The sequence below is a fragment of the Tachypleus tridentatus genome, chromosome 7 (assembly GCF_004210375.1).
Source record: "Tachypleus tridentatus isolate NWPU-2018 chromosome 7, ASM421037v1, whole genome shotgun sequence".
In the NCBI taxonomy this organism is placed as follows: Eukaryota; Metazoa; Arthropoda; class Merostomata; order Xiphosura; family Limulidae; genus Tachypleus; species Tachypleus tridentatus.
The window spans coordinates 55,140,168-55,344,969 of NC_134831.1; the positions used below are offsets into that span (position 1 = coordinate 55,140,168).

Here is a 204,802-nt window from a genome sequence, read left to right on the forward strand (position 1 = left end):
TAATATTATTATTAAATAATGAGGTACCATTTTCTCTTACTTCTGATTTAACAACATGCCTCTCTTACGACAAGAAAAACAATTTGGAGATTAATACTGGTACCATTTTAAAGTTGTTTTGATTAACCAAAGGACTTAAGTGCCTCACGGGCGTCATAGCTAATTTATCTCGAAAGTTCCTTTTGTAAGTTTAAAATTTGTTGTAATATTAATCTCTCGTCCGTCACATGAGGCTTCGTATTTGGATTTGTCTAGACAGGCCTGTTGTTGATAACCTACACCGAATTCCTATATTTTAGTGAAAAAGTAATTCAGATAAAACGACAGGTTTGTTCTAAATTCTCCAGAACTGGTATTTTGAATCTTAACCAATCACAAACATAATGATAGTCACGCCTTCTTTTGACCAAACTACAACTCTAAACTTGTAGTGTTATAACACGTATATGATGCTATTAAACCTTGTTTATGTAATTCTTCTATACTACCATGTATTTTTTTCCCTCCCACCAATCAAAATCATTGCTGGCCGCCCTTCCTTCGCTGACGTCAAATGCCTCCAGCTGGTTAAAAGGGAACAACATCATTAGCAAGTTCACAGCCTCCAGTCGTGTGATCATAAAGGAAATCCACACAAGAAGTAGTCATAATCTAACAAGATGCTGAGTGAGAAGAGAAAAAAGGTAAGGAAAATAATTATCTTTGGAAAGCAGATATGCAAATGACTAAACCTAAACATGTCACCTCCACAATATATATTTTTTAACATCTGTATATCTGCGGTGTCTATAAGCAGTAGATATATCAATATCAGTTATGTATTACATATATACATATATACAAGTCTTTCTTAGCTATAACTTTGTATATCAATACTTACAAAATAGTACGATTCAATAAGAACGAACTTAGAGCAAATTAGTTTATATATTTTCAGCTTTAACCTGCTTGAACTACTACAGTATTTACTTTTCTATTGATTAAATATTAATGTATCTCTTTCTATCCTGTTCCTTAACATTTTTGTCGCCACCAAAGTATATTTGACTTGGTCACGCAACGTAATTTGTTCATTTGATAGTTTTCTATAAACTTTAAACTACATATCCCATAATTAAGCTATACTATATTTCACTGAAGACTTTTTCTACTTCTTTTCTTTTTTGTTTTATTGACGGAAAAGAGTTTCGTATTCATTTATATGTGTCATACTACAGTTTTAGTATTCTCTTTCCACATGTGCTTCTTCCCAATCTTTAACTTCTCCAAGGAAAAGCGGAACGAAAAACGTGTATGCTATTTAAAAAGTCTATTTTTGCTAAGACAGGTGGAAACAAATTAAGCTGTAGGTTTTCAGTATTTGAAGTAATAGTTACAGGCACGTTTTGTGTGAGTTACTGTATGTGATATGTTAGTACACAAGAATTTGAACCGTAACGTTGGAGACACAGGAGACTGGAGTAATTTAGCACCATTTAATATAGCCCTTTGAACTTTTAGAACACCATTTTTAGTTTTGTTATTTTTAACTTGTATGAGTAACACGATCTTTGTATTCGACCCCATTTTAGTCTTAGACAAAATGTCTACCTTCTGCACTTTTGTACATGGCCTGCATCTTAATTACATGCTTGTACTCATCAATGATGCAAGATAACATTTTAAAACATGTTCATTTTAAAGTATCTTAATAAATACATATATAACTTACTGTAATATACATCCTATATGATATATAGTTCTGTTTGGAATGCTATAGAAAAATAGGTTGAAAAATATTTCATAAATATGTAACATGCAAAATAACATCGATAAGTCCAATTAATTCCAGTGATTTGGTAAAATTTGGTAGTTAAAATCGAATTATTTGTTATAGTCGAAATAAATACACCCAATGGGACTGGATAAATAAATATGCATTAAATTGCTATAAATCAAAGTTCTGTCTCGTTGAGAAAATCGTGAAGTATATATTTTAGAAATTAGGTCTTACGTACCTGTTTTCTAAAAGAAGATTTATGCTTACTGGCGCTAATGCCAATTTTATCAGACAGGTTGTTGTTGTTTTTTAATTAAGCGCAAAGCTACACAATGGGCTATCTATGCTCTGCCCACCATGAGTATCGAAACCCGGTTTTGAGCGTTGTAAGTCCGCAGAAATACCGCTGAACCACTGGAGGGCCTCAATCAGACAGGACTATCTGTATGACACTTTTGTATTATGATAACTTTAAAGTTATGTAATTCGATGCCGCAAAAATGGCAGTGAAGATTAATATTACAGTGCAGAGTGTTCATTAACTGGAGATCATGGGATACAAAAAATGAAGCATTTCCAGAAAACAAATACAACATGCACTTCTTAGAATTTCATGTACAAGTCTAGTGAAGCTGAAAAAATACAAAATAAATATAACTTTTTAGAGCAAAAAAAAACATAAGATATTCACCAGAAGACAGTTCGGTGTAACACGACACCAACGGAGAAGTGTATAACTTATAAACCTTGATGATATTTCATGTTCAGATGGCTGCACATTTTATGTATAGAGACAAAGCAGCTTTTGACCATATTATTAGCAAAAGTAGCAGTTCTACTGAGATTAGCTAGTACATCGATTATCACTGCTGCAAAAAGTTTCAAGTCCTCACTATATTACTATAATTTCACAGGGTAAAACTTGGAATAGAAGGGCTAAAGATTGTGAACAGAGAGCAATAGATATTATTTTTATATCAAATTCTCTGAGAAATGAACATTTCTTTCCATATTATTAATCTTTCTTGATTGCTGCCTGTTACACAGTTATAACTCAGTAGATGAAGGTTGAGACTTTTATTTTATTCTGAAGTAATTTATTGGATTAGCCTGCCTTTAAAATGTATTTAGTATCACCAGATCGCGATGAATAACAGTCTTTACATAGATGCTCAAATTATTAATTTGATATGCATATACAACAGGATTTTTCTTCTCAATTGGGCCTGGGATGGCCACGTAGGTTAAGGCGTTCGACTCTTAATCTGAGGGTCGCGGGTTCAAATCCCCGTCGCGCCAAACATGCTCGGCCTTTTAGTCGTGGGGGCGTTATAATGTGACGGTCAATCCCACTATTCGTTGGTAAAAGAGCAGCCCAAGAGTTGGCGGTGGGTGGTGATGACTAGCTGCCTTCCCTCTAGTCTTACACTGCTAAATTAGGGACGGCTAGCGCAGATAGACCTCGTGTAGCTTTGCGCGGAATTAAAAAACAAACAAACAAGGGTTACGATTGGAAATATAAATAGCTTAGCTGTGATAGCCTATTAATATCTGGATAGTACTTTTTTATATGTACTTGTTTATTGTTTTCTTCCTTTTACGGAGTGTCAGTGAAAGTTCTAAAGGAAAATACTTTAAGAGTATTAATGATCTAAGACATCCTATTAAACTCTGTATGTACGTTATGTACATCTATGGTACAGCAACAATATTAATGTTACTATATCGTTTTACTTATTTTATTTAACTTTTAGTCAAGTTTTTGAAGCTTCTGAGTATAAGTTGAATAAAATGTAGGTTATATGTTGAGCAGTACTTACAATTATTCTTTATAACGTAACTGATTCTTGGTGACTAAAAGAGTATATAACTAACTTACAGATATAATTTACTTATTAATTTTCAATTAATTTCTATTCAGTTCTTGATAAAGTTTACAGCTTATATAAATAGCAGTTTTCAAGGTTTAATAGTTTAAACAGCTACTTCAAGGAACGCTTTCTAAGCATCGATAATTTAACCTTTATGTAGACTGCTTAATAAAGTGACAAAGCAAGGTTGTTGCGTTTTTAAAGACTAAAGTTGCTGTTGTGGGATCGATTACGTTTAAGGATAGAACTGAGGAAAATTAAGACAGTTGTACGTTTCATAAATGTTTCATTTATTATTACCACAGTTTCGCCCAATAAAAGCATCATCAGATAGAGACTAAAACTTGCCTGGTATGGTCAGGTTGTTAAGGTACTCGACTCGTAATCTGATAGACCCCGGTTCCAATCCCCGTCACACCCAACATGTTCGCCTTTTCATCTATGGGGGCGTTATAATGTGACGATCAATCCCACTATTTGTTGGTGAAAGAGTGACCCTATTGATATAATCCTCGTGTAGCTTTGCGTGAAATTTACAAACAAACACATTGAAATAAGTAATAAAACAGGTACAAATATTTTTAACCAAAGAACAATTTGGGAACCTGGACATTTACCACAAGGCAAGCTCGATTATTTTTATATACACTGGAAAGTGGAGCTTCCCATATATTTCACACATACATACACAAAGCTTCTTGACTCATTTACAAAGTAGCATCCAATTCACAATACATAGAAGACGACAAGCACGAGAATATTTTTCTACAAATAAATATAGTCTGGAATGTAGTTAACAAAACATATGATTCAGAATAGTTAAAATTATTTTCATGCACAATAAAAACAACACGTTTATATTACTCAAAGCCAAAGTTGTTTCTTTCTAGTGTATGAGCAAAGGATCGTCATTCCCTTTTGGCCTATATGAATATACAATGTGTGCAAAACATTCTCACATGTATCTTGCACCAACAAGTCATGGTGGCATATCAGTTCGAGAAAATATACTAGTTTCGCCAAACTAGAACATACTTTACGTATTCATGTCAACCTTTTTTTTCATCTGAACTTACAATGACAGTTTACTTCAATGATGTATTGTGTTGAACTTTACAGAGAGTGAGCGATGTTGTCACGTAATTATTTTAATTTCATCCTTTGACTACCTGTAAATAATACAGTGCATAAATTAGAAGGTTAAAGCCACATGTGTCTTACGCAAAACGCGTGTTATGTTTACTTAAAACACATAACTGATGCAACCAAAATAAACATTTTAACACAGTAGTTATTTTTCATAACTATCGTTTTGAATAAACAATATTGCAACAAATTTCAGTCAACATAGAGTCTTGGGCATTTATCTATAGCATATTACTTGCTCTTCGTCGGTTTGAGCTTCATGAGTTAATTCCCCACTGAGACTTTGTTTCAATGGCATCTCTGTAAACACAATTTCCTTGGTACAAGAAAATCCATATCGGAAGGATGTAGTTTACGCTGTGATGTGCTAACATCACTACCATGAATTTAGAGCATAGCCATACAATGTTACATTAATCCTTTGCATTATTATACATTTCAGTTACGAGCTTTCCATTTCCCGTCCTGTTTCCAATTTTGTACTAATTGCAATCAAGTTGTATCTAAAATTGCGTGTTGGTTTATTAAGTTTGTTTCTTTGATTTAGCATTTTGACTCAAAGCTATACAAAAGTTGTATATTTACGTAGACGTTCCTAATTTTAAACTCATAGACACCGAAAAATGAGATCTGATGGTTACTGATATGGTAACCAGCGCTTTTGTTTCTGACAAGTGGACGCAAACCTTTATTCTTGGATTCATAGTCCTAGCCCGCTGCCTATATATTGAACTAATATTTGATGCTGAATATAACCAACACGGCCAGATGGTTAAGGCACTCGAGTGGTAATCAGAGGGTCGTGGGTTCGAATCCTCGTCATACCAAACATGCTCGCCCTTTCAGCCGTGAAGAAGTTATATTGTGACTGTCAATCCCACTATTCGTTGATAAAAGAGTAGTCGGAGAGTTGGCAGTAGGTGGTGATGACTAGCATCCATCTCTCTAGTCTTACACTGCTAAATTATGGACGCCTAGCGCAGATAGCTCTAGTGTAATTGTTGTACAACCGTATATATAAAACCACACATCTGCGACACCTGAGTAACTGTATATTACGAATAAGAATGTACGCTTGGAGTGATGCGTATTACTCGTTTAAATCATAGAAACTAACTTTTGTTTTGACATTATTATTACTTTTTTAAGTATTTATATTTTAGTTGTAATCTAATTACAACTTTATTATTTTAATCGTAATAAACATGATGAAGGACGGACATTTCCGTTGCAAATTCCGTCTTATTTGTATCAATCATAATTAAATATCAATCATTTTTTACCGTTTTACTTGATAGCCTTGAGTGTAAAAAGCCCTGACGACTTTTGGAGGACACTAAGATTATAAAAAAAAAATGGTTTGTTGTTAAATTCAGTCGTAAACTTGAAAACAACAAGACAAAATACGAGATAATATTTATTTAAAGAAATGTGGCTCATTTAGCTCATAGTAGTAACTGTTATATTTCAAGATCGTTAACCTTGGATATGCATATTTTTATCGCAATGATTTCTAAAGGAGTATTGTCCCTGCATGGCCAAGTGGGTTAAGGCGTTCGACTCGTAATCTGAGGGTCGCGGGTTCGAATCCCCCTCGCACCAAACATACTCGCTCTTTTAGTCGTAGGGGTGTTATAATGTGACGGTCAATCCCACTATTCAATGGTAAAAGAGTAACCCAAGAGTTGGCGGTGGATGGTGATGACCAGCTGCCTTCCCTCTAGTCTTACACTGCTAAATTAAGGACGGCTAGTGCAGACAGCCCTCGAGTAGCTTTGCGCGAAATTCAAAAAGGAAACAAGAAAACAAAACAAACAATTCTAAGAGAGTAATCATGAAAAAATATTAGTTACATAATATAATAAACCCTATGGGAGAATACTCACAAATATAATTGTATATTACGAGTAATCTTTTGACCGCAGTTTGTTTATTTTGGAGCAAAGCCACAGTGGACTATCGGCTGTGTTCGCTACGATGAATTGAATCCCGAATTTTAGCGTTGTAAGTCCTTATATTTACTGCAATCCACCAAGGGGCTTGACTATATTTAAATGTAATTCAGTTTTTTGCCACAAGCCTTTTGAGTACTGGTCATATAAGGTATTGTGATTTATAGTAAAGTATTCATCGCCATCCTTTCAGGGTTTAGTTAAACTGTAGATATTTCTGAGAATAAAGCACAAAACAAATCTTGTTGCGTATCACGAACCAACAAACAGTATATCAGCAAAGCCATGATTATTTCATTATAATCCTTTTGAAGGCTACCTTTAAATTGTTTTGTACGTAAAATCAAATTACTCATACTATGATGAATATTCAGTTTATCTGAATGAACTTAATTCTAATTGCATTTATAACCAAATTTCATGTAATTTGCTCTCAATATGTTAGTAGTATAAATTAAATTGGTTGATTTAATTCATAAAAAAACCTTATTGTTTATTTTTGTTGTTGGTGGTGGTGATGATGGTGGTACACTTTGATCTTCCAAATGCTTTTACTTTCTTCAAAAACATAGCTCTATTTTTATTCACTACCCAGCACAACTTATTTTAACGTAGAAGCCTTGTTTGTTCGGTGACACTTGAGATTACTTAGAAACAATAAAACTGGCGTTACAAACGAAGGCCGAAAAGCCTTTGAAGTGTTGTTGTTACCCAATATTAATTCCGATTGACGTGAATTCTAGAAAATATTTCTTAGAACTATTTATCTGAAACTTAAAAAGTTTTAAACGTCCACGTATTCTGAACGATTCCCACAGGATATATAACTCCTAAAATAAATTATATTTCAATAATTTCACTGTATGAAATTTATGTGCAACATGTGTAGGTTGTATTTCTCGAACTTTTGTATCTCATTAAAATGCAGAGCGTGAAAAATAACATTCATTAAGTTTTAACAACGACCAATTCTTATAGTATTTTTTTACATTGTAGCATCCCAAATGTTCTGTTTCCTTTACACCATATATGTATAAAATTGTTTCCGTGTGTGTATTAATTAGTTTCTTAAAGTTGTACGTGTGTAAGTTGGTCGGAGTTTCTTTTTCTCAAATTCAAAGTCATTTGAGAATCGGTATGTGTAGAATGAACCAATTGCACGTGTTTATTCTGAAAGTCAATACTTTTAGGATTAAGAAATATGAAGAACAAAACGATATAACCTTTAAGATGGATTTTCCTAACGATAGGTCAGCAACTGCTGAACCACAGGAGATGATCCTGCGGGTCAGCGAAATATGAGACAGTCATCATAAAATATACTCAGAAGTACTTACGTACATTAGCTGCGTTATACGTTGTCTAAACATGGTCTAATACAAAACACTTACTGTACTTTCCTTAATACGACTTAATAAAAGCACTTGCATAAATCAACTAGGTTAGAAATACTTTTAACAAAGTTAATAAATGAAAGCACTTTTATACATTTATTACCTTAAAATAGGTTTAAGTACGGTCTAATAAAGACGAACACTTTCATAAACCAGTAATATAAGACGTCGTCTTAACACATGCTCTAATGAAAAGTACTCATGAATATCAACTACGTTATAGACAGTCTTTAACATGATCTAAAAAACACTTGTATACATCATATATAATGCAAGTAATGTTAACACGGTCTCATAAAATGTACACATCAGCTACACTACATGTGGTCTTAAACACGATTAAATATTGTAATACGTTTAACGAATACGAATTTATAATTATTATATAGAAAATAAGTATGAAATTACAAAATAACATCAATATCAATCTTTTGAAATAAGTAATAATATATTAGAACAATCAGAATAATAAACATTTGCTTGCAGTACCGGCAACAGCAAACGTGTGGGTAATAATACTTCATTTATATGTTTTCGTTAAAACTTGCACCAAATGTTTCGTGTGCGTATATGCGTTTAGCATTAGAAACTGTTTTTCAACTCTCTTTCACGAGTGATCTTTGTCTATTTTTACTCAACTACACTGTTGTTATTTAATTACGTTATTTGGATAGTAAAACTTTACCTAATACGTAACATGTATACAAAGCGTTGCAGTATTTGACAGTTGTATTGTTTTCGTTTTGTGTCTGAAGGCCATTTTGTTTATTGTCAGTTAAGTAAGATTTGGGAAAATTCAAATCGTTTTCACGTCCGACTTGTACATTTCTATGCTGTTTTTTTAACGTCCTTGTTGATAAAACAGTATTTTTACCTAATACACCTTGTTTTAAAAGTTTTCAAAACATCATAAAAACCTGATAGACCTTCATTAAACGTATTTAATAATTAAACTAAACCAGTTGGACAAGGTCCTTAAATACCGGGCGCGCCCAAAATTGATAAATGTGGGGCATTCTATAAACAAATAATCAATTTCATTCCAAAACCTTTACCATATTACCATGCTACAAACTGTTGGAATTTCGAACACAGTAACTGAATATCGTGCTCGTATTTTCAGTTTTTAAGTGGATGGCCCAGAGTGATTATCAAACACACGGATTTTAAAAGCCACAATAACTACTTTATGACATCATCAAGATAGCGATAAAAAACGCACAAAACATTTAATATACAACGTTTAAGGTACAGCATATCATACCAATCAAAACATAACATTAAATTCATGTAGTTAACTACACAGATTTATGTTGATTTTATTGACATATATATAACCAAATTATCGCTCCTTGTAGTTTCGCCATCTTTTCTTCTTCTCTCCCTTTGCTTTCTTTAATCTATTTTTCCCCATACTATCCAAGTGTAACTAGTGGTATAAATATGAGTTGGAGAGTAAAGAATGAATAAGAACATTGTACAATTTTAGACTTAGCTAATCTAAGTAAAGCAATAGAGGGCAAATGTTTTGTTTGTTTGTTTGTTTGTTTTAGTTTCGCGCAAAGCTACATGAGAACTATCTGCGCCAACCGTCCTTAATTTAGTTACACTTTTACTAATGAGTAGTAGGAATGACCGTTCGGAAAAAACGAGCATGTCTAGTGTGATGGAGCTCAAACATGCGACCCTCAGGTTACGAGTCGAGAGCCTTAACCTGAATGCAAATGGAGCAGCTGTTGTGCGATACAATAATTCAACACGTTACATTCTCCAGTTTGTTTCGTGTCTATCAAGAAATGAAAAAAACATTCCTCTCTATAAACTACTTGTACTTAATACTATGTTTTGTAGCTCCAGGATTACATTCCTCTCTATAAACTACTTGTACTTAATACTTTGTTTTGTACCTCCAGGATTACATTCCTCTCTATAAACTACTTGTACTTAATACTTTGTTTTGTAGCTCCAGGATTACATTCCTCTCTATAAACTACTTGTACTTAATACTATGTTTTGTAGCTCCAGGATTACATTCCTCTCTATAAACTACTTGTACTTAATACTTTGTTTTGTACCTCCAGGATTACATTCCTCTCTATAAACTACTTGTACTTAATACTTTGTTTTGTAGCTCCAGGATTACATTCCTCTCTATAAACTACTTGTACTTAATACTTTGTTTTGTACCTCCAGGATTACATTCCTCTCTATAAACTACTTGTACTTAATACTTTGTTTTGTAGCTCCAGGATTACATTCCTCTCTATAAACTACTTGTACTTAATACTTTGTTTTGTAGCTCCAGGATTACATTCCTCTCTATAAACTACTTGTACTTAATACTATGTTTTGTAGCTCCAGGATTACATTCCTCTCTATAAACTACTTGTACTTAATACTTTGTTTTGTAGCTCCAGGATTACATTCCTCTCTATAAACTACTTGTACTTAATACTATGTTTTGTAGCTCCAGGATTACATTCCTCTCTATAAACTACTTGTACTTAATACTTTGTTTTGTAGCTCCAGGATTACATTCCTCTCTATAAACTACTTGTACTTAATACTTCGTTTTGTAGCTCCAGGTTTACAATGGTTTTTTTCTTTACCCGTTTCAACAAAGTGAACGGTTTAAAAGTGAATTAAAAACTGCGATAGAAGCAAGGAGTATTGTAAACTAAATTATGAAATATAAAACGCATTTCTGGATGTATAGGAGAAATTTATCATTGTATTTTTTAATATTATGTAGAGAGACTAAAATATCTTCAACACGTACAATAACAAAAAAAAACAATAAACATACACGTGAAATAAACTAAAACCTTCAGAAATTTATAAAAGTATTTTAGTTAAAGCTATGAGTTACACTAACATGAATGGACTCTTGCCAGACCTTCGATGTCTTAAAACTATCATATACTGCGTCGGCCCTTTTAATAAGCAGTTGTTTTTTTTTAATTAAATAAGTTCAAGTTATAATACTCCAATTATACGTCAAATGCATAAACTTATGCATGCGGTCTGAGCGGGAAGTCCCAAACATTATCTTATATACTTCTGCCTTATGTTCCATATACGATATACAATATTCATATGGAATTTAACAACAGTTTAATACCTCATTTTGATATTGTGCTGTTAACCTTCGAAGATTTATCTTATGTTCACAGTTTAAAACGCGATTTATCCTTTCTTGCAACTCTTAAGTTGTATTCTTTTTAGTTTTAAAAACCTTTAATTACAGCCGTTCCTCCTTAGTGTCCGTGGTCATTGAACCGAAACAACATCGTTTAAAATATAAACGGTGTGATCAATGAAAAAAAATGGATGACCCTGTCCCAGACGTTCTTCATAGATAGCAGAATAATGACATCACCTTTACCTCGTGATTGATTGTTTGTTTGTTTGTTTTGAAATTTCGCACAAAGCTACTCGAGGGCTATCTGTGCTAGCCGTCCCTAATTTAGCAGTTTAAGACTAGAGGGAAGGCAGCTGGTCATCACCACCCACCGCCAACTCTTGGGCTACTCTTTTACCAACGAGTAGTGGGATTGACCGTAACATTATACACCCCCACGGCTGGGAGGGCGAGCATGTTTAGCGCGATGCGGGCGCGAACCCGTGACCCTCGGATTAGTCGCACGCCTTACGCGCTTGGCCATGCCAGGCCCTCGTGATTGAAGAGTAGATCTCTCAAAACATATATGCGTGCTTATCACGTGCTTTCTGTGTGAATTTTGACAGATTGTCAGTATATCAGTTAACCCTCCTGTTACTAAGCTATCAAACGTATGTGATCAACACAATTTATCTAACGTCTCTCTTATTTGTCTTTTGAAATATCTGTGGCGTACAAAACAAAAAGTTATTTTTATATAAGGTGATACCCATTTTAGTCTGAAAAATATCATGTAATGCATAAACCTGTACTCATGTTAGCAATAAAAAGGCTAACCACACTGATTAAAGATATAAATAAACATTGTGATATTGTTATAATTACGGTCGAAAAATATCTAACTGATAAAACAGCACATTCTATCTTTATAAGAAGAAACGTAAGAGTAGTATATTTAATTAGCTAAGCTGAAGGCCAGTTTGATTTTTAATTTCATTCCAAATACATAACTTACTTTAAAAGGACGTTTTTTATTATATGCTTTGACACAAGTTCTACAAGCATACAAAGTAATACTAACATTTATTTTGACTTATATACAATAAAACAATAACTCTTTTGAATTGTGTTTTGTCGTTATTTGCTCGCTTCTTTACTATAAAAAATAACAAACAAAAATATTATTCTTTATACATAAACTGTTATTTGTAGCTTTTGTGAGGGAAAATAAAAACAAGAATCTTATGAACATGGCTGAAATTATCTTAAAGAAAATACTGATTTCCAAAAGTCTTTATAAATAGACATCTTTCTTCTCACATGCGATAAGTTTACAAACCAACAACACTAAAATCCGGGTTTCGTTTCCCCACGATGGAAACAGCAGATAGCCCAATGTGGATTTGCTTTGGAACAAACAAACTGAAACTTTATTTCCACATCAAGAATGATACTGTATTATAAATGTTGCGAACAAACACAGAGTCATGGTGTAATAATTTAAAGTATGTTAATAGCTCTATCATACAACTGGAATTGTATAACATGTATGGCAAAGTAAAAACCATGATTTGCTAGATGCTATGCACATAATGTGAAAGTTCAACCTTTTTTTTGGTTTTTATTAAACTCAAAAGGTGGCGTGTATAATAGACTTTGGAAGGCTTAGTCTCTCCAGATAAAATGTTCCTTACAGAACATTCTCATCAGTCCGCTAGTGACACAGCGGTATGTCTGTAGACTTTCAACGCTACAAACCAGGTTTCAATACTCGCAGTGAACGTAGCACAGACAATTCCATTGTGTAGCTTTGTTCTTAACTTCAAATAAACAAACAATTCTAAGCTTTGTGTCTATAGATTTAAAGGGTTTCCCAATCTTATATGTCTATATCCCAGTTTAAGCAACCGAATTGTCTTACAGTTAGTTATTTTCAATAAACTCATATAACTATATTTTCAAAGGATAAAGAAATATATGGTAAAGCTACATTTTTATATTTTAAGTTACGTTACATTTTGAAATGTGAATAATACTCTGGTTAATTCCTAACAATTTCGTGTAGAATATCCTGCTTGGGAAATAAAACTTGGCATCAACGTTATTTATGCCTGTTATTGTGTCATTGAAAAAACGAACGTTGAGCTTTGCCTGCGTGCGCAGTTTTCAAATGGAACACAGACGAACTCTCAAACAGACACTAGGGTTCGAAATATATATAAGATAAAAGCAGACATTTTTTTCAATCAGTGTTTGAGTAGTTAGCTCAGAAGTATAAATCTTTCATAAGCACAAGGACAACTTCTAGATTAGTGAAATAACAACGTTATGCTCCGCACGTATTTGCTGCAGTGCGAATATTACTTTTGATTCGATTAATCCTGAATAAACACTGTGGCATGAAAATATCATACTATTGTATTACTATTAACAGCAGCTCCGGGATAATCAACAATCAGTTAACACGTTCATCTTCTCCTTTACAGAAGAGGTTTTTCCTAACTAAAAAACAAATACACTTTTTGCTATTAATTTAACCTGAGATACATTGTTATGTATCAGCGTATCACAATTACTGTAGTTTTCTTTCTTATGCTTTTTGTGTTATATGGAAAACTTAAAATTATTTTATTTCGTAATTTTCTTAAAGGAGAGAGGGCAGATGTTCGACAAGACACGAAAGTAGAGTTACTGTTTGTAACAAGCAACGTAGTATTTTTATCCTATCTCAAAAATATAATTAAATTTTAACTCTAGGTTCCGATCGCATAAAATTTCAATGATATATTTTAAAATTAAACATTTTTTTGTACTAGGAAAATAAAATTAGACTTCAATGAATTCGTTTTGTCTGAATGATATAGTTTTTGTTTTGTTTTTATTGGAAGTTTATACAAGCTTTCTAAAGGTTTCGGATTATTTTTCAAACTAAAATTGTAAGATTTGATTCACAAGTTCTCACACTCGCCCCTACCAATGAAAAACTAAACTATTTGCCGAAGACAAGCAGTAATTCAGATAGTACTTTACTATATTAAAAGTTCCAATTAATTGATATTTAATTTCATTACAGTGAATAACATAAAATTCAAATTTAAAATAAATCGTTTGAATATGCTTTTATATAATTAACAGTTTTACTAAGAGGTTAACAATCACAAAAAACTGATACCGTGATTCACAGGGCACGATCGCAAACAAGTAATAAGTTTGATAATCGTTATAGAATGTCTATATTTATCCTCAGCAATGGTAAAGGAAGGAGTTCCAAAGCTGAGGTGCTCAGCTAGACATCCAAATTCTACAATGAGAGATTGAAAGTATAAGGAGCCGTTACGAAAAGTTCCCGTAATGACAAATGCAGCTCAGTCTAGGAGGAGTTGAGGGCATGCCTTCCCATAGAATTAACATAATAATATAATTTACAGTTATTGTGTAAGCCAAATGCTAAATTTGATATTCACCTTTCTCCAATTGAATCTCTGTGGTGTGCACGTGCCCTTAAGACATAATACGTATTTAGATCCTACAGATATTGTGAAAATTTCTATACGTGTTTACTTCTTCAAATTATTTAAAGCATCATGATATTTGCATTGATATACATGAAATAGTTCTGTAATGTTGTAAACTTACTCGTATTTTAAGTGTTGTGTTTTACAGTTCAATAAGAAAACTTAATATTCTCTTTCTCTCTTTCCTTTTTACGTTAGTATCGAAAGTAATTTTTATGATCGTATGGATATTTATATGTGCTTAATGCTTAAATTTAAAGTGTCACAGGTGGATCAGCACTAAAGTCTGCTGTTCGATTCTCGTCGATGGAGAGAGAGCATTGTGTAGCTTTGCTCTGAAAAAAGCTAACAGAATAATATAATACATTATATATCTATAATATAGATATTATACTATAATATATAGATATTATATTGTGTATATATTATATATATTGTTAAGATATTCGAAGAAAAAACTGTATCAGTATTTCATTGAGCATGTTATTAAATGTACTATTTTTATGAGTGAGAAGCGAGTTGCAGGTAATCCATTAACATTTGTACAGGATTACCCGGCAACGTATTGCGTGTCTTCAAACATCTCTCGTTAGGTTGAAAGATGGAGATGTTTACCTACTTTCAAGCAACAAAGTACAGGTAAATACTCCAGTAAAGAGTGTTTGTTTGCTGATATCCAGATATAAAACGTATTGCTCCAACCGCTCTTTCCTTAGACATTTAATCTTTGTGTCCACATATTTCACTATTCTTTTAGCAATTTGAATCTACTGTTTATTTTTAATTCTGAGTTTATTTGTTTTTAATGATATTTCAATCAATTCTATTCTAAAATAATAATGACATTTTCACAAGCATAACAATAGTGTTTTAACGAGTTTTGAATAATTTAAGCCTATATTCAGTTACCGATCTTTAAATAATTTAATTTTGTTCCATCTTCTTCTCATAAAACTTGTATTCAACTTATTAACTCAACATCTCTTTCACAATTAGTCCAGATATTAAACAATCATGTTTATCTCCAACATAAAACTTTGCTAATAATATCAACATTATTCCTTACCAAAGCAGCCTTTTGCCCCTAGTATCAGATACTGATTCTTATTATATTGTATTGAGAAAGACAGCTCACAGTAATTTGCTATTTATCTATATTAATACATACGCTTTCAATGTGCAAAATTAAAAAAGTGTGATGAAAAATGATAAATATGCTCCGAAGAATATACTTTTCTGTTAGTTAACATTCACGTATGTTTGTAGAAAGTATTATGTAATAGTACCTTAACAAATTTTACGTGGGAAAGCAAAGAAGAATATATAATAATATGTCAACTACATTCATCTGTCATATTCAGTGCCAATAGGCCTTTCGTTCATTATCAAGGCTCATCAGGCCGTCTGAGATGAGACTGCTACAGTAATTCTTGGTGACGAGAAACCCACTTGAAATAAAAATGTATCTCAGGACGGCTGGTGTGAGTATTAACACTTTTATTGATAAGCAGAGAACAACATTTCGACCATCCTAGGTCATCCTCAGGTTAACCCATACCAGTGATTCTGAGATACATTATATAGTAATGACAAGGCACCATTTGTATCATCAATTTCATGAATACTAACCGCGAGCTACACTTTGTAAGTGAAATGTAAGTGTTATCAATTTTATTTAAGACATACACAAACCAGAATTAAGATGAAGATTAATCATGGTGTTATTGTATTTTTAACTAACTTGACTTTACTATCATTCAGAAAAAATGATAACCAAAAAGTAATTTATAGATAATTTATTTTGACTCAGTTTTGCAAAACAGAATCCATATATAACAAATGTGTATGTGGTATTATGTTTACACATTATCGCAGTCTTAAATTTTTGCATAAAATAGTCGACCATCAGACAAAATCTGTTTGAAGACTACTCTGAATCGGCATTTATGTGTTATTTATTTTTAGAAAAGTTTAATGATACAATACGTGCAAAGTTGATTGATCCGGCATAGGACTTTAGATAGGTTTGATTAGGTGCTTTTCCAAGAGTGGTTATTCTGGACATTATTTGGACAAATATTAGAAGAGAACTAATAACGATTTTTGGACTGCAGGTCAAGTTTCTTAGAAGTTCTGCACACTTGCTGAATTTATTTGACTGCAAAGGATAAGAGCAGTTAAAGACTAAAATTGAAATTTCTGAGTGTGCACTTTGAGGGCAGATTGAACCAGCGACAGAAAGTCGAACTGTATGTAACAAATCAAACAAAAAGCAGTAACAAAAAGTGGCAAGACTTGTGGAGCCATTGCTCATGTCAAGGTCGTGGCGCAAGGAATGTGGACTTACATTGCCTCATTCACAATTGGATGACCTTCAATAATCTCTAACCCCTCCCCCTTCTGTCCCAACATTTAATGGGTGTTTCTAGACTTCAACTTCTCGAGCGATGAGGTAAGTTATACTTGGGACTTGGGATACAGTACAGGCACGACGTCTGGATACCAACATGGCGGGTAGCCAAGATTTTTTAGTGTAAAATAACTAGAGCAGATGGAGTTTAACCTCACAAACCGATTCTTGGCAGTCTTCCTGCGTTTTAATGCCGGTAGCTGTTTACACGCACTCTATTCGGTTATCTTTGGTTTTGTTGTCATAATTACCTTTTACATTTCCTTACAAAGGAGTTGATAAATTTATTGTTTTATTTCTAAAATTAGGTGCCACATATTAAGCCCTTTCTATGTTTCGCTGAAAAATGCGGTAAGTTAGCACACGGTATTTATATAAGTATAAAAAAATTAATACTAATTATGTAAACTAATTAAATAAAGGAGTGTGTACTTGTATAAACGTTACAAACTCAAACAAAGTTTAGATGTAGTTTCGCCCTGTGGTATAGCTCTGGATATTGGAGCTGATGATTCGTGTTCGAATACTTGTGTTACCATAAAACATTCTTCATACTTTAAGCGGTGACCGTCTTATAGGAGTGACAATCAATCCTTTAGCGTAGTTGGTAGATGGTCAGTAATTTAAAATTAGGGACGGCAGCAAATAACCCTAGTAGAGTTTTAATAAATAAATAAAAAAAAGTCACAGCGCCCTCCAGAACCAACATTTTGTAAAAATACTTAACGATTATTAAGAGGGCAGTATCAAAGTTAAAATACTCGAAGTATATATAGACATTTTGAGCCTATTTTTTATGGTGACAAAAGTGGAAATTAATTAATAAAACGGAAGTCTTGATTAAAACACACTGTTTGAGAAAAAATAACCAATAGAATTAAAGTTTCTGAAACGATTAAAAGCGAATAAAAGAACGAGTTTGACAATGAAACAACTTGTTTATTTGAACTTTTCTGAAAAATTCCTACATATCAGTTTACTTCTGCTTGTTTTGTGTCACCTTCTACACAGCCCGTGATAGCCAGGGGGTCAAGGCACTCAACTCGTAATCTAAGGGTTGCGGGTTCGAATCCCCGTCACATCAGACATGCTCGTCTTTTCAGGCGTGGGGGCGTTATACTGTACCTGTGAATCCCACTATTCTTCGGTAAAAGAGTAGTCCACGAGTTGGCGGTGTGTGGTGATGACTAACTGCCTTCCTTGGTTTAACAGCAACAACAAAAAAGGGAAAATCAGAAAGGTATAAAAAAAACATCCGAAAGCCAACTGTGTGTTGTGGATGTTTGTAGATGCAGACAGTAAATAACTGTATAGTTTATATATTTATACCATTTATCTAGTTTCGTTATAATTATTACACTACTCATGGAATTTTCACCATATAAGAGTGTTAGTGCAAAAGAGTTTCGTTTGAAGTACAACTCTCTGTGCTAATACTAACACACTGTGACTCCGAGGATGTGTGGCTCGAGTCCCACTGCTATACAAACATGTTCCATACTTTGTGGTTGTGAAGAATCTTGTAATAGTGACATTCAAAACCCACATTCTGTCAGTTGGCGGTGGGTGCTGTTGACTGGCTGCCTTCACTCTGCTTCATTAGTTTAATATTAGTGACGACTATGCACAAATAATCGTCATGTAACTTAATGCAAATACCCGAAACAAACCAAGCTGGATACACGTACACCAGTGGCCTGATGCAATCCAATGACCTCGCTAGTTCAGCCTTGATTTATAATTACTGCCGTTTCGTCCTATTAAGGAAGACACAGAAGACACGGCACGTGAAAGAAGTTTTAGAACACTGTCCTTATTAAAGGTTCACTTTACTCTTTCTTATTTTATATCTGGTATGCTTAGATTTTAGTTTTCATAATTATCTTCTTTGATTTCGACACCTTACTTTCTGTAGTTTTCTCACATATAAATCATCCTGTACGTGTAGGAGATAGCCAATGGTGATGACTTATTTCGCGATTTTATTTATTTATTACATAATCACACGTTATGAAACTACATAAACGTCCATATCACCTTCGTGTACGTTCAATAACTCGAGCTTTTCCTCATTTCAAGAGGAAAATGAGAAAAGTTGAAAAAGAAGTGTAGATTACTCTTGAAATGTTATTGACGAATTTTTAGGACACAACAAGAACCCAAATTACGAAGAAATTGTCAATAACATGCTCAATAAATTCAAAGAGTTGTGTTGTGATATGAGATTAAAAGTTTATTTCTTACACTCATATATTGACTATTTCTCTGAAACTCTCAGTGCTTTCGGCGAAAAACAAGGAGAAAGGTTTCATGAAGACATTAAGGAAATAGAGAAGGTATCATGGAAGATGGGACATTAGCATGATGGTTTATTAATGCTGATCATAGAAACAAGGTGCTTCAGACGCAATACATAAAAAAAAGACCACAACACGTAGTTTTGGGACTAAAAGATGTATTATTTCACAAAATAAATCAGGATGCTTGTTTGTTTGTTTAAATATTTCGCATAAAGCTATACGAGGGCTATCTGCGCTAGCCGTCCCTAATTTTGTAGTGTAAGACTAGAGGGAAGGCAGCAGGTCATCACCACCCACCGTCAACTCTTGGGGTACTCTTTTACCAACGAATAGTGGGATTGATAGTAACTTTTAACGCCCCCACGGCTGAAAGGTCGAGTATGTTTGGTGCAACGGGGATAAATCAGGATGAATGACGATACATATTCGTTTGACATCAATGTTCTTTTATTTTTAGTTTGTTTATATTTTTGTTAACAAACATAATAATAATCAATGTTCATTGTGGTAAACAAAATAATAATTTAATGTAAGTAAGAGTTTTTCTTCCCAATTTGTAAAACGTTCTTACGTGATAGAAAAAAAAAAGGGGAAATTATTTTATACATCTTTGTAGCTGAATTATGAACATTATTAATACCAAAACAACACATCTATGTAATTATGAACATTATTAATACCAAAACAACACATCTATGTAATTATGAACATTATTAATACCAAAACAAATTTTTCGAAGTTTAAAATTCACAAGCCTGTGGAACATTATTACAGCAATATTATACTGACTTTTGCCTAACTACTGTAAAAGCATTTCTCCAAGAATTCCATTTCAATTCATTTGTTTATTATTGTCTTTCGCTGTAAACAAAATCTAGAGGATGCAACCAGTCTTTCAGCTCATACGTTTATTTCGTAAGAGATAAAAGGTTCCCATGGCTGAAATCTCAGAATATTACCATAATGTTTCAAAGTTTGTTTGCGTGTGTTAGAGTAAAGTCAAATTGGGCGTCGGACCACGGACTTTAGTGTTGCAGATTTGTAAACTTACCACTGTTTATGCAATAATGTTTTATTATTGTCATAAAACATATATAAACAAACCTCATTCAGTATGGAGAAAAAATATCTCTACTCCTTTTCAGAGCGGGAATAACGTGTTATTGAACCATCTCATTTCAGTAATAATAATACTTTATTCAATAACAAGATATTATAAGGCATTAGAATTTTGATTCTGTGTAATAATATTAGAATTACATTCCACACACAAAAAAAGAAACCGAGTCCGTCTTATTACTTTCTCTCTCTCTCTTTGTTGTAAATCTACATTATAGATTCCTTTTTTAAGCCAAATTAAATTTCAAACTCTGAATTGTAATGAAATAAGACATTTAATTACGTGTCGATCACTATTTTACTTTTGGTAATTACAATGACAATTTCAGAAAACAACTCACGAAATGATTTTAATAAAAGCCTCATTAGGACAGAGGTATTAGTTTTGTTTATGCCTGGATAACTGTACACATGTGCACTGTGTAATCAAATTGGCTCACATTTAATAAATTAATTTTCAGACGTATAATCAAAAGAGGAAGGAATAGTTACAATAATTGTTTCGCAGGACAAGACGATAGAATGAAACGTAACATAAAGAGGACATTTGTTTATGTAATATTCCCAACACGGGTCCTCTTAAAAACCTTAACCTCTTCTACCCCTTTTTCATTCTATTGACTTTCGTCCATTTTTATAATCTTTAATAGCCCCTCTTTTAATTTCTCGTATTCCACTCTTTCCTTCATCTGATTTATTATTCATCAGTATTCTGTCTCTCTCTACATATATACACATAAATATCTTATTTTTCTTTAAGTTTCTTTAATTCCACACTTCTTATTGTTTATTTCGTGAGTTTTCAATTCTAATTTTTCATTTTTCTATATTCTTTAGTTTCCATTTTTGCTTTAGTAATTGATTAAAATAGCCATGCATTTCACCCAGCTAATACACAATATATCTTTATTGAACTACATCCACGTAATATCGCTCTAAATTTCCATGCAGATTTTGGATATAGTTATGATACTCTCGTTGAATGATTTTCTTAAGGTCGTGTGTACATACCAGTTATATCACATAACTAAAGGCTACATTCGGGAACATTTGTTTATACTTTCGTGTTTCTGTAAGGACCTTTTGAAAGGTAGCCTTTTCGAACAGGAATTACAGAAACCTTTACCGGTCTAATGTAGAATATGCCAGGCATGTCCATGTGGTTAGAATGCTCGACTCGTAATCTGAAGGTCAAGACCCTGACGATGACCGAAGAAGGTCGAAACGTTGTTCGCTCCTCTACGTAAAATATTTTCTCAACTCAAACGAGCCGTTTTTACATATATATTTCTCTACAAGTGGGTTTTCTCTACATCACTGATTATGTGAAGGTTGATCCCAATATTTTTTGGTAAAAGAGTAGCCCAAGCGTTGGCGGTGGGTGGCAATGACTAGCTGCCTTCCGTTTAATCTTACACTGCTAAATTAGAGACGGATAGCGCAGATAGCTCTCGTGTAGCTTTACACAAAATTAAAAAAACAACTGATATTGGCTTGTGGGATACCGAATTTGTTTTTTGCCATGGTATTCAAATCAAGCATTACTATTGTTCAGCATTTTGATTTTATCTCTTGATTTTTACTTCTTTGATCCTAACTGAGAAGAAAAATCCTGGACAGTTTTGGTAACAGAACACTAAGTTTGTTGATAAAGAATTTTGTGTTTAAATCTACGTTTGTGTTAGCTCTTTTACTCTACTGTTTATCTTTATTTTATTCTACACCCATAAACTGTATTTTGCAGAACCATTTGTCTTATCAGTGTATAGGAAATCACATTTATACATCTCCAGTTCTTCGCCTTTATTTTTTTTATAATTTCTTTCAAATCTAGATTATTTTTTGCATTTCTTTCCAGTCTTCTCTAGATCCCTTCTGTTATACATCATTTTCATATATCCTTTTCTAATGAAGTCTACATATATCATAATATCAATGATGTATGAAGTCTGCATACATCATTAATATTATGATAAATCTCGGAGATAGTTTAATTCTCTAGACAGCACGTGACTCTACACTTCTACACCTGTGATGCAGTCTGTACTCTGCTCTGGTTGGCGTATTTTTCTAACCAATGTGCTTGCAATCGTAAGTGCTGGCAAGATTTTAGCACCCTTAAAAGACACTAAATAACAACCAAGAGAAGTAAGAATATATTTCCACCTAATTAATGTTGTTATTTGATAACACTGTGTATCCTAAAATGCTCTGTCTGACTGATGAGTTCAGTCCATGCTTTTAGTATACTTAAATACATTCATATATGTTACTTGTAGGAACAGTGTTAACATATCGCTGAACTTCAATATCCTTTCTGTGTAACAACTCTAGAAGTGTAGATATTATTTGAAGTAATAGAAAAATTTTTGAATTTGTTTGTGAATTTCGTTTCTTCACCTAAACATGAATTTTAGTGAAGAGATGATAAAGTATAAAGTACCATGTAAAAGTGTTTGGAGTCGAAAATTAGATTTCAGGCTAGTTTAAAAGAACAATGGAAGGTAAATTGCATGTGAAACATCAAAATTGTATGAATCATCATATTTAGTGCAACAGAACTTCAGTGGAAGTACTTGAGTTCGACAGACAGTTAATATTTTTTGTATCCTCCGTCTGTTTTAATAACTGCAGATAATATTTCAAGCATTGTTAAAGCATATTTAATAAATTGTCTTTTAGTCTTTTACTACAAACGTCTCTAATACACTCCCATAAAGTTTATTTGGATGTAACTTTTTATTTGTCAAGTTTCTGATTTATCGAATCCCACTTCTGCTCAATTGGGTTGAGATCAGAACTTTGTGGGGTCATTGCGCCAGTTGAATGGCTCCAGCAGCTTCTTTCTTAGCTAGGTAATTTATACATACATTGGATAAATAATTGATTGTCATTATCTTCTTGGTTGTAGAATCCTTTTCATATACTTTGCAAACCACTGAGTATAACATGACGGATCAATATTTGATGGTACTTGCGCTGGTCCATTATTCCATCTATGTTGCGAATATCTCCTGTCGCCTCAGTAGCAAAATATCCCCAAACCATCATACTGTCTCCACCCTGCGTCGTGGTAGGTGCTACACTTTGAAGTAAGTATCTTTCACCTTTCTTTCGCCTGACATACGCTTTGAACCAAACATTTCAAACTTAATCTCATCCATCCATAACACCCTTTACCGATCATCAACGATACAGTTTTTGTACTTTTTAGACAATTCCAGTCTATGTACAGTATTTGAATATCGAAGTAAAGGTTTCTTAACTGCTACATGACTAAATATTCTATTCTCGCTGAGTCTTCTTCATACTATATATCTGGACACTTTTTTGTCACTTAGTACATGGTTGTTTATATCATGCTTGAGATCAGTGTCAGTTTTCCTTCTGTCCCTAAGGCTGTATAAACGAAGATATTTAACATCAGTATCATTCAGTTTAATTGTTCTGCCTCTTCCTTTACTATTTTGAAATCTACCTGTCTCTGTCTCATGATCTATGGTGTACTTGACAGTGTTTGTGAAGTATTTCAAGTCTGAAACAGTTCGTCAATTGGTCCAATCAGCATCATGTAAAATTTCTATGTGAATTCTCTGCTGTACTAACAATTATTTATGTTTTCAAGCCATGGCACGACAACAAAACTCAATATATATAAAAACACTGTTTTTATCAAGGTGTATTTGTGTTTTTGATTTCTTCTACCATATGACAGCTCTTTGCTAGCTTCTTTCTGTATAGTTAAGACCACAAAAGTTTTTCAGACACTGAATTTTATCAGTATGTTCATTCAAACAGAAACCTCATGACATACTCTTGGTACAAGTATTTTGGAATTCTAAGGAATGATAAGTATTCTCACCCTGGCTCACTCGGTTGTCAACAGGGATCAGTGAAACATTATCTCAATGGTGTAGAAAAATTAGCCACATAAAATGTAAAGAATGGCAAAATGTTCTATTGTCCTACACTAAACTGTAGGTCTATTCTATTCTGTAATTACTACTCTCACTGCAGCAAACTAGTTTGACCAAATTCACAGTTCATCAGTGCTATTTGGAAAAACAAAACGAATAAATAAAAGTCTCATATAGTGATGGAATGAATGTGGTGTGTTTGTTTGTGATATATAGTAAAATATTACGCATCAACACCAAACAAAATAAGATTTATGAGATAATCATCAAATTGCAAGTTATATCACAGAGCTTTACAGATTCCATGTTATATAATAAAAAAGATATCAATTGAATTAATTAAAAAAAACAACAAATCACAACAGGATAATTTATTGCCCATATGCATTCATAACACATGTATTAGATAGATATAATGTTTACTATAAGTATCAAACTGTCTAAAAATGTGAAATGTCTATAATGTTTACTATAAGTATCAAACTGTCTAAAAATGTGAAATGTCTACACTAGATTAATGAACTGCTGACATTAAATGAGCGAATTCTCTACGATAAGTAAATGAAGTGTCTACTGTAAAGGAAGAAACAGTTTAAAAGTAAACTATTTACAGCCAATTAATAAATTGTCTAAAGTAAAAAAAAAACTTTATCTATAGTAGAAGAACTATTTACCTGGAATTGATATAATTAGCACGAAACCAAAAAATACACCAAAGGTTAAAATACATCTGTATTTGTAAATAAACTAAAAAAAAGATATATGTAAAGAAATTAACTTTCATATCTATTATTATATATATTATGTATTATATGTATATATGAATATATATTTTTTATTATTATGTATTATATATATATATGAATATATATATATAAGGAACATCAAGACATAAACACTGTTTTTGCTTTCAAAGCCCATTGAAATTATTAAAACCTGGTGTAGTTGAAGTGGTAAAACCTGTTTAGTAATAAAACAATAAACAACATGCTTTGTAAGATAACCAAATGAGAAGGGCACGTGTTTAACGAAAAACTGAAGAGTCAAATGTATAATAGTAATAATAGAATTAATATAACCTACAATTTATTTAAGATATTTGATAAAAAGTATCGCAGATAAAGTGTAATGTACAGGGTGGACCATATATTGTGTCTAAACAGCGTTATAATACTAATGATGAACTGAAGGCAACTGTTACCGCGGCATTTGGAACAATAACCCCTGCTATGTTGAGGAAAATGTCTCACAGAACATGGCGTCGCATAATATTATGCAGCGAGAATGAGAAACAGCACACAAATACACTGGATACATAAGATACATGGATGGGTAGGGACTTATGGGCCACCCTGTATATTATTGACACTGCGTTAAGTACAGCGTCATTATTTCTGCGCCACAACTGTTCTTCTTATGTGGGAAAGTTATACAAGTTTTCAACCCGTTTGTGCTGGTTTCCTTACCCTTGGAGCAACTTGTTCAGGCTCTCCAGCACTATGACAAGCTTGACACTATCTGCTCTTGGAAGTGAGAAACTGAAATTATTTTGAGAACTAGTAACGATTTGTTTCTGAAATCTACAGTCAGAGGACGTATGTGAGAAAGAGAGAAAAAAAAAACAACATGGCTGAGCCATGTTTTCGTAAAGTTTTTTTCCAATGAAACATATCAGCAAGTCATTATTGCAAAATGTGGAAACATTAAGGGTGACTTGGAAATTCCGGCTTACGTCCAGAGAAGATTATTTAAGCCCTCTAGCGGTTTGAGCTAATATCAAAATCACTGGCTTAAACCAATTTGAAAACTTTTGTTTACTTGATGTATTTAAAAAAATAATAAACAATTGCGGTAACTCACAATAAGGAAATATTATTCGCTGATTCTCTGCCTTAATATCATCAATTCCAGTTAGTGTTAAACTTGATTATAGCTCTTGTAAAACGAGACGCCTGGGGTTACTCAACCTCTAAGGATATTGTTGCGTCATTAGAAGCAAGTGGAACTACCCCTTGTTGGCCCCACCGTAAACTCGGATACCACATACGTAACTACGGTCTCGCGTGTATGTATATAAAGCCAAGGAAGAGAAATAGTAGTGTAAAAGATTGATTTGAAGAACATTTAATTACGTTTAACAACCTAATATACATATATATATATACTGTGTTCGGAGCATTTTCCTGTAAATCCAGATATCGAAGGAGGCATGACGATATGTAGAAAGGTAATAAGAGGTTATGTACATGGCAACTTCCCTCATGTTTATTTTGTATGTATTATTACATTTTTAGCAACCTGAATCTTTACATGTTGTTAAAGAATATTTTAATAATATTTTTTTAATCAAATACAGTTTTATTAGCCGTTTAAAAATACGAACACAAAATTATGAGGCATTTGAACACTATATTACAAGACATTGCATGTGCATACCTCTGTGTATTTAACTTTAAAAAAAACTGGTGCAAGAATATATAGCATTCTGACGTCATTATATGTTCTGAAAGATACAGAGAAACAACTTTCATGGTTTTTAAGGAAGTTTTCTGAATAATTCGTAAGTCTTGCTGGGGATCACAATGAGTAGAAATTGCAATATTATGTAATTTAATTTAGTAAATGTTGTTTATCTTAAAATGTTTTTTACCCGGAAAGTTTGAGAAAGGGTGGCTTCTAAGCAACTGCGTTATTTATTAATAGTTTCCGAACTTTTTGTTGTATATATGTTCCTTCAGACCACAGTTTGTTTTTCCATTAACTTCCCTATTTCCTTATAATCTTAGAAACTTACATAAATAATTGAATGTTACCAAAATGTTCATTGAACTCGTTTAATACTGGACTATTCAGTTTAGTTAATTTAAGTATATTAATGTTGAAGTATCTTTGTTGAATTTGTTCAATTTGAAAAAAATCTAAAACCTGAGCGTGCAAAAACGAGAGAAAAATGAAGAATCAATTTATATAAGCAAAAGCATATTTTTACCAAAGAAAATAATTGAAATTTAGATTAATATATTAATTAAATACTATATATAATATTAATTTATGCGCGGAAGCATATTATGCTAATATAATAATAAACTGAAAAACAACGATATATAATCATAATGAAGTGGTTTATTTTCTTCAGGGAAACGTGCTACAGGTTATAATATCAACAACTAAACTATCTTGCTATAACAAACCAATATTTAAAAAGAGAACACAGAACACTATCGTTTCTGTAGGTGTCGCACCATATTTCTATTTCAACGTCTTCTGCGCTAATAAAGAACAAAAACTGAGATTTCGGTAAAAATCATAAAACTTTCTTCACTTTCTGTTTAATTTTCCTCACATATCATTTTGTCAATATCATGATGGTAAAAATACGAGGTAAAGAGTACTTTGATTTTAATAAAATAACACAATGGTCTAGAAACTGTCCGAAATTTGTCAGTTTCTAATAATGCGTATGTTTTGTTAAGACAGGCTGATACCAAAAGACCTAGCATCGCCAAGTGGTTAGGGGCGTTCGACTCGTGATATGAGGGTCTCGAGTTCGAATCCCTGTCACACCAAACACGCTCGACTTTTCAACTGTGGGAGCGTTATAATGTGACGGTCAATCCCACTATTCGTTGGTAAAAGATAACTAGTTGCCTCCTCTCTAGTCTTATACTGCTAAATTTGGGACGGCTAGAGTAGATAGCCCTCGTGTAGCTTTGCAAGAAATTCAAAATAATAAAACAAACTGATACTGTTCTATTTATAAGGTTCTTGTCTCAGTTTTTATCTAATTAGGTGTAGAAGTTCACCTAAATATATGTTTATACTAATAAACTTTACTCAGATTATGACGTTATGAAAGCGCTGACAGCAAATTATTTGTTATTCCAGGTCGAGGCTAACACACGTGAACTCGTGCTTTTCAATGATCAGCTGGAAAAGATTTCCTCTTTGCTTTTGCATGAGTTCAACCAGGGGCTGGGTAAAGACACTCATTATGAAGCATCTGTAAAAATGTTTCCAACCTACGTCAGGGATATTCCTAACGGATCTGGTATGTAACGTTAGGTTATACTTACACGTAAACTAACAACTGAGGTAAGGAGTATCAGAATACAGTTCAAGCTGTGAAGAGGACTTGGTGTTTAATGGTCTAGTCAAATGTTTTAACAATGAATAATAGAATGTTTTGTTGATTTGTTGTTTTTTTTGTTTTTAAGTTGTTGTTGTTTTATAACAATAACTGAGCATTTATTAAATCACAATAGATTAATTAGATCATTCCGATGTTCTACAATAATGTTACATCTTGTTGTTAGGCGGTTATATCCTTCTGTTGTCCAACAATTATATCACATTTTCTTCATATTTTATTGTTAGATTTCACAGTGGTTATACAGTTTTCGACATACAGTAGTCATGAAGTTTTTGTGTGTTTTTTTTTTAATTATCGGCGAAAATTAAACCATTGCAACTTTTCCTTTTAACGAAAACTGAATATTAAAATTCCGCTAGGATCTATATTTAGTTTGTAATCTTAATTTGTTAAATAAAAAGTACGGGAAATCATATTGTGTTGTAATTACACAAACACATCTTTTGTTTTAATTTTAAATTAATTTAAGTTATTTATGTAAAGCTCTAATCTACTGCAAGCAAGTGGATAAAAACCCTTTATTCATCACATCAATTTCATATTTACGTTTTGTATTATTTTATAGAAAAACACAGGTTTTGTTAATATTACAAAACATGGCTTTGTCTGGTTTTTAATCGCACTATTTAACTTCATTGTTCATATCTGACTCTGCCTTTTACGTTTACATTTGACCTTTGAAAATTACTCTTTAAAACATCCATCTAGTATACGAACTGTTAAAGAATTACTTGCGTACATATGTATACAAAACCTTCCAATCAACATCCAAGCCTGCGAATGCTCAAAGAGTCAGTTTAGTGATAATACTATCATATACCATAAATTTCAATTCACCGTAAGTTTTGTAAGTAAGCGTTATATAAAGTATAAAATTTGTCATAAATTTAATAACATCTTATGAAATAACACCAAATTTTGTTCAAAACTGATTTCTTTAATTTCAAATTTATCGTTTTTTAAACAGATTTTGAACATACTTTTTTATCGCATACAGTCAAAATTTTTCTTGTCCTTATTAGAAATTCTGTTTTGTGACGAAAGAAATTTTGAACTGCTATAATAAACTTTATCTTGAGCTGTTACATTATATTATATGTGATAAAAAACAGAGACTGGAAAGAAGTGAAGTGGGACATTAATTTATAACACTAACTTAGTTTGTAACAAATAATTAGGATTTAAGATGGTTGAATAATCAGGTTTTCTATCTGAATATTTTAGAGACGTAGGTCAGTAGCATCACACTATGGGATACAATGTCCTATAGTCAATAAATGTTAAATATCTCGGTTCAGATAAGTAAAAATGACAACTCCTTTTTTTGTGTGATTTAAGACCACAGCAGATGAACAGACATACATATATCGTGCAATAATCAGAAAATGGATATTTCCAGTTTAAAAATTGCTTCTAAGGCCAATGTCAAATATTTGAACACCAATTTTTCTTTGTTAAAGTTATTTTGTTATAACATTAATTACGTTATCTTTAGCTGCGACATAGCAGCTCTTAGCATGGCTCTGTTTTTTTCTTGGTTGACCGATTTGACATATAATTATAGCTTTCGACTCAGGAGATCAAACCCTTTTGACTAATGTATTTGGCCGTGTCTAACGTCTCATAAATTAATTCACTCTAATCTTGCCTAAAAGAATTTCAAATGTCTTGGCTATTGAGGATTCTCTCTTGGCTTTCTAGGATCATCATCATGATGATGCAGTTAACCTTTAACATATTTGTTGGATTTCTTCCATGTCATCAACTTGCTATAGTAGAATCCCAGTTCTAACTTTGTCATCAGCAACAACAATATCGCTGCAAAACTTATTAATACATCTAAATAATCTTTCTCAACTCTTTCAACGTACTCAACAATAAAGTAAGAAATAAACCAAAAATTAAAGAAACCCCAAAACCCCAACACTTTCTGAAAATAGGTCTTCCAAAGATTTTTAAATATAAATTTGTACATACGCTACTAGAGGGCAACACGTGCAAATATTTAACTTGGAGTAATTTGTTAAATTGACAAACTAGATGGAAGACAGTTATTCAACAGTATCAAACACCAACTATTGGGCTATTCGTATTCATAGTTCAGGCACTCTAAACACTGGTTGGGCATTCCCAACAAATTTATGTTTCTAAGTTGGTTTTTTTATCGTTATTCAATTGATTAAACAAATTAATATCTTAGCATCGAGTAAACTGTGCGCAAGCATTTATTTCTAGACGTTAATTTCATTCTCTTATCTTCTATATTCATTGTACTACTTACAAAATATTTCAATACGATTGAGGTAATAAACGCAAATTTTGCTGGTGTTATTTAAATTCTATGCTAACATTTTTCGAGTGTACATTATTTTAAAATTTAAAAATGACCTATGTAAATAGTGAACAATGCTGTAGTCGTAGCAGAAAACTATGCCGATACTTCAATTCACTGGTCATTTTTCAGAAGTTATTTTCAACAATACATTAAGTAACGCACATTGTATATACATTTATAGTTTTTAATTGCAAGAGTTTTTAATATAACATTGTATTTCATCTTCCTTAGAGAAGGGTAAGTTTTTGGCTCTTGATCTTGGAGGTACTAACTTTCGTGTCTTACTGATTGACCTGGATGGAGACGATTTCCACATGGAAAATGAAGTCTTTGAAATTCCTGAAAAAATAATGATTGGTACAGGAACTCAGGTAAAAAGGCATTACAGCTTAAAATTATCACAAAGCTGAAAAACAATGTCTTGAGATTAATAAACTCATTTAAAACTTATATACATGTATTACAAATAAAGAAATGTGTTGTTAACTTTTGTTCTCGTTTTTCTTAGCCACTACGAGAATCCATTTCACTCTCTTTTATATGAAGTTCTAAATATATCTTAGGCCACTTTTCATTAGATAATTTAAATACCTTATCTTAAAACTAAGATCCTTCATCATTTCCCAGGTTGACTGAATTATTCACGGAACTGTGCACAAATATTAATTTCTAGGCTTTAAGTAAAATAAGCATTTTCGATTTTTATCCAAAATCCTAAGCTTATTTTCATTTCACTTTTCTTACAAGATATTTAATATGACTAAAGTAACGAAAAACAAAAATTTCGCTGACAGAGTAAAATTATGAAATGTCTTTTATAAATTTTCTATAAACAAAAAAAAGTTATCTTCATACTCTCGTGACATTATTTTGCTTCTTAGCTGTGGCATAGTCGCTCATAAAGTGGCTATGGGATTTTCAGGTACAAACTTTTAGCTTATAACCTCGTCATTTCTTGACCAATTTGAGGTCCTACTACAATTTTGGACTCAGAAGATCAAACACTTTCGACTGATGTACTTCACTACACCTAAAATCTCATAATTTAATTTACATCAATCTTGCCTAAAATAATTTCAAGTTCAACAGATATTGAGGATTCTTTCTTGTAAGGCCTGGCATGGCCAGGTGGGTTAAGGCGCTCAACTCGAAATCTGAGAGTCGCGGATTCGAATCCCGGTTGCATCAAACATGCTCGCCCTTTCACCGTGGGGGCGTTATAATGTGTCGGTCAATCCCACCATTCGTTGGTAAAAGAGTAGCCCAAGAGTTAGCGGTGGGTGGTGATGACTAGCTGCCTTCCCTCTAGTCTTACACTGCTAAATTAGGGACGGCTAGCGCAGATAGTCCTCGTGTAGCTTGGCGCGAAATTCAAAAACAAACAAAATCTTTCTTGTAAAATATTATTTTTTAAATGCCTGTGGAATGCGAATAATCAAATAAAGAAAAGCTAAATGCCAAGATTTCTATTTCATATAATCATAAATATCATAGAAAACATTGATTCGTAAACAATTGTTTTTGTATGGATATGTAATTATAAGAACGAGATATTTCAATGTAAAAGTTTATACATTTTATAAAGCTGGCTCGTAGTCATCGTGATTCATCCACGGTATTATTAAACTAATATTGTGGGTCATGTTATTTCTCTCTCTCGTAACTTCTCTTATTTGTTTATGATTAATTTCACCCATTTTTGTTTGTAGCTTTTCGATCATATTGCTGAATGTCTTTCAAAATTTCTTGAGTACCAAGGAATCAAAGGTCAGAAACTTCCACTGGGATTTACATTCAGTTTTCCGTGCAAACAAGAAGGCCTAACAAGCGCACGCCTTGTGACTTGGACCAAGGGCTTCAAATGTTCCGGGGTAGAAGGCGAGGATGTAGTGCAACTCTTGAGGGAAGCTGTCAATAAACGTGGTGTAAATAACTATTTATCTCTACTGAAATATAGAACTAATAACTGTAAAAAAATACAGCTCAATATATATTTTAAACTTCTTATGAAATAACTAATAGCAAAATGATTTGTTCTTGTTTTTTTTACGTCTTTTGTAACTGATATTTTTGCAGGACATGGAAATTGATGTTGTTGCAATTGTTAACGATACTACAGGAACTCTTATGTCTTGTGCTCACAAAAACAAAGAATGTCGTATTGGATTAATTATTGGTAAGTAAATAAATAATTAACAGGAATTTCAATTTACACAGCGTCCATTCATATACTCTATTTTCAAATATGTATGGAAGGAGATTCTTTATTTGCTTTATGTTATTGTGATATCTGATTTTTATGACCCCCCAAGTAGCACAGCGATATGTCTGAGACCTTACAATGCTAGAAACAGGGTTTCAATATCCGTGGTGGGTAAAGCACAGATAGTCTATTGTATAGCTTTGTGCTTAACTACAGAACAAACAAAAATTTTTATACTGATATAGGCTTTGTTGTACTTGCCTTGTGCCATCTATGTTTCCTCAAAGTAAATATTTATTTTGTTAGAACTAAACGTATTGGATAGTTAGATAACTATACAAGGTCTGATATTTTAGACGAACGGATATTTATTTTATACTACATTCCGTAACTTATACAAGTTTAAATTGCTCTCTTTTATTTCATTTTCGCGATTTGGGTTAATTTAGTTTTTATCAATGGTGTAGCACATAACTATTTTAACATATTTTAAACAATTTGTTGTTGTTTTACTTAAGGTGAAACCAAAATTTAATTCTCCAATGTTTCGAATTTAGACCTTTATTAAGAAGCTGTAATAGAGAACGCCGTCCAAAAAAACTTGAAATTATAAACAAAAATTCTGGATAATGTTCAATATACAATTCGTGACCAAGGAAGCCAAATAGAAGCCAAAAACTTGCCGAGAATAAATACATGGTTTAACGTTGTTTAGAAACTCTTAATTAATATAATTATATTCGAAGTTTAAGTCCATAAATGAGTTTAGAAGCTTGCTATAGTAGGTGCATAATACAAGCTGGGTCTGAATTTAAAACGGTACTGAACGTATACATACTGATACCATGTCGAATGCTGTATGTCAATATCGTTGAATAAAGTACTGCTATATAATTCTATAGTTTCAATGACAGCTTTCAGCATTTAAAATTTTAAAGCTTAAGTTTTCTGCACTGCGCATGCAAGCAGCGAATAAACGTTTTATCTCTCGACTATTGTCCAGCGCAGCTGACGAGTTCTGATATTGAAGCAAAGGTTCCCCTGGAGAGGGACTTGTGAAAGATACATTAAAAAAGCCATTTAATCACATTTGTGATCCAAATTCTACAGTGTACAAGTTAAGAGAAATGTAACAAAAAGAGAGAGAGAAAATAAAAAAAACCGCAGTATAATGCGATTTTTGTTACAAATATTAGACCAGTTGTTATACGTACAAATAGTTAGTTATATGCACTAACACGGTGTTGTTCCAGACTTTACGCTTATATAGGACTATCTTCTATTGTAATACTAGATTGTATGTATGTGTTTTCTTAGAGCAAAGCCACATCAGACTATCTGCTAAGCCCACCGAGGGGAATCGAAGCGCCGATTTTAGCGTTGTAAATCGGAAGACATACCGCTGTACTAGCGGGGAACAGTTTGTATTCATGTACTATTGTTGATCCATTCTTTACTTTACAATTGATCGATACACCTGGTCCTATAACTGTAAACTTTTGTAGTAAACATGTTTCTTTTTCTATTTTTTTTCTGGACTTTCTACTTTCATGACCTTTTTTTGGAGAAATGGTTCCTTAACTGCAGTACCACCTAGTGAGTATTTGATTGAACCAATCGTCTACCGTTTGCACAATTGTAACTAAGTGTTGTCGTATAACATAATAAGCATTTCTGATTTGTCTGCGAATGGTAACTCACGTCCTATGATTGATTTTTATTACCAACCAACTGTAAACTCTATTGTATATTTAATTTGGTTAACAGTGTTTAGATTGAAAACAAATACATAAGTTTTCACTAGTAAGCATTTGTAACCTAGAAAACTCTAATTTCCAAGGCTTTTCTTTATGAACTTAAACAAATGCATGAAATATTGAATTCAACACCGAAATTAAGAAGCTCGACAGTGTGTGTGTCTTGTCATTCAATTGTGATTCAATATTTTTCGTTCGAAACCAATTACTCTCGCATCATTACTAAAAACCTCATGTTCTGGAAACATGTATATTTGATGTTGCATTTTGCTTGTATGTTTTATGCATTTGAATTACATTTTTTATAAGTGGAACTGCATGGTTGAAAGAAATTAGCATGATTTAAAAAATTATTTTAATGTTAATTATTTATTATATGAATCGTGTGTAAACGTTTGTTAGATTTCTGTTCATGTGTAATATTGTACAGATAGCTGTGACGAGTAGATGTTTAAAGAAAGTTGTTTGTTGTTTGTAGAACTGGTAATGTAATAATACTAAAACAGATATTCTGTGGCCATGCTGGGCCTGTGCTCGATGTGTTGACTAACTGCATGGGCCTGCGTTTCTTTCTCTTCTTCTGCTGCAGGAACAGGAACCAATGCCTGTTATGTGGAGAAGGTATCCAACTTGCCAGTTGACTCTGTTATTTCAGGAACAGGAACCAATTCTTGTTACGTGGAGAAACTGGAAAACGTAGAACTATGGGATGGAGATTACGAGGATCCCCGACAAGTGGTAATCAACACCGAGTGGGGAGCGTTCGGAGATAACTGTTGTCTGGATTTTGTCCGAACACGCTATGACAGAGAAGTCGACGAAAACTCACTTAACCCAGGAGAACACCTGTAAGTTATCTAAACAGTAGTTTTTGGCGCCTTTTATATGAACTAGAAATAAGCGCATGATGTATGTATAGCTACGAACACCCGAGTATTATACCAAATAATAACCATCAATTAATGTCGTATCTTAATTACAAATATACTACTATTTCGTGTGATAACTACTAATATATTTTTTGTGAGTCGTGATACTAAAAAGTCCATAGGATAAAAACATTTTAAATCACATTTTTAAAAAAAATATTAGTAATGAGTGTGTTAGATTCAACCTCTATCTGTATGTGTTAAAAGTCAGTTATTTTATTTTATTATTTTAATGTTTTTTGAACGTTATCTGTGCTGTGTGTATTAAATATAAAAAAATACATCTCAATAAATAAAATATGTTGAAAAATTCAAGAAACTATAATAACACTGCACAACAAAGTTTTTGCTTCTTGAACACTGTTAGGTGTTCCTTATAGATGTTTGGCTGCTGATCACAAAAATCACATCCAAATTTGTCCATCACGTATTGTTTCATCGAAATCTTCAGTTTCACCAGGACATTGCTACAATGGAAAAACGATATCAGGGCAACTGGAATCCGTCAATGCTTGCTGACTACTGTTGGACACTGCAATGTGATGCATCAGATATTGAATACAAACGAAAATCAGAAGCAAAACACTTTTAATTATGTTGAACGTAATAGCGTATTAGGAACATAAACGCAATTAAATACGTTATTGCCGGTAAACAGTTAACTGTCTATTTCTCAGAGTTCCTACGTGATGAAGCAAAACCAAAACTATATTTGTGCATACCCACCGGGTATCTGTCACAATCAGCAAAAACTTTTCAGGAAGCAAAAGTTTTCAAAAAAAAATGTTGTGCAGTATAATCAAATAGCCTCTATGTTGGAAAACAGATTATACTGATAAAGTACACGCTGCTCACTGCATTTCTTTCTGATTCATAGTATCTAATGTTTATTAAGTTTCATTTTGAGTTATGGTGTTAGATGTTTCCTCTTCCTTTTTGTGTTCGAGCTGAGGATACTCAAAAAATTATATAAAATACAATGTTCCCTTCCTTTTTCTTTTCATATCACATGTGGAATGACCACATTAGATGCTAATTGCATACTCTGATTCATTTATTAAGTACTATAAACAAAAAAGAGGAAATGTGCTCTTTTCATTCATCTTCTCGAGCAAAAACCATGAAATATCGTCGGACAGTTTTCAGTTTACTAAGCCAAAACTTATGGTAATTGAGTCGGCCAGTTTTGGGTGATGGATATTAACACACACAAACTTAGAGACGTACCCATGGTGTATCATACAGTAAGATACACAATCACTACTCCCTACTGGATTTCTTACTCATATACTGTACGTTACACTAACCGGATTTCTTTTATGAACTAAAGCCCAAGTATTTACTGAATTAGTTCCTCTAAATTTTCAGAGTGATTACAAATATTTTAACTATATTTTTCTTTCAAGTTCATAACATTAAGTGGCACCTTTAAATTCGTCTCGTAATTCTTTAAAACGAGAAATGCTTTTCAGCAATTTCATTAATGTAAAATCCAGTGTTAATTATGGTTAATATTTGTGCTTTTACTGGAAAATATAAAATTGTATATCTTAATATTGTGTAAAGACCCGGCATGGCCAGGTGGCTTAAGGCGTTCGACTCGTAATCCGAGGGTCGCGGGTTCGAATCGCCGTCACACCAAACATGCTCGCCCTTTTAGCCGTGGGGGCGTTATAATGTGTCGGTCAATCCCACCATTCGTTGGTAAAAGAGTAGCCCAAGAGTTAGCGGTGGGTGGTGATGACTAGCTGCCTTCCCTCTAGTCTTACACTGCTAAATTAGGGACGGCTAGCGCAGATAATCCTCGTGTAGCTTGGCGCGAAATTCAACAAACAAACAATATTGTGTAAACTTTGTTATTTTGTGACTGACACTTTTTCACGTCCCTTGCTGGAACAGCGGTAAGTCTTCGGATTTACAACGCTAAAATCAGGGATTAGATCCCTCTCGGTGGACACATCAGATCACCCCATGTGGCTTTGCTACAAGAAAAATACAAACAAACACTCTTTTACTACGTGTGATTCATTTTTTCTGCAATTGCTTTTCACTTTATAAAGAATTAAATTGTTAGCGCCACAATTAAACTAGCAGCTTTGCTCTGCTCAGGTTTGAGAAGATGATTTCTGGAATGTACATGGGAGAACTGGTCCGTCGCTGTTTAGTGCATCTGACAGAAGAAGGACTTCTCTTTGGTGGAAAAGGTTCACAGAAACTTTATGAAATGTATGCGTTCAGTACAAAATATGTCTCAATGATTGAAAGGTGAGTACTTATTGACACGTTCATTCTTTTTTCGGTTTTAAGTAAAAATGATGTGGTTTTGTTTCTGGCCATTAAAGCTGTTTTACTTCTTGTAAATCGCAAAGATGCGCAATAACTTATTTATCTATTCAAGGATCGGATTGGGAGCTTCAACATTATAAGTCCTTAAGCTTACTATTGGGCCACCAAAGGGGGGTCACTTTACTAAGGAAACAAACCTCACAAAACAGGTTACTTATTCTAGTAATCTATTTATTTATCGGTATGCAACAATACTTTTTCATGTTTTTATTTTTGCAAAAGTAGTGGAAACACGAGAAATCACTATAGCTCTTGCTAAGAGCAATAAGATATGAAAACCAATTCTATATCAATTGGGATAATAAAGATCACAAGTTTATAAATACTCACTGCTTTGAACTTGGTCCGGCATGGCCATGCGTGTTAAGGCGGGCGACTCTTAATCTGAGGGTCGCAGGTTCGCATCCCCGTCGCGCCAAACATGCTCGCCCTTTCAGCCGTGGGGGCGTTATAAAGTGACGGTCAATCCCACTATTCGTTGGTAAAAGAGTAGCCCAAGAGTTGGCGGTAGGTGGTGATGACTAGCTGCCTTCCCTCTGGTCTTACACTGCTAAATTAGGGACGGCTAGCACAGATAGCCCTCGAGTAGCTTTGTGCGAAATTCAAAAACAAACAAGCTTTGAACTTGTTGGTATCGTATATCATTTCACCTTGAAACTTATTTTAAGGGAATGTAGCTAAGCACAATGTTTAATTGCTGTAGAATTCCAAATAATGTATGTACTTCAAAAAGTATTCTGCTTATAATTACGTGTTAAATAATAAGAACTACAAAATATTGTGTAATATAAATACTGATTTGTATATAACACGGTAAATAATAAAATATAAAAATCACAAAATCATTCTAAACTAAAATATATCCAGGTTTCAAACCTCGGTTTCGGTTCTGATACATTACAAATGGAGTTAACTACTTCCTCTAAATATTGCTTCTTTATTACATCCCATATTTGAATATCATTAAAGGAACACTGATGTCATATATAATAAATATTATATATATATATTTAACCAAAGCATTAATAATTTTATTTATGCATACAAATGAGAAAAACATTGGAATATGAGACTTCCTTCCTTTTTTTATTAATTTATTCTGCCGCCTTAGTGATTTCAAAGGTAAATCTTCAGGAATTGTTTAATTAAAAATCTATAACAATACAAATACAAATAGTGCCTTTCAACCAAACATAAATAATCTAATTTAGATGAATATACTTTCCAAATGTACAAACATATAACACAGTCCATGTATAAATTATGTACCTTACAAATGCTCAAAAATAAATAAAACTAACCAAATTCTTTTTTTTAATTATAATATTATATTCATTATACTTTTTCTTATTGTTATAATTCTTTCACCCTTTGCTTAAGCCTTATAAAGGAACACTAAATATCTGTGAGAAAGCTAATTTCAAGGGGTAATGGCGTCCGGCATGTCCAGGTGGTTAAGATACTCGACTCATAATCTGTGGGTCGCGGGTTCGAATCCCCGTCACACCAAACATGCTAGCCCTTTTAGCCATAGGAGAGTTGTAAGTACGATCAATCTCACTGTTCGTTGGTAAAAGAGTAGCCCAACAGATGGCAGTGGGTGGTGATGACTAGCTGCCTTCCCTCTAGTCTTACACTGCTAAATTAGGAACGACTATCACAGATAATAGCCCTCGTGTAGATTTGTGCGAAATTCAAGAATTATTTATTTTAAAATACAAATTTTGAACTAGAGTTTTCTAACCACATGGTAGTGTTTTAAAAGTGTGCAGCCTCCTTTTAATAAAATATTAATTTTCACTTAGGAGTCGATGGCAATGTTAATTCAGTCAAGAGAAATGTGTAACCTAATTTCTATTAATTAAAACATTCTAGCTGAAACCTATGAAATATTTTATGTAGATTCTACTGTTAAGCTGTTATAGAATATATGCTGAAGAAGAAAAAGGGTTATCAGAATTCACAATTTCTGGTTCAAATTTCAAAACCTTCCCTAATTAAGCCTTTTGACCACACCAGAGTCCCTTCACCCCTTCGCGTAATCCAAATTTAAACCTGTCTACACCACTGCTATGTTACTATTTTCTGTTTCATATGGAATTTTTTTCTTCCTTTTTAACGTTGCAGTGATCATAAACACGTGTTTGACGAGACTCGCAAGGTGTTAAGAGAAATGAATCTGGAACATGCTACACAGGAAGATTGTGAGAACTTGAAATTGGTGTGTGCTCGGTTTTCTACACGAGCTGCTTTCTTGGTATCTGCTGGTAAGTATTTTGCAAACAATATTCTGTGAAGCTTCAAAGTATATCGTTATAGTTCATATTTATTAATGTACTGTAGTATTACGATAGTCTCTTACTAAACAACCCGATTAAGGTCTGTAATTGTCAATTCAATTTTTTTTTTCTGATTCAGCTGTAGCTTGCATTCTTAATCGCATCAAGAGGCCTCACACCACAGTGGGAGTTGATGGTTCTGTCTACAGATACCATCCACACTTTCATGATCTAATGGAGAAAAAGATCTCTGAACTTACTGCCCCAGACCACAAGGTTAGTGTTCAGGGAACAGTTCTACGAATATCAAAAATCGTTAATTTTTGGTTTGTCACCGAAAGAACTGTTAATGTGAAAGTATTAATATTATTAAATTATTAACTGAAAAAAATAATGTTTTAAAAATGTTTTTGTTAAGAACTGAAAGTCAAAAAATAGTTAGTATTAACTCAGCCTCGAATATGAAATATCGGTATAGTTAAAATTAATTTGAACAAAAATAATTTATTCTGTTTCAGTTTGATCTGATGTTGTCTGAAGACGGAAGTGGTCGAGGAGCGGCGCTTGTAGCAGCAGTCGCTGTGAGAACAAGAAATTAAGGGTTGAGAGAGGGGATTCTTTTTCTATATCATTGTACAAAACACAAATGTGGGGTCTCAGGGGATATACCATTGTTAACTTTTCCAGAAAAAAATACTGTTAAAGCTTTAATTTCAAATCACCACTGAAATAAAATCATCTTGGTCTGGCTTTTGCGCTCTTTACCTCCGAATAAGGGCTACTCACTTATCACAGAGTTGTTACTTGAGATTTGTGGCAACAACAATGATTTGAGGAATCTAAACAAGTTCATTATAAATATGTCTGTTGCCTTGCAAATAAACAGTGATTAGAAACAATATTTTGAGACAAGAATCATGGGTGAAAAGTTAATTAACTAGAGTGTGTTAGGCTGTTTAAAAATGTGTTTTAGGTTAGAATTTGGTTTCAAACAGAAAATAGTGTTTCAGGTTACAAATTTTACAGACACTATATTTGTTGTTTTCTAATTTTAGAGGTGTTTTATGATATGTTTACTAACTTTTCTTATGTATAATTCAAGTGGTTTCTTTAGACGTAAAACCTTATTCTATACTAAAAAGTAAAAAATATAAATAGGTTGTGCTTAAAATACATCCTTTTCTGATTTAGAAATTACTGGGCGTTATTGAAACTCAAAATGCATAGTAATTAAGAATGCCCTTAACAAATGCCTTTTGTAATGTTAGAAGTATTAATTGAACTAAATTTCAGCATTGTACCTACATTATTTTAATACTTAAAAATACAATTTTTATTTTTAGGTTTTCTTTCTTTTTCTATACCTGTTGATTTGTACAGTGGTTTTCAAACACTAGTTTTTATTTATGGTGACGTAGGAAATGATGGCTCCCCACCACTTTTCAACCTGTGCCAATAAAAATAAATCAAAGTTAAGGATAGTACTCTCAGGACAAACAGGAAAATGAAAGTACTCTCAAGACAAACAGGGGAATGAAAGTACTCTCAGAACAAACAGGGGAATGAAAGTACTCTCAGGACAAACAGTGAAATGAAAGTACTTTCAGGACAAACAGGGGAATGAAAGTACTCTCAGGACAAACAGGAGAATGAAAGTACTCTCAGGACAAACAGGGAAATAAAAGTACTCTCAGGACAAACAGTGGAATGAAAGTACTATCAGGAAAAACAGGGGAATGAAAGTACTCTCAGGACAAACAAGTGAATGCTGGTCTTGGACTCTCCCTACTTTTAATTTTCCTCTTACACCCCTGCTTCAGGTTGTGAATACTTGAAATAATTTTGAATAGTTTATATTCTAAACTGAATTCTTAACCACTAAATAATATTAGGAAATAAATTAATTTTATTTTTGGGGACCAGTTAAGACAGTTGTACTTTACTTGTTAAGTTACAACCAGCTACTTGAAATAAACTCTAATAATGACTGCAGAAAATACAAATTTTAGTTAATCAAATATAATGAAACTGTATATCAGTATTACGCTGGCGATTACTGGTTTCGTTACAGTGTTGAAGAAAAAATCCACAGACAATGATTTAAGTTCATAAAAGAACCAATGTTCCTAAGGTTATTTTAATCATCATATTTTGTAAATGTGTTATAGATTTCAGGAAAATATATTGAACTGATTAGAAATACAAGAAATAATAATAATACAATAGTTAGTAATAAAATAGTCAAATCATCAAGTTTCCACTATATGATACTATCAGAATATCTGTAATAAAAATAGTGTTTTTTTTTATCTTAATTAATTGTAATAAAACGTTGTAATCTGGTTTAATTCCAGAACTTTATTTTGATATTGTTCAGTTCGTAACTTTATGAACCTGTTTTACTGTTTGTTTCAGTTTTTAAATATACAGACTTGTTTAGAATGTAAACTCTAAATAATTTTGTAATCAATAAATATACATATTGGCAACATGAATGGTGCTGAAGGAAAAATGAATGGGCTAATAGATAAATGTCGAAACCTGGAAATAAGTAGCGAAAATCGAACGAATAAATATAGCAAAAGCAAAGTGAAATATGTAGCTATATGTGTGGTAAACAATTCAGCTATGGGAGCTTCCATATACTTCTAAAATGCACGTGTTTCGGAAGAACAGTGAAACTAAGTTACCAGCCACGTTTGTCTGAAGTTTTACAGATATAAAATCTCCGAAGCTTAGCAGCATATTTTACAGTATTTGATGTTAGTTTATAAATCAATCCAAACTTTATATTACGTTACGAACTTCAGTAGAAATCAAAAATACTGATTCTAAAAATATATTTACGAGAGTCTCGAGTGACTTTTGAATTGTTATTAATATAGAAATGTTTAAATGTTTCAATAAACATGAAAAAACAAAAAAAGGTTGCACTGAATGTTTCTTTAAAAGAATTTATATGTAATTCCATACTCACAATACCTTTAAAGTAATAAAACACTTGTACGATCTATATGTTTATTAATCAGAATGAAATAGCGTTGTTTCTATCTAAGGGATTAATATTAATCGATTTGCATCAGAATCGATACATCCTCGTTTACTAAATGCGGTTTGTTTTTTTAAAACATTCCTTGCTAATTTTTCCAGATGGAGTCTCTGAGAAGCAGTTTCTTATGAATTATTATTAACCATGCAAGTTTACTACTATCTGCGCCAATAGCTTAGAAATTACACGAACCACAGATGTTTTGCTTCTGAATACAAAGTGATCAATAAAGATTCTAAGGATACTAATATGCTTACATTTTAGGTGACTCTTTATAAGGACTTTTGTTACTCATGCACTGATGACTGTAAGGGATAACGTGAAAATTTATGTTAAACCGATTCATAGACATGCAAATACAGTTAAATCATGAAGAAAGAATTTTTGTTTGTCTTTTACCTTTGTTTTCGTTAGGGGAAGGGGGGTAGTCCTCTGTAGTCCAACTCCACATGCCTTGAAATTTTATTCTTACACTAACTGGAGTACCCATCCCTTGGACTGAAGTTATGTAAATTTATGATTAATGAAAGGTTTTCTTCAGACAAGTAAAATTGCGTCATTAATATGTAATTAAAGAAAACGCAAAGATGTCCATAAAAAACTGCAAAACACAAAACCGCAACCTGTATGCATCTCTGCATGGACCCAACAAACCTCTATACCAAATTAATAGTAAGAAACGCCTACAAAAGATCTCCAAATGAATCTTCGTCAGATTTGGTTTGGAAGTTTATTGGATTTACGGGAAGATAAATATCAGTTTTGTATTTTGCATTTTGTTTGTTTTTAAGCCAATTTTGTTGAACATCCAGCCAAACCATGCGAAGTAGTTACACGGACAGTGTGTTTGTGTGTTTTCTTATAGCAAAGCCACATTGGGATATCTGCTGAGCCCACCGAGGGGAATTTAACCCCTGATTTCAGGGTTGTAAATCGGGAGACATACCGCTATACTAGCGGGTGGCAATTTTATTACAACAATGCCAGGAGTGGGGTTCGAACCCACGCCTTCTTACGAAGACTAGATCTTAAATCTAGCGCCTTAACCACTCGGCCATCCTGGCGATTACACAGACAGACAACAGATAGTATTATTATATTTATATAGATATTGTACTGCTATATTTCAAAAAAAGTTTTTAATTAATGTACCCGACGCAAAAGAAAAACAAACATATGCACTTATGATATCTCGCCCCATTTTTTCCCCTAAATACTCCATGTTCTATTTCAATTAAATTTCACATGATAAGGTTTATCATGTACCAGAGTTCTAGGTAATAAGTTTCAAAATCTGAAAAAAAAATCATACTTAAACCTCTCATATTTTTTGCGTTGTAAAAACTTAAATGTACCGCTGTCCTCCTCCGAAGTACATTAAGGCTATCTGATGTAAAAAACAAACAACCAAAAAATCAACTCAAATTTTGGTAGGGTATACGTTTTGGAGATAGATAGATAGAAAAAAACAAAAGTAAGTGAAGGCAAATTAGGTTGATTTTTTTTCTTATCGCTCCATTGTTATATTTGGTGAAAACAAAACAAAGATCTATCCATTCGAATTATTTGAAACCGGCCTAACTCTGTAATGTATGACAAGTCTAACGGCTCGGCATGGCCAGGTGGGTTAAGGCGTTCGACTAGTAATCTAAGGGTCGCGGGTTCGAATCCCCATCGCACCAAACATGCTCGCCCTTTCAGCCGTGGAGGCATTATAATGTGACGGTCAATCCCACTATTTGTTAGTAAAAGAGTAGCCCAAGAGTTAGCGGTTGGTGGTGATGACCATTTGCTTTCCTCTAGTCTTACATTGCTAAATTATGGACGGCTAGCGCAGATAGCCCTTGAGCACCTTTGCTTGTGTATTAAATGCAATGTATAGAAATCTTAAACATTTGATTTATGATGATTTAATTCAATGGACATTAATCTTGGTTAAGGGCTTTTTTTTTCAATTATGTGTAATGATATTTTCATTGTATGTAACTGAAAATCGGTGGGTAATGGAAAATAAACTCTTCAAATTAGTTTTTAGGTTTAACTCAACAGCTGGTTTCCATCAATTAGGAATGATACTAAATGAGTTAATTTAATTTGATGGCTATGCTTTTTTCCATTCTCTTTTCTGTCATAAATTACTGTTTGCTTACAGAAGATAAGTATCCATCGTTGTGTATTTGATTATCTAAATGAGACGCGATGTTCTTGATCATAGTCTAGTGTAAACTTTAGTTGTGGACAGTGTGGATTTAAATGTCCTTCAAAATATATGAAACTGTCTTTATAAAAAGATTGTTTTCGTTTCTTAATTATGCACGAACGCTCTCCTGTGGCATAGCGACATGTCTGCTGACTTACAACGTTAAAATCCGGGTTTCGATACCTGTGTTGAGCAGAGCACAGATAGCCTATTGTGTAGCTTTGTGCTTACTCATAAACAAAGAAACGTATGTAAGAACGAATTAACAAAGATTTATTTTTAATAAATCACTTCAGCGGTTGCATTAAAATATATCTAAAATGATTCACCTAACAACACATTTCATCGTAGACAAATATATTCTCCGGGTCATTCAAAAACAAGCTTGAGGACTTATAACATTACTGTTTACAGAAGAATCTCTGTAACAGTCGCAACACATACGCTATTTTCTGTTCAGCAATGTCTTATATGAGCATACGATGTGTTTTTACCGCCTTGTATTAATTTATTTTACGCCCCTTGCTAGTACAGCGGTAAGTCTATGGATTTATAACGTTAAAATTAGGGGTTCGATTCCCTTCCGTCGGCTCAGCATATAACCCGATATGGCTTTTCTATAAGAAAAGCACACACACATTAATATTTTAAAAAAATAAAAATTGTTATTCTCTGCTGTTTTTACACAACATTGGTGAAAACATCGTTAAATTCCTTTTACTTTACTTGCTCAGTATATAATGTCATCCATCTAGAATCTCACCTTTTATCTTCTGTAGTAATAATAGCTCTAATTTAACCTCTGATATGTGAAGTTAGACAGGAATCTTTTCCGGTGTTGATCAGGTGACCTTTGGAGGTAATAATGTTTCTTGTATTCACACGAGTAGTTGCACCCCAGTGGCTCAGCGGTATGTCTGCGGACTTACAACGCTGAAAATCGGGTTTCGATACCCGTGGTGAGACGAGCACAGATAGCTCATTGTGTAGCTTTATGCTTAATTCAAAACAACAACAACCCATGAGTAGCATTACAGTTACGACAGAAAGTGTACGCACACCTGCGTCCCGAGTGGTTTCTTTACTCATAACTTAAAAAGTATCACGATTAGGCTAATATAAGTATAATATATTATAAATATTATACTAACACACATCTATATAAATTTTATGTAAATTAAACGACAAATAAACTGTTTATAAACAAATAACCAAAAATAGGAGGCGCAGAAAGTGTTCGTACAGTTCAGAACGAGTGAAAAAACTGATATTCCTGTAATAATTTTGTTTAGTTTGGCGAATAAACCACATTATATCATTCCAGAACTAGACACTGGGTTCATAATCATTGGAATTTAGCCAGCAAAAATGTAATTCCAGTAATTTAGCGCCGTCTCCGTCATTATCTGCTTGGTCATCATGGCGAACAGGAAACAACTGTCCAGTGATTTAAAAAACCGTATTATTGTAAAATACAAGTCTCGTGTGTCTCTTTCCGGTGTTGCTACACAACTTAATGTGCCGAAATCTACTGTTCAAAGCATAATTGCCAAGTTTAAGCTCACATGATCAACTGCTAACCTCTCTCGTTCCGGACGCTCCACCAAAATTCCAGAGAGAACCAAGAGGAAGGTTCTCGGAGAAGTTAATAGGAACCCTCGTTTAACACGTAGTGACATACAGATACTGGTAAGGGAAACTGGGGTTGAAGTAAGCACCTCTACAGTTACGAACATGTTACGCTCTTTTGGGTTCAAAGCATGCCGTCCTCGTAGAACTCCATATTTAAAGCCTATTTATTTAGAAGCACAATCGAGGTATGCAAGAAACCATGTAGATAAACCCTTTACCTATTGAAAGAGTATTCTTTGGTCAGACGAGACTAAAATCGAGCTTTTCGGCCACAATGATGTTCACAATATTTTCCGTAAGAATGGGGAATGAAATCTTCCAAAGAACACCATCCCTACATTTAAACAAGGAGGTGTTTCGATTATGCTATGGGATTCCTTCAGCTCTTCTGATGTAAGCAGACTTTACCACGTCAACGAAATCATGAAAAATGAATAGTACATTGATATATTAGGCACTTATATCAAGAATGATGCTCGGAACTTGCGGCTTGGGCGTCGTTGGATGTTCCAGCATGATAATGACCCTGAGCACACATCGCAATATGTGCAATCCTGGTTTTAGAGGAACCATATAAGCGTTCTGGAGTAGCCATCGCAGTCACCCAATCTCAACCCAATTGAAAACGTTTGGCATGAGTTGAAGACCAGGGTTCATCAGCGTAATCCGAAAAACTTGCAAGAGTTGGAGGCCTTCTATAAAGAAGAATGGAACAAAATACCAGTTGAGTACTGTCAAACGATCATGGAGGGCTATGAGGAGAGATTGCGCCAAGTAATTCACCTGAAAGGCTACACAACTGACCATTAAAGTAGACGCAGAAACACTTTCTGCCCCTTCTATGTTTGGTTATTTGATAATAAACAGTTTATTTGTTGTTTAATTTAAATAAAAATTTATGTTGATGTGTGTTAGTATAATATTTATAATATACCATACTTTCATTATCCTAATCGTGATACTTTTTAAATTATGAGCAAAAAACTACTAGGGACGCAGGCGTACGAACACTTTCTGTCGTAACTGTAGTTTCTGTGGGTGAGTTTTGTGTTTGCTAACGACTGACGTGGGAATTATGCAAGTTGAAGCAAGATCTCAAAAGATTCAGACTTGAATATGATCTTTAGAGAAACATTTTAGTACTAATCTTTCAGTAAAGGCAACATTACACATTTCCATCACGTTTTTCTTACATAAACATTGTTCACTTTAACTGTACGTTTGTGGTTAGTAATAGGATAACACAGAATTAATTTAAAATATATGTCTTGTCGAATCCTATTTTCGTCAGACTTGTCACTCTGAGTGAAATCAAGCTTACCATGAAGTGGACAGGTGAGGAGGAAATGGTTGTGATGATACAATAGGATACATTATTGTAGACTTTACTATATTATATCTTATCTGAACTATTCTTACCTAAGCTTACGGCCAATGAAGAGCTGGAACATTTCGGGAAACGTTTCAGGCAAGTAATTGACTGGAATGGTTTGCCAAATACCTAATATTGAGTTTGAATTGTCCATTCCTGGAAACAGTTGAGAGTTTGTTTGTTTTTGAAACAAAGCTACACGAGGCTTATCTGCGCTCGTCGTCCCTAACTTAGCAGTGCAAGACTAGAGGGAAGGCATCTAGTCATTACCGCCCACCGCCGACTCTTGAGATACTCTTTTATCAATGAATAATGGGATTGACCGTCACATTAAAACACCCCCACAGCTGAAAGGGTGAACATGTTTGATGCGACGGGGAATTGAACCCGCGACCTACAGATTAAGAGTCGAACGCCTTAACCCACCTGGCCATGTCGTTGCCGTACAGTTGAGAGAGACATAACTTTGTGGTGGGCAAACAGACACTGCTTGTATTGAATTGGCATTTTAAACAAGTGGTAAATTGAGCAAAGTTAAATATGTTTGGTATAAGACTTACAGATCCCCGCCATCTTGAAAGAGGACAGTTCAAACTTATATTTAGATTTGTGTTTATGTTTACTTGCCTTCAACTTTCACCAGTATCAAAACTATTTTTTGTTATTTATCGTGTTTTTATGTACAAATAAGAATTTGTATGTGTACACATTTCTAAATATGCACGCATACGCCTGGATGTTTGGTACGCTTTCTGGAAACCGACCACTGACTGTCACCACCGTCATCTTTCCGTTATCGTCTCATTTTATCACCTCTTTACCTCGGTTGCATATTTCTGTGAAAGGAAAATCACCAAAACTCATAGTGACAAAACAATCAACTGTAGTTTTCCATAAAAAAAAAACTTATTCTGATATTCAAGAGAGGGGCGAAGGAGTATGAAAACATTATGGAACACCCTAGTTGGAAGAGAACGGTCCTAGCGATCCCTCCTCCAAACTGAGTACCTGCCGCGATTTCTGTTGTGTCTGCTAAGCTCAAGACTTGGAGAAGGAAGACCATAGGTAAGTATTTTCAACAAATAAATAATACATCTGCATATTTTGCTATACATAAAAAAAAACAAGGTTATTGACTTCAATTGATAATTCAGTAGGTCAAGCAAGGAATAAGTTGTGCAACTACAGCTTCAGAAAGTTAATGTGGCTCAAGTCCAAGTTGGTGGCTAAGTGAGTTGAAGAAGCTTGTCGTGTACATACAATGATATAAAAGCAAGGGATCGAATATTGGTAGATTTAAGAATAGTCTTATCACCTGCCAAACTCTCCAAATGAATTGAAAAGTTTGTTTGTTTGTTTTTAATTTCGCGCAAAGCTACTCAAGGGCTATCTGCACTAGCTGTCCCTAATTTAACAGTGTAAGACTAGATGGAAGGCAGCTAGTCATCACCACCCACCGCCAACTCTTGGACTACTCTTTTACCAACGAATAGTGGGATTAACTGTAACATTATAACCTCCTACGGCTGAAAGAGCACGAATGTTTGGCGTGACGGAGATTCGAACCCGCGACCTTCGAATTACATGTCGAGTGCCTTAACCACCTGGCCATGCCGGGCTAACAATGTAGTTTAAACAGCATCAGTTATAGAATAAAGATATTAATTCTCTTGTTTGTTTTGTTTGTTTTTTGGAATTTTGCACAAAGCTACTTGAGGGCTATCTGTGCTAGCCGTCCCTAATTTAGCAGTGTAAGACTAAAGGAAAAGCAGCTAGTCATCACCACCCACCGCCAACTCTTGGGCTACTCTTTTACCAACGAATAGTGGGATTGACCGTCACATTATAACGCCCCCACGGCTGGGAGGGCGAGCATGTTTGGCGCGATGGGGATGAGTCGCATGCCTTAACAGGCTTGGCGCGATGGGGATGCGACCCTCAGGTTACGAGTCGCACGCCTTAACACGCTTGGCCATGCCAGGCCTGTTAATTCTTTCCTTTCTGGTATTGGCATCTTTGAAATGAATATACTAGGGAATTTAACTGTTAATTTTATTCGTGAAACAGGTGAACTGATTATCTGTGTCTAAAGCCAACCAGAAGAACCAAAGATACAATGGACTGCACAAGTGTTTGTCTGGAAAGAAAAGTATATTGTCTAAGGGGAATAAAATCCTGCTTTTGTTCGGTAATTATGAGCAATGTAAGCAAATTGGAGGTAGTGCGATCTAGCAGTAATATTAGGATTGAATATGTCACATCTCGTCCAAAAGTCAACACGAAATGTTTTTAATTAGAAACAGTGTAGAGAACTTAGACATAACTCATCAATAACAGCTCAGTGACCTGTGGTGGAGTATTCAAACACGTTTACAAAAGAAGATGGTTAACTGAATGAACAACAATGGTTAGACACCCCATAAATATAGACGAACAACACGTGATTAAAAACTGTTGAACAGGCTTTCCTGGAACACTATGGACATATCCATGCTGAAATACCCTGGATGTTAAAGAACAGAATCATACAATAGTTGAATATTGATTGATCATCACAACTGATGATTGTCAGAAGGTAAGAATATATACGTAGGTTCTGTGTTGATTTACAGCAGACGAATGCAGTAATTCGAGGTGATACCTTTCCTTTGCTATGAACAAGTAAGTGTGTGGGTGTATTAAAATTTCTCTACTGGTTGAGCTCTTTAGATGCTAGGTATCTAATTCAAGTGGATAACAACAGCAGGTATAGGACTAAATGTAGTATGATGAATGGTTTTTATGAGTTTCTCAACATGTCTGTATAACGTGCCAGCTACATTTGGGATGTTATTAGATATGACACTAAAAGAGCTGTTATGAGAGAAATGCTTTATCTGTGTAAATGTAGATTTAGTGTTTGATCTGCAGCTGAAAATTCAAAATTCATATCTTAGAGAATAAGAAATGAAGGCTTGAAAATGAAATCAAGAATATGTGTAGTCATATACATAGAAGTGTAGTTTTTCAATCATATTGTACCTAGAACAGAAGTCTCCACAGATCCTACTAAAAACCAATAGAGAGAGATTAGCCTAGACTTGTGTCAAAACAGAAAGTTCGCCCTTTCTTTGGTTTTATGTCATACTATCGATAGTTTGTGACCAGCTACTCCAAAAGTATGCCACCATTATTAGCTTTCATTGGTACAGAGAAACATATCAGGTGGAGTGAGGAATACGGCCTTATAGAAGCTGAAGTAATTTGGCCAGATTCTCCTTTTATTTCCATTTTGTTCAAAATTTGTGATAAGGTACATAACAATTCCTACATTGCATTCAACAAAGGCTCATTCAATACCGGATTTTGAGTGACTACTTCAAGTGCTTTGGTGAGAGTCTTATCGTTATGAAGCAGTTTCTCTAGCTCTTCTGGCAAGTGCAACGTTCATTAATGACAATTTTAAAGTAGACATATCACGCTAAACTACATTTTGTCAAGATTGATAAGAGGATGTGCGGCCAACAGCAATTACATCCAGGTCCAAAGATATTAAAATACAGATAAAAGCTAGTTGTACAGAAACATAGGTGATACGGTAGTTTGGATATCTATCACTCACTGTCACAACTTGTTCACAACTGAGCCATCATCACTAAAGTGAGTTTGAAGGAGAGTTGCCAATTCTCTACATTGCCACAAAGCTGATGAATACTGAATAACTTTGTCTTTTAATAACCCCAGAAGGAAAGAATCTTTAAGTATTTCTGGAATGTCAACCATAAAAGACACAAATGAAACTATTCCACGAACACGAAAATCACGATCTAAAGCAACTGTATTGGAATCTTTTGCTAAAACTATCGAGTGACTATGTCTTCTAATATCATTTGAAACCTCAAGTCCAGATTCACCAAATAGTATCATTATGATGGCCTTCTCATCTACTGACATATAAGTGATAAACCAACTTTCAAGTAACATTAATATACCGTGAATTGGCGTGGCTGTGGCGAAACTGTCAAATTCATATACCAAACATCAAATTTTCTCGTTTTAATGTAGATAGTGAATGAGGATTATATAACAAAATTGAAGGCATAGCAGTTCCAGTGAGAGAACTTCAAACTTACTCTCATCACCAGTATACTTCTCTTCAATCCCCTTCAGTATTTGCAGTAAGTGATGCAATGAAACAGCAACTGATGAATGAGGAGTTTTGGATACCATCTGTTATCAATTGTTGAAATGAACTTTTCAATTTAAGCACAAGGTTCATCCCCCCCACCAAACAAAAATAGATAAAATGTAATAGAACTCAATTTACTTTTCAATTTTCGGAATGAATAGATAAAGTTAGGATTATTCATTTGGAATAATGCTTTTGCAACACGATGATCAATTTATTTTCCTGCACCTAAAGCTGTTACAGAACACTTTTAACAATGTTTCTAAAGGTATAGTATTTATCAAAAAACTATTTTCTCTAAAATCATATAGCTTTTGACTCTCATTAAGTCTAAAAACTAGTCCAGAAGCTTTAGTTTGTTCAACTTCGTGTGGAATTTGCCATAGAAATATTACAACACTTAAGTTATTTTCACATGGATAAACAGTGCATCATATTTCAAAATGGTGATTGTGTTTTATCAATCTGGTGACGTCTTTGATAACGATCTGATAGTGTAATATCGTTCACACTGTCTCATAGTTGATTTCTTCAAACAGTACATCCATTGTATCTTTCATCGATAGCTGCAGTGGAAGCTTGTAATGAACGAATTTCTAACACGTGAGACACTACTCAAGCACCACTACCCTCTTTCTAAGCCACTGCAACTACTTAATTTTTATTGTAAAAGTAACTTTTGTGTTTATACGTGACAACTACAGCCTTTCTCACAAGTTATTTTACTTCTACCTATTAACTGACTATCCATAACTAAAATCAAATTCCACTCAAAGTTTGAATTTGGCAATGAGATCAGGACTAGCAATAACATTTTTTCCAGTCATTAAATCCTTATAATTCAGCAAATTCGTTTGAAAGATGAATTCTTCTAAAAGCTAATTTATAATGATGATGATCTAAGTACCAAAGAGTACGGAAAAATTGTTTAATAAAATGTTCTGCAATAGTTACCACACTTTCTGGACATTAATTAGCTTTCATTTTTTTGTAGCAAATTTAATCGAGATTTTCGAATCTTCTGATCACCTCGTAGCTTTTCTTCTGTTAAAATCAAAAGAAAAAGGATAGAGACATTTTCATGGAATTTGTTCAAAACATAATTTAAAACATGTCTTAGTGGACAATCCTCTTACAAAACTAAATACTCGTTACTTTGTTGAGAAGCTTTCTTTCATGGCAGATACTTCAAATGTACTTTTACTACACGATGCTGCAGCAGTGCTCCAGTTCTATGACATGTGCTAATAAACGTTTCTTTCATACTATTATCATAGACCAACTAAAGAATCCAATGACACTTCGTACACATGATAGAGGAATGTTTCATTCTTACAACTCACAGCACGAAATATTTGACGACCCGAAAAAATAAAGTCTCACTTTATAAATAATTTACCAAATGTCCATACAAATTCAGCTTTTATAACTCTTTATAAAATAACGAATTTGGCTTCGCATTTTACAGTCAAGGAAGTCTAACAAAACATCACCGACACTTTGTGACATCACAAACAAGACTGGATCATGTGCTTTATATTTGATTAATATTTTCAAATACATTTTCAAAAACAATGGGTCAATTTGACCCGATAGACACAAAATCAAGTTAAACAGAACTATACACCCTACCTTAATAGTTCTTAAATTCTCAACCTCCTCTTCTTTCTTGAAGATTTGTTCAAGTATAGCGCAATCAAGCTGAAACAAACAATGTACCTGAAGATAGTATTTCCGACCCATTATACTGAACAAAAGTCTTTTTTTTTAAAGTAAGTGAAAGGTAACCTCGAGTAACTAATAACCTACAAGTCCTCCACAAGATAGATTCCATAATAGAGAAGTTACTTTTTGAAATAACTTCATATTTATTATAAAAAAAAACTTACAAATATTTTTATCTTTTTTGTAATAGCTTTTAATTTTATTCATCAGTAGTTTAACATTATCCATAAAATAATTACTCTTGTTGTATATTGTTAAAAAATTTTAAGTGTGATATAACAATACTTCTAATAGCGTAAAAGGATCAACACAATTAAGAGAGGAAGGTTAGGAGTTTAAGAACCATTAAGAAAAGGTTTTTAATTCTGTTTAACATCATTATGTAAACATGGCGTAGGATGGCCAAGTGGGGTAGGGCGTTCGACTCATAATCCGAGGGTCGCAGGTTCGAATCTCCGTCGTACCATACATTCTTGCCCTTTCAGCCGTAGGAGCGTTATAATGTGACAGTCAATCCTACTATTCGTTGGTAAAAGAGTAGGTCAAGAGTTGGCGGTAGATGGTGATGACAAACCACCTTCCCTCTAATCTTACACTGCTAAATTAGAGACAGCTAGCACAGATAGCCCTCGTGTAGCTTTGCGCAAAATTTAAAACAAATAATCTGTTAAATATGTTGTTGTTGTTTTTTAAGAATAAATAGGTTGTATCGAAGAATAGGTTGAATTGTATTTTACTTCAGCATTACGTTTTTTTAGTAATATTGATTATTGTCAAAGGATTTTATTTTGTTTTATAATGTTCTGTTTGAGTAATTTAATAAGGACCTGATCTAGGTTAAACTTTCATTTTTTGTACTAAGTTTTGGTATTCTGATTTTTTTATGTTAATTAAAGAGCCTAATTCTGTATTTATAAGATGTATCATTGTTAAAGTTACTTTATAATGTGTCTTTATAAATTGTTAACATTTTATGATTTTATCTTGCGTGTTACCTTCCAAAGTTGCATCTTGAAGGAATTTCTCATGAATTTTGTATTTAGTATTAAAGTTTTCCTTGTATTGTTGCACTGTTTTAGGATATTGTAATTTAAGTATTGAGATTCTTTGTAAAAGGCTGTGTTGTATGTGTTGCGTATAAATACTTTTAGAGGGGTAAAAAAATTACTGCACTCTTTGACCAACGTAGGTTTATAAGTTTCATTAGATTTAAACTTAAAATTAATGTCAGCTTGAGGACAAGTTTAAACTAAATATAACAGGAGGAATGTCGTTTATAAGCGTGCTATGTGTTTTCTACCTTTCTGAGTTAATATTGAAAATTTCAGTTGTTTTGTGTTGTTTTCACATCATATTGATCAAAAATACATTTAAATTCCTTTCACATTAACTGCTCATTGTACGATATCATTCGTCTAGGGTAGCATCTTTTTTTTCTTGTTAAAAAAATAGTTTTGAGATCACTTATTGTATGAGACATTAGCCAAGTATTTTTTCTGAAGCACTGACGATCAGGTTACCTCAGGAAATAATGACTTCTCCTGTATTTCATTAGGAAATGACTAGTCACGTGTGTAGCATCAGTTGCTCTGTTTAAGTCAACTAAAAGTGACTGAAGTACCTAATGTGAGAATTATGTTTTGTTTGTTTGGTTGTTTGTTTTTGAATTTCGCACAAAGCTACTCGAGGACTATCTGTGCTAGCCGTCCCTAATTTAGCAGTGTAAGACTAGATGGAGGCAGCTAGTCATCACCACCCACCGCCAACTCTTGGGCTACTCTTTTACCAACGAATAGTGGGATTGACCGTCAAATTATAACGCCCCCACGGCTGAAAGGGCGAGCATGTTTGACGCGACGGGGATGCGAACCCGCGACCCTCAGATTACGAGTCGCACGCCTTAACGCCCTTGGCCATGCCGGGCCATGTGAGAATTATGAAACAAGACCTCAGGAGATTCAGTCTAGAACATCACACTGAAAGATATATCGTTGTGATAGTTATATTCACTGTGCTTGTTTAGTTGTCTTAATTAATATAATAAACTTTTATTGTACCTTTGTGTTTAGTTTTCCTTTATTTATCATGAATTCCTTAGTTAAAGAATGTATAGTTTCCTTGTTGAATATTCTCTTATAAACCAAGATCGTGCTGTCACTCTGAATGAAATTAATCTTACATGAAACTACTACAGGCCCAGAGCAATAATAAAAAAAGTAAAAAATACCCTTATGAATTGCTTTTTGTGTATTTCAGATTTGCAGCGATAACACTGTGTAACAAATTGTTACTTTTTCTTGTTCCTGGGCAGAAAGTGTTATTTCCCAATTGCTTATGTCTAAAGTATGAAAAAGACCTATTTTTCTTTTCAAACTTTGCTTTTGTGACCTGGGAGCGTATAACGAAAACGTGATGGGAGATTCTATTTGGGGTCTGATACATGAAAGTGATTTACATCACAGTCGCAAATCTCGAAAAATTACTCACTTAAAAACATTTTTGTTCATTTTTGTGTTACTTTAGTATAAATACATGTAAATCTTGATTCACATGTTGTTTTATTCAGACCTTATGTAAATGAAAATGTGCAAATTTGTCCGTTTTTCCATAGAAAATAGGTTAATTTCTAAATTTCATTATCCAGGTCAGAAAAGCAAAGTTTGAAGGGAATATGGCCATTTTCTATACTATTACAACATAAGCAATTAAGAAATAACACATACTATCCAGGAACAAAATGTCTGTTACATAGTGTAATTGTTTGTCTTTCATTAAAGTAAAACACATCTAGGTTGTTCAAATATAGATATATATTTTATTTCATAAATCCATCCAAAACCAATCATATAGGAAGAACAAGATTGAGGTGCATAGATTTTCTAGAGAGTTTAATAAGTTACAAGAAGAAAAAACTGCTAAGTGTGCGAAAGTGCTACTGCAGAATATTTGTACATGTAGAGACATATCCTTTTGTATCTACAGCTATTTATCTGTCTAAAGTTTATATCTCAAGACAGAACATTAAGGTCCCTAAGTACTAATACTTCCCTTAGTTGTTTTTTCACGCACACATATTCCTTAGTTAATGATTTATACTTCAAGAGACCTAAAAGAGTCTAATTTGGGAAGATACTTAAAAATTCTGTACTTTTTTAATCAAAATTATTCAGAAACTTCATTATATTTAACTGTAGTGAAATAAGTATAAAAACACAAAAATGTAACAGTTATAACGCTCAGATTTAGGTCAACAATTTTTGCCTTGTGGAATACAGGTTCTGTAACTCTTTAAGCTGACCCTGCCAAAGTAATTTGTACTACAATTTACTCGTATAAGGCCATTGATACTTATTGGTGAAGAAAACAAATTCCACAACAAAGAAAAGCAGAACAAGTCTGACAGAACAAAAGCAGGCTTATACGATGTTAGGCCTACTTTACACTCGTTAGTATAAGGTGAGGTACATCTTAAATAAAGTCTATTCATGAAAAAAGTTTAACAAAAGGTATTTACTTAATTAAGTCAGTAAAGATATTTAAAACTTTAAAGTCTCTGAACTATATTTAGTGGAAAATAAACTAACAAGTTGAAACTATTTTACATAGTAAGTAGGAAAGAACAGCCAACGTATATACATATTTATAATAATAATACAGAAGATTATACAATCGCTGTGTATATTGGCAGTGAAACCAATACACGATTTAAATGTTTAATACCATATACGAGATATAAACTTTACAATAAAAAAGCAACGTGATATTCACAACAAATCATACACTTTAAATTTATAGAGATTAATGTATGTATATATTTAAATAAGTATGTGCTTTAGTTTAATTTATTGACTGATACATAAACAATGAGATGTTTGTTACAAGCAATAATTTTCAACTGTAAACAAGCATGATGAAAAAAGCTACAAATCGTATTACGTCGTATCAGTCTACGCCACCTGCATATTTCACTTTTGTATTCATTTCAGGTCTTATCAACTCATTATATTATTCGCTTGGTACAATACATTCAAATTCTAATATACAGAGTCTTAAAAAAAAAAAGGCTTCATTCATATAAACCTCGCACTGTAGCTTATAAGGACTCTTGTATTTCATGATATTATGCAGTCTTCCATCGTATACTTATACCCAGAATTTTCATTCTTTGACTAATTTTAGCATTTTAATCATCACTGTAACAGTTTAGAAATTCTTAACAAGTTAATGTTTAAATTTAGAGCATGCAGCAGATTTACAAATCACACAAATTTCCCTTAAATGCTTCTGAAATGCATTAACCAGCTATAAAATTCTAAAACATTCTTGGAGCAAATAAATATAACGTATACTAAATGAAAGATGGAAAGAGCTTGTTGTAATTATATTCTTGTTGAAATTAAATACAATTCACAAAGAGTTTGTTTTAGTTTTATCCTAAGTGAAACTAAATTAACATAAGATAATAATGAGTTCAAATAATTTTACGAAAATAAAAGTCAGCCCAAAAGCATCGATCGATTTAGCTTAATGTATTAAATTCCAGTCTATTTCCTTCGCACTTTTCGAATCAGTTAAGTTTTCGGAGATTGTTCGAGAGTATGTTTATCAACCAGATAATTTGTGTAACAGCATCAACTTCAAAAACTGTAAAAAAAGAGCAACATAAACGTGAATGAAGTTACTATGATAGCCCTGAGTATTATAAACATTCAAACTGTTTTATAATTTATATTTTAATACCTGAAACTTAAAACAAATCTAAAGTAGTTAAACCTTTGACAAGGTTTTCCAATAAGGTTTAAGTTTTTAACTTTCTTAGAATGTTGCATGATAACAATACATATATACAAGTAATAATAACAGATTGAGCATGTAAGTTTGAACACATGTGAGCATTAATTAGTATGAAATAAGTTTAGGTATTAACAAATATGAGCTTTACTTAGTTTGAAATTATTTCTGATCAGAGAAGCTGTAAGTATTACATAAATACTATATTATAGAACAAAAAATTAAAACCCATATTACAGTATATTTTATTAGTGTGTGAAAAAGCTGTTACGCTTTTTATTACTGATATTCAAGTAGTCTCTTCAGATAAAACACTATCAAATTGCTAGAACCAATGGAGAAACATCTGCGTACCAAATAATTCTAATTCTAACAATAAAGACATGAAAGCAACGTTGAATTGTAGTAATGATGAGTTGAGAACTAGTGATATGCCAAGTACTGGTCGGCTATCAAACTTATATTCTATAAAATACCATGTACAAGTAAAAAACATCAAATATTTTCTAAAATAAGCAAGAAATTGTCAACAATTCTCCTTCGCAAACGTGAAACTGGTTTGTGTTAGATACTCTGTAGGCACACTTTCAAATCGCATATAAAAAAGAACGTAAGTTTGATCAGCCGACAGCTTTACGTAAGTGCAGGTTCTTCTCTAATATCTGTGAGCCTAACAAATTATTGAAATTAAGATACGCTTACTGATAAAATGTTCGTCAGTTAAAAATCATTCCAAGCCAGGAGAGCGAGACCAGTTTCATTAATGTGAATCTAAGAAATCTAAACAATACATGTATAAGACTGGTCCTTCAATAAAGTTGAAATAGATAACATTAGAAAACATCCAAACACCAAATGTCATTTACTTATAACGTACAATAATTAAAGCTATAAGCGAAAGTGATGTCATTAAGTAGAAACCTGAAAAGTTAAAGATATGTACACATGGGGCAATTGAATAAATGAGAGATTATATAAAGACGATTTAACTACTAAGCATATTAAAAGCTCAGATTAAAGACGATCTGGAGAAAAAAGATGAATGACGTTAAAAAAGATACGGAAAGCATAATCAACACAACGAATGAAATGCTATAGGAAATGAAGAACTTAAAACCGTTTTAAGTTATATCTTTTTACTAAAGTATTTTAGTTTTAAACCTAGAAGAACTTTTGTGAAAAAAAAGAAAAATAGATTAGTAAGTAAATTAAAATGAACTTTTGCTTAGATAAACATTTACAGATATAATTATCGGTGTTTTGATATTGAGAAGACAACTGCTCCAGAACAAAATATTGTTTAAGCTATATCTTGTCAAACGTAAAGTGGTATTTTTCAAGTACCTAAAGACTTCCGAAAATATTTATTATATTAGAAGTTATTATTGAAAGTTTTTGTGTAAACTGCTAGTTATTTTAACTTATATATATCAAACAACTTGACAAAATTTTACGAGTCTCGGTTTCCCCAAAAATCTCCAAACGGGAGAATATGTTAGCTAAACTTCAATACTTTTAGATACAAATATCAATAATAACGATAAATTGTTAGTGCAACTCAATGTATATATCAACTTAAATAACATCTCTTGAAAACAATTGATAAAAATTTTGTACAGTCTATTGACATGTAAAAAAATAAAAAAAATTATAATGCAATTCTCAAATTTACGGAAGCAAAGTTTCCTAAGGATTCACTAGTGTTACCATGGGAACGTAACGTACTCTTGCTGACATTCATTAAAGCCGTTATGTAAACACACTGAAACACGTTCTTGCTAGAATCTACTAAGACTATTTTGTAAAACACTAAAACAGGTTTTCATCGGAACTCACTGATGCAAGCTCTTTCTTGAATTCACTAGCGTTACTATATCAACGTAGCAAGTTCTTGCTAAAATTCATCAGCGTTACTACTTAAATGCAGCAAGCTCTTGCTAGCTTTCACTAGCGTTACTACGTAAACGTAGCAAGCTCTTGCTAGAATCCCCTAGCGCATTTATACAAATGTATCAAAACAAGCGCGCGATAGAATTCACTATCAATGATAGGAACTTGTGAAAGTAATCTCTTGCTAGAATTCATTAACCAACTTATTTAAACCGAGAAAATCAGATTCCTGACATATAATTTATCAACGCAATTATGCAAATATACGTGAAATCCTTCACTTCAATTCACTAAAGCTATTAGATAATAACATGAAAGCAAGTAATTACTAGAATTCAATAACTTAGTTATGCTATCATACGAATTGTCGAATTCAAGGACCCAATTATGCAAATATATATGAAAGCAAACTTTTGCTAAAAATCTCTAGGGTGACTATGCAAAATTCGTAAGCAACGTCTTGCTAACTTTCACTCTCATACCTACACGAACATAAGAAAAAAACCTGTCGCTTGGATTCACTAACCCAATTTTGGTTTGCTTTAGTTTGGTTTGAATTTTACGCAAAACTACACGAGAGCTAGCGCCTTTCCTCTAGTCATCACCACCCACCGCCAGCTCTTGGGCTACTCTTTCACCAACGAATAATGGGATTGGCCACCACATTATAACGCCTCCACGGCTGAAAAGGCAAGCATGGTTGGTGTGACGGGGATTCGAACCCATGGCTCTAATGCAACTATTCAAAAGTTTGAAAACGTGTTCTTGCTTGATTTCACGAACGTGTTTGTAAATTCACAAAAGCGCAGAAGATATCCCTCGAGTAGCTTTCCGCGAAATTCAAAAACAGAAACAAATAAAATCACAAAAAATATAAACTTTTACTATAATGCACCAACGCTGTCATACAAACAATCGAAAGCTTGATCTTGCTAATTCTTTGGCGAATTTAAATGAACACGAAGAGTGAGATTACACTAGATGTCACTAATACAGTTGTGAAAATATAATGAAAGCAAATTTACGTTGCAATTCAATAAAGCAGCGATACAATTATACAAGCTCTGAATAGAACTCACTAAAGCTTTCGATAAAAGTCAATGACATAATTGTGAATATCATGAAAATAACCTCAGCTGTGAAAAACCATAAAACAAACTTTCATTTAAACTTCTTGGCGTTGTTAGTTCTGTCGCCAGAATTCTCTGATATAATTATGCGAACATACGAAAACAAATGCTCAGCATAACGAAGGTAGGGCAGTTATGCTAACACGCAGAAGCTCCTTCTAACAGTATTTCAATAATGCCCTTTCGCAAACAAAAGGAAGTAAGTTGTCATTAGAAATGTAAATATACGAAAAGCAATCTTACATAGGAATCAAGTAATACAGATATTATTGTTTAAACTATGCAAGTGATCAGTTTCTGCAGGAATTCAAAAGCACTTTAATTAGTTTTATGAAAGACAAATTTGTGCAGTAATTTAATTAGCAGTCACGTTTTTACGTAAAAAAATCGCTAAAACCAATTTCTGCTAGAATGTAGTGACAAAATAATGAACATATCTAAAATAAAAGTTTATAATCGATTTCTCTGGGGAAATTACACAAATACCTAATAAAATAAATAATACAAGCACATGGTGGCGGGGCGCGGCATGGCCAGATGGTTAATCTGAGGGTCACGGGTTCGAATCTCCGTCACACCAAACATTCTCGCCCTGTCAGACGTGGGGGCGTTATAATGTGACGGTCAATCTCACTATTCGTTGGTAAAAGAGTAGCCCAAGAGTTGGCGGTAGGTGATGATGACTTGCTGCCTTCCCTCTAGTCTTACACTGCAAAATTAGGGACGGCTGACGCAGATAGCCCCTGTGTAGCTTTGAGCGAAATTCAAAAAACAAACAAACATGGTGGCGGAAATAATGCTTTAAAGGTAATCACGTGACTGTAGTTCAGAAATTCATCATTATCATTAGAAAATAGACTCACATTCTGATTTTAGTGATGTAATTTTACGAATATATGGAAAGAAGTTTCCAAGTTTAAATTAATAACTCAAAATGTGAAATTGTGAGAAAAAAAAGACGGTCGTAAAAATTATATAAAAATTAAAAATACCACAACATTAATTATAATATAGTGACTCCATTTTCCAAACATAAAAAAAGCAAACTCATCAGTACCAATAAAGCATGAAAACAGAATTTAGTGGCTCCATCAATTGTATAGTGAGCTTGTACCAGTGTTTATTGAATCAATCATGTGAAAGACTAGCGTTGAAATGATGAAATGATAATGTAGTTATAGGAAGGGTGAAAAGCTGGCTGGAACTAAAATGCAGTTTATTTATTTAGTATAAAGCTACACAATAGGTTATCTGTGCTGTGTCCACCAAGAGTATCGGGAGGGAGGAGAGGATGAAGTTTAGCACAGTTATAACGATTTAAAGAAAGGGTTAGAAATCAAAACTGGAGTTTTTGTTCCCAAACCTGACGAACCTAATATTTTACGTATATTGTTCAATCGCAAATATTTCATCAATTATCTACGATACATATCGCGAATATTTCATCAATTATCTATGATACATGTAAGAAAAATATTAACTCAAGTCTGTTTCTACCGCTAACGTGTATGCGTCTTGATATGTTCAGTTTCAAGGAAATTATTTGTGTCATACCAACTTTATTATGTGTCTAAACACCAAAACTCTCACTCGTAATTGTTTTGCACTTTATGATATTATAATGTTTCTTTTCAGTGAGGCATGCTAAATAGAGTCATATAGAAACTTCATAAGTGAACAATAACGCTTCACGAAACAACCAGAGAACGAAAACGATACTTATATATATTCAAAAACATGATCTCCCATTTACCCCACCACCTGATTTTATAAATATATTATTATCAAATATTAATATTATATAATAGCAAACATTAATTTTGTATAATATCAAATATTAATACCAATTGTCAAACAAAAAGGCTCAAAAAGTTGGTTAGACGTTAACACTGCTGCATAAATAGAACGCTAATAAGTTAATTTGTGGCTTTTCCAGTTATTTTAGTTATCATTGTTTTCATGTCCTTGAGATTATAAATTTATGAAAGGTATACAACTTGTCACACTTTTTGTATTTGTTTGAATTCCGATAAATATCAAAGGATGAAATCAGACATTATACAATATTATCTATTCTTGTTAAGTTTAAAAAGCTTTTTTCGAACTTTTTTATATTCTTTTCTAAGCAATTAAGTAGATAGTCATACATACTGATGTAAAATTCACCTTAAGAATAATATTTTTCTCATAGAGTTATTCATCTTTCAACTCATTTGCTTTGTAGTGTCTTTTAAGTTTGTAAATTAAAACTGACTAAGACGCGTTTTACAAGTTTAATTTAATTTTAAGGTAGAAGGGATATTATCTTCAGGTGGTTTGTTCATGAACAAATAACCATCACCACCTTATATGTTTTAATTTTTATGTAATTTTATCTCAGCTGCTTGAGACAGATCATGATTTCCAGTAGTAATTAGGACTAATATAGTAGTAAGTAACCTGTGCTTCATAACATGCCAAGAATTTGTTAAATTTATTTTTATTGTTTTCTGTAAAGGTTATATAACTCTAGATTTTTTGACAAATTAAGAAAAGATTTCTAAACGTTTTAAACATCAATTCCATCCCATAATGCGCCGTGTATAGCAAAAGACAGAGCAGTATTTATTACTTTTACAAATAAATTAAAATGCAAAAATTCAAAGTTACTATTAATATTACTCGCGCGCTACTTTACTCATTACTTAAGTCTAACGTTACTCAAAGAAATATTTGATTTTGAATAAGCAAGCGGTTTAGGTTGTGCTAAAAACTCTTCAGTATGTAAGCTACAAAGCTCAAACTGCTGAACATAAATCATTTAGAGCTAATCACAAAGGTTCTTATCGGAAGAAGGAGCTGAAATACCAATAAATCAAATTCAATATCGACAATATGACGTCATATCTACTCTCATAATTTCAAGCATAACGTCATAGCATAATATTTGCTATTATTAGACTCTTAATAATTACCACAATATCAATTATCAAGTGAAAAAAAGTAAACATTTCAAATGATATTAACGGACTACAAGTATAAGGCAGTTCATGACTTAGCTATTTTAAGCTAATCTTCACGGCTTGAAATTCATAATGTCAGAATAATTATAAAAGGAAAGTGGCACTCTTTTTACTGTTATATGAATGATTTTTGAGAAAAAAATGAAAGCAGTATTCACAATACACAATACTTTGTTTTTCATTTGTTCAAGTGTCTAGAATTTTTTCATACTCATGTCATGTCAAAATTATTATTCTTATTGTATCTGATATGTATTATTAAATAAAGTCAATATGATTCTATAGGTATGATCCAGCATATCAAGTAACAAAATTAATTTTGAATATTAATGCAGATACTAATTGAAATATCTTTTAAACGTTAAAGATTTGTATGACCAAGATGAAATAGTAATAAAAAACACGTTCTCAAGGATATTCAAATTATATTGATAAATCAAAGTAATTTATTTCACATTAGAAAAGACATTTAATGTGCATGTGATGAGCCACATGAGCTTATAGAAAAGGTATGACAAAACATGTGCAAGGTAGGTATAATGACCTTCCAAGTTTTTAATGAAATATGTTGTTGTTGTTTGTTTGTTTTTTTGGGAGGGGAATGTGAAGTAAGCTTTTGTGACGTGTGCAAATATGAGAACTCCAAGATTACGATTGCAGGCAGATAATATGGCTGGCTCCCTTTGCAAGTATGGCACGAGCTACTAAGCTCTGAAAGAAGGTATTTTATCTTCTAAAGAAAGGTACGATGCATGCATGGTGATAATAAAATATAATACCAATGTAGGTAATCCAATGAGGTATCCAAGCTAACAGGTTTGGTGTTTTACAATGAGAGATGCGAAGCCTTCCAAGAAATATATAATATATAAGGTGTTTAAAAATGCTAATCTAACAAAAAAGGCATGATTTTATACTGTTTATGTAAGGCGTACGAGAAGGGTACGGAAACATGTTGCTTTCGGGACAGTGTATTTAATGTGCATTAGAGCATATAGCATTCAGATATTTTTATGTCTAATTTGTCCCTACAGCATGATATTACATCACATATTCAGCAAAGTTCTCTTGTTGTGAAGGACAAAGAGCTTGTTTGATATTGATAATACTACTCTGTATTAACGAAAAAAATCCTCACTATTTAAGTCAGAAATGTTGTGAAGTATTTAAACAACTTTTTACCACATTACATATTATATATACATGTATATATATACATCATATATTACTTGTTTATTGTGTGAAGAAACTAGGTTTTGATGTAATCTGAAAATGATACTGAAACACTAATTCCTGATGCGGTAGCAAAACAACATTTGTTTTCAATGATGTCGAGAAAACCCACTTGTAGAGAAATATATATGCAAAAACGGCACGTTTGGGTTGAGAAAATATTTTACATAGAAGAGCGAACAACGTTTCGACTTTCTTCGGTTATTTGTTTTGTTCTTAAGCAACAGAGAAAACAAAGCCTTTTGATAATTTAAAACAAAAGTCTTTAATGCTTGCTGTAATGTTGAATATCTAGCACTTTTGTTATAGCATGAAACAAGAGTTTAATGCTTTTTGTAAAGTTGAATATCTAACACTTTGGTTATAGCGTGAAAGAAGAGTTTAATACTTGTTGTGTGGGTATGTGTGTTTTCTTATAGCAAAAGTGCTAAATGTTCAATATTACAGCAAGTATTGCCCCCCGCTAGTGCAGCAACATGTCTATTGATTTACAACGCTAAAATCAGGTGGGCTGAGCAGACAGCCCGATGTGGCTTTGCAACATTACAGCAAGTATTAAACACTTGTTTCATACTGTAACATAAGTGTTCGATGTTCAACATTACAGCAAGTAATAAACACTTATGTTACAGTATGAAACAAGTGTTTAATACTTGCTGTAATGTTGAACATGTAGCACTATAACGAAGGCTTTAAGCTATAGCTTTATTTTAAATGTATATCTAAAAGGTTTCTCCGTCTTAAACATCGGGAACTATGCTTAATACTGCTATATTAGTTATATTAATTTTTCTAGTACGTTTTAAGGCTTCTACTGTGGTTTTAAAATACACATAGCAATTGTAATTTAGTGTTAGCATATTGCTCTTAATGTGAAAATACTTCTATAACCAAAGGTGAGTTAACAGTCTTTAGCAATCATACATTTGACTCGTCATTTTACTCTGTTCGATAGACGAGCTGTTTCGAAAAATCCAACTGTTAAAACTTTCTTTTTCAACTAAATATTTCGGTAACTATACAACAAAAAATTAGAAATCTCTAATATATACATACACCTTAAAACTAAGAAGAAAATAATATGTGAGGGAAGACAATGGCGAGTCTACTGTCATATAAATATATATATATATACACACATACATATACATATATGAAAGTTAGAGCTCTAACTAGTTTCGAATGGCAACTGTAAAAGACCCTGAACTTTTTAACTTTATCAAAGTAAATTTCCTGTTGTCTCAATAAATCAGGCAAATATATAACTGAAGTATCACAATTTTATAATATTGCTATGAGGTTCTAAGAAATGAAATCAAGTATTTGTACAAATATTAAGTTTTTGTCTATGATTTATTTTAGGAATGTCAGGGAAACAAGATTCATCCGATGGCAGCGGTAGATGGCGCCACAGGTATTTTGACACATCAGAGAATGAAAATCTTGTCGTAAAGCTTGAGAAGAGATCCTTATTTTCGTGACGTACTTCCTAGTCATATATACCTGTCACAAGATGGTGTCCAACATAAAGAGGCTTCTTGTGCGATTCTCATCCTGAGAAAGGAGAAAAAAAAGAAGGGAAATTTAATGTTTATATTGTAAACACAAAACAATTTGAACATTTACTGAACATAATCTTTATCTTAAACCCATAGATAAGTCATTGTTACTTTATGTAATACTTGAATCGTTTAGCAATTGTTAAAAAGTGCTTGTGGAAAATTTGTATAGTTATTAAAAACACTTCACAAAAATATTATAAGATACGCTTCTGGACGATTTACTCGTCTGCCAAACAGAAAAAAAAATGTTATTTACAGCTTCGTGTATTTGTAACAGTCAGTAAATGAGAAAATGCGATATAGTAACGTGGGTTAATTAAATTACTTTGTGTATATTTCTATACGTATGTATAGCATACACACAGACGATATTCACATATAAATATATATATTATAACATATAATACGTAAAAGTATCGACTTTAAGACTTTGTAAGTAAAGAACACATAGTGTTTATAATTTTTCTATTGCTTGTTGATGACCTTTCAGGAAAACGGGTGATAGGTAATACTGGTACCTTTTACCTTATTTCAGACTAAGTACTAGCGTAATCTTTTGGGCCTAGGAGAATGTATTCTTGGATAATTAAACTATTATTTAAAATGTATATTTTTAGACCATAAATACTTATGACAACTATAGCGGGTCGTTGCTCTTGTACGTTTAGGTAATATTCTAATAGCTACGGAGCTTGTTGGAACACATGCTAATAGCAACTGACACTAGCTTTCTCACCATAGAAGAGGAATACCAAAAATATTATACAACGATTCTGGTAAATACAAGAGAAAACAAGTAGAAAAATTAATGTTCAAACATCTCTGAAAAAAAGGATTGTAAATATAAATGCCAGAATAACCTTAGCATAAAAATCAAAATTTCGTGTAAGCACACTGAAAATGTTGATTCGAAAAGTAAATTACTCTAAAGTCTGGATTACGAGAAAAAGAATAACCCTAATTAATGGATAAAAATATTGGGTAAATGAAAGCATGAATTGAAAAATATTTCCTGTTTTTGTCTATCGTACTTCAAAGTATTTCGTTTGAAACATCGGAGTTTTAAGATGTCTTTTAGTTATGTTTCTTTGCAGTTAAGCACAGACCTTTCTAGCGTTCTAAGTCCTTAGACATACAGCTGTGTTACTGAGAGGAGCATATCTCTTAGTTTTATTTTGTTTGTTTGTTTCCCCTCGGTGGGCTGAGCAGATAGCCCTTTGTGGCTTTGCTATACGAAAAACACACACATTGTTTGTTTCATCACTACAATATATTGTCTCTAAAAAACTAACACAATAATTTCTCTTGTCTCGTTTAAACTTTTTTTTCTATACAACTGTACCTAATTATTTCATTTTGGTGTATATTAATAAAGTCGTTCTTCTTTCTGTAAGTAATAAATTTTACTTTAACTAACTACAGATGCAGGTAATATATTTTGTAAAATTATAATTGAAGTGTGATTTATTAATAATATTGGCTCTATACCTAAATATTATCAAACTATTGATGAATAAAATATGGACGAACTTAAGTGTTATAATTTGAAACTTTAGACTAAAATGTGAAATTGAAAAAGCGTTAAGTTAGTGTTTTTCTTTTTTGCAATTTTATCGGAAGTTTTCTAACAATAAATATTCTATTTCAACTTCTCACGACATAAGATAAATAATTGAATTGTCACCTTTAACAATTTGTACAAAAATTTTCAAATAAAACTTAGATAACCTTCCATAACTTACATAACATAAGCTTAAACAATCTTTCTTATTTCGACAACGGAAACCTAGTTAGCTTCAGTACCTGACATAACAGAATACCAGTTGACTTTTTATATGTAGTATTAGATTTCTTCATAGAGCTGCCCTTACGTTAATGCAGTATAATTAGTGGTTTGGAGTTGTTGTTTTTTTAATCGAAATTAGTATTTTCAGTAATGAAAATATATCCAAAAATTTTCGTTTTCTCATTACAGAATAAAATGTGCAATAAAAGCTCAGTTTCCAATTATGTTTTTTCATTGGATTATTGCTGCTTGGTTAGTTTTCTATGTTGAAAGTACACACAGAAACTTAAATTATTAGTGATTACAAGATGTTCTCCTTTGCTTGTCTCGATTTTCTACATGTCGTTAATACTAATAAATATAAACTTTATTATTAAATTAGCGAAATGAATATGCCATAAAAAGCATTTTATATAAACATATAACATTATAGCTTGTACTCTGAGATCCTCCCAATTAGTGCAGCGTCTTTTATTTTTTAATTTATTTTTGTTTCGACTTGTTTTTGGTTATAACTATCTAATATAATTAGTCAGAGGTTTGTATTTGTTGTTTTTAACGCAGTCCTTCCTTTTGATTTTGTTTACCTAACTCTATCAATATTAATTTTCTCTGGAATTTCTTAATTCATAGCAGTAACAAAGTTAATAAGTTTGGCAATTGGTCATGAAACAAGAACCTTCAAACATTATACCACAGATATGTTAAAATAGTGAGTTTAAGTATTCTACGTTTAAAAACAGGGGCAATGTATAGTAACCACCATTCATCTAAAAGTTAGTCTAATACCTTCAATAAATCTCCTTAAAATCTACTAAAATTAAGAGTACTACTACAGACTATGTTAAGGATATTTGATACCTTATGGACTACTATAAGATGAGTGTAAAATTAATCCATACCTTCTGGCACCATTCCATAAATTCATCAAAGGAAATCAGCCCGTCTTTCTTGGAGTCTATTTGCTGTAAAGGAAAACAAAAAATAAGTATGGAAACACACAATGAATGAAACAGAAATGTTAAGAGTAAAGTATTTGAACAATAAGAACATTGAAACAATGACACATAAAAGTTAGGTAGTACACTATAGATAGGTAAAGTACAAAGTGCCAGAACAATGAAAACATGGAAACAATGCCACGTAAATTTTAGATAGAGCACCATAGAATGGTAACAATATAATGCAAGAGTTAGGTATGGCAGTGTGGAAAATTAAATATAAAGATTAAAACCTTAAGGACAAATGAGTGTGATAATACAAGTAAAAAAAAGTGCTAAATTTTTGAATGATTACGTGTAAAACCATAAGAACGTAACAATAACGTTGTTTAGGGAAAAATGTGTATGCCATTACAGCATGAAAAACATAAGCTAGAATCCTTTCAGCAAATAAGGTTTGGTTTGAGAACTGGGTATATTTTACTTTATAAATTTCAGATTGAAAGGAATTAGGAAAGACCTAACCTAATATCTAGGTAAGTCACTACAGAATATTTAACTTAATGCATCCAAAACTGTAAAGTCTTAAGACTGATTCTTCCAGTATTAACAGGACTTAAGATTGACACTACCACGATTATAAAAACTTAATAATGACATTATCAGTGTTGTAAAAACTTAATAATGGGACTACAAAGATTATAACGACTTAAGAATGACACTACCACGGTTATAAAACTATATGTCATGTGGCACATGTAACACAAATATATAATACACACCAATAGAAAATATGAGATACTTTGACGTTGTTGTTTTGAATTAAGCACAAAGCTACACAAAGGGCTATCTGTTCTCTGCCCACTATGGGTATCTAAAGCCGATTTTTAGTGTTGTGAGTCTGCAGACATACCGTTATGCCACTGGTGGGCAGGATACTTTGAATGGATGTGTCTATATTTATGGATACTTGCAAATTGGCATACTATGTATTTGACGTATACCTCTCGTTAAGTATTATATTGTATTATATAAGCTAGCTACGTAATACGAATCGCCTGACCCATGTTTGAAATATCTCTGAACCTCTAGCAGAGTGGGATTGGTAGTGTGAAAGCTCATATCAGGCTTACTAATAAATTGATAACTTCCAAATAAAACATTAATAGAAAATCTTATTCGATATTTTAAATACCGGGTGAGATTTACGTATATTGTAAAATATTTGATAATATCTTATTACCTTTTCCATTTATCAATATATGATTTCCATTTCACAAACGTTGCCAGACTTATGTATATTCTTAAAAGTTCTAACCATTATTATATCCTTTTTCTTTCACTAATATCAATTTAAAACCGAAACATTAAGGTAATTTCAATTATTTATTGTTGATTATTACAGGTGGCGAAAATATTTTTTCTCGTTTATACTTGTGGTGAAACATCACAGAAGACACCTGGCGTTTCGTATTTCTAGCAATCCATTTATCGATTACGCATCAAACGCGAGCACAAGATCTCATAAGTCAAGATATATTATATACTAACATGAAAGACGCGTTCCACGTGCTCCCGAGCAGAATGCTCGTCCACAGCAGGATCCGTGTAGTGTCCCAACATGTCGTAGATGGCGCTGACAATGAGCAGCATCTCCTGCTTACTTATAAAGCCATCGCCGTTGATATCATACAAACCGAAGATCCATTTGAGTTTCTCCTTTATAGTCCCACGTGACAAGCGAGACAGAAGACCAATGAATTGCTAAAGAAGAATACGGTATAACTTACCAGGTGTTAAAATACTTTGAACTATAATAATTAAGTAACGATAAGTAATTAATTTAAATCACGTTATTATAATTATAATAATTGTTACATACGAAGACTAGTAATTTATAAGAAAATATAATTAAACAAGTTCTATTTTTTCTTATTTTTCATAAACATCTATTTTTTTTATCTCACGAAAAAGCGCTAACATCTTTCAATCTTTAATTCACTGGTGTCTTCTAGTGATGTACAACGAAACATTGTTTTTTTCAATGCAGCTTGTGTAACAGGATTAAAGTGCACTTCCGAGTAAAGAGTCTCCACAACATGGAACCTTCTACAAAAATTTTAATACCTCAAACATAGATCGGTAGTAACCACAGAGATCTACAGGTGTGTAGATATCTCCTCTCCTACAATCTACCAAATCTTAGAAGATGTTGTTTTAATTATCTTTGAAATAAATTCACGTTCATTTCCTAACTCTAAGGAAATGTGTTATAGAAATGTATTACTTTATATTCTTAAAGATACAACCTTTTATTCAAACTTTAATATTATACAATGCAAATAGTAAAACTCAGCGTAATGCCTATACGTATTTTAGGTACTTTTCATTCGTTAATGTTACAACTTAACCATTTATAGATGTCCATAAACCAAGCAACACACGTATTGCATTTCAATGTATCTTGACTCGTCTGTGCTCACTCGTTTCATTGTATAGTAGTAGCACAGCAGCCCCTCTACTTCTCAGTGTTTCCATGGAAACCAAGATCCAGAACAGTGCACTTTAGTTACCGAGAAGTATTTGTAACTAAAGAGAATTATGCGAAAATACATTTATATATGTATACAAGGATGCATGTTCGTATTTCAACCCCTTTAGTGTTTAAAACACAGTTAAGATTCAATCATAAATGACATTATGCTGGATAACTTACTAATACCAGATAACTTAATGAATAGCATGACGTATGGTGCTAAGTTGAGAAAAGTTTTACGATTGTCTAGCACCTAAAAATTATGACAACACACCGTATAAAGTAGGGTGCTTTTATCTTACCTCTTGAATGTGTTTACTACTTACTTAGATAAACCTAGTTCTCCAGTTAGTCATACTGATTAAGTTAATGAATAGCCTTTCTTAAAATGTTGATTTTACAAACCATTTTCGTCTGTTTAATGATAGTGGATAATTTAATGGCATGCACAAATTAACAATACTAAGCTGGACAAACTTCTGTCTAGTATGTATTTGTTACTTAAATAAATCCGTAGCTTTATTTACGATGACGAATAAACAACTTTTTTTTTTGTTGTTGTTTGGTATAATTTACATTATACGTTTTAAATTACATGAACTTACTTCTCTAGTTAACGAAACCGTATAATTTAATAAATAGTCTTACTTAACACCCTTTCTCTTCTGGTTATTGATAGTGGTTCATTTAAAATGTAACTCAAGATAGCGATACTAAATTAGACAAAACTCTTTCTCTTATAAGTGCTATTGTTCGATTTAATAGGCAAGTTTACTTGAGTTGAGTATTAAATAAATTTTGCTTTTCTAGTTAGTAAAAATGACTCATTTAAAAGATAGCTCAAAACAACACTGTTAAATCAGATAAAACTTTGTATTAGTTTTCAGTTTAATAGGTAGCTTTACTAGAGGTGAACTCTGTATTAGTTTTCAGTTTAATAGCAGCTTTACTAGAAATGAACTCTGTATTAAATAAATAATTTCGCCTGGTTAGTGATACTTTTGAATGTGTTATTAGTCTGAAGTAAGGTGCTAAATGAACAAACTTTTTCTGTCTGGTTAGTAATAGTGGTAAACTTAATTTTTAGTCTGACTTAAGATACAATAATTATTTCTGTGATTAACAGCACTACTTAATTTAATTAATAAAATATAATATTAGATTAATTTTTATCTTTGCTTTAAGAGTGTCACAGGTTTATTTTAGTTACTTTATATAAACATTCTAATATAAATAGATAATTTTCTTTGTCTCATTTCATAAAAATTGATTATTTGGTTTCCGAATTTTTATGCAGTTTGTTCATGTTGAGGTTACATAGGCTGAAATTTCCTCTATTGTGCACGATGATGTTTCGCTTCACTTCTTTCTAATTCCAGTTCATATAAGCACACTTTGTTAATGGCATTCTTTATACAATTATTAAGTTTAAAATATGAAACAACATAAAATATTTCGTTATTGTTCAGAGATAAAATCGAACAAATCACCTTACCCAAACATGAATCTTTTAAAAAGTAATTCAGCATCAAAGGAACAAAAACTGAGAGATATTATTTTAAAGAAAAATAATAAAAGAAATATACTGATTTTATAATGTAAAGGTTTTATTACCTCGAAGTTGAGTGTTCCACTATGTGTTGATTGTTTAAATGTGTGAAAAACATAGTGAGCGTACTGTGTAGCATCTAAAAGAGAAGATATATATATATACTCTTAATAAATGATACAAGTTAAAAAACAAGGTGTTAAAAGGTGTGAAGTTAAATTGACAACTTTGAATTATTTGTCAAAGCATAGAAACTTGCAAAACTACTAAATCCCATCTAAATGAATTATAGAAGTTTTTCTTAAGTAATTCCATACTTACTTCCTTTACATCAGTTATTTTGGCTGAATGACAATTCGGTCTGTGCAGAAAATTACACCTGACAAAATCGACTTCTGAGTAAAAACTCAAACAGGGTTGAAGTATAAGTTAGTCAATCTGATGTTAAAAACATGAACCGCTCGACAATTTGCCGTGTTCTGCTGAATTTACGCTTCACTTGTTTGGGCGCCATATTTTCACAATTTGAAATGTGCAAAAAAAATTAAATAACAACAAAAAAACAACTATAAACAAATGGCGTTTAAATCAAACAAGCATTCAAATCAGTCAAAAGTTCTGGTCAAGTGATCCATTATAAATAAACGTGTTCGTAAACGTGTAGAACATAGAGCGTTTAATATATTTTCCACGTTTAAGAAAGGTGCGGAACACGTGTGCGTAAACAACAGATCGTATTGAGTCAAGACATAAATAATGAACAAACAAAAACAATAAGTTTCATACTGACCAAAGGCTGTTTTATACAATAATTTATACTGATAGATTTAGATAGTTTGTTGATGCAAATTAAAAAAACAAAATTATTATTTATTGAAAATATATATATGATTAATTGCTTCGTTGGTAATACGATCTAACTGAGTTTTCTGATACAACAAATGAATTAGATTTAAGGACTTAGACGGATACGTAATTGTAAGATATAGAAAGGAATCAAAATGGAGTCTTCTAACCACATGAAGATATACAAACACACACGTAAAAACTAATTAAGATAAGTACTGGAACTAAACAGAACCAAGAAAACGACCCGATGTTTCACTGAAAACTAGGACATACGAATTAAGAAAGAGACTCTCCTAACTAACCCATTTTGTTAAATGCCAGACAAGACAGGGGGAACAGTTTTAAGCCTCAAAAAAATCGATACGATATTAAAGTGGTTGCTTCTACGCGTTCAGTGGGAACTGGTTATTATAGAAACGTGTAGCTCTGGGTTTATTGAAACGTGATGAAAATGTGTACATGATAAAGAAAACACATTTCCGCTGCAAACTGATCTTATTTAAAGAGAAATAATCAACAGAACTCATTCCATCATCAAGAAATTTGTTCAAAGTCTAGTCCTATACTGCGTCATAGAGAATTATTTTTGCTGGTCGCCTTGATAACTTGCGTTGGAAACAGATTCTTAGCGCTGTAGAGAATAACATTAATATATGAACTTTATTAATCCAAACTGCACCGTGAAAAATGTATTACAGATACATGCAAAACAATGGTTGCCACTCAAAGCCCACCTTTTCATTACTTTCAATTTGAACTTATTGCAATGAGCCACTTACCCAAATTTAAGAGGTAATGTACCGAGAAGTACATTGTTCGAGAAAACAACAGTGGACATTTAAGCTATTGTTATAGACGATTTTATTTTCTTCAAATTATATATTACAACTTGCTTTTATGTGCAAAACAGAAATCAAAATAATGGCTATATTACATTATTAATAAATCATATTATACGTCACATTCTTTATAGCCATGTTAACATTGTCCAAAACAAATAGCAGTCTTCATTATAAATCACGGTTAAGGTACATTATTATTAATTCATAACTTAGGTCAAATTCCTTATCACCACACTATAAAATTGACATTTCCTTTCAGTTTGTATCTGTAATGTGAAATTGTGAAATGAAGTAATATTTATAAATGTTCAATTCTCACGTTTTGTTTTTTTACACTCTGCGCATCCATCTAACATTTCCAATAAGAGCTAATTAGTGAAAATAAAGTTGACAGATCTTGTATTTTTAAGGTCAAACCAGCCGTATCAAACTATCTAATGTGTAAATAACAATTAAAATAATTTGTTTACCTATCTTTTCGATACATAGCTGCAGAAATGGATATTTCTTTGATGCCCGACGCGGGGATGGAACCCTAAATTTACGTTTACTGTTGAGTCAGAGGGAGATAGCAATATTTATGTATAAATTATTTTTATTTCCTTCTTTCGGCGAATTTAACGTCTAGTATTTCCAATAAAACATGGCAGGAAAGAGCTTTGAACAGTATGATTCACGAAAGCGTTCCAACAGCAAAACCGATACAATTTAAACCTCAAACATCCCTACAGTACTTTAACACATCTCAGATTTTTATCGTTGTTTATGATGTTATAATTTTACATAGAGCTATACAATACACTATCAGCACTATGTCTACCGCGGAGAATCGAACCCGGATAGTGTTATAAGTCCGCAAACTTTCCACTAATCCGCCGAGGAGCCTTATTTTGATGATATTTCGTGGCAGAGCCTTAATGTATCAAACAATTTCATTATAAAACTCTGTTAGAGTGTCCTATAAACTCATTTTTAAAGTAATAAATACGTTTATTTTACAAGTGCACATTACATTCGCAAAATGCTTCAGAAAATTATAAGCATAGTTATTGCTTGTGGTCAAAACGTAATAACAACTCCCGGCAGGTTAAAATTTTATTTAACGCAGGATACCATAAAAAGTGACCTAAACGTTATATTAATTTTTCTTCAAATACATAACATGTTCTCTATTATGTATTTGAAGTGTCATAATTTGAAATATGAGTATAATTTTAATTGGAACAACCTTAACTATATGGTGGGAAAGGATTTTGGTGTCTTAGTTCATCAGTCTTTTAAGCCATAGAAGTAATTCGTTGTTTTTAGTGGCAGGAAAAATATAATTTTATATTTTATCAACAGGAATACTGAATGGAAATCTTAATAGGTCATAATTGCACTGTATAAGTCACTGTTTAAGCCACATTTGGAGTACTGCCTTCGAAAGGACATTCGAATGTTGGAAATGGTTCAGAGAATTGCCACTAGGATGATACCTAGAATAAAAAGGACAGGTTAAAATATCATAAATTGGTTTCACTTTAAAAAGTAAGAATAAGTGAGAGAATCTGGCCTGATAGTTGGTGGTTTGTCTTTCGAATGGATTACCTTCAGATATGGTGGGTGCGATTAATTAAGGGAGTTCAAGAACAAATTAATAAATAGTTGAATGATAAGGACTGCTTTGAGTGCTCTATTTTTATTTTTAAAGTTTAGTTTAGTCGATAAGACGGCCTAGATGGACCAACGAATTCATTATTTTCCTTAAATTGTGTGTATGTATAAACGCTTACAAAACGCGTAATATTGTTTCTTTCAGTGCTCAGTAATATGACAATCCAATCGCAACGGTTTGCTAAATTTAACGCTATTTTTATATCAATTCGACGACCTTTTAGCAGATTCTTAGACCGAAACTCTTGTAAAAAAAATCTTCATTACAACACCATACAAATACATGGTTCCTATTAACGTTTTTGTTTCAAAGATAACCATTACGGAGTGATAATTTGAATAGAAAATCAAAATCTTGACTATGTTTATTTTGTATTTCAATTTAATAATATCCTCTCATTTTCTTTTAGAAAAGTTTGTAAAAAATGAAAATTTGAATCAACTGCCATAAGTCATCACGAAATGGTTTGCAAATGAAACCTTGAGAAAAATTATTTTCTCAAATCCCTCCTTTGCAGTAATAAAAGAAAGTTATTACTTTGTTAAAATACTCTCAAAATTATATGTACAATAATTCAGTGGAATGTGAATGAAGTTTAATTTTTGGCAAACTTTCTGCATATTTTGATTATATATATCACATTCTTCCCCTATCTTTAAGATATAAATCAAAATAGAACATACTACTTCCCTCATTTTGTTGATTTTCCAAATAACGTTTTTGGGATAAGTTGTGATTTTAATATTCTGTTCGGTATATATAGCAAACATTATTATAGAAATTTGAAAGAGTTTTAGAATGCAAATATTTTGCACGGTATTATCATACAAATAGTTTGGTAGTTAATGTCTACACCAAATGTCACAGGATGCATGAAATATAAAGTTAGGCATTGCATGTTTAGGAAAAATTACAAGGTATTACAAATATACTCAATTGTGTTGATAGATTTTTACATATATATATATATATAAAGATATAAAAGGGAAGATGTATATGTATATATAGTAGTTGTATTTAACTCGATATTATATTTTTGCCTCAATACGTAAACTTCTCTTTATAACATGTACAATTCTTTAGCATTACGTCACCCATTCCACTTTATTACAAAATATCTAAATACGAAATAACCCAACAAAACACTGAAAAGCCATAATTTTATATTAAACATTAACTCAATCAAATAAACACAGAACATGATCCGGTGAAGGAGTACAGAAAACTGTGAGCGAGGGGTTTGATTAGTAATGGATGCAAATAGAAACAAGGATGCCCCATCAATCGGATTCAACCAACTCCAGGTCATAACTTACAATATTCAAATTACCATTGTCCAAATAACCAAGGATAGAAACAATAAGTTAGATTAGCGAAAGGATATTAAATAATAAATAAGTGTTATATCCTGAAACTAAAATGCAGCCACATTTTAGTAAAAATATCTGTATAGATAGTATTATTTTTATGCTGTTGTCAGTAGAAATGTAGGTGCTGGTTCAGAAAGGTATTTCAAAAAAGTATGGTTTGTAGACGCCTAATATTGCACTCTCCTTCGTTTCTTTTTCCTTTTGTACTATTAAATTTGTGTAGTTCTTTGAATTACACGTGCTTGCGAATTTTAGCTTCATAGGTTCTGTTGGTTTTCATAATGTATTTCCATGATTCAGCTATGCAGATCTTAAAAATATAATATTTTTGTTCCTATCACGTAACGGATTTTTTTTATATAAATCTGGAAGAAAAACACTCTTATTTACTTCAAGTTATTATTTCGTTTAACACAATGAACGAATACTGACAAAACTACAAACTAAAAAGAACGAACAAACATTGATGTCAAATGAATATACATCCTCATTCATTTTGTTTTTCTCCGTGACATCAACGTCTTTTAGGTTAAAACTACGTGTTGTGATCTTTTTTTTATATATTGCTGATGTTCTACTTTCGCTGATACTTTCTTTCCATTTCCCTGATGTCTTGATGAAACCTTTTCCCTTGTCCTTCTCTGTTGGCACCGAGAGTTTCAGGGAAATAGTCAAAATGTGAATGTGATAAACGAACTTTCAATCTCATATCACAACACAACTCTTTATCAAGCATGTTATTGATAATATTTTCATAAGTTAGGTTCTTTTTTCCCAAAAATTCGCAATAGCATCTCTAAAGGCAATCCACACTTCTTTTTCAACTTTCGAATCTTTGTCCTTTCGAGTTATTTATCCGAAGTCAAATTCCTAATCTTAAACCCAACAAAGATTTACCACAAGTATAACAGAATATATTTGGGTAATATAGTCAACCTCGTGTCACCAAAGCGACGAATAAATAATATCCAAAAGAAAAAATAATGTCAAATTGCAAGCACAAGCAAACACTATCCAGAAATGACACGTCATGCGGTCTTTTAACCATTTATATACTTGTGGTGTGTTTTTAGTGGGTTATTAGGTATAGAACAATCAATAAGGCTTTCACGTCGCGATTGGTCTAGACAAATCTGTGGTTGTCAACATTTTAAGCGTAGCAAAATTTAACCTGATTTCAAATGAAATGATTCATTTTTGCAAAAGTATATATGACGTTTTGTGAAAATTTTACACGTAATGGAAAAAATGGATATCGTTTTCAGAGTCAGCGTACAAGAATATTGTAAAACATGTAAAAATTTCAAGGCCTGTGTTATTTATTGATTTATACAACAAATTCATGTTAATTACTTTAGATATGTTTGAGAGTATATTTAGCACAACAAACATAATTTACTGGTATTTTCAGTTGTTTCTTGATAAAAATGCCTAATCCTATTTTTACAAACATTTTATAAGGATTTAAATTCATCATTTTTTAAAAACATTTAGACAGCATAAAACTACGAAATAATATGAAGATTAACTTCATAAAAGGCTGTTTGGTGTTAATGATTTTCTTATAATACTCTGATATAAATACCCTTCAGGTAGTCATGTAGGAATTAGGAGGAGAAATGCTAGTGATTAGTATCTCTAACATTAAGTGGCACCGCTTTTAATCCGAATAACTGCAGCTATTTTGCAGAGCATATTCTAATGTAAGTTTCGATAAACATTTGTAACAATGTGTTCCAACTGACGTTGAAAGCTCTGAAAGGATATTGTTAGACCGTGAAAGTATAATGTATGAAACTGAATGAATATAGCTAAGCCCTAAGAATTAATTCCTCCTCTTACAAGGTAAATATATTGTCATTGGATGAGTTATTTCGCAACGTCAGTATTGCTACATTACTAATTAAACTTAGATGACTAAACAGGCCACCAACCATAACAATGATTTGGCCTTATAATGCAAACCTATGTTGTAAAGCAGACCTCATCCATACAAATTGTCCAGATTCAAGTGCCAGCTGCTGGCTTTACGCCAAGCAGAGAAGTAAGGAATATCTTATTTGTTTATGTGTTGTTTGTGTATCTCAGACTCTTCAGAATACACAGATTCAAGAAGAGCACTCTGCAAAGTCTTTGCAAGAGGTATCTGTTCACATTTGACCACATCCACTACGTACGTCTGTCTGTAATATCTTATCATGTGCATCAAGTTTATCCCGCTAGTTTGTGAGAGGAGATATTAATTCAGTTTCAATCATTGCTCCTCCGAGATTTTGAGTAGGGTCATAAAGACCCGACGCGTATTCAGATTCAGCGACTGTGTAAGTCTACTCCTAAGCCCCCATCACGTCTGGGTGACCGTCTGGTATAAATTTATCACTCTTATAAATAAGGACCCCCAAGTGACCCTTAGCCCAGCTGCCAAGGTTAGTTCTGCTAACTATAGTTAGTGGGAGGATTTCGCGAACAAAAACATTCATAAACAAACAACACGAATTGATACAGAATATAACATCTATATAATCTCTTACATATCGTATTTCTATTTTTCTAAAATGTACTGCATATAGAATATATGAGAATATCTCATAAAACTTACCACCTTGAGGAAAAAATTGGGAAAAAATTTCTTTAAAAGAGTCTTCACTTACAACTCCTGTCGGACATTCCTAGAAAAAAAGAGGTTATATAAAAGAGCAAATCAATCGGAACGATTCTCAATGAATATTGTGTTACAAAAATCGTTGTTTAACGGATCAAAAATAATCGAAACAAAGTGAATAAAAAGATAGTAAACAATCGCTGCGATTCTTAAAAAAATTGTGGTACAAAACATCAGACGGATTCGAACTCTGTCACGTCAAAATATGCTCGCCCTTTCAGCCATGGGGGCGTTATAATGTGACGGTCAATTCCACTATTCGTTGATAAAAGAGTAACCCAAGAGTTAGGGGTGGGTGGTGATGACTAGCTGCCTTCCATTAAGTCTTACACTGCTAGATTAGAGAAGCTAGCGCAGATAACCCTCGCGTAGCTTTGCGCGAAATTCGAAAGAAACCAAATCACAACATCAGTGTTTTATAAATTAACAACAGCAACAATTATACTGAAATAACTTTTAAAAATGTGTATTTTTATAGCTGAGTTATAACGGGCTACTTGCAGTGTCCAGCGAGAATAATCGGACTCCTGATTTTAGCGTTGTAGCTCCGTAGACTTAGAACTGTTTCACTGGAGAGCAATGATAAAGTAAACCATCGACACAACTCTTTAGAAATTCATGTTGACAAGGAACCCATCTGAAGTATATATGTAATTTTATGGTAGAGAAGACTGATATGTGTATAGAAAACTTTCATTTAAAAAGCACAAAACAAATAACGTGTCGACCTTCTTAGGTCAACATAATGGGCGATCTGCGCTCTGCCCACCACGACTATCGAAACCCGGATTTTACCGTTGTAAATCCACAGACATATCGCTATGCCACTTGGGAAGGGAGGGGAAATCCTATAACCCGAGTGATGTCGAACTGTGGACCTTTCTTCATCAGAAATAAGGTTTGTTTGTTTTTATTTTGGCTTAGATAACTCAGCTCACCAACAAAATTACCTCACTCAACTTATTTGTCTGAATAAAACATTTAATCCACTGGTCTATTTTTTCTAAACTAAATGTTACTTCACATAACAAGTTAGTGTTTTCACGTAGTGTAAAGCGTAGTTTCTGTTTAACTGTATAAAATTAAATATAACTTCATTTGTTTATTTTTTCACAACTTATTTGAAGCTATCTCATGAAATTCTTTTTCTCTTGTTCTGTGAAGCAAACATGGCTTTACCGGTTTCAAAGTGTTGAAAACCTGGCTCTATGAGTAAATTGGTAATGTGATTCTTCTACAAACATCGTGGTTGTGTGAAACGGTTTGTTTCTAACGAGTATAATGGTATAATACAAAAGACTTATAAAGTAATTCAGGTAATTGACATTTGTGGGTAGTTCATGCGAAAAAGTACATTGAATGATTTTTTTAAGGCTTACAATGTACAATTATTTCATTAACCCATACAAACATGAACATATTCTGTACTAAAAGTTTTGCAGTATATCATTTTTTGTATTGACGTGATAATATAATAAATAATTATAATAATGAATTAAAATTAACCATTATATCATTTTTCCAGACATCACATGTCTATTACTGAAAGCAGTCAATTAAAGAATACATAAATCACATTTTATATTTCGGTAAATTGGAGAGGTTATTGTATTTTTGAGAATAACTAACTACATTTAACCTAGTATAGGTGTTTTCTATATCTACTTTAGTTCAAAAACTTTATCATGGTATTTCTTAAACTGATAACCATCAAGTGGCACAGCTGTATGTCTGCGAACCTACAACACTAGAATTTAGCTATCGATACCCGTGGTGGACAGAGCACAGGTAGCTTATATAGTTCAGCTTTGTGCTTAACTTCAAAACTATGGCATAAATTGACAATTAAGTATTCTGTTGTTCTACTGAAAACTCAGAAAATAAATAAAATAATTATCAGAAAATTGAAGTTCTTAAGCTAACCTACACTGGTAGGTTTTGAGAACCAAATCGGCCCACCTATTTCTTGACGTCATATCATACGAAATAAGATAGTTTTCTTAAATTTTAACTGGTTATGGAAGAGCTATTATATTAAACTAGCTTAGTTTCCATTCATAATGATACATAAAATGTGATAATGGAACTTCCAGATTATGGTTAACTACCTTTGTTTGAATTCATTAGTCATCGTACTTAACCTCTTTGCTGGAATAATGAAACCCATTAAAACCCTTGTTTGTTTGATTTAATGCAAAGCTTCGAAGCTAGCCACCTGAGACGTGATCGATGGGATCATACTCTTAAATTTAGCGTTATAAGCCTCGAGGGTTAACTCTGAGACACCTAGGATTCTTTTTAAAATCATGTATACTTTGATTTATTTACCTTTGTTTTTTTAAATACTTTAACAATCCACAGCACAATATTTTGAGGAAAGGAAAACACCATACGATTATTACCTAGTGTAACCCTCTAAGTGGTATGTCGACGGACTTATATCACAAGAAACCGGATTCGATATCCAAGGTGGACAGAGCACAGATAGCCTTTTGTGTAGCTTTGTACTTTATACAAAAGCAACTCTTAAAATCAAAGGTTAAGTAAATAAGTACCTTGAAATTTAGTTACACAACAATAAATCCGTTTTGTCACTTTCCTTTGCACATTCAAGGAGTCATAAATGATTCAAGGAAACCATTAATTCAGCTCAATTATTTTGAATATTAGTAGTTAATCCTATTAATTTGAACATGTGTATTAACTGGTATTATCTGTTAAAGATAAGTTCGAATCAATTAATAAAAAACTAACCTGTTTAAAGCCCTGGTACATAAGGCGAATCTCTTTTCTGCTGAAGTTGGTATTCCTACATAAGGCATCCAACCTCTCCGGCCTGTGTCTGGCCACATGATGCTCTTCTTCGAAATCGCCATTTTCTGGAAAAGAAATATAAAAAAACAACATTACACTCTCTGAAAAAACAGCGTCGAAAAGAAACTAGAAAAATTGGTTTCAGTTTGCTGTTTTCTATCAAGAGGCCTGGTATGGCCAGGTAGTTAAGGCACTCGACTCGTGATCCGAGATCGCGGGTTTGAATTCCCGTCACATCAAACATGCTCGCCCTTTCAGCAGTGGGGGTTGTTGTAATATTACGGTGAATCCCACTATTCGTTGGTAAAAGTGTAGCCCACGAGTTGGCGGTGGGTGGTGATGACTAGCTACCTTCCCTCTAGTCTTACACTGCTAAACTAGGGACGGCTAGCACAGATAGCTCTCGTGTAGCTTTAAACGAAATTCAAAACAAACCAAACTTTTATCAAGATGGCTATTAGAAGACATTTAATCGATTTAGCAGAAAGTTAAGAAAATCCATCAGAAGAAAAGAGAAAATAAAGTTTAGAACAGACAAGAATGATATATCTCTTTTCTATGTAACTTGTTTTCAAAATGCAGTATTTGCTTTTTGATTATTTTATTGTAAAAAACCAGAAGCATCAATATGAACGTTGACGATAAACACTTAGATAATAATTAAGCATATTTTAGTTTGTTTTAACAGTTTATAGAACATTCATAAAACGATATTTTTTTAATTACTTAATTCATTTGTAAGCTCTAAATACCTTACCGTAATAATCATATGTTGTATGTCCAGGAAAACATTCCAAATAGATTTTTTTTATACACGTCTTTGTTATCAAGTGCATCAAGTTATAAAATTATATTTTGAGAAATGTAAAGCCTGTCCTTTTTTGTGGCACACGCAGTATTGTAGTGTATTAAAAACAAACAGTAAGTTTCAATTATATAAATATCGATATCATTTTTTTTATAACTTGAAAAGTGATAATGTGTGTTATAAACAACTAATGAACGGTTGTCTTTATCTGCTATTGGTTGCTTCGAAAAGAATGAAATCGTACAACAAATAGCAAATGAAACAACTGAAGATTCAACTGATTTTAAGGTGACGGATCTGACAAAGATTATTTCATGATGAATAACTTGTTAAATCAGAAATAATACAAATATTGTTTAATATTCAGTGATGAGAGAAAGCCTATTAACACTAAAAATGTATATAGTTGTCAAGGATTAAATACAGCGTTAAACAATAACTGCCTTAATACATGTATGTAATTATACTAAATAATTAATTTTACAAAATTATTCTTGAAAATGTAATATCATAAGCGCATCTTACAGGAAATTATTATATACAGTAAAAATATTTTGAAGCTAACTTCAAGTATATTTGTATGATAGCATGACAAAAATGTAATTACACTTTTAATAAATTATGAAGTGAACCTCGTCCCCTCTTGTGTCGCTCCTAAAAATTAAGCTATGAAGAGTGTACCTTTGAATGTATATGTAGTCATTCCTTTTGTGAGTATCATTAGTTTAGTGCACAGTTAAAATAAATCAAACCAAACATTTATTAAAAGCTAAAAAAAATTAAACCAATACAACTTCTCTCCAAATTTTTTCGAACAATTTATACAGGCTATTATTAGAAGATTTAGAATATTTTTTTCGTAATAAAAACTATCTTAGAGCTCAAGAAGAGAGAATAATACACACTTTGGTTTACTAGTACGTTCGACGAAACTCGACACAGGATTATCGGTTTCTTTCTAAAATAAAAAAAATATATTACTGTGCTCTTCCATTTATAGGTTAGTAAATACAATTAGGATACGCTTTGTGAAAGGACAAGAGTACGAAAACATTACTGAAAGTCCGATTCCTTCATTTAACAAATACTCGCGTTACTCTTTCTTGCCTTTCCTAATGACGTAAAACAAGCAATCGTTTTGACGTCATTAGAAACCTTCAAGCGTCATCAGGTGAAAAGAAATTGCTCATTTCTTCGAGTTGTAATAATCTGACCACCTAGTCTATAAGGTTTTACGAAAAGAAAACCTGTTGGTACTATTTTCAAGACATACTTTTTACCAAAAACTCCATAAATTTAACATTTCTGTACGGGTGTGATATTAAAATTAACTATCCCTTCCCGTATGAATTTATAAACATAGTTTGAATATGCTGTTTGAGAAGCCTATGCTCATTTTCGTAAAACTAACCCTTAAGATATCATGTAGAAAGTTTCACTAACCGTTTCAGAATGATGACACCATCATTCTTAATTTTTCAGGCCTGTCTCAGTGGTTAGCACGCTCACGAGTTGTGGCCCTTTGATGCTAAAATGCGATTCGCATTTTGAGGCTGTGGGTGCACCGTAAGAGTGATGGTCAAATCCAACTATTCGGTTAAGCAAAAGCAGCCCAATATTTATTTTTATGTTACTTTATCACATTAATGTTATTCCAGTAGAGCTACAACAAAATAGAGTCTAATAAGCAGCTCAAGGCCCAGAAATATGAAAGAGAAGTAGCTAATGCAAAAGTCACACAGTCAGTTTTAGCAGGTATATGGCTTAATGGCAGAATCATCAAACTTAACATTTTCATTATGCATCACTCATCAGTCATTCACTGAGCTTGGTTGGTTTCTAAATTACAAGTTCCTGAACCAATAACATTGGCTATTTTATTAACGGTCATCAATCAGTCTGCTAGCTTGAGATGCTTCTTGAACATTTTTTAACCGTTTATCTGGTTGCATATGATTTGGTCAGATGAAGGATGTATAGCATTAGTCAATAATAATGCAGTAAATTTGACTAATTCAAGAAATATATACATATATATTTCCCTTTTCATTGTACAAATAAGAAGTTTTCTTGTACAAGAGGGCCCGACATGGCCAGATGGATAAGGCACTTGACTCGTAATCCGAGGATCGCGGGTTTGAATTCCTGTCACATCAAACATGCTCGCCCTTTCAGCAGTGGGGGTGTTGTAATATTACGGTCAATCCCACTATTCGTTGGTAAAAGAATAGCCCAAGAGTTGGCGGTGAGTGATGATGACTAGCTGCCTTTCCTCTAGCCTTACACTGCTAAATTAAGGATTGCTAGCGCAGATAACCCTCGTGTAGCTTTGCACGAAATTCAAAACAAATCAAACTAATTGTACAAGAGTTACAAGAGTTATAACTGTATACTATATACCCCAAAAGAGTGTTTTATACTCAATAAACAAATCAAAAGAAAAGTGTTTGCACCTTGCAATATTGCTGCTCTATAGAATAAAAAGTAGAATATTTCGAAAATATATTCATTACACCTTTACAATAATAGGGTTAGTGTCTGTCACTTATAGCAGTATTATTTATTTTCTACTTCATTGTATTAATATCTAAGTTTTCAAACTTCGTTAATTTGTGCTGTCTTCACATTATGTTGGTCAATAATGTTCTCAAATTATTTTCGTTTTAGCTGTTTATTGTACGATGTCATTCTTCCAGAGTATCACATTTTGTCTTCTCATAGAAAATATAGTTCTAAAGTCATCTATGGTGTGTCAAAATAGGCGGGTATATTTTCCAATGGCAATCAGGTGACATCTGGATGTAAGGATCTCTATTATATTTCATTGGATAATGACTAGTCACGTGTGTATCGCCAGTTGCTCTAAGCAAATTTGTAAATGATGATTGAAATAAATAACGTGAATATTGTTAGTATAGAACAAGATCTCAGGAGGTTCAATCTTGAATACGATCTTAGAGATGCAGTTTGTAATTGTAGATTACTGAGTTTAGATTACTAAACCTGTCTATTGTAAGAAGTTAAGTATACAGTTTCATTGTCTTTGTTGTAAGTAGACTGTTCAATTTAATTTACGCTTATTTTTAGTCTTTATTTATACATAGTAGCTTCAGTTGTCTGGAACATAGAATTACTTCTCAGCAAATATCTTCTAAAATCTCCTATTATTAATGGACCTTTCTTCTCGCTCCAAGTGGAATCAATCTTACCTGAAAGTACCATAAACGGAATCTCTATAAGTTGCATGTGACATTCTCGTATCTTCTTGTATCTTAGGCCATAAATACGCTACGAGCTTTAATAGTACTATGATTAATATATACTGATATATAAGGTGCGTGTGCACATTATTTAATGAATATCTTCCAGCGCTTAACTGATAATACGATGTCACGTCTTAAGCAATGAGCCGACATTGAACGTAATAATTTCCACTAGCTTTTTTCTTCAAATGACATCACACTACTCTGAGTCAAAAGATTTTTAAAGAAGAAGTCTTCACTTCTTTGATGTTTTCTAAAGTGTACTGTTTTGCATTTTCTTCTATGTCTATCTCCCTCATTCTGTATGTAATGAGACTCTACCACTGGCACCACTGTTGACTGTTAAATACAGATTTTCTAAAGCATACAAACTGATTCCAATACTTTGAGAGTCTAAGGTATACTAATGTCTAACAATATCTTTAAATGCAATCTATCTTTCCACAAGGTTCTTCAAATGAGGCAGGAATTAATTAGAAGCATTGTTAGGAGTCACATTAATAGACATCATAATTCTATGTTAATTTGGTTCTTTATAAGCTTAAGTCTACATAAATGATTATATGCATTACGATCACCGTGGGTATTGACCCCGAAATTCAGCACTGTAATCTTTCAAAGTAATCACTGGACCACTGGGAGGGGGACACAATCATAACAAAGATATCTTAAAAGAAAATTTCAAGTAACCATAGAATAGAAGTTATTCGACAGTATGCAATTTTTGAACTATTTTGTTTACATAAACGTGTCTTGAGGTCGCATTTTTTCCATCATTTTTACTTTTTTTTTCATTACACTCTCTGTGTTATCTTTCAATCTTCTGTTTACGTTCTTTCCATTGCTGTATGAAATAAACAAAACGTTGTTTCGCATGGAAGCTGGTAAGTAATTCATGGCAGACATCAAGCAGAGTCAAGATATATCTTTATTGTGCATTTACAGATAAAAATACTATCTTATGAGACCACTGTTATATATATTTTCTTACTTACAGCATACACGTAAAATTCAAAGCATGGCACACAAAACAGAAGTAAATAAATAAAACATTTCCAAAATAAAATTCTTCCCAGCACACTTCTAAGATAAATCTTTCATCGATTTCTCATTACAGTATCATCAGCGTAGGTTAATTCCCTTCTTACACGTGACGTATTGGTAATCATGCCGTAGGAGTTTGTTTTTTGTTAACCACTCTGTCTGCTTCTAATCAGAAGTGTTTGTTCTGCGTATTTTGTACAGTTTTATTCCGTTTTAAAACGTCATTTTTCCTTTAAAACAAATGTGTCATTTTATACCCCTTTATCTAACATCCTTAAAATCGTGAGATTTAGTAAGTAGACTTATTTTTCAGACACATATATACATTTAACAAAACTTAAAAGAAGCGCCTTTCTGATTGAACCTTTTCATAATCTTTTCATATACCCACAGTAATGTTCATCCACGCAACAGTTATCATGGAAAGTATCTTTAACATAACATTGTGAGGATCAACCAGAGTTAAAAACAAATACACCCTCGTGCTCTAAATTTCTGTAGCCCTAAAATAAACTATTAATAATTTTATCTCGGTGTTACTGTCTTAGGTCTGATAACATAAATGGTCATATGGGCGTAAACTGTGGAATGCCAGGTTCTATTTGAGTCTTTTACGTTCCTAAAACGCATTAATATATCAAAGAAATACAAACGTTCCGTCATTAAGAACTTTTAATTTGTCCCATGTTGGTGGTGCCTCTGACATATGGAGATGCTTAATGAAGCAGCACTTGCTATTGTTGTTTTCTATGCTTATCAGACGTAACATTCAATTGAAAAACAGTTTACTAAACCCTAATTTGACATTAAAACCTGCTTCCTCGTTAATGACAACACAAAACAAAATCATTGATGTATTAAAATAATAAATTGAACTTTTAATAACAAATTCATGAACTAAGGGTTTTAACGCTTATTGATTAGTAATATCGATTTTCGAGGTATAGCATTTCGTTTATATAAATTGTACTAACATGCTATATTGGTTATTACACATTGTGGCTGCCATTTCATAATTGTTTGTTTGTTTGTTTTTGAATTTCGCACAAAGCTACACGAGGGCTATCTGCGCTAGCCGTCCCTAATTTAGCTGTGTAAGACTAGAGGGAAGGCAGCTAGTTATCACCACCCACCGCCAACTCTTAGGCTACTCTTTTACCAACGAATAGTGGGATTAACCGTAACATTATAACGCCCCTACGACTGAAAGAGCGAGCATGTTTGGTGCGATGGGAGTTCGAACTCGCGACCCTCGGATTACGACTCGAACGCCTTAACCCACCTGGCCGCTATTCTATAGTAGACCCAATGATTGACTTTATATAAATTATATTAACATGTTACGTTGATTACTTCACTTTTCCACTCTCATACCATAGAAGACACAAGCATTGACTTTTTATAATATACATTAACATGTTACATTGTTACATTGGCTCTTTCGCTTTGTGAATGCTACTCCATAAATGACAAAGGGTTGTCTTTATATAAATTATATTAACATGTTGTATTGATTACTACACTTTGTGGCTTCGTTTCTATGAGAAACAAAAGTTTGTTAAGTATTCACTCAGTTACTTTGTTTTCTCGATAAATAAACCGTTATTTTAAAACAATATGAGTTTCAAGACTACATTGTCGACTCTGGCTGTTTATTCATGAAGACATACCTGATATGTTCAATGATTACTTAAAAAAGATCAGTGTCTCAAGTAATTCATTATTGTGTCAATTTCCTCGCTCTGCAAAGACATTGCAATCCAGTTCGTATGTGTGTCTGTATTTCCGCACGAGTTTCTTGAAAACTAATACGCTGATGTTCTCTAGAATGTAACACAATATGGGAAACGAGCATGAGGCTGTCCTCCCTATATTTTGTATATCAAGATCCTTGATCAATTTGAAGCATTTTTATAATGGGAAGATAGGACATTTTTAATGTTTCAGTTAATAACTCTTAAAATTTGATCTGATTTATACCAAATTTCATAGGCACATTAGCGTTGAGAATTCTAATCACATCACAAAAACATAACCCAGCTCACTGAACATTGTGGATCTAAGAAGGATTTTTGAATTTTCAAAGGTGAAATCTTACGCTATCCAATATAAACGCACGTAATCTCGAAAAAGGAGTGACAGAGCAAGAGAATGTAACATCTTTAATCTCTTGTTGGTTCCGTGTAGCTAAATGTCTTGTGTAAAAAGAATATAGCTTTATCTAAGTGTTGTAATGATAGGGAATTAAACGCTTTTACAATACGTAGACCTAATCATTTGAATATATTTGTCTAACTGAATGATTTGGAATTATAATGAATCATCTTTGTCAAACTAGTTTAATTCATTGCTTTAAAATAATCTCTCCCCAGTGGCACAGCGGTATGTCTGCAGACTTATAGTGTTAGCATGGGGAGTTCGATTCCTGTGGTAGGAAGAGCAAAGATAGTCTATGGTGTTGCTTTGTGCATAACTTTAAAGAAATAAATTAGAATGATCCCTAATACTACAAAAGTTAATTAAACAAGATAAATTAAACTCCCTGACGGATTTGTAGCTTAATTAATTATTCAAGTCACTTACATGTTAGTTAGTAAACTTACTGACTGGTAGGAACATTTTAATTGCTTATAAAGATTTTCTCAAAGTAATATAACTTAGCAATAGCAGTTAAAATCAGTGGTTAGTGGGTTTAAGTAATAAAATACAGTAACTAGACTACGGTATTCTTCAGAATAAAAACGTGTAGCTTTATGACTATTTAGACAATATACTTGCGATTGCTACGTCCTTATTATAAAAACGATATAAAGTTGGTAGAGTTACCCTTGTGATAAGAGTAATTCATTGTCTAGAATGTATTTATTCCTTATATGTACGTATAGATATATATTTCCTTTATGTTCAAACTATTTAATCATTTTTTTTTAATTTACGGGTATATAATGTTTACTCATAGTGACAGATCTGTACAGAGATTCGTAATATTATTTTGTGTATAGAAAAATTACTCTCAGACGGTATTAATAACGTGATACTTCACAGTTCCGTCGACCAACACCTTACATAAAGTAAAACAACGTTATTAAATAGTGTTAATTTAGAAAGAAGGAATAGAGATCTTCAAAAAATTACAAAAATAAGATAGATAACTTAAAGAGAAAATATAATTGCGAAAACAGTAACCAAACAAGCCTAAAATTTAAGACTTAATATTGGTATTATTTCCTATAGTTACAAATTCCTATTTTAATTATTCTAAGCATTACAGTTTAGAAATGGGATGAAATAGAAATGTGTAGCTTGAAGAAATATTGTGAACGCTAACAACCATAAGTTGGTTTGTTTTGTTGTTTCTTGCGATTGTATCTCCACTTTAAACTACATATCTTGTAGTTGCAATTTTTTGAAGATACTTGTTCCCACTTCGTGATTTAAATTTTTTAGTACAATTGTTTCTTTAGTTGTTTTAATAGTTTAATGTAATGAAATATGTAGTTGGTGTCTCGTGAAACATTGATAACCTTTCGACAGGCTTCATTAAGATAGGATGCTTCTGATGTCATTACCACAATGGTAACATGATAGTAGTACAGCAAGTTTTAATCACTCTAATGTATGATGATCAACATACCACATGTCATGTATGTATTTGTAAAATATATACAGCTATTGCATTTTTACCCTATAACTGTATGGGGTGTCTGTAAACACTATTGTAGGGACTGCTGAACTATACTGTAATGGTGCATGGGCTGAATTTTGTAACAACATGAGTTTTATACATGCATGCCTATACAGTTCATATTTAGTATTTATATCGATATACATACATTTAGGCTTCATGGATTATTTTTGTTGTGAAGACGTATATATTTAGATAGCCATATGAATTTCTCAAGTAGTATAGATGCATGCATATATACTCAATACTAATATAAAAAAAAAATGTGTCATAATATAAAATGTATACAAATACACATTTTTAATATATCTTGTAGTTGTTATATTTTCCCAGTCTATCTCCTCCTCTCCGCTGGACATGATAAGGCCAGTCACGGTTCTTTTGCAGCTGGACATGGTGAGTCCAGTCACGGTTTTGATGCAACTTGACATAGTAAGGCCAGTCACACTTTTGTTGCAGCTGGACATAGAAAGGCCAGTCAGAATTATGCTGCAGCTGGACATAGGAAGGCCAGTCAGAATTATGCTGCAGCTGGTCAGATCTCCTTTTTAGGGTGACATTCTACACATTCTACAAGCTCAAAAAAGGTATTAATTAACAATTATGAAATAATTATATTAATATAACTCCTTCCATCCATTTCTGATGAGAGTTTGGGTCGTAACATTTCTACAACCCTCTTCTACTGTAACGACTCTAAAAACTGATGGTCCGTCACTGTTGCATACATACGTTATCTGACACGTCCGTCACTGTTGCATACATACGTTATAGTAAAATAAATAGCTACAAACTTTCTGCCTCACTTTAATGTAGAACCGCCATTTCCTGCTTGTCTATTGTTGCTCCAAGGATTCCGTGTCTGTAAACTTCGCAGTGTTATCTATAATTCGACATTCATCATTAGCCATAACCGTGGTTGCTCGAAACTGAGCTTGGTGCCATCTTTTAAACTACGACTTAAAATTTCTGTTGTGGGAGACAACCTAGATGTTTGCGTAACATGACTGAAATCGATCATGCAGTAGTAAAATAACTGTGGTTCTATCAGCACCATCGTGCCCGAAAGGGTGTAAATCCAATACATAAACAAATAATACCCGACATTAGTATAGTTGCAAAATAAGTTAATAATCGCTATTACATTTATCATGCCTTCCATACGAACATTAAATTATATCTATGGCCAGCACGCAGCTATATACATATGCATTAGGCAGGTTATGAGGCTTCACATAAACGACAGACTACATTAAAACGGTTGTGTGTCAACTGTTATACAGCCGCTGTTATTTGCTAATTGGTTGTTTGTTTGTTTTTGAATTTCGCACAAAGCTACTCGAGGGCTATCTGTGCTAGCCTTCCCTAATTTAGCAGTGTAAGACTAGAGGGAAGGCAGCTAGTCATCACCACCCACCGCCAACTCTTGGGCTACTTATAACTTTTTGGCGCGACGCGGACACGAATCCGCGACCCTCGGATTACCAACGAATAGTGGGATTGACCGTCACATTATAACGCCCCCTGGCTGAAAGGGCGAGTACGTTTGGTGCGACAGGGATTCGAACCCGCAACCCTCGAATTACGAATCGAGTGCCTTAACCACTTGGCCATGCTGGGCCTAGTCAAATGAACGTGAAAACTGTCCAGCACAATTCAAAATAATGCGTTTAGTAATATTGCGTGGGCATTATTAGAATACTCACAGTCATCTTTGCTTTAGGCTCGCGGAGAAATAATAAAGAATAATAAAGTAGAAGAAATGGGCGATCCTTGTTATGAACCACTACCGTGGTTCATGATACATTCACTTACAAAGTTGATTTTGGTAAGCCACGATATAAGCCCCTCAAATAGCTAATCACTTAGTAGCGACTAAATTATACTTATATATCTCTTGTCTTTCTGACATCCACAACTTTTGTTTTTTCACTCAGTGGCTTCGTTTTCACGGGAGATAAAAGGGTTTAGCTCATTACTTTGATACCATGATAAGCAAACCATTACGCATGCTTTAAAACAATATATGTTTTAAGGCTATGCTCTAGACTAATGCATTATTAAAATGTGTATTCTTAAAAAGTATACCTGATATTTTTATATTTTATATTTACAAGATCTGCGTAGTTAGTGTCGAGAGATTGGAATCTATCTTCATATATAGAGAGTTAACTTTTTCAAAAGACAATTTTGCGTAATTTTTCTTCTCATGTGTCAAAACCTAATTTATCTTACGCTCAGCGGGTACCAGACATTGCCTTATAGCTAGAGTGCAAAGACTCTGGATCTAAGAGTTATTATTTCGCGACTAGTTGCCAAAAAAGTAAAAAAGAAGCAACGCTCCTCGGTTTGAGGCTGTACGTCACTAGCTCGTCAATTAACGGTTTGATGAAGGTAACCCTCGTGTTATATCCCGTGAATAATTATTGAATTATCACTTGTATGAGGCTAACCCATTAATTATATCTTATCAGGAGTTTGTCATTTAGCGATTTGATAAAATTAATCTACACCTCATACTTTTCAAAACGTTTTATAAAGATTTGATAGAACTAACCCACACATACCTGTCGTGCAGTTCCTCAATCAAGGGTTGATAGAACTAACCCACACATACCTGTCGTGCAGTTCCTCAATCAAGGGTTGATAGAACTAACCCACACATATCTGTCGTGCAGTTCCTCAATCAAGGGTTCATAGAACTAACCCACACATATCTGTCGTGCAGTTCCTCAATCAAGGGTTCATAGAACTAACCCACACATACCTGTCGTGCAGTTCCTCAATCAAGGGTTGATAGGACTAACCCACACATACCTGTCGTGCAGTTCCTCAATCAAGGGTTGATAGGACTAATCCACACATACCTCTCATGCAGCTCTTTAATCAAGATTTGATAGCTCTAATTCACTCATACCTGCCGTGCACTTCTTCAATCAAGGTTAGATAGGGCTAATTCACATTTATACCGTACGATGGGCTTTTCGATAGAGTTCTGGTGAAGTTGACCCACATTTTACCCATATTAAGGGACTTTCTAAGTGGCAAACTCTATAAAACTCAATCACTTTCTGGATGCAAAAGTAATGATAATAAAATTTTACGCTCTTATCAAAATACAACCTAAACATTAAGTTACAAATTAGTGTAGAGACGAGTTCTCAATGTCAAGAGTTTGTTCTTCTGCTTTTCTTTTGTAGAAAGTAATATACTTATAACCACTATTCTTTTAATTCGCCAATTACTTTTTTCACACAAGCGAACTCTGTTTCGGGGTTCTACTGAGGAGAACACGTGTGTAATGCTTGGCTTAGGAAATTTGTTTCAGCTATTGCGTATAAAACATAACTGATAACGAGCATATAAAGTCTGCGTTAAGTTTCGATGTTTTCTATACATAGGTTTTATAATGTGGCACATTCTTAGGAACGTTTCTAGAGTCTGAAGGCTGCAAAATATTTTCATAAAGAGATAGTTTTGTTTCTAAAAAATATAATTTTATGTAGTTTGTTGTTGTTGTTTTCTTATATGTCAAAACTCCATCTGTTTTATTATCAGAAGATATCAAGTATGGCCTACTGGTTAGCATGCTTGGACTGTGAATCCAAGGGTTTGTGATTCCTTGCCAGTTGTCGCACAAAAAAACAACAAGCTCTTTACAATCTGTGGACTAAAGGTGAAGATTAAATATTTATTTTTGGTCACTTAAGAACAATGTTACAATTGTCAGTAGTGCTGTCTTTCCTTGAGCTTGTCAGTTTAAAATTGTGTAGATTTGTAAAAATGTTATAAACAAAATATTTCCACAGTTTATCTCTTTCTTTCTTGCATTTGTTTTGGACTGGGAGTAATCGTAAAGTCAAAGTCCCAGCATGACCCCGTGGTTACAGCGCTTAATTTGTAATCTGAGGATCGCGGGCTTGAATACCCGTCACACCAAACATGCTTGCCCTTTCAGCCGCGGGAAGTTATAACATTACGGTCAATCCCATTATCCATTGGTAAAAGAGTAGCTCAAGTGCTGAAGGCGGATTGTGATGAGTAACTGCTTTTCCTCCAGTCCTACATGCTACACTACGAACGGCCAGCTCAGATAGCCCTCGTGTAGTTTTGCGCGAAATTCAAACAACCAAACAAAACTTAAGGTCAAATTAAAAATCGAATCGCTAACACAGACACCAAATGAATGAAAAACATAGCGATGAAACTGGTAAAGTGAAATGTCTTAATTTCGCATATGTTCTTTATACTGCATTCCATCAACGAGGATTTCAATCACTGTTATTATATTCTCTAAATGGTCATTTCGTATGATACAGTGGAGCGCCGTTAAGCCGCGGTGTTTGGGGGGTCAACCTGCTTAACCGCGGCTTAAGTGGTCCGCGGATTAAACCTTTGTGACTGAAAAGCCGAAGTCGCCAACAGCTCCGCCGAGGAGCCTCATCCGGGCCATTGCGTGATCATTATATCGGATTATCGAATTTAAAATAATACTTTAATTATTGATCACTTTTTTCACGGATTTACTGCGGATTAACTTTAATGTATGGAGAGGTGTGATTCGGTAACAATGGCGGCCTCCATAAAGCTGACATAGAGAGCGGATAAGGTAGATTAACGGTCGATTTCTATTGTAATATATTTTATTTATTTCCCAATTAAAGCAAATCATTTTTTAAATATTCCCTTGAAGTTATAAAGCCAGGATTAAATTCGTAAGCTGCGCTTTTACACGTTCTTAAATTAGCGGTGAGCCGCGATAATCCTCGCTCACATCGCTCACAAGACTTGCTACAGCGGCTTAAGCGATTTCGCGGTTTACTGGTACCGAAACGTAATGGCGCTCCACTGTATCTTGAGCAAGTTTAAACGAAAAATACGAACTACAAAAAAAAAAAAAATATTTTACCTGATATCCATTTCTGAATTTTGATTTATAAAAAACAAGATGGAAACAACATCATTTGTTTATTAATAGCCTCAATGTTATCACACTATTAATCAGGTATGAAAAATTAGATCTGTGTTATTTTCTGACGGTTCAACATTGTTTTCATTTAATCATGTTAAACATCGTGAACAAGTCTGCATTTTTACCAATCTGTGAGGCTAAGAATTTATTTTCTACAGATTAACAGTTTTTCCTTTTATTGCATTAGTACTGCATGTTGGGGTAATTGCTGGAACTAATTCCACACATTCATCGGAATTGTACGTGATACTGTTGAGCCAAGAAGTTGACCTGTCGTATGCCTTTCTAAGTCTTAAGTTATCTAGTGACGTTAAAGTGTGATTTTATGGTCACAATCAGGTGTGATGCTCTTTATATGGGCAACATAATTCACTGCATGCTGAAGGAGTACCACTTTACGTTTAGCTTTCGTCTCACATTTTATGGAAATCTGATTTAAAATATATTGAAGGTTTTTGCATTTCATTACAACTGAAATAGTAACGTACGATCACTACTACGCAAGTAAAAAATCTTATACAAAAACACTTTGGAACCTCTTCAAAGTCTGTACATTTTTAGTTCATATAAGGTTGTTTTTGTGCAGTAGCAAACCGATCCCAGTGCCTAGTTTATACAAAGTTTTAATAGCATTAATTATCAGATTAGCCCAGCATGACACAGTGGTCAGGACGTTCGATTCGTAATCTGAAGGTCGAGAGTTCAAATCCACGTCACACCAAACATGCTCGCCCCTTCAGCTGTGGGGCATTATAATGTTACAGTCAATACAACTAGTTCCTGGTAAAAGAGTAGCCCAAGAGTTGGCAGTGGTGATTATCTACCTTCTCTCTTGTCTTACACTGCTAAGTTAGGGACGGCTAGCGCAGATAGCCCTCGTGAAGCTTTGCTCCAAATTCAAAACAAACCAACAAACAATGATTAGATGATATGGATATTTCAGGCACAATTTATGAAATATCAAATCTGTGTCTTATGAGACTAGATGATCTGAAGGAGATAATATAGATTATTATAATTAAAGATCATAATTGGTTAAAGTTTCTAAACATATTAACATAAACCTTGGGGTTGTTATATCAACTTACAAAGTCTTCAGGCTAACCAAAATGATACGTATGTCTAATATAAAGCAAAATATAGAAAAACACACCTTTCATCATTGTACCAAACACTACAAACCGGGCCTAGCATGGCCAAGCGCGTAAGGCGTGCGACTCGTAATCCGAGGGTCGCGGGTTCGCGCCCGCGTCGCGCTAAACATGCTCGCCCTCCCAGCCGTGGGGGCGTATAATGTGACGGTCAATCCCACTTTTCGTTGGTAAAAGAGTAGCCCAAGAGTTGGCGGTGGGTGGTGATGACTAGCTGCCTTCCCTCTAGTCTTACACTACTAAATTAGGGACGGCTAGCACAGATAGCCCTCGAGTAGCTTTGTGCGTAATTTCAAAACAAACAAACACAACAAACCACCTACATTATTCACTACAAAAAATATAAATATGAGGGCCACACTTGCAATCATAAAAAATGTTCAGCCATTAAATGTATGCTCTTTCTTTGCCATTATCTGAAACAATATTTTCAACTCTAAATTGATACGAAGGAAGGATAAACAAGGATGTTGTCGTTAATATCCCATAAAAAAACAAAACTGATAGCAGTATTTCAGGCATTTTTCAAACGCTTACCGTACAATAGGACATAAGGTAATTATTATACACATCAAACGTATATATATATTGACTTATTTTTCTGTTCCCTTTTTACGTGAAAATATACACTATGGGCTATTTGCGCTTTGTTCACTGCGGGGTTATGATCCTTGGACTTTAACATGTAAATTTATAAACTTATGTAGTACTTGCAAACTAAATGCATTTTACACATCCACGTGAGATAGGTTTCTTTGTCGAATTTTCTCGCAAAGCTACACGAGGGTTATCTGCGTTAGATTCCTTCATTCTGAAGCGATGAACTAAAAAGGAATCAACTAGTCCACACCACACACCGCCAACTCTTGGACTACTCTTTATCAACAAATAGCAAAATTGCTTATTACATTATAAGATATATACACGACTTATAGAGCGAGCATATTATGCTGTCCATGAGATCAAAACTTGTTGCTTAATGTAAATTGGTAATTGGATCCGATATCGTCGAAACTAAACGTTTGTTACATAATTAAACTATTTCGCACGATTCTATATAGACGTCAACATATCTATTAGTTGATTTAGTAGTTTATATAAAAAAATATGAAAACACTAGAAATAACAACAAGTTTGTTTGATTTATTCATCGCAGTCGAACATGCACTGTTACTATAATATCTTTCGTGTCTAAAGGTTCTTTTCTTTAATCTTTCAATATTGCATCCTATTTCAACAGCATTAACGGTGAGTGTTTGCCTTCAGAAGTTGCCTTGTTACATTAGTATAGAACCTTAGATGTTAATTAACAACGTAATGTCCTCCTAAAATTGTAATTTGTTTAAAGGTTTATCGTTAGCACCTCACCAAACGTGTTAATAGCGAATATTAGTTTGTTTTAATTTTCTTAATATTTATCATTAAAGACCATTACACTTTTTAATAGCATATGCTAGTTTACCGTTTTAACTTCATTACTAAAATTCAGCGTATCTTTTAATGACATGTGTCAGTTACACTTCCAGTTTTACCTTTGACCATTATCAGTCTTCAAACTTGCTAATAACGTGTTACTTTACAGTTTCAGTTTTACCTTTAACCACAATAGTTTGTCAAACGTTCTTAATAACATGTGTTAGTCTACAGTTTGAGTTTCATGTTAAACCACAATAGTTTGTCAAACGTTCTTGATAACATATGTTAGTTTGCAGTTTTAGTTTCATGTTAAACTACAATAGTTTGTCAAACGTTCTTGATAACATATGTTAGTTTACAGTTTTAGTATTCCGTTTTACCATCATTTAGTTTATATAACTTTTTAATAACAGTTTTAATTTTTATTATTATTAGCCATAATACTTTCAGAAACTGGCTAAATTTTGCTACATTTTTGTCGATAAAGCCAAGCTTTAACTTTTATTCATGTACATCAAGTATTAGTGTCAAAAACAAGTATTAGTGTCCATAAACAAGTATTAGTGTCCAAAAACAAGTATTAGTGTCCAAAAACCATTTTGTCAAGCGTTCAGCGGCTGCTGGCTTTACACGGTAACAGCAGAGAGTTTTGTTAACCGTTCATTGTAAGTACTTAGTGGCGTATGCTTTACACTGTCACCGAAAGAGGGATGCTAGCTAGATATAATTCCAACTGACTGCACCAGCATCGATTCAGTAATGGCACTTGATTTTCAGTAATAACCATCGAAATTATAGTAATGTTCTTCTCATAATTCAGTTTTAAGTATTAACAGTAACTGAACTTAATGATTTCAGATCGAGAAAGCAATATAAAATAACCAGCAGATTGGTCTACATTCTCAGTCAATGGCAATCACTTTTCTATTAGACTCATTCACTACCATGTTAATAGATTACTAATTAACTTAGATCCAGTCTAAGTTTAAATACATGGGGAAAAATCGAAACCTGAAACTGGTAAATTTTAAAGAAGTTTGAAGAGGCAACTCTGTATTTATTGTGATACAAAGTTCCAAGCTGTTATGGAGTGCACCCCCTCCCAACGACACAGTGGTATGTCTCCAGACTTATACCTCTACAAACGGGATTTCGATACACGTGTTAGGCAGGGCGCAGACAGTCCTTTGTGTAGCTTTGTGCTTAATAACAAATAAACAAACCTATGTAGTACTCTGGTAGGTGAGGTAAAGGCATCCGTGGCAGAGAAAGAGTTAGATACCTACTCCAACTTATTTTTTATTTTCTTAACATAATTATTTTCAGATATAATAAACCAACAACATCTTGTTTTTCAACTATACCAGTCAAGATAAGCGCATTCCACTTTGCGTTATTAACTTTAAACAATATCCTGATATTACCAGCAAGAATCAATAGGGTTCGTTTCGTGTTGTTAACTTGGAACAATAACTTAACAATCCAAGATAAACATAATTCATTTTAAACTGTTAACTTTGAACAATATTTTCATAACACTCGGCAAAATAAACGATAAACACAACCCGTTTCATATCGTTATTGTATTTAAATTAATATCCTAATAATATCAGCAATGATGAACATAGTTTATTTTGTTGTTTCCTTTTAGTTCTAACTTAAAAATACCAGCAAGAGAAACAAAACCCGTATTTAATCATTATTTTAAGAATTCATATATGATAATCATACTCCCGATGTACAATTTCAGACGAGTATAATACGGCTGATAATATTTTACAATATCATAATAATAAAAGGTAAAATAAACACAACCCATTTGATGACATTAAAATTTAACAATGTATGTTTGTGTTTGAATTTCGCACAAAGCTACTCGAGGGCTATCTGCGCTAGCCGTCCCTAATTTAGCAGTGAAAGACTAGAGGGAAGGCAGCTAGTCATCACCACCCACCGCCAACTCTTGGGCTACTCTTATACCAACGAATAGTTGGATTGACCGTCACATAATAACGCCCTCACGGCTGAAAGGGCGAGCATATTTGGCGCGACGGGGATGCGAACCCGCGACCCTCAGATTACGAGTCGCACGCCTTAATGTGCTTGGCCATGCCGGGCCGAACCTAAAAATATCCTAGAAGTATAAATCAAAAGGAACACAAGCCGGTTAGCGCTGTTAATATTTTGCAATTTCTTATAACTAAAAACAAGCACAAGCCAATTAATGATGTTAACATTTCATAATGTCACAAGCTGAAGCACCCGTCTTTTATCCCAGTTATGAACTTAAGAAAATGTGGGTTTGGTGCTAAGAAAAGTGACACAAAAATCCTAACATTACACAGGTTCTGCATAAGCTTTAAGAACTCACTACATCTGTCCTTAAAGCAAAATATACATTATACGAAGGTCAAAATGACTTTGTAGGGGAGAGATAGCGAGCGACTAAAGTAGCGGCGATGGGAATACGGAAGCTTTCTCTTACCCGTTTTCAACACCCTAGCTTTCAATGTCCTTTCACAGTGTTTCACGTTACTAAATAATCGACGGTCAATGGCTAAACAAGTGTCTTAAGGGCCGAAATTGTAAGATCACGGGTCAGAGTAGAAAGATAACTCAAGAAACAACTCTCTATATCAGCCTTATGGTGGCTGTTGGAGTAGAAACTTCACCTGAGTTTATATATTAATACAAAAGCGACGGCCATTTTGTTTCATTGCATTCCTTCAAAGAGAGTGCTAGAGTGTTTAAGATTGGCCCAGCGATCTAGGACTAGTTAGATAATGGACAGACAAACAGACACGCAGATTTTTGTATTTTACATATAAAGATGACAATACAACTCAAAATATGACAAAATCAACATTATCTGTGACGCTAACATTTGTATAATACAACGTAGGGTAAGCTCACACTGATATTTGACGTTAACAAAACTGAATAAATACACCCTCCTGCGTGAATTCAACAGTCTATTTACTTTAGCATACAGCACACACCCTCTATTGTTGCACTTTGTTTTCTTTACTTTCTTTTAAAATTGCTCTCAAATCGAAGAGGGGGGCACATTCGCTCATTAAGCCATTTTGTCTATCAGGCTTGAGGTGATTTCCTGTTGCCTTCCCAAACTGATCCAGTTTATTGTTCGACATAGCCATGTCAACAAACAGAGTGAGAGTTACGTCGCAGCAAAGGGACACGGGCTAGGAATCTTAAGATTTATAGTCCCACCTCTTAACCACTTAGCCACGCTCGGGCTGTTGTTGAAGTGCATTAAATGATCTCTTGAATCTTTTGAGAGACTACCTTTAAAAAATCATGTCCTGTAGTTCGCAACTGAAAAAAAAAGTATAAATCAGGATAATGTTTTGGCTATCACTACCGGTCAGGATAACAAATACTATTGAAAAGAGCAATATAATTTAGAGTAGTCATTCTCTAGCGTGTAGAGTTAGAAATTAACAATAAAATAACATCAGAGTGAACGTTCCTTGTATGTGGTTATAATACCTAACAATATCAGTGACATAACAGTCATTAAAATTGAAGATTAATATTATGACGCTGACAATGTTGTATTATTAATAATCATAAGTATCATGACTAGCACTAACACCTAAAGTAAATACAACATTGTACGTATTGTTAGTAATTACACTAACACTTAGAGTAAATACAGCATAGTACGTATTCTTAGTAACTACACTAGCACTTAGAGTAAATACAGCATAGTACGTATTCTTAGTAACTACACTAGCACTTAGAGTAAATACAGCATAGTACGTATTGTTAGTAACTACACTAGCACTTAGAGTAAATACATCATTGTGCGTATTGTTAGTAGCTACACTAGCACTTAAAGTAAATACATCAATGTATGTATTGTTAGTTACTAACAATACTACAATTGCCAATAACCAACTCTACCACCAGAACACTACATCATGTGCAATAGAGGCATCGGAACTGGGGAAGATGTAAGTAACACCCTCACTTTCAAATATCTAACTTATATAGCAACTGCAAATTATATTATTATTATAATTTTCTCGGGTACAAACCCCAGATCCCCCCCCCCCAGTTTGAGCTGTTTTTTACGGCACGGGAACTGCTTTTAGCAACTCTTTTTATTTCAACCTCTCATTATAACATCTGTACGCCTCATTAAGTACCCCTACTTTGTAACTTTCACTGTGCTTGTCTAGTTGTCTTAATTAATATAATAAACTATCAGCAGCATTTTGAGTAAACACTTCCTCTTAATAGTTACATATATTATTAATATCACTAACATGATGAATTAACTATTATGTTAATTTGACCTCAAAAATAATACCTGATTAAATACTAATAGTCTGGTTTAACACTGTCTCTTATACAACAAACAAACAATCTTTTAAATTTAAAACCATAAGGGTTTAGCAAAAAGCAGAGACTATATACTTATATATATATATGTAGCCTCTGCTTTCTGCTAAACCATTTAAGAGATTTTCAGTTGTTTTACTACATTGGAGGGAACTTTTTATTTAAGAGAATACACGTGTTTCAGATGGAAAACATATATTTAGTAATTTTCCAAGATGTATCTTCCTTTATCAAAACAAAACAATGGTTTGGTAATCTTCAATAATTGCAATAATTTAAAACTCAAACCATGTAACTAATCTAGGAATTATTACTTCACTAAAGTGTTCATTAATTTGCTAACTTATGAGTTAAAGGATTATGTGCTCTTGTTGGAACTGAATGTCTCTTTGTTATTTAAGTAATTAATTTTTAATCCTTCATTATAGTTGTTGTAAGCTCAACAGCAAAACCATATTATAATGATAACTTGAGATCCTCAGATTTCTTTTTGTAACAAACTGAAGTGATATGGATAGAAATAATACTTGTTAATTGTAACGGTTCTTATTAATTCGCAGCTACTCTTGACTTAATAATAGCTAAAGGTGTTTCACGACCGCCGCCCCTCAAGGCGTACTGTTTCGTTGCCTTGTCCCATTGAGAATCAGTCCAATCCGACAACTAACTTACAACGCCCTAGTTAATAAAAGCTAGACCTAAGATCCCTCATATTAATTAAGAAAGTTTCCAGTTCTTTAGCCTTCATTTGCATGTAAATCAATATAATGGGAACACTTAAAACATGCAATAATTTCGTGTACATCTAGAAAGTTTTAATAAAAAGAAATGAATCACGTGAAGTTAGTTGAATGGGTTATTAAAGGCTTCGATATTTTAAAAAAACAACTTAATAATACTTTATTAGCTTAAGCGTGACGTAAGCAATCACCTATTTTCGTGTTAAAATGTTTCGTATACTTTTGTTTCTTCCTACATCAAAAATGAAAATAACAGTTAAGTATAACAAGTTTGGGAACGGATTGAACTTTACTATAAGCTTAACAAACATGGAAGTTAAAAGATTTTGTGAATAGCGTTCGTAAACTCGTTCGCATTTTACACAATCTCATTATGCGTGCCTGACATACCCTGATGGCCAGGGTGCTTCACTCACAATCTGAGGGTACATTTCCTAACATACTTGCCCTTTCAGCCGTCCAGGAATTGTAAATGATGGTCATTCTTGATATTCGCTGTTAAAGAGAAACACAAGAGCTCCCGGTTGGTGGCGTTGAGTAGTTGTCCTTCCTCTAGTTTATCACACAAAATTAGGAACGGCTAGCATAGATAGCACTCGAGTAGCTTTAGGCGAAATTCAAAAACAAACATATAAAACTCATCAAAAACGAAATTCATTCGATTTTGTGAAAATTAAACCATATTACAGTTATAGGTTATAGGCTTAGAGGTTTTACAGTGTGCCTACTTAGGGCATTAGTGAACAGTTTTAGTGTATGACCACCATTAATTTATTATTATATTTAGTTAATATTAACTATATAACAGTTTTTTATGTATTTTGACATTACATCATTAGTTTAGTTAACTGATTTGTACGACGAATTTTAACGCTTCGTATATCTTTCTCTACTACGTATTATTTATTATATTTATATAAATTTCTTTATACTCAGGGCCGGCATGACTGGGTGATAATTGTGCTCAACTCGTAATGTGAGGGTCGGGGGTTCGAATACCTTTCACACAAAACATACTTGCACTTTCAGCTGGGAGAACGTTATAAAGTGATTTTCAATCCCACTATCCGTTCGTAAAAGAGTAGCCCAAGAGTTGGCGGTGGGTGGTGATGGCAACCTGTTTTTCCTCTAGTCATACGCTGCAAATTTGGGATGGCTGGCTAAGAGGGTCCTCGTGTAGCGTTGCGCGAAACTCAAAACAAAGAAATTTTATTATTGTGTTCGTTTTTCAGCTTTCAGAAGATAGAACATTATTTATACTTCCTGTAGACGGTTCTATGTGTTTGTTACAGGAGCGCAGTTAAATCAGACTGGTGATAAAAGTTTTTAAACATCCTACGAATCAGGTTTATGGTGTTGTTTTCTTCTTATTTTATTTAACATTGTTGTATTATAATAATCAGTTTACGTATTATTTTACCTTTTATTTATTGTTCTGTATCTTCATAAACTTTCATGTTTTGTTAGACTGCAGGAGGGTTATAGCTACTGACTCTACATGATTCAACTGTAACATATGTCTTGAATTGTTACAAATGTGACTCGCTTCTGACTTTTACAATAGGAGTGGCTTAATGAGTTTTCTTTGGTTAAGAGACGTGCTCGGAAAAGCAAGATTATAACGTTCAAAGAAATTCACTTCTACCACGAAGATTTAAGACAACACTGACGTTTATGTGTTCTCTAAGTAAAGCATTACATATTGTTTGTTTATTGTTGCTTTCGTTAACTCTATTACTTATAATATTTAATATATTGAATGTCATCATTTCACTTTGATTTCTTGTTTACTATTATATTTTTATTGTAAATATTGCTTTCACTTTTAGCTTAAAATGTGTACTTAAGAATAATTCAAATTTTCTAAGATGGTCTAACATAGTAAGTTATTGGGATTACGGCCGAAAATATCGTTAACAACGAAAGTATCCAGGTGATAAAGTAACTTATTTTAATCTTTATGAGTATAAACGTTAGAAAAATATATTCAATTAGCTATGCTCATTGCCAGGTATATTTTCAATTTCGCTCTAAGTACATATACTTCCTGATTGAAAGTAATCATTATATAATAACAAATGTACAACGTTGTGTAAACGTTGTACTTTTATTAACATGTTAAACTTGTAATAAAGTTTTTTTCGTTAACAATTCCAGCCGTCTCCAAATGTTACAGTCTCAAAGTGAGTCCCTTGACATCAAAAGTCTCTTAAAATAACTTTGGTCTTGAAATGTTTCCCCCTTACACGTCTCTTTGTAAGTTACAAATATATTTTAGGTAACTTTCTTTATCTTACTGTATAGTCTTTGTAAAATAAGTAAACGATTTTGTGATAATATGCCTTTAAGACCTCTTCTGTAATTTTTGTTTTTGCTAACAGTAATGGTTTGTCGTTTGATGTGTTTTTAGCACAAAGCTATCCAATTGGGTATCTGCGTTCAGTCTACTGCAAGTAATTGAACCCTGGATTTTTAATTCAGTAAATTTATCATTGACACTTCGGGAGACAAAAAAGCTTAGAACTGTCTGATGAAACTTCACTTTTAAAAACTAATAGAAATATTGTTTTAGTTTTCCTTTCGAAAATATTTAACAACAACCGCCGAAAATTCATCAGAACTTTTAAAATTTGTCTCGTTTTATAATTCCAAACACGTATTAAAGTTGCACTGATACCCGTACCCCGGCGAGTAAGTGGTAAATTGATATACCATTGTTCGATTGCGCGAGGTTTACAAAGTGGCAATTGTTTGTTTTCCTTAATTTCTCGCAAAGCTACACGAGGGCTATCTATGCTAGCTGTCTCTAATTTATCATTACCCACCGCCACCTCTTGGGCTACTCTTTTACCAACGAATAATGGAGTTTACCGTCACTTTATAACGACCCCACGGCTGAAAGGGCAAGCATGTTTGCTGTGACGAAGATTCGAACCCACGACCCTCAGATTACTAGTCGAGCGCCCTAACCACCTGGCCATGCGTGACTCAATCTTACGATACCTCATTATGTAGCTTTGTGCTCTAAAAAAAAACGGGCACCAAACAAATCTTTAAATTACCTACTAACCCTTTTTCTCAGACATAAAGCTCTGAATGTGTTTATAAACACGATTAAGTTAATCACAACGCCCGAACTGTCACGTTACCGTGGTTTCTATGTGATTGATATCAGTTCATAAAATTATGATTACCACGCATGATGTTGATGGAATCTGTCGTTTAAGATACTACAAACGATCTTAAAAGGCACCTTCTATATCCATACATTTAAGAAGCATTCACCTATACAAGTCCCCGTCACAAAGTTATTTATCGTATTTTATTGAATATTATCCACGAGGCATTACATAAATCAAAAAGGTTATTTTAAAGAAACTTATAATATTTATAAGCTTGCAATACCTAAGAAAACATTTAAACGACTTGTTATTAATTATTATTTTATAAAGTTAAGCCTCGCAAATCAGCCTAAAGTTAATGTTCATGCAACATCTAAAGCCGCCGTGTAAGTCACTGATAAATTTGAACTAATACATTTATATATTTGAATTATACATTACATTAAATCTTGTCCACATGCAATTCTGACAGTTTTAACAACACACGACAACGACATTTTGACATCAATAGAATACTTGAAACATTATTTCCTACAGAGTGGTTGTGAAACCTATAGAGATACCAGGAACCATATCTAGGAACATATAAACAAATATTATATGGTTACAATAATTCACTGTGTAACACAAGTTTCGTTACTAGATAGTATATGTAGTATACTTATGTAGTATAATTAAGTATTTCTTAATTGCTTATGTTGTAAAAGTACAGAAAATGGCCATTATTCCCTTCAAACTTTGCTTTTGTGACCTGTATAATGACATTTATCCTCTGAGTAAACTCCCATGTTCTACTTGAATTTATCAAGATTAGCGTCAAAGATATGAACTTTCAGGGACATCCTGCAGTCCATTTTGCTGTAGTTGTTCACCAGAGTTTCAACCAGTTTCACATAATTTTCGGACTTGTGATTGCCCAAGAAGGCCCGAACCACTACAACAAAGCTGATCCAAGCTTTTTTTCCCTTCCTACTGAGCTTCTTGGGGAATTCTGTGCACTCCAGGATCTTCTTTATTTGTGGTCCAACGAAGACACCAGCTTTGACCTCTGCCTCAGACAGCTTAGGGAAGAAGTCTCGAATGTACTTGAAGGATGCGAACTCTTCATCAAGAGCTGTGACAAATTGTTTCATAAGATCCAATTTTATGTGCAATGATGGGAATAACACCTCCTGAAAGTCCGCTAGTGGTTCATACTTGACAGTGTGCCTCCCCGCAGAGAACTCGGTCCGTTGCAGCCAGTGCTTTCTGTTGTAGTGTGCTGCGGTGCCCTTGCTGTCCCAAAGGTAAAGATAATAGGGAAACTTGGTAAAGCTTCCTTGAATACTCATCAGGAATGCCACCATTTTGAAGTCTCCGATAACCTCCAAACCATACTCATCATACTTCAAGACTTCTAGCCAGATCTTGATGCTGTTGTATTCCTCTTTGAGGTGCACCAAATGAGCCAAAGGATGAGACGAATACTTATTCCTATTATGGAGCAGCACAGCTTTGAGGCTTCTGGATGAGCTATCAATGAAGAGACACCACTCGTTCTGGTTACAGGCAATTCCAATTGCCTCGCACAGACCGGATACATTGTGGCAGAAGCAGAGCCCATCTTGACGAGTGAAAAAGATTGAAAAATGTCGGTTACGCTTCCTCTGACTTGCGACTTTCACACTTTCATCTAACAAATCCCACTCCTAGAGCCTAGATGTCAAAAGCTCGGCATTCGACTTTGTTAGACCAAGAACTCTGATCAAGTCATTGAGGTATCTTTGGTTGGGGGGTAGTATGGGTTTCTCTCACCAGCTGCGCCTCTGAAATTATAATTAGGATCTTCAACGTCTACCTCCTCTTTTGATTTGCTGCTCTCTTCTGAGGATGGCTGCTTTCTCTCTGGCAGAGTGGTTACAGGGAGCTCAGGGCAGTGTAGCACTGGATCGATGGATGATGAAAGGTCCGGATACATGATAGAAGATGCATCCTTGCTAGCTGGACATTTGGAAGAGTCCACCATGCAGAAGTAGCAATTGCTTGAGTGGTCAGTGGGTTCACGCCAAATTCTTGGAATAGCGAACTTCATGGCTCTCTTTTCCCCTCTGTACCATCTTGCAAAAGAGCAAAATAAAATCGTTATTATAAAGAATAAATTTATTTCATCCACAACTAATGTGTAAGAGGTTCATGCAAAATATTTTATGTGTGATATTCTTTCCATACTCTTGGAAATTAAAAAATAAATTAACTAAAAAATATTTAAATTTTAAAATGTCTAAAATTTGTATAATATAAAAGTTTACTATTCAAGCAAGTAAGAATTGTCTTCTTACCTTATAGAGATTTTTGCAGTGCTCGCAGGTAAAATGAGATGCCCAGGGTTTGTCTTGATCTCTGACAGGCATGCCGAAATATGCCTTGTAGGCTCTTCACACATTTTAGCAGATGCTGTCACAGAGTACTTTTTTGTTCTTGTCTTGATAAATTGGCCACATACATAGCAGAATGCGTCTCGAGAATGCTTGCAGCTTTATGTCATTTCTGATAAAATCAGATAGGTCTGTGTGTTCCCCTAGACAGCTAGAATTAAACTGAAGTGGTGAGCCACTATATATATTACTATGGAAAGTTCTAGAAAATACCAAAAGATTCTTAAAAATTCTCGTAACTTCTTCAAAATTCTGGAAAATTCTTGTAAGTCCTACAACATTCTAGAAAATTCTTGTAAGCTTGAGAAAATTCTCTATCAGCTACTCAGCACTGACTCTACCTGGAATGTTCTGGAAAATGGGTAAATTTCAAAATCCCATTACCCAGGTCACAAAAGCAAAGTTTGAAGAGAGAAATAGATATTTCCCATTTACCTTAGACATGAGCGATTGGGAAATAACAGTTTCTGCCCAGGAACAAGAAAAAGTAAAAATTTTGTTACGTAGTGTAATATTTACAATGTTTTGCAAAACATTTACATTATTAGCTAGTCTTCTATTTGTAATACAGTTCTAACATTAAAGTTAAAAAGAAAGCCAATGGAGAGTAATGGAGAGTCTGACACTGCTGTTGAGTTAAATGAAATATTTTGACACTTAATGGCAGAAAAACATTATGTAAAGCAAACTTTAAAATTCCATTCTGTTTCTTATCGGCTTCTTTCGACATGTTTTGGTTCCATTAAATTTAGGAAAAATGGAATCAGCGAAGTAAATGTTGTCAAAATAGGCAAAATGTACAAAGAAGTTATGATAAAGTTTGTAGTTTATTAAAAATTCCAACACATTTTAATGGGTCATTTCTCTGTCAGATGTGGCACTAATACATTCAAGAGAAAGGGACAGGCAAAAAACGGACATTTTAACACATAACAACAACAACAAAGAGAGAGTGGCATGCAAACAATGAGTGTTAATATTTACACGTAATACAATCAAGAGAGAACGACATGCAAGACATGACTTAATCTCTACATGTAAAACAATAAAAGAATTTGAGAGAAACATATCAACTTCCATATGTAACACAAACTGGAGAGAGCAGCATGCATAGAATTAAGGTTCTAATATTCAAATGTAACACAACGATGAGAAATCGGCAGAACCTGGAGAGAGCAGTGCGCAAAGAATGAATAACAGTTACATAACTTTCTCTTTTGTTACAAGAAATACATTTCATTCATTTATCCAACGCTACAATGAACAGTTTATTTCCAACTGTTTCCAAGTTTACTTAACGATTACAAGGACCAAACTCATGCTTTTACCCCACGAGCGTTATATCATTACTGTCTTTATTCTGTCTTTACAATAACCATCCTTTAACACTCTGTTGGAAATGTATCGCTATCCACTGCAAAGAATAGGCGTACTAACTTTCCGTAATTAATGTGTATTTTCTATTTGCAAAGCTGTAACTGAAAAAAAACAGGCACGTTTACACCATATCTGACAAAAAAAATGTCTTGAAAGGTACAACAAAAGTTAGGTCAACTGTATCCATGTCTTTAAAAGTAAGCGTACACATAGAAAGTATGTTTTATACTTGAGATTGAAGTATTTCAGTCCTTTCTAAAACCAAAACTGATTTTCAACAATCACAAAGAAATCGTTTCAGAATTAATTCTTACTCTTATAATTTTTAATTTAATAGTTAATTATTTTATTAACTTCCCCTTTGTTGCTACTATCATAACTCTTGCTCCATTGTAACAAAATAAAAACTCATCCAAAATAATTTGTTGCTACAACGAACTGGTTATTTCACAGTTACCAGATATATATTATGATTATTTATTCTCTTATTCTCCAAACATTTCATAATTTTTACTTTATTTTGTACATACAAAATCAATGCTTAAAGTTCTTTTAACTTCTGAAGAAAACAGTTTTAGAGCACTATAAATTTATGGCTTTTCCTTTGTATTTCTGTTGTAGTATTTAATTGAAACCTCTTTGAGGTGTTTGTACTACGTATTAGCAGTAATATGTAAACTGCCTCTGACAAAATATAATTTGTTCTGTTGTATTGCGTGAGTATTGCTCTAACAAGTTTGCCTTTTCTGCATATTCAGTTTGAAATATAAGATAGAAACGCCACAATGTACTCTAAATACGAATCTTTAATTCATTGGACAAAGGCGGGCATTAATCTTCAGTTTCATAACAAGCTGGCCAGAACATTATTCCTAGCTTTCCCTAAACGAAGCCTCTTGCTTTCACACATTAAAGATATACAGGGCGCTTATTGCTTCTTCTAGATTTTTTAGAAATGCGTAAAATAACATTATATAATTTGACAAAAAACGTCACTTGAAGTGAAAATAGGTGGTGCAAAAAATTAAATACGAGCTTCTACTGAAAACGTTTCGTATTATGACACATGAGAAACGCTACTTTAGTGAGCGCTATTACCTGTTACAATACAGAGGTGCAAACTCAACTGGAAAGCATTCGCTGAAAACTTATAATTAAAAATTATCAGGAGACTTTCAGCATACATAAATGAATGTCACGTTTCACAAGCACAAAATTCTTTCCACGTCAGTAAAGTCGATGTTTATTATTATTGGCACAAGTTGCTTTCGTGCAATGTATGTGAAGGTTCTTTAAGTAGCTTCTATAGATAAAACTGTAGTTTTTAACAAGTATTCATTACGTGGAGAAATTAATCAATCGATACGGTTTCGCAAATTAATAATGGTCGATTAAAATAATTTCGAGCTCTTTGAATTTATAATACTTCACGTATCTTCTTGAGTATCTGACTCAGTCCACCGACGAGTTCTGACGTTGCTTATCGCATAAAATATTGATTTACGAATCTGCTCATTTGAGAGATACGCCAATGAAACGCTCACATAAGATATGCTTTGGTAAATATATATTATTCCTACGTAAGTCTGTAAAATGTGTAATGCTTAATATAGTGAAGTTCCCAACAATGTCAGGTGGCTAAGGCGCTCTGAGGGTCTCAGGTTCAAATTTCCGTCACATCAAACTTGTTCGCCCTTTCATCCATGTGGGCGTTATTATGTAACAGTCAATCCCACTATTCACTGATAAAAAGTAGTCCAAGAGTTGGCGGTGGGTGGTGATGACTAGCTGCCTTCCCTTTAGTTTTACACTGTTAAATTAGGGACAGCTAGCACAAGTAGTCCTCGTATAGCTTTGCGTGAAATTAAAAAAAAACAAGAAAGAGTGAAGCAAAGTTATAAAGTATTACTTTCACGACCAATACCGGTGAGATAATTCTGTACTTTAGCCCAATGACAACTAAACAAAAAGAAAACTTTTTATGTATTTTAATGAATAAAAATATCACACCTGGAAGATATGTCGCCAAAAAACGAGTTCATACAAGTTGATGCTTTATGAAAATTTATACTAATGCCAAAAACTCCATGAGAGTTCACACGACTTTTGTTGTTACGTTGTTTGCTGTTCCTATAATGTTAGAACTTGAAGGATGAAAGATGTAGTCTTGAACTTTCATGTTGAATGTTCTTAGTTTTATAGCTATATTTAACTGATATTTTGAATATTCTTCTGAACGGTAACAGGTTTTTCCCTTTTTTGATCATCACCTGAAATGTTGCTTTATCCTGTGATTATTTTTAAAGCTTCAGAAAACATAAGATTGTTGACTTATTTTTCCAAACACCATGTCTCCCGTATCTCAGCCAGTCTGTTGAGCTCTAGGTATTGAGCGAAAGGCCTCGTCAGTACTGTATATAGTAGATATAGAGCGACTGACGTATTATTGTACAATATTCTTCGTTTTTACTCATACGTTCTTGAAATAAAATATTAATGTAGAATAAATATACTGTTTCATCTATATCTACACGCGCGCTCGTGCGCACATATATATATATAGTAGTTTTCGTTTCTTTTATTTGTAAACGCAAAGCAACACAATAGGCTATCAATGCTGTGGCTACCGGTGAAGTCAAATCACGAGGTGATGGACTAGAGGATAATCAACAGGCAGACATCTGTAATTTGAAAATGGTAGACTAAAGGATGTTCATCAGATAACCACTTGTAATTTGAAGATGGTAGACTAGAGGATGATCAACAGATAACCATCCGTAATTTGAAGATGATAGACTAGAAAATGATGAAACGAAACCATCGGTAACTTGAAAATTATAGACTAGAGGATGGCCTACAGCACTCACCACTAGTTTCTGGGTTCCTATTCTATTACCAAACAATGCCTCCATTGGCTTAAGGTGCGAAGGGTGACTTTGCAGTAACGGAAAACAAACCACGAATTGTCAAATCCACAGTGAATGATAACTAGTAGGCCACTTTCTGCCACATTACGTCGGAAAACTGCAGTGAATATTTTTCTTAACACAAATATTAATAATATTTCCTCAAATATGAGTGAATTTCATTTATTTAATAAACGCGTTTGTTCTGTATTTTGTGAAATTTGTATTCTGCCTTCATTAGTATTTGTTGCTCTGTGATCTTTCATTTATATAGACACTACCAAGTAGAATCATGACTTTTTCTGATTTGCTATTTAACTTAATTCTGCCCAGCATGACCAGGTGGGTTAAGGCGTTCGACTCGTAATCTGAGGGTTACGGGTTCGAATCCCGGTCTTACCAAACATACTTGCCCTTTCAGCCGTGGGGTGCTATAATGTTTCAGTAAATCCCACTATTCGTTGGTAAAAGAGTAGCCCAAGAGTTGGCGGTGGGTGGTGATGAATAGTTGCCTTCCCTCTAGTCTTACACTGCTAAATTAGGGACGGCTAGCACAGATAGCCCTCGAGTAGCTTTGTGCAAAATTTAAAAAAACACACTTAATTCTGTTGTCTGAAGGTATTTGGAGAAATTGTTTATTCATCAGTATCCAATATTTAGTCAGTTTATTTTCAAAATAAGTTAAAGCCTTTTCTTATTCAGTCATAAATACCGAAACAGTGAACCACTAACTGGAAGATGTAGAATGAGGAATGATACTAATGCAAGCGGAAGAAGCTTTTCAAAAAATGGTTTTACTTTTCATATCTTGTTTCTCTTCTGCAAAAAAAGGAAAAAGAAATTGAATCGTCTAGAAACATCATTCTGGAAACCTGGTTTGTTACCCAGTACATTTCGTTTTGCTTTATTTTTTGATTAAAATAGATAAAATTACTTTATACGTAACACGTTGATGTTTTTCCTCTGTTTCATTATATTGCCATTAAACTCACCGTTGACTTTTTTCTCTTCACTCAGAGACTCTGAGGTACTTTTCACTAACTCCCTGATAAATGTAAATAGATTAATATATTTTTGAAATCGATTACTTCTAATTAAGCAGAACTTTAGCTTTCAACCACTAGAGGCCGTTCATGAAGTCGAAATGACCCACAGGAGAATGCTTATATAGACAAATAATTAATTAGCATTGTCTTGATGTCTTATACATGGAGACAAAAAGCAAGAATAGGCGTAAATAATACTCAAAGGCATTCAAATAAAATGTCTTGAAAGAAATGTAAAGTTACAAACGATCACAAAAAAGAACAAATCTTGCATTGTTTGAGCGTTTCTGTTAATATGAAAATGTACCTTAAAATCGTCTTTGAGCCGAGTAAGGTCACACTTGCAAAATGCATTACTTTTCTCGTACTAATGTACAGTTTACGCGTTTGTTTTTAAAATTTTTGCGCAAGGCTACACTGGGATTATTTACGTATATCTGTCTGTAACTTTCAGCACGCTAAACACTAGACCTCTGGAATCAAGAAAATAGTATGAAACGATTGTGGAAGATGTTTGAAATATGAGAATTATCACAAAGTAGATTGTAAAATACCATTCCAAAATATGACCACAGAAAGTAAACAATAACGATTCTTTGTTGATAATATATTACTTTACTTTCGTACAAGTGCAAGCGGCCATATTCATTTAAGTTAACTAAAAATAACAATTATGGCAAAAGATATGTCAAGTTAATTCAGTCGTCTGAATGCAACGAAATTATAGTTATCGAAACTCTACTCTTCATGGGTTTATCTTCAAATCCAAAAACTTTATTTTACCAAGGAAAATTGTCGAAATAAAAAACACCAAAATTTAGTGAATAAAATCTTTAAAATGACCAATGTATAGTGAAATTTCAACAAATCTTTCCCAATCGAATCGCCCTGTTTTTAATAAATACACTATTCCGGCCATTAGCGATCACCTCATTTTGAAGAGTAGGCATACAGATAACCTCTTTGACTTTCCACTCAAAAGATTTTCCACAAAACTTTATTTCTTACAATATAACGAATAAGAAACAACGTTGGACAATGTTAGGTACCACGTGACGTACGTAGTAGAAGAGACAGTTATGACAAAAAAGTAGCATGAAACGACACAAATGAGAGACGTATAAGGTTGTGTTAAACGTCTAAGAAGTGATTCTTCTTACAAAAAGGCTGTTTTTTTTTATGATTGCTACACATAAGAAATGCTAGTACAAAAACTATTACTAGAACCAATTGTCTGCATAGAATAGAATAGTGTCTAGTTATTTTATTTTTTACACTGTACATTCTTCTTGTATGGTTGGCAAAATTCCAAGTCAGGGGAACGCTCGTCATATAAGAATACTTGTATTTGCCGTTCCGTCTCGAGCAGAGTAGGCCGCTCCTATTATCTCTGTTACAAGAAATGTGCTCAGCCTTTCAAGTAAAAAACACACTTTTACAATATTACTGTCTGGCTGAATCTGTGTATTTATTTTTCAAAACATAAACGCAGCTGCAAATGCATGAGAAATTAATTACAGATCCTATAAACACGTTATAATAGTATAAATTATATTTCTTTTTCATGTAGCCACATTTCTGTTTGTTACGTTTACAGCAAAACCACACCGAGCTATTTTCTATATCCAACTCGGAAAATGGAACCTCAAATTCTAGATGCATAAGTCCGTAAACATACTGCTGTTCCACCGAATGACACCACTTTTTTAATAATTATTTTATGTAAAAATACAGTTGCAGAAAGAAAACAGTTTAATCAAGACATCTTCCAAAATAATTAATTTCGTATAATTTATGTGTTTACTTAATAAGTTATCTCACGTTCCAGGATAAGTCAAACGTTCTGGTTATCACAATAAACGTAAATAACATTAAGTTAAATACTTCTGCTATCCGCGACACTGTAGCTGCTAAATACTGAATCATTGTGTTGAAGTCTTTTTTAAATAATATTGTTGTTCGAATCTATCTAAACAACATGCCAAATATGGTAAAAATCCATCAACAGGGGCGAATTTGTGATGAAAACAGTAAAACCCCTGTAAAAACAGCAAAATGCAAAACTAAAAATATGTATTTACAACTGCATGAACCTAATGAACCTCCATACAAATTCTGGTGAAGATCCATTCACACCCTGCGAAATATTCACATAGACATGCAACAAACAACAGATTCTACAATTATATTTATATAGACATTATTGTAAACGTTATACAATCAAATAATGGCTTGTCATATCAATACTAGGAACTCTGATTCGAATATTGTCGCTACTACATCCACCAAAGAAAAGGCTCATCAAAATGTCATGATTACCAAAACTATCATCAAGGGCGCTATACCAAGCATTGTCATTACTAAAGGCTACCACAAGATAATTAAAATTGTTAATTTAAAAAGCTGAATATGGATCGTCGAAAAGTGCGGTCAAAATGCAAAAATTATATTATCAAGCCTACGACTTGGGACTCTAAGAGCAGTAAATAAACCGGGTTGGGAAAAATGTATACATTATTTTTTCAAGCTAGAAATCCCTATTTTCACTTCATGTCTATCGTACTAAGTGGAGCAGAACAGGAATTTAAAGAACTTCTTTGAGGTTCAAAAATGAAGGCACTCGAATTAATTTTAAAACTACCCAATGACATTTTAAATACTGCATTCACTAATACTGTCCACATTTCAGTGAAATGTTCATAACAGCTTTTTTTATGTAGTCGCTTGTAAAACTATTATCAATAAAAATAAGGTTGGAGACATTGTTATAAATACATATATATATATATATATATATTCATTGTTTACTCTATTATTCCTACTAGTAAGATGATGCTTAAATAACTTCCACATTTCTGCAATGGTTGAATAGTTTCGAAGAGCTTATTTGGGTAAAGAAGAACTTTGAAAATTTTAGAGGGTGGAAACCTCGACTTTCGATAATCAACTTAAAAATACCACAGTCACTTTCGCAGAGTTTGTTTAGTAAATGTGCGTAGATTTTAATGCAGCATAGGTTGCCGATTTTGCTGTAAGCTTCAGTGCTTGGACAGCTTGAAAGAAAAATTTGACCAATAGCAATGAAAAACAGATAAAATCTCTCCATCCTTTTCAAGAATCATCATAAAAATAATCCTATGATCTGCAAAGGATTTTATATAAATTTGCCCAGGTTTAAATAAGACATTCATAGCAGTTTTTCTTGTAGGCTTGTGAAACATGAATGAATATTAATAACAATAGGAAGAACAAATTGAGGAATTTTGAACTTCGCCTAACAAGTGGAAAATTGTTTTGTATGTTTTTTTTTACTATTATCAATACTTTAACAGTTTTAGCTATTGAGATAGAAAGTTTTAAGTGTTATTTTAAAAACAATTCTGTTTTGTTAAGATGATTTTTGTCCATATATTCAACCATACGTTTCTGAGCGAACACTATTATGAAACACTACCGTATTTCATGAAAATTGACATTATATTAAATATTACGATCTCTTAAACCACCACAGGAGAAGTCAAACATGTGGTATTAATATCACCATAAGAGATGTTACACCACACATTATAATTATTTATACCTCCACAGGAGACCTTGTGTCAAACATTGTGGTTACTCAAGCAAGCACTATGGGTATTAACTGAGTGTTATAATTACTATAACTACATTAAGGATAGTTAAGTGAAACATTGTGATTATTTAAACAGTTGTAAAGAACACTGAATAAAAACTGGGATTATTAGAACTACTGTGGGAGACTTTCCTCATATAATTTGATTAATAGAATCACTAACCTTTACATCCAGCACTACAGTAAACGTGATGGTTTTTAGGGTTTGATTCTAGTCGTGACTAGAGTACAGATAATCCTTAGGGTAGCTTTGCGTTTAATAACAAACAATCAGATCACGTTTCGAAGAGATTAAAAATGGCGTAAAAATTTAAAAATAACTAACTTCTTTTTTGTATGTTTTAAACTTTGTATCTTATACACATTTCTGTAAGTGCTCTAAAGAAACGGTATTTAGGTTAAAAACAATTTATTATAATTTCAAGGTATAAACAAAATCTCGCGAACTTACATTGTGTTTACGTGTATATGAAAGAGAGAAGTTTCTTTTCATTTTATCATGATAATCCGACTACCAAAAATACTGGTCCGGCAAGACCAGGTGGTTAGGGCGCTCGACTCGCAGGTTCGAATCCCAGTCGCAATACACATGCTCGCCCTTTCAGCCGTGGGGACGTTATAATGTGACGGTCAATCCCACTATTCGTTGGTAAAAGAGTTGGCTGTGGGTGGTGATGACTAGCTGCCTTCCCTCTAGTCTTACGCTGCTAAATTAGGGACGGCTAGCGCAGATAGCCCTCGCTTAGCTTTGCGCGAAATTCAAAAACAAATATAACAAGCCAAAAGTACTTTGGTTTTCAACACACTCCACTAACAAGTTCTCTACAAAAATAAAGATGCGAAGGAAACTGAAGCAAGCTTATTATCGCCACTTCCACATCTCTTCTGAAAATGTGATTGGTAGATAGAGCAGAATTTTGTAGGTTAATTTTTCTTAGATGATGATATCAAAAGATTGCGTCAACCCAACCATATAGAAGATGAATGATCTCATAAGGCTGTACCGATAGAAGATAAAAGAAGCACTTGGAAGTGTTCTATAACCGATATGCTGAAGGAGTCCTTAATACATCGAATTTGGTTTGCTTTTGTCCAAACGATGTAAAGGTACAATTATGACTTATGCAAAAAGACAGCCAATATTTATTATAAACAGTTCTTTCGGGTTCAGTTTTTTTTCTTTATAATCTTTATGACAGATTACGATTTGGAAACGGGTATTTTTCTTAAACTTTTTGAAATTAAAATTAATTTAGTGAATTAAATTTATTATTATGAAAAACCTTTAAACCCGGTTTAAAAAAACAACAGAAGCTGTGGTATTACGAGCAAGTGTTATTCGTAATGTAAAAAGATGCGCACTACATCAAACAAACCAATCAGATATGTGTTTTTAATAAAGGTTAAAAACCTTCATTTTATTACAATAATACTCAGTTTTCTCTATCCTGAAAATGCGCCCCGGCATGACCAGGAGGGTTCAGGCGTTCGACTCATAATTTGAAAGTTTCAGGTTCGAGTCCCCGTCACACCAAACATGCTCGCCTTTTCAACCATGAGGGCGTCATAATGTGACTGTCAACTCCACTATTTGTTGGTAAAAGAGTAGCTCAAGAGTTGCCGGTGGGTGGTGCCTTCCCTCTAATCTTACACTGCTAAATTAGAGACGGCTAGCACAGATAGCCCTCGTGTAGCTTTGCGCAAAATTTAAAAACAAACAAAATCCTGAAAATACGCTTCCTTTCTACGGATGTAAATAAAAGGTGGATGAAAGTGTTCTTTAGCAGACATTTTGTACAACAACGTATTAAACATTTATCAAAGTTTTTAAAAAAGTCCAACGTTATGGCGTAGAATGACATTATAAGTTTATTTATTGATACTATTAAGTACTGTAAGGTTTAGCCCTAACTAAATAAACTAAAGCAAAAAAATGAACACGAGTTATAGTAATAATTTATCTCTTTATCGGTTATCGTCCGTACTTATGAAAGGCTTAACTAATGTTAGACCTGGGATAAATGGACTTCTTTCGGTGTCTGCGATTAGAATTCCTTTGGATTATTCTAGAAATTCTGTATTTAAAGAAGTACTGTTGCAATAAATATATTAAGTTGATCACAGATTTTTCACACAAGTCTTTTCAAGAAGAAAATAATAATTTGAATAACGAAATATATTTATAGATGTACTTATTATACATCTATAAATCCACATCGAGTTATCTTCTGTGTCCATCGAGGAGAATCGAATCCCCAGTTTTAGCGTTGTGAATTCGAAGATTTACCGCTGTCCCTCCTGGGGTCTAAAACTATATAAAATTCCTTATTAATACCGCAATGACTACATACAAAGTAAACAAACACTGCAGATGTCAAAGATTATAAACAGTCAAACTAATACACAATATAAGTCATTTTGATCACGCCAATGGCTTTTGTCAAACTTTTAAATCTCTAGATGCAAATGTGTATAGTTACAAACCGTTCACATCAAATAAACGTTAGTATTCTAATTTATTAATCAAATTACCAGCTATACAGTTCAATACTCTTCAAGTTATTTTATTTTATTCTAAAACATAGCTGTTAGCCATGAGCTGTTTATTTATTTGAAGGTACAAAGCGCGAATAATTATTTTTCGCGGTAAGAAGACGCGAAATACAGAACCTCAGGGCCCGTCATGGCCAAGCGTGTTAAGGCGTGCGACTCGTAATCTGAGGGTCGCGGGTTCGCATCCCCGTCGCGCCAAACATGCTCGCCCTTTCAGCCGTGGGAGCGTTATAATGTGACGGTCAATCCTACTATTCGTTGGTATAAGAGTAGCCCAAGAGTTGGCGGTGAGTGGTGATGACTAGCTGCCTTCCCTCTAGTCTTACACTGCTAAATTAGGGACGACTAGCACAGATAGCCCTCGAGTAGCTTTGTGCGAAATTCAAAACAAACAAACAGAACCTCAGTTCCACAGTCCAGCACGTTAACTAATAGGCTACATTCAGCTCCAGGTATTAGTCATTGTTGGTTTTGTACTATCTTTGCTCCGTCCACTTCGAGAAATTGAACTCAGAATTTTATCATTGTAAGTCCATAAACTTATCACTAACTCATTGGAGGATTCTAGGACATTAAAAGATGTTTTCTTGAAAGTTCTTGCCGTTGAATGATCTGGTATTATTTTTTATGACTTAATCTGGATTTCTATAAAATTTATTATATTTTTCTAAAAACGAAAAATTGTACTCTCAAATAAAGTGTTTCTCAAGTGGACCAGAGTTAGATTACTTTTCTCGCTTTCTGTCAGGAACATATTAATAATGTCTTTATACAGCGTTATAAACCTGTCTTGCTCTTCAAAAAAGATATAATATTCTCATTTTATCAATTAACTAAACAACTGTTTATAAGTTTACTGTATATTTATTTTAAATGTTGATACGTATCTCATGAATATGTTAAAAGCTTCTTTAGAAGGCTCTTAATGCAATTAAAAACGCTACACTACAAACTAAGTAGCTAATTTAACAAACAAATAATACATTTATTACCTATTTCCCTAGTTACGTAACTAACAATTATGATAAATAGTAGCGTTTTATAAATTACACAAATGTCCTAATTCTCAAATAAATTATCTAATTTAATTTGTCTGTAATTAAGCACAAAGCTACACAATGGGCTGGCTGTGTACTGCCCATTACAGGTATCAGCACACAAATAAATAAACAAACTACATCAAATATTTTAACCTCGTTTTCCTCTTAAGTGACACATTTGAATTTTGTAAGTGTAAAACATTCTAGTTAACGAACATAAGAAACTAGGAAAACTATATCATTCGAGTTTTACTATTGGTGTGGAATACGTGAAAAGTGCTCCCAATTACGTATCAAAACAACATCTCGTTGAATTTGTCATCAAAAACATACGAAGTTTGTAGAACAGAAATTCCATAAAATTTGTCAAAACCAATGAGAACACTTTAACTTTTTGTGTATGTATGTATGTTAGAGCTCTCTGGTGGCAAATTCAATATAATAATAAAAGATATAGAACGTTGCTCAGCTTGCTACAAACCTAAATGTAATATTTACTCACTTAATATGCAGTTTCAAGTGTTTTTGGCGAGTGTTTGAAGAATACGTTTAACATACGTACATTCATGTATGTACAATATTGGAAAAAGAGCTTACATACTGTTATATATTAGTGTTATTGTTTACATGCATGGAGTAGTTATTGAATAAATGTCCGAGTAGTAACAGAGATGGTAGCGTATGGTCGGAAAAACAAGTACGAGTTGTTATTCTGATCTGTATAAGTGCTTTTGAGCATCTCTTTGTCAAAACACATATACACATCTGTTTTGTATAAAACAATGTGCCTTTGGTATCATCTTTTACGAATTAGATCAACGTTTTGTTTAGACAGTTTTTTGTACTTGATATAGGGTCATGCCTCGTCACATGCCAGAAATTATAAGGATTCAAATTGTTTATCTTTTCAGAAATAGTATGAAACAAACGGACATTACAGGACAGTAGCGTACCCGCAAGGGACTGTATTTAAAACCCTGAAACATCATCGGAATACAGGAAAATGCCCTCAAGAAGACCGTATTTTCATCATATCAACACATCAAGGTTGAAAGAAGTCTTGCAACACCTTACGACAGGAATGCCTTTAACATATTTATTATAAAGTATTCAAATGAACAGTGAACAGTTGACTAAATAAACAAGGTTATTTTGCAAGAAGAGCTGCATGCAAACCATATTAATCAGAATTCACCGCTGTCACCGTGGGTGAAACAGCATGTTAACATACAGTTAAACCAATAGTGGTATTTCATTTTATCAGATGAGTCCTGTTTCAGGATTGTTAAAACTCGTGGTGGGATTTGCGTTCGTTGTTTGCCTAGAGAACAGATGAGGGGAGATTGTTTTTTTTCCAATAAGAAACTCACAGTAGGTGGTGCAGTACATGCTTGAGCAGCTATTCATCATGGTAGAAAATTGCTCTTCATATCCTCAAGGGAAATGTCAATAGCGCATCCTACACGCATGACGTGGAAACAATATTTCTGTCATATGTTAGGACAAGATTTGGTAATAACTTCATGTTCCAAAATAGCAATGCCACTGCCGAAAGTGTGCACAATGTGCAAAATTATCTTAAAGGATGTTTCAAGATTGTCAAGACCAACAAAGCCTCTAAATTGTAATCCTATTGAAAGCTATTGGCAGAACTCAGCCGGAAAATTGCTAAACACGACCCTAAATCAGCTACTGTAACTAAGGTGCAGCATCTTCTAGTTGACAAGTTTGGGATGAAATCAAAATGGATTACATCAATAACCTCATTGCATGTTCCACGCCATCTTGCAGAGGTTATGAGAGTAAGACCGGTGTGGTATGAATGTTTAATATGTACTGACATAAGGTTACAGACACTATTTATAATAATTTGAAGCTATGTTTTGGCATTATATATGTCCTCGTAAGGTTTTGTTGTAAATGGTGAAATGCTAAGTTACACATCTCTCTATTGGTGTCTGATTGTTTGCTGTTCTAATAAATCGTTCATGAGGTTATGTCTCATTATATGAATTACATATGTAGACGTGTAATATAACATACATTTCTCAGTTGACGACACTAAGTACATTTGTATTCCATCTTAATAACAATGATCTTATTTGTCACAAAATGTGCAAACATTTTGACGAAAACTGTATATATAAATTTGAGTAAAAGGTATCAACACTAAACTTTGCATGATAGACTGAAAATTAAAGCTGTTCATTTGTACACGTGTTATATCTCTTCTCCAGATTTCAAGTTCATAGATATAAATGTTCATGTAGAAACTTAACAAACTAAATAATCAATGTTTAATAGTCCTCATCTATACTCACATATATGCAGTTTATTATGCACACATCGATCAAGCCTTCATGGTACCACTGTAAAATCTACATATTTTAAAGTTGTGACACATTAGTTTTCAATTCGTGTCACAAGTTGTATTATCATCAACACTTTGACCATTTCTCAAGATGTATCACATCTTTCATTCTCTATCTCCTCACTCGTCAATACAATACATTTCAATCATCATTATACTGAAATTTAAACCCAACTGATGGTTTGTAACGAACCATGATGCTGTGCTAACGATCCTTTTTCATAATCCTATCAATTTCGTAATATATTCCTCTCCTGTATTAGAAAAACATCCACACATCATTACAGACACAGTGCCCTATCTTAATATATTGCTTATACATTCGTGTTTGAATTTCAAATGATATAGTTTACGAAAAAAAACAAACTCTATCAAAGCTTCCAAAAAACTTAGTTTTCTTTTATTTAGCCCATAGTACAGTGTACATTGCAACTACCGGTTATTCTAATTATTATGATCTTGTTTTGTCAGATGTTTTAGCAAAGGTTCAAATGCTTAACCACATATTCAGTTTTATTTGTTGCAACTTTCTTTGTATGTCAGTCCTTTACAACCGTACTCGGAGGGTTCCGTTTCTGATTAGACAAACTCACGCATTTTCTTCGAGATATGTTTGAATCGATTTTACACGAACACTCTGTGAATGACACTATCTAGATAATTCTAAACATCAGTGGTAAGGTGCGCATTAATAACAACACTTCTAAGCCTTTGATGAATTATTTCAGAAAAAAAAGAGAAGTCGAAAACAAAATAAAAAGGGAAAAGAACAAAACAAATAAGCATATGGCCAGAACAACAGATAGGCATTATAGCACGTGTATTGATTTTTTAGCATTTACATGGACCAGAAATAGTGGACTAACTGTTAGCATGCCGGACTTTAAATAGTAAGACTTACTGATTGTGTCCTGTTGCTACAAAATTGCGCTACAAATTTTTGAGCCATGGGTTCACTATAAGAGTGACTTTTAAATTGCACCATTTAATTAAAGTATCACCGGGTGTTGCTATTATAACTTTTTTCCTTTTAGTCCATTAGCTCAAAATTAAGAATGGCTAGTGCAGATAGTCCATATGTAGTTTACAGGAATATTGGAAAGAAACGTTTTCGCTGAATAAAGCAATTGTTTTCATTTTTAACTACTAGTTTATAAAATATTTTCTTTCTTTCTTTCAGTTTTATTCATGTTTGAACCACCAAAGTTTTTAAATGATGTTAACTTTGCTTTAATTAACTCTTCTGAAATAAGAATACCAGTGGTTTAAGTAATATTTGAAATACATATATATTGTTATGACTGCTAATGATATCGTATAACTGAATAACACCTGCATCAACTCAGGATCTAAACGGTCAAAGCAGAGATTCCTCAAGTGGCAGGTATGATCATGTCTAATTTTGAATTGTTGATTAGAGGAATAGCAACACATATACAAAAGCCACCATCTGAGTGACCATTCCTAACAAATGTGCGTTTTCAGCGGCACATCATGGCTCCAACCTCGAACTTTCAGATCCACATCCCGTCACACTAATATTTATGTTACGCCCAGCCTTTATCAACATACAAATAAATATCAACAGATTAAACCAATTAATCCACATTAAACGCACACATAAAACACACTTATAATTCTATATAACTTTTCTCAGCTTTCGTTAGACATGTATAAACACAAAATAAGATATTACTAGCTTTAGAGTATTCAACCATGCCGTAAGTTTAAATTGTTTATTCTCTTATTAAATCGAGACTTTCATATAATGATACGATTTTATTACATAATTTATGAATATCCAAACTTAATATTACTAAAACTCAGTCATACTTACTGTGGCCCGGCATGGCCAGGTGGTTAAGGGTCGCCCTCTCAGCTGTGGAGGCATTATAATGTGACGGTCAATCCCACTATCCATTGGTAAAAGAGTAGCGGTAGAGTTGGCAGTAGGTGGTGATGACTAGTAGCCTTCTCTCTAGTCTTACCCTGCTAAACTGAAGACGGCGAGCGCAGACAGCTCTCGAGTAGCTTTGCGTAAAATTCAAAACAAAACAAACCAAACCATACTTACTAATTTGTTTGAATCGGACATGGCCTAGTGATTAACGTGCCTCACTGCGTATCCGATGCCCCATGGTTTACGGCCCTTTTCCACAAAATCGCGAACAATTTTGAGAACGTGAGAGAGATACAAGACTGACAATCATATCCCATTATTTGATTAGAATAGCTCAAGAGTTGGCGGTGAATGCTGTTAATTAGCTACTTTAACCTCTGTCTAGTATATCAGTTTAAAATTAGAGATGGCTAGCGTATAACCTATGCGTATATTTTCATCAATATTCGAAAGTACCTCTTAGTTTTTGTTCAATCAAAAGTACGATGAATTGTTATCACACAGTTCACACTTATGTCAAAAGAATGTAATGCTGAAAATAAGAGTTAAGTAGTTGATCTCGTTTCAAAAAAGTTGTCGCTTCGCATACATGAATTTCAAAATCTAAATATATTTTTTGTCAAAACAAAATCTAATATATTCATTGGTTTTGGGAAAGGGGACATAATTCCAACAGCAACCTGATATGTAAATGGATCATTAAAACGATTCGACTTGCAACTCAATTACTCCAGGGAATTTGCTTCTTTATGTTAAAAATGCATTTCTGGATTTCGGCGTGAGCTTCGTTTTTATTTTTTCTTTCTATTACTTCATTTGAATTTCATATGTTCTTTTTAGAAACTATCTCAACGGGTGCAGCTACATGTGTTAAAAAAATGTATTGAACATTTATTATTTTCTTGAATGTTTATAATTGTACCAGCACGCAAGAGAAAATATTATTTCGAATTTCAGCTACAAAATACAAAGCTAAGCTAGATATAAAGCTTCAATGGCGTCTCTTATCGTCATTGTATTGACTTAATAATGCTCTCTTTATCCAATCTCATCTATTTTTTTCAGAATTAACGATGTGAAAAACTTCATAAAACTCATAAGAAAATCGCATGTTTCAATGTTCGTTTCTATGAACGTGGGAAGGATTAAAACTAATGATCTATATAATGCGTTTAACACTAACACTGGAGGTTATCTAGAATAACGTTCCCCCTTTGAAGTGGCATGGCATAGTCTGTTTCCTAGTGTGCTCTGACTTAAAATTCGAGGAAACATGGTTCGCATCTCGTTTTCGCAATTAAGATCGTGTGTGGATTACAAGAGCAACGGTTAAATCCTGTGTTGATCAGAGAAGAAGAGCCCAAACCTTGACGGTGGTATATTAACTAACTCATCTATATCAGTTCCAAATTAATCAGATAACAATATATATTACTTTATCTAAAAAATTCCAAAAAATTAAAAAACTAAATCAGTTTCACGACTCTTATAATTTTTCATAACTTTAGTAACTCGATAAAAGTTAAAAATTTATGCAAAAAAGTAAAATACAGCAGTAAACCTTTTGTTCAGTTCGAAAACTTATGAGAAAAAACATTGATTTTTTTTACATAATGCACAAAAACTATACAAGATATAAAGTCTACATATTATAACGTATTGACAATTTTTCAGTAAAAAAACAAGAAAAATTGAGAATTCTAGCATTGAAAATTTGTACAGAATTATTAAGTGTGGAAAGGTTTTCCTTGCATTGACTTTGAAATTTTCTACTTGTGGTAGAATATAAGCTCTAGCAAACTGGTTAATGTTAAAAAAGAAAAGTATGGCTCGATTGTGGCTAACGTTTACAGAAAGTGTGAAATAAAAACTTCACGAGGAGTTTTACAATTTGTTTTATGCTTAAGATCTACCAGTAAGCAAAAATAAAACATCACAATATCAATTATATCTATTGCGCTGCAGCTCTTAAAATAATACTTTATCTCTTTTAAAAAGAGCGTTAAAATAATCGTTCCCAGTAGCTTGTTTGAACAAAGAGGGGTTTACTTAAAAGAATTGAGGGTCATCAGAAGAATCTCGAGGAACGGTAACCTGGGTCTGAGAGTGAAATTTATTATTTTGTTTCCCTCACTCTGTACGTTGTGAAATGTGTTATCAAACGTTAGACTATGGGAAAGTCATTTAATGGGTTTCTTTGTTTTAGATTCTCTGAAATATATATCTTGATGCCATGAGGGCAGCTGGGGCTGTAAGAAACTCTATTACGCCCAAAGAATAAAAGGCCTACCATTTAATTGATAGCAGAAAACAGTATGCCATTTTGAAGCAAAGAGGCTTCCTTGATGTTATCTACAATAAAGAAAGTTACATGACTGGTAATAAAAGCCACGAATCTCCAACTGACAGTGCCGAAATGTCATTTTATTTATGTTCCGAGCCCTTGTGGTAGCTGCACAAGTTATTAACTATTTGTAAAGCTTAAAACACTTTAAAAATCACTTTGCACTTACATGAACACCTTTCACTGAAATAAGATTTATCTAATTAGAATAACTTTAAAAACATTAATTAAAATAATTAAATTGCCTTTTTTGTTGTTCTGCTTTATAATTGCGAAAGTTACATCTTTCAATAATAGCTTCATGTGGCTAGTTTGATCTACGTTCAAGTCTTCGTAGTTTTATACATTCAAGTTGTTCGTTTGTTTTAATTATTAGATAAATCACATATTATTATCTTAAATGTAATAATTTCTAATTTTTCTATTTTATAAAAGTTGTATCTTATTAATTAATTATAGAAGAGCAGTAGAACGTTCTCTAATGATAATCAACTTTTCAGTGAAATAAAAAATATATATATTTTAAGTTGGAGCATAATTTGTTTAAGGCACAAACTTCACGAATAAAGTTCTCATTATGCTATATATCAAAAATGTCTTGTGTTATAAAACTTGTCTTTTGCACAATTTGCGCCGGGCGTGGTCTAATATTTAACGTGTTGCTGTGAATCTGAAAGTTTATTGTTCGTAATTTGGTACCGCGAAAACCTGCTAGGCACTTTATGGGGGTCTGTGCGCTATAAGAGTGACAGTCAAATCCCACTATTCTTTCAGACATGAGAAACCGAAGCGTTAGAGGTGGTTGATACCAACTACCTAATGTTTTTTAATCTGTGCAAAATTATTTGCGCAAGTAGTCCTTGTGTAGATTGCGAAAAACATCTGAGACAAACAATTTGTTTCGTAACACTTAAACTCAGTATTTCTTACTTCTCAACTTAGATAAAACGTATCTCAGAATTTCAGATATGGTTTGATAGTAACATCTATAAAGGTTTGGTTTCCATACATGGTTTTTTGTGTTAGGTTTTAGACGTTCAAAAGCAAAATAATGAAAAAAAAAGTTTAGTCTTGATGGATGGGCTACGAAAAAAAAAATGTGAATTTGAGGGTGTTATATGTTGACTGAATATTTAGTATTGTTATTGTTATTGTCTATATCCTAAAGTGTTACTAAGAAGATTCCACACGTCACAGATATCCTCTTGTTTATTGTTCTGAAGGATTTTTCCACTCTGTGGTAACAAATAAGATGATCGGTTTGGTTTGAATGTCGCACAAAGTTACATGAGGGCTACACACGCTAGCAGTGATAAACTGGAGAGAAGGCAGCTAGTCAACACCAGCTACTACCAGCTCTTGGGCTACTATTTTACCAACGAATAATAGGACTGGTCGTAACATTATAATATAATACCCCATAGCTGAAATAGAGAACACGTTCGGTAATAGAGAAATAATATTATGAAGGCTGAAAATATATAATATAACGTATATAAAAGACATTGTGTGACACATGGCGTCACGTTTGATTTTTTAGAATAGGATAAGTATGAAAGCCAGAATACATTTATCCAAATAGAATAGTTCGACTACTGTTCGCTCATTACGATTATAGTGACAGGCGTGAAAAGGAACTGTGAATGGGGCGTCGTGAAATCTCATAGGTGTAGTGAAGGCTAGTATAATAAGCCAAAAGTAATGACAGTGTGGAATCACCTAGCTTAGAGCCAAATGAATAAAATGTATTATGAAAGTAAAAATATCAATTAAATTTTATTTTTAAATCGTTTCTGAATTAAGCTATTCTCTGCTATATCACTAACGTTTTTCATTAAAAAACAAACTTCTTTAACCAACGGAGACTCAAAATTGATGTCTCTAAATTTCATTCTGTACTTTAAGTATGTACACTAACAATATTAGGTTATACATTTTTGTTGCTAAGCGAAACAATATGAAAGCCATTTTGGAACGTAATGTTACCAAAAAGCACCGACGTTTCTATACATTCGAAATTGTTAACATATCTAATTTTTGACCAATAATTATGTTATGAATACCCCACCAATTCATTTTATGAATGACCTAAATTCTGATTTGTTCTCAAATGAATGTATCGACATTTTTGGAGCTTATAAATAAGTTGTCTATTCCATAACCAAAGTAATATATTGATCAGTTTATATGCGGTGCCCCGATAGGTCAACAGTAACACTAAATATTTATTTTCGTAATTATAACGCTAAAATCCGCGATTCGATTCATGCTGTTGAATAGAATGCAGACAGTCTACTGTGTAGTTTTCCAATAAGAGAGGAAAAGAGAGACAGTTCACGTGTATGTCAGTTGAACACGGCAACTGAATAATTAGCATACATTTGCTGCAATGATCAGATAAGAATAAGACGTACTACTACTAAACCCTATTATAGTGATAAAATTCACACTAGATTTACCATTGTGAATAATGAGTCAAAGTGTCATGCATGATTCAAAGTAAGTGTTAGGTTATCATGGAAATATAGAACTTTTCATATTGTAATCTAATATTATAATAAAAAAATAAATAATGAAATGTTGCCAACACTGAAACGATACGTGTTCCTCAGAAAACAAGAGACTGAAATTTAAATTTGGTGGATCCATAGACTTTGTGTGTTACAACGTTAACACCTTTTCGGAATACCTTTTGTTTTAATGGAGAAAACAACTACTTCTTCATTTATATGTGTTCTAAGCTTGTGATCCTGAAAACGAACTATTCTAATGGTACCATAAAAATTATTCATTAAGTGAATGGTACCATAAAGAATATTTAGCAAACAACCGTTTATATGGTATTATATAGACAGTCTTCACCAAACAACCATATCAAATAGTACTGGAAAGATATTTCACTAAAGAACTCTCTAATGTTACCATAAACGGTCTTCACTAAATGTTCTTTTCTGTGGTGCTGTAAAAAGTTTTCAGTAAGAAAAATTTTCTATTGGTTTCGTAAACAATCTACACTGAACTATCCTTTCTATCGGTACTGCAAGGAGATTCACTAACCGATCTTTTCTAAGGTGCGTAAAGAGTCTCCATTAAACACACGTCATTGTAAAGAGTTTTCATTAAACACATGTTATTGTAAAGAGTTTTCATTAAACACATGTTATTGTAAATAATTTTCATTAAACACATGGTACTGTAAAGAGTCTTCATTAAATACATGGTACTATAAAAAGTCTCTGTTAAACACATAGTATTGTAAAGAGTCTCCATTAAACAATCTTCACTGAAGTACTTAATGTCCCACAGGTCAAGCTGTTATTATAGTTAATATGTCTAGAAAGGACAACAAAACCACGGTTTCGTTAAAGATTGAGGCTTTTTTTCTGAGAACAAAATCACTCACCAAAATATTTGTTGTGTTTTTTACACTAATGTCGCCGTTTACACGTTCTACAGTTTCTTCAAATAGAACAGAAAATCATGCCAGGAATTGGGTTGAATACTGAATAACATTTTAGTCATTGTGTTACCTTCCACATCTAACAAGTGGCTTTGTTTCTTTTTTCTGGCAAGTAAGACTTGTTTAGGGCTCTCATTGTTGTCACACTACTCGTAAAATTTCTCCAAACGTTTTAAGGTAACAGTCGCTAAACTTGTTACGTTAGCTGTAAACCATACCTCTTCGGTACTGCTTACAGGGATATCGCAGATCCCAGCAGATCCCTCGTGAATAGGAATAATGTTTCAAACAGTTTCTTTCGTCGTTTATATTATCGCTTGGAGACTCGAGGGTCACATCGCTGGTTTAATGTTTTGGGTTTTGCGATAAAAACACCCCGAGGAGCAGTCTGAGCTACAAACTAGGTTTCAAGTTGATACTTTGGATGACTTGCTTATCTAAATAACACGTACTACTGTACATTATTGTATAAAAAACTACACTAAGCATGGATAAATCATTTTAACTGAAGCTGTTGAAATCGGCTATTGTACAGTTTACTGATGTCCTAATTCTAAAACGTTTTTTTAATATAGTTGAGAATATGAGATGGTACGGTCTAAAAGAAACTGAGAAAATAGCTTTAAAAACAAAAACCTCGTAAAGTAGCACGTGCTCTTCGAAAACACATCAAATGTCGATTCACACAACATTATCTTAAGTTATTGATTTTTCAATTAACATCACTAGCTTAATTTCTTTTCATAATGGTATTTTATGAATTATTAACTTTTTCTCTTGCAATCAAAAAATTATTAAGGCAAATGACGCATGAACTGGTGAAACATAATCTGTTGGCAGATAAAAGATGTGACATAAAATTACATGAATAAATATTTTAACACATTCTTTACGAGTCTGGCACTGGTTTCTATCGTAAGCGTGTATAAAATAGCACTGTAGTTGCATTTTTTCTGCTGTGCCTCATTGGTGACGAAAGCCTTCTCTCAATACGTCGTAGCCTAGAAAATAGCGTATTGGAATGTGAACCCGAAGGTACATGGTTTGTGTCCTATTTCTGCAAAATTGTATGCAACACTTTGAAGCCGAAAATACGTTATATGTGTGTGGCTGACAAATATTACTATTTGATTAGAGTAGCAAAAGAGTTTAGCGGTGGATGCCTTTGGCCATCTTCTCTCTAGCCTATCAGTTTAAAATTAGGAACGGCTGTCACAGATTCGTCTTGTGTAGGCTAGAGTGAATATCCTAAATAAGCAAACACATTTCTCAATACCAGTATTTCCTTTCTTTATTTATTTGTCTATTTTGCAAAGGAAAAAAATCATAATCACACAAAACTGAAACCATAGTACTTCATGAACTAAACATTAAATAGAAATAAAGGAATATATACTTGTAACATAAAATGATTGTTACATTTTCGAACAACCGAAACATGAGTTGAGTAGCGGTTAAATAAATACCACAGAACGAAAGCCTGTTGTGAGCAAAACTAATTCTTTCCTTGATTTTCTTTTTGAGCTCTTCAGATTAGTTGAATTACTACAGAAACAGTCATTTATGGAACAGAAAGATTTGTGGTGTAAAAACACCTAAGTTGATAAAACATGACCTGTTAATTGGTCAAGATTTTGTTTGTTTTTGAATTTCGCGCAAAGCAACACAAGAGCTATCTAAACTAGCCGTCCTTAAATTAGCAGCGTAAGACAAGAGGGAAGGCAACTAGTCATCACCACCCACCGCCAACTCTTAGGCTACTCTTTTACCAATGAATAGTGGGAGTGACCGTCACATTATAACGCCCCCACGGCTGAAAGGGCGAGTAATTGATCAAGTGTAGGATGTGACACTAAAATTAAAGTAGTAGTAATTTTAAATGTGTTGTTATTTCCTCAGCCTAGTACAAAGAGTATATAACAGACTTCAACTAAACTTTGTTTTCTAATCCAATTGGTCGAATGAGCAGTGGTAACTAACTTAAGACCTCGTAGGAAAAGATGCTCAATAGATGAATTATCATCACACTAATTCATAGAAAGTGAAACACGTGTATGCACTGCGTACCAAAGAGAGGGAGGGAAGAATTATACAAATAGAGGGCGATAATGCACATAACTTTTTTCCTTTTTTAATCATGTCTGGTCACATAGTATGATTGAATTTAATATTATGGAACTTGGAATGCCTTGAAAAAGTGGAAAAATATAACAATGAAATATTAAGAAATTTTTATCCTCAATGACCATATATTACAGTTTGATTTAAACTATATTTTATAAAGTTTTTATATCGTGTATGTAGCAGGAGTAAATAAAAGCCGAGAGAGACTCTTACTGGCTGCACTAAACTCATATGATGACCTTAGCAACAATTCGACTACTCATAAAGTAGACAACGTCACTAAAAATGGAAGGAGACAGAATAGTTAGAGTGGTTGTAACAAAGTATAATGTATAGACAAATAAAGCATTATAGGATGTTTCTGAAAGAAAGAAAATACACTAATGGGAAAATAAATAACTTTACGCATATTTAAATATCAAAGTTCAAGCATTTATATTGACAGGATGCAGAGCCAGCGCACCTGAAAAACTGTATATCAAACTATAGTAATATCGTGTCTGGTGAGAAGTATGCGTAGGTGGTGACGTTGTGATATATATATATATATATAAAGATAATATTAACACCAAAGTTAAGTGAAGTTAAACTAACTTAAAAGGAAGGATTGCGTTGAAAACAGCAAATCTAAACCTCTGACTAATGTTAGTTTCTTATAACCAAAAACAATCTGAAATAAATATAAAAAACTCTGCATCAATTGAAAAGATCCCAAGATGTACGTTTGGGAGGTGACAGAAGAAATAGGACCCGCATTGCGGTGGAGATACACCATCTATTAGTATTAACCTGCATTCGCCTGTATTACATAAAGAAATAAAATAAGTTAAATTAAATTAAAATAATAGAAATTAGAAATTGGAGAACGAGATGTAGGTGCTCAAGCCCACAACGTCCCACATGTCCTTCACTGGCTCCAGACAGTTGTAGGTAGGTGACTGTTCTCCAAAATAAAGAAAAAGAAGAAATAATGATAGTTTTTCTCTATACTTAATAACAGATTATTTTGTAAGAGCATTCTACTAAACCGTACTTGAACGAAGTAAGATTATGACTTTATGGGATATATGTTTTTTGATGGTATGTATAGACTGAACTGTATAAAAGTGTACAAAGTCAAAAATTAGATTTCAGGCTATTTACAAAGAACAATGGAAGATAAATCACAAGTGAAACATTAACATTTTATTAATCTTCGTATTTAGTTTAACAGAGACTCAGTGGAAGTACTTGAGTTCAGTGAACAATTAATATTCTGTGTGTCCTCCTTTTGCTCTAATAACTATAGTTTTTCAGGCATTGTTTTAACATATTCAATAAAGGTGTTCTTTGATACTTTACTCTCAATGTCTCTAATACACTCCCATAAAGTTTCTTTGGAAGTAACATTCGATTCGTCAAGCTATCAAATCCCAATTTTGCTCAATTGGATTGAGACTGAGGCTTGTGAGGGTCATTGCATCATTTGAATGACTCCAACAGCTTCTTTAGTAACTAAATAATTTTTGTGCAGGTTGAATGAGTGTTTGCGGTCATTTTCTTCTTGGAAGTAGGATGTTTGCCAACAATGCACAAACCACTAGGTATACCGTAACGGATCAGTATCTGATAGCACACGCGCTGTTCAATTATTCCATCTCAGTAGAAAAACACCTCTAAACTATCACACTGCCTTCCCCATACTAGATGGTAGGTACTTCGCATTGAGATAAGTATATTTCGCCTTTCTTCCCTGAACGTACAAACTACGGTATAAATCAAATATTTCAAAGTTGAAGTCATCCGTCCATAACACCCTTTTCCAATCACCAATATTCCAGTTTTAAAGTTTTTATAAAACTTTAGTCTCTTGACAATATTTGAAGATCAAGATAAATGTTTTTAAATGTTACTTAACTAAGTGTTCCATTTTTGTTGAGTCTTCTTGATATTATAGATCTGGACACTTTTCTGTCATTTGGTACATGGTTGTTTATCTCATAGTTGAAATCAGTGGTAGTCTTCCTTCTGTCCCGAAGGCTGCATAAACAAAGGTACTTAACATCAGTCACTGAGTTTAGGTGTTCTGCCGCTTACTTTACTATTTTCCAATCTACCTGTCTCGGTCTCACTATCTATAATGTAATTGACAGTGTTTGGGAAGCATTTCAAGTCTGCAACAATTTGTGGCAGAGTCCAACCAGCATCACGTAAAGTTTTTATGTGAGTTCTCTCCTATACTAACAGTTCTTTACGCCTTTTGAGCCGTGGCATGACAACAAAGCTCAATATATATATAAACACTGTTTTTATCAAGGTTTATTTGTGTATTTGATTTCTTCTACTGTATGTCAGCTCTTTGCTAGCTTCTTTCTATATAGTTAAGACTGTGCATGGAGTACCATTAAAGTTTCTCAGACGCTAAACTTGATAAATTTGTTTATTCAAGTAGAACCCTTATTACATGTCTTTATTACAAGTATACAGGAATTCTAAGAAATGACAAGTATTCTCACCCTGGCTCATTCAGTTGTTAAGAGGGATAAATGAAATATTACCATAATGTTGAAATTTACATTATTTAATAGCATGGGAGAATTACCCCATAAAATGTAAAGAATGACAAAATGTTCTCTTGCACTAACACTTATGCACAGTAAAGTATATTACAACTTTGTGAAAAGTGTCGTTAGTTCAAAAAACAACAAATAAGTAAACTCGTACATTCTCAAAATACCTTTATTCTTTAATGTTATTTTCAGATTGAATTTCCGTAGCCTATGGAGCATTTTTCTCAGACTTCAAACATTATAGAAGTTTTTTTTTTTTACCGTTTACTGAGTAACGTCTCTTTCAAATTATTGTATATAGCGTCCGTTTTATCAGAGGTTTTCGTATAATTTCCTGTTAAAAGGGATAAAAATTACTAATGAACCTTGAAGGAGAGTTTTTCATGTCTCCTCATAATTGCGTTTCTAAAGGTAATCAGGACAGTTCTGTTGTGATTACTGCTACAAGTTAGAATTACATTGATTTTGGCTTTTAAAAGGCTTGTAGATTTAAAAAAACAATGGTAGAATATCTAATTTAAGCCTCGTTCGTAGTCCACGAATATCATCCAGTGTTTTCTCGTTTCCCTCTCTCTCTGTGTTTTTTTATATGGAGAAAATATGCTTCGAATTAGGAGCTTTGTTTATTTGCTTCTGTGGTGTTGTGGTTAGAGAAACACTCGACTCCCAATATACGGATTGTGGATTCGAATCCTAGTCACCGAATAGCCACGGGGCGTTATAATGTGCGGTTAATCCCACTATTAGTTGGAATAAAAGAGTAGTTCTAGAGTTCGCGGTTGGCAATGTTGACTACCTGCCATCCATCTAGTCTATCATTGCTACGTTAAGGACGGCTAGCGCAGAAAGCCTAAATGTAGCTTTGCGCGAAATTCAAAACAAATCAAACTTGTATAAGACTTTTTATCTTTGAGTGGTCTCTGTGTTAGATGAAGCTACAATGCAATATAAACCGTATATTTATCTGATTGTTTCAACAGAGTCAGAGTTTTTTATTATTTATTTTTTTATATTTGTAAAATAGTAGTAAAGTGCAAAACTTTTTTGCTGGGAATTTGTCTTGTTGGTTTAAATAGTTTGTGCTAAGCCTTTTAAAAGGTTATTAACAAGTTATATATAAGTTACTCAAAAATGATAACATGAAATGTATTAACTGTGTGCGTCGTTTAGTCATTATGTAGCAATGTTAATTTAGTTACGAAAAACCCTCCTCTAGTACAGCGGTGAGTATACGGATTTAAAACGCTAAAATCAGCGGTGCGATTACCCTCAGTGGCCACAAAAGATAGCCGTATGTGGCTTCAAGAAAAACACGCACAAAAAAACACAGTTACCAAATATATATATATATATTTATATGCTACAAAAGCATAAGTCTTTCCCGAATTTATTCGATATTTAAACAGTTTTAAAGTGCAAACGAAGTTCAAATAATGATCTGTACATAAAAACAAACGATAAAGATAAATTGTGTGCTAAACAGAGTTCAGCCAAATTGTTATAAAGTCATGGTTCTGTACATAACGTAATTCTTCTCCGTATTTCAATTTTAAAATGTTACCATGAACACGTTCAACGTCAAAAATCTTATATCTTAGTTGTTGAACTATTTATTGAGTTTAACATGGACTACCCTAACTATGGAAAGTGTTTCACCATAATAGAATTCAAGATTGTTTGTTTTATAGAACAAAACCGTATAGTTTCCCACCTCTTTGAAATTGCTTCCAGCGGAATGAATTCCCAAGATCTTAGCTGAAGTACATATGTTATTGAAGCTGTTCTTGTTTCTCTTGAAAACAGCAGGAAAATTGTGTGGCCCCTAGTGATAACAGTCTAGGAACGCACTTCTAGCCTCTTGAATAAATAAAGCCGTCAGCTAGGGACCGTATTTGTAATCACTCTCTTGAAAATGAGCCTGCTTCTTTAGATAAATGGCAGTTCCAGAGCGTGAGATTTCAAAATTTAATATATATATATATATATACATGAAAAACATCCAAACATGGAGGGCCTAATATAATAATACAAATAAAAACTATCAATTTCAGGTAAATGCAACCTTAACCAGAGGTTTAGATAAGGTGACTAAAAAGATGCCAATGTGAGGCATCAAACTATTGTGAACGTAGAATTAGGAACCACTGACGTCAAGAAACTGAAAGAATGAAAAATTATAAGAAAATAGAAAACATATTAACCGTTGCTGCTCACACTTTAGTGAAGTAAAGGACCACAAAAGTTATATGAATACATTTCATATCCTGTTTCTTTAACACAACTTTATGCTAATTCTGTACACGCACATATTTATATACAGTACATAAATTAAATATTTTTTTAACTAAAACAAATTTTTTATTGTTATTTTACTGGTTTTAATACATGAACAATAAGTCATTAAACGTGTTTCGAAATAATTCATAAGAACTGTTTTAATAAAACTAAAGGTGTCGTGTGTCATAATGTAAATCTAACACTCAAATGAAGAAAGTGTCAGTCCCACAACGATGCATAGACGAAATAAAAACGACTCGTGTTAGATTGATTGTATTGCAATGTTATTTGTAAAAATACATTATTTGCAAGAGGGTAAAAAATGTATTTTAATAACACGATAATTTTGTGTATTTCACTGAAGTATTACCCGTAAGATGGAAATAGGGTCAATCAGTTGTGTTTTCGTAATAACTTCCAACAATGAAAGATTCTAGTGCCCTTGCTTACTAGAAGGAATATAAGATTAAAACAACGTTTTGTTTATGTTTGTGTTTGTTTACACAGAGGTATAGGTCCTATACAATTTTAGAATATTTCATCAATAAACTATTACTTGCTCTCATTAAAATGTAATATCTTATTAATTTCATATAATTCTGCGTAATACAATTTACACTTAAAAATACGGAATTACAAAGAGAATGTTATAACATTTTATTTCCGAGATATTTCCTTCCTTCTTTTATTTTGAAATAATTATTCTACTCAAATGATCATTGCAACAAAATAGATTTTTTTTCATCTTCAGCACAATGATTTGTCCCTTTCATCTCAGCTGCAGTAAATCAATATACCTGCCTATCTGCATATTATATTTACCAGCTTCTCATTTTTCAAAGAAAGCGATTGTGAATATAAACTGAGTTTATCTGAACAAACTACCCTGATGAAACATACTTTGATGTCGTCATCCAGGATCTAATACTTACGAAAATGGGTGTTGGTGTCTTTGTTTCTTCCAGATTGGGCCCGACATGGCCAGGTGTGTTAAGGCGTTCGACTTGTAATCCGAGGGTCACGGGTTCGAATTCCCTTTACTCCAAACATGCTCGCCCTTTCAGCTGTGGAAGCGTTATAATGTGACGGTCAATCTCACTATTCGTTGGTAAAAGCGCAAATAGCCCTTGAGTAGCTTTGCGTAAAATTCAAAACAAACAAACAAACAAACATCCAGATTGTTTTCTATCATGGTCCTCTTAATCATGCTCTTCTAAATTCTCAAAATACTTCAATACCTTGAGCGTGGCGAAGGGAGATGACTACCTTCTTCGAGCACCCCTGATGATAAATTATTTTTTAAAAATTTTTATCATAAAAATAATTACCAGAGAGATAGATAATAAACATAGAAATATTCTACTGGTCCACTTGGCGGTGGTCACTGAAAGAAGTTGCGTCATGGAAGTGAAATCTGAACTCACCTCCGACGAGATTACTACTAAAGAAGAGAGATGAGAGAAAAAAAGCAACTCATGAAATCATCAAGCAGAAAGAGCACATCCGAGAATTACCACTCAGCACGAAACGTGGAAACGACAAACCCTTCATGAACTAAGACCACTTTCACGACTTGGAAACATCCAGAGTCCCCTGAAATAACGACCTTCAAATCGACCTCAATATGCTTATTTTTATAGTACAGTACAGTTTGTATTCTGTTTATTGTTATGTTTTTGTTTATTTTATTTTGTAATTCTGTATCCATGATCATAACTTTTTTTCTTTCCATTTCCCATACAATTCAGTGTTTCCTCTTCATTGTGTCACCCTTCATATCACGTTTCCCACCTGTTTCCAGACCCATCCTTCTTAACGTTTTTGTTTTATTTCTTTATATTGTTGCTTCTTTATTTTACCGTGCCTTTTGTATTTTGAGTTGTGTAATGCTCAGATAAACTGTAGGGGTGCTTTAATGAGTTTTCTTTGGTGAAAAGACGCGATAGAGAGGAACGGGGAAAACAAACATTTTATGCTAAATTAACGTTATTCAAACAATTTGATACTACGATAGCAGTTCAGGAAAAAAGATAATGTTTCTGTATTTTCTAGATAGAATATATTATTTATTTATTGTTACTTTTATCAGAAATATTGGTTATTCTATTTAGTATATCAGACGTCGTAGCTTTTCACTCTGGTTTATTGTTTATCGTTATAATTTTATTTAAAACATTGTTTTTCATTATTAACTTGTATCTCTTTAGGACTAACTTATCTCTCAAGTTTACCAAACCCAATGATTTATTATTGGGATTGCGGTCGAAAATGTCGTTAACAGCGAGAGTATTCAGCTGATAAGACAATGCATTATAATCTTTATAAGTAGAAATTTAAGAAACGTATATCAAATTACCTATAATGACTTCCAACTTGATTTTTAGTTTTGCTCTAAGGACATAGCTTGCTCTGATCAAAGGTTAATATTAATGTATTTTGTAATATACTATTCATTTGTAAATAAAGGATTTTTCTTTCCTATTGGTTGAAATAGATTGGCTGCAATTATCTGTTATTGAAAGGCGTGAATTGTTTTTGTATATACCATTGTGTATGTTTGCATTTTTAAAGTGTTTTCATTGTTGTCATTTTAAAAATACAAGGTTTATTTTGTGATTAATGTATTTGTTAAAATGTCATTACTTTGAGTTTGAATATTAGAAGGTTGTTGTTGTTTTTTACATTTTGTTCCCCACCTCCCTACGTAATTCAACTGTGAGACTTGAGAATTTATATTGTTAAAAATTAGAATTCACAATCTAACATTATATTTTAGTTGAAGACGTTTGTCTAGGGAGTGATGTGTTTATCGTATCATCAAATTGTATGGTCTGTGCCATTCCATGGCGTTCCCATCTGGTTTCACTGGTGGTTGAGATTTTACTGTGGTTTAACCAGTTGTTTTTTTTTTCGCATCTTTTTCATTGGAGTTAAAATCAAATTAAAATTGGCCTTAGGTAATGAATAATATAGTTGTTAGTGTGTAAATATTACATACATTTATCTTCTACAGCATATGTTTGATATCAATACAACTGAAAAACGTTTCTAAATTCTGATTTCGATCATCCTAGATCCGGTTGAGGCTACGTGATCATTCCAGCTAGTATCAATTTTTGTAGCTTGACTTGTCAAGGAACGTTTCTACTGTTTGATAAAATAGCTGCATTGTTTAAATGTCACCTTGTGTGTGTGTGTGTTTTTTTTACTTTGTGGTTGTCAGAAAAAGCAAAGATAATCCTGCGTGCTGATGCCTGTTTTCTGATTGGTCAGTTAGAGAGAAAATGTGTATTGTGACTTCAGTTTTGGCACTTTCAATCAGATTTGATCAAACTTCTTAAGAAGGTGGCTTGTTTTTCTGGGAGATCCAATAATTTGTGTGGAAGCCACACCGATCGCGTGTGCTGCAGTTCAACTGTTCTCATTAATTCACATTTTCTTACCTATATTTTCCATCAGTTCTGTCCTGAAGATCATTTGTATTGATATTTCTGACAATCTATTTCGTTTTGATTTCAACATTGTGTTTCTGTCTTGTACAATTCAGCTGTCCTTCTGTATGTTAAATCTACGAACTTCGTGTTTTGAAGTGACTTAATCTAAACTTGTCATTGAATTACCGCATTGAAGTACGACTGTAACTGATGTTAATAAAATAAAAACCAAAGCGTATAACAAGTATAGACATCCTCTATCAGATATTCCTTGTAATCATCTTTAAAGTAACTCATTTTCTGAAGTGCGTAGTATTTTAACGGGCAGTAAAGAGCTTAAGATAAAATGAAAGATGCAATTGAGGATATTGAAAGCACATTAAGAACATGAATTAAGAGGATATAAAAGGTTTAATAGTTCCTAAAAGGCAGATACTTATAGGCTCCTTTCAAGCTCTTAACAATGAAATAATCATCCGAAATTTGTTCTTACTTTTTCTAATGACCTACGATATTAAGTTCTAAAGTTATCGGGACCTACTATTCTGCAACAGTAACAAAGAGTTCTGAAGATTATTTACTAATTATAAGAGTTTATAACAGAAAATAAAATCCTTAAGAATAGACAATTCATAATAATGATATAAAATAACAATCCAGGTCTTAAAATTAAATAATGAACATTATAACAATCTCTGTAATACACAGAGATGAATCAATAGTATATAAAGTACCTATCATAGTAACTTTTATAACTCTGGCGTGTCTATAATAATAATTTTATAACTTTGGTAACTGATGATTAAATAACTATTTTTACTCGGGATCAAACACAGAAGTTGCAATTGTTTCTAAGAGAGAACCAATATTCTAACGCTCTGAATGTGGCTACATCTATTGTATTCCCAAACGACCTGATGAGATTTATACTGAGAAAAAGGCCTAATCAGCAATGGCGTGCGACGTTTAAGGTGTATGGTCAAGATAATATTGTATTTTTCCTTACGGGAAACCCATCATTTAGGGCCAGTGAAGAAAGATTTGTCATATGTTATCAAAAGTATTATAACAATTGAAAAAATGGCACCGTGCCTTGGCATATATATAGAAAGTGATAATTAAAAAAAGTAACAGAAAACACGTAAGCTGTCATGAAGATAAGATCATACAGAGGTAAATGATTTATTCGGTTAAGTGTTCTTACATGTTTTCCAGTAAATAGTGGGGTAATGAAGTACTATATTATAATTTCGTTATACAATTAGCGTACCCCAGAGTACAGAAGGTAGGAAAGCTAATGCAACTTGAGTTTTGTACGATGTTCCTCGGTGAATATGAGATTATTAGAGTTCCAGAAGAATAAGTGTTCGTTCAAGTGACAAATTGAGATGTATGCTGCTACTTAAAATAATTATCGGTTTTAACAGTAAATTTCAAACAATGTCGTTAAGAGCCTAAGTTTTAAATAACAGCTCCTAATTACAGACACATTTTACGTACAGAAGCTGTTAATGTGGCTAACAGTGAGTTAACTATTGCTCGTTTTCCACTCTTTTCTCAGTATTCTTAGCAAGAAATCTCACTATCAATCTTGGAACACACACCGTGTAGCACAAATTACTGACTAATTACCAGTGAAAGTCATTCATGTATTAAATAAAGTACTACGAAACATTAAGTTTCATATCAATCTTGAAACTTCTTCTCTACTGTAATGAAGTTTAGACTTTAATTCGCATTTTCAGCCTAACTTTGACTCAACCACTTCATCTAGTTACATGGCATTAAAACTGACCTCCATCAAGGTCTTTAGTTCTCAGTGTGCATGGGTTTGTACAATCTCAAAGTAATTATAATGACAGCGCTACAGAAGGTTCTAATTAGGCTTTTATTCCTTGTTTGAAGGTAGTGTTATTGGGTTGTTAAGGCGACTTACAACCTTAAACAAAATTCCAAATGTTTCTAAGGAATCACACGTGACGTTGTGTCAACTCATATCAATGAGAATTTAATAAATATAACATTAAATAAATCTAATAACTTTTAAGTGATATAAACTTAAGAAGCCTCAACGTTGAAAAAACATCTTTAAGTTTACTTGCATGGTGGTCATTAAATTTTTTTTGATGGTTTATTTCTGTTCATGATATATATTTCTTAATTATTTATATGCACACGCATGTTTTGACCAGGACTTGAGGAAGTCATGCCGATAACAGTGCTATAGCAAGGATTTCATTAATTAAAAGCATTTATTTCCCTCTCATACTTTTATACCATATCAAAAATACTTTATACGTGTGATATTTAGAGGTATGAATTACAATAATGTATTTAAAGCGTAAAGAATATTTTGATTTTGAGAACGTTGAGGAAAACCCTTTAATTGTGCAAGAGTTTATGGTTGCAACTACGCAAATTCAGAGCATAATTCATGTACCTTTTAAACAAACTATATAATGCAGCATTAGTTATCGACAGATCTTCCTTACTTTGAACAAACACTCTGTGTTTAGAAACATGAATATCCAATAAAATAGCAACAATATTTTACTGTGTTTTTTATCGGTTAAAATGGTTAAATCGCGCAGAATTAGTCAGTATGTATTGTACAATATTAAGTTCTCAATATTTTGTCTGCAATGCTTGTTGGCGCACCTCTCTGTAACTTTAACCTGTATCTGTAAAAAGTATACTTGTGCCATTGCATAAATCGCACAACTAGTAATTAAGTAATATAGTTAAAGAAAAATTTTCTCTATCGCCATCTGGTGGAAGAATGAGAACATTAGAATTAGTTCTACCTCAGAAACTTTAGATGTTGATAGACTCATCGAGAGATAGAGACGTTTATCCTTATCCCTAGCGACACTCATAATCCCTAGCTGTGAACTCCCACCACTAAAAACCGTGGTTCGATACCCGTGATGAGCAGACGCTATATGGTCCATTATAAAGTGCTACCGTGCGAGTTAAGAATTAAAAAAAATGAATCTGGCTTTGGTAAAGCTGTTTATGTATAAAGATGACAGTGAAAAAGTTTAAGAAACGTTCAGAAGATAACAATCTGTATATTGAAATATATACAACTAAAAGGATATAAATGATAAATTATCTAAAGCATACACTCTTAAATGATAACTTCGATGCTGCTAGTGAAATCAAAAGAAATGAGCTAAGCCTATAAATACACAATGACTTGTTTGTCAAATACTTTAGATCACTTGTCTTAAAACACTTTGATGTTATAGACACTAACAAAACCAACTTCCTTATACGAACAAAATATCAAACATATCAAGATGAAATTAGATAACAAAGCCAATATAATAATAAGGCTTGTCTCTGCTTCTCAGATGGCTGTGGTGTGGATTTTCTAATTTAATCTGAACTCTAAATTAATTTAAAAACCTGAGTGCTAGAGATAATTAAAAATCTAACTAGTGTCAACTTTTCTCTCAGAGAGAACGCTCGAAAAACTAATTTGATCTCATATAAAATAGGCTAAAATGAATGAAACAAGTCGATGGTGTTAAAGGATATAAATAAATTAGATCAAGGTTAACCAAACACCTTAGCATCACTTGTTCAAAATATAGACCAAGATGAGTAGAATGCTAGACATTGTTACGTAATAAAATATACGAATTAGGTAGACCGAAACATTTGTTTGTTTTACGTTGTTAAATACAAAGCTACACATTGGCCTATCCGTACTTTCTCTTTCATGAGTATCAATACCTGAATTTTAGTGTTATAAGTCCTCAGACTTACCACTAAGTTATTGATGAAGGGGACGCCAAAAATTAATAAAGCACTATCATCTCGTTATAGAACACTAAAGGTGTATGCTGCGTCATGGAATACTTCAACACATGTCTTAATACAAATCTTTGAGTACGTTATAATACATATTTCAATATTTATGTCACACAGCAACCACAGCAGATATGACCTTGTGATGGAAAGGCATTTAATTTAAAACTACATTTTGAGAATACTTGATATTTCGTAAGTAATATGATGTCTCCGAAAGTTGGGAAAGATGTATAAAACAGTCCTTTCCAACCGAAAACATTCATACACTCAGATTACAGAGATGAGTTCGGACCGAGAATTTAGAATTTTCAAGACGGCGATATCCCTTTTACTTAATGGCATTAGAAAACAAAGGAATACGGATCGACTTGTAAGACCAGGATCATAGTAAGAGAAGCACGGCATCTTATAACAGGTGAGAATCCATGAACACAAAATTCCCTAGCCAAAGCCATCCGTGTGTCACAAGCAACTGTATACAATATAATAAAGAATTATCTCCGTCTAGAAAGCAACACGAATCACGTGTCCACGAGCTACTTTCACGATATATTCGTTCAACGGTTGAGTAGCTCAATAAGCTGTAGCATAAAACTGTTATTCATATTATTTCAAAGAGTTACAGTTCTGAGCTTGTGTATTTCCGTACATTCGGACAGTGGGATTTTGAAAACCTTTGTCCTTCTAAACACTATGGACTATGGAACTTTAGCATAGAGGAAGGATATGTTTTACACATGACAATCCTACAACGGGACTTTTGGGAAGAAAACTACGCTGCATGATTACCTAGATGCAGTACGACCGAGCATGGTTATATGGGCTCTCATGACGTGGTGAAACTCCAAAATCATTTTCATGTAGCACAGTTACCCTTTAGAAAAACACGGCCAACGTAGTCTAAGTTTAGTGGAATAATTCATCTTTGTTATAGAACACGAATTATTGTTTGTAATCAAGTGCAAAGTTACGCAATGAGCTAGCTGTGTGCTGCCAACAGAGGGTATTAAAACCAGGCTTGCCCCTGTGCGACTGGGTGGGAAACCAGGCTTGCCCCTGTGCGACTGGGTGGGCAAGAGCACAAAGTAAGTGAAGCGCAGAACATTTTGGCATTGACATAGAGTACGAAAAAGTAGGCTACGTTTACTGGAATACCTTAATACTGTCACAAAACACAATTAAAGCAGTTTGAATAATCATAAAAAAACGATTTATTTTGAATTTTGCGCAAAGCTACACGAGGGATATATAATTAAGCAGGGTAAAACTAGAGGGAAGGCAGCTAGTCATCAACCATCCACTACCAACTAATGAGCTACTCTTTTGCCAACGAATAGTAGGATTGACTGTCACATTATAATGTCCAGGGCTGAAAGGGCAAGCACGTTTGGCGTGATGGGGATTCGAACCCACAACCCTCAGATCACGAGTCAAGCACCTTATCCAAGTGGCCATGCTATAACTCGGAAAAAAACGAACAAAAATAAATGTGTTTTTTTCATTACTCTTGAGGAAATGTTTTATTAAATTTAACTAAAACCTTTTTAGTTTCAACTCAAATGTTCATTACCAGGTGTCACTCATACTAAAAAAAGTCTCAGCCATGTGATAACAGATATATGTAAGCGAAACAAATATATCACGTGTGAAAATATAGGTTTCTAGCAGTTAAGGCTTAGCAAAGGAGTTACTTTAAAAATTTCTGTAGGTCAGTAAAGAATCAATGTAAATAAAGTTACTAACGACTTATCATAAATCTTGAGCAAAATTTACTATAAATTGCAGGTACAATAATAATAAGTAAGATTTTATTCGTTGTTTTGTAAGCACTCAGAAATTTAAAGTTTTAGTAGTGTAGTTATATCTCGTAAAGAATAGAATTTTTATACTTTTGCATTATAGAAGAATATTATTAGCAATATTCGTAGTTAAATCTTTTTAGCAACGATCTATAAAGGTAAACGAAACGTGATGAGATAGGTATTAGGTAGTATTTCAGTTTTGCTTTTGTTATTTTTTTTCATTTCATGACCGATTAAAATCGAAAACCGATATCGATAAAAGATTTCGTAAAAAAAGTTTGTGTCGGCATAAAAAATGCCCAAACTGTTTTTGTTTTGTTTTAGTCCTAGGTAGTCGTTTATTTAACTCCCCCTTATACTAATCCCTACTGATATTTTGAATAATATTTTCATTCCATCACACTGGTAAATATTTTCAGTAGCATTTATGTATATATGAATGGATGAAGAAAAACGTATTTCTAGAAAACTTTATAGATTTTAAACATTTAAGTGTAAATGTTTGGGCCCAGTTTTACTTCTGACTATGCATTAGTGTTGTAATTCATATGAAGTACACTTGTACTGTACCCTCTCTCCCATAGATGTACAATTTATACCCATGACTTTGAAGGTAAATATTTATACTATTTTCCTCCAAGATGTATATTTTATGCAATAACAACTTGTATTTTTTTAATAATCTGCAAGAAAAATTGCAAAGTTCTTAGTGGATCCCATAGATAACCTTCCTATGATGAATATATAATTCATCAAGGACTTCACAATTCATTTCTTCGCACTGTCAACTACATTGCAACTTTCCTTTTTTATTTGAAAGTAATCGAGTTGCTAACAGCTTCAGCTGTTCTCGAGATATTATCGTGTCTAGTTTATGGTATTAGAAAAACACAAACCGTTCAAATAAATTTCATTACAATCTCCAGGTTTCATCAACTTGTCTGATATTTCAGTGATAACCGAAATGTCAACTAAAACTTCGCTGCAATAACAAACTTCATAAAAAAAATATTTGTTCAAAAGTTTTAGTTTTTATATAAGATGACTTACGGATTAACTTTTTTGACGTACAAGAAAAAGGAAAAATATAAATGCTTAATTTGTAACTTTTATCAAAAAATGCAACAACATTCAAAATAATTAAAAACTAAGTGCATGTTGCTAAATTATATAGATTACTGATGGTGATTCTAAACACTATCTTTTATTTAGATTACTGATGGTGATTCTAAACACTAAATTATATAGATTACTGATGGTGATTCTAAACACTAATTTATTACTGATGGTGATTCTAAACACTAAATTATATAGATTACTGATGGTGATTCTAAACACTAAATTATATAGATTACTGATGGTGATTCTAAACACTAAATTATATAGATTACTGATGGTGATTCTAAACACTATCTTTTATTTAGATTTCATTTTCTGTGGTGAACGTTTCTTGGAAAAAACTTAATGAACTATCATTTAAAGCATTTCTCACAGCGGTATGTCTGTGGACTTACAACACTAGAAAACGGGTTTCGATACTCGTGATGGCCAGAGCGCAGATAGCCCATTGTGTAGTTTTGTGCTTAATTACAAACAAATTAATTTATTTTTGTTTGAGAATTAGGATATTAGTGTAATTTATAAAACGCTACTATTTATGAAGTTAGGAAGGCTGGTATTCTAAAACGTGTAGGAAATACAATAAACTTTCATAAAGTCAATATTTTAAAATGTGTAGAAAAATTAGTATTCCACAGTGCGTTGGAAATCTTAACATGTACACAAGAGAATATGTTAAGGTGTGTAATAAAAAAGTCGGTATCCTACCGTGTGTTAGATAATTTAAAATTTGTACAAAAATTAAAATTTTAAGGTGGACAGAAAAGTTAGTATTCTGAAGTGTTTGAAAAATCTAAATCGTATAGAACAATAAGATGTTCTATAATTTGAGATGTGTTGGAAAATTGGCATTTTAAAGTGTGTTAAGAATGCGAAAATAAAGAAATCAATAGGAAATGTAGGAAGGACAGTATTTATTGAGTGTTTTACAAGTTTAAATCATGTCAGAACGTCAACAATCTTGAAACTTATGGGAAGACCACATAAGAAAATGTGTATAGAAGTTAAATATTCTGACTGTTCGAATGTTATTATCATATGTAGTGTGCAGAAAGCCCATCATTATAACTATTTAGAAAGATAAGTTTTTATATTGAATGATATACAATTATAATTGGTAGTAAAATCAGTATTTAGAAGAATAATTTATGTTGTATAAGAAGGCCGATTTTATATAATGTCGCTGAACGAGTGTGAAAGACATTCTAGAAAGGGTGAAAGTCAATAATGAAAAACGTATTGAGTGTTAATATTCTTGAATGTTTGATAAAGGTTTGGCATTGTATTTGATGTTGATATTCACTTTTCTAAATGTATATGGTTAGTTCTATCATACATAGTCGAGTTATCCAGTTAGATCTTTATCACGGGCAGCCACAACGATGGTAAAGACATAACTGTGTTCTCGGATTTTTACAACATGAAAACCATGTTATATCCTATGAACACCATATATTATGTCCTAATAATGCCATGTACTATATCCTATAAACATAATATTCTATACTTAAGCGGCCCGGCATGGCCAGGTTGGTTAAGGCGTTCGACTCGTAATCTGAGGGTCGCGGGTTCGAATCCCCGTCGCACCAAACATGCTCGCCCTTTCAGCCGTGGGGGCGTTATATGTGATGGTCAATCCCACTATTCGTTAATAAAAGAGTAGCCCAAGATTTGACGGTCAGTGGTGATAACTAGCTGCCTTCCCTCTAGTCTTACACTGCTAAATTAGGGGCGACTAGCGTAGATAGCCCTCTTGTAGCTTTGCGCGAAATTCCAAAAAAGCAAACAAAGAAACTACACGTAAGAAGCATAAAATACTGTCCTATGTATTTCATAACTTTTACCACCTAAGATAGACATTGGAACAGACAGAACAGAAGTCCTATCTCCAATACTGGGGTGGAGCTATGTTCGATAGGTTCAACATCTCCTCAACTCGAATGGTCCCAAATAATTACTAGATATAAAGAAATATATATCATAAAATAAACAGGAAATAAAGTTAAGAGAAAAAGTAGTTAATGTAAGAAATAAAATGTTATTTAACCATTAATTAATAGTTTTTTGATTCACATAATATCTTAGCCCCTTCTGCATTAAATTAAACCTAAGTTGCTGTTCTAAGTTAAAACATTTTCCAGACCCTCCCTCCACAATTTCCGTCTGCCTTTGGCAGACGCATTCCCAGCAAACTTGACCGATTTTCAGCTTTGGCCAATCTGCAAACACACACAATTTTCTTCTGATGCCCATACCCAGTAAAAGTAATATTCATCTGGTTACTTAGTATAATTGTATACGTGATGTCACAAAACTAAGAAATAATTATGATGTATAACAACGTAAAATTCATAACGCCTACATGATGCCCACCTTGATATGAATTCCTGTACGCGATAAGAGAACCTCCCAAAAACGTTTCTGTCTGTATCGTTTACCTCCTCTGAGATCCAAGTACCCACCTATGTGTTTGCCGTAGCTGGCTATCCGTGAAGGTGAGGAAAGGATTCGGGTGGTTGACTGACGTGAGGGACACTACAACACAGGCCTGGCATGGCCAGGTGATTAAAGTATTCGGCTCGTAATCCGAGGGTCGATGATTCGAATCCCTGTCACACCAAACATGCTCACTCTTTTAGCCGTGGGGACGTTATAATGTGACAGTCAATCATACTACTAATTGGCAAAAGAGTAGCCCAAGATTTGGTGGTGGGTGGTGATGACTAGCTATCTTCCCTCTAGCCTTACAATGCTAAGTTAGGGACGGCTATCGCAGATAACCCTTGTGTAATTTTGCGCGAAATTCAAACCAAACCAAACCACTGCAACACACCATCTTGGCCTTGAATTCCTGTAGAAGAATATCCTTCGGGTGTCCCTGCAGCGTTAATAGGCTGACCCTATGGGGCCAAATTCAACCGAGTGCTAGTATCGGACGTCATCAACGCAGACATTGGGTTTGTGCTGGTGTGAGGGCACAGTACCCAAGGAAACCCTAGCATAGCTACGTTGTCCTAGTTTGACAGTGTGGCATGTTCCCTTGTCAGACTTCATGGTAGGTGGAGTCAGTGGGGATTGAATTTTTCTCTTTTTTCCATAAATAATCAAACAAATGATAAGCGAAATAAAAACAATAAGAAGCTTATGTACTTATAATGCTAAAATCCGGGTTCACTTCTCAACAGTGAAAACAACAGATAGTTTACAGTAGCTTTGCTCTAAAATAAAAATAAAAAACACAGGAAAACAACCACGAATGGAAGACTGTTCAACAAACAACGTCTAATACTGTTGCTGTACCTCATTTTTAATTCTTAGTTCATTGTCCAACAAGTCTTTAGGATAAGTGTCTCTTTTTTTCATATGGAAGGGTTAAGAGGGTTTTATAGCTCTCGAAATTCAGAAAAGAATTGCATTCTGGAGACATCTTGATCAAAGTATTTTCACCACAACGTAGTGACTTCATAATGAAATACATCGTGATTTCAACATCATACGTGTTGAGTTTAATCTCATACTACTCTGAATTCTTTAAGAGGAGTAATCACGAGAAAGATTAACATTCGAGTCAGAGATTCTCGCTTTTTTCTTCAAACAAGGTGTTTCAGCTGTCCAGTGTATCTTATCTCGATAAAATGGAATAATTCAGCCTACAAATGTTTTTATTTTAAGTTTACATCACCACGTCTTTCTGGCACTGTCAAAAGAGGTTATTTAGACTGTAAAGTACATCTCAATATTCATAACCCTCTCAGATGTTTTCAGTGTCAGAAGTTGGGACACTATAATATCTTGTCGTGTTACTTTGATATATGGTCGTTGTGGTAGCAAAGACCACAATAACACTGATGGTCAGTTGGACACATATTGTGTTAACTGTACTGGTTTTCAACCCTCATACTTTCGTTCTTGCTCTAAATTAGTGGAGAAAAGGTGGTATGGTGTTTGAGTATCATAAATAACATTTGATACCACAAGACACAGAAACTGATGTTCTCTCTTCCAACTCATACATAAACTGCTGCACTCCATTCCACTACAACATTGACTCCTGAATACCAAAAGCCACTGCAGGCTCAGAAACGGGTTTAGAGTGTCTCCCATAGATATTAAATCCTTCAGAATCAAATGGCTGATTTTCAGGTTCATGTTGACGCCTGGCAAGTCAGACAATGAAACCTGAAGGAATCTATGGTTAAGATCATTTCAAAGGTCGTTTGAGACAAGTTTCAAAGAAAATTAGTGTGAAACTTATCTTCCATCCTCTGATGATCTTACATTCTGATGGCTTCTTATAGTTGATTTAAATGGTAATGCCAACACCCTTGAGGAGTGATTTTCTCACTATTCCCGTATTTCCATCTTTTCCTATGTTTTCTTGGCCATCAAGTTTCTAGCTAACAGAATACTGAAATATTGTTAGCAAGCAGTTTCTATAACTATAATCGACTCTTCACACTTATGGAACTAAAGGTCACTCCTCATTAGTCCAGAAGTGCATCACTTGGGCCCAATGATATTAATTATGAGATACTGTGCTAACTTTTTCCTGCCTTTCTTGCAGCTATTCTGGTTGTTTTAACTGTAATTGGTAGGAAAATGACTTTCCAAGCCATCCCTTTTTTCTATGACTGTAAGTGATCCAAGATATTTTCCATTTATCATCCTATTATTTTAACTAACTGCCTCTAAGATTTTGAAGAGGATGGTTAATGCTAGTCATACTTGGTTCTTTGGATCAAACAACTTTCTCTCGTCTATTCAGTGTAGTTTTCATAGATAAGAGAAACCCTTTTCAAAAAAGGATATCTTTTATCGATCTATATCTATATAGAGATTTGGCATATTACAAAACCACGTTTCTATTGGCAATGTGGTTATTTGCTCATTTTTATTTGTGGCTTTTTAAATGATTAGAAGGAAAGCAAAAGTAATAGAGAAGGATATAAAGTTTAAAAGGTTATAGGTGATTTCTCGACAAGGCATGTGGATAGAATAGTCTGTGGGGTGAATAAGAAGAAAAGAGTTAGATTTGATACTCTGGAGCACAGGTGGAAAAAATAAGTGACAGGGCAAGAGATACAGTTGTGGGACTGGCAACGATGCAGTCTTTTCTATGCCCGTAGGAGCTAACGATATAATGAAGAATAAGTCAGAGGAGTAAATTAATAAGTACAAGGGGTCGATAAAAGTATTTAAAAGATAAAGTCCATAAATTAATTATATACGAGCTACTGCCAAGAATTAATTTTACAGATGAAGTTTTGAGTAAATCACTAGGGGTAATAGGTTAGTCGGTTGGACTTGTTGGATCATTTCAGTGAGAGGTGAGAATTTTTCGAAATGGATAGTTTACTCCTAAGTAGAAAAGGATCTGGCATGTTTACAAGGGCTATTATCTCATTTTTTCTGGAAGATTTAAATTAGGACTAAATGGTTATAAGAGCAAAAATAAACCAAATGAAACAAAATTGAGATGCAGAGGAAAATTTAGGATAGGAAATCGATATGAATGTAGTTATAAAAATAGGCTTAATTGTTATTATTGTAAAGCTATAAGAAATAAAATAGATTACTTTAAGGCACTGCTAACAATAGAATATTTTTATATAATGGGAATAATGAGGCATTGTTAAATGTAGGTGATTTTTACAACAAAATGTGTTTGAAACACATGGTTTTTGCTTATTTAATATGGACAGAGTAGTCAAGAGAGGTGGAAGAGTGGCTTTATATGTAAAGTGCGATTTACATCCTATTGAAATTCAGAATATTAAGAACAACAGCAAGGATAATGAATCTTTTCAGGTTTATGTTGGTGGATACCAATGGAAAAAGCTCTTAGTACGAATTTGTTACACACCACCAAATGAAACTGGTGAAATTAGTGAAAAACTTCAGTGATATTAAGATTCCTGCTGTTAATGAAGTCATAGTTGTGGATGATTTTAATTTTAGACACATTGATTGGGAAATGCTGGAGTCAAACCATGATAGAGAAAGGTTTCTGAAAAATTTTCAGGATAGATTCTTCAACAGTTGGTCAAGTAACTTACTAGATATATTGCTAATTTAAATTTATTATTAACTTCTAATATAGAAATGATTGAAAGGGTAGAAATTGGGGAACACCTAAGTACAAGTAATCATTGCTGTACTAGATTTGATGTTTTGTTGCATGTGGAGACAGAAATAATGATATTTTGATTCCAAATTTCAAAAGTAAACTGAAGAAATACAACAAAAATTATCTGTTTTGAATTGGGCAACTGAGTTATTTGGAGACACTGAACAAATGTGGAAACATTTAAAAAATATTTTTCAATATTCAAAACAAATATATTCCTTAAAAAAAGAAAAGTAAAGCTAAATGAAAAAAATAGATTCACTTACAAAGTGTGTAAGATATAAGATTAAAGGAAAGCATAAAAAATTTGAGGAATTTACACTGAATGGTATTATAAAAGATTTATAAGGTTATAGAAGATCAAGAACTTTGGTCATATAGAAAATTAGGACATCCAAAGAATGTATGAAAAATATTTGTCTGAAAGCATAAGAATTAACAGTAAGGATTTTAAGTACATTAAGGGATAGAGATAATATAGGAAGTCTTGTAACTGATTATTATGGAATAGCTAGTTTATTAAATTCTGCTTTTGCTTCAGTTTTTACTGTTGAAGACTTAAGCAACATTCCTCATCTTGAGCACTTAATAGATGAAAATAAAGTTGAACAACTGCAAACATTCTGACAGTTTTCAAATAAAATTGGAAAGTTTAAAGAATGATAAGGATCCTGGGCTGGATAATATTTCCCCGATGGTTGGAAAGGAGGTCAAGGATTGGATATGCGGGCCACTTGCCACCTTTTCTTGTTGTTGTGTTTTTTTGTAAAACCTTGAATAATGAGCAAGTACCAAAATGTCTTGTCACAATATTAATATCAATGCTATTCCTTACGAAATACCTACTACTATTACAAACAGCCTTTACGTTGATGACTTTTAGACATTTTCTCGATCATCGAATAGGAGTTTTATTAGGTGTCAGTGTCAGACAGCCCTTTGGCAGGGCCACAGTCAACAATTTCATGTTATCATCTAAAGATTTAACGTAATTATTCTAGTTGTAACTGAGATGAAGTTCTTAGGACTTATCTTTGACTTAATCTAACATTTATTTCACACCTTAAGCAGCTTCGTTACAAATGTACAAGGGCACTAAATACCCTCCAAATCCTCTCTTCCACATCCATTTTGAATAAGCATACCTCCATCTGATCAAGGCTGGACTCTGAATCTATGTTCTATAATTCAGTCAGGGACTGTGCCTTGAAGATGTTGAACCCATACATTTGCACAGGGTTTTTCTACACATTTCAAGACCAGAGTTTGCACACCGAGTCCTACGGATCTCTATTTCACCACAGAGAGTTGTAACTTTTTTTGCAATATGTTATTAAGCTCGTATCTTTGTCATAGTATTTTACCTGACACTTGACGCTTTGTATCTTTGTGGGCTCTGTGCTTTTTGGCAATAAGCAGTTTACAATATCTAGGCACAATTAACTAAAATATATCTGACGTTGGATTACACTGCTGAGTCTAATGCTTAGCCCATCCTGCTATAGTTTATTACCATTCCCACTTGTAGTCTTACTTTGAGATATTCGAAGAGGTTGGTTGCTCCTTGTTGGAAGCACTGTCATTTCTTTACTTTTCTTCCGTTTCTATTTTTTATGGATAGTTCGAAACCTGAAGACTGTTCTGCTATGATTTCAAGCAGTTTGGTGATTGTTCACAGGATCTCCTCTACAGATTTTGTATTCACTGCCGAATTGTGTGCAATTTCCTTTTCCTTGAATCATACAGAAAGTAAGCAATACATAAACTGTTATATATAGTAAATCTTTTAGCTCTTTTACCGCCCATAATCGCTTAATGAGGGTTCTCACCCACTCCACTTGAATATAAAGAAATGACTGACACATTTCTCTTCGTCATTCTTGTTTGTCCGTCTAGTTTCCGTAAGGTTTTTGGAGGTGAAGTTATCTCATTTAGTTCATTACTCATCGTTTTCTTCTGAAAGAGACTTATCAGCCAATATGTGGTCTTTGTGACACTCCAGTCACAATTGTCCACGTTTTACTTTCATGCCGTAGTTATGACTGCCAGTGGCAGCATCATTTCTTATTGTGTTTTTTACGAGGTTTATTTTAAACGTTGGTCACTATCATTGACGGTTATGACGCTGTCCAAATTGATTGCGTTTTTAGTAGGTTTTTTACGGGTCTTTGGCCTTTTTAATTCTGTGTCATTGTTTAATCTTGTTTCAAGAAACGATAAACTTTTCACTCTGTTCTCTTTTTTGTTATACTTTTTGTCGCGCGCGCGCGTGTATGTGTGTGTTCTTATAGTAAAGTCACATTAAGTTATCTGCTGAGTCCACCGAGGGAAATCGAACTCCTGATTTTAGCGCTGTAAATCCGTAAACTTACCGCTGTACCAGCGGGGAACTTTTTTGTCGTATCTTACATTCTTTTTTTTATTTCAGTATTAATAACAACTGTTTGGTACAAATTGCCAAAGTACTTTGTGCCAAATACTCCCATCACTAACCAGTCTTCATAACGACAAGTTATCGTGATGTGATATAAAACCTCTAAGCACAAAATTTATGGTGGTCACAAGTTATGCGATGCGCGATGAGCCACTAAACACAAAATTTATTACTTTTACATGATGGTCACAAGTTAACTGATGACTCCGTTCTGAGCCGATTTTCACTCGAAAATATAAAATTTAGTCGTAAAGAGATCAGAATATGACTGTTTCCTCACTTAACTAAACCAACTAAAATGTGATTTTTAAATAGTTTTATCTTACATTAGCGAAAATGACATTGAATTCAAAATATTCATAAAGACGATTATAATTACTAAACTTATATTAATTGTACATGGCATTAACAAACTATTCTAAAACCTTATAATTAGAGAATATAAAGCCTTCCAAACTAGAAAAGTTAAATTAAAATTGCACTTTTCTAAGTGTTCTGTGTATAAGGTTAGATAAAACCGTATTTAATCCATTACTCTGAATCCAAAAGGGCCTAGCGTGGCCTAGAGATCAGCGTCTTATTAACTACATTTGGAGTCCAAAGTTCGAGTCTACAATATCCCAATAAAAACGTTCAGTACTTTCAATTTTGGTTATACTATAAAAGTGACAGTTAATACCGCTATTTAACTAAGAATGGCAGGGTGCTGTTGATTGCCCTCCTTCTGGTCAGTAGCTATATAGTAGAGTCGACTATGCCCAACCCTTCGAATCTATAATTTAACCGTTTAGCCCACGTGTCGCATAAGATGCTATTCACGATGATAAAAACAAACAAATACCTAAATGAAAAGAATCACAAAAGAAATTATTAAGTATTATTAATATAAGACAACTTAACCTTCACCGAGATATCTAGCCAAGCAAAAAATGGAAAAAAAAAAATCTTATCTTGTATCTAAACCAGAAAAGTCAAAATCATTTTGCATCGTGCCTTAACAAACTAAAATAAAATATAATCAAATTTTCTTGTATCCAAAAAGTCTCATATAATCGTATTTACTTTTCACAATAGCTAAAAAAACACCCAAATTAAGCCAGATAATTTAAATTAAAAAAAAACTTTCTTAGTATTAAAATGGAGATTATCCAATATCCTGCTAACCACACACACCAAAGCTGAAGGAAAAACGTTAATCTTCACTTTAAAAAGCTTTTCTTAAACCTCTTTAGTAATTACTTCATCAAGAGATAATAAGCAAAAAACGTAGGTATTCTAACTAAACACGTAAGTGTAGAACGAGCACCGATACAAAGCCATTCCTGAATAAAGTAAGAGATATAAATGAGCTTATTAAAGAACCTACTTTAAATAGAAAATAAGTAAGAAATGCCTTTTGAAAGCAGGATAGATAAAACTTCATTAAATACACCTATGTAAGTAAGCTAATTTAAATTCATCCGATTTTTGAACGATGCTAACTGCGCTACACACCTTATTAATTACTTACCAAAATACATTTGGATGCGATAAAATAAAATCGTCTTTACGCATTAGTTTAATTAAAGAAGACAGAAATAAAATTTAGTTACTGTATAAAATCAATTAGACAGAAGATTTCTGTACTTAAGGAATTATATGAAGAAACTGGTTTTATTAAGAAGCTCAGAGGTACAGTAAATTATATTAAATGCTTTTTAATCCTTCCACTTTATTATAGTCCACATCACTATGTCCAGTAATGCTCTATATGACAGATGTGCATCTTGAAAATTGCCCTACATCATCGTTTACATTACAATAGGTTCTGTCGTTAAGATTTCATGGTCAAAGAGCACCACTATACTCTGCCAACAGTCCGATCAGAGAAATTCACAGGGACCGCGTCCGACAGCATAAATGATGTTTTTATATGGGAAATTATGAATATCCCGTTTCATTCTCAAGCTGTTTGAGGTGTGATGTTTCTCCTGTTTGAGGTATGGAAACGTTGAATGGAGATACGTGTGTAGTATTAACTTGTTTCATTGTTTCAAACGGAGATTCTTCTTAGTTATGTTGTATACTGTTGCCTGGAACACACAGACTCCACTTGCTACTGACCTTTGTGTAAGCGGATTCTCGCCTATCACACTTCGCTTACCACGGCTGGTGTATACAATATGTTGCAGATTTTTCATGATGATCCTTGTGCCTCAATTTGATCTATATTCCTCTATTTTCAAATGTCATTAAATACACAGGATAGCTCTTTCTTGGAGTTTCTTTGATCTGAGTGTATCAGTATTTTGGGTCATAAATGGCCACACCACACAGTATCAAAATGTACTTCTAATACACTCTGTTTTACAAGTCCTCCACAAATGGCTCAGCAGTATGTCTGCAGGCTTACACTGTTAGAAATCGGGTTTAGATACCCATGGTGAGAAGAGCACAGATAACCCGTTATGTAGCTTTGAGCTTATTTCTAAATAATCAACCGTTTCACAGTGACTTTATTTCGGCTGAGGTTATTACATAACTTATTGATTTAATATGCAAAATGTTTTTAATATAACGTACTCAACTCACTGTAAGCGACCCAAAGAAAAAAGATGCAAAATTAACTTAAGTATCACAAAAACGGTAAAACCTATCATTATATCTCATAGAAAATAATTTATAACTAATCTGACTAAATATCTCAGGGACGTCGGAGCAAAATTAACCTTATTAATTATCTCAGAAAAGACGAAGCAAAACTAAGTTCACTAAGTTTCTTACAGGATAAAATAACGAGAACCACCCTAATAATTAAAATATATATATATTTACATGTATATACATATATAACCTCAGAAACAAAACCGTCTTTTAGCTATGGAAAGGCCCGGCATGGCCAGGTGGGTTAAGGCGTTCGACTCGTAATCTGAGTGTCGCGGGTTCGAATCCCGGTCGCACCAAACATGTTCGCTCTTTCAGCTGTGGGGGTGTTATAATGTGACGGTCAATCCCACTATTCGTTGGTAAAAGAGTAGTCCAAGAGTTGGCGGTGGGTGGTGATGACTAGCTGCCTTCCCTCTAGTCTTACACTGCTAAATTAGGGACGGCTAGCACAGATAGCCCTTGAGTAGCTTTGTGCGAAATTCAAAAACAAACAAATAAGCTATGGAAAAGTAACGATACTACTAGAGGGGGAAATTACTAATGTATCTTTAAACATAAAATTACACATTAGGCCAATATAAACACCACAGTTCTCTTCAATACACTTTCCTAAACTATTTATCTACATTTTTTTAGTCCATTATATTATTGGATGTGAGGTCCCTCATAACGTATAAATAACGCATGAAATGTAAACAAACATAACATCAGTATTGTAATTAATCTTGCTAATTGCTACCAAGTTTCTCTTTTAGAACCATAACTAAAATAGGCAAATAAAGTATTTCCTCACTGTGCACCATAACAGAGAAAGAAACAAAAACCTATCACTTCATACAAATACCTTAACCACAGAAAATAAATCTCCCTTGTCTAAATACCTTCTGTAATTTAATACTATGATTAGAAAGCATAATTTATAGAATCTCTTTTAGAAGGCAATGTAAACAAAGATGGAAAGAAAAAAACTCTTTCAGGCGACAAAATTATGTAGGTATCTCTTACAAAAGTGGAAATCAGTTTCATTTAAATGGGCTGAATATAGCCTAATAGTTAACCGGTCAAAGTTTCACGTTCCACTACCAAAGTAAAAATATCGCTCTCCACACTTTGGATTATGGGTGCGTTTAAGAGGGACGGGCAAATCCTACTTTATGAGACAAGAACCACCCAAAAACTGGAAATAAGCGCTGTTGTCTAAATGTCTTTCCTCTAGTCAATCAATGCAAAATTAGCGCTTAACGACTAATGCATAAAGTCATTGTGTAACTTTAAGCAGAATTTAACAAGAATTATCTTTCGTAAATTGGGCAGCTGAGTTGGAGACACAGAGCAATATTCCAAGCAACTCTATTCCATACAAAAGGAAAAGGTTAACTACAAGTAAAAAACAGGTTGACTCAAAGGGTATAAGAGATAAAATTAAAGAAAAACATCAAACATTAAAGAATTTAAATTAACTGGTATTATAGAATACTGAGAAGGTTATACAAAAATCAAGAAATTTGGTCAAAGAGGACATTAATACATTCTTTTGGATGTATGACAAAATTGACTGAAAACAAATATTAACAGTAAAGATTTTTAAAGTACATTAGAGATTAACAAAATATTAGTATGGGGGAATAGGACTCTAGAAGGATAACAAAGGAAAGCTAGTATCTGATGATTATGATTCTACTTTTCTCTTCAGCTTTTACTAATGAAAACTTAAGCAGTATTCCTCATTTCCAACAACTGATAAATGAAAATAAAGTTGAACAAGACAGTCACATAAATTCTGAGTTTGCTAAAATAAAATTGGAAAGTTTAAAAAGTAAGGTTCCTAGCCCAGATGATATTTCATCAAGACTTTTAAAGGAGGTCAAGGATTGGATATGTGAGCTATTTGCCATAAGTTCTTCAATTATTGAATAGTGCATAAATACCAACAGATCGGAAATTAGCAAATGTCACTCCTATGTGCAAGAGAGGTAACAGAAGTTATCACAATAGATATAGGCTTATTAGTGTTACATCTAGAATGTGAGAAACGTTTTGGAAAGTCTCATAAAAGATACTCTGAAAGTCATTTAACAAAGTTTATAATTTTATTGTATAGTCAACATGGTTATATTAGAGAAAATCTTGCTTTAAAAATATTAATGGATATGTTGATGAGAGAAAGGAAGCACATTGGGTGTATCTGGATTTTCAGAAGGAATTTATTTGACAAAGTGCTACAAAAATGGCCTGTAGAGAAATTTATCTTTGTAGGTGTGGGAGTTAAGTTAACTAATTGGATAGATGAGTGATTTGATGGAAGAAAGCAGAGGGTTGTAATACATAGAGTTCAGTCAAACTGGACTAATGTTGCAAGTGTTGTAACACAGGGCTCAGTCTTAGAACCTTTGTTCTTTAAAATTTACCTAAATAACATAGGTGAAGGAATGGTCAGTAACTTATTTAATTTGCTGAAGATATTTAGTTTTTGGATGTTGCTAGTTTACAAAAAGATTTAGATCATATAGTGGTTTGGCAAATAAATTGAAAATAAGTTTTAATTGTGAAATAAATACAAGATATTGCCTGTGGGTTATCATAATTTTAATTATCAGTGTAATTTGGAAGCGAATAACCTTTAGAGTGTTATGAAAGAAAAATAACTCTTGGTGTAATGACTGATCAGTCTCTTAAGCCATTCAAGAATTGTGCTGTTGCTAGTAATAGGTGATAGGGAAATTTAAGTTGTGCCAAGAGAAATACTGAATACAAGCCTAAAGAGGTTATAATATTGTATATGTCACTAGTTAGGTCACATTTTGAGTATTGTACCTTTAAAAGGCATTGAATAGTTGGAAAGAGTTCAGAGTTGGGTTATTAAAATGGTACCTGGGATGGAGGTGTTGTCATATGAGGAGAGATCAAGATACTTAAGATTGTTAAAGGGGATCTTATTCAAGTGTTTAAGATTATAAAAAGAATTCATGATGTAGATGCATCAATATTTTTCATACTTAACAGCGAGAACTATTGAACTATGGGACATAAATATAAATTTAGGCAAGGTATAAGCTGTCTTTAGTTTAAACAATATTTCAAGTAGGGTGGTCGGTCTATGGAATACGTTTACTTCGCATGTTGTGGAAGATGTAAATTTGTATGAATTCAAAAGAAAGATTGAAAGATATATGAATCATAAGAATATGTTTTGATTTCTTTTTCTTTTATTTAATCATTTTAGCTTGGGTAGGAGAATAAGGCAGCCGAAATGGACAAGCACATTCCTTGTTGCCTTAAACATTATATTATGTTATACTGGTACAATAAGCTCATTAACTACCTATGTTAATCAGTGAAAATAAAAACTGAGTGTTATAATTAGAGTTAAAGCTAAAATATTCTCTAATCCAAGTAGTTGAACTAGATAAAATGAATTACAGTAAAGATTAACATTATCTTTCTTAATCATTTTTTTGTTTAAATAGAGTACAAGAAAACAATCTAAATCTTCCTTCTGTTACGTTTTTTTTAATTAAGCAAAAAGGTAGACGATGGTCTATTAGTGAACCACCACGGATATCGAAACTCGATTTTTAACGTTGTAAATCCTCAGACATTCTGCTGTCCAGTGTGGGAGAGGGCCTTCTGTTAGGCTTAACCAGAGAAGGTAAATCAGAGAAGCACTTTATCAAAAGAAGAAAGAAAAGAGAAAATCACATTTAAGATATCATCCTCCATTTTGTTTTGGCACTTTAACCATTAAATGAAAAAAGTTCGTAATTTACGTGCAGTAGCAACATAGTATAAGTCTTATATTGTAACCTACTTTTTTAAGCATCTTAACTTATGGAGTATTTTTTTTAAGGTGAGAATTTTAATCAGGTCACAGAAGATAAATTCTTCTCTAAATGTGTCGTTTGTGGCTTAATGGATCAACGCATCCATACTGTTGAATGGAGGATTCATTATTTGCATCCTGCTAGTGCAAAAATCCACCATCCATTTTAAGGCCCGTGTTATCTATAAGAATGGCAGTAAAAATCACACTATTCTATCACACAAGGATAGCCATAACTTTGGCAGGTGCTGTAAAACAATTTGATCATAAAGAATAAAACTACCTGCAACTAATAAAAACTTCAAGAGAAAAATCAAAGTTCATTTTAACTAAATCCAAGAATTAGAGGAAATTATACAAATCTTTATTTACCTAAATAATTTACCCATAGATGGAAAGGGGAAGGTACGTTTTGCTTTAGTTGAGTACCAAAGCAACATCGAGACTGAACAAGCACTGTAACTATACAGAAATAAAAAGCTAATCATTGTGAAGTACCGTAGTTATAAAAACTTAATATGGAATAAACATCCTTGCTTGTTACGAGAAAGTACCACTTTATAAAGGTATGTAAAATGTAACAGATACATAAAATATCCTCATTGTGAGCCACATTTTTTATTGTGAAAAATAACCCCTACTCTCTACGGATAAAATGTGAGACTTGTGTTTCCAGCAGGCTGGTGTAAAGAATAAAAATTAGACATTATTATGGTGTAATAATAATGTAATGTACACATTTCTACATCTTTACGTCATATCCCCTAATGATCTGATAACCCTCCAAGTGTGGGTGGCTATGTAGTTCGGGACAAAATGATAAAAATACCTATAACTGAGTACCTTAATTAGAGATAATGAGAAAATCTCCTTTGGTGGAGTACCATAACTAGACTGAAAAGGATAAAGTCTCCTTTGTCGAGCACTCATTACAATGAAACAACGACATAAAAACCTCTCCTAACTAAAATATATATATTACTCAATACTGAGAGTTGTTGCAGTTAGCAGTCGCGAAAGATTTCTTGGATTTTATGGAAGGTTACAGACAATGTTATTATGGCTGCGGATGTTTCCACGTGGGTTGTCCAGTCACGTTCTTTATAACAAATGACACTGAAAATTATGGTAGGTTGTCAAGACGCCAGTTGTTTAAAAACGTGCTGCAAGAACTGTCCTTGTTAAATAATAAATTTTAACTCTAACGTTAGGTTAAAAAACATTTCTAAAAACTTATGTAAACCCCTTATTAAATAAATCTTACAGTAAAACAAGGCGTTTTCTTCCTGATCAAAAGGTAAGATAACTTTATAGATTAATTCTAAAGAGTCTTTTTTAAATTAATATAGAACAAAATAACTGAAAGTGCTTAAGATCATACATCAATATATAATAAATACAAAACATTTAATGAAAAGAATGCATTGAATAATTAGCTGTTCGCGATATTTTTGGCGGTAATTTTTGTCACATTTCATATAATTCTCTGACAGGGAGCAATGTTAGGGAGAAACCAGCTGCGATGGCTTACACTGACTTTTTCTGAGAATTATACTGCCTTTATTCAATAAAGAATCACGTTATTATTATTATTATATTCTATAGAATTAATACATTCCAATTTCATTTATATCCCGCAGTCAAAATAACACTTACCCCAACTGCATCTATGACTTTATACCAGTCAATATGTGGTGAAAAATGCGAAATACCAAAGTTCCTTTTAGATAACACTCACGCTTTCTTTAAATGTTTTGTATGTTGCATTCTTTAAGATAAAATAATTATAGAAATTTCCTGATTTTGCAATTATCGTGACTTCCTAAACCAGTTTCTTTCTTTAATACTTATATATTTAACCGAAGATAGAAAATTAACTAATATTATGTCTCTGACAGAAGTCAAAATATGTCTCATGTCGACACGAGAATTATTAGCAAACTTATACAAAGAAACTAACGCTTCAGAATATTTTAGATCAGGGTTCCCAAACATTCTTTAGTTGTCGACTCCTTGACGAACTTATAAAACTGTCTTCGACCTCCAAATTTTTAGAATGTAAATTATAAATGAAACTTCATATTCAAGTAACTTCAATATATAATCAACTTTTATTAATTTTAATATAATAGTTACGAAACATAAAATGTAAAAAAGAATGAAGCTTTAATTTTCACTCGCTGTTACCACTAGATATGGAGCGAATAGTTACTTAAACCAACCTTATCCTAGGGGCTTTATTCACCCCATGTGCAGTCTCATCCACACATACCGTCTTAAGAAACCTGTTCCAGAGAATTGAAAAAGGGACACATTCCCGGTACTGTAATTTCTATTTTATTGTAGGAGTTTGTGAAATTCTTATTTTTTTTATGATTGTGGCTCAATTATTATTTCTTTCTATCATTTAGTTTATCTATGAATTGTTAGTTGCATTAAAGTGTCAACAAAAATTCTAATCATTTGTATTTTGAGTAAATATATATATGATGAAATTGACACCAGCTTTTCTTGCTGTGACGCCCACGTACAATTAATTGTTTGTTTGTTTTTTATTTAACGTAAAGCTATTCGAGGGCTTTCTGCGATAGCCGTCCCTAATTTAGCAGTGTAAGACTAGAGGGAAGGCAGCTAATCTTCGCCACCCACCGCAACCTCTTGGGCTACTCTTTTACCAACGAATTGTGCGATTAACTGCACATTATAATGCTCCCACAGCTGAAAGGGCAAGCATTTTTGGTGCGACCGAGATTCGAACCCGCGACCCTCGGATTAGGAGTCGAACGCCTTAACCCACCTGGCCATGCCGGGGTAATATCGAAAGGTACTTTTACCTGGCTATACAGTTTGCGGCTTTGTTTTTATTGTTGTTTTTTCTTACTATTTTTTTTCCTGGTTCCATTATTTGAAATAATGTTCTTATTTATTATATACATTGTATTGTTAATTAACATTAGTGTCAAACTCTGGTCGGGCACGTCTTTATTAACTGTATTTTGGTAAATGTTCAATATATTTCAAAATGTTCTTATAGTTAAATAAATTACTTTTTGTTGTTGTTGTTATTGAGCCCTGTATGAAGCGGCATGTTTATTTTAGATCGCTACATGTTTCTATTTAAGCTGTTAGTCTTCAGAATTCATATTTCAAAAAATTTATATATTTTATATATTTGTCTTTTTATATTTTACAGGTTTGTTGCTTTTGAATTTCGCGTAAAGCTACAAGAGGACTACCTGCACGAGCCGTCCCTGAATTTGGCAGTAACAGACAAGAACGAATGTGGCTAGACATCACCCCCTACCGCCAACTCTTGGGCTATTCTTTTACCAAAGAATAGTAAAATCGACCGTCACATTATAACGCTTTTACAACTGAAAGGGCAAGCAGATTTGGTGGGACGTGAATTCGAATACGACCCGTAAATTACGAGTCGGTACTCTAACCAATTGTACAAATTGTAATTAATTAACTAATAATTACTATTTGTAAGCCTATTTTAAAGAATATGGAGTAAATATTCTTTATAGTTTTTAAATTCCTAATAAACTTATTATCGGATCAAAAATCATTTCTAACATGTAAGACGAAGAAAACAGCAACATAAATAGCATAATACTGTAATTAATTGAACATTTAGCAAAAAATAAATTCATGTAAGGTCAACCACAGTACATGTAAACATTTTCAGTTTATTTCAGAATTTCTCGCAAAGCTGGCATATGTGTATACAACTGTTCCTACTTTTCAACTGATAGATTAGAGTCAGGGGAGATAGACAACAGCATGCACCACTTATACTTAGACTAGTCTTGTCTGATCGAATAGTAAAGTTTTCTCTTCCAGCTTATAGTGCATCCACAAGCCCAAAGTGCGGATCGCGTTTTTGTGACAATAGGACGCAAACTGCAGATCCTTGAAGTCAGAGTCAAGACATGCTAAGTACTCCAATAAACCCGACTCGTGTGTAGACAATAATGGAAAACATTAAACTATATTATAAAACAAAAAGAAAATAAATATTATGATATCAAAATATTGCATTAGAAATACTAAGAAATCAGACAGGCCCAAACATCAGATAAATCACGAAAAGAAAAAAGAGAAAGAGAGGGCAAGAGAAACCCGTTAACCTGGATGACAGAACATCAATTCTGTTAGGAATTAATATTATGGAGTTAAACTTTTGTACTTTGTGAATTTCAAAATGACACATAAAACTCAGTTCTATTAAATAATTAATGTTTAAAGAATGATATTAATTACATTATATCAAGGGAATAATTTCAGCAACATGGTGTTCGTGCTCATGAGCGAGAAATGGAAATTTATTTCCACAGAAAATGTTCACCACAAGACACATAACATTGTTACTAGGACTAAAAGTAGGAAATAATTCTTCACACCATAAAATCCCTAAAGAGGAAAGACGGCTCCAACGGAAGAACTAAAATGTATATATCCACAGAAGAACTAAACAAACACGACATCAACGCTACAAAAACTTATCACTGCATTCACAATAATAAATGGATATACTTTTGTGAAATGATACCAGTAGATATTGTTTGTTTTTTTTAAATTCCATGCAAATCTAAATGAGAGTTAGATGCGCTAGCCGTCCTTAATTTAGCAGTGTAAGACTAGAGGAAAGACAGCTACCGATCACCACTCGCCGCCAACTATTGGACTACTCTTTTACCAAAGAATAGTAAGATCGACCAGCAACATTTTAACGCCCCCACTGCTGAAAGGACGAGCATGTTTAGTATGGCAGGGATTCAAACGCGTGATCCTCAGGTAACGAGTCGATCACCCAACCAACTGGTCATGCCGAGGTAGTACCAGTGGGTAAGAGGAAAATCATGTTAAAGGTCTTGTAGTTATAATAAACCTTTATTATAACGCATGATATATAGGGTTGAAGGAAAATATAATGATATATATTTATTTGACGTATAACGAATAAGCCAAAAAGTAATAACGAATAATATATTTGTACCTGCCGCTCTAGTAACAAAAATATATACTGTCGTCACACTTCAAATGAGACCCGGCATGGCCAGTAGGTTAAGGCACTCGACTCGTAATCCGGGGGTCGCGGATTTGAATTCTTGTCACACCAAACATGCTCGCCCTCCCAGCCGTGGGGGCGTTATAATGTTACGGTCAATCCCACTATTCGTTGGTAAAAGAGTAGCCCAAGAATCAATGGTGGGTGGTGACGACTAGCTACCTTCCCTCTAATCTTACACTGCTAAATTAGGGATGACTAGCGCAGATAGCCCTTGTGTAGCTCTGCGCGAAATGAGAAAATAAAAGCATACCACTTCAAATGGAATAATGAGAATTAATCATAAAAAGATGACTGTTGAATTCTAAAAAGAAACTACTATAACAGCATGGAAGACGTCAGGAAAATGGCTGCCAACGAGGGAGTAAAAGGAAGCTCTTCTATGACTCCTACATTTTTAAAAAAGATATTTTTTCAAAACTCTTAAAACAAGGTTCCTAATGAGAAACGTTCAAAACAAAATATTGACTCTTTTACGATGGATTAAAATTACTTATAAAAAAACATATTCAAAAAAAGAATGTTAACTTGATACACTGGTGAATTAAAAGGAAAAGAAATAATACCTGAATGACGAATAATGGAAGCTATACTTACAATATCGGTTAGGCTTAGTGTTTTATGTCCAAACTTTATATTGGATGCTAAATGTTAATTTCAAGGTCAGTTTTTCTATCTTTCCTCTTGATGTAATGTATTTTATTATTTCTTGCTGCTTTTTAATATTTTTTTTTATTTCGTAATTTCTCAGTTTTTCATATTTAATTTCGTTTTATTGTGAGCAACCACCTTTTCACATCTAGCTGCTGAAAGCAAAAGATGTTAAAGATGTGAGACGTTCTAGACTATAGCACCAACATCTGTTCAATATAATAATTTTTAATCATTTAAGGCCTGAAAAGTTGAGGTTAAACTGGATAGACATGTAGTCCCTAAGTAATTTGGGCCTTTATTCCGGCAGTACCTTTAACAACCAGGGAATATTACATGATGACCCACCTCGTGATTTGTGTCCGGGTGTTAAATGTTTGTATTGTGGCTGTGATATTTTTATCTTTTGTCCGATGAATTTACAATTAATTAATTATATATTATATATAATTATGGTAAAATTATGCTTCCGTTATCATTTCTCTTGGCATCATTAAGACACAGTAGATAATGTCTAGGGCAAAAGCGCCCAAATGCAACTAAGGTGAATCATTCAAAGCTTAAGAGTTGAGTGCTTGAACCCACGACGTCTCAATTCCAACTGCCTTTCACTGTCTGCAGCCAGTTGTGAGAGGCAATTACCCTTAATATTTAGAAACAGCTTTAACATAGAATTAAACCAACCCGAAAATATTCTACAAAGTGAAAGTCTCAACCTTTGCCCTTGTAACTGATGTTATAAAAAATAATAAACTTATAGTAGAAGTAAGCCACCCTAGGTAGATGCCTGATAGATGAAATATCCCCAACGCTTTTGAATGGTAATACCCACAGACATTATCTTATATGACTTAAGTATCACAACAAGAAATGATAATTTTAAATATTATATTGTTCATATTAAGCTCATTATTGTTTCTTAGCGTTTATTTTAATCTCCTATTAATGATTAACGTGTTGTATTGCAGTAGGTATATTGATATAGGTATACGAGAAAGAGAGAGAAATATATATGAACTATATAGACTAAGAGAAGCAACGCTTATTAATTATAAACAATAAAAATACTCTTTTGTTGATTATTTATCTTAAATTTAAAACCACGGAATATGAAGGAGTTTCTTTTATTGACTGTGTACCTCACACATAAAGATAAATGCAAGAAGAAGGCTTTTTTTTTTACTGGTTTCACGCCCCACGCATAAAAGTATACATATGAAGAAATGTATTCTTTTAATTATGCACTTCACATACAAAGGAACAGATAACATATAGGTTCATATCTTGCTGATTATTCATCTCAAATATAAAAATATGAATATGAAGAAATTTTTATTTAATTACAAATCTTACCTTTTTACTCACTTTACAAATCTTTCATGAAAGTACAGAAAAAGGTGGCATTTTACTGACTTCGTATAGAGCCACAAAAACTTAAACACAAAGAGTACCTTTTGGTAACGGTATGACAACATAGTAGAATAGACAATTATACAGACTGTTGAATATCATGCTACTACTGTCTTTAAACTTCATAAATATAAATATAAGTGTCAAAAAATAACTGACTTTCTTTCTAGATACTTCACACCGATTAAAATCATAGATAATATGTACTTGTTTCTGACTAAATACTTGAAATGTAGGTGTGTAGACAAGAAATCTCTTAAAAGCTGTCAAACACAAACGTATAGGCAAGGAAACGTGCGTTTTCATTATATCAGTCAAGCATAGAAATACAAACCATGAAAATATATTTTACTAACTACGTCAAAAATAAATGTTTTTTCAAATGACTTTACAAATTACACACAAACAAGTACACACAAAACATAATATCTTTAAGATCATATGACTGAAAAAAATAGAAAAACAGACACCATATAAACACATATACTTCAAAGTATCTTTCGTTGTGTCTATACCTTTACACATGGAAGTACAGATACCAAAGGTTCGTTTGCTAACCATATGCATCACACCTAGAAGTGTGGGGAAGGAAAAGCATCTTTTATTGACTTTCTTTACGTGACATATGGAAACAAGTCATAAAAGTATATTTTGCTGACTATTGCCCGAGACAGAAAAATAGCTAAGGAAAATGGCTTTTATTGGTCATGTGAAAATATAAAGATGAAAATGAAATTATGTTGATTATATACCTCACACTTTTAAAAATAGTAAAGTGGAAAATTACCTTTGTTAACATTATACCTCGCATATGGAATCACGCATAAATAAGTTAGATCTTACTAATCACACTTCTTTCACGCATAAGTACAGTTATATACTTTCCCATATTAAAGTAAAACAAACGAATAAGTACCTTCTACTGACTTTAAATCTTACACAAACAAACACAGTCAACAGACTTTACTGACTAGATACTCCGATCTGAGAACGATATTTCTAGACTTAAATAAAGTGCTAGAAAACATTAAACAAACATCATTACCAGCTCCTCCAAACATCGCCGTTTGAGCCGATCCTGCAGCAAGTAGAAACGCCGAGACCTAGATTCAGACACTGAGAACTTGCATTCCTATGAACAACTTAAGGTCTCTCTTCCATCAACTGCGTCCACCCAAAAATCATATAATCGATTACTTGCTCGCTTGCGTAGAGAGTACGGAGCAGTACTTTCCTCGTGTACCAATCAACTTCCACTATATCTACATATACAAAACCGTACACTTGTAGTGTACAAGTCTACTCCGTTGACTGTACGCATGCACTCAAGACTGCACAACAACCATGTGTTTCTGAGATATCTGGCAGCTAATTATTGTGTATATATTCAAGCAAATTTCAACTTCGGTGAATAAATAGTCTTTTTATTTCAGGATACAGGAAAATGTGCTGTAGAAACTTTTTTTATAATTGAAACATAATTTTTTTTTACCTAGCTGTATCCAAGGAATTGTAGACGAATCCGTGAGGTAAATTATTGGAGTAGAAGTTTGGCCCATCTTTCAGAACACAGACGTTTACATTAGAATAAATGTTTGAAATCAAGACACACAGTAGTGTGTCGTGCGGATAAAACAACCTGCTGCGGGACACACATACTGTGTATTAACAGGAGTGATAGATAGTTTAGCGAATTTCCACCTTTCGTATCTCGAACTGTGGCAGTTTAAACTGTCATATTTTTCAGTAGGTTTGTTCACATAAATTTCAAGGCAACCCCCTGAGAAATATCAGAGATATAACATCTACATTTGTGAATAAGATACTTCTTCGTTTTTGGTATTTTTTTCTTTGCACCACCTAAAAACGGAATATTTATTTGATAGGAAAACACACTTAGCTTTCGTGGATTTTTTTTAAAATGTGGTACGCTGAAAAATCTTTAACTTACAATTATATGTCCATTTTGGTCTAAATATGAGCGACATGTGTAACATTATTCACCAAAAAAAAACCTCAACTTTAACTATAGTTTTTGTGCACGCCTACACAAAAAGTCACGCAAGTTATGGATCTAACGTTTTTACTACAGCTTCATCTAATAGTAAAAGTGGATCACATTTAGTTTTTGTCATTTGGATCAAAACAGCCGAGTTAAAGCAGCAAAACTATAGACATAAAGGAAGTGCAGATACATAAGTATCGGTTAGACCAAGCCAAAGATATTAGCAATTTATAGCTCAAGTTTTCAAAATAATCATACAAGTACAAAATTATTCATTACCAGCTGGGGTACCCCTGCTCTGGATGGAAGTTATATAAATACATTATTAATGAAAGGTTACCTTAGGACATTAAAAGTTGTTTCCTTTATATATAATTTAAAGAGCTCCAAAACGCCCATAAAAACAACAAAACAAAATGTGAAACTGTAAATTTGCATGTATTTCCTCGTGGATTCGATATACCTTCAAGCCAAATTTAGTTAAGATTCATCAAGAGGCGAATTAGTGGTATAAAAAAGAAAAATAAACTGCAAAGACACCTCACAAAAACCGTAAAATGCAAAATAGAAAATATGGGTGTATTTCCCAATAGACCTAATGACTCTCCATACCAATTTTGATGAAGATATATGCACACCCTGCAAAGTATTTACATGAAAATACAACAGACAGTACGATTATATTCGTATAGATGGCGACAGTGCATTAGATCCGCGTGTGACGTATTGATAACGTCATATATACACCCTGAGTATGGAGGAAAATAATGTTCTTCGTGACGGGAAACTGAGGCAAAACGGGAAAATCGTGACCATATTCCAAATCTACATGTATATAAAATAAAAATTTCGTGAAGTTTGGGGTTGCACATCGCGTAATAAAAGGTTTTTTTCCGGAATCATAAGCAAAGGTTCTATTATACTATGATTCTCTGGAAACTAACTTTAGAAAATTTTATGAAATTATTCTAATTAAAAAAAATTTAGAGTCATGTGATATTAGCTTAAGCAATTAGCATAAATAATAATAGATGATATGGCTATACTGATTCCATGGGAATGATGACAAGAAACTTTTAATATAAATTCTATGATGTTAATATAAAAGAAGCTATTTATGCTGTTTTAAAAAGAAAACCTACCACCGTGTATGTTAAAGAATTTCTTTGGTTCTGTAAAGTTAAAGACTGTTCTTAACAATAGGGTTGCGACCCTAAAGCTAAGGTTGATTATTATAGAGTTTAACTTTCTTACTTGCATTGGTTTGTTGGTGTGTAATGACTAAAATGTCACAATATGTAATAAAAAATATCTTAGGTACACTTATAGCATTGATAAGAATTTTGCAGCAAATGTTCATTCATTAGTTAGTCAGTTGCATCTTTTGTTCGGGCTTGGTAGTGTGTAAAACAAAACACATGGCCTAACTAACCAATAATGAATATCCGCTGTACAATTATTATTAATGATACAAGTGTAGCTACAAGTTTGGCTGCCAATTTTGATTTCATTTCTTTAAGTCGCACACTCAATCGTTATTTTGCCGCACCTTTATTTCAACACCTAAAGGTATTTATCATCAAATATACTTAAGCGATCATTAGCAGTCCAGATACAATGGAGCATATAGTTTGGAAATATTTTTCACTGCTGTTCTTTAATTACATTAAATGCTAAGAGAGTGTCTTTATTTATTTATGTTATAGAATATTAAAAACAAATCAGTAAAACTACGTGATGAATGTAACAGCTGTTTTTTTTATTTTGATAACAGAAACAACATATAAAAGTTTGTGTACGTGATCTCGTTACATTTCATGTCACACCACATTTCACCTAAAGCATCTTTACAGCGTCCATTAGGGAGGTTGTACAGGGGAGTCGAGTTTAATCGCTAAGGTCCCTTTCTAATACTTAGTTGACTCGATCTTAACTTTAATAACAGCCTAATGCCAGTGCTCATTACAGTTGATACACATCTTATGAAAAGCATCTTGAAGTAAAGAGACGTTGGGGTCTGTCCCTTCTGTACCTTATGTAGCATTCTAGTATCCATCAAAGCGGGTCATTCGAGTAAATGTTGGAACTATGGGATAGCCAAGGCAAATTTTTAATACTATACGTTTATAAAATTCTGCTGAGCAGTGTGAAATATTGCATGATGAACCGAAAGAAACAAGGGTGAAAATGACAACTTCCTAGTTTAGTGTGTCTGTTACAGATATGATCTCGGAGGACTAAGATCCATAATGATCACACTATTATAGAATTGTACATTACTTCTATAAAAAGAGTGTAATCACTCTATATGGAGTTCTCTCAATACAAAAGAGTTCATTAATATTCAGACTGTCACAATACAATAAGACTGTCGTATCTATACGAATTTTAAACATCGACAGTAGAAAATGTACTGGCATCGCCCTTACCTCGTGGTCATATTCATATATGAAACACAATGACTAAAGGAAGATTGTGTTTTCGATCTAATTGTGCGTAATAACTAAGCAGGTAAACCCAACCCTATTGCACCTAAAAAACTCACAATTTTACAGTAAATAACAATATGAATATGAAAGGTTTTGTAAGTCAACAACGATACACTTAAAATAAAAGAATATCTTGAAGTATGAACAGTAGGAAAAGTTTATGTATTCAATAATATTATATACATATAAAGTTTAAAGTGAAGTGTGAAAGCAGAACCCTTTGTCTGTAAATAAATAACTAATAGCTGTATGTTACAATTTCATGGTCCTTTTCTATCTCACACCATCACTATACATGTGCTCATATCTTTAATGTGTTTAAACTATTTCTATGGCTAATACCCCTGTTCCTCTAATGTTGTCCATGAAACTATGACCTAATAAGATCTATAAAATTATGCTCTAATCCAGTCCATGAAACTATGACCTAATAAGATCTATAAAATTATGCTCTAATCCAGTCCATGAAACTATGTTCTAAAAAGGTACATAAAACTATGCTCTAAAGAGGTACATAAAACTTAAGACAAATAATAGAGAGAAGAAGTGCTCAACCATCAAATATCATCTTAGAACTACAGTAGAAGTCAATTAGAATAGCTTGTTAGAAAAGCTTAGCAAAGAAAAAACATGCAGTATTATAAATAAGAAAGTCTTAAAAACGAAGGCTTAGCGGTAAGTCTAAGGGTTTATAACGCCAAACACCTAGTTTTGACACCTGTGGTGGGCCGAGAATAGATAGCTCATTGTGTAGCTTTGCGCTTAGCAACAAAATAGACTTACTTTAACTATATACATAGAGAGAGCTGACTGAAGCTTTTACTGTATTTGGAAAATATTTATAAGACTTTATGAAAAAAATCGCAAACTGGAAGACAAAAAATATTTAGACAAAAACTTGAAAGACTATGGATACTGAAGTGTTATTTGTGCCACTAAAATAACAATTACGTAATGCCTGCTCAAAAAAACCATCGTCTTGGTTATTCAGATTTATTGTCCTTCCCTCAGTGATTCATCGGTAAGTTTGTGGATTTACAACGTTAACAACCGGGTTTAAATACCCGTGGTGTGCACAGCACAGATAGCCTGATGTGTTACTTTATGCTTAACTACAAACAAACAAAATTCAGGTCTATCCTAGAGTACAGCAGTTGTCATTAGATGTCGCGCAAAGCTATACGATGGCTCTCTGCCCTAGCCGTTCTCCAGTTTAGCAGTGAAAAACTAGAGGGCAGCAGCTTGTCATCACCACTCAACACAAACTCTTGAACATTTTTTTTTTATCCAACAAATATTGGAATTGGCCGACACATAAACCCCCCCCCTTTCGCTGAAAGGACGAGCATGTTTGGTGGGAAATGAATTTCGAACCCGCAATCTTCAGATTACGAGTCGCGCGTCCTAACCACCTGGCCACGTGTACTTCTGAAATGTCTATCCTCATGAGCCAATTACACCCGCACTTTTTGTTAAATGTAAACATTCAAATGTCGTAAATTTCTTCATGTAAGTTTTCTTTAAAATGTACCTTATTTTTCTTGCCCTCTTGAATTAAACTTTTCTTTTACAACCTCTAAACTTTATCAGAGCGTGAATAATTTAGTGTTTGAAGTACGAAACAAATGTGGTCTAGAATTAAGTTAATTTTGAGATCTAAATTACGGTTTAAATGGCTCGCAAAGAAACGAAAGACGTCTTTATCTCATATATCTTTTCACAACATAAAGTTTGAAGCACAGTAACAAAAGGACCTTTACTAGTTAACTATCTGTTCCTTGCTCTTTATTGTCTTGGATAGCTTAGTTTCAATTGCTGTTGTTCTATCAAAACGCATCACTGTTAATAGCAAATTTCTAAATCTGTCCAACACAGATAAATATTTTCAATAAACTTACACGACAAAAGCACCGTTTCTCATAAGCAGATTAGAACAGTTATAAAAGATTTCCAGTATCATACTCTTGAGATGTTATTAAATGCAAATTATAACCTTTTTCACCCCCTCTCATTTTATTGCTATTTTTATCAATAATAACAATTAGACCTGTGGCTCATTTCGAATATAGTTGCATATCAAAGTTCATACATTGAACGTCGATATTCGTGAGGTTTGCAATTTTGCATGTTATTACAAAAGTACCTGAACAAGTACGCGTGTATACGGGTTTCTTCTTGGAAGGTCATCCACTCCTTAAATAAACATTGTTAACCTGTAAAACAAGCTTTCAACTAATTTACAACTGGTACCTCCTTTGTTGTTTATAATCTCATCCACCGATAAAAACTAGATACCTGCGAGACAGCTTTTCAGTTTAATCCCTCCAAATAATCCTGAAGATGCTTAAACGGGATGTTTGACGGGATATTCCAAGTTACTGATATCGTTTGACATAGATGGGTGAGCAAAAACACTTTTCTGCTCTCTCATTGTTTTAAAACTTTAGACTATTAGGGTTTCCAACTAAATGTAGTACATAAGCTCCCTTCAAACGAATCTTTCACTAGGGATATGAAAACAAATAAGCTTTTATTTTTAATAGCTTATTGGTTGTTTGAAGTTGAGAAAACACAGCTACACGATTCAATATCTGTTTCTTACTCGCCACGGGTATCGAAACCAGATTTTCAGCTCTGCAAGTCTGCAGACATACCAGTGTGCTACTGAGGAGCATTTTTAACAACAAAACCCATATAAAGACTGCTGAAAACTAATACTGCTTGAAACTATAGTTCTTCAATAGTCTATCATTAAATATGCATTAAAAATTACCATCCGAAAAAAAAGTTAAGTAACTTTCTTATTGCAACGAATTTGCGTGCTTTAGATCATGGGTCTGTTTGTTGTTTTTTTTAATTTCGCGCAAAGCTACTCGAGGGCTACCTGCGCTAGCCATCCCTAATTCAGCAGTGTAAGACTAGAGGGAAGGCAGCTAATCATCACTACCCACCGACAACTCTTGTATCAACGAATAGTGGAATTGATCGTCACGTTATAACGCCCCCACGGCGTTTGTTTGGTGCGACCGGGATTCGAACCTGCGACCCTCGCATTACGAGTCGAACGCATTAACCCACCTGGCCATGCCGGGCTGTAGATTATGGGTCGTTAACTTATTTGAACAAATTATTATACTTTCTACCAAAAATATTCTTCATGATGTGTGAAAAATATTTATTTAACATATTTTGAAATCCATGGCCACTTGAGCTTCCAAGTATTTCAGATATTCTACAGACCTAAGACATAGACTAGAACCCACAACACCAATGTTCCACCACAACTTTTTACAAATATCCTAACACAACTGTGGTTGAATTATTCACCTTTCTTCTTCCCTACTCTCATGTGGCCTGACATCTCATAGGGGAATAGTTCCAGTGATGAATGGTTTTTCATCCAACAAAACGATTCAAAAAATTATTGGAGGTAATTTAACAGTACATTTCACAGTCTTCATAGATTGGATAGGTTTTCGTTAAGCCACATTGAATATGGTAAAATCTCTATAAATTTGTTCCAAACAAGGAGTCCTAATCCCTTTCACGATACTTTTATAGTAAAACATTTGTTCGGTTTGGTATCATTTTCTACCAAATGAAAACACTTTTAAAGGGACAATCATATATTCGATACCTTTAAATAGCTTTATGCAGAATATGTTACGAAGATTCAAAACTTGTAAATTATTCCGCCTGTCGCTTTTGTTGTTTTCGGCAGTCTATAATATTCTTTCTCTCTTAATTACGTTTCAGAAATGTCACACGTTACACATTAGCTCATTTATGTGCCTAATTGATGTGTCACGAGATTCTTATTCTTCGAGTTCTATTTCATAACATGTGAGATTTCTTGCTTGACTAACTAAGTAGGTAATGTCACTTGTTCTAAGACTTTTTTAAAAACTTTTAAAAAACTCAGTAAATTTACATGATTGGCATGTTTTAAGATCATTAAAAGTATCAGCTAAAGACTTAAAAAAAGACCAATATTCTGTCACAATATACATCACAATTATCGGGAAACATCGACCCAACCTTCTCTCTTCAACAAGTAGCAAATAAAACTATTTGTTGTTCCCCCTTAGCTTTATAAAATGCAACCTTACTAGTTTACACGAAATAATACTACATATCCTGTAAATGTAACCAGTAAATGGTATTCGTGTAGTTTTATTGGCCACGATTTAGCACTTAAATAAAATATGTCTATGTTGTACAACCGCAAAAAATGTCCACCATTACTTCAGATTTTGTTTTTCTGTTTGAACATTTTTGAGGAGTAACAGTTTTTCTTTGTTTGGGGCCCGGCATGGCCAAGCGTGTTAAGGCGTGCGACTCATAATCTCAGGGTCGCGGGTTCGAATCACCGTCGCGCCAAACATGCTCGACCTTTCAGCCGTGGGGGCGTTATAATGTAACAGTAAATCCCACTATTCGTTGGCAAAAGAGTAGCCCAAGAGTTGGCGGTGGGTGGTGATGACTAGCTGCCTTCCCTCTAGTCTTACACTGCTAAATTAGGGAGGGCTAGCACAAATAACTTTCGAGTAGCTTTGTGCGAAATTCAAAAACAAACAAACAGTTTTTCTTTGTTTGTGAGGGAGGTTGGGGAAGGGGGAGTAAAAGAAAATTGACCAAAACAGACATGTCAACTCTCGATTTGTGCGTTACTATTATTCCCCAACACAAATTTGTTTAATTGAATTCAATGGACCTTACATTTGGATTTTCTTGTTGTTGTTGAAACCAAGGTACTCCGAACTGTCGAGATTAAGTGAATAATAAAACTTGTTTCTTTAGCATTCTAAATTAAACAATAAACACTTGAACCTCCGGATAAGTAACAGAGACATCTAGAAGCCTCAAAAAATATTAACTCTATAAAAATTGAACGACCTTCTCAGATTTATTATTCTTATGGAGAATTTTTTCCGATGAAATTGATAGTGTTATAGAATATTTCTTTCGTAATTATAGCAGTAGTTATTACGGAGTAGAAAATGTCTTATTTACTTGCAGTTGTTCAAACGCGATTACTCAATAAATACAAATAGCTTTGCTAAAAATTTTAATTTCAAACAAAACATCAATTCGATTTACACATAATCAATAGAAATTAGCAACTGACGATCTGAACGTGTCTTTTGGTTAAAATGTTTGTTTTTGTTGTTTTTTACGCTAAAATATTGGTTTATAAATAAATAAATAACTTCTGTTTCTTTATAATTACGGTATTGTAGTTTCAGGTTGTTTGAATTAAGCACAAAGCTACACAATGGGCTATCTGTGCTCTGCCCATCATGGGTATCGAAACCCGATTTCTAGCTGTGTGGATCCGCGGATATATAGTATTATAACTCGTCACGAGGCAGTAATAATACCAATACATTAAAACCTCTTTTTTTAATAACTTTCTCATCAGAAACGTTTCAGCACAATTCACGAAAACGTTATAATTATTATATTACCAAGTTAAACTAAGAGTAAAGATTACACATGCAGACGTATTTGAAAATGGTGAATGGAGACACACCAACCAAAATTTTAAATATATATATACTTTAAAAAACACATTTTACAGTTAAATTTATGAAAGCACTGTTAGATGGCGCCCCTATCGTAACCTAAAGAATCTATTTTTACAGAGCCTTGTGTCGCTTTAAAAATGCATGTTTGGACAATAAACGTAAGCACATATAGTACGGTAGTTATTTGAATACATAGTGGTATTTACATTTAAAAAATACTCCACTTAATTTAACTAATTCGTTTTTTTTTCATAAGACTCATTGTGTAAGTAAAAATTAAAATAAACAGTTACGTCAGCGCATTTTCATTAATCAGTGGGTGTGTTATAAGACAAAGACTCAACTCCTTCACATAAATAGAGTGCTGCTAACTAGGTGCCTTCCCTCTGGTCAGTTGTTCAAAATTAGGGACACCAACAAATAGTCTCAGTAACTTTGCCATGAAAACAAAACACAAATATTTTTGTTGTCTGAGGACACAACAAGGAAAATAAGAATAAACGCATTAATTTTGTGCATATTCTTTGATCTATAAAATCATAAAATTTGCCGCAAAGATTTTTCACTTTCAACCATGCTGTTTAGTTTATCATGAAATACGTTCAGTTTCTTCTAGGCTCGGCATGGCCAGGTGATTAAGGCACTCGACTCGTTGTCCAAGGATCGCTTGTTCGAATCCCTGTCACACTAAACATGCTCGCCCTTTCAGCCGTGGGGGCGTTATATTGTGATGGCCAATCCCACTATTCGTTGGTAAAAGAGTTGCCCAAGAGTTGGCGGTGGGTGGTGATGATTAGCTGCCTTCCTTCTAGTATTATACTGCTAAATTAGGGACGGCTAGCGCAGAAAGACCTTGAGTAGCTTTGCGCGAAAAAAAAAAGTTTCTTGTGCCTTTGACATTTCCCAGCATCTTCATTACATTACGTGACCTTTAACATAACCTTTCCTACTGCATCTAGAAAATAATTACATGATTTCTGTTGACGTATATCATTGTCTCAGTTTTTGGAAATATTATAACAAAATAATTTCATTTATTCGTTTTTCAATAATATTACCTGACTTTCTAAGCAGACTTAATTATTGAATTATATTTCCAAACGGTTCATTTTTTTTATTTCTTGGTATTTTCAGACACACACACACACGTATATATATATATATAGAGAGAGAGAGATAACAGTGAAAATCTTTTATTTCCTGTTGATAACACGCGCGACAGTGAAAACAACCACACGCCTAAATTGAAGTGGTTTAGGTAAAACTTGATTTGCTGGAGTAACATGAGCTTCATATGAACGATTCCGACAAATCAAGCTACGCACATAACTTTCCCTCATTCCTATCTCCCTGTCCACTAATGTTATCAGTCAACTTGATCCAAGACAGGTAGAATTTCATTATATGATTCTTTAGGGAAAGACTCCATCTGTATAGATGGTTTGTTTGATTCTTTGTTTATTGAATTTCGAACAAAGCTACTCGAAGGCTACCTGTGTTAGCCGTCCTTAATTTAGCAGTAATAGACTAAAGGAAAGGCAGCTAGTCAACACCACCCACCGTCAACTCTTGCAATACTCATTTACCAACGAATAGTGAAATTAACAGTTGCATTATAAGCCCCCACGGCTGAAACAGCGAGTATTTTCAGTAACAGGGATTCGAACTAGCGACCCATATATTGCGAGTCGAACGTGCTTACCATCAGGCCTACAGAAATGGATCTTCCTTGAAAACATTATAGTCTAAAAAACATCTGCATTTTCATTTTCTGTGGTTTTTATTTGTTTGTTTATTTTTAAGAATTACGTAAGCCATAATTTGAAAATGTGATGCAAAGGTCGATTTAGGGCTATATAATTAGTATCGGAAGAAACCTAGGGATAAAACAGAATATAACTGAAACTAAAAAAATAATATTCAAAAACGAGAATAACTAGAAATTATAAGTTTGGTTGTTTTTTGGAAGTTGATCGCAAAGCTTTCTGCAGGCTGTATGTTTCTGCCCACTAGAGGTTTCGAAGCCCGGTGTTTAACCCCCTGTACCACAGATCATAGCTCATTCAAAATAATTGTGTTAATCGAAACTGAATTAAAAACAACAAATAAACACATTAGTCCAACTAATTTCAAAAAAGTTACCAATTTTTTTTAATTTCGCACAAACCTCCTCCAGGGCTTTCTGTACTAGCAGTCCCTAATTTAGCAGTGTAAGGCTGAAAGGGCGGACATGCTTAGTGCAACGGAGATTCGAACCCGCGCCCCTCAAATTAAGAGTCTAACACCTTAACCCACCTGGCTAAAAGTTATGAAACGTAGATTTAAAACAAGGAAATAAACTAAATCAAACTTATGTATAAACTAAGAATGAAAACATAAATATAGAAAACGAACTAAACAACTGTAAACAAACAAATGTGATCCGGAAATATAACTGAAAGAAATACAATTTAAATAGATGCTATTTGATGCATAATTACTGCGCACGATAGAAAAGCTATGGGAGGATTGGTTCACCCCCTGCTGTTAAAAATAAAAGCTGATGCAAGAAAAACTGCTCTAGAGGTTACAATGAAATATTAGGCCTATTTGAAAATTAAAAGTGACGAACCACATTCTTTTAGCACGACATTTCTGTATTACCAGTAAATTTTAAACTTTTTTTTGTAGCAAGATCGCTATTCCGTAAAAACAAGCAAATGCCACAATCGTGACCTTAAATAATCGCAAAAAAAATATTTTGGTTAGCCACGCAAGATCCACACTGACTGGTCACTTTTTAAAAATCTTACCTAACTATTGTGTTATAAGGTATTCATGGAAGTGCATATAATTTATAGTTTATTCGCAAATGTTATTAGGGGGTTAGGACGATGGAGTTAAACAAATTCTAATGATTTTGCTATTAAACGGAATACAGCAGAAGATGGTTTCTCAATTAATCTTTGGAAGTACAAACGTGATGGATTGTTTTGTTACAGTGTAGAACGTTTCTCCATTAGATGGGAAGTGCAGCGATGTGGGGTAGATGTGACAGCTAACAATTCTAGGTGTTGCTTTTCCTTCTAAAGGAATTAAATGGATACAATACTTGCTTCTCTTCCAACAGCTTCTGTTACAAGGACAACATAAGCATTGCAAAGTGTCTCGTCGCGTGTTTTTCTCTGTAATCAACACAGTAAATTACAAAGCATCGCTCATTGTTTATAGTTTGCACTCCAAGCAACACTGAAGTTATGCGTTTCTATTTATATCCAAAGTAAGCAGTTTTCTCAGCAGTTGGCGGATGCCATTTGACAGTTTTGCGCAACTTTATTTGTAAAGTGGTCTGATAGATAGTCGAATCGTGACGGTCTGTTATATTCTATTCCCTTAGAACTGTCGCTGTCGATCAACTGTGCTAACAGAAGCCTTTGAATAATTAATTAAAAAAACTGTCTCTAATAACGACGTTTCTACTAGGTACCTTGAACCAAATAAGTTGTAAGTTGATGAGACCCTTGCAGTCAAATTAAAACATGACAACACATATGTGAGTTGATTAGATCCTAGTAGTCACATCAGAATGTGACTACACATATGTGAGTTGATTAGATCCTAGTAGTTACATCAGAATGTGACTATACATATCTAAGTTGACTAGATCCTTGTAGCTAAATCAGAATGTGACTGCATATGTGAGTTGACGATATCCTTGTAGCCAAATCACATGTGAGTTTATAGGTTTCATGCTATCACCTGACATATCAAGTGAAAGGCCTACTTTTCATATACAAGTAAAATGACTGCTCTACAAATACGAATTTTACATTCATTGTACGAAGAGTAAAACGAATAGATACATAGTAATATTCATCAAGTCTGCTGGCAAAACCGCTTGTACTAATTGAACTGTAGCACCTTATTGATGGAAACCACGTATCATTTGAGCTAAATGGCTGACATCATAGGCTAATGCTGGTATAACACTTTATTACAAATTAGCTGACTACCACGCGAGGAAGAGCCATTTGCAATTAATTAAACTGGCCTAAAATAAAGATTTATAGTTTTGTCCAAACGTTTTCTTTTGTCCCTTATGAAAGTAAGTGGAAATTTTATGTATTTAAAACATTATAGCCAGAGTTCGATCCTCCGTGGTGGGTAAAACACAAGTAGCTATTTGAAGGTTTGCGTTATATATTCCCCTTTTTTATTTTCTTCAAACAGCTACAAACACGTAGAAAACAAAACAGCTACTTTACTAATCGTAACGCGTTGTATCTTATCATTTTGGTCTTCTCCCAGTGGCTCAGCGGTATGTCTGCGGACTTACAACACTAAAAACCAGGTTTCAATATCCGTGGTGGGCAGAGCACAGATAGCCCCTTGTGTAGCTTTGTGCTTAACTCAAAATAACAAAAAATAACAACAATAACATTTTGGTCTGAAACCTCCAGTGTAAATCATTATATGGAAAACCTTATATTTTTATAAGTATATATATATAGCTGGTTAACTATTGAACCACTTGTGGTTGTACCCACACTTGAGACATACCCTTAGAGAGAATCTTTCAGCGATTGACAAAATGGACAAACCTATCAACGTCGCCCTTCAGGAACGCCTATGTTTTTTCAATAAATTGTCATCTCTTATTGTTTGTTCAGTAATTTAACTTCTATATCTAGTAAAATGTTAATATGGTGCAAATGGCAGTGTTGTTAATTTTTTACTCTAAACGATCATGAACTTTCAGTGTTTCAACATCAGAAACAAAGTTAGTCGCAGTGTCATGACTTTAGAAAATTTAAATCGTTAGTAAAACAGTAACCCAAGAGTTGGCAGTCTATGACCTTCCATCTAGTTTATCACTGCTAAATTGGAGACGGCTAGCGCTGATAGCTCTCGGGTGGCCTTACAGAAATTCTAAACAAGCCAAAGAATCTTTATTACAACTATAATTACACTTATGGATGTGATCTTGATATATACGCCGAAAAATGGGCACAGTCGCTGATATTTGTGTTGTAATAACACTAGCAATTTACCATAACAATCAAGAAGTGCAAACATATAAACCAACCACTAAGAAAGAGGGAAGTGATCGACATTGTAGCTGACATTCCCAGGTCTAAAGTGACATAAATCTTGGCCAGGGATGTATTTGTATTAAGTGTTTGATTGTTTGTTTGTTTGTTTTTTTTAATTTCACGCAAAGCTACATGAGAGCTATCTGCGCTAGGAGTCCCTAATTTATCAGTGTAAGACTAGAGGGAAGGCAGCTAGTCATCACCCCTCACCGCCAACTCTTGGGCTACTCTTTTAAAACGAATATGGGATTGACCGTCACATTATAATGCCCCCAGGGCTGAAATGGCATACATGTTTGGTGCGACTGGGATTCGAACCTGCGAAACCTTCAGATTACAAGTCGAACGCTTTAACCCACCTGGCCATGCCGGACCTTTATATTAAGTGAATTTAGCAACAATCATTTTATAAACATATTCCAATATTTGTAGTTTTGCCTTTCCAAATTCTAATTAAATTTCATTATTTTAATTACATTTAAACAAGTATCGTTTTATAAAACTTGTTTATCCTTTCTGCCAAGTGTGATGCTTTTTTCGCAGCATAACATTTAATTTATTGATTTCATCGGTTTCAAGGTATATCGGTTTCCAAACATGCGAGTCTCAGTATATGCAGCGGTTGGATTTTTTGTTTGTTTGTTTTTCTGGCCCAGGGTCCCATGTTTGATAAATCCAGCACTGAATAAGAAAGACGAAGGCAAATTTACAAGCACGTTACAAAACCAGCTTACTCTACACCCTTGTGCAAATTAATCGAAACAAATGGTCGTTTTATAATATTTTCAGCATGGCGGCCGGTGAAGGCTCGCTGAACCCGCTGATTTCCTTTAATAGTCATTTTTTCACACAGACGGCGTCATTAGCTGTGTTTTGCAGTACGGCAAATCTATTTTTGGGATATATGACGAAATTTTGAGGAATATTACGTCATTCGAAATTGAGTTAGAAGAAAAAGGAGACCAGTCAAAAAACAACTTCTTACGAACTCAATGAAGAAAAATACGGTATCAATGGGGTCTGAAATACAAGAACTGGACGCAAGAACAATGGAGGAAAGTGTTATTCAGTGATGAGATTCATTTCTTCGTACAGGGTCAAAGAAGTCTGCATGTTCGCAGATCTCCAGGTGAGAAACTTCGAGAATCTCACATCAATCAGTTCGTAAAACATCCCTTGAAGAAGATGTTTTGGGGCTTTTTCAGCTACTATGTCGTTGGAGGCTTACACATCGTAGAAGGTATGATGCGAGGACCACAGTACATCGAAGTTTTGCAGAGAAGAGTCGTTCCAGAATTGAAAAAGAGATTTCCAGATGAATCTGGCATTTTTCAGCAAGATCTGGCTCCGTACCATACATCAAAACTTGAGAAGAATTTTATGACTACAACGCAAATAAAGGTGCTGGACTGGCCTGAAACCTCTCCGGACTTAAATCCTATTGAAAATCTTTGGGCGATTTGTAAAGAAAAATTCGGGGAAAAAACTGTACTACGAAAGATAAACTAATTGAGGCCATAATTGAGGTGTGGTACCGCGATCCAAAAATTAGTAAAGAGTGCAGTCACCTCGTGGACTCGATGCCAAAGCGGATTAATGATCTTTTAAAAAGTAAAGATGGTCACATCATGTATTAATTTGTGAGTAATTTTTGGATTCTCAGAAATAAAACGCAAAAAAATTGAAAAAAATAATAATTTTCCGTCTTGTTTTAATTAATTTGCACAAGGGTGTAGTAGGTAACAAAAATACACATTGATAAGTGAAACTGTTTTATTAAAATAAAACTAGAAAATTAAAAAAATAAACCTAATCTGAAAGTATTTAATATAAAAAGTGCTTTGAGACATCTAAAAATATATAAAGCTTAATTATAGTATAAAAAGTATGTTGTTTTTTAACGTTTAGGGTATATATAAATATATATATACAAATTTTAACTCACACCACCTATTCACTCCAGGGAATAGGTGGGTTTCCCAAATTTTTCCATGCCACTCCTCTAGCAACGTCTAATAGCTTAAAGTGAATTTGACAGGTACTTGCTGAAAGCAACGTGTTATAGATAGACACCCACACCCAAACACCACACACGTGAGATCACAACTGAAACATTGTAATGGCGCAGCGAGGCAGTGATTAGTTGTTTTTTTATTTTAGTTATTTGTCCACCTACCCCTACATTCTCCACGATAAACCTTTAGTTGAACAGTCATTCCCAAACAAACACACAGAAAAAAAAATCAGTCGTCGCGCATGCTCAAAATATATGATATTAGGCTTGTGATAAATCATAATCGCTGAGAAACAGGAGCAGTTGTTTCGACAATCTGCTTTAGGTACCTCTTGGTAACATGTTATACGTTCTTAAGCAGCACGGTTGGAACAGGACTGAGGAATGACTATTCTCTATAGCAACACATTAAACGTTTCTAAGTAACGCTGTGAGAGTGGGCAAATAACAGTCAAACATTTGAAATGCGCACACAGAAATACGTGTATATATATATATATACATACAGCATTAAACTTGATGGTAAAATATATTGTTTAGATACTTCAAAGCCATATCTTCTGAAGTTAAAACAGAGCAAAAATCAAACATTTTTTTTTCAAATAACGTGATCAAAATGTACAAGACACATTAAAATACGAACGTTTCAATGTATATTGTTTGCTTTTATGCTGGTTAATTAACATGGGTTCATGTTGGTCCTGTGGAATATATTTGGACATCAAAACTAACAAACAGGTTTCGAATCTGTGCAATAGCAAAACATATTCTCCGCACATTAAGCTGTGGGTGTGTTATAAGAGTGACAATCAGTTTTTAGCGTGGGTCGTTTGTGATGCTGTTGCTGACTAGCCGCCTTTCGTCTGGTCAGTAGTTTTGAAATAAGCACAATTAGATTAGTTTGGTTTGAATTTTGCACAAAGCTACTTGAGGGCTATCTGCGCTAGCCGTACCTAATTTAGCAGTGTAAGACAAGATGGGAGGCAGCTAGTCATCACCATCCACCACCAACTCTTGGACTACTCTTTTACCAACGAATAATGGGAGTGACCATCACGTTTTAACGTTCCTATGGCTGTAAAGGCGAGTAATTGGTAAAGTGTACGTTGTGACACTAAAATTAAACTAGTATTAATTTTAAATGTATTATTTTTTCAGCCTAGTACGAAGAGTATATAACAGGCTTCAACTAAACTTTATGTTGTAATCCAATTGATCGAATGAGCAGTGGAAAGGGCGAGCACAGTTGGAAACAGCATTATGAGTAGCTAAATACAAATACAGTTATAAACTGGTGTGCTTATAACACATCCTGGTTCCAGGAGTATGAACCACCAATTAGGTGAACATAGACAGTTTTAGAACATTTTGACGAGTACGGTAACATCTTAATTGATGTATTTTATATTATGATTTTTTTATTTGAAATTAAGCACAATGTTGCACAATTGTCTATTTACCTTCTGTCCATCACAGATATCGAAATCCTATTTCTAGGGTTGTAATGTTTGTTTGTTTTTTTTAATTTCACGCAAAGCTATCTGTCCCTAATTTAGCAGTGTAAGACTAAAGACAAAGCAGCTAGTCATCACCACCCACCGCCAACTCTTGGGCTACTCTTTTACCAATGAATATTGGGATTGCCCAAACATCATAACGCTCACACGGCTGAAAGAGAGAACAAGTTTAGTGTGAAGGAGATTCAAGCCTGCGACCCTCGGATTACGATCCTTAATCACCTGGCCATGCCGAGCTCTAGCGTTGTAAGTCAGTATACATACCGCTGTGTCACTGGGAAGTCTCATAATATGAAAACATATTTTTCCAGAAAGACACTACTGAAGTAATTCATTTATTCACATATTTTTTTTGGCAAAAACCAACCATTTTTCTTCAAAAACTTTCTATTCGCTTTAATCCTCGGTGGCTCAGCAATAAGTCTATGGATTTATATATAGCAGTGAAAATCGAGTTTCGCTGCCCGGGGTAGGCATAGCACAGATATCCCATTGCGCATTTGTGTATCTTTGGCCTCAACAATAAACAAACATACAGCAACTGACAGTAGCAACACCAATATATTCATATAGAGGAAGAAATAAAACTTAAAATATTTTTAATTATCTGCAATTGCATTTACGTTAGAAAATTGTAATGTAACACTACAATTTTAATGAAGACGTTTTTTATAATATTGTAACATTTGACTTTGTTTTTTTAGTAAAACTTACATTCAATATTCATTTACAAACAATAAACTAATGTTTTCCATCGGTATAATAATAGTTCCAACCTTCACGTAAAAAGTTTAATTCTTTGTTTGTGTAATATCATTATTCAGTTTTCACGAGTAAATCTCATGTTTTTTATATTAACATTCATAAGATGATTTTTTTCCAAAAACATAACACTACTTTTAGAGATCCTTAACGTAATATGAAAGTTATTTCCATTCAAAATCGTTCCTGTTTGACTAGATGTGAAACTTTATCAAATCTCCGCAGTCGGCGCTGGTAACAAGTCTATACTCGTCATCCTCACTGTTCATTTCAATTCCCGTGATGAATGCCACCATTTATCAGGTGTCACTGAGCTCAGTGGGTAGGTATTACAACACTCTGTCACTCCAGCCGTGTCAATTTATTTGTTAAGAAGATAAATTTGCCTACTTTATTTATTGTGTCCCAGCACTGGAATGAAAAGGAGTTTGTATGTTGATTTTTGTATAGAATGCGTTTTAGTTAATCGAAAGTCGTTAACATTGCTATCACTGACTCTTAAAAACTTACGTACAATGGCGGCTACATGATAAGTGCTTCCAAATCAGGCTATATATTTTTATATTCATTTAAGTAGGATGTTGTTGTCAGTTGGTTAGCCAGAATTGTAATTCTAGATAGAGAGATGTTGTAATATATTTCTACACCCATATTCTCATTAGGGAACATATTTAATGATAAAAGGTTCTGGTTAAGTAAGTTAGCTTCTTAAGACAGAAATTAGGAAGAAAAAACACAAAAGTTCATAAATAACAAGCAACATTTTTGTTAACACAAACCACCACAAAAGCGTTAAGTATGTACTAACAGAAGGAACATTGTCATTGAATACAGTAGACATGGTGTGGTTTATATAACATTAAGCACTCTTATTCTCAGAAAAACCATAAATGAAGAAATAAACAATGTAACGTTTAAAAGTATTATACTGTCTACTGACAAATATAATTTATTATAATCACACTTCGCCAGCCAAAGGCGTTCACGCCATAACAAACAACAAATCTATTCCTGATATAGTCAACTAAGATGTCTAGTAACAAAGAATGAGAATTATAGGCAACTTGCCCCACTGTGGCCTAGCGGCAAACTTGGGGAACTATAACATTAAAATTCAGGGCTCAATCCCTGTAGTAGGCACAGAGCAGCTAACCCATTGTGCAGGAAATTCTTTGTTATATAAATTATTTTTACAGTTATTCTGATACCTTATTACTTAGTCAGTCGGAAACAGTGATGTTAACCTGGATAACTCGGTTTTCTAAACTCGTGTCAATCGTAGGAGTTTCTCTTAGGAGCTAATGTGATAGACATTACAGCCTGCAAAACAATGAAAACAAAAGAGACCAATGTTTCCTATCAGTATAATATTTTCAAATTTCATGTACAAAGTGTAATCCTTTGTTATACAATATAATTCTTTAATTTCACAAGTGAATCTACAGTTTAACTATGAATTTTTAGTTATGCGTGTGTATTTTTCTTATAGCAAAGCCACCCCTTATTCTAACGCTGTAAATCCGAAGACTTATCGCTGTCCCAGCAGGAGACTATTTGGTTATGTTAAAACGTTATCTTATTTTCCAACTAGAGCACACTGAATTTGAATATATTTCCATTATGAAATTGACACAACCTTTCCCTAGTGGTGATGTACATATGTTAATATTGTGAAATATTATATAAGTTATGGTAATAGTTAGTCGCGTGAGATGTAAACTCGTGGTCTAACCATTAAATAAAAACTCTTTCTCGATATTAAACGAGTTTGTTCACGAGATATAATTAGAACGAATTACTGCCGATTGTTGGTCGTTATTGACCTTAAAAAGTGTTTTAAAGTTGGAACTTTTTGTCGGAATTAGATTTTATTACTTTTCTTGTTCTTTTTCCCAGTTTTTTTATTTATTTAAATTAATAACACGAACATTTCTGTTTAATAAGTTCTCTTTTATTCAATCCTTATCATCGCGGGGTTTTGTTTTAGTCCGTTACAAGATTAACTTTTTAATTTACAAACTCAAAAATTACCACATCTTCAAAGATCAGGAAATACTCCCCTTACTCAAATTTAATTAGTTTGAGTTGATTTGCAAAAGTTGCATCAAACAAACGTATTGTATTGAACTCTATTATTTTATCTAATTGGAAATAACTAAACCAGAGAAGAAAAAAAACCTACTTTTTTTTCATGACATCGTTTGTTGCAATTTCGTCTGTCGTAAAATGTTTCCAAACAAAAGATTTAATATTGATTTTAAAGACACTTTTTATAAGCGTTTTGTATTTTTTTAACTATAAAAGGTAAACCTACTAGAAAGTCGAAGGTTGCTCCCCAGTAGCACAGCGACATGTCTGTGCTAGAAACCGGGTTTTAGTACCCGTGGTAGGCAGAGCGCAGATAGCCCACGGTGTATCTTTGTGCTTCACTTCAATCAAACAATAATCAAAAGTTTACTAAACAGTTATTCTCAATTGAAGGGTGGACATTTGATTATATTAATATATATATTTCAATTTGTATGTTATTATAAGTGTGGCGTATTTTTAAGTGGCTAGTCTTCGAAATGTATCACACATTCCGTTAGCATAATTGAAAAGTGTGATGTCTTCTTGTTGTTAGTAATTTTGGATAAGTGGTGTACTTTACCTGAGTTACAAGTGCCAAGATTTGATTGTTTGGAATTAAGCACAAAGCTGCCAATGGGCTATCTGTGCTATCCTCACCACGGGTAGCGAAACCATTTTTTTTAACGGTGTGAGTTCGCAGACATGCTACTGTGCCACTAGGGGGCCCAGTGTCAAGAATAGTCACATTATATACTTTTACGTACCACTGTTGTGCTATCACTGATTTATCAGTATTAAAAAATACATTTAAGGTATTCCAACAAAGTTATTTCCAACAGAAACATATCAAGTGTCTGCATCACACTACAGGTTCAGGAAATATTAAGAGGACTCAGACAGTACACAAATCTAAGCAAACGCAAGTGAACGAATAAAAAAATATTTATCTACAAGCAAACAGTGTGAGCCTTTTAATCAACTGGCTTGCTTCTGATTTTGTTATACGACTTCTGCCACTGGGACCGAGAGAGGATTTCTGTAAGTCTTCAAAGGATAGAAACAGGAATCAGAATCATAGTATGTCACACTGTTAAGTCACAATGAGACCTCATGTGTGACACCAACTTCAGGTTACCAAATTCAATGATTATAATCATTTTCACTATACATTTCCAAGAGAGAGAGATAAACCTCATCTCAGAGTAATCTGTATAAGTCTATGTATCTTCTCTCGAAATAAGAACGACCTTGCTCCATAAGGTCTTCAGAGAGGTGGTACTAAACAGTCATTGTGGTATATAACCTTACTAAACAATCACTGTGGTATATAACCTTACTAAACAATCACTGTGGTATATAACCTTACGAAACAATCACTGTGGTATATAACCTTACTAAACAATCACTGTGGTATATAACCTTACTAAACAATCACTGTGGTATATAACCTTACTAAACAATCACTGTGATATATAACCTTACTAAACAATCACTGTGGTATATAACCTTACTAAACAGTCACTGTGGTATATAACCTTACTAAACAATCACTGTGGTATGTGACTGTATTAAACGATTAATACTAGAAATAAACGACCTTAGGATACCAAAATGTTGTTTTTATTTAATGCACACTATATATTATGTACATCAACATGCATTACAGAAATTAAATAACGCGTACTCGAATATTGTTGTTGTATGTAATCTTAATAAAGGATCTTTGTTGTATATAAATTTCCGAAACAGCTGTTGTTGTATGCAGCCTTTCGAAATAATTATTGTTAAATGTAACCTTGCTAAGCGATCATTGTTGTACAACTACTGGTTTATGTAACTTTACTAAACGATTGTTGTATATAACCTTAAAAATTATCCTTGTTGCATATAACCTTACAAAACAATGTTGTTGTTTTTTGTATAACCCTACTAACGATTGCTGTTGTATGTAATCTTACTAAACGACTGTGGTTATATGCAATCTTACTAAACAATCATTATGGTACGTGAACTTACTAAATGATTGTTGTTGGATGTAAACTTACTAAATAGTTGTTTTTTATATAAAACTTTATTAAACAATCGTTTTTGTAAGTAACCTTACCAAACGATTGTTGTTGTATGTAACCGTACCAAACAATCATTTTTTACATGTAATCTAACTTACCAACTGTTGTGGTATGTCACCTTACTAAGCGATTGTTGTGGTATATGCCCTTGCTAAATGATCCTTGATATATGCAACCTTACTAAATAATCGTTGTGGTATTTAACCTGTGTCTAAGCTAGAGAATTTGCCTAAGTTTACGACCTTTTTACATCCGGTTTACAAGGACACCAGCTAACTACATGCAGAACACCTGCATTTTTTTAATTGCATAAGGGTAAAATTGTAGTTCTTTCAACTACGACACTTAATCTTTGAATTACTAATGAAATAATAGTCGTACTTCCCTTTATTTATGAAATACAGGAGGAAAGAACTGTTTGAAATATTTCAATGGTTTGATTTTTCACATTAAGATTTTAATATATCTCAAGATTATATCAAAATAATAAGAGTATTAGAAAGTAAAGCAGCACAGATATATTACGTATATTCACTCAGATATTTCGGATATTCACACAGGGCTGGGTTAGCGTTTTTTATGTACTTTTGATATTTAAAGCAAGAAAAAAAGAGAAATATAAAATCAACCAACAAATAGCTCTAAACCTACGACTCAACTGAAGTGGTGATAATGTTTATGTATATACCATCGTGATCATAAAATATGTTTATAACTGTAATAAGTCTTTTTCGTTTAACTGCATACCCGCGGGCAGCCGTATTTCATTAATCAGACCCGAAATGCCCGCAACGAACTTGGTGCTAACAGAAAAAGCACAACTGTATATCTTATATTTTAAAACCTAATATATAGTTTTTAAATATTACGTTATACGTTTAGTTTAAAGGGTCTATTTACTACAAGAAACGTCAGCTGGGATCTCACAGTTCCTAACTAATTACTATTTATTTTGTTTTATAAGTAAATCACTAGGCATGCGATATGAGCTGTCTGTTTGTTTGGTTTAGAGCAAATTCACATTAGACTATCTGTTGTATCCGTTAAGAGGAATCGAGCCCTGAATTTTAGCGTTGTAGGTACGTAAACATAATGTGTCTCATAGCAGGTATGAAACGTAGCACTACCTTGCGGCCTTGGTAAGGTTCTTTTGTAATGTCCAAAATTCTGAGTTTGTTCTTCAGTGGTTCCAAAATAAGCAAACAACGACTAGATGAGCGACCACAATGGAAACAAAACCTGAAGCGCTCAGCAGTTAAACCTGAAATTATACTAATATGCTTCAGTTTATTATTTTCGATCATAATTCTTAGAAAATTGATTGTCGTATCTCTATCCATAATATAAAACTTATTCAAAACCACATTTATAACGTACAGAATCTTACAGAAGCCATAGGTGGTTAAACTGCAGAGGAAAAGAATCTACATGTACAATCTACCAGAATTAGTGGAGCGCTAGCCTACAGAGAAACGTAACTTACATATAGAATTTACCAGACGTAGTGGAGCGCTAGCCTACAGAGAAACATAATTCACACATAGAATTTACCAGACGTAGTGGAGCGCTAGCCTACAGAGAAACGTAACTTACATATAGAATTTACCAGACGTTGTGGAGCGCTAGCCTACAGAGGAACACGATTTACATACAAAATATTTCACAGCACATTATGCTATGCTAGCAATATTAAATAAAAATAAATCTCAACTTAAACGTACAGTTAAGTAACTGAATGTGGGAAAACAAACAAACAAAAGGCTGATATACATCTGTTTGAAGACGTATAACAAACGTACACAGCTTGGGTTGAAGTGAAAGAAGATTTCTCTCCTAGCAACAGACCCGCACATGAAGCAGTGGATGACCTGAGGAAAGAAAACTTTCTGCTGTCACGTATCTACTGACAGGTCAGAAAGAAACGCGCTTGCACGTCGCTAGTATACTCCTCATAAATCTTACTTATTGACCAGTCTAGCCTGGAAGGTATAAGATTCCTGGTAGGAAGCAAAACTAGCTTTTAAATAACCAAAAGGATGATCGCTGGAGATACAAATATTGTCTCGAACAAACGACCTCAGAAAGACTGTACTATCTGACTTCACTTTGCGCCGTGTTCAGCAGGTTTGGAGAACATAATTGTTTTGTACTTGCGATACATGTAAAAATTCTACAAACTGCGAATTTTGCTTTTTCAGTAAACAGAAAACGTTTTTTCTTTGTTGTTTTTTATAGATTATGACTGCTGTTACTCTGATATTGCTAACATGGTACGACTGTTGTCATGCTATTTAAAATTAATAAGTTTAATAGAGTAATTTTTAACAATTTTTTTGGCGCCGACGTCTCAATCTAATGTTTTAAATACGTTACGATTTCCATACGTCTACCCCTTTGTGGTATTCTCAGATATTATTTGAAGCCACATGAAAATTATCAACCACACTTAACAGGAAGTTCTAATAAATTTAGAATATGAGTGAATAAGTGTGGCTCGGCCAGAAATAAAAAGACCAACTAAAAATATTTAATAAAGGTTTTCTGGACAAAATGACCTAATGACCTGCGCTAAACTAAAACACTGGACAGATTTTGCCTCTTCTATGCTCTATTTTGGGTCATATAGACTGTTGTGGCTGTTAAAGCAAAAGATAAACCCACTTTACGATCATTAATGTCAGTTATACAGGCATGTCTACCACACGTGGACCAAGGCTAATTTTGAAGTCAACTACATTACATAAGAATGCAATCTATTTTAGAAGTCCTAGCTTTGCTTGAAGATGTGTTAAAAACTACATCTCTGAGAGAATACCGAATCATTCAGGTCATTACTCAAGGCCCATTAACAGAAGGGGGAGTAAAAGACTTCACCACCTTTATCTTCACACATGACCAACCTTCCAAAACTCCATTAAAAGCCACTCGACAAGTATGTATTTGGCTATGTCTCCTGTCATATCATAAAGTCAGGATCACTAGTTTTAACGCTAGACGTATATGCTGAGCGAAAATGTATTTCTAAACATATTTCACAATGAAAAATAGAAATAAACTGTATTCACAAAAATATATTTATAACCCATGTTACAAAGGAGTATAATTTATATGTACGTACCACATTTTGATGATACTGTTGACAATGCAAAAGGTGATGTTAATTTTTTAACATTATCTAAATGGTTGTTGTTGTTTTTTAATTAAGCACAAAGCTACACAATGGGCTATCTGTGCTCTACCTACCACGAGTATCGAAAGCCGGTTTTTTCAGCTGTGTAAATCCGCAGATACACCGCTGAGCAACTGGGGGGCCTATCTTAATGGATCGAACATGAATCTGGTGATCTTGTAACTTAGAAATAAAATTTGTGGAAAGTTTTATAATTAGATATTTGCAATAAAATATAAAAAAAATATCAGTGTGTTAATTTATCAATCTTGATTGTTTGTTTGTTTGTTTATTTATTTTTAGAATTTCGCGCAAAGCTATTCGAGGGCTATCTGCGAGAGCCATCCCTAATATAGCAGTGTAAGACTAGAGGGAAGGCAGCTAGTCATCACTACCCACCGCCAACTCTTGGGCTACTCTTTTACCAACGAATAGTGGGATTGACCGTAACATTGTAACGCCCCCACGGCTGGGAGGGCGAGCATGTTTGGTGCAACCGGGATTCGAACCCGCGATCCTCGGATTACGAGTCGAACATCAATCTTGATATTGCAAATAATGGAACAGTTTTGTTGATATAAAGATCTTATGTTGAAGAACGATAACCTGAAGGCGAAGAAATACGATTCTGTTACTTGGAAATAATAATATTGATGCAACTGAAATAACCAGCGAACTTAAAACTGAAAATGTTTAAGATTTCTAAGGATGTAGGCCATACAGTTATATGCTGTTATCTGTAGTTAATAAAATTAAAGTCAGTGATTCACATGGTATTTTTGTTGCTTTAGAATTAGGGTACCAATAAACACCTTTGAAGAGTCAGTGTTTCACATGGTAATCTTGTTGCTTTAGAACTAGGGCACTAGCAAACACCTTTGAGCCATAACCAAACATACACACAGTAAAAGAAGTGATTCCTAGGCCTTGTGTCATATAACATCGAAGGTTATTCTAAACTTTTCTTCCAGGTAACAATCTAATCTATATATCTCATAAAGCACTCACTGTGGTCCTATCAGACACAGTCTAAGATATAATCCGGAGATCTTGTGAAACGTATGTAACGGCTCTGCCAAACATACAGTCAAGTTAACACTTTGGCCTAAAGAGTGTAATAAGTCATGTATTAGGGTCTGCTAAATGCACTGGCTTACAACCAATACGAAGTTACAAGGGTTGTTCGTTGAAATTATCTATTATGTATCCTGTCCTATTAACAGCTTGATTATAACTAACTATTAGTGTGTATATATACAGACTGTATTAAACAATGATATTATTGTAAAACGGTAGTATTATTTTTAAAGCACAGACGTTAATCTCTGTCCCTTTCAGTGACGTTTTGGTTTGCATTGCTCTACTTATATAATTAACAGGGTAACATGTGTCCGTACGTGGAATGATTTTTAAACGTCATTAGACTATGCTAGAGAGGTACGAACAGTCAGTTTCATCATATGGGTAAGAGAGGGGTGGATGTAGATAGTAATATGCATTACAAAAGAAAGTCATCTGTCGTCCCTCTGAGGTCTAACGCAGGTAACAATGTTTATGTGTGATATTTTATGAATGAATGTATTCATTTGTTTATTGACATTTAACTTACTGGTATCATCACTCTGTTAGTCATTTTCCCAACATTTAGGTTATCAAAACTTTGCTAGATCTGATTTTTGCACCACATAAAATCGATCGGTTTGTCATTTTTTACCACACCATTTGACTCCAAGTATCTTTTGTACCAGAGATATTACATGTTGTGGAATACTTTAACCTCGCAGTCATTGAGACGCCCTGCACGACCATGCTATTCGTTCAGTACTTCGTGTATCTAGCTTCTTACAAGAATAATCTAAGCAGGTCACTTGATTGTTTCAATTACTTTAAATACACAGCCTGCCTTCATATATTTTAAACTTTGTGCATTCAACTGCAAAGTACCACAACTGAAATATATTTCGTAAGTAAAAACGTGTTTTCCACAAGTTTCTTGTTATTTTAGATGTAGTTTACATTCTTTGTACTAAAATGTTCAATAATAAACATTTTCTTCCAACCTCTACCGTAGTTGCCTTTATTTCTCGATGCACTGATGATTTATTTATTTACACCAGGTGGGTAGCCAGTGCAGCAGTGCGGCCAGTGGCAATTATCCTAATTATAAACAATGTAAATAAGCTAAAAAATTCTTAACGACCCAAAAGGACTGATATACAAGCAAGCCCGACAAATATAAAATTATGGCAAAGTGTGACTTCAGAAAAAGAAACATAAGCTGTAAGTATTAGAGTTTCACGGGTCTCTATAAAAATATTTGAAAAATAATATATTTAAAGTAAAACTCTGGAAGTTTCAGAAACATACTGAAATTTGTGTTTTTAACTTCACCCACAAACTAATGACATTTCTGTACCGTTTACATAAATGTTGTAAACTTAATTTCGTTTAACCAAAAGAAAGAAAGGACATTTACAGTAAATACCTAGTATTTCACAATTAATTATTTTTAAATGTGTCCTATAATTACTTTCATTAGTTTATTTCGAGCTGTGAGCTCGAAGGCTTACAGTGTTGAAATTCTGAGATGCATCCTTACAGTACTTACAGCACAGATTACTAATTGTAAAGTAATTGATTAAACAACAAACAAATAAAAATAATTAAGTTTACATACATAATTGTGTGTTGCTTTCGCAAATAGTTTGTTTGTTTGTTGTTGATGTTTTTTTATTTTGCGCAAAGCTACATCGCTAATAGTAGAATACTACATTTTATAATGTAGGCTAAAAGAAGGAGTAGTTAGCTTGCTCATTTACCGGGAATATATTCCGATGTTATGACTTTTCAGTCGTCACACTCAACTAGAAAAAAACAAAGTTACGCGACAGCTATCTGAGCTAACCTTCCCTAATTTAGCAGTGTAAGACTAGAGGGAAGGCAGCTAGTCATCACCACCCACCGTCAACTCTTGGGCTACTCTTTTACCAACGAATAGTGGGATTGACCGTCACACTATAATGCCCCCACGGCTAATAGGGCGAGCATGTTAGGTGTGACGGAGATTCGGACCCGCGACCCTCAGATAATGAATCGAGTGGCTTAACCGCCTGGCCGTGCCAGGCCGTCTCTGTTGATCTGTTCCTTATGCACGGCCACATGTTTAGAGCTACACTCTCCAGAATTAGGGTACAGATAAAACTTTGTGCGGGAAGTAACAAGAACTATGTGGCTGCGGCCTGATAGGCCGTATAAAGGCCACAAACGTGGACAATATAGCAATTTTTGGCAAGCAGAGACCAGACCTTTTGATAATGTGTGATCAAAAAAGCTATTATTCAGGTTTTTTTTCTGGATGTGAGAGTTTTTTCTAATTATTTCGTCCATGACCAATTATGTGTTTAAACGACTTAAAGACTTTATGGAGCTTTTGTTTTTGCTCTTTACTTCCCTCTCTCTTTCTTCTATACATACATGTCTATTCTCTAATTCTCCTCAACTATAAAACAAAACAAAAAACTGGTGCGCACATTCCCTCAACTAAATAGGCTTTCTTTAGTCATATCTTGTGCATTTCTTCCGTGTACTCGCAAGAATCAGCTATACGATGACTTTACAAAAACGTTTTGTATCGGCAAATTTTCATTTACGTTGTGCAACAAGAAGAAAATAAATAAATTCGTCATTAAATGGAACGACAATAAAAACGACAATAAAGTCAAAATACGCTGCAAACATTTCACCACACAGCAGAAATCAGGACATCAAAAGGTGAGGATCTTTGTTTAGTAAACTAGAAATGTCATGCAAAGCGCGTGCAAAATGGAAGAGCAATTTTGCTCGGTTTTGCTTTGATTAAAATAGCTTTACCAAATTTTTATTTTTTTGCACAACGTTATTTTTATTAATTTTAATCACAATATTTAGTAACGATAAAAAAATCGCTT

General features: G+C 33.5%; 2 protein-coding genes and 1 non-coding gene across 6 annotated transcripts; 1 reads left to right on the forward strand and 2 right to left on the reverse strand.

Annotated features, from left to right (window-relative positions):
* The first annotated feature begins 548 nt into the window (after positions 1-548).
* Positions 549-43,429, forward strand: LOC143255696 (hexokinase type 2-like). Of its 4 annotated transcripts, none has more exons than XM_076511756.1 (10): positions 549-683; positions 28,390-28,552; positions 31,221-31,360; positions 32,699-32,914; positions 33,066-33,165; positions 35,539-35,797; positions 37,988-38,143; positions 40,352-40,491; positions 40,643-40,779; positions 41,022-43,429. In XM_076511756.1, the coding sequence occupies exons 1-10, from the start codon at positions 660-662 to the stop codon at positions 41,100-41,102; spliced, it is 1,416 nt and encodes a 471-aa protein (XP_076367871.1). In that variant the 5' UTR covers positions 549-659; the 3' UTR covers positions 41,103-43,429. The 4 variants fall into 4 exon arrangements, with proteins under 4 accessions (XP_076367871.1, XP_076367874.1, XP_076367875.1 ...); XM_076511759.1 differs by having other exon boundaries at positions 35,605-35,797; XM_076511760.1 differs by lacking the exon at positions 549-683 and adding an exon at positions 25,969-26,731 and having other exon boundaries at positions 35,605-35,797.
* Positions 43,430-44,533: 1,104 nt separating this feature from the next.
* Positions 44,534-44,616, reverse strand: TRNAL-UAA (transfer RNA leucine (anticodon UAA)). The gene has a single exon. It is a non-coding gene; the product is annotated as a tRNA-Leu (tRNA).
* Positions 44,617-67,961: 23,345 nt separating this feature from the next.
* On the reverse strand, positions 67,962-175,408 carry LOC143255695 (Kv channel-interacting protein 4-like). The gene is made up of 7 exons (XM_076511755.1): positions 175,206-175,408; positions 85,204-85,328; positions 82,387-82,456; positions 75,135-75,208; positions 72,536-72,748; positions 70,946-71,008; positions 67,962-68,249 (listed from the first exon to the last, which is right to left on the reverse strand). The coding sequence occupies exons 1-7, from the start codon at positions 175,219-175,221 to the stop codon at positions 68,202-68,204; spliced, it is 609 nt and encodes a 202-aa protein (XP_076367870.1). The 5' UTR covers positions 175,222-175,408; the 3' UTR covers positions 67,962-68,201.
* Positions 175,409-204,802: the final 29,394 nt, after the last annotated feature.

What these genes read in the sequence shown, in the direction of transcription:
- LOC143255696 (XM_076511756.1), top strand. Translation starts at nt 660, where the DNA reads ATGCTGAGTGAGAAGAGAAAAAAG. An exon ending in GGATATTCCTAACGGATCTG is followed by an intron (nt 28,553 to 31,220) that starts GTATGTAACGTT and finishes CATCTTCCTTAG; the next exon opens with AGAAGGGTAAGTTTTTGGCT. An exon ending in CTTAACCCAGGAGAACACCT is followed by an intron (nt 35,798 to 37,987) that starts GTAAGTTATCTA and finishes TGCTCTGCTCAG; the next exon opens with GTTTGAGAAGATGATTTCTG.
- LOC143255695 (XM_076511755.1), bottom strand. An exon ending in CCAATTTTTTCCTCAAGGTG is followed by an intron (nt 75,209 to 82,386) that starts GTAAGTTTTATG and finishes CTTCTCTTTTAG; the next exon opens with ATGCTACACAGTACGCTCAC. An exon ending in GTGGAACACTCAACTTCGAG is followed by an intron (nt 72,749 to 75,134) that starts GTAATAAAACCT and finishes ATTCTTCTTTAG; the next exon opens with CAATTCATTGGTCTTCTGTC.